The following is a 235647-nucleotide window of genomic DNA, read 5'->3' as shown; positions in this document are numbered from 1 at the left end:
CCTCGTGGCACAGCTTCCATCAGTTGCTGCCTCTGTCACTCAAATGGGTTTGACCAGTTTCAGGGCTGATGAGCCCAGCATTATCAGAGGATCCTCCCTGTCTCCTCCATACCATGGCTACTATAAAAAGACATTAAGAAATTATAATTTTAAGTTATCATGAAGTAGAATCAAAGCAATCCACATGGAACTGTTAGGAGAAAACTCATGGCAAACTTGAATTACTGCACTAAATATCTTGAGAGATCCTATTTGTAAAAACATCTCAAGAAATTTTCAGTGTAACAAATACCCATCCCTTCAGTTAGCATGAGCTGAGTGTTAAATGGGAAGAGCTGGAGATGGAACATGCAGAAACTGCTTGTCTTTGTGACAATACACAGTGTAGTCAGTTCACTATCTTAAATGAAATTTTGCCAGTTTATTTGAAATTAATCAGTATCTGCTTCTTGACAGACAGACTTGGTAATCTATGTAATGATCTTTAATTCTGACATTCTGCAAGGAATGCCTGTTGGGTTTTTTTTGATGGGTGCTGAGAATCAAAATTACTGTGAGAATCAAAAAAACTGTTATGGAGAGAAGATATGTCAAGGTACTTATAAAGGGTCCTCTAGGACACTAGGACTTCTCTGATATATGGACAATGAAACAAGTGCAACAACAAAATTAGTGGCCTAATGACCTCAGCTCTTGGAGGCTCTGTGTCACAGACTTCTAGAGCAGCTATTCAAAACTAATGGGGTACACCACTGATACACAGGCACAATGAGCCAAAAGTACATGACCTTCTCAGTGAGCTTCTTTGAAATGCAAACAAGAATCTGATGGATCAGGAAGGCTAAGCCTGTTTAGTTTAATGAAGATCAAATTATCTTCTATTTCTTCCCATAAAATTGTGGCAACAGAGTGTATTGTCTGTTCTCAGTGTTACACAGGAGTTCAGAGGTGTTCAACACTATGAGAAGTTTCACAGCTTGAGTATCCGAAACTGCCCATAAATTGTTTCACCCTCTCTAATCTCTACCAAGTATGAATTGCTCCATTAATGTTCACGTGATGCTGTTCTCACCACACTGGACTCCTCTGTGCAGACCCATGGACCTAATCAAACACATAATCAATCAATCTGCTTGTCAGATACAAGCAGCAAACAAGACTTCTTTGTGTCCTACACAATTGCCTTTTGAGAAAAAAAGTGAGCTACTGGTTTGTAAGAGCACGTAATACACAAGTAATGCATGAGGGGATTGAGCCTGTGGCGCTGTGAGGAAACCTTGTGACTGAATTCCTGACAAGGGACATTTCTGATGGGTTACTCACACCGCCCTGACTGGTGTTCTGGAATTACACAGTATGAAAGAATAGTTTTAAAAGATGACTTGTAATCAGTGGAGTCAAAAGCTTCTTACAAGTTAACAAAAGACAAAAGTGGGTAACCCTTTGGCTTTAGCATCGCTGAGCTTTCATGAAGGATGAATTCTTGCTGCAGAATTCCTCTCTGGAGAACAGAAGGGAAAACAACAGAACAGCTCAACACATTTTAAATGTGTCTCTGAGATCCTCAAAGGACAATAAAAAGTCAGAAACATGAAACCCATCCTTGTTTTGCCTCCTTTTTGGAGGTGTCATCAACTAGAGTCTTGAGACCCTTGAGACCCTGCAATGAGACAAGAGTTCAAAGTAATTTAAGTGGGCAAGTGCAGTCACATCCTTTTCTAACAGCCAGCAACATCTTTCTGTTGTTATGCTGTAAAAAAACTTCCAGAAAAGCAAATGTGATTTGGACAGGTACCCAATAAAAGACATCTAGGTCTGCAAACACACTTGGTTAAAGCTTTGCTACATACACTATGTGATCAAGTAATTTTAATGTGTGTGTAAATTGCATTCTGTAACTTGGATCCTATGCACACCAGGTAAGAAACTTCAAGCCATGATAGTCCCAACTGATGAAATCAACTAATTAATTCTGCTAAAATTACTTTAAAAAAAAATCATTACCTGTATTTCAGGCGAGTGGGAAACACTACTAAGAATCAATTAAATGCTTGTTACATGCCATGTTTACTTGGCACCTGCCAAATAAAATTCAATTAGCGCTTTTAAAACCATGTAGGAACTTAACCAGATAGAGTACAAATAATCCTCTACACAAATTTCCTAAGTCAAGAAAGGGCCTGACCTTCATCCTTCATTATATAACAAAATCTAGTCAATGATTTCTGCAAAATCTATACACTTTTACAGATGTAAACATTTTTAGATATACATGGCAACTTACTTTGATGCATTACATCAGAGCATACATTCCCTGGTCTTGCATCTGAAAATTGCTACAATTTCTTTTATGTAGAATACTTGTGAAAAATCATGAAGGCATTTATGCAGTAGAAATTTGAACAGGGGCTTAGGTAGCATTCCTGTAAGTTTGCTTTACAGTGTCTACTGACAGACTGAAACAATTTTCATTAACCAGCCTAAAGAACATCCACTATCATCACCCCAGCAGCAGCAACTCAAGACCTCTGGAAATCATCGTGGCTGGTGCAGAAACAGAGTAAGTAATGGCCCATTATAACCGCTGATGGAATCTTAAACATCTTTATTTAAATAGTCAAAATAAGTATTTGCTAAGGCATAGCTAACCAAAGTACCACAACATTTATTTTCTTTGAGCACGTATGTCAAAGGAACACGAGTGCCACCTCCTGGTTTAGGCATGGAAACCACTCTGGGTTATGCTTACTGCATTAAAAATTTTCAATTAGATGTAGGGCTTTTTTCTCTCCTTTTCTTAAAATAACTAGAATGTTCATCTTCAACATTCACGGAATGCTGTAGGAACAAAAATCACTATATGTAAGAATCCAGTAAAACTTGCTTATCTTTAGTGCCTGTAGCAAAACAGCTATGTAAACTCTTCAGGTAATTTTCCCCGAATTTAACTTCACAGATGTCAAATCCTATTAAAATACAGGAATGACCACAATTTTAAGTAAATATTCAAGTGCAGTGGCTTGTAATTTAAGAAGCAGTCTTGGAATCAATGTGGAGAATGTTCTCACGACTCTTTTCTATCCTAAAAAATGCCTTTATTAATTAATAAAGGCATTTTATTAATTTAATTAACTTTATTAATTAAGTGAAGTGCATCCATCTCGTATCCAGGAAGTGACAGAATCTAATAAAGAAAGGCTGAGAAATTTACTACAAATGGCACAAAGAACTGCAGCCCATTTCATATCTACTGAAACAGTCAAATCACAAAGTTGTTGACAATATAGGGGTAAAATACAACCCACTTCGAGTTCCAGTCCATCTGCACGTTAGTAGCAAGGGTAAAAACAGGTTGACTCCATTTCACACAACACCCTCAAAAGTGTATCATTATTATGGCAGAATCATTTGATAACAACTACCAAAGTTCTTTCAAAGCAACTTTAGAAGCAATTTAAGAAAAAAATCTGCCCCAACTCAAGTGCTGTCCCCACTGCAGATACACAGACAACTTGCACACCTTCCCTGTGCTTACAGGAGTAAAGACAATTTACCAACACTGGGTAAATGTTGGCTCTGGGTCTCTTGTTTTCTCCCCATATTCAGTATTGGCTGGAAGTACACAATGCCACATCCTGGGAGAAGCTGCACTGTATCAATTCTGTATGGCACTGTGTCCTATGGACTCTTAAATCTTGCCTCCCGACATTTCAGCTCTCTGAGCCATTTCACACTCGTGTATACCCTCATAAAGCCTGTTTTTCTCCACAGGCTAAGAAGCCACTGCTAGACTAAATGCTCTAATTTCTCAACTCCACACTCTTCTTTGTATTGACCTGTGGTAAATCAGGATCATAATCCTCAAGCCTTCTGGAATACATAGAGCAACTTTTTTTTTTTTTTTCAAGTATATCCCTTTGGAACAAAACACATTCATGTGTTTGATGTCCCAGCAAACTCTCATTCATGTTAAGAACACAGACAATTATTGCACTTGTATCCAACAGCAGCAAGCACTTCCAGAAGGAGAACCACAACTCTTTCCGCAGTCACCATCCCCATGCTTTCTCATCCCAAAGCAGCACAGTCCACGATGCATTCATCAGCACTTGACCAATTCCTTGTTTGCCAAAGGTTCTGCCACGACTTCATCCCGCATGAACTGCTCCTAAAGAGAGCAAGCAGGGATTTAGGAGAGTTACATTGTTTTTGGATCTCCTATACTCACAAACACCACGACATGCACCCAGGCTGGAGGACAGAGTGGTTATAAGTGGTAGGAATCTGCTCCCAAAACATGAAAGCCATAACGTTCCTACGAGGTGAGAAAAGCTGCCAGGGCTGCTGGAATCGGCCACAGGAGCTCTTCATTCACATCCCTGATTTCGTCCCGCCTGTCCTACCCCACGCCCACCCAGGTAGGCATCTTTCTAAGCCCAAACACGGCAGCAGGAGACAAGAAAAACGAGAGATCAGGCAGCAAATGTAGTCCCAAAACAGGAATTTTTAAACACCGTCCCGCGCTTCCCGCACGGGGCGGCGAGCCGGGACTCGGAGGGACCCGGCTGGAACCGCGTCCGACTGCCCTCCCTCCGCACCCACCTGGTCGTAAATGACGCGCAGGATCAGGGAGCAGCTGGGGCAGGTGGCCACGTCCTCCCCGTTCTCCAGGTCCTCCTGCAAAAGCCCCGGAAGAGCGGTCAGGGCCCCGCCGCCAGCCGGCCCACGGGCCGCACCACGCCATTCTCCCCCCCAGCCCTGCCCGGCCGCCCCTCACCCGCGTGATGAGGAACCGGTCCCCGCAGGGGCACGGGTAGCTGTAGGTCTCGGTCTCCTCGTCGTACTCGAAGTCTTCGATCTCCACCTCGTCGTGGAACACCGCCATGCCGCCGGGAAGCGGCGGGAGCCGGGACAGGGCGGACGGGAAGAGGCGGCGCCTGACGGGGCACGCGGGCGGAGCTCTCCGTGACGTGATGCGGCGGCGGGTAGGGGAGGTGGGGAGCGGGCCGGGGGAGCCCGGGACCGTGGAACCCCGGGGAGGGTTCGGGTGGGGAGGAGGGAGCTGGGGGGACAGGAGGGTGAGGGGCGGAGGGCTGACGGTCAGCGCGTTTGAGTCGTCCCGGCTCGCCCTTTCCTCACGGCGGGAGCCCCGCACGCCGGTCGGAAGCGGTGGCCGGGCCGCCCTCTGCGGCTGGTGGCGCTGCCGGTTCCAGCCCTGATCTCCTGCCCGGAGATCCCAGGGGCTGCGGAGGAACGGCCGGGCACTGCCGCGACCTTGTTCTTGTCCCTTGCCCCTTCCCTGCCCTTTGGCCTTGTCCCTGCCCCTTAGTCATGTGCTTCCCCTGCCCCTTGGCCGCCTCAGTGCCGCCTCGTCCCAGCTGGGCATAGGCTGCCGGCCCCTCTTCCCCAGCCCACCGCCCTCCTCCCAGCGCTCATCGTGTTCCCCTCAGTCCTGGGAAAAACTTCGTTTTCTGTGAATAGTTTTTCAGGAAGGAAAAACTTTTGTCTAAAGGACTGTTTTACCGAGAGATAGCTTCCGAAAAAAGACTTCCTGTGCTGCTTAAGTACCCTTGCTGACCCCCTCTGCACTCTCTTGCATTAACCTACCTAGTAATTTGCACTTAAATGTGACGCGGGTGAACTAAAAGTAGTTCTCCCTTCAGCTAGTGATGTGGGATTAGTGCTGTGGGACTGGGGGAAAGAAGAGATGCAGACATATATCTCAAGAGATACTAACCCAGGGCCGGTGGATCAGAGGGGATGGAGAATGGATGGCTCATTGGCTTTAAGTGAAGAGAGGAAGAAGTCATGAAAAAGTAGTGCTTGTTTCACTCCGTGGAGCAAAGGTTTAAAAAAAATATGCAAATATGTAAAGGGGGGGTGTCAAGAGGGTGGAGCCAGGCTCTTCTTGGGGTGCCAGCCACTAGGACAAAAGGCAGTGGACAGAAATTGATGCACAGGAAGCTCCACCTGAATATGAGGAAGACCTGACTTCTGTGTGAGTGACCAGGCAGTGGAACAGATTGCCCAGAGGTACTGGAGTCTGTCTCAGTGGAGATACTCCAGGCCCATCTGGATGCAGTCTTGTGCCATGTGCTCTCAAATGGCTCTGCTTGAGCAGGGAGGCTGGACCATGTGACCCTCTGTGGTCCCTTCCAACCTCTGTTAAAAAAAAAGGGTACTTGGAGTGGCTATTCCTGCGCCGGCTTGGTAAGATGAGAATAAAGGGAGAACATCCCAACTGACAGGAGCCTGGGAAGCTGAAGCACAGCACTTCATGAAGGGCAGGGAATTGCCAAAGAGCTGGATGAGTGAAAAAATCGCAGAGGTGACAGATGGGGGAAAAGCTGTTCACGTTTTGTAAAGGCGTGAGTCACGCTTGTATGTGGTAGAGGAGAACCAGGGCTCATTAAAAGACATTTTGGAATTCATTGGTTGCAGAGTAAAAATGGCAAATGATTTTTATTGCATTTTTCACGATTGGAAAGTGATGATAATATAAATGGAGCAAATTTCTTGAACTACGGTTCAAGAGTTATTTCTAATTTAGGAGACTCAGCCTTAAAGTAGTTGTATCAATAGGGTCTTTCAGCTGTGACTATAAAATTAGGCTGACATTTCTTTTGTTTCCAATATTATGTATTGATAGTGAACTTCATATTGGTTGGAGATTTAGATGTCTATAACCATGATGTGCACGTAGATGTCTTTAACCATGTGAAAGATTTCAGATCATAAAGTGATCTCATGAATTTGAGAAACTGATCTTTGAGCACTCTGGATTTACAGGTAATATGCCAAGGTAGAGGAATGAGACTTCATTAGATGTGTATTTTGTTGTCCTAAAATATTTTGAGATTGTTAATACTTCTGTTATCAATAGCATCTATATATTTGAGGTAGAAAGTACTAAAGTGTTTTGTTTAAACACTTAAGTACGCTTTAAGTACTCTGTGATGCTGCGGAAAAAAAATTTGAAGTAATTTTGCTCTCTGAGGGTAAAAGACTTATAAATAATTCCATTTTTAAAAGTTGCAAGCTGCTGCTGTGGAATTAAATGCTGAAAAACTATTAAAAATTATGGACAGTTAAAAGCTGCAGGAAGTATTTCTTATGCTTGAAAACAGGCATTTTGAATAGTGACTGTAAACGTATTCCGTTTCTGAGCAGCCTAATATGTGGAACCTCTGCCTTCATTCACACAAGACTATAAACAGGACAGATTACTAAGTAACCAGCCAATGCAGGTATTAGTGAAATCCTAGAGAGTATAGGCCTGATTAGTTATCAGCAAGCTGGATCAGTGCCAATTCAAGGGATTCAAAATGAAAAACATTTTGAAAATAAATTACTTGCCTTAAAAGAATGCATAGAAAGATATTTAAATAAAAGTAAAATATTAATGCTTTAAAGAAGCAATGGACTGTATTATGGGAATAAATATAATTTGATAGGTGATGATATATGATAGAGAGTAATGCTAATCCATTTTAGGAAAAAATAAAGGCAGATTTACAAGGAATGAGAAATATCTCTTGGCTCTCTATGAACCTGTTCCTACACTTGAAGAGTAGTTCTGACTAACCTTGAATGTTGTGCATGTCAGTTTATCTTTCTCTGTCATAGCTGTTTGAATGTGCAGTTTTGAAGCTTCACACCATATTTCCACTGCAGTGCATATGAGTGTCCTCCACTTTCTTTACTCTTTAGAGATGTACTATGTAGGGTGCTTGGAAATGTGAGGGATTAATGTACTCTTAAATAAACTTGTGAACAAACAGGCTTAATTAAAGTTTACAAAATTCTCCACCCAGAACCTTTTCTTTACCCCTAGAAAGGGAATGCACAGTGTTTGATTTTTCATATATGAATATTGTTTGAACATTTAAAATGGCAGATATGTTGGCTGGAAGGCACTTCTGAGCATCATCCAGTCAGAATTATTGCTTGGAGCAGGACAGTTGTTCACACTGGATTAAGCCAGTCCCAGGTGTATACCTTTGTAATGAGATTTTTGCTTTCCAGCCCTGCAGTTTCTCAGTTCCCCTTTGAAGGGGACCTCTACTATTCTAACATAGCATCATCCACAAGTTTGCTGATGATAGAATGGCCCAGAGGGGACCTCAAAGATCCCAGTTCAGTCACCATGCTATGAACTGGGACATCTTCTGTCTCATCATCCAAATTAGTGATAAATATGTTGACCTGTATCAGCCCCAGGGTACTCTTTACTATTCTAGCCAACAAGTGAAGCAACTTAAAGCCATCAAGTCTTCAATTCTGTCTACCCAGACAAGTTTTCAGCCACTCCAAACATCCATCTGGCCTTGGCTTACTAATGTGTGTGTGCTTCAGGGGCTGGTGCCAGGAGACACAGGACACTCAAGGTGTGTTGCATCCTGTCTCCTTAGCTGTGTGACCTTTTATTCTGATAGCTGTTCAGATTTATCAAATGTAATCTGCCCTTGGTAAATCTGAGTCACATCTTCCTGATTACATTCTTAGCTTTCATCCAGCTAAGGGGACAAGCTCTGAGCTTTTTTCCGGATACTGAGATGGTGCTGGCTGGATGTAAGCAGTGCTTTTTGTCTCCCTTAAAAATGAGCACGTGTCTTTTCCCAGTCAGTTGGAGACTATTGCCTGACAAGCATGTCAGCTGTGTCTCTTAGCAACCTTGAGTGTAACCCATCTGGCACTGTGTGTTTGAGTACATCCAACATCTCTCAGCAGGTGCTGGCCCTGCTCCTACTTATCCCTCTCCTTCCCAACCATCACTGGTACAAGCAGAGGTCTGGGTGCAGGCTTTGCCTATAAAGACTGAGGCAAAAGGAATGTTGACTACTTCAGCCTTTTCCATATCATCTCTGACAAGGTCTTCCCCTTGTGAGAGACTGAAACATTGATGGTTAATGGCTCAAGCAGTTGCCCATTTGGAAAAGCTACAGGGGCTTTGCTGAGGCCAGGTTTGCACCCCTGGACCGAAGGGCAGGAGGAGAGGTTTGGGAATCCTCTGATCTGCATAAGAGCAGCCCAGGAGCAGGGAAGATGGGCACCCACCACCAGAGGATGACCACAACACACTGACCTTTGTTTAACGAGCTGGGTTTGAGCCAGATAAGGGAAAAGGCCAGTGAGAAGCAGGTGCTGCTGAAGTGGGATAATGCTTTTTATCATGCCAATGTCCTCCCCTGCACAGCTGGGCCAGCTGTAGATCTCCACTCCCAGGGGAGCTATCAGGACACTTGTGTTCACACCTGGGCCTGAAGATGTTCATCCCTTCCTGTGGGGCAGAACTGGCTCAATTACGCTGGCGTGAGAGGCAGCTGTCATGGCTTTGGGGACATCACAACCCATCAAAGACCCCAAAGCGCCCCCGGACTCATTTCTGGGGCCTTCCACCAGACCACAGCATATGATCAACAGTGTAAAACTTCCCCAGGGGAGGTACCTGGGTGTTCCCACCTGAATGTACTGAATCCATTGAAATCTGTGTTCCATGGTCTTCCCGAACCCCTGATGGATCAGATCTCCAACCAGCTAAGTGAAATTGCAACAATCTGTTCCTGTCACTGGATCCATTGGTGGTGATATGTTTCCTCTCTACAATCTTCTCATCCTTTCTTTCTCTTCTTTTCCTTATATATTTTCTTAAGTGATTCCTTTATACTTTGATATTGTTTCATTTCTACAGATAATAACCAAAAGGGCTCCCTCCTTTCCTTTGCAACCAAATTGTTCTAAAACAAAGTTGCATTATACATATATGTGTATGTATAAACATTGGTCATTCAGTGTCATTTCATTTGCCCCAAGGAATCTATTAACAAGAATCTGAGTTACCATCACCTTTCAGAGTCGCCATTACATCACTTCACTTGATGGATGCAGATTTTCTCATGTTTATGAAACTTTCATGCTTTCAAAATTCCCTCTCATTATACTTTTTATCTGTTGCTAGTTTTAGCTCCAGCTGAGCTTTGGGGTTTCTGATTTAAGGGAAATAAAGGCTGAAAACAAGCCATGTCAAACACTAAATGCTTAATTTAACAAATATTTATGATTTTTTTTCAGGAACCACTGATTCTGAAGACTGCCTGGTCATCATGGCTCATGCTTCCATTTATGTGGGTTGCACTGTTCCTCAGTTACTGAGAGGTGGTCAGAGCAGAATTTTTCCCTCTCGTTCTGCATTGAGGGTGTTGAGACACTCTGCTTTTTGTTACTGCACAGGGAACGGGTAGGTTGTGCACTTCCTTGTTTTATTACGAGAATGCCATGGTAACACAGTCAAAATCAGACTGACAAATTATTACAGACCTGTAAATGCTTACTTTAACTCCCAATTATATATTTATATTTAATTCTTATTTAGATTTATGTCATCTGTAGTCTGGATTACACTGGTAAATTGTTATGTTAATAGAAATTCATATCAGTAAGGGACAGTAGCACAGCTGTCAAAATGACAATTATCTTTGTTTGCTATTTCTTGCAGCACAATAAAATCAAAAAGGAAAATGGATCATCTAGAGAGGACAGCAAATAATTTTCGACAGGAGGTTAGTGTTCAGTTCTTTAGGATGCAAGTAATTTTTTTTTTGCTGCAAAGATAATTATATTGGATAATAGTATTTTATTCTTAGGCTCCATTTTGCCTTCTGGTGGAGTCTGGTTTGCTTCTTTTTCTCCTTATTTTTTTGTATTTGTTACTGGTATAAAATTAGCATATTTAGTGCTCAGTGGGTGAAATGTAATGAGTTTTAAAATTTTGCAGTGATACGATGCTGTTTACTTTATATTGGACAAGAAACTTAATAGATTTTTTGGCCAAATATGAATTATAATAAGTAATGAAAGCATGTGGATACCCCTCATCTCTAAACAGACTTCTCATATTTTTATGGATTTCTACAATTCTGGTTCAGATTTGAGATTCAAAAATGTGAAAATGTCCTTTTATAACATAGGAGTAAGGCAAAATGTGTAGACATTTTGAAGAGAGGTGATAGCTGTAAAGAAGATCTTCAGTTGTATCTATTTTAATTCACAAATACAAATAAGATAGAGCATTGTTCTCCATTAAATTCAAAAATGCTTATTCTGGATCTCTGAGCAGCAAACATTCTCATAATGTTCAGAGGGGAACACAAGAAGGAATACAAGAATATTCTTGTATTTCATACAGATATTTCTGTAACAAGCTGAAGTAGATGCACACAGATGCAAACACACCACACAACTGTCAGTGTGTGTACATGAAGTCCTTCTCTGCTAAGTTTTTAGTGAACTATAGTGGAGAATAAGTCACATCCTACCAAAAGGAAGCTGGTTGCAGGGGATATGTAGGTAGCCCCCGAAAGAGAAGGTTCAGCACTGTGTGACATGGGCTGTAGCTGGATGAGACAAATGCAGCAGACAGGTTCTGCCTGTCACCAGAGCTGTGAGCCAGCTTTGGGAGCCATGGAGCTGTGCCTCAGGTATCCACATTTAATGCCAGCTCTTCTCTGAGTACACATCAGTGTTGTTTGTTGACATCCAGCTGCTGTGGTGGATCCTGTTTACCCAACATAATGGATGTAGAGACAGGCACAGACCAATGCATGTTCTCATTTGCTTCTGACATGGAAAAAATGATGTCACTTTTCAGTGTTGCAGTCATGGGGGTATTTTTTATATTTATTGCTTCGTTTGCTTCCTTTCTCTGCTCAATGGCAGTACCTGAAAAATACATGAAAAATGGATCCTTATGGGGTGTTAGAAGCTCAGGGTTGATGCAGGGAACTGTGAGGCACAAGGAAGAGAAGGAAGCTGTATGAGATAGGTGAAAGAGCAGGGCTCAGTTCTTGCTACTGCACATTCTCTGCATATCAGAGGATTATGCTGTTTCTTTTTTTAATGCTTGATTTATTCTTTGTTGCTTTATTTCCAACCACTTTAAAATCAGTTTATTTTAAATCCTCTGCTTGGTTTTAAATTCCATATAATCAGCAGTTTGCTTCCCTCAGCCAATATTGCCTTATTTGGCCACTTCAGTCCTGTAAAAGAAGAAAGAATCATAAATCTGTATTGCATTAGTGTGAATGCTGCATAACATTGCCTGTTGAAGAGTGATAATGTGAAGGGCCAGGGCAAGGAAAAGTGACTAATGCTTTCTTGAAATACAGCTGCAAAATCCATAGTCCTGTGTCCTCCTCCCTCTCACTGCAGCCTTGCTCTGGACAGTTGGATACCCTTATGATGGTCCAGAATACCAGCTGTCTTTGATCACCCTGAGTCAAATTTAATTTTTGAAATAACTTTGTAACAATTAAGAACTAAATTTCCAGTACTCTTGCAGGTCTCTCAGCCAAATAATAAATTAAGGAGTGTACTGAAGAGTAAAGAAGATCCAAGTTTAATGTCCCTTTCCTGCTCCCTCCATTGGAACAACCACTGAAGTCATGTATCTGACATTCCTCTTGTTAATTTAGACTGACTCCATTCCTCATTTAATACTGTCTGCTAAAGTGGAACAGGAATCTCTGCTACTTCATTTTAAATTAGTAAATGTCCTGCTGTTTAATGGGGCAAAGGACGTGTTCAGATGTTGCTTTATGAATAAATTAATTTCCTGATATATGTTTTAAATTACAGCATAGTTGCTTAAAGTTTTGGGTTTTTTTATCTGTTTGATCTTAGACAAATGAGAAATGGTAGAGTTGTGGTGGTATTTTGAGTATTTCCTTGTGTGGTGACATCAGTATTTTCAACAGCAAAATGTGTGTATTGCTCTGTGTAGAAAAATACGCATTTCATTTTGGGCATTGATTTCTTTGTAGAGGAAAAAGGTTAATAATTATAGGTCAGAAAAACCTGAAAAAGAAGGGCAGGGAGGGGATGAAAATCCATGTTGCACTGATGGGCATCAAAGAACTTAAGTGGGCTGCTCATCCCCAATGGATCTTCTTGTAAAGTCTGTGGGGGTTTTTTGGGGTTTTTTGTTTGTTTTTTAAAACTCCTTAAAAGTAGTATCATCTATGCCTCTGACATCTCCTCCCATGTGGCTGCCAAACAAAATCTGCTCTGTTAACCAGCCATGAGACCTTGTGTCTTGGTTTCCCTGTGGTCATATGGGGGTGTAGGGGGGTAAATGCAGTAACACAAGGCTTGTTAGTTTTCTTTTGTTGATGCATTAACATTAATGCATAATCTTTCAGTTATGCATTTAATTGCTTAAATAAATCTAGATCCAGAATTCTCTCTGGGACTTCATCTGCAACTGATTTTTTACAAGTGTCCTTTGTCTTTATATCAGAGATCTTTTTACTTTGTTTTGCTGGAGGATGCAGGAGTTTGTGTCTTGTATAGATAGCTAAAGAATCTGATAAGTGATAACTAGCAATCACCTCTCTTTATAGCTATGTTCTCTTCAAGTGAAATAAAGTAAGTTTGTTTATAATCTTAGAAAAAGTGCCAGATCTGGTAGACTGCAAGTACAAACACTGTTCTCCATTCAGTGACTATTTAAATGCATCATAGAATGGTTTGGGCTTGAAGGGACCTTAAATATCCTGCAGTTCCAATGCCCTGCCATGGGCAGGGACACCTTTCACTAAACCTGGTTGCTTAGGGCCCCATCCAGCCTAGCCTTGAACACTTCCAGGGATAGAATCCACTTCTGTTTCATCACCTCAGTGAAACATATTGGTGCTGTAGGTAATGAAATGCCATGGGTACCATGGGAAGTGATGGATGTTTCATGCATGGCTTCTTGAGTGCTTTTGCTGCAAATTATACCTACATATCACAATGGCTTCTTTTTCTTTTGTTAGGTAATCACACAAGCAAAAGTGTGTGGAATCACCAATGAATCAGAGACAGTCAAAAGGCTTCGTTTGGCAATTGCAAATAAGGATTTTACTTTCAAAGCAGGACAATGGTATGATCTTCTGGTATATTTGATGGGGTAATGACTAGAAGTCCACTACAACAAAGTGCTGAAAGGTCTCTGAACCCTGGGCCTTGGAAGAAGTTGTTAATTTATATAATACACCGTTTTCTTATTGGATGCTCTGTCAAAGAGCTGATACTTGGCATCAGTTTTAAATAGTCATTATAAAAAATGCTAATATTACTGTTAAAAGGGCAGAAGTGCATATTCTTTAAATGTTCAGTTTTACTGTTCTGATGTTTTCCTGTGTTTTATTATATTTTACATTGTTTCTTCAGTACTTTGAAATTCACTGCAGTTCATTCTGCAGGCTGTCTTTATTTACTAGTTGTTTTTACAGAGGAGCTGAGACTGCTGATTTGCAAGTTACTTAGTTTTGGTTTATTTCTTCATCTTGAAGTATCCACTCTGAAAATTAAACCTCTTAGGTCAGATTAATAGTAATATATTAATATAAATAGTCAAATTTGAAAATAAAAACCTTGAATTATTAAGCTTTTGAAGCAATTAGCAGTTTGTTTAAACAATTTTACAGAGGTTTTTTTTTCCCCAAGTAAGCAGTGGATTTTCATGTTTGTTATCCTTGTTAAAAATACTGTCACTCAGTAACTTTTTTTTTTTCTCTTAGAAATTAATTTAAAACTAGGAATAGTTGCTTTTGGCAATGGACATTTTAATGCTATTAAACTTTTTATTGGCTTTGGCCATCTGAGAGTGGGTTTGCTGAAATCAAAGTATAGCTGCTAGGGTATTAACAGCATATGTTACTCATGGAGTGGTAATAAGCTGGCTTTTAAATTTAGAACCAGAACACAAGATGCTGATTAGCAATAATTTGTTTGTGAAGTAATTTGCTGCAGTTTTTGCACATGTGCAGTGACTCATATTAAATTCTTGCTTGCCAGTACTTGCAAAGTACATTTACCCTCCAAAAATGTTTTTGAAATTATCATGCTGAAAACTGAAAGCTTTAATTATAATTACTCTTCTTCATTTTCTTCTTCCTTGAGAGTGTTCTAATGCTATTGTAAGGTACACACCAACTTCTCTGTACTCGTATCTATAAACTGGGGTTGCATTTTTTTGATGAGCAGTACGAAACAACACATTTTCCTGAGCAGAAAAGGCTAACTTGTTGGGATTTGCTATAGTAAGATGTTACAGCCAAAGATTGTCACTAAAATGTTTACATTTCCTGAAAGCGTTCTAATTATTGAGTTTTTCAGAACCAAAGTGAATTTGTTTTGCAAGCACTTTTTGGCAGATACTGGTGTTTATCTGACTTCAAATAATAATGAAGAGACTTGTTGCTGTTACACCTTTTAATTTACAAAAACATGCATTGAGGTATATGCATGTTACAAATACTTTGAGGAAGCAGCTTTATGATTTTCATCTCTTACTCCAGCAATGGGTAATTATTACTTATTTCCTAAAGACATGGTTTAGTTGGGTTTTAAAAGGAGGGAAGTGAAAAATCACCCTGACATCTTGAGTTCACATTTTTTTGTGCCTTTCCTTGTGGTTTTTTTTCCATTTTTTTCCCTTCTGCTGCTCTTTTCCCTTAGGCTGTCACATTTCTTTAGGCCCCCTATAAGATAGTAAACTGTGCCTTGAAATCAATTCTCATAGTTACGTACTTGGGAAAGAAAAATGCACGTGCATTAGTATGTGGGAAAGGTAAAAATGTTTGATGTAGGTTTTGCAATAACGTTTGTGTGTTTCCCCACCAGGCATGAATAAGGTTTCCCTTACATGCCAAGGGGAACATTTTGACTTGAATGTAAATTGTGACTTCACAGCATAAATTCTCCTATTTTTCGTTAAGTTCATCTTTAGTAGTAAGGTTGTTTTCCACCAGAGGGAGGTAAAGAGCTTCAGCAGCATGGTGAGATGTTCTTTGGCAGGATAAACGCTGCAATTCAAGAGTCGACCTTTCTCAGCTCCCAGAGCCTGACTCAGTAAAGCTGGGCCCCACGGGCAGTGGGGCTGCACAAGCTGAGGACACTGAAAAAAGCCTCCTCTACTTTTTTGGTTGTAGACTGTTCCTTTGCAGTCAGGTATCTTCATGCACCATCAAGATATTATAAGCATAAAGTTAAAAATTGTATCACTATTGTATATATCACACTGTATGCATTCTTTGAGAGTAAGATATTTTTTCTTCAAAGGGTAAATTTTGTATGGAGTAAGCAGACAAGATTTTTTTTCTTCAAAAAGTGGTGATCTACTCAAAGTGCTTCTCTCTTTCCTCAAGCATTTGTGGTCTCTGTGAAGAATACAGCCTTACTGTTTAAAGAAAATACCTTTGCAGTAGAAACCAGTCTGTATTTCTTGTTGCATCCTCACTTAACTAATACTGAGCCAGCCTAACCCAGGCTTGAATTGAATAATGGTTCTCTAGTACGTGACATTGTTTATCAGTGTGGTTGTTTCCTAAGGGGACCAGCACAACTAGTTATAAACATTTGGTTTATTTTGAAATATGTGGAATTTGTTATATGCTGTAGAAAGCAGAAGCATTTAAATATTTATGGAACACAGAGGAGTTCAGGTGATAGATCACAAACCAACTCGTAATTTTCTGATCATTTTCTTGAAACCTCATCAAGGCTTATCAAAATCTTACTTTCATGAGACTGGATTATAGTTCATACATAGTAATGGCTTGCCTTCCATACTCTCTGATGGCTGGTATTGCAGAAGTTTAGCCACATGTTACCTTCTTATTTGTATAAACTCATGCATGGTTTACTTTAAAGATGGAAGAAAAAAAGTAAGAATTTATTCCAGTTCAATTTTTGATAACCTAAGAAGTTATCTGCCACCAGAGGGAGCTGCAGTCCTGCTGCCAGTTGTGGACCTCTTGCATGGGAAATTTTACACGTACTGTTTCACTTCAGACACTTCATCTACCCAGGAAAAGAAAGTGTTTAATATAAATTAATTTCCCTAAAACTAGAATGCCTATCTTCTTATGTTTGAAAATTGAAGATTTTCCCATCAAAGAGTGGGAATTAAGCTGCTCTATCAGACCATAATTATGTTTTTGTTCTAATATGCAAATAATTTATTTAAAACACTTAGAATTCTAGTCCGCTGTGAGATGTGACATCTAATGCTAAAAGCAGAATGGTTTGAAAAGCTTCTAGTTTAGCAAACATGATGACATGGTTCTAGAAGAAAATAATTCTGAGGAAATGGTGTTACTCAAGGTTAACTCCCTTTTCAGAAAAGTTATTTTACAAAAATTAAGATGTTGTAAACGAAAGATAATTGAAACAAAGTCAGCCACATTACTTTGGCTATTGTTGCTCATGTTTGGGGTTGTTGGCTTCTTTTTTAAACGTTTGTGTCTGATCTATTTTCAGGGTCGACTTCTTTATTCCTGGAGTATCTGTAGTTGGGGGATTCTCAATATGTTCAAGCCCTGGCCTGTTAGAACGAGAAGGAATACTAGAGCTGGCAGTAAAGCACACTGTTCATCCTCCTGCTCACTGGATTCACACTGAGGTAAATTAATTTAACTGTGAAATTTGGCTTGCTGCCATTTCTTAATCTTTTTTTTTTGGAGGTAGAGGGGGGTGGTGTGTGTTTTTAGACTACTTTGTGCTATTAACTGCAAAACTCACGTTTCACTTCAAGCATTTTGGATACAACAGAAATCTTAAAACCTTTTATTCAGTAAGGGACTGAAACTGAATGTTTAAATGGAAATATGGTTATTGTGATCTTTTGACACCACTTATGCTTACAGTGAACTTAAAGTGATACTGTAGTTAGTGTATATAAGGGTTCTCACTCCTTTGGAATTAATGAATTTAAAAATTTTTAAAAACCTCTATTCTAACTTACATCCCTGAGAACAAGGAGTGTTACACATTACAAAGTTACCTCTGATAACCTTCCATAATTCCTGACTATTTCTGTAAATATAAACTGGGAATCATTGATGAATCACATATAGATGTAGATTATTAAAGTGAAGTCAAGGAAGATACTTTGATCAGTTTTTCTGAAATGATAAAACATTTCAGAATATCTATACCATTCTTTTGAATATACAGTATTTTTGTAATAAAGGCATAACACAAGGCTTGGGGTTTTGCTGTATTAAAAGTAAAATCTGAAACTTGGCCCTGTGCTGTTTTGTTCATCATTTACCCCATTGAGTTTGTCAAATGAGTCACATGTTTCATCAATGATCTGTCCTATCAACTTGTGTTCTTTTCAAAGTCTCTGGAAACTCCTTCAGAACTTTTGATGTTGTAGATCAGTTTTTCTTGCTGAGTTTTCTGGTGGAATTTATAGGATAAATCTTTAGTTAAGGGGTAAGCTACATCAAACCTGATGCCATGGAGAAACCTCCAGGGATACATGGACTCTTCTAGCTAAACTAAAGTGTATGCTTTTTTTAGGAAACAAGCAAAAAAACATCAACCTAGAATTCGAAAATGTTGTATATATGGTGACAAAACTGGTGCTTATGTTTAAAAGTTGCTCCTAAAGGAAGTTGATATCTCACGTTAAAAATGATACAGGAATAGTTATCACTAATTTACTTTATCTGTGGTTTTTAGAGTTATTTTTTGTTAATATTACTGTACATAAAATAGTATTTTTCACCACCATGTACTTTATATAACTTCAGGAAGATATAGCCTTTTCTTTAAAAAATATCCATGTAATGTATTGATTGCTTCACTTCTCTGCCTGAGCTGTGTTTATAAACTAGTCTAAAGGACACTTTCTTGTGGTATTACTGCAGAATTTTACTGTTTTTTCTTGTATACTGACTTACTGTTATCATTGTCATGGCCAAAGCATGGTGTCCTGGTTTAGGGCAAATTTGGGAGAAAACTTCCAAAGGGGTCTGTCTAGAAAGGGGAAGTCACCCTAGGACACATGGAAATATCTGGAAGACTGCTGGTTAAGACACATTCTTCCCAAATCCCATGTTAAATCCTGAGGAACTATGGCTGGTTAAGGGGGCCAATATGAGATTGTTTCTCCCTAAAAATGCTTCTTTCCTCCTTTCCTCAAAGGGTACCATATTCTGTGTCCTCCTTAGGCCACATGAATCTGGAGCACATGTGGATTTGCGCTTCTCTAGACCAGAGTAAAACATGGTGGGAAAGCCTGGTAGAGTACATCACAAGGGAGAGAGAAATCAGTTTCAGATAATGAATGCTCATTGTCCTACAGTAGACTTGAGAGACAAAATTCTGCCATAATTAAGAAAAGTGAGAAAGTTGTTGTGTTGTGTTTTTAATGATGATGCTTACTATCTTTGGAATCTGTGTGTTCCATGCAGTACCTGCTTCCAAGGGTGTCCTTCTTGCTCCTGGTGGAATTGTTACACGTTTAGACCTTAGCTGTCTGTGCAGCCTTCATTAATGGAACTCCCTTTGTTTCAGTTTACTGTTTCCTGCTATGAAAATAATTATTTGGAGGAAGTATTTTCATTCTCCAAGCTAATTTTTCAGCAGTTGTTATAGCTTGTTCTTCTCCATTCCCACCTTCCTTGGTTTCCCTATCCTCTTAATTTTATCTTCTAAAACCTATATATGGCCTAAGTGCTCTTACTTGTTCTGTCAGCTTGCAGTGATGTGGAAGAACTCACCTGACTTCTCTGTACTGTAGCTTCACCCTTCAGAGCAGGATGCAGTGCTGGTTTACCAAGGAGACACTGACCCAAGTGGATGTTCTTGTCGTAGCTTTTGTTTCCCATGTATCAAAAAAACATGCTTGGGCACATTTCTTTAGGAAATAATTTCTTATGTACAAGTAGAGAGTAAGAGAGAAGATTTCCCCCTGATTTTTCTTCTTCTGTGTCTCTGAAGTTGCAAATGCAGAAGTGACTCTGCAAGAAATATTCTTGTGGATACCTGCTTCACTTCTGAGTGGTTTTTAATTTTAAGGAATGGGGATGGAAAAACCTGTGTATGCAACTTGACTCTGACCTTCTGTGACCTCATAGGAAGGCCTTTTTTGGCATGAAGCTGGTTTTGGGTAAAAGTGTGATTTCACATGTTGAGCTTGGGTTTTCACAACCACATATTGCTGTTGGAAAACTGTGAATTGTTCCTGTTTCAATTCTTATGTGGGTAAGAAGGGGGAGTCACCATCCTGCTTTACCATAAAACTGCAACTTTTTGAAGTAGAACTGGATCACTAGAGATACTGAGTTACTTCAGGTATCTGGGAAATGTGTGTATATTTTGAAGTCCTTCTGTTTTTTCTTCAGTGGTCAATTAAAAATCACAGCCCAGCAAACTTTGTGACTGGGATGCAAAAATAATAAGATTTCAACTTTTGTATTTAGTTCTGAAATTAAATATCTTCTTTTCCATCCTAGTGTACTCTTGACTCAGAAGTGGCTCTGCGAGTGGGAGGTGATTTCTTCTTTGATCCTCAGCCTGGTGACTCCCCAGTAAACCTAGTGCTGATAGCAGGGGGTGTTGGAATTAACCCATTGTTTTCTATACTGCTGCATATAGCAGATCTTCATGGATACCAAGAGGGTAAAGGAAATAGACACAAATTGGGAACAGCGAAGCTGTACTACAGTGCAAAAAATACGAGCGAACTCTTATTTAAGGTAAATCAAAAAGTATTTTAAAAATACATGTCTCAGCTATTCAGCTACTAGTGTGCACATCAATGTTACCAAATTCCAAGAGAGTCTCTGTGTAAGACACTGTGCAGAGACAAAAATCTGCCTCAAATCCCATGTTTATTTTGTTAACTACTTATGCCAGTGTACACATTAAGGCTGTTACTGGACATACCTGCTCCCATTGATTTCGAGAAGTCAATTACCCCTAAATTTTACTATATCCCTGCATTTTACTGTGATCTTCTAAGAGCATCATAGTATACTAAAGATTATATATATATATATATGTATATACACAATAATACTTTCTAAAAGAAGAGCAGAGCTTTGTTGATAATGCATTAGTTACTAACAAGTACTAGTGTATGAATGAAGGATTTATAGCTGCTTTTAAAACTACTTGTGCAGTACTTCAGCAGCATTTACTCAGCAGTTAAAGATCATTTGTCATACTCAGCCATTAAGGGTTATTAATAATATTTTAGGGTCAAATTAGTGGAGCTTCTGTAAAGAAGCATCCAGAATGATTTATGGGTTTTTTAAGTATTGAAAGCTTTTGATTGTAAGGTAAAGATGAAGATGATTCCAGAAACAGTGTATAGGATCCATCACTAGTTTTATTTCTGTACTTCTACCATGTTTCTAGACATAGAGATATTTGCTTTCTTTGAAAAGTCATTTGTTTGTTGCTAGAAGCAGAATAATCTGCTCTTCCTTTTGGCCACCTACTCATCTCCCAGTCTGTTCTAAGCAGGCACAGGTTTTTCCACTGCCAGTACTGACATTCCCAGCATTCACTTAAGCAGTTTTATGACAGCAGATCTTTTGCACTAAAGCTTCTGGGACAGAAGAGAACACAGTGTCATGCACAGTGCTTAAAATAAATCCCTCCCTTCATTCTTCACATGTCCCTCAGATCCAGAACATGTCTGTCAAAATTCTTCAGTTCAATGCAGAGGATTGAGGAGATGGAATCTCTAGCAGCCTTTATGCTGTCGCAACAAACATCTGTGCAGGATGTGGACCATCTCCAGGAGGACCAGCTGGGACCTGCTGGGTTATCACTGATGGTTTGGAGGTCACAGGCTGAGGCACTGAAATACCCTTAGTGCAAATGATAGAAGCAACAGCATATTAGGGGTACAAAGACAGCAAGTCAATAGTAGAGGTGCTGGTGGAAAGCTGTACAGCAGTGGCAATATGTGCTGCTCTTCATCCCATATCTTTTTAAGGATTCAGGAACACATTTTCTACAAAGTAGAATCTTTCCAGGTTTTTTTTGTTAAGCAAACCAGGACAGACTCAGTGTAGTAACTAGTTAACAAGCATACACTTAACAAAATAAGCAAATTTGCCTAGAAATTATTTGTATTTCAGAATATTGTAAAGAATTTGAGTGTCTATTCCAGCAGTGAAAATCCTCTATAATGCAGAATCTAGACAGTAGCTAAATCTTAATTTCAGAACTAACTACAGCATCTGACTAACACATTCTTTTTTTGCTATGATTTGAACTGAAGCCGCTGGGGGTTTGGTGGTAACTTATCACAGCTGTGACAGGGAACTGAAAATGAGTTTATACTATCTACTCTGGTAAAAATAACATTAGCATTACATGGTAGTTGGTTTTACTTGAGAACATGAGACAGTAAAAGGTCTAGTGACCTTATCAGATAAACCAAACAAGACTCAAAAAGTCCCTAACTAATGGTAAATACATACTGCAAGGTTGTTTGTTTTTTTTTAAATGGAAAACCCCTATGAAAGTAGAAGGAGGAAATACTGAGAATTCATATGGGGAAGAAATTGGGAAATGACTTAACTGGATCTTCGGTCCAAATCTTACAGATGGTCATCTGTGTCAGAAATGGAGAAAAGCACTAACATAGCTGGCAGGGTGTTTGCATTCCAAGTGTGGGAATTCTGTGTGTGCATGCAGGTCAGGCCTGTGGAATCACACTCTTCAGGTTCTCGGTGGTGAAATGCAAAGTCTTGATTCCCAGTAATAGTCACAGGCGTTCTGGGACTCTTGTGTGTATACATCTGCTTTGATTTAATGGACTGTGGTGTAAGCAACTGTGTTTAACATTACAGAAAAATATTCTTGGTTTGATGAAGGCGTTTCCTGGAAAGATCACATGTTGTTTCCACGTCACCCAGCAGCACTCACAGATCTGTCAAGAACTGCAGCCACACATTACAGGTAAATGCCTGTACAGAGATGCTATCTGAAGCCCAAGTTTGATTACATCAAACTTGAAGTTGTGCATAATAACCCAGCATTTTCACATTTAAAGGCACAAAATGAGATGTGAGTTAAATAGTTTCTCTGTACTTATTCCACTCTGTGGTAAAGTTTTCTCTTTGCAGTTTTTGTTTTCCTCTGTTAATCCTAAACTTTGCATGGATATTTCCCACTGCAGACTTTATTCCAGAAACTATTAAGCAAATGTTGTTTACTTTCTTTGAGGTGGGATTGAAGGATAAGCTGATGGCTTGTAAGAGATACTTCAGCATGTTTCCATATCTGCAGTATTTGCGTTAGAGATACCTATTTTTTTCATGTGAATTTGGGATTTTACTTATCTGTAAGCCATATTTCTCTTCAGTGACTAATACTCCTTGCATTCCAAGTACAAGCACTGATCTAAATCCCCAGAAAAACAAATGGTTTTGGAAGCCCTAAATCTCAATACCTATTATCCTGAAACAGGCCAGGTATTTTTAAGAAATGACTGCTTGAAATACCTCTAACCAGACATTATTTTTGAAGCGACTTCATGATTAATATTTTTGTTCTCATTTCCTACATTTTTTTTCTTTGTCAGAGGGAAGAATATCTGAAAAGGATCTAGAGAAACATGTATCTAATGATACTTCATGGTACATCTGTGGTCCCCCTCCAATGATAGAATCTATGTCCAAGCTGCTCACTAACATTGGTGTTCCCAGAAACTGTGTTTTCTTTGAGAAATGGTGGTAGTGACACCTGCTGAAGAGAAAAAATATTATTTTTTCCAGTGCATTTTGATAAGCTGAAATGTACAGAAATGGACTATGAATTATTTGGAAGATTTTAATGAAGATGTCCTCAGTAATGAAGGAAAGTGGTCCTATAATTTATCTGTAATACACCTCTAATACAGTGCTGCTGCTTTCAGGGAAAGAAAAGTGATTTTATATTAAAGACATTAACTGTTCTGGTTTTTTGGTGGTTTATCTTTTCTTACGGGTAACAGCATATTTTCACATTATGAACTTGCTTTGTTAGTCAGCTTTTAAAAAACCTTCAGTGTCTGATGCAGCACTTTTAAAGAATTAGTTGTGCAGCAATGCCAGGTCTGTTTATAAGGGTAATTCAGGCCCAGCCTCTCAATCGGCTCCAAATGAGTACACACTTCCCTCCCCAGTTCTATATAATACATTTACTGTTTTTATAGAAGAGGAGCTGCTGTGTTGTGACTTCCTTCTCTTTGCCATTTCCTCTCAGAAAAAAAAAAAACCTCACCTTTTATGTGGTTTATATAAGTAAGTCATTTGTGTTGACAAAGATATTTTCTCATAATCTTGTTTAGCCCTGAGTTGAAAGTGTTGAGTGCAGCAGTCTTAGGAATTCCTACTCTGAATCTGTGCTGGTGCTGAGGTTATTCAGCCAAGATTGTGCTTGCATGGGCTGTGTCCTCAAAAGCAGCACTGGCCAGGAACAGCCAAGATGGGGAATCTCCCCAGTCCTGCTTCATAAAGTACAGAGCTTTAGGGGATTCCAGGATGCTTGGAGAAAAGTCTTGGCAAGGTTGGTTTTGCAAGGCAGGAGTGTACCTCTAGGTGTAATGGCCAACACCTGAGTCCTTCCTGAATGAACCTTCTTTGTCCAACTTCTAGAAAAACTCATCATAGATATTTGGAGACCAACAAAATCTATAATGAGTTTGTTAATTATCTGCATAGACAGTTCAAGTCCTTAAGTGGCAGAGATTTCTGTTGTACATTTGAAGACCTCAATCAGAAACAATTATCAAAAATACTAATTAATATTGAATTAGTAAAAATGATAAATAAGGCCTTCCCTTTGTTAGTGGCTCCTTCCCTTGAGTTACGTTTCAAACATAGTCAACTAGGTAATGCAGCAAGTTCCTTGCCATCAGTGTCTCCCTGCTCTGCCATAACTAGGGGTTGCAGAGACACTGAACCCATCAGCCAATTCCCAGCCTGCTGCAATCACATTGCTGTGAAGCACTTTGTTTTTCAAGCATAACAGCCCTGTGGTTGGCTAAGAAGGCCTCAAGCCCAGCTGTAGCTCTGTCCCAAGAAATCATTTCAACTCCAGAATGCTTCAGTTGTACCCTCTTTATATCAGTCTGGTATGTTGTACAGCTTGGGGGCTACTTACTGCCACATCTATGTGCACCTCATCCTCAAACTGCAGAGGCAGCCCTGCTGGGAAAGGCCAGGCCCTTGCTTTGAGTGAAGCACAAAGCTACTCCTGGGACTGTGTCAGAAGCTGATAACTGAAATAATGACAGCACTTCCTGGGCATCAAAGAGAACATGCTGTACCTGCTGCCACATGAAGCACAAGCAACTCAAGGACAGGCTGTATTTTCCAGCAGGAGGGATGACTCTCACCGACGGACCTTTAAGAGTTGCCTCTTGGGGACAGTACTGATATACTGATGAGGCTTTGCCCCTAAATTTGTACCTTCTGCTGCCTACAGCCTCATGCACTGTCCATTCCATGTGTGTATAGGTCTGTTCTGTGCTTCTGTTCCATGCAGTGCCACTGCCAGCTGCCATGGCTGGCACCCTGTGTAGCCACTGCAGGCCCAGAGGGGATGTCTCATCCAATCCCTCCTCCTCAAATGAGAGGAAGATTCCTTCTGAGTACCCCTATTTCAATGAATGCTTCCTTGTTAGTTCACTCTAGAATGTAAATAGGACAGCGTGCTTGTCACAAAAAATAACACCAAGGGGGTTTTGTGTTCACAGAGATTGCAGCTGACACGTCAGAGCTTGATGCTCGAAAGAAGCAGGATTTCCCTAGGAATGTGCAATACACTGCTACCAGGAAGTACTGGTGCCCTAAAATAGCCACACACTAGGCTCATCTGTATTTTAAGTGTCATGATAAAAAGATTCTAAAAATCCTTTAAATGTTGTTTTTCTTACAACTTCTAAATAATTTCATGAATTATAAACTGGTACACCCTTTTCTTCCCTTAATGCAGAGGGCTTTCTGCAGCCCAAATTACATGTCTTTCACAAACACTCCTCAGACCTGTACCAAAATGTCCATTTAACAAAAGGCATTTTGAAACCTTTGCTTCTGTTATCATCCTCTTTTCCCTCTAACCTCCTTCTGTCATACCCTGTTACACTCAGCCTGAGTGCTGTGGGGCAAGGACACATCTCTGTAATTGTGTGGGCTCACCCGCTTGAAGAGCAGGATAAAACACACGTACACTGCCCTGACACATGGACAAGAATAATTATTTCGTGCCCTCCGCCCCCCAAACAGTGTTAACCTCTGGTACTGTGAGCAAGAAGTCCTTTCTTACCTGGTAATAAATGCCATTTCTTAGCCAAGAAATCTGTAAAGCTGTTGACATCCCCTTCCTCCACAGCCTTTTCCTGTTGACACTTAAGAATCTTTTGGAAGTCTCTTTCTAAAGAGTTTTGCGGTCTTTTAGTGAGATGTCAGTTTCACCTTAAAGTCTGCTATTGGATCTGACTCTGCCATAATTTAAGATAAAAGTAACATCCCAGAAACATTAACCCATATAAACACATGGTCTACAAATAATTCAATAAACATGATATTGGCCTGCTCTGGCAGGAACAGAGAGCAGCCCCTGCTGTTCAGCTGCTATTGAGTTGGAGGAATATTCTCATCACTTTGGTGCATCTTGTCATCTTAGAAAATGTTTATTCTTCTTACACTTGTGCCATCAGCTAAGGAGCTACTGAAGGAGAAAAAGTAGACTGATGCTTTTATTTTTATTTTTTTTTTTGCAATAAAGGATGAGGAGTGCAAGGTGTGTCCATCTATACATTCATATTTAAACTTAAGGAGGTGGTTTATGAGTTACCTGGTGTTGCAGCCTTATTAAACTTTCTCCCTGTGACACATATTATACCAGCTTGCAGTGTGCTCATCTGGTACAATAAGTATCAAATATTCCTATAGTATTTGCATCAATTTGCTGGAAAAAGAGTGGCTGTTCAGTTACCATTACATCATTTTAGTTAGTAGGGTGCTTTTGTAAGTGTGTAACAGAAAGCACTTAAAACTGAAAAGCCTTTTTTCCCCTTTCAATGTATAGGCAAGGTACTGATTAGAGTCAGCTGCCACATCCAGCACCACAGGCACCTTCCTGAGGATGGAGGCTTTGGCAAGGATCACCTTTTAAAGCCAAAAGCACATCTCCACTAACAGCCTCAGAGACATATGAACTGTGTCTACAACTACAATTCACAGGCGTTTTGTTTGCTGGCATTCCTCATACTTAGAGAAACATACTTGAGAAATATTTATCAGCAAGAAATTAGTATCTGCTCTTCTTGTACTCTTCAGTTCTGGGAAGATGAAATTCCTGCATGAAAGGCTGATCATGCTTCATTTCTGCCCTATAATTGGCTCCCTGAGGCAAATGTAGAGTCACAGCAACTACAAAGAAAAAGCAGGATATCCAAATGCAGAGCTCTTCCTCTGCTCACCTCAGAAATCAAGGCTGACAGAAGAGCCAAATTAGGGAGAAATGGGTATATTGTTTTGTACTTAGCTTCATTTCCACGCATATATTAAAGCTACTTTGGGCTATTTCATTTATACTGTTTTCAAGTGTACAGATCCAATAATCAAAGACATAATGCAAGTTGAAGGACCAGTCCCATCATTTGTGCACTTAACCCCTCTTAACATAGTTATTTTCATTATGATGCTTCAAAAATTTGGACATGGTACCCATCATAGTTGTATCCCTCTGCCCCTGCTCCCCACTGTTTGTTACGATTTAAAAAACCCTTTTCCATCTTTCATTTAATTCAGCCACTACTCTTTGACATTCCTCATTTGCCTCACACGGTCTTTTCTTAAAGACCTCCAGGGACAGTGACTCCACCTCCACCATTTGCCTCACCACCACCACCCTGGGCAGCCCATTCCAATGCCTCAGCTGGATTTTCTCCTTTGAACTTTTCCTGTGTAAACATCTGGTGGCTTGTTCAGATGACCACTTACTGACTGCTGTCTTTCACTTCCCTGGCCACTCTGGTGGTCCTGCTTTTTCAGACCAAAATGGCAAAAGCATCTGAGATAAAAGCCAGGTAATAACTGTGGAGCCTTGCTGGTGCACCACAGACCTGCTTTCCCCAGCCCTGATCGCATCTGTATCATCTGTCTGGGAGATGATTTAGGCTCTCTGACTCTCCTTGGGACAGGGCACAGCACAAGCACGCATACAACTTCAGATAGCTGAACCAGCTCAGAGTAATTCAACATCACAAGTTGGAACTGATTATGAGATTATAAACCCCAAACCAGCCGTCCTTTTGAAACTGAAAAAAACATTCAAGTTCTCTTCTACTCTTCCCAAATGTAACTCAGCTTTTACAGGAACAAAGTTTTAAATCAAGCCTTCATTTACACAAGTGTAACTTCCCCACAGGCCCTTCCATGCCCTGCTGGGAAAGGAAAACCAAGTAGCCAGTTCTGTAGCACCAGTAACTACTGCTAATTCAGTAGCAAGGAGCTTCCCCTCATCACCACTTAAGAGAACTGAGTTCCTCCTTTTGGGGATGAATAACTGGCATTTGTGCACACACCACAAATAAGGAATCTCCTCACGACCTTTATTTCTCTTTAGTTTTGTAAGCAGTTGGGATTCAGTTAAACAAGGTCAAATTGCAATCCAATAAACGTTTTCTATTAAAAAGTATTTGGAGATGTCTTACTGCTGCAACACTTTCTACTAGCAAAACGTTCATTAAATATAGTGAATTTTTAAACAAGATTAATACAAAGCTGGTCCTTGAGAAAGAAACAATCAGTAAAAGGATCTTATGCTAATAAAATCTGTGAACAGGAACTTAAAATTGTACAAAGGAGAGACCTTGTATTTAATCAGAACAACTGCAGCAATGTATTTCTGAGGCTATTGGAACCCCAGTGTAATCTCAAAATACCAAATAAACAGTTGAAAAATAGCATCAGAAACTGAAGTTACTTACAGTCCTGTGGTTAAAGCACTGAATTCAAAATAAAACACTCTTTAATCAATGACAAAATTACCACTGTGCTTCGTGTGTGTGAAATCAAATGGTTTAAACTTGAGTGCCTTCATCCCAACTAAATGAATATTTAAGTGATGCAATTTTTCCCTTCTCTGCAATGTTCTGCCAACTGAGTGATTTTTAGGCATGAAAGATGCTTTCGAACCACTCTAGGTGCACATCTGATACAGAACATAGTCCTTTGTACAGCATTTCGATTTGAAGACTAAGGAAAATTATCAAGCACAAATTAGTCAAGGGAAAAAAACAGCTAATCACTTACAGAGCTCTACCTCTTGCTTTAAAACAAGACAAGCAGGGGAAATTACAATGTTTTTCTCACCTTGTTACCAGATTACTTGACCACTTCTAGATGAGAATGAAGGTGGCTAAGAAGAGAGAAACCACTCCTTCCTACATTTGTAAAAATACTGAAGTACTTGGAGAACATTGGCACAGAAACTATATTACATGTACATTCACTTGTAAATATTTTTATGTAGCTTCAAACATAAAAAAATGTTGGTAATTTTACAGAATTCCATACTTGTATGAAAAAAACTGTCTGTTAGGGTATTTTCATTTTGGAAGGTCATTTAGTGACATTTGTTGGCCACAGACCCCTGTGTACAATTTCAGTTCTTTACCACAAGGTATTTCATAACAGCGAGGAAGTGGTGCAAAACCACCTGGAAAAGGTCAGGAGATAACATCTAATTCCAGTTTTAGTGAGGATAACCACTGACAGAAGTACTTTTTACCTGCCTTTTCGTTTCCTGTTTTTCTGTCTTCTGAAGCCCCCACAGCTACTGATGAACTGTTGATTGGAAAAGACCAAATTGTATTGGAATCATCCACCTCACAGATTCACCATGGGGTTTGTTTACCCACTGTGCCTGAACAGGTACACAATTTTCTTACCGCTTAAAGATCTGTAAGGGTTAATAAAATTCGGAAGAGAGTATCATCAGTGAGTGTGCTCCTGGAGAAAGGTATAGATAACAGCCATCTTATCTAAGCTTTCCAACTTCAGTTTCAACCTCTTGAAGTCCAAATATCATGTTTATGACACTACAAGCCTAGTGACAAAATAACATCTGGCATAATAACTTCTCCAGAAAAGCTACGTGAACAAGAAAGTACTACATAGTAAAATCTGATCGAACGAACGCTTGCCCTGACCCAGGCTCAAAGCTGGCTTGCTAAGGTTGGTCGTGGAAAAAAGTATGATTTCTGTTCCTCCCTACTTTTTAAATTAAAGTGTAGCTCTAGGAGCACATTTCCCACTACATATAGTGAAAGGAATTTTGCGGTTTCTGTGGGCTGAAAAGCCTGGGCCCTGTAGATATTTAAAACATTAAAGATACCAGAGTGCTAAGGAGCAAAGTAAGTCAAAGAAATGCAAAAGAAATGCTGAGTTGAGCAATGGAGTTAGTGGTGGGGATTATCAAAATCTGTTCTTTTGTCTTGGTGAAGTATCAGCCACTCACAGGGTTCCCGAAAAGTAGGTCTTATTCACAGGAGCAGTCCATGTCCAGTGCTGCCCCGTTGCTGCCGCTGCAGCTGTCCAGCCCTGGCGCGCAGCCCCCACCCTCAGCAGCCTCCCCCACGGGGCAGTTGGGCACGCTCTGGCTGAGGCAGACCTGCCCAGCATTGTCACCAGTGTCACAGCTGGCAGGACACGTCTCCACTGCCGCTCCGTCGTGGTGGGCACCTCTGTCGTTGGTGCCGGCTACCTCGTCTCTCAAGTCTATGACATCATCTGGCTGCTCTTCTGGATCAGGCTGGGCTGCTCTTGAGATTTGTGCTTCTAAGTTTCTCGTGTTCTCTGTGACTTCAAATTCTTGCTTTTCCTGTGCCCTTTGCTTCTCCCTAGTACTTAATTTAGCCTTTGTGGAATTCTTCATTTTTCTGCTGTGCATATCTTCTTTGGAGAACCTCCAGTGAAACTACAAAGAAGGGATCCAAATGTTAAAGACCATTAGAGGCAATCTCACATGGATATTTACTATTCTGAGTAGAAATGTTTTGATTAGTTAATTTTAATTCAAAGACTAAAGGGCTTGACCAGAAAGACCCAAGATTAAAAGAAGTTGCCTGACCAAACCAGATGGTTTCTGTCCACACATCTTTGTTTCACAGAGGAAGGCGAGCTCAACGCTTTCTGCTTCTGCTGTTGCAAGTGCCTGGTCTGTTCCTCTCTACACTGTGTGGAAGGGAAGGATATGCAAAGCTGCATAAGTGCAGACAGAAGCAATCCTCTGGCATTATTCCAATGCTTTTCACCAGGTTAACAGCAGAGCTAACACCACGCCCACGACCATACCCAAACAGTAAAACATTCTGAACCATCTGTATGAATGTCTTTTGATGAAAAAGCGAGGCTGCTACTTGCACCACTCCCACAGGACCTGGCATTTCAGAACTGTTTTAACTACTATTAAAAAACAAAAAGGGAACTAGCAGTACCTTGAAATACTAACTTGACAGGTATAATGTATATAAAGACTGACAAATATATCACTATTATATCTGCTTCCTTTGTCAAAAAAAAATCAAGTTTCCCAAGGAAAGCCAGACCAGTCACAGAATCACAGAATGGTTTGAACTGGAAGGACCATAAGGTAAACTAGTTCTAAATACCCTGCAGATACAGGCAGAGACTCCTCCTAGAAGACCATGTTGCTCCAAGTTCCATCCAACCTGGCCTTCAACACTGCCAGGGTGTGGGGTGGGGCACCCACAGCTTCTCTGGGCAACCTGTGCCAGTGTCTCACCACCCTCACAGTAAAGAATTTCTTGCTACCATCTAATCTAAACATGCCCCCTTTCAGTCTGAAGCCATTACTCCTTGCCCTATCACTACATTTCCTGGTGAAGAGTCCCTTTGAGACGTCCCTGCAGGCCCCCTTCAGATACTGGAAGGCTGCTGTGAAGTCTCCTCTATGCAACCTTTTCTTCTCCAAGCTGAACAGCCCCAACTTTGTCAGCTTGTCTTCAGAGGACAGGTGCTCCAGTCCCCTTACCAACTTCAAGGCTTCTTCTGGACTGCTAAGCCATCCTACAGTTTGCTAAGTACCTCTGAATGTGCACAACCATTTTTGCAGCAGTGTCATTCGCTGATGGAAGCTCAGGAATGGGTTAGGAAGCAGTATTTGAATGGCATAAATAGGACATTCAGCAAACCCAGCCATGTTCAGAAAAGCCATTTTCTCCAGTGAAATTGGGTCTGTGCTGAGGCTGGCCAAAAGATTTTGTATTCATAAATTTCTTGATCTAGCTATTTATTCCTTAATCAAAAAGCCATTCAAAACTTATTATTAGATTACAAAGCTGGAACTATGTTCTTTCCTCCTGGTAGCCAGAACTTAATGTAAAAGGAGAAGGGGGGGAAAAAGAAAGAAATTGGCTTTCACATAACTGTTCTCGGTTTTACTTACAGGAAGTTATCTTTCACTTCAATAACACTGCAATTTAGAGAAAGAGGAATGATAACATCTCAGTCGTTGAGCTCAGCTGTTTAAAATTCAGACACCTGAAATTTTTCTTCTTTGATTTGCAGAAGTTCTGGGCACCCACTACTCCATTTAACTCAAAGCTCTCTTTGACAGAAAGTTAAGATCAGGGCCCTAAAAGTGATAAGCTGTAGGAGGTTTCATGTGTGTGTGTGTGTGAGTGTACTTAGTCAGGTACTTACACCGTTATTTCACCAAAATGCATTCACCCAGTTTCTGCTAAAATAAGCATCAGTTTTGTGTAAAGTGAATGAACACAATTACCTCATCCTTGATTGAATATTACACTAATAGAAGTACTTTGCACTGAAGAGAGAAGCTGTACCACTCCTTGCATATTTCCTTTTCTGTTCCTCTGACTACCTTAAACAACAGTTCGTTGATGTGCAAAGATATGACAGAACATTTTCCATGAATGCAATATCCTTTTAATGTTACCCAATTTCCCTCCTCTGATGGTTATCTATAAACATTTTAGACATGCCATAGTTTAAGTTAAAAAAACCCCTGAGTGCCTGGGAGGTTATATGTGCAACATATTCAGCAACTTTTAATCAAATGCTTGGGTTGGCATCTTTGATGTGATACAACAACCACTTACAGACGTTGAACCAGTCTTACATCCCTTTACAGAACTGTAATCAAGGTATGTCATCCTTCCTTGACCTTTGGTATGAAAATGTGCTGTAGTGATTCTTGCCCTCAAATATGCCTGTATATTTAACACTGCCAACGAGTGAGTCCTTTGTTTTGTCAACCAGACATTGTTAAGTAAGTTTTCATAACCCAGAATGAAAAAAACTTAAACAAAGTTTTCAGTCATCTGGATGGTATGTATGTGTTATTGTAATACAAGAAATCAGCATCATACTTCTTTCTCTATTTGGGAATGAACAGCCACATATGGGTTCCCATCCCTTCCACTAAAACCACACACAGTGGTAGGAAAAGAATGACCAAATACAGGCAATCTTAACACTCATCCCAAGATCCCTTTAATCACCTGAAAACAAAGAGAGAAAACTAGGAAAAAATGGGCTTTGTAACAAGTTCACACAATATTCTGGACTCCAGCTTTGCTAATGAGAGAGGGTAAATCCTAAATCAGTCACACTCCCAGTAGTTCTCTCCTGCTTCAGTCAGTTCAAACACTCCCCTGGTCTGCACTGTATCAAAAGGACAACTTTCAAAGAACCAGGCTCCAAAACAGTGAGGGCTTCACAGATGTAAACTATCTGCAATTATCTAAACTGTTGGGTAAAATGCTCCTGGTGCTCAGCTCCGCTCAGCATTTCTGATCTCCTGCTGCAGCTCAGCTCTGCATGGCCTCAAGTGCCCACTCCTGCAGGTGACTTTGGGCTGGCAGCACCCACCAAAGCCCACAGAGCCAGAACAAAAACGAGGCTGCATTAGTCGGCAACCTCATTGTCGCGTGGTTCCAGAGATCTTTTCATCTGGCTTTCCTGATCCCTTGCATACTGAAAGGGCAAGGCAAATTTCACCACTGTAGGAAGGCCATCACTTTCTCAGTTTCCAGTCCCTGTATCTCTCTCTCCAGCTGTATGGCATAACAGGTTTGGGCAGGGGTTCCTGCAGCTATGTGTTTAAAAATGGAAGTGGGAATACATACAGGCATCCACATCCATACACCATTAGCTGTCACTATGTCTTTGGATAATTTAGCTGGATTCTAGAGGCTTTTCTTGGTTAAATTGCAGCAAAATTCATTAATATTCATACAATAGAAACACCAGCCAAGATCAGGCCTACATTGTGCCAGGTTCTACCAAAACAGAGAGAGAGAGAGACAGAGACAGAGAGCAGTTTAAACAGAAAATACAGGAAATGGGTGAGAGAAAATAGTGTTGGTTCCACATTACAGGTACTGAAAATGAGAGAATTTCAGGTCTAAATGAAGGTTGGTTTAAATTAAGAAACATCTGCATTTCTTATGCAGCTGTGAGTTCAACAGAGAATGAAATCTAAGAGCTTTGACATCATTTGAGCATTTTTTGTTTCTTTCATTTGAACAGTTCCATTCCTTGTGTCTCTTTACTGCATCGCAGAAACATTGAAGAAGCCATTTTACTTCTATGGGAAATCAATTTCAATATAAAAATACCACCAGCAAAACCCAAAGAAACCAGAAAGTCAAGGTTATTTACCTTAGATTCTTTCTTCTTTGCTTTCTGGGGCAAAGATGGTCTCTGAAGAAATACAATTTGCTTTGTAGATAAATTCCCCTCCCTGAAAAGAAACAAATGCACACTCCTGAGAATGAATTAAATTCACATCCAGCATCATTCAAAGTGAAAATCCATCTCAGTCATTTATTTCTTCAGGTCAAAGAAGAACAAAATGAAGAATGATCCTCACATTGCTTGTCCCTGGTGTCTCTGAGCAGTCTGGTATTTTGGGGGGCAGGGAGAGTGGAATGTTCAGACTGATAGAGCCTGTCATCCTGTGACACAATTTTGCTGAATGTTTTAGCATTAGTGTGTAAATACAGAATAAATTGTTTGGAACAAAAAGGAAGAACCCCAAGAGTCCCAGTGCCTGTGTCTCCGCAACAGTAGAGCGTTCCTTCCCTCTTGCCCTCCCTCCTGGGGCACTGATCTGGAATGGGGCTGGGTGCTCCCTGTAGGTCAGCATGGCAGGAGGAACAACCACTGGATGGGTGCCCTTCTGCACTGACCTCTGTTACTCAAGGTATTAGTGGGATACAGAAAGCTGGAAGAGAAAGAAAATTATATACATATATATATATATATCTTTAAGAGTCAGGGATTACAAATCATAACTGTGATTTTCGATTTATTCTTATATTTAAACATTTATGCAAAACTTAAATACCGTTTTTCCCTCAACACAGATGGCCTTTTACATTTTAGGTTTTTACGTGTAGGAGTAGTCTTCATCCAAATCTCATAAAGAACTGAGCATATTTTTACTCTTTCAAGATAGAAAATCGTGACTGATTATATTGGCCTATATATACATACAAATATATTCCTGACCAGTGGAAATTCAGAAAGCACCATCTTCATGATTAATAAGTGGTATGATTGTTTTTCACCAGTTATGAAGATTATTTTTAAGTGATTTGCATTTATATTTAAAAACACAGAATATAAATAATAACAAGTAGACCAGAGTATTATTATATCTGCACACAAAGCTACTAGAGCAGTGACACACTAATCTCACAGAGTTCTGCTCAGCTAGACTGTATCAGCAGCATTAGACTGACATCTATTTAGATTAAAATTACTTTTCTTCAGCTAGACAACATCTCACTCCAAACATTATCACACATTTTGTCTTTCCTCTAAAGGATGTTACTGGAAGATCCAGAGCAGGAATTTAACAGTCATGGAGTTTACAGAGAGGCAGAAACAACACCCAGAAAATTCAAGCAGAAACCACATTGCCACCTTGCAGTCTTTCTGCCCACCAGACATGTGCTTCCTACCACATGTGGCTTGTGATGCTTAGAAAACCCCAAGAACAGCTGCAGCAGGCTTTGCAAGGAAATCCACACTGCCTGCACAGGGAATTGCTTGTGCAGACTGCGGTGCTTGTACAGCAATGGCCTTGGCCAAATGGCAGCACCCACCCCTCCCTACCTGTTTGTCTTCACAATGGGAGTAGGAAGCACGCACGTCAGCTGCCAGCCGTACATGGCAAGGGAATTCAGCAGCGGAACGTAATCTGTCTGCACTTCAGCTCCCTGGGGAAGGAAAAGCAACAGTTGGCATCATCACTTGGAGTGCGACATTTAGCTTGACACCAAAAAAAAGCCCAAGAAAAAATACATGTGTGGGTTTTCTGAGAGGCAGAAAGGGGTTTTGCACTGAAGTGGGTCGTGTTTTATGTTCAGCTAGGCAGGAAGGAAAACGTTCAAAAACATGAGACAAATGACCGACCGCCCATACATCCCAAACTGTTAAAGCAGTTTGTTTAAAATGGTAAACATCTGTGATCTTGTTCTTACACTGCCTGACTCATCCATCTAGCTTTAGATCATTCCAGATTAATTCATTGTATGTTATCAATTATCTCCTCCAGCGAAAAATTATGTTCAAGTAGTTAATAAATGACAGCATTGCTTTGCTCAGATTCTGCACTTGTCTAAGCTTCAACACATCCTGAATATCTGCACTGAAATCAGTCGTGCTACTCTGCCATGATGGATCAAAAGGAAAATAGCCAACAACAGCAGCAAAAAATATGAGCCTGTTCCTTTTATCGCCCGCAAATACGCATCGCTGCCTTCTTATTTTGAATCAGGAAATCTGTGGGCGAGACTAAAAGCTTTGCCTTTCATTGCAGGAGTCTGGCTCCTGCTGCACATGTACCCAGCAGAGCCTTGCTCATTCCCTTTCAACTAAATGGCAGACCCTGCAATCCACACAGAAAGAACCACTGGTGGTTTCAACAAAGATTATTCCAGTGAGGTGTCTAATTGCCAAGACTGCCAGTAATTTAATGAATAGATGCTACAGCATATTTACTAGTTTTTAATTTTAATAAACACAAAGCAGACAAATGGTAACTACTAGTCTCTACAAATTTGACTAAATTTGATCGGAATAGCAATTACATTTGCCAAAAATCTCAGGCTCCTACACTGGTTTCACGAGCACGTAAGGAGTTTTAACTGCCAATTCGCAACACTGGGGAAGGCACAATAGTTTTGCAGCTCCAAAAAATCCATTTATTCCACAGTAATGAAATAGTCATTTGATCAGAACTAATCCAAATCCTGCTGTAGTTATTTCAAGGTATTTTAGTGAATTCCAATCTCAGCTGTTCCTTTCTTCTAACAAATGTAATTTAGGTCACTTATATCTTTATAACTGAATGGCTGCCTGACTATACCTATTAAAAACCCGATCATGACTACAAGTGCAAATAGCTGAAGAAGCTGTATCAGTCCTGCTTAAAAGGAAAATGTTTAAAATCTCTACCCCAGAAAGAGCCTGCAAGAGAACACTACTAATGTTACTTCTGTACAGAACCTTGTGGGGGCTTAAAGAGGTAGCGCTACTTTAAAACATCATCCTGTACAAACTGGAATTTCTACATGGGAGAAGAATGAGACACCCTGTGAGAGGGAGGCAATACCACATAGCCCTTAACTTGTGTCCACTGGAGCTATCAGGGCTTATTCTGCAGCTGTGACCATGGTAGATTCAGAGTCTCCTTTGACTCCCATTTCCCTCTTGAAGACCGATATTTGCACACTCCTCCCAGTTTTTAATACAGAGTGTCCAAGGGTAATAAAAAATTCATTACATATCTAGATGCCTTTAAGATATAATGTCTCAAAAAGACATATGAATAACACACTGAGATTTATGAAATTGGTCAACAGTGCCTTCAAAAAATAAAGATGAAAATATGTAACATGATGATTAGGAATAAGGTCAGAGCATCCACCATCACAAGCTCTTCATGAGGTGCCACATAAAAGGATCTGTCTAAAACATTCCCTCCATCAAACTGTCTGCAGAGGAAAAACCAGAAGGGGCTCACTCATTTAGAGGAGGGAAGCAGATCAGGAAAGACTGGCACAGCAGAGCTTGTCTGTGCCCTGAGGAACATCTTGTGTTGTAAAGAGGATTTCTATTTTGAATTCATTGCCTTAGGTGGGTGATTAGCAGGGAGAGCCTTCTTCTTGCATCAGGATATGCAACAAACGTCAGAAATCAGAGGGAGATTACGGCAATGAGGAAGGACATCAATACCACGCAGAGCTCATTTGGCTGCTGTAGAAGCCGAACTGTTTCAGGGACATGCCATCACTCCTGCCACAACCCCTGTCCCTAAAGGCTCTGAGCAGCAAGACAGGGCTGGCTTTGGACCTGTCTGACTTGTCAGGATTAAGCATCATCTGCAGCAGATGATGGTGTATTTCACAATGCAGTGGTGCAGAAAGAAAACAAGCAGGTAAGCACATTCAAAAGGGTAAAGTTACCAGAAAATAAATTTAAGTCAATTTAGACCTTAAAAAACAGGTTTTCTTTTTAAATCTGGCAACGTAAAAAAATCAAAAACAACCTGTTTATTTAAAGAGTTCTACACAGTTGATACAAAAAGGTGAGCTCCTGTTTCTCCCATGTGTTGGTACCCAACACCCCAGTGTGCCTGCTGGGCTGTCTGAAGGCAGGAAGTGTGTACATGATGCAGAGGTGTTTCCCCCTCTGAGCTCCTCAGGCCCTTTAACAAACTCCCTCCAACTCCACAACACTTCGCTGGAGTCAGACACTGCACCACATCTCCAGGTCCTTGGGGAATAGACTACTCCCAATAACTGGCTGAGTTTGAAGATGACAGACAAGAGGAAGGAGTCATTCCAAAATAAACAGGTTAATCCACATGGGCTTCAAACTCCCAACTTGCAAATACAGATAATTGAAGCTTTTCCTAAGACCACATGAAATTATTTCTCCCTCCCCCTCCTGAATCATTGGCTGTAATTCTACCCGATGAGTGGAATTTGTGTGCCAGCAGGAGTCACAGTTATACAGACCTTTAATTGGTGTCATATTAAATGCTTTCCAGAGCAAAAATGCTTCTAAACAAACAATACACTGGGGGATGGGTGCAGAGGAAAAGAGTCATCTTGTACTCATTTTATATTTAATAGAGTAATTATTTTATCTACTATTATTAGAGACAATAGAAATGAAATTTCAAACACACTATTCCCTCAAAAAAAAGCGCAATGCTCTTTCTAACTAACAAATACTGGATTTGAACACCAGTAGAAGTAGAAAAAAACCATGCCAGAGCTCCCCTGAAAAAGAAATGTTCAAACAATGCGTCTCAAACTGGGAGACATTTCATTCACTGAAAGGGTGGAAAATTTTAATTAACTTGCTTCCCACTCTCCTGTGGATGATAAGTAATCTCTGATCACACCTTGAGTGTCAAGAAGCCAGAGCATATTGAGCTAGGCTTTTCCCTTGACTTGCATCACATGAAAAGGATTTTTTTATTTGTAGTTGTTTTGTTTGTTTCCAGCATTTTTTCCTTTCACAGTTGCTTCTGCTCATTATGAAAAAAAAAAAAGATAAAAAAATGATAATAATAATATCTAGGGCAAGCCACACAAACAACTGCATTAACAATTTTTCTTTTCTTTCCCCCCCTACTGCGGCAATTTTAACCACAGCAAGAAAATAAACAAGACAACTACTAAGCTCTTGTGAGACAGAAGTTCTACAGAAATCATTCTTCCTGGGCTAAGTGAATGTGATTTTGTTACAAGGCAGCTATGGATTGTCACTGTTTAATATTTTTTTCCAACATGGATTAAAGAGTGGTAGATTGAAAGTCACATTAAATAAATCTTAATAAAAACCTTTATCAGCAAATCCTAACAGACTGCATACCAAAATCTACTGACAGATGGCAAAGAGGATGGGAAGTAAAAAAACACAAGTTGCTTGAAAGTGTAACCTACTGTTTGCTGCAGAAAATGGGCACTGCATTCAAACCCAGCTCCTTAAAAAAAATAGAGGGGAGAGCCCACCAGGGCTGCACTGCGCACCCCCAGCCAAGGCTGGCTGCCAGTCCCCAGCTCTGCCAAAGCCAGAGCTTGTCGGTCCCTGGGCATTGAAGGGAAGAAATGGTAGTGGCAAAGGCAGGACCTGCACCATAGTGGAAAAGAAAGAAAATGCAATGAGAGAAATTGAATATCTGGACTGTGCAAGAATGACCCAGTAAAAGCGTGCTGCAAACATTTTATGTTTGCAGTAACACAACTGACAGGGGGACTAAATTCGAGCTCTAAACTTGTGAATTATTTGCCTTTTTCCTTTTCAGACTTCTTCCAAGATGTAATTTCTGCTGACAGTGTAACAGTATTGAACCATTAAAAACATTTATTGGAAGCAAAAGAGAGGTTTCACAAATGCTCCAGCAATAAAGTTGGACTTTGTTCTTCTATTGAGCTGCTCCTGAATTTCCATGTCTAACACAACACAGCACCTTGCTGGCAGACACCTGCTACACATCTATTAGCTGTGGAGCAGAGGGCTGTGGATGCTCCTTGGCATTCCTGGAAACCACCAGTAGCTTTGGGAAGCAGGTGGGTCACTGACCAATGAGTAGCTGCCAAATGGAGACCTTAGTGGAAAGGTAACAGGAAAGAAAAAAAAGAGAAATAAATCCACAGGCAGGCTTTTCCCTCAATATTCTGGGCATATGCAATTTAGAGTAATTTAGAATTACTAATATCTATGTGAATTCCTGCAATGCGAAATGTCTTGGAGAATATAATAAGGCTGTAACACTATATGAGGCAGCATCATGTCAAAAGAGTGTTTCTGCAATTCAGATGTGTCCACTCACAATTTCAGTACACACACAGGCTGCTAAGTAGCATTCACAGCTGGCTCCACATTTAGGGTAAAATTAAAACAACAACCAAAAAAACTACCAAAAAAAACCCCCTGTGCCCACAATGCCTGCTTCTCTCAGTGACTTCTGTGGACGCAAATCCTATTTTCCAGCAGAAAGATCCTGATACTGCCTGAATCTGTAACACAGAAGTACGTTTGCACAGCAACACAATTCTGCATTTATAAAAGTACAGGTCCAGCAAAAGCTGGACAATGTGAATGTGTTGATACAGAGGGTCCACACAGGAAACATCCTATGAAATGTGTTGAACTCACCACTGCACAGACAATGTACATATGATGGGACAGCTCCACTTAACTGTCCAGAAACACAAGAACTAAATGTGATAGCAATCCATCAGTACACCTTCTTAAGTAACTATGGCATTTTTACCTTCACAATTCCTGCAACACTTAAAGTGTACCTTAAGGTGAGCATTGATTTTACTGTTTGTCCATCAATTCTTTGGAGGGAAGAAAAAACATAAAAAACCACTACCTGAGAACTTACATACCCCAGTGTGCTCTACACATGCAGCTTAATCATCCCCATGGAGCCTCCCTGACACAATTTCCTCTGGTTATAATTTATTCCCAAACATGTGGCTTTTACCAGAAGGCTTTGTGCACCACTCCCCAGTTATGCAAGTAGTGATCTATTTCCATGCAAGCACTGCAGCTGAAGCCTAGATCATCCATTGCCAGTGGCTCACACAGCAGGAAGGCGAGTGCTGCCCTGCCACTCGCCACAGGCAAGCTCTGTGTGCAGCCTGTGGGGTCCCAGCACCCACTCCTACAGCCCTCAACATCCTCACACAGATGCACTATCCAGGGCACTGCCCAGCTGGAGTCAGCTACTGGGCAAAAGAAACATGGGCCCAGGGTGGTTTTATAGGAAGCATAAAAGAAGACTGAAATACTTTTTCTCAGCTTGTTTTTAAGCAGGAACTTTAGATATGGGATGTTCACCTTTCCCTTGAAGATTTTATGAGTGAGCAGAGAACTAATTCTTAGAAAACTGTGACAGCTAGGAAGGATTTTTTAATCCATACTGTGCTCAGTCTCTTCAAGTGCCCTTTAGTCATAGAGAAGAAGTATTCACCTTGTTAGATGTTCAATGCTACCAGAGCCACAAGAAATTATCAGGGATGTTCCAAGTCCATATTGCTAGATTTTTGTTACTACATCAAAACCAATGAAAAGATTACCCTATGGATTTTAATTGATTTTAATCCTATGTCTACTGAGTTCAGCAGACAAATATATATATATATATATATATATATATATATATATATATATGCTGCTTTCATATCTTATATAAAGGAATGAAACAAGACTTATAAAAACTTCTGGAAGATAAGAGGCTCCTGAAGGTTTTGTTCAGCTCTTCTTAAAAAGCAACAAGAATTCACCAAGAGATATTTCTGAAATATTATGCCCAGGCAGCATATCTGTCCTTTGAGTAGTAAAGAGGGTCACACACATGGCTCCCGTGGGCTTTTCATGCCCATCACCATCAGCTCCTCTGCTGACCCGGTCACGCCTTTCTCCCGTGGCCGGAGACAGCAGAACATGGCTTAACTGACATATGACCTAAATCAGATTTACAGACAAATCAAATCCTCATTTCCAGAGAATTTGTTTCAAGGCTTACATTAAGGCAACTTGCAACCTAGGCTCAGCAGAGATAAATTTTTAAATCTTTTGTTATGTCGCACTTTAAAAGGTTTACCATGTCTACAGTGGAGACTGACCCCATTCAAGTCTGCCAGGGAAATGGCAACACCACAATGCATTTGAGATTTTAATTCCTGTCGTAACACCAAAGGTATTGTAGAGCAGCAAATACAAAGTGATGAATCAGCAGCTCAAGATTTTCAATGAGAAAATACATGTAAATTAAGGACAGTATTTTCAAAATGAACACAGCTTCAGAAACAGAACAATGCAGCAATATAAGATAAATGTTATAGCACTCTATTTTAAAGACAGTATTAGCTATTTTGTCTTGGGTAATGGGGAAGGGAAGGTGACAGATTTAGAGATGGGGAGAGGGAAATCATGCAGGCTCTGATTAATCAGAACTGTCTACCCACATTTGCCTACACAAGCAGAATTAAAACCATCAAACAAGTTTTAGGGCCAGATCTCAGAGACTTCAGTGGAAATAATATGTCCTGACATTTTTACAGTTAAAGTGATATGGATGAGTGCAGTATTTTGTCATAACAAGTCCTGTGGTCATTTGTAGAAGATGCCACAGCTCTACTTTGAGAAGAAAGAGTTAAAATTACTCAGAGCTATTACATCCTGTCTGCTGCTTGGCGGGACCACATACTGTGACAGCTGCGAGCTTTACATCCTCTACAAACTGACATTTTACACACATACTGAGTGCATCACACTGTTCAGCTTGTTTTCTCTATTAGCCTTAGCAATTAAAAAGGCAGCACTTTCCCTGCTAAGAGGTGTGCCAACCCCTCTCTTTTGTGTTAATGGTTAAACAGCAACCCTTTACCTTTTCATTTAGAAAGGTTTTCTTTCTAAAGGGCATCGATACATGCTGCATGTCTCCCTTTCTAAAAAAGCTTTCTTTTGTTGTGGCTGGGATTCTTTTGTTTGTTTCTTCTTCTTAATTAGGATACAGCACGATAAATTTATATTATAAATTTACATTCAGTTCAGACCACATCTGAATAACACCGAAGCTCATCCAGACAACCAAATCTGATACAAATTTTAAATAAAAACCTACTATATACATTCATGTCATGCTGCTTATCAGGGCTTCTTCCACTGCCTTAGTAAAAATGGAAATAACAAATAGAAAACGTTAATGTAGATCAGAGCTGAATGTACACCAAAAACACCCTAATCTTCTACATAATGAGTCATTGCACTGCTCCATAACTATCTCTGTAACACTCATAACAGCAAGAAGCCTTTACTGGCTCTTGGACATCTTCTGTCACCACTGAACTCTGTCTCCTTCCCCATTTTACAGTTCCTTCCTTTGCTGCTGCATTATCCCAACTTGACAGTAAAAAAGCTGAATTCCAACAGGGTTTAACACTTGGTCTTCTGGGTATGACACTGTGCAAGTGCCTACAGATCCCCCAGCTTCTAGTCCTCTGAGTCCATGACTTTACCTACCTACACCTATTATGTCTCAGAAAGCATGAGGCAAGATATATCCTGACAGTTATTCAAATTGCAGGACGAGAAAACCAAGGTGACCAGCTCTGCTCTTTCTCTAGGCAAGACCTTTGCAAGACTTCCGTAATGCCTCAACATTCTTCCTCCACCAAGTTTTTTCTTCTCCATACTCTTTCACTTTCAGCTTGGTGTGGAATGTTTTTGTAATGCCCACAGAACAGCCATGCTTGATCTCAAAAGAGCAAAACTGCCAGGGAACACTCAGCATTCAGATTTTTAATTACAGCAAAGAATAATCTGATCACACTGACAAGCTCTGTATATGCTATCAGTCAGTTTCTGAAATTGCACATCCCAAATCTTATGTCTGGAAAAGGAGATTCTCCACATTAGCCCTCACAAAGACATGGTGTGTAGCAGTACAGCATCTCCTGACACACCAGATGGCATTGGGAGGTTCATTCCTTAATCTATTGACCAGCTGTGCTCTTCAGCATGGAATTGCTAGAATTGAAGGCAAATGATACTCCACCTACGAAGCCTCTAACACTTCAAAGGGCCCTGATAGAAAATATTATTCTGCTGTGTGCTGGTGTTTTGGTCAGCACTCTGCCAACACAGCATCCCCATTATCCTTGTCATGTAGCTTGACAGAAGCTGTCTTGTGCCCACACTGATTATGCCTAACTTTCTTCCAATATCCTATTGAGATGGAGAACCTTGGATTGGTTGGTTGAGAGCCAAACTGGCTCTGGCCAAAAATTAGTTTAAAACTTGGAAAACTATTTCCAACATGGCTGTAAGTGATGGTTAAGGAAAAGTAATATATATTAGATCAAGCATGCCCCAAATGTTTTGCATACTTAGCATATCTGGTTTAGTTTCTACTGAAAGGAATCCAGTTTGTGCACTGTGGGACCATTCTGTGAGGTGAAGTAAGGCACAAATTAAGGATGGATCAGAGGGTTCACTTCAAAAAGGCACTCCTGATCTGAATTAAAATGTTTGTACAAACACAAGATCCTCTAAACTTCCTGAACCCACAGCCTTGTCCAGAAAGGAGTTACACAGATCTGCTGCATATATAATTACATTAAATATGTCTCTTTTGTTTGCTTTGTACCTGGCCTTGACTAGTGCCATTTGGCACTTGGTTCTTATACTGGAAGAGATATCGAAGAATTCCTATTTACCACTTTCCCATGTTTTAGGAGCTCTCTACCTATTCCATTCCCTGCAACTCTTCTCTTTTCCAGGCTAAAAGGACACACATGTAAAGTCTTCCTAATATGGAAGTTGTCTGTATCACTGACCATGCCCACTATCTTTTACAATTACTGTGCTAACACAGCCTTCTGAAATAAGGTGCTGTCAAACACAGCTTACACAGTAGTATGAAGCAGTATATACTTGCTGTTTCACCCTCTATTCATTTCCTAACAGTTTTAAGCATATGGTTAACATTACTGCTTCTTAACATTTGCCTTCTTGATCAGCCCTGACCTAATGCACTCATGAAACCATCTGTCATTACCCCAAAACCTTGTTCCTGAGTGGCAACACTGCAATTTGACCCTAAAAATGAACAAGAATTTACAGTCAAGTCTGTCATAACTGGAATAACATTTCATGCAATAAAGGAATAATTTTTCAGACACACATCAGCAACAAGATAATTAACGCAACAACTGCTATTACTGCACTAAACTGTTCTGCAAGTTGTTTGTAGCCATTACTATTTGGCCATTTCTTGCTGCACTACAAAATAATCATCTAATAACAAAACTCTCAATCTTAGTCTCCTGGAATTTTACACACTTACTCTAGCATCTGTCTCGTTTTCCCTTAATCTGTTCTTCTGCCATGTGTGTGCCAAAAGGAGGGATTATCTTTCTAAGGATTTTACACCCTTTACAATACATTCCAAGTGAAATGATCAGGTATTGCCTCTATGGATACGCAGCATCTATTTCTAGCAGACATCAGACACAACAAAAATAAACCTTCTAAGAGTTATACTTCTTTTCCTCCCCCATGTTCTTTTTGCTTCAAGTGACAAGAACTTTTGCTTCAAGTCACAAAGAATTTAAGCCCAGCTTTTTAAATTCAGAAGTATTGTGTGTATCAAATTTGCTGTCAAAGATTGGTACTGACCAATCTGGCCTAAGCACTGTTTCTACTGATCTGTGTGGGCATCTGGATCTGCAGAAGGCCAAGTTGTGACACATGTGGTTTATCTATAGGGGTTTATCCAGAATATGCGGTTTTTTCAGCATATGAAGGAGGACAGACAGAGCCAAAGCAGTTCTCCATGCTTTCCTGCTGCAGCTAAGCCTGCCTACCTAAAGGGCTGCCTTCTTTAGAACTGCAATGCTAAAATGACTCGTGTGATCATGTTGCCCTGACAACCAATGGAGATCCTCTGTACAGTTCATCTAGCAGACATCTGCAATTTTGAGACAGATAGCCCAGAGTTCCACTGCTTATTGTCACTCACATTTCCTACCCTCCAAAAAAAGCATGAGGTCAAGATCAGAAGTGTGTCGTACAAACCCAGTGTGGTGAACTGGCATTACTGTTAACATTGCATCCCTTCACTTTGGCTGCCTGACTGGTTCTGTTGGAGCACAGATCAGTACATGAGAGTCTGTCTCACAGTCTTGGAATGTTTTGATTCACAAAGAAAAGTCAAAGAAGAAACACTGTACACATACCTTCAAGACAGTCCACTGCTCTACCACAATTGCATCATACCCCTGTGTGGTTTTACTGTCTTCCACAGCAACATCTTCGAAGAGAAATACTCCATCCATTGTCCCATGTAAAGAATCTGTGAAAACACAGGGCTGCCTGTAAGCTTTACGGAAGACACTCCATGTGTGGTGAGACATCTGAATTTATTAATAACATATTCTTCCAAGGATGTTACTAAAAAGTTCACAGACATTCTCTGATAGTCTAGCTCTATTAAATGAATGAGACTTTTACCTCCAGCACTTTTAAGATCAGTCCTACTCCCTAATAGCAAACCTAGCTGTCCAGTCTGCTATTCCACCCTTTGCCATCAGAAATCACAGCTTTCCCATTCTGAGGAGTAATTCAGTCCTCAGTTCAGCAGTACTGCTCAACTACTTGAAGCTATAAACACACTAAAGACCATACATTATGTCAATGTGTTATTTTCAAGGGGTTTTGAAGGTATACTGATTTATTTTTATGATATTTATGATATTGATACTTGTGACTATATCTATTCACTCACACAAGTCAGAGCCCTGCATATGGATCAGCCACTACAGATAAAGTGATCTACATGGACTAAGGATGATCTGGCATATCTGAACAGTGTGAAAGAAAAGATACATTCATAACTATTTAATCAATTTATGAAGGCATTTTGACCATCTGGTTTAGTGCCTCTTTGTTCTCATTTGCATTCCCTACACGTTCAGCCTTTTTTCAGACAACACATACTCTCAAAGTTACTTGAGCAGCACTTTCTCCTTTAACTCAGCCACACAGTCCATAAGCAGCAATCACTCCCATATTCCAGAGCTTAGGTTTTGTCAGCTCCATGACAGAGCAGAAACAGAATAACTGGAAAAAAACCAAACAAACAAACTTATATTTCTTTGTTAAAATAAGCTGATTGATGGAACAATAGAATTATGTTTAGGGAAACTGTAAATAAGCAGGACTGTGCTCTTTACAAACAGAGAAAACTCTTCTCACATTGTCAAAAAGCGTCTTTTTCAGCCTTTCGAATATGAACAATATATTTACCCTGTATGACTGATTATAAAAGACCTTGCTTATCCCCTCCCCAAATGTTGTATTTTGCATGATAGTTTCCTTACATTTCTAGCAACACTATATTCCTTGAACTGGTATTATACACGTTTCTGAAATGCAGTCACACATGCCAAACTGACAGTTTCTTGAACTGACAGGGGAGTCTTCTGGATAAGCCTGCTTAGGTGCTTCATCAGGGTCATCCTGCTTTCCTGGTGAATGTTACAAGGTCAAGAAATGCCAGCAGGAAGGAATTGCTGCCTCCAAGGGAAAACATACATCAAACTCAGAAACAATTTTCACAAAGGAAGCAGTGAGGAGGATTAAGTGGCTTCTTACCTCTTGCAGACACAATCTCAGTCAACATCTTCCAATGTCATTATATGATCTAAATCAAATTTATTATCTGGAAATAACAAATTTGTTGCAGGCAAAGCCTGCAACAGACCAGACTCCTACATCTGGAGGCTTATGTCTACACAAACACTGCAGCAAGACTGCTGCTGCAGGTGTCAGTGCACAACCCCTCTGCTTCTATTTGCACAGTCCCTTATCCTCTTTTGCTGCTGTTGCAGTAGACTCATTAAGTTGCAAGTCAGGAGATTAAAATACTTCTCTCTAAACTAACACAGCTTTTTTTTTTTTTTTTTTGGTTCACTTGTGAAAGAAAAAAGTTGTAAACCACTTACTAGGGATTATCTTTGAGATTCTGTTGGAAGACTAAATGAAGAAGAAAAATACTCCATCTACTTTCACACTGTTTTGACAAGCAGGTTTCCTGCAACTCTATTTAAAATAAAGAGAGCCGAAGACTCCTCACAGCTACGCAAGCCAGGATTACACATTGCTCCAAGGTGGATGAGCTGGACTACAAAGCAGTAACTCCTGTCATCCAGACAGATTTCTCATCCAAGTGACAGAAGAACAGACATTTTTGCTGTGAAATAACAGGCCAGGTCACTAAGAAGCTGGGTTACAGGTTTGAAAACAAAGGTTGCCATATACCAAAGGGTACAAGATTTAATTACTGGATTTCATTCAAAAACAGCACTTTGTTAGACCTGACACTACAAAGGGGGAACCAACTCAATTTCTGTGAAATATCACATTCCAACACTCAAACCCATATCCAAATCTATTTCAGGATGCTAATGTACAAACAGCCCTTTAATTTTCTAAAGAAGGGATGACAGGACAGCACCTAAGACTGAAAGCAGATCCCTACTAGACACAGACATCCAGATCTCGCCAGGGCAGCTTTATACAGCACCCAGTGCACTGCTCCTGTGTTGTGAATTCCCTTAATGAAATTCTGTGTCACACTGTTGGCACAACTGCAGCTTGAGCTCTCCCCCGCCCCGTGTTTGCCAGCTAATTAATAAGTGATCAAAACACAATCAGCAGGCGTGTGTTTACACTCACTCGTAAATCATCCTTTATGTTTCATTCTGCTGCACATTCCACTCATGCAATTCAGAGCTTCCACATATGTGAACATGATGGCACATATGAAATGTTTTAGAAACCAATAGCTGAGCTCAGGAGACCCTACAGGCAAAAGAAACTTCACTTGGCAGTGCTGAGTTTATGGTTGGACTTGTGATCCTAAAGGTCTTTTCGAATCTAAATGATTCTAAGATTTTGCTTCCTTGTTGGAAGTACAACGATTACTGTTGAAGGCTACATCCATCAATCACGCAATCCACTGATTTTTTTAATGTTTTTTTTTTTTGCTAGTAAAGAAACCCATGGAAAATGAGAAAACTGGAAGGGGAAAATGATGACAGAAAGACAGCTGCAAATGTAAATAACAGTGTCTGTCCAACAGAGTGATGCTAGTGAAAAACTACAGAAACTGGTTGATGGCAATCACTGAGATTTCCCTCTCAACCAGAACCAACCTCATCTCTCTACCTGTCTTGCCACAGTGTTTTAAATATTCATGCCATGAATGCACACCTGCCAATTCTCACATCTCACACCCTGGCTGCACATTTTATCTTTTACATGTCATGTACTACACTTCCAGAGAAAAAGGGAGGCACAGGAAAGAATAAATAGATTTTTAATTCCTTTGCATGTGAAGCATTTGGGATGCTGAGAATAATGGGGGAAAGGAGAATGCAGCAGAGAAAAAGCTAGCAGGGTCATGTGTTGAAGAAAAGGCACCTATAACCCATGCTGTGATGTCAGGATCAGCAGGAATTCCAGGGAAACTTACACAGAGGTGAGGAAGGGCAAGGAAATGGCCAGATGCACTGAGTCTGCCTGCAGTACTTTTATCACACAGAGCTCTAGATGTAAGGGGCAATTTAAGTCAACAGTCACATGTTCTAGAGCTGGTTTGCTAGGTGAGATGCACCTGATCCAACAGTTTCATAGAACCATACGATAATTGAGCTGGATGGGGACCTCAGGAGGTCTCCAGTCCAATCACATGCTCAAAGCAGTTTCAATACAACTGCAGAGAAAACCACTCATGGCTTTATCCAGCTGCATCCTTAAAATCTCCAAGAATGGAGACAGCATAATTTCCTGGGCAGCCTCTTCCAGAGAGTGACTGTTTTCATGATGAGAAAGTGGTTTTTTTTATATCCAAAAAGGACCTTTATTTTTTCAATTTATGTATATTTTTTTCCAATCCTCCTACCAAACACAAATCAAGGGCCTGAATCCACCTTTTTGATTGTCTTCTCATAGGCACTGCAAGGCACTGTTAGGTCCCCCAAAGCTATCCTGTCTCAAGTGATGGTTCATCTTCAGCTTGCTGCCTACTAAAATTCCCCTGGCCCTCTCAACAGAGCTGCTACCCAGCCAGGCTGCACCCAGCACAGATTAGTGAAAAGGCCTCTCCCGTCTCAGAGGCAGGACATTTATCCTCATGAAATTTCATGAAACAGCTCCTGCTGGTATGTTTTTTCAGCCTGCCCAGGTTCCTCTGGAGAGTAGCCCAGTTCTGAGGCACATCAGATGTCTCCTGAGTATGGGATCATCCACAAATTTGACAAAAGCAAGCCTTGTTGCCTCCTGTGCATCACTGATAAAATTATTAAACACAACAATGTTGTTGTGCTAACAAAAAGGCCCCAGGACAGATCTCTGTGGTACTCCACTTTTTACTTCAGGTAAACTGTGACCTGTTAACTACAGCTCTCTGAGTCTAGCCACATAACCAGATTTTTAGCCATCAAGGCTGCATGGTCCTAGCTTGGATACAAAAATCTTGTGGGAGTCACTGCCAAGCTCCCTCGATGAATTCACCCAAAATGACATCTACTGCTTTCTCTTCACCCACAAATCATTACCTTATCACAGAGGACAATCAGTTTCAACTACGTTTTACTCTTGTTAAACTCATGCTGAATGTCCCCCAATCACTGTCCTCTCCTTCATGTGTCTACGAGTTCCCAGCGGACCTACTCAATGATCCAGCCAGAAATTAAATGAGGCTTACCACACTGTAGGTCCCTGGTTTGTACTTCTGGCCTTTTTTTTTAAAGATAGGTGCAACCTTTGCATGTGTCTGTGAAGACTAAGGCAAAGGAAGCATGAAGTATCTCAGTCTTGTCTAGATGCATCTGATCTCTTTTGCATATCCTCATGTAGGATGAGGTGGATCACAGCACAAATCCTACTGACAATATCGGTCCAGGCCTAGATTTCCATTGATTATACTGCCACTTTAAGGTGACAACTCATACACAGATTCCTGCAGGGCAGATTTTACAGATACATTTATTCAGCTAGATGTTACCTAACCTGTCTACAAAGATCAGTCATCTAAAGCTTTAGATGGTAAGTTGGTCTTTCCAGTTTTCACTGTTTCCTATGTAAAGTATTTCCTGATTCTGATGCAGTTGTATTCTCTTTTGGTAATCTCTTGTTTAACAAGATTCAGCTCCTGGAACATAGCCTGAGTTTGAAAGTTCCTAAGAAATGCTAAATATTCATCCATTTACAATAGGGCAGTAAGTGCTAATAAAACAAAACATTTTGACATTACTGTTTGCAGTATCATTTCCCAATCTCTATTCTTGAACTTCACTCTTACTTAAAGAAAAGGCTCCAAAAGTAGAGGTTACAATCAATGTCCTTCCTCTGAAAATGTTCCATTACCACTGCATCTTTTATTAAGGTTTCCTACTGTGCACAAAAAGCTATTTTCACTGGGTTGTATAAATATTTGATGTGGCTCGATTGACAAAAATGTATTTTGATGTTCTTGCTTCTGATTTACAGGAGGTATGTGGGAAAAGATTACTTACTTTACCATGACAGCTGTCTTAGCAGGCGACAATTTTCCCCCTGTTGTCTTTGAACAACAAATTCTCCTTATCTAGGAAAACTAACCTTCAGGCTGCTGTTGCTCTCAACGAGGAAAACTAGCTCTCCATGGCTTTATGGGGCACGTGACCTGAATGTCTGCCTTTGCTTCGTATTTGCATTCTTGCCCCCTTCTGCATCTTTTCACCTTCAGTACACACAGAGAAAATAATTCCATACGGATGATAAAAATCCCAGTACTTCAGAGGCTAAGGTGACAATAATCAGCCAAAGGCATCGCTGGCTCGTCTCTCTCGGAGGCAGATGACAGAGACTATCAATCGGACTCTCTTACAATCCTGACTACTTTCTTCTTCCAAACAACTCACATTTTGTTTCATTTGCTTTGTGTTTAAGTACTGTCAATGTTTTCTTGCTGGTTGGCTGGCTTTTTCTAGGTTTGAAAGGCAGAAAATCCACAGACAGAATTGTACAACAAACACAAAAATGCTAGGCACTTAAAGAGCTGCAGTTCAACTGAAGATGAACAGGCTTGTGATTATTCTGTTAAGGCATCAAAATATAAGCTTGAAGAGGTTTGACTCTTCCTGCCTCCTCACAGTGCCGATTGGAGACTTGCTGTTACAGGAAAGAAGGAGACCCCACCTGTTACTTCCTTTCCATTTGGTATTAATCTGTAGCTTGCTGTTACAGTCTCCATTCTCACTAGAAGAGGTCAAGGGTGAATTCCAATGGTCACTTTAGATCACAAGGCAGGATCAGTTTACACCTGGGACTACAGGAAGAATTATCAATTCCATGAGCTGGATGAGAAACACCAGCAGGTAACTGAAGAGCAAATTTAAATAAATAACTGCTACCTGCCAACATGAGAACATTCAAGGACCAAGCAGACTGCTGTTTCTAACTTACCAGCAAAATCTGAATACATTTAATATATGGTGTAACTATGCATGGTTTACAAACTGAGATCAGCAATTGTGTTGTATTTCTGTTTATAATTATCTGGTACAATAAGCAAAAAGAAACAATTGTTACCAGTGAACTTTAAAACTCTTTCAAAGACTAATTATTAAGCTGTTAGCAGAAGGAAGAAACAGATTTATGACTACTGACAATCTGGAAATCTTCACTTCATTGGGTATTCCAAGGACAAGGGGGAAAAGAAGAATATAATAACCCTGCTTTTATGTCTAATAAGCAAAATAATGAATTCATACTTTAAGCCAAAAAGAAAACCAGCCCTCAGAACAAAGAAATTGATATAGCCAATTAAAGAAAGTATGCTGATACTACCTTAATTTGGAAGAGGATTAATCAGTGAGTAAGTCCAGAGATGAAGAGCTGGACAGGCTGCCATAGAAGTCCAGAAAAAATTAAAAGGCTGAGAAGCCCTCAGACCCCTACTTCTTCTCTCATCCCTATCCTGTGTTGTTTGATACTGACTGGTATATGAGTAAAAAAGCTGTTCCATTTCTCTGCAGCACAGAAAAAATTTAGGATTTAAATGGTAAAACATTTAACTGCAAGTAATAGAAACTCACATATATTCTTAGTAAATGTTCTTCTAATAGCATAATACACTTTTAGAAACATTGTTTCAGCTTTTTGATTTCTAAAATTTGTTCCTTACAATGTTTGTAGCCATAAAACGTTAATAACAATGTTTATTAATTGTTCTTCCATCACTAATCTAACTTACTCCTGAATCTCTCCACTTTTACGTAATTTGTTGTCTTGTTTGAGCTGAAACTTTATCGCCAGCATTCAAGCCTGCTTTATCTACATCCACAGGCAGTTATCCAGCACTCCTCACTCTGGTATCCAAGTACATGAACCTCCCACAGGGCTCTGCTATGTAAATGAACTCGAAAAGTTTGAATAATGGAAAAACGCTGTGTTTAAAACATTTTAGAGTGAACTGACAAGCAGATTTTATTTCAAAACACAGAGTCTGATAACTGAGCCTGATAGAGCCGATTAGCTTTGCCTCTGTGCAATTTATATACATAAAGTAAATGACCATTTGTTTTTAAGCAAGTTAACTAGCAATTACAAGGCTTTCCAGGAAGCTGTGTGAAAGCATTCCATCAGCTGAACTTTAGACCTTCCTTTTTTTTTTTTTTTGGTACTTGTTTGTAAAATGAAAAATTAGGATTGCCTGTTAATTTCCTGATTGACTTTTACCAGAACTGAGTCATATTCCTTTGTTTTATCCTGGGTTCTGGAATTCAGACCAACAGTAAGAAGATGCTCTGGAAGCAGCTCCCCTATAATTTTGAGGCATAAACCAACTAATTTTAGTAGGAATGTGCAATCACGTTCCTTACCACATTCCTTTAGAAAAAAGCAAATCAAACCGAAATTAGGTGAAAGATTCAGCCATAAGCACTTTAACCATGAAGTATGCAAAATTTTCCAATGAAATTAATCCAGCTGCAACTTCAACATTTTTATGTTCAAGTACTTCTCTTCAACTGTTCTCATGGCTCCTAGGTTATGTCTCTTGGATCTGTGTACCCAAGTCCTTCCCTGTACACCAGGCTTGCCATGATGGCCATGAGTGTGGTACAGACTGGCTACAGTACTATGCTGGACCCAGTGCCACTCTTCCACAACATGCAAAAATCTAGGATTTTTAATCTAATTAAATTAAAACCAACATTTATCCATAACTCATAGCTAAGATGAAACAAACATAAAGACAATTTTGTAAAACTGTGCCATCCAGGTGGAAAGGGTCTCTGCAAGAACTGGAATTAACTTCTTGTTGGCCAGATAAAACTCAAGTCTTTGCACTGACCTGCAATCAAAGCCACATGCAGGATGACAGCAAAGTCAACCTTCTATTTATGTCATCTGTTTTGCAATCTTATTAGTTTAATTCATTTTACTTGATACTGCTTATTAACTCCATATATTTCTGCAATTACAAAATAATGTCTAGTACGTTTATGAAATATAAGACATGATCTGTTTTCCTTATTCAAATGCCAAAATATTTTCTGTCCTTCCACTCCATTTCACTGGAAGAGGCTGATCTATTACAAACCTGCCTCAAGTCTATATTAAAGTACCTCCCAAATATCTTCTCTTCAAAGATAATGACCTCTATTAAAGGAGAGAGGAAAATAATCACAGCATAATGCTTTCTGTAATTTCCATACCATTTACCATTCCAAGGCTGAAGATGGCGTTTACCAATGAGCCTCCTTTCCTGAAGTGATCTGTCATGTGCTCCAGCCAATTTGCTTCTAAGCTGTTGACAGTCTGCCCATTCCTGGAGATCCTCATAGGGATAGTCACTGTATAATACTGGCTGCATTTTTGTGGGGTTTTGGGCTTGTTGAAGAGAGCGAAGATCTCTGCTTCTACCAAAGAGTAAAAAAATGGAGTAATTCAACAACCTTATCATAAAATTTCAGTTAAAACAATGTATAACCCATTGTTTGCCCTTGCATAATTACACTGTGCAACTGCAAAAAATTCTTTGGGATGTGGTTATCTCCTTAATATGTTTCTGCAGTCCAACACAGACTCTCTCAAGACCCAATACAGTATTTTGTTTGCTTTTACAGTATTTCTTACACACACTGTTGATAATAAAACATATAAAGACAGTAATACCTGAGTACCAATGCAATATTCCTTTATGGGAATCACCAGTTCAAACACGAAATCTTACTGCAAATTTAGAAGGAATTGCATTCTGCAGATCATTCATGCAGACCCAATACAGTACTGTTTGCTTTTACAGTATTTCTTACACACACTGTTGATAATAAAACATTTAAAGACAGTAATACCTAAGTACTAATGCAACATTCCTTTATGGGAATCACCAGTTCAAACACGAAATCTAACTGCAAATTTAGAAGGAACTGCATTCTGCAGATCATGTTTATTAAAGTATTAAATAACTTGGTTTTGATGACACAAAAGTGTGGAACAAGCCAATGGCAGTCTCATCTCGAGAATGAATGCAATGAATCACTCATGTAAAGACTCTGATAGCTGCTTTGTTCATTTACTCTGGATCTGAGCAAAGGTGAGACATTAACACAACAGCAAAAGAATTTTAAAAATGGAATTGTGAAGGGTCTTAAAAATTAGAACATCTTCTAGACTCTTTTCCATGTCTCCAGTATATTTTAGGAGTAGTTACTACAGGCAAAAAAGTCATTGCTGACAGCAAATCTGAGCTTTCACAGACCTAAACTGGAATTAACTTTAAAAGCAGATATCCTTATCAGAAGAGTATAGCCATAATTAAAATAACCAATTAAAATATTTTGGACACTATCATTTTACTTATTAATGGACACATAATTCAACAGAAGAATTTCTATTGACTTCCAAATGCCAAAAATTCTCGCCAAATATATTAATATGAAAGGTAAAGACATTACATTAAATTCCTTCACTCAATAAGCTATTCTTGTTTCCAAGCTATTAGGTTATAACCTCAAGCAAAAGTAAAGAAAGAGATGGCAAGAGAAATGTTAAGATTGCTCTCTAACAACCATCACTGAGTAAGAAGCAGTGTGTAAACTGAAAAAGATACCAGAAGGGAGATGCTCAGAAACAGGCTGGCAGCACTTGTAGAGAAGAGCTGGAAGCTCATAACCAACATGAGAAGAGACCCAATGATCTCAGTCAGACATGAACTATATTTTAAGCAGAGTAGTAAGGAATAAACATTAATGTCAATCCTCTTGCTGTTTACCATTTGTTTAGAAAGAATGAAATTACGATAATCCTAGCTCAGAAGAGCATAGGTAGAATGCCTCTCTCATAATTTTGATTCTGACCCCCAGAAGAGTCTTTTGTTGGAAAAGGAGATCTTTCTGGTATGTACTAAGTCACTGATATGTGAAGCTGGACATGACCCAGCAATGTGTGCTCACAGCCCTGAGATTCAATCCTATCCTGGGCTGCATCCAAAGCAGCGTGGGCAGCAGGGCAAGGGAGGGATTCTGCCCCTCTGCTCTGCTCTGGTGAGACCCCACTTGCAGTACTGCATCCTGCTCTCGGCTCCCAGCACAGGAAAGACCAGAGGAGGCCACAAAGATGGTTAGAGGAATGGGCCACCTTTCGTATGAGGAAAGGCTGACAGAATTTAGGCTGTTCAGCCTGGAAAGACCTCAGAGCAACCTTCCAAGGGAGCCTGTAAGAGAGCTGAAGAGAGACTTTTTACCGGGCATATAATGATAGGGCATAGGGTGAAGGCTTCAGACTGAAAGAGGGCAGGCAGGGTTAGCTTAGATATTAGGGAGAAATTCTTCATGGTAAGGGTGATGAAGCCCCGGAACAGGGAAGCTCGGGGAAGTTGTGACTGCTCCCTCCCTGGACAACCTGGCCTCGTGGAAGGTGTTGTCTAACCCAAGTCACTACTGACAAGTTTTCACCAGTGACTCCAAATGCATGGCCGAAGACACCCTTCAGTTTGGTTCTAAGTTAACACAGAACTTTTGGACATACTATTGGAATATCTGTGCCTTGTTCACAGGCAAATATTTTTCAACATTGCGCTGAAAAGCCTTTTAAAAACAGGGGAAGTGAATGAGCACTACAAAACATTCATTAATCAAGTGAAGAAGCATAAAAATAATACTTGAATAGTATAAAACCTAAAATAAAGAGCATATTTAAGACCCCACAAATAGTAAGGAATATGGATTCTTTTCCTGAAGTTTTACACAGAAGAGAAGCAGTTCAAGAGTGGTAACTTCCTATGGAATATGTAGGAAAAAAAACCAACCACCTGATGCTTTCAATCTTCACACTCCCAAGGAAGGATGGAGAACTGGTGCCAAAAATTGAAATACATTTTCCATGGGAGGAAAAGGGAGTGCTGTAATAACAAAAATTCATTCAAGAGTAATAAAGAAATCAGCAGTGTTGTACAGGATTTGGAAAAATTCTACTTTAGATGAACTACCACATAAAACTGTCTTCTCAGACCTTCAGTCTTGGAAAGTATTTGCATAGCTCAGCAATTTAAAAAATGCATGAAAAATAAAGCAAAAAAGCAGTCAAAGAAAGATAACTGAGGAAACTAAATACATTTTTAAAATAAAGCCTCTTTTCTGGCAAATAAGCAGCAATCCTGAGGTGTTACAGACAAAAATTGGGAAGACGGGAGGTGATCAGCTTCACATTATGCAGAAATATTAAGGACATGGTTACTTGTAGCAAAAGAATTTCAATGTTCAGTAAGGAGAGGAATAGCATCAAAGAGATGATTAAATGTGCTAAGTTAACTCTCTCAAAGATAGCATATAAAAAAGAGAACTGGTCTGGTTAGACTTGCAGATAACTGATTTTTAACTAAAAAACTAAGAGATGTTTAATGAGTAAAATTATAGTTTTGGGACAACCCACCTCTAAGGCTGTAGACAAGAGATTGTTCAAACAACAGCTATGCTTTGACCCAATTTGGGTGCCCCCTTGCCCAACAAAAGCTAAAGAAAATATGTTGGAAGGTTACTCTGTGGTCCCGATTGGATCCGAAAGCTAATTACATCAAACTGCAATGGAAACCAAGACAATAATCCAAGGAGTACAATGCAAAGTCATTCCGGGTCCTACATAAGAAATTCCCAAAGGGGTAGGATTGTTTGGCTGAATCTATGTAAAGTCTTAGAGAATAGTGATAAATTAAAGCCAAGGACAGTACCAGCTTTAGAAATTCCACCCACATTTCCCCTCCATAGATTTGTAATCTGTAAGGAAATTAAGGAAAGCAGTAAGAGAAATAAGTGTAAACATGGATTTCTTGGATTTAAACAAACATAGAAATGTATTTTGAGGCTTAAACTGGATATGGAGCAAAAGTATTTTTCCTTTCAGTTTTCTAAATTGCTCTGGCCTACGTCCTACTTTGAACTACAGTTCTTACTTACAGAAGTAACCTTTGAGTAACAAACACCTTAAGGAGGGTATTTTAGACCTCAGCTGAGACTTGTGGTCTTTGATGGCATGACATTTAAAAAGTGCAAAGCCCACCTGAGGAAGAATATGTCAAAGAAATGAAAGAAATAAAACTAGTATATGGGTAGAAATCTTAAAAAAAAAAGGATAACTGGAAGGCAAATTATTATGAGCCCCATTACCAAATTTTTATTATGAATTAGCAAACATGAGTCATTAACAAAAATAACTGCTGTTTTCCAGTAATTACAGTTCTGACTGGAGCACTGACTCCCACACTGACTGTAGGATACTAGGAGACTTCAGAGTCCAGATCACATATATTCATGCTGTTCCTGAGGTGGTTTAATTCCAGCTATCTGTTCACCTGCTACAAAGGGGCTGTGATATGTCTTTGTGAATTATTCCTTTTATGGCTGCAAAAGCTTGTCAGGCAGATTAACAGGGCTTTTTATTCAAACAGACAAAAAGGACACAAAGATCAAGAGCTCTGAGGGTATGGCAACAAATACAGAAATGAACTAATTCAGCTGAACAGCAGACAAAAATAAGTCTTCACAATCAGGCATACATATGGGCCATAACAAAGCCGCACCTGCTTATATCATCTCTTCCTTTGCCACCTGACTCCTGCTCAGTTGCAGTGAACTGTGTAACCATGCTGAAATCAGGTTAAGTGGCTCATCTGGGGCATCTTTTCTTCACTATCTCAGTGGCAATGTCCCCCCTGCATCCCCACCCCTCAAAGGAGCTGGGAATGTAATTGAGGCCATTTTAACTTAGCTTTTATGTACAAAAGGTCACTACAGTACTTACTGCCAGTAAGTGGTTTTAAGCATCGTGCTGGCGTTTCATTCTCTGCAAGTCCATTCGTCTTGTCTGCTGCTTCTCTCACACTTGAGTTCTCATGTTGAGACTGTTCTTCACTTCCCTTCACAGACTTGGAATTCAGCTCCTCAGTAGCCTGTCCTTCACCTCTACAGCCCTCTCTGGATGTGGCACATTGGTCAGCACTTTGCTCACTCTGTGTTGGAGTACTGCATCCATCAGTGCTGTCTATTTTCTCGCCATCCGGTGAAGCATGATCCTCGGGGTAATTTGATACATTTTTATTATCTCTTGATTGAACAGAGTTGTTACTGGCAGGTGTCAGGGAGGCGCTGACAAGGCAGCTCTTTCTGGAATGGTACTGAGGTATAATTCCAACAAATTTCAAGCCTTGACTTGCAGCATCTTGAATCTACAAGTTGAAGAAGATTAGATTTTTAACTGTCAAGCTGTCTTAGCTAAATAGAAACACAGAAAATAACACCCTTCAAGGCAGCAAGCATGTAATTTTGCTACTTTTGTCCACTACCACTAGAAATTGTCATGTTGCATTTATATAAAAAGGTACATTCTAAAGAGGCAGGATGAAAAGTTACCCAAACCATCTGATATAATGTGAAAACGGGGGAGGGAAGGAAAAAAGAGAAAATGTCTACATATTTCTTCACAAAAGATAAAGCTTATTTATAATAAAATACCAGAAGTGTTATTTCTTACAAAAATATTTTTGTATTGATCTTGAGAAATTGAGACTTATAATGTCTTCTGCTGAATTAGGTGTGTGATTATGACATTTATGCAAAGAAAAGCTTATTAATTTAATAACAACAGTTGTTGTTTGTCCTATTTTACATTGAGACACAAATGGCAAACTTTCACATAATGAGCATAAAAGCAAAGCTATTTTAATACACCACTTTGGGGAAGATACAGAGCTCAGAATAGAAAAAGATATTGAGACATGAGCTAAGAAGAAGAAAAAGGAAATTAAAAGGCTCCATCATTAATCCTTTACACTTCAGGTAAAGGAGGAAAATTAAGGAATCAGATCACAAAAGATCCTAAGAAAAAATGCAATGGGCTAGTAGTAATGACAATTAGATGAAGCCAGCATTAGCTAACGAAGGTTTGAGATGAAGCAGAAAGAGAAATCTCTTTCAGGCAGACTCGGCACTATGGAGTCATCAGCCTCACACTCCTCAAAACCAGGAGAAGTGCAAGTGTGAGACAGACTTCTGTGAAAACATATGAGTGTCTACTGCTTCATTTACCAAAATCATTCACCAAAACGAAAAGGCTTCCATTTAATGTATACTCTTCACATAATGTAAAGTCGAAATACAAATAAATCTTTCAAAAATAAATGCCTTGAGAATGGAGAAATAATTTCACTTTGTCTGCATAACACAGAATTACATAGAGTTAGTGTCTAAATTCTTTGCCTATGCTCAAGATAGCATGAACTTAGGAAAAACAGTTCAGTGGGACGTTTTTCAGTAGCAAGTAAAAAGGAAGAATCTTGTACCTTTTCCAAGTTTAACAGGAAGCTCATTTCTACATCTTCTCTACACACTGTTTTTTAATGAATCATTTACTTCCTGGTAACATGTTACTGCTCTAAACGCACAAACCTACAGATGATGCCTGATCAACAAGAACTTCCTCTTTCAAACCGCTATTATATTTTCCAGGTTAAATTAACTCTTCATTTCATGATCACAGGAATTTAAACAGAGGCCTCCAGGAAACAAGGCAATGGTCTTCACAGGTGTTTAGCCTGGGAAACATGGGATGCTGACTTAAGTAAAGCTCATTGCTGAACAGACAATAAAAATACCATTAGCAGTATCCTGGCCAAAAGGGTATCTGTCTACAAAGAATGTTAGCTTTTACTTTGCTCAGGAAGGTTTAAGTCAGTATCAATAACAGATGCATTGATAATGTGATCAATGGCCCAGACTCTCCATTGTAACTTGATTAATACTTTTTTTTATAGTTAGTGCTACAGTTACAAATTCATTTAATCTCTTCTCACTCGTGTACAGACACAACACTACATTTGTTTAGTAGGTTGCAGGGCAGCTAATTATAGAAATCTAACTAGTACGCAACTGTTAGAGAATCTGAGGACAGTACATATGTGGTAATATTATTGGTCCTGGTCAATAAAGACTGCTTGTCAATCTACATCAGACGCCCACGCTGTGAATAAGGAGCAGAGAGAACAGCTTTCACAGATACTGTAGCAATGTTTTACAGTCTTGGCTTACTCAAAAAAATTGTGTTTGTTCTAAGGAGTACCTGAGGCTGAGGTAGTTTTTTTGATTTTTGTTCTCAGAACAGAAATGTGAGGAATTGAAAACCAAATTACAGTCTTACCTGTATTGGCCAAACAGCTTAGCAGGAAGGTTGGAAAAAAGAGTTTGTATTTTCTTTCCCAACAAAGTTAATACTGTACACTACAGAACACAAAATCTTATTTAAACATATATTTCAAATTTTCCCAATGACATATGGCAAAACCAAGCATCTCATTATTCTCAATAAAGCCGATGTAGCAGGAAATACTATATCAAAAGTGTGATGCAAACTGCAGAACAGGAAAGTGATGTATCAGCAGTCACAGACAAAGTCTCTCAACTTTTCAGAAAACCATGAAGAAGCTAGCTTTCATCAGAAAGTGTAAAGGCTAAACATATTCAAACTACAAAAGCAATTTGTTTTTCAGGATCCTGCTGAGAGCTTAAATATTATGAAATTTTAGTTGCCTTCACATCCAGACTGAATCATGCCATCCAGTAGAATCATATTTTCTGTTTCCTGTATTTCAAAGATTGAATATACAATTTCTTTTTAAAAAAGGCAAAACAAACAAACCCCCACAAAACCAAACCCACACCTCAGTAACTGGAGAGGTTGTGCCCAGGAGATACACAGGACAGAAGGTTTCTGCAAGCCACCTGCAGGTTTTGGACCCTCTTGCAGCATCCTGTGCTGGTACACACAGACAGTTATGTCTGTCACAGCCTTCTGGGAAAATATCTCAGCAGATGCAGTGCTGGGAATCAGTAAGAAGGCTAAGTATGGGAGAAAGAAGGGGTAAAGCTGAAGTGAATGGAAAGAACATGATGCTACTTGGACAGGGTCACCCAAGACATATTCCAGATCAGATAAATAACACAATTACTTGTCTTTATGTGCCAGTATAGAGCCCTAACAAAGGTCTGTGTCACACTGCATTGTATGACTAAATGAAAGGAAAAAGAACATGAAAACAACTACATCTCTACCACTTTTCACATCAGAAAAAAATCTAGATTTAACATGCCCTTATTCTAGGTGATCAATACTAACTTCAACTGTTTTATGACAATTTTTATACTTCACCTATACTATATACTTGCCCTTTACATCTTGGGAAATTTTGAAAAGGGAAATTCCAACAAAATTAAAAAAAAAAAAATTCTTTGCTTCTTTCCCCAGATGGGAATAGAGACATTTTCATTGCCTCATAAAGTGCGGCTTGGATGATATTAACCACAAACACAAGACCAGATCTCCATCACAAAAGACGTTATTGTTCAACCACAGAAGCAGAACTTAACTCATTTATTTCAATCTGGATTAACCCCCAAGTGGGTACATCCAAATTTATTTGCAACTGGCTTACAACAAATTGGATTTATGGCAGTTTAAAAATAGAATCTGCTTAAAGAAGGGGTGAAATTTCATGTGTACAGAGGGCCAAGGCAGTTAAAGAATTTAATGTCATCCCTATAATTTGCTTGATTAGAAACCTGGCATTTTCCCTGAGGGGGGAAAAAAAATGACAGATTTAGCCTTCACTGTCTGTGAAATAAATATCAAATCTCCCACAAACTTCAGAGGGAATACGAACAAGCACCGTGTCCAACCCTGATGTCACTACCTTAATTGAATTTTAGCTGGGGCACTTGTGTTAACATTCTTAACATTTGGGAAGTGTTATTGTTTATTTCAGAATGCCTGACCACTATTTTTATACTGCATTTGGAAGAAAAGGAGCCATCAGCAGCACAAAGCAGTGTCACTAAACATTACACTGACACAGCAAATTTATGTCCCATCTTTTTAAATATTTCTGTTTCTCTTGAAGGCTCCCTATCCTCATTAGAAAATGGCTCACAGTCTAAATTAAAGATCTGTAAAACCATGCCTGGCAACAGCATGGCTGAATGATGAAATCCTCTTTTCTGGAAAGTATTTGTTTTACCCTGTTTTACTCTGTAAAACTCTGACTCTCACAGTCATGTGAGAACCCATGTTCAAAAGCTCATTTTGAACAGTCACACACAGGTTCTCTTTTCAAATCTATTTTGAATAAAGACATTTGGCAAGTCCATTGTACAACCCACATAATGTATATGATTCTGTGTTTCTTGTTCCATTGTCAGCTCCATTATAATCTCCTATTGACTGCAAGCATGATGGTACTCTTATAAATATGGAAACTCAAGGATATAGATCCCATGCTGAACAGAATCCTACACTTTTGTCAGCTTCAGTAATTGCTTATAAGGAGATCCTGATCACATCCCCATGGGATGGCAGACAGAAAATCAAACACTTCCAGCAGGCTCAGGTTAGTATTCCACCAAAATAAATAAAAATGTGAAACAACACACAGCAATTTAATAATGAGGATTTCTCCCAGATAAGAATTTCAAACAAATTATTTAGTAAGTGTTAGGAATTTCTCTTAACTCTTTAATGCTAAGAGCTGGACATTTTTGAGATGTGTCCAGAGAAAAAGCAGTTTTACTGTCATCAAGGCATGTGAGTTTACAGCAGTCCTAAATGGTCTCAAGGCTTACACTTCCTGATGACCTGGAAAAAAACCACCCTCAAAACTTAGGCACTAGGACTGAACATTTAATTAACAGGTTTGCTAGATGGTTCATTGTATAACAAGGTACTGAAAGAATTTCCTAGAAACCCAGAAACAATGTATAAAGAGCACACATATCAAAACTGCTCTTAGAGAAAGGACATTTTCCAGGAACAAGGAACTGATTTTCTGATGGTCAGATGCATTTAGTTAGCTCTGCTGTGAACTTTGGGAAAGACTGCTACTTAATCCTACTGACGGCCAAACATATGGCCTTGGAAACAATAGCTGGTTAATTTTGCTCAGAGCTGTCTATTTAAACCAAGTATGAACTGTCTCAGTCATTAAAAGAAAGGCTTGTTTGTCCGTTTATTTAGTTGTTGTTTTTAGAAGAACTTTAAAAGAAACTTTTAAACTTTCAAAAGAACATTAGGTGTCAGAGTGCGCACCAGAAAGCAGATCAGTGCATTTCTTTACCTTCCTCTTAGGATTCAAGCAAATCTCCTTTGAAAAGAGACAGCACCAAGGATCTTCATGCAAAAACCACGATCTTGTGGTTTGAGGAGAATGCTACGTACTGAATGCCAGGAGCTGGAACTGGAAAAGCATGCTCAAGACTACAGTCTTCCAACTCTGTCCTCCTTCATTAATATTTAGTAGAACATGTTTCATCATAAATACTGCACATCCCCCTCCTAGTTTGCTCATTTATGGAAACAGATGTTTAAAATTAAGACATGCTTTCAGTATGCCTCTTAAATTTTCCGTAGGTCTCACATGCTCCTTCCTTAGAAGACAGGAATAGTCATCAAGAGTTTACTGCTTATTTTAAAACCAAATAAACTTAGCTAATGTTCATTCTAAAGGAGCATTTAGTTCTTTCTATATGAACTCAAAACTTTTGAAACCTTGGTATTTCTGCATTTCTACTGACACATCACAAAAAAAAGAGGTAATTCTGCTAATCAAATAGCAAAGCATCAACTGATCATGGTTTTTCTATCCTATTACTCTGGACTGTTTCACTGCTTGCAGATTTCGAAACCTTTCTGACTAGAATGCTCCTTTGTTTAAGCCTGTACTTCCCATGCATTTTTAACGTTTTCCAGTTCACATTAACCAAATTTTGAGTTTGAGATAGATAGTTCATGTTCATATACACAGAAGCAAATATAAACATAGATTTTAGAAAGTGAAATCCCAGTCTGCATTCAAGTTTTCAAATTATCAAGTATTTTCTGTCAATTACATCAAAATAGGCCACAAAGGATAAAACACTGGAGGGATGCCTTGGAATATGCTGCCATAATCCCAAACCATTGATTTGCCATTTTTAGATCTCACTGCAATTGTGGCGGAGGCATAGGAACTAGAACAAGAACAAGGGAGAGAACAAGGCACTGAACAGGGCAAGAAAGCAGCTCTGCAGTTTTACAACATGTTCCTTGGTAGCAGCCTCTACAGAAGGGAACTGAAGGCTACAAACAGCACAGGCAGAAATGCAGTGAAGCAAGGAGCTACTGCAACTTCCTGCTGTGGTGAATGAAACAGAAGGTGGGATCCTAAGGCAGAGCTGCAGGAGGTATTAAATTACAATAAGCTATACGTCTCCTGCTACTTGAGCCAAGAAAGGGGTGAGATTAACAACTTGAAACTCTTCTCCAAGTCACATTGTATTCACTCCTGAGAACAACATAATCATGCTAAACATGCAGTGTAACATGGTGCAAGTATACATGCTCCTTTCGGCATATTTCATTAGATGACAGGTCTGGAAACCAGTCTCATCCTCTGTGGTCCTGGGTGTGTTGATTCTTCTCAAATCATCTCCTTTTAGCACCTGTTCCTTCACTGAAGGCAAAGAGTGAACACTGCTGTCCACACACTACACAGATTCAGTGAGTGTGGTATTTGTCCAAAAGTCACATGTATATACCTGCATACTCCCACTCTTCTCCTAACTCTGAAAAAAAGTCTTTAAATGATTCACGTAATTTAAGATTTATTCCCTACAATTTGTTTTAGACTTAGGAACAACTGCAAGAGAGCAGCCAGCTACACTCACTCAACCCAAGTATCTGAAATTCACTTTAAAAACAAGTCTGTAAAAATTCTGTCCCAAGCTCCTGCTCTAGAGAACTGGCATTTTCAAAATGCCAACCATTTTCTGTGCAAGAATACTCCTACACTAATTGGTGAACATAAGCAAGGGGAAAACAAAGATTTACAGAGGTGTTTAGTTGATTGTTGTATCTAAGAACTATTTTAGTAACTAGAAATAATGTGATTCTATGTGAATGATTTTAGTCCATCTCTGTTCTAGGCAGTGAAAGCAGACAAATAAAAAGGTTCAGGACAACAGGGGTATTTTAAAAAGTAGGAATTCAGACTCAAAATTACAGGCTTTACATTTAATTTGCAGGGAATACTACATTTATTTTTATATCATCTGAATAGTGTTTCTTTAAAATCACATTGTTTCATCAAGCCATCTGTTACTCGTAGCCAGGACTACAATTTGAACAATTTGCTGGTAATTTATTTTAGCACAGTAGAAAACATTATCATATTTATTGTTATTTTAAAAAGTTGGGGTTTTTTTCCCACCAGACAGAATTAGGATCATTAAGAATAACAACTACATACTTTATAATATCTATTTTTATCTTGGGCGAGGGGATGACTCTGAAAGCTGGTGGGGGCAAAGGATTATAAAAGCACTACCAGGCTCCTGGGAGAGTCCTGAAAATAGTTTTGCAACGTCCATGGAAGATATGTATCAACACCACTCTTACAGGGCTTAGTCAAAAGAACACAAGTTGAAAGAAGTTTAAGCAGGAACAGATGTTTCCCTTCACACCAGGCTGTTTAAAATAGAGTATATGCTATTTTTTACCATCTCTTGTTATATATACACTTAGAAAATGTTAACAAAATGCACTTTAATAAATATTATCACAGCAGATTACAAACAGCTGAACTATTGATGTTGAGTTTCAAGTTCTGCTTCATGACCATATCTACTGCTAACATCCAAATACTTAAAAAATAAAAGAGGGGCTCTGTTTGCACTGAAAACATGCAGAAAACAAAGCTGTCAACTAAGTGCTCAGCAGTGGTTTTCATTACAATGCACTAAAGAAATAATGTTATATTGTTCTCCTGCAAATACCCTGGAGAGGGAAGGTTTTGTGGTGGGATTTTTTGGGTTTGTTTTAAGGATGGAAATGATTTTAGAAGAGATCGAGATCACATCTAGGTAGATAATCCTAGGTAATAAACAAGACTCTAGAAGGGTCAGTTTTTAGCCACAAAGAAAAATCTGAACTGCTTATTTATTTGAAGAACAAACCTCTGAGCAGTGTTACAGACTCAATTTTTTTCCCCTTTTCTCTTTTACTGCCACCTGCTCTGACTGTACGCCCTGTAGGAAACTTCTGAGCAGACCAGCTAAAACATACATGAAATAAAGAGTAATGCTTAGGATTACAATAACCATCTAAGGACCTCTAGAACCAACAAAGCAAACACAGACTTCACAGAAGAGATCCCTGTAAGACAGCAGCACAGCAGCATCCAAGACAAGAAATCCACCAACACACTAGTGGTTCCTAAGAACACATAAGCTGCATCTCTTTGTTCCTTCTAAAAAAGAAATCTCAGTATAAAGATTAAGCGATGAAGAATAAGTAACAAAAAAAACAAGAATATGACAAATGCTGGAACAGCTATATGAACCCCAGCATTTTTTTTATTATTCCTCTTATTATAAGTAAAATCATTATAATATCAGTAATTCTCACATTCATTATTTTCTAGGAATTTCCAGACTTTTGTTTTCTCATTTCCTTGTCATGCTGTTAACAAAAAAAAAAAATAAAACTACATATTATTATGGAGACATTGATATGTTTCTCATCTTCCACATCCTCTTGACATTTCCTATTTAGATACTGAAGAGAATTTAAAAACTCAAAAGCTGAGAGTTCAAAATCATTTCATATTGCTTTCACACAAAATATAGGTATGTGAAGCCCTTTGTTTTGATCACACAAAACAAATGTTCATTCAGACATGAGTAAATATGTAGAAAATAAGTGAATCACTCCCTTGACTAAAAACATCTATGGAAAAGATTTTAAAAGCTCTTGAAAATTTCCGTAAGTATTTAGTCATTATTTTAGAGGAGAAACAGAAATCCTCCTAAATACTTCAAGCCTGCTTCTATCTTGTAACTTAAAAGAGTTACAAGAATTAACCAGTTAATTAAAATTAACCAGTTAATTAAAAGAGTTACTGGAGAATTAACCAGTCTTTTAAGAGCAACACTAACACAAAAATTTTTCACCAATTGGAACCGTAACACAGATGACTCTCCAGACAGCAATGCACATGAGCTAAGATAGCATTAATTCTGAAAACTCCGAAACAGCTACAGATCGAAGGAAGGGAAAAAAAATCAAGAGAGCAGGAAAAGAAAGATCTCAGTATTTCAATTCAGTCACCAAAGTAGAGACACATGCAGTGAGAGTGACCTGTAGTTTTTCAGGGGGTGTAGCAGTTCCTTATCCAACCACTATGCCAGTCTCCTGCCTGAGGCTCCCTCCAGCGGAGAGGGCAGGTAACAGGGCTGAGGCATCAAACCACTCTAACAAATGTCTTGTCTCTCAGGAGCAGAGAGAATTCAGAATTCAGAATGCAACTACAATTTAGCAATGCGTATTAATTTCCAGTGCATAAACTAACACTTGAAACATACTAATACCTAATGCCAGTTTTATTCCTGGTAACATTTACTTTCCCATAAAACTGTCAAGAGGGATCATATACAGTAGATCATTTCAGCAATGCAGGATGAGAGTTCTTCACACAAGTGTTAGTACAGGACAGCCTTTCTTTCAAAACAGTGCAATTCTCTGCTCACCTTGCCTTTGTACCAGAGAGAACTGGGTGTCACTCTTTCAGAGGCCAACTCTACATCGAGTACAGAGGTGGCAGCATCCCTGCAATGTATTCTGTTGGCAGATTCCTCCTAGGGGTCCCACTCACATCTGAGAGGTACCATCACATCGATGGCTCAGCAATGCTATTATAGGCAATAAAGTGAATGTCAAGAAACTTACTGGCAAAGTCACTGCATCTGCAGGAGTCAAGATTATTTGTAGGGTGCTTTGGACTACAGAAGCTGTTACGAGGATCAGTTAAGGGAGTAACATGCTACTGGCAGCTTTGGAGCCAGTGGTAATGATTTGTACTCACTGAACTTGACCAAGACACAAGAGAAGGAACAACCATGAGCAGATTTGACACATACTGTCTCATCCAGCAGATTTCATGGCACAATAAATATCACAAAAGTGTTTCACAATGGCAGCCCTGTTACAAGTGGAATTGGTCCACTTCTGAAAATGCAGAACCAATTACCCATCTGTACTGCCTTAGGTTTGCTGGAAGAAATTAGACTCATTTCTGAAGCAAGTAAGGATAGACCAGCAGGGAGAGATCCATGTCTAGCCAAAAACACGAAAGGAAGATGCCTGCATTTGGATTTCAGTTAAGCTGCACTATTTTTAAACCATGCTCTTCTGTGCCTATCATGCTTCCTACTTCCACAGGGACAAGAAACGTGAATCCTACAATGAATGGTGTCACACTGAAAAAAAGATACAAGAATTCCCTCTGATGGTGCATTATTAAGGAGATAACTAAGGACCCAAGGATGTGCTTCCTAAATTTTAAGAAGTCAAAACTACAGAGACATAGTACAGAAAGAATCCTCCATTTCCTAATTTGTCACCAACATGGCAAAGATGTGAACATAGGAGTAAAACCTTCTGCTGTTACAGTTCTAGACATGTACCTCAGACTGATACAGAAAACAGAGGTCATGAGAAATATATTTGGCATTCATATATGACTGTGTGTCCAAAATAAATCTTTACTTGGGATGTCAGCCTAGCTCCTCCTTCCCTTACATGTCTCCATAGACTCCAGAGAACACTCTCAGATGAAAAAATAACAGGATATGCAGAAACAAAAAGCAACTAAGGAAGTAATTAAACGCTACCCTATTTGACATGAGACACAAGTCTAAATATTACAAAATATAGTATTTTAGAAGTAACATCTCTACTTTCAACAATTTCAGAATGATCTGAGCCTCAGTGATCAGAAGTTCAAAAGTTAGCTTTGCTTATTAAAGAGCAGATGAGCAAATCTTTAATCTCTGTTTAGCCTGAGAGCTAAAGACAGACGTGTTAATACCAGCAAGGCAGTACAATATATACACAACAGTTTTGTTACATCTTTTATTGCCTACAAATTATGTATCAAAGATAGCATGGGACTGTTTGAGCTCTTTAGGATAGGTTAAGTTGCACTAGATCCACATGGATATCAAAGAACAAGCACAGTGTGGTGATGTCAACATGCTTTTAAAGTACAGGAAGAGTGTATTTTATGCAACATCGTGTCCCCAATATTTAAATGTTCCCCGCCTTGCCATAGCCAGAACCTGTGGCAGAGAAGCAGAAGAGTGGAGAACTGCGACAAAGTCCATCAGCACAGAAAGATCTCAGCAAGGGAACAGGGGTTTGACCAGAGAGCCTTCTTTGGCATTTCCTATATGTTTTATAGACAACACTGTACTGAGTCACTTTGTTTCGGTGAACAAGAAGCATTTCCCAGGTGAAATAACCTCCTTGTTCCACATTTATATAGAGTTATAGAAGAAGAAAAAAGCACATATTACCTATGCTGTATGCCATTGCAAAATTGTATTGTTTTCAGAAGCAAGCAGTTAATATTCAACATTATGTACAATTTCAATGCAACAAAAAGTCAGTCGAGAAAAGTTATTAAAATTGCATCCTTGTTCAAACTCAAGCTAAGTCACACTTGCTCAGCAGTTGCACAATAAAATTAATTTTCTCAGTGTACAGGAATTTTTTTTTAGAAAGCTCAGGGGGAAGATTTAGACTTCTGTTTTGAAAATATAGCTATTCTATTTGGTTTGAGGTTTTTTAAATACAGTAATTTGCAATACAGTAAGATGGCAAACCTGAGCTAAAAGGCTCTGTCATTGAAAGCTTATGAGAAGATAAAGGAATTCCCTATTCAATTAAAACATTATGTTAACTTCAATTGTATTCTACTGTTTCAGAAGAATCATAAGGCTGTTCATTTTTTTAAAGAAAGGAACTGCCTTCTCTAACAGCTTTTTGTTATTACACTGTTTGAAAAATATCCTTTATTTTTCCATTTATTTTGTTTGTAAACATCTGGTTTATATGCCTTTAAAAGCAATGGATATTTTTGTTGCTCAGACAAATTAGTTAATATGACAATTAATTTCTACTCCCAAACAAATCTTGTTTCTTGAGTTAGATTTACATAAAAGTGTTGAGACTTTCACAATGTGTATAATCAGATACTGTGACACAGCATGCACTTGACAGCAACAGCTTCAAAGAACTTCAATTTCTCTACATCAAATAACATCTGAGGATGAGTGACATATTCAACCTACAGAGAAACAGTAAATATACATTCTAGCTATTAAAATTTAAATTATTATCTTTCAAAAAGAGATCTTCATAACCCCATAATCAAATGGCTTCTATCAACAGAAACATTTACATGTCTAGAAAAGCATTCTAAAGAGTCTCAGAATTGGATATTTATGGAAATAAGATGACTCCTGGATTGTCATTTTGTTTTCATGTTATCCATACTCTTTCTGAAGTTACAAATGCAAAGAAATTTTCTATTTGAATGATGCACAATTTTGGTACCAGTTGTGACAGTTATGCCTATATTTCTACTCTGACTCAAAGAACTGCAAAATCTAACATGTTGAAACTGGTACACAATAACTACACCAGTTTTTGCTAAGTGTGAATATATTGAAATAATCCAAGATAATTTCTGAATAGTAGTGTAACAACACAATTTGACCTGAAACAAAATTTGGCCTCAAATTTTTGACTATTAATGTGTTAAGAAAACTTCAGCTTGTTCTGATACAAAACCTATATATCTTTAAGTATCAGATAGTTACAGCTGAAGATTATTTTTAATCCAGTTCTTACAATTCACAGTAAAAATGAAAAATTGAAGAGCAGTTAGTCTGTCGAACTGAGTACCCATCAAGCTCATAAAGCCTGTGCTGTAGATAATTTTAAAATTTTCGTAACTATTATCACTGCAAATGAACTAAAGCTAGGGAAGTATGCCTACTCACACCCTGTGGCTAAATAAATACACTACTCAGTGCTAGTTTATATAACATGCATCAGGACACAACAGATGCTGCAGAATTTGAAACAAGCACAATCTGAATCTGTTTTCACTAAAATGGATATAACCTGCTAATTTCCAGTCTGGCAGAATATTACAGTGTCAAAAATAATTTTAAAAATAATTTTAAAAATAATAGATAAATAATTGCAGTGTTCTTTTCAAATTCTCCAGTATACATTGAATACTTAATTGAAAGCAACACTCTTCTGTTCACAAAAGTATTTAGATTGCCAGGACCAACTCTATCAAACACCATGTGATATTGAAATGAAATTTAAATAATCTGGGGGCCTCCCTGTAGGTAAAAGGCCTTTTAGGTTAAGTACTATCCAATAGGATATCTGGACACTAAAATGGAAAATGTATATATTGTTTCAACATAAAATGTTGTACATTATAGGACCATCTTCTACATTGATATCATCTGTGGGAGGTCATTCCCCTGTGACACTACAAATAATTTCTAATAATATCAGGATCAAACTTGTTTCTCTCAAGAAGTGTATCTGCTGTTCAGATACTTAAAATTACAAAACACCATATTCTAGTGCAGTATTTCAGCTGGTCCAAGTGACACATATCCCTACTGCCAAGCTGACAGAACTAGAAACAGTAATTATAGTGCAAATAAAAGCATACTGTATTTTGGGGTTTGCCACACCTTTTCTTTTTACTCACTTTCTTAATAAAATCAGGGATCTCCTTTTTCTCTGAAAGCTGGTTTAAAGAGGAGCAGCATTCTACTTCCAAGACATATCCTTCACTATTGACGTCACCTTTTGAAGACCTAAAGAGGCAGACAGAAAAGAAGGATCAATATCTGTTTTAACAACTGATACCCAGAAATCCCTTTTATAGGTATTTATCCTGGAGAGCTAAACTTCAGACAAAACTTTGGTTCCATTACACTCCCCCCACTGAGCTCAATACAGTTCTGACAAGTGGCAGTTACCATATCTGACCCACATGCTAGGGGAGCAGATCACACCAATGACTGCAGATGGTGGGATCCTTTAGGGAATTCCAGATTTCTTTTTCTGTCCAATAAACACTTTGACAGCCTGGCATCTAGGGCCAACATCAAGGAGATGCACGGGTCATGTAACTCAGGATATACAAAAAAGAAGGTTCCAGTGCAATGGTCTGACAGATGCTCTGTGCCCCACAGGGCAGCCTTAACAAGATGCATTTCAGACAGCAATTAAAAGAAACACCTTCTCTTTATCTAGAACCATTCCATCTAAAATCAGGGGCTAATCAAAATAGTTTACCCTTCAGTCTTACCTTATTTTCTAAGAAATGTAAAGCTTTGCCTTAAGTCCCTTGTCTGTCAGAAGAGACTAACTCCTAAAATAATTCAAAGCAAACGGCATCTGCCATATGCATTTGCTGAACAAATGAGCACTGTGAAAATAAGGTATTGGTCAAAATATGCCAAGAGAATTTTGGAAGTTATATTGAATAATCTTCAGAAACAATCTGCAGGCAGAGCTACTGAAGGCAGTTTTCAGCTCCTCCAGACTCCCATGAAAGGAAACTGATACACCTGATCAGTAGAGGATATTTAGACAATCACTCACTTTCTCAGTTTTTCAAAAGAGCACATAGATGAACATTAAAAATAAAAACTAGCCTGTCATTCTTAGGATTAGTAACAAAGCAATTATCTAACACTTCACAGAAAATCAAACAATCTAGTTCCAGGTGAAGAACTACTCCTGGCCAGCAGTTGTTTGATGCCTGGGTACCTAGAGGACAGGAAGAAAAGTACAGCAGTTTGAACTGAGAGTGCTGAGGAAGTAGCGAAACAGCAAAACAGGGGCTCGACAGGCTTGCCATGCTTGCAAAAGCAAGCCTGTGCAAAAGGCCTGTTCTGGGGATGGGGAGTGTGTGACACACAGAACACGCTTCAGCTACAGATGGTCCCAGGGGCTTTCCCCGAGACATTTACAGTTCCCCGGAGCCATGCGATGCGTGGGCTGCTGACTGCAAACTGGCAGTGTTTCCTAGGCAATACTGCAGACATTTGCTATATTTGATCCTCCCACCTTCACACAGGCTACACTCCCATGTCACTTCTCTTATCTCACTTATACCTGAATAGGTGGTAGCAGACTGTGCATTGTTTGGTAACGTTGAAGTCCTTCCCCTATTTGATTTTCCCCCCTTTTCTAGGTTCTTCTTATAACCTGTGGTTCCATACTCCATTCCGGGACAAACATTTTAACAAAGCATTGATGTTCACGAAGATTCTCCAAACATCTTTATAGAATTTACACAAGTCATTATTGGGGGACTAACAGTATTCCAGCACTTCTCCTCTGCAACGCGGACACATAAATTAATTTAAGCAGCAAGAACAACTTTCTCAAGAAAATAAAAAAATCCTTTTGAGAGGGACAACACATGTACTGCAGACAACTATTTTTGCTGTTCTAAAGTCCTAGATAAGAAAATCTATTCTGTGCAGATTTTCTGCCACAGATGAACTCAATAACATAAAAATGAACCTCAGAAAGCCTCCCTGCTAGTCTACTTACAATCAGACCTACTTTTTTTTTTTTTTTTTTTTTTTAAATCTGAATGTGACTAACAGGAAAAGTAGCCCTGATGTTATCTAGCTGTGTTGCAGACAGAAATAGTATGAGCTAGGGCTCTCTAAAGCTCAAGCAATCAATAAACTGTTAAAACTGCCACTCAGTATTGCAAAGTTAAGTTCATACAACATCAAGTGGAGCAAAATACAACTGTCCAGTGCTTTGGCTGCTGTATAACTACAAACCAGAAGTGTGTTACCAGCAACAGGCAGCAAGGAACCAGGCCCTTTTTCAGACAACCAATCCTATTTTAAGGGGTCAAGTCCAAAACTCTACAAACGCAAGGAACAAACATCTCCATGATTTCCGTTCTTGGATAGAAGCTCCCTTCCAGCCCAGCTGAGGAAGCCGCACCCTCCCAGATACTGTAAAATACTACAGCTCTAATTCAAAGTTAAGATATCAAATCCTGGAAATTAAGTATGTGTCATGCTATTTCTGTGCCCACCCATTTGGCAAAGCCTGGTCATAACTCTGGCACTGCTATGACCCAAATGAAAACTCACTATATTCTAATTACTTTGAAAGAATCAGAAAGACCGTATTTTAACATTTAGATCTCCTGGCTACCGGAAAAAATAACCCTTTTCAACCTATATTGGTAAAGTTTATAGACAGGTATAAGGAAGAGAAAAGCAGGCCTTGAACCACTCTCTCCTCTCCTCCCTCTGAACAGCTCCCTGAGCTCTGATTTTGTGCTATTTTTTGAGGGCTTCCTTCCAACCTCTTTGAAAGGAGCAAGAATTATCTGAGATACAGATTATATCCATAAAAATACAGTGATTTTTACTACAGCAGCTTAAAATGTCCTGTTTAACTCCTTTAAGAAGGACTTACTTTAAAATACACTTGCTGCTTGGAAATATTTAATTGGAGACAATTAATTCCTTCTCCAACAGTTTGGGGGCTACCTCTGCACTAGGGCTCATGAAAGAAACGGCATCAAATATGACTCCACTCTGTTAAGAACATTATTTTAAAGAACACAAGTAACAGATCCTACTAAAGGTCATAAAATCCTTAGTTAAAAATCTTCCAATAGAAGGATTCTATATTTCCAATAAGTATTTTTCCATGCTCTCGAGCAAATTATGTCTATATAGGTTAAAAGCAAGTCTTTGTCTATACTAGTAGTTTCCACCTTTTTAGGCAGACTTTAGAAGCCTGTTATTCTGTCAAAAACAAAGAAACAGAACAGCAGCCATAGCTTTTCATGTCAAAATAATAAATACCTGTGGATGTCACAGACCATAAAAATAATTTTCTGGGCAAGGAATGGTTTCCAGTCTCTATGCAATAACCAGTGCATTTCATACATGTATCACAAAGTATTTAATAAGTATCACAAAAATCTCATTAAACTTTGAATATTATTAATATAGCCATAGAGAAGTAGATAATTTTAGGTACAGGTAAATTCTCTATTAACAGAAATTAATATAGTTTTAGCTTTATTAATTTAATGGGACTACTTTTAGGACCACTTTCATTAGAAACTATGAAATAAGATCCCCACAAAATGTACATTTATCAAGATCCCAGAAGCAAGAGAAAATCCAAAGAGCACAGTTCTGTGCATTTGCATTCCTCTCCTCTCTTCTGAAAAAGGCCTGATATAAATCATGAGAAAAAACCCAATAATCCATACCCTGGAGTCTTTTACCAGTTTTATAGCACAGGATGCTACTGGAAGTCCAACATATAAAATATTTTAAAATTAAAGCAATGGTTTTGTGTAAAGTTGATTTTAATTTTCCCATCATAAAACATTTCTCAACAAAAATCATAAGAGAAACAGAAGTGCTATGATCAGTTTAGTCAAAAAATGTGTAAGCTCCAGCAGTTCTAAAGATCTTTCTCTTCTTATGGATGCACAGTCAGCAAGTTCTTCCTTTTTCTGCTCTAAGTTGGAAAATTGAATCTTCCTCCCTTCATTCCTGCAAACATTTGGGGGTTTTGTATTACCTTTATTCCTCTGATTAAAAACAAAAAATCACTGGGTTAATTAAAAAAGGTCCAGCTCTGAAAGAAGCACACTTAGATACACTAATGCTGTACCCTTCTTGGAAGCCAGGACAAACTGGAGAAGCTGCTACATCCAGACTCACTACAACACCCTGTACTCACTGGAACACATTTTGGGATACCAGAGAGGGAACACAAGGGACAGCATGAACAACACTAGCACTTTCCCTGCAGTGAGGACGGGCAGTCTCCTGCCTCCCGCCCCAGGAGAGGCCAACCACTGGTTGGCCATGGAGATTGACAGAAAACTTCATTGCAGCTTAAACATCCTGGGCTTTCATTTGTTTTTCTTTGTTATACATTGTTTGTTTATCATTAATGATTTTCCTGAAGAAGGATTCTTCTGCTACTGTAGGTACTCTCAGTGCTCACCATGGACAACCTTAATCATAGGACGGCAAAGAGTTGAGGTGGAGTTTCAGTCTACCTGATGCTGAGCAGAGGGACAGCATTCACAGGCCTGGTGGGGTGGGGGTAGAGAGTACCCTCAAATTTTACCAATATGGAAAGGGCTCAGGACCAGTGACTTCCAAAAAGTGTCATCCTGAATGCTAAATAGGGCTTCTAGTGCCACTAACAAGAAAATTATACACAGAATAAATAAGATTTTAACTTACTATTGGAAGCTCACTGGCCAAAAATATGTTACAATGGTTGTTTCACTAGGTTGCCATTTCCTGCACAGCTGTTTGGTGTTAAGCACTGTTTCATGGTAGAAAAAACCATAACCAGCTGTGGAGAACCAGTAACTTTTACAGTTACTATTAAAGTTGACAACTTGGTGTCCATTACAAACTGGATTTCCAATCCTTTTCAGATACAAGAAGGAACTGAGAGAGCCAACATTTGGACCTAATCTTCCTGAAGTTCCCTATGCCCATGAGCTCAGCAAGCCAAAACACACTTGTAAATTGCACAGACACTCTAAAATTACTATTTTATTAAGATGATGCTAAGAATGTAAGCACAGTCTTGAGATTTTCCACTACAGGGATAGCTCCACCATTCAAATATAACTGTACATTCAAAACAAACTGGTCTACATTACAAAAATAACAAAACCACACCAAAGTGATTAACATGAGCAGCTGGTATCTCTACAATTTCATCATTTAAAAATCCAGCAAAACTAAACTAGGGTATCTGAAAACCAAGAACACAAAACTAAAAATTTATAGGTTTTACAATGCCCAGCCAAAAACCACACCATTTTTTATAAAAATTAAAACAGATAAATTGCATCCTAAGAGCCTGAAGTCTAACCTATGTGACACTGTTTTAATGTTATTACCTAAACATTTTCTTTACTATAGGAAACCTTATCACTGGAATATCTATTATTAGTTACTAAAATTTATAAGCTTTTTTTAATGACAGTATATAAAGATTCTTGAGAAAAGTTTGAGCATGTATTGATACACAGGCATCTTTAATGTGCCGTGTTTATAATTTTCAGAATACAGATGAAAGAACATTTATTTCGGGTCACTGTTAAAAGTTACTGTGAGGAAATATGTATTTCTTTGAACTTGTAACAAATAACAAGCCTTCAAAACTCAAACCATTGTCCTTTGAGCTAAAGGAAGATATCTGTTGACTCTTGGGCATGGAATAAATATTATCTTTTCATTAAGCTGAAATCAGCCTGCTGAGAGCAACAACACACACTGTATTTGCACACAAACCTGTTTGATCCTAATGCTCATGAAGATAAATTCAGACATTTCTCATCTTCAGGCTTAAATCCTACATGAAAACCAAATAGACACACACACACACACACATTTATATTCAAAATATAAAAAATATTGTATCAATGCAAAGTACCTACTTTCAGCAAAGTGAAAACACCAAAGTTAAATATCAGCAAAATCAGGAAACTGTAAAAATCTTGATTTACTATGAAACTTTTGAACTCAGTCTGCCATATTCCTTTGCAGATGAACAGAGTTTTTGTTATCCAACTGATGATAGTTTGCATTTTGTCAAGACTAACAGATACAGGAATTACAGAATTAGGATCATCTCATCAAGTGAATCCCTACAACACCTGACAACTCATTATTTTGCAGAAAGGGAAAACAGCTGCAAAGCTGTTTGAGGTTTAGAACACTTAGCAAATCTAAAAAAAATACGGTTAAATGCTATTACTTAGCCTACTTCTGCTGAGCAACATTTCCCTGATGGTTGCTTTACTGACTGAAGGCAAAAGCTATAGATGGTATGTCCTAAGACACAGATGGCACAATGGAGAGAAATTGTTTGAAATACCATTTGTATCCCCTCCTTCTCTATCATGATGAAATGAAACATGTGCAAACATGTCAAAACTATTATAAGCAGACAGTTTAGGCACCCAGATCCTGTATCTTTCCCGGTAAAAGAAAATAGAGGTTGCTTTCCAGTGCTGAGTACTTAGAAAGGGACACCAAAACTTTTTAACTGACACTGAATTTTGAAACTTTAAGGTACCAGAACAGGGTATCACACTACAGGTTGCTGGGAACAAGTTAAAGCTGCTTTGTGTTATGGTTTTGTTTTAATTTTGTTTAGAGGCTGACTTAGCAATTTCTCTGCAGGGAACAGATAACCTGCAACAGCCACAAGCTGTCCAAAATAAGAACGCACCCAAGACACCTGCACAGAGATTGTTAAAGCAAAAAAACAGTGAGTGGGGAAATAAAAGGCCAAGGAGAAAAATGTTATTTCACACACAAAAGAGCTACTGATTTCTGTTCCTCGGGGGAATGTAACCAACAGATGTGTTACTTTCCTTATCCTGGTTAGCCAGAACCTCCCAAATACATGGACCTTCCCCCATCCCTTCCATCAGCAGAGACACACTGTCACACATTCATGCTTTTCAGGTACCAGCTTCTATTTCCTTTCCTGACATTGTAGGTGTAAATCAGTGTGAATCTACTCTTCTCGAGTGTGAATGAGAACAGCAGGCCACACCTATGCTTCACTCTTGGGGCCTTCCTTAAATTCAGAAGAAAAAAAAATCTGTAAAAACCTGGGCTTGTAGAGTTTTCTTCACATAACTGATACAAAATTCTTCAAGATTTCTTTTTTGAGAAACCCATACATCTCAGAACTCAGCACAGACAATAGAACAGACAACTGCTTTTTAGTTAAGTCCACTCAAATTTAGAGGGGGAAAGTATTCATGAGCATTGAATTTATTATTCTTTTATCCGACTCTATTCTATGTGACTTTCAAACCATTTTCCAATCAACTGCTTAGTGTGTAGCATGCCATTAGATATTACAGAAATATTTAAATTTATTATATTAAATTTAATGAGAGCAATTGCTGTTTAGCAACTTGGTATCCTACCTTCATGCCCAGTGCCTCTAAAGAATTAAACACTCCTATATTATTTCACTTACTTTAATTGAACATGGTGATGCCTTTTGCACTGCACACAATTGCACTGTTGATTTTTTAGAAAATCTCTCTCTCTTTTCCCTAACACTTCCAGTGGATAATCCTTGGTTTTCAATATGCACAGTTTCCATATATGTTAGGGTTGATTTTTTTTCAAACATCCAGTAGGAATGACTCCTATTCTATATTTACCAGAATTATTACATAAGCAAGATAACAAAGCCAGAGATACCAATACAGATTAAACAGAAAGATGACTTTAAAAGTCACCTTAATGTATAATGCCATTACAAATTCAGTAGGAATATTTTGAAACTTCAGGACAATGATGAAATAGGATAAAAGTAACACTAGCAGGTACTGTTTCCACGAATTCTAATGCACAATATGCCTCAGCACTACCTCTTCCATTTTACTGTTGAACAAATTCAGGCACTGCAAATCTCATTGACAGCAGCAGCATGGTGTTCCTGCTACCCATCATCTGCTGCAGCAGGTATAGCCTCTTCCTACTTTTGGAGAAGCAGTATATAAAATTAAGTCCTCAGAGCACAAGTAGACAGTATTAATTTTAAATCATAAAACTGACACAGAAAAGTGCGCCACTGATTAAAGACTAATTCAAGCATTCAGTTCTGTCTCTGTGTCGATGGAATCGGCATTACTGTAGGCACTAATGAAACAATTTTATTTCTGTTCCATTCAGGGAACAAAAAAAAGGAAGGTGAAAAACACACTCAGTTATCTGCCAGACAACGGACAGATGAAGTGCAGAACCACCTGTGGTGAAACACCTGCAGTGAGAAAAGAGCTGCAGCCTCAGGTGGTCCACAGGAAGTGTATCCAGGAAACCCAAGCATGGGCCCCACACCAAGGTACAGAATTTTTTATGACTCTTGTCTCCCCATGAACCAAAGGGATGGATGTGTACCCCACAGCACAAACAACGTTATTAGTGATCCTACAACTGTGGTTGGACTACTTTTACTCCTAAAATCTTATGACAGAAATAAACACTCATCTGATCTTAGCCTAAGCAGACCTAACTTCTACCCATGATTTAACTGTTATATACAGAGACTTCCTTGAGATGACAAGACACCTGACAGTCCTCAGGGGAAAAATATAATTTAATCATTTTCAGCAGTGTAATGAGAAAGATTAATTTAAAAAAATTAACAGTATGTCTTTTTTTTTTTTTTTTTAATACTGTTACAGATTTTTAGTCCCCAGCTGTTTGTGGAATGATATAAACTTGCAGTTCAGATACAGGTGGTCTCTGTGCAGGCCATCATCATCTGAAATCTGTGCAACACCCATCTCTCTTCATTGCAATTGCACTGCAAATATTTGTTGCACCCACACACTATGGGAGAAGCTGCTTCCATACTCTCAGCCAAAATCAGGAAGATTTAGGCTACATGAAACATCAAACTGATGTCATTTCCCTTTCTGGTACTTGTTTTTTTCCTGCTTCACCACATCTCTTCCGCTTCCCTAGGCAATCAGAAATGACAGATAAGAGAATGTGGAGAAACGAACTGTGAATGTAAAAGGAAATATAATTGTTTCAAGACTCTCTACTGTCTTCAATTTTGTACAGTCATTTACAGCTGTCTAAAGTGTGTGACACTGGCACCCAAGTGAGTGAGCAGGCAATTAAGTTTTTGTACTCTTCCACAGTCGCTCTGCACAGATGTAAACTACTTGATACAGTGTGAGAGCAGTGACACTCTGAGCACTCTAGCTTGATGACCACATCACACCACTGAGTTGGAAGTTGCTCTTCCCTGACAGGCCTTCAGAGCTCAGACATGGAAGATGTTGAACCCTCAGACCCCTAACCAACAGAAGTCCTCAAGTGCTTACTTACAAACTCATACATGTAAATACTTTCATTGCTTGCTGCAAGGTATTGTGTAGGCAGGGAAGACAAGGTGCCCAAAATCACAAAAGCTCAGCCCAATATCACTCAACAAGTCCATTGTTCAGCCAAATATTCCATGTTTTAACCATAAAACTGGAAGCCATTTAAACAATAATATCAGAGAAGCCAGCATGAAGTCTGTATTAATAAAATTAAAGTCAAGTCAAAGTAAATTAAGAGTTATTTTAGAAGCTCAAAATTGCCTGTGATACCTAATGCCTCCATATATTAGCTAACAAAATGCAGAACTTTTTCCGTAGGTCAGAGGGTAAATTTCAACTCTGTCCATAACCTCTATGAACTGGCTATCAGGCTGCAGCAAATTGAATGGTGAATGGTTTGCTTTTTAAATAGAGGTATAAACCAGCTACATCCTTTCCTTCAAGCATCAGCACAAAAAGAAGGACTAGGATTGGCAGATGGAGGTTTAATTATCTGCTAGCCCTCAGAATTGGTCATTGTAAGAAGGGCTGGACTGAGGAATGCAGCAAACGTAGGAAATTGTAGAGAATGGCTGCAACAATAGAGGTAGCTGCAGAGATGGGGGTGGTCAGATAATATTAAATTAGGTTTTAAATTATTAACCAAAAATCATGTTTACAAATAGCCACATTTTCATTTTCTTCTGGGCTATTTAACAGCACATCCTACTGATTTTTTTTTTTTTAGAAATCACATTGAATCATGTAAGAACAGAATTCCTGTTTCTTTATTCATCTTCAGACTTTGATTATGTAAAATATTCTTAATAGATTTTAAGAAATGAGCAAAGCAGGAAAGTAATCTTTTTATGTATGGAGTTTGCAGAGAGTAAAAATTTGAAAGAACTTGTATTGTTTAGAGGAAAGAAGGGCCTAAAGTCTACACATAAATTTAAGAAGTATGCATTAGTACTACAGTTCTCAAATTAATTACATTAATTACATTAACTGTAACCGTCTAAACACAAAATACACTTTTCTAAACAAACAATTCTTCTGTCATAATTTAATCTAATAAATTCTTGAAGGATACCAACAAGACCATCCTCACAAACTGTCATGCATAGGGCTTGTTTGTTTGCCTCTCATGACAACACATCCCAAAATACAGAGCATATTTCAACTTGTTATTCTCTAAGTCGCCTGCCAAACTGCAGACAAATTGTAAACATGAAGAACATGTTAAGCCTATTCAAGCCCACTAAAAAAAAAGGGGGAAAAAAAAATCAAGTCTTGCACAGTAAACTCTGCTATAATTTCCTGATGTAGGTCAAAACCCAGCAGGAAATCACATTGTCTATTTTTATCCCAGTTCACTGCAAGTGCTTTACCTTTCTGTTTTCTTGATAAGCACAGCCCTGAAGATTTGTTCCTGGGGAGTTTTCTCTTTTTCATCAGTTGGTTGCACAAAAGGGTGGACAGCAGCCAAGACAAAGCCCTGCTGGTACAATTCTTGCAGCTGAGCTGGAAGATCACACAAGGAGGAGAGCTTGATTGCAGATGATCCTGGCAGCTCAGCTGGAAACAAAAAGGAATTGGTCAATAATCTGACACTGGACTATCATGTATTTTAAAATCCAGGCTCTTCAGAGTTAACTAAGCTTCACACTGATCTACAATATTAACATCAAAACTGACCTTTCCTGAGACCCATTTTATATTTCGTATTTTAAGCAGGCTGCCTTGGCGAAGGACTTGGACTTGTATGATACAAGAGACTTGCACAATTAAACTAGAAGTCAGAAAAATTAAAATGCCAAATTCACTACACAGTCTGGCAGAGATAAGGCGAAGAATTTAATAAAAACAAGGCACTTGGTCAAAAGATATTCTAGGTTTTAGTAGTTGTCATAGTAATGCAAGTAGAGAAGAGTGAGACTTCAGTCAAAAACACAAGAGAAAAGAGACAGTCAATGAAGGGAGAGCATGTCAAATTCAGAAGCTATAAAAAGAAGCATCCATCTACACAAAATCAGACTAAAAGATCACTGATGCAAAATGCTGATGAGACTGAGTATCTGCCAATATGTCTGAAGAGAATACTGTAGGTATATTGATAATAGGAACGCTGAGTGATGCATTCCTATAGCAATGAGAAACCTTTTAGCATAAACACTAAATCTTATACCTCAGGGTTTAAGTAAACCTATACATATTAGAGATGAGGATGAGACGTAGTATATGAAAATAATCCTTCCCCAATCTGCTTACTGCAAGGTTTTATGCCTTCCTGTCAAGTATTTGATGCTGACTCCTGTCAGACACTTGACATACACATGGATATTTCAGTCAGTATAGCAATTGCCCTTATTTCTTTGGAGCCTTGTGGGATTCAAAAGAAAATCACATAAATCACCTAAAACAAACTTTAATTCTCTTTTTCTGTACATCAGTAATTCCTCATACACTTTTCACATTTTATGGGAAATGACATGTCTCTTTCCTGACCTTTGCCTCCTCATTTCCATCTCGCCTGGAGGATATTTATTATTTCATCTAAACCACACCAGGGCATACAGGGTGGTGAGGTGCTGGATGTTATTCCCTCCCACTGAAACCAAAAAGAAGGGGATGCTGCAAGAAACACAACAGAGGTTCCCAACACCTTAAAAGCCTTTGCTAAAAAAAAAAAAAAGAAGGACTGGAGAATAGTTTGTATGAAAGAAGCCAGCAATGCAAAATAAGGTTTCATTGTACTGCTTTCTCCATCAAACCGTATGGCTACCCTTTATGAATAATTTAAGGAGTTATCAAAAAACTAATAAATATTCAAACCAGATAATTCTAAGGAATAATTTAAATAATAATAGAATAGATGTGCTTGGTATGTTTTTTCCCTCATATAAGACCACGTTCCAGAAGAGAATAATGGAACTTTTTGACCAGGAGTTTAAGATGTAGAATTTTTTATTATTTTTACAAATAAAATGAGATCCAAGCAACATGCACATTGACAGACAATAGGGCTCTACCTTCTACAACAGCATACAAATCGCTTCAGCATCATAAAAAGACATTGCACAATGAATAATGCATAATAAATAATAAACCAAACAGTTACCTACTGGAGCCTACTGGGGATCAAAATAGGGAAACCCAGATTTTAGAACTCCATTTTCCCTCTTGTGGAAACTCAGAGACTCCGAATATTTTTGACTACACTGCAACTAATTAATTAATAATAAATTAAAATTAATAAAATAAATAATAAATGAGGGGTTTACTTGGATACAATGGAATCACTAAACACTACTCAGTACTGTTAATTCTGGTCATGGCACTCCAATTTTTAACCATCACCTATGGAAACTGGTGCTCGCCTGCCAGCATGGTATGTAGAATCAGGATTCTTCTGAGGATAGCTTGAGTAAGATTAGTAAAAACTCTAGTCATTAACGTGGGAGACTGACTGCTTCCTCCCAAAAGCTAAACATGAGGAGAAAGTGTGGAAATGCATGTAATTGGAGCCTTGGGATGTAACTTGATTAAAAAAGAAACGTAATAGAAAATAGAGATGGGTGGGATTATCCAGCTAGTTCATCCTACTACCTAGAGGCAGGATCAGTTCTAGTTTAGTTATTTCTCGGTTTTTCTCATTTATTTTTAAAAACCTTTAGTAATGGAAATTCCATAAGCCCCCTAAGTAATTTTTCAGCATTTCTCTATTCATCCTACTCAAAATCCTTTCCTAGCACGTGGCCTAAATTTCTCTTTCTTAAATTCAAGATTGCTACTTCCCCACTAGAGTATTTCTCTTTTGCAACATTTTATAACTCCTAACACCATTCATGCTTTAGTCTTACTTCCTCTACACTGTATAAACTCAGTCTTTTCAATGTTCCTATTCTCATGTCTTCGGTATTTCTAAGTAACTTTTGATGTTCTCTCCTTTGATTCTCTTCAACTGGTCCACATTTTTTTTTCAAGTATAGTACCTAATTTTGACCACAGTGATCCAGCACAAGCCTCACCACTGCTCTGTAGAATGGAAAACTCTAACACTAACTACATCCTATGTCAGTTTATATCATCCAGGGAGAAAAAAACCAATTCTTCTCCCCATAACTAACAGTGGCAAATTTCCCTGTTCTTCATGAATTTTAGCATTTTTCCTTTCAGTTTTCAAGGGCTATTCTGGTTTCTGACTTTCAGAGTATGAACAGCACTTCTCAAATTGGGTAACTGTAATAAACATACTCAGCAGTTAATTGCTCTAATAGTTAATGAAAATTATGCATTTTAACAGATTCTGACCAGAACAATTTTAAGCCTTACAGCTAATACATATTTTTGGTTTGATGCTGAGCTATTGCTAATTTCTCCTCAGACTAGAGATCCTTCACAGGAGAAAGACAATTCCTGTTACAAAACCGATGCCAACAAAGTCTACAAGTTTGCTGGATCTACAGACCTGTGATGTGCATTCTTGTTTCTTTCCAACTCATTTGAGTCGTGCAGATTCCTCCCCAGAAATCCCTGATAAACATCATCCTCTGGATATTTCATAACTCATTTTTTCCAGTATCTTTCTGAGCATTAAGTTGGGCTAACAACCTCACAGTTCTCTTTAAATGTAGGTTAAAAAAGGACATCACATCTAAAATCTATTAAAATGCTTGGTTTAGTTGTTGAAGAGAATTCTATCTATATAACTATGAAAGCAAAAGGAAGACCAAAATTGTGTACAAGAGGGACTTGTGTAAAGTGAAAGAGTAAATGAAAAAACAAATAAAAACTTGTATAAGAAGTGCTTATAAGCCTTTATTTTGCCAAAAGATAATGCTGATGCCTTTTATCAGCCTCCTTTTTGCACTTGAACTGCAGTTGGCTCAAAGCCTTAGATTGTGGTCCATATTTCCACATTTATTGTTGTATTTCTCAATGTGACCTCAAAAGATTCCTCTGCTTATCATCTAGATGAGTGTGTAGAAAACGTGTAAAAGAAAGAAGCCACATTTTTTAATTTGGTGAAGGCTGAAGGTAGAAATAGTAGTACTTGCTGATTTTGGACTGGATCACCAGACAAATTAGTTTGTTGCCTGACTGATAACTTAAGCTGAAAACACTTCCAGCAGTGCTCAGATACATATAGAAAATTACATCTTTACAAACTCTTTAAAATAAAGTTTGTGTTATACTGATATCCCTAAGGTGACTTTCCTGGGTCTAGAGACTATGTGCATTCTTTGCTGCTAATGGAAAAACCTGACCAGATATTCCCACTTACCCTCCTCTTCCCACAAAGAAATCAGTAAGAGTGAATTTCCTTAAAAATCTACAGGTTGTCATGTATATTTGAAAGTGGTCATTTCTGTAGCTCCAAAAAGCAGTTTACGGGAAAAAGAGAAAGGAGGCACAGTCTACCACCAGAATCCCGAGGGACTGAGAGCAGGCTGAGAAACAAGACTGGGAAGACAGGTATTGAAGAGGACTCGCTCTTCCTGTGTTAAGGAGCTAGTCTTTTCCTCCCAGTGGATTATCCAGGGCTTCTACCACAGAGAACAAATAGCCGTTTACTGACTTCAAACTGAATCACCTCATGTGACCTCTGACAACTGTGCCATGGTCCACACTAATGAGAGAGATGCCTCCTGATCAAATATTAAGAAAGAAGACAGTTACAGCAACCATCTATGAAAAATAGTCTGATTTTTGTATATTAAAACAATACATTTGAGTACCTTTGAGATGCTGTAAACCAACACTCTAAAGTAAGAAAGGTATACTATGCCTTACAAAATAATCCCTAGTATCACCTATTAGCCCATGCTTAATGACACCTGTCATCAAGTAGAATACATCTTTATATAATATATATACTCAACAGAATTAGATGACTTCAACTCTCTTCTATTTGATAAACAGCAACTTCCTCTTCCTGACACATTTAAGACAAAGATAAAATGAACTTTATTATTTTTTAGTTTCCTATTATGTGAATGATAGATATGCCCCAGAAAAGCTGAAATGTTAAATGCCAAAATGGCATTTATTTAATTTCTCTTTACTGAAATGGTCAAATCAGAGGTCAAATTTAGGTCTTAGTTTCTCAGCATCTGTCCTTAATACTTTATTTAAAAGAGCAAGCGCACAGTTCTACTTTAAATTTCTATTATCCTGTGTATCTACTACACTGTAACATTAGCTTATTTTGCTTACCCAAACAAAATAAATTAAGTCTTGGAATTTTTTGGTCTTCATTTTTCAACATGTTTTTCTGATTAAGCTTTTATGCTCTTATTCCAGTCACAGCTGCGAAAGGGGCGGATGGAGCCCTTAATCACAATTCACATTACAGATGAAAATGCTCCACAAAAATAATGGGGACTCCTTTTAACTATTCCTTGTTACATTTTAAAGTTTTCATGTTCATCTGCAATTTAAATGTTCCTCAATTTATTATGGAACATTAAACAAGCCTTTTTCGTAGAATCACAGAATAGTTTGGGTTGGAAGGGATTTGAAAGATCATCTAGTTCCAGCCCCTCTGCCTTTGTATTAAAATAACCAAAGATCAAATTTGTGTGCACATAGATGGTACACATTCTCTGTCCATACCAGGTAGAGAGGAAAACACTTTGCCCAAGGTGTGACAGGCACATCATGGGCTCTGAAACAAAGGCAGATTGGCAAACTCAACAGACTCACACTATTAAGTGATGTAGCAACTCAGTTACCTGGTAGCCACATCCATATTACTCCTGTTTCACAAAATCACAAAATGGGTTGAAGGCTCTTTAAAAATCACATGGTCCAATTCCCACAGCAAGGCTCATGCACCTCTTCAACTAGCTAATGTTCCTCAGAGTCCCAATCCAACCTGACCTTGAATGTCTCCAGGGATGGGGCATCCAGGACCTCTCTGGGAATCCTATTCCACTGTTTCATCATCCTAATTGTAACAAAATGCCTTCCTTAAGTACAATCTAAATTATCTTTTTAGCTAAAAACCATCACTCTCCTCCAGCTGCAACACATCCTACTAAAAAGTTTATCTCAATCTTTCTTTCAAGCCTCCTTTAAGTACTGAAAGACTGCAATAAACGCTCTCTGGGGCTTTCTCTTCTCCAGGCTGAAAAAGCTCAAATGTCTCAGTCTTTCCTCATACCAGAGGTACTCCAGCCCTGTGATTAGCTTTGTGGACCTCATCTGGACATGCTCCAACAGGTCCATGTCTTTCCCATGCTGGGGCCCCAGAGCTGGATACAACATTGCAGCTCAGGTCTCACCAGAGTAGAGGAGAGGGGCAGAACCCCCTCCCTTGACCTGCTGGCCACTCTGCTTTGGCTGTTTTGAATGCACACTACTTGGTCATGTCCAGTTTTTCATCCACCAGCATCCCACAACTTTCTCAGCAAGCTGCTCTTGATCCCTTCAGTCCCAGCTTGCCCTGGTACTTGGGCTGGCACTGACTCAAGTGTAGGACTTAGCACTTGGCCTCCTTTAACCTCATGAGGTTCACACAGGTGACTCATTGAGCATGTCCAAGGTCCCCCTGAATGGCACCCCGTCCCTCAGGTGTGTCACCTGCAAACTTTCAATCTATGTCATATGATCAGGCCAAACACATATTAACAGGCTCAGACCCTTCAAGAAATACAGGTCCAACTGTTTTTATTTTCAAAGTGCAGGGTGAGACTGTTTCCCAATCCATGGCCATTCCTATGTACCATTCTGCTTGAGGCACCCATAGCCAGTGAACTATGGACCCACTCTTGCTCCTCCTGTACCTCCTTCGTCCAGCATCACAAATCTTGCAGGCCCTTCCACAGAACTACAGATGCTTCAGGTCACTCACAGAAAGAGGGATATCCTCCATCTCCTCCCCAGGTGAGCGTAGGGTCTGTGGAGCACTCCTCAGAAGAGTGAGGTTTATGACAGAAGGGCCACAGGGCCAACCTCAGCACAGCTCTCCCTCCCCCACTGAGGCCTCAAAGCCACATAGTTACCCCTGAGCAGGGCTGATCCTGTGAGCTATAAAAAAGCAAACATTCAGGCAAACTACACACTGTCACTCCTACTCACTACCACCATACACCTCCCTACTCAGCATGATTTTTTTGCTGCTGTCCTTCCAAAGCACCCAAATCTCCTTCCTGCACTACACAGAGCAGCATGTAGGAGACCACTCAAGCACAGAAAATCTCCCATGTTTTCACAAAGGACACTTTGCAAGCATATTTATGACTGTTTATAACAGCCCTGACCATTTTGTGATTTCCTGATGGAACTGCATTGACAGAAGGTGCACATTCACAAAAACCAGGATACACAAACAAACCAGTGCTGCTGGTTTGGGTAAGCTGAACAGTGACTGCTAAATGAAGGACCATCCTGTCAGGCCACCTTTTCATTTGCCAAAGCCCTTGGGTTCCTCTGTGCAGGTCCTGAGGACTGAATGGTACTGCCCCTCCCAGAGAGCTAGAAATCATGGGAATCAAAGTGAAGGAAGGTGCAGGGTAACAACCTACTGTGAAGTGTTGGCTTTTCTCTTATAATTTCCAGGACAGACTGGAAAAAATCCTCTCTCTGTACTATAAATTAGAAAGTTTTTACTTATTCAGCAGTTAGTCTGGAACAACTGAAGGAATCCCAATCATCATCCTTTCCAGCTATTCAGGCTTGCTTAGGCAAATTTGTTACTCTAGAGAGAAGGCAGCAAACTGTTCCTTGAATATTCTCAAAACACTTACAGAGTCATTGTGAGAGGTTATTTCCATTCAGTGTCAGTATCACACACAAAAAAAATATTAAGCCATCTATTGCAAATTTTTCATTCTTCATTAGAAACACAAAGGAACTCTCTTTCATGCAGCACAAATTGTTTGTGGGCACTCTCACTTAACTATAATTATTCTTTCCTCATTCAACCCACAAATAGTTTCTTGTTACTGATGACAACACAAAGCTATCAGAGTACTTCTATTGAAAATAACGACAAACCTACCAATAATGTAACCTAAATAATATAAAGCAGTAAAGACATTTGTAGCAAGTTTTGTGATGAGCTCCCAATTTTTTTCTGAACTAAAACCTATCAAACAGTAAAAGCGGTATAACTAACCTAGAAGAAAATATATGGTACTGGTGACACTATCACATGATTTGAATTACCTGAAACATACTAATGCTAGAATTCAATGAACTAATAGCTCAAGCTTTTGGAGTAACAACTACACAAGCTGTACTCCAGTCTATTTTCCTTTTGAACAGAGCTTGAGCTTCCATGAGGTTCATATACAGGTTTCTTAATTTCAAGGAGAAGATAGATGATCTTGGTGCACTACTCTTTAGACCGTCAACAGAGGTAAGATACTGGATGTTAATATAACAGTGGATTTTTCATTTATGCTAAATGACATTCTTAGTGTCTCTTTCAGTCTTCAAGACAAATACAATAAATGTCCCCATAAAAGAAAGGAAGGATGAAAATGCAAGAGCAATCAGTACTTCATAAATGAAGGTGTCTGTTCAATAAGCTCCTAGTGTTTACTTTTAGTGAAAATGTAATAATGGAAGTTAAAGATATTCAAAAGCTGTATCCACTGTATCTTAAAGTGGTAGACGGGAGAAAATCCACACAAAGACTGTGAAATTGCATATATACCTTTCAAAAGCATGTAAATACATAGAAATGTATATATACATGTATGCAGGTGCACACAGATCTACATTAACACTCTTTTCTTTCCTTAAGGAAACAGCAGATACATGCATTAGTCAAACTGACAAAGTACAAAGATAACTCACAGGTGCAATGAGACTACATGAACTTGTCTGATCAACTGTGTTGTCAAATCTCATTGCATCTGTGAGTTATCTTGCTTTTTGCCCAAAGTTTCATTTTTGTGTCTTGCAAGCGTAAGATAAGTATCTTAGGAACTGGGTACATCTGCCACAATGATGTGGTTATGCATGGGATGGCTTAATTTCTGGTGTTTCAGAAAGAAAAAGAAATACCCAGGCTATCACTTCCACTAAGTTAAAAAAAAAAAATCACTAAACAGAAGTTTAGTAACCTAAGTAAATTAACAAGCACTTCTTAAATGACTCATAGCTTATACCCATTAGCTTGTGGGTAGAATTATGCAAAATGGGCAAACAGAAGACCACCTACTAGAGGTTAAAAGGCTAATGACTGTGCAAAAAGTAAAACTGAAGGTGAAAAGGGGAAGGACTCCTCATTTAAACTTGCACAGAAATAAACGTAGGAAATCCTATCCCTTCTGCACTTGAATAGCTCTTCAAAATGCTATTTTTTTAATTTGTAACTCCCTCCTGCTTGGTTCTAGCTCCTAAATTGATCCAGACCAAGCACAGAGACAACAAAGACAAGTAATTTACATTTCACAGAGCCAATAAAACTCCAATTAGGTCCAAGCAAACACAGGAAGTGTTCAAAGTTACATATTATGCATAACAACATTATCTGTACAAGTTCCTAAAGACGAGTATTACATTGAACTCCAGAGGAGGGAAAGGGTTCATTCTGAACTACAGGAAGGACCAGCATGCTGATTCACGTGTATTTCTGTTTCCCCCATGTTGTGGTTTTAAAGCAGTAACTAAAAAATCACTAGAAAATTTACTTATTTCTTGCTGTGAGATATGGATTAGAACAAGAGCATAACAGGCTTAAAAGGAATAAAGAAAGTTTATTAACAAAACTACAAGAATAAGAAAACCAGAATAAAACTTCCAGAAAACCCTTTTCTCCCCCACTATTCAACCCTTTCCTTGTTCATGTGACAACATAGAGACAAAAAAACTTTGGCGTTTTAAACAGTCCCAATTCTTGCTAGAGTCTTCTCATCAGTCTTTGTAGAGAAACAGAAGTCTTTTTCTGCTAATCTATGGAGTTTTCTCACAAGAAAACTAATTTTCTTCATAGCTTCCTACTTCTCTGATGCCAGCTGCCCGGAAATCTGCCATCAATTGTCTCCTCCCATTTCACATCACTCTGAGGTGTGTATGGGTCAATGAGTCTAGGGATGTCATTTTTAAGGATGAGGTATTCAAAGGCAAAAGTTCTCTTTATCTGTCTCTGTGAGCCCCCCTGGAACCAGAAGTTTTCTCTTTGCCTCTACAAAGTTACAAATCTTCAACTATTACTTCCCTCCCCTTTGTTCAGCACCTCACTGTATCACAACTACTTCACTTCTTCCTCAAAATCCACACCTTGAACACTCTATTCCTCCCAATATACTCTGTCATGAATTAAAGCAGGTTTTTTTCAGAACACTATTGTCCATCTCCATAGCTTTAACAGAAAAATATTTCAGCATATTAAAGCATCTCCTTATTCTCTACCTTTTCTGAAGCTTAATTCCTTTCTTCACTGTTTCTGATAGTTTATAAAGTCTCTTTACATGTTGATTATTCTCTCTTTCTCTCTCTGGAAAAAAGGATTAATCTGCAAGTCTCATCTGAGTAATGAAAAGGTTAAAATCTTGCCCAGACTTTGTAGATGGTTCTGTGATCTATGCCGGAGCAGCGGCCGGAGCTGTCTGCGATGGAAGATTCTTCATGGCTGCTCTGGAGAGTGTGGTCGCTGTCTCAGCTCGCTGCAGGTCAAGAGCATCTTTTCTCTCACTACTTGACAGTCTCTGATGAATTCAGTCACGCCAAAAAAACTGCAGCCAAGCCAGGGACCGGCCTGGCCTGGCCAGAGTTCAGGGGCAAGTCCCGCAGGCCCCATCTCCCGGCCGGGAGCAACGGCAGGCCCGGCCCATCCCCTGCCCGGGCCCATGGCCTGGGCAGGGGATGGGAAGCCAGCTAAAGCTCTGTTACCTTTCACAGCCAGGAAACAAAGAGACAAAGAAATTCCCAGGCTTAGGTCTTAAGGTGGTGTTCACAGGCTGATCTCACTTTTCAATGGTCAAAACTGCTGTCAATTCCTAGAAATGGCCAATTGTTGGCTGGGAGAAAAACTCCCATCAGCCTCCAGCAGTTTTAACTTCTTTAGGTGTTTCTCTTTGTTTTCTTAAATGCCAATCTATCACACCCCACAACCTCCCAAAGTACTGGTTCCCTCTCCTAAAGCCTTTAGAAATGAAGTGAATCTGTTGATGGCAATACTTCAGCTGCCAAAGTCTGAACAGCTGAATGCTGTTCTCTTTAACAGCTTAAGAAGCAGTGAAACAGGACTTCCCATCACTTCTCCCAGCAGTACAGCAAGTCATGTCTCTCACAGCAAGTAGCCAGTTATCAAACACTTTAAAAGGAGGGAAAGGGTAGCTACTCAACAAGCAAAAATAGTACAACTCACTGAACAGATCTTCTGATATCTTAGAAGTTGGTGGGATTGTAAAATTTGGAAGGCTGATGCATCTTTTTTGCTTTGACCCCCTTTCGAACTATAATGCACTTGCTATTTTTCTTTGCATCAATAATAATGAATACTGGCAAGTTTCACAGCTAACTCTGCAGCACTACAGAATCTTTTCATTCCCTCCCATACATTTTAAAATATATTTTGTCTTTTCCTGCCATAACCCCTTCTTTTCCTTCTCCTCCTCTCTGTTTTATGCTTCACTTCAAAGTTCTTTCTATATTTCTGGCAAATTTTCATTTCATATTTTAGAACTGCAGAATATGATGAACTAACACTGTTTTTTTTTGCAAATTTTACAAAAAGCAAACTAGCATTGCAATGAGAAAAAAGAACTGTAAAAAGTACAGATAATATCCTCAGGTGAGTACGAAAATCGTCTACTTTATTAATTATGAAGGATTTATTCATTTTACGGTATACTTTGCTGGATGAGAAAAATCTCCTCTGAAATGGAATTTTTAGCATTTCTTAGCTTTCCAAATCACTATATCCTATTGTCAATAAAATGCTGCATGTGCTGATTCTTTAAGGAGGTCAAAAGCAGAAAGGTACATATATCCATTTAAGTATTTCCATCCAAACCAACTGAGAACAACCTTGAGATTACTGTTTCCAATTTTAATCAGCAGACATGAACGAAGTAGTTTGCACTCATTACATGGGATTTCTTTTCATACTCACAAGATAGTTATAAACTACAAATCTGACTGAAGCCTAGTTTCCAAACTGAAAAATGACAAGAGGATTTCAAACATTTAAGGAATAAGGGAGGAGAAAAAAGTCAACAAAGTAGTAACTGTGGCTGAATACATTTGCTGTGATCTCACACACATTTTTCATGATACACTGATAACTGCAATTAATATCAATGACTTTGCACAGCCAAACAAAAAGATAAATCTATCATCAAAGTATTACCATCAAGGTTTTCTTTTTCTCCCCAATTCACAAGGTAATTGCTCCATATAATAAATATATGCCAGAGAAATAGTTGGAATCTAGAAAAAACATTTTAAGAATTTGAATTTTATAAATTCAGCCTTCAACACAAAGATTTAAATTTACCAACACATCCAATAACCTCAGGAAGCAAGGTTAGGATTTATCAAGATAGCTCTTATTCCCCAAGCCAACCCATGCAATAGAGAACTGATAGTCTCCAGGGAAACCAAAATCCTCTTGGCAGGTCATGCCTGTATATATTTTATACATAACACTTCGCATTATATGTACGGAAAAGGACAGATAGCTTTAGAAATGCTTGAAGGCTTTATTCAAATGTTACCTGCTGGTTTCTGTTTCTTGTGATTTTATATCGCCAGTGTTTAACACGCATTCTCCCCTTCTGTTCCAATAGATGTTTTAGACTTTCTTGTAAAATCTTCTTTAGGATGATACTGCGTGCCAAGTTTGTTTAATTTTTTTTAAAAGCTAGAAGGGGATTTTTCCCAATCCTGTCTCCAAAGTCTATACATTACCCTGTTTCAGATGTTCTCATTTCATGACTGTATCAACCAATGATATTCCTTTTCTTCAAAAGGCAGTCGTACATACTAAGCACTTAATATTTTAAATTAGATTAAGTTAAGTACCATAGTGACTTTTATCTATCTTTTTCCTAGTTTGAAATATTATATATTTTAGGTAAAGAGAAGACACTTCCAAATAATACATGTTCTTCATATAGTGTAACTTCTCACTGTTCTTTTGGTCTCCATTAAATCAAAATACCCTATTTAGAAAATAGGGCATTAGAAAATGCTGTAAATTTTCACAGGTGTCTGTTAAATTGTTTTCAGCTTTACTGGCAAAACTAAATAAATGTTAAAGCAGTGAAAAATGTAACACAGGTTACAAGCAAGCAGTGTTACTTTTGTTACTTGACTGTATACTCTCCACTAGATTTTGGCCCCAGGTTTTGTCATTTTTTAAAAGAAAGTTGGGTAAGAGAATGCTACATGATTAAATTCAGTATAAACAGGAGATATTCAGGGGCAAGTAAATTAAATTCAGAGGAAAGGGCTTACAGTGCATTTGGATTTTTTTAAAAACACATTACCCTGCAGTAATTCTAAGATGAACACTTCTGTGGACAACTATACAAGACTCAGAACACACAACAGCTGTTAGATTACAAAGAGAGTCAAAACTGAGCTATTTAACTCCATCGAAATTTCAAGGAAAAAAACAAATTTTAAAAAGGAATAAAAGCAAATTTGATCTGGCTTAGTTTCCAACCGCTAGGCCTGCTTGGGGACCTGCAATGAAAAATCAAATGCAAAACATTCTACAGCATTTACTATTCCTCTCAGCTCTCCTGCCCCACATTTCTATTTTTTGTTAATAGTTGATTATTAATTTTGATAATGGGAATATATTCCCACCACTGCTAACTGTAAGAATAGCTCTGTCAGGGTATGTGAGTTTCATGTGAAGAGCCTGTGTCTACAAAAGCAAGATCAAGATTTTACTGTCCCAGCAGACCTCATGTCACCCTCATAAGACTTACCCTCAATGACACTGGTGATCTGTACTTGGACATCTCAGCTACCCACAGCATCAAAGGGAGCCATCCAGCTGGAAGTGAAGCTATTCTGGTGTTTGCAACACAATTTGCAGGTCCAAATCTTCATTGTTCACAGGAAACCCATGACAGACTTAACATGCAAAGATTTGCATGGGAACATACGAAAATACAGGAAGGCAGTAATCCCTATCAAGCAAATTCCCCAATGGTTCCTGATTAATTTGGCATGTGGAAGAGCCATGTATCACCCCATTTATGATTTTTAGAATGACCTGATAAACTAATTTCAGCAGACACAAAGCTAGAATCACCAAATGGATCGGTCATTTTGCAATGAATTAGGCAAGTGTTAAATGAGATAAGAGGCTCCAGCTATCCAAAGAAGACCTACTTTCCTGTCCATGTTTTTGGATTTGCTGACTGTTGGTACACAAGGGTGGTCAAAGACCTGATTAACATCAGTACAAGATAAAGTATTTCTTGCTGACTTTTTGCTACCTGTGCTATTATACAAATTCCTACTCAAGTTTTTCTCTATTAGCTAATGAAGAGCGATTCCCACTCTAATGAAGCTTTTGTTCTTCAACCTTGCTGCCACGGCCTAAATTTTTCCTTTGTGGGGATTTTTTTTGCTTTGTATTTGTTTTGTATTTTTTGTTGTTTTTTTTTTCTTCCCACCCCTTGGATTCCTCAACCTGATGAGAAACAGCAATTATGTGGCTACACTGGAGCAATGCACTGGCTCACTGGCCAGAGAGCTGTCAGTGCACATCTTGGTTCTCCTCGCCTTTCCCTGATTAACAGAGGTCTCAGTCTTCTGCCCAACTGCCAGTTTCCACAAAACTAGGAGCAGCCTAAATTGTGTGGTTATAATTATTTGGAGGAATGAGACAGACAGACTGTGAGCCGTTTTTAACTCTCGTTTCCCTAGGAAACCAGTTCAGAAACAAAACAGAAAATCCATCACACTACCACCTACAAACCGTCTGAAAAAAAAAAATTCCTTCAAAAATAAAGACCTCGAAAGAAAATTCTGCAGAAGGTATTATGGAATATTGCCTTCTATAACACATCTAACAGTGTATTTAACAGTGATGAGGCTTTCACAGAATATTGAAAACTACTAGCAAGCAAGAGTTCACCACTGGCACCTAAAAGCAGTATGTCACTGCCAAACACACCACATCACTTCAACTTGGCAAGAATGCTTGACAGAAAGCCAAAGAGTAGTGGAAAAGGCTGTTAGAAGTTAACAAAGCACTTCCCAAAAGTACTGTTTTGTTTTTTTAGGCAAGTCTGCTAGGGCATGGGTGATGGATTTACTAAAGAAAAAAGTTTTTCTTGGCAAAAGAAGTCCTGCTTTTTCTGCTTAGAGCAAATTTTCCTGTCACTGTGCAGAATTTGAACTCCTACTCCCTCGTTTCAGAAAAATGTGGGTAGTTTCTGTTTTCAAGTGAAGAATTCCCACACAGTGATACTGATAGCATGGAAATCCATTGTTTAATATGGGTCATGGGAAAATGGCCACAAATTCGAACATCATTACAATGGAACAACCAGAGGAAATTATATTTTTTTTAGTTTATTTTTTTAAGTTTGCAATAAAATGGTTGTTGTTGCGATTTTGCTTGTAAATAGTAGCAGAGTATTACTCCAAGAGTTTATGAGAAGGCCTTGTTTTACCCTTACTTCTCAAAGTACTTCTGTCAGAGAAAGTGCAACTACAACATTATTGGAAACTAAAAGGAAAGAAGCAGAAAAACCTTATCTTCAAAGCTGTTAAGGAACAAATTAATGAAGTAAATATAATCTAATACCAAAGTAGTAAGTATATGCAATAAAGATGTAACAGAGATCCTGTCCAACAGGGACAGAATACTTTCATGGTATGAAGGTGATAATTAAAATGCATTACGCAAACAATCTTAAGATCTAAGACTTCCCTTACACCCTGGATAGGATCCCTTTTGGGTTAGTGACATCAAAAATTAATTTCTTAAATGCACATTCTTACTGATTAAATAATAGAATACAGAGGCAAATGAACTGGTCACTTTTGTGGTTCTCTTTACAAGGAATAGAAGATAACCTTTACAGGTGGCACAGTGTGTGTGACAATGCATATTTACAGCGAGCACACAACAGAACTAAAGGCTGTTATTCCTGTCAGCTCCTCCTCGCACAGACAATACCTCAGAAGCAAACCTGAGAAAAAGTGTAAAGCACAGTGCCTCTATGCCCTGGCTGATATTGTTTTCTTGCTGCTCTCTTTATCCGCTGATAATGCAACCCAAAGTGAGGTCACAGGCATCTGCATGTCTCTAACTTCTAATCACATGACAGCCCACATCCAAGATACTTTCACTTCTCCCCAGTCATAAGTTGATTCTGCAAAACAGAGAGAACTATTTCTAACTTCTCTTATGTCAAAAAAGGCCAGACCTGCTATTGGCTAATAATGAAATATCACTGAAAAAGTAGTCTGAGTTTCCACCAATGTTTTTGGAAAAGTACCCTGAAAGTATCTGTTGATGAGAAGACAAATTTTTCACAAAAATTTACTATACTATAATAAAAAAAACCCCACCAAACTAAACAAACAACAATGACAACAAATAGTGCAGGAGTGCAGCCTGAAAACAAAGTGTTACAATTATAAAGTGTTGCATTCACTGAACATGTGGTGATGAACAATTAAAATAATCCCACAAAATATGTCCAATTTTATCTATTTGAGCACTTGAAAGGCTTCATCAAGGCATTCAACCCAGCTGGAAAAATAGGGTAGAAGGACTGCATAGAAAGACAGATGCTGAATCTGAACCGAGAATTCGTAAGTAAATAAACAACAAAAACAAAACAAAACAAAAAAAAGCAATTCTGACACAGTTCCAAACTTTATGAGACAATAACTTAACAAAAGACCACTTATTCTGTCACTCTCTTTTTGTTCTTTTGTTTTGTGATTTGAGATAGAAGTAGATGCTAATTTTTTTTGCTTACTAGTAATCTGTACAATAACTGCTAGTGAATTAACCCATGCAATTTCAGACTGTTTGTCAATTCTTTTATCAGTTGTTATTAAGGAACACAGGAAACAATTGCTCAAATAGAAGAACATCACAAAGGGCTTAGCAAATGAGGAGCTACAGCAGTAGACTGCTGTTTATTTATACATCAGTAGTAACCACTCCCTGGCATATCTCTAACTTTCTCAAAAATTCCACCTGCTTATTTGTAAACCTCATACCTCATTCTCTTTCAGATTTAAGGCCTTTTATCAATTCATTTGGAAACGTGTGGCACCTTTAGGACTTCTCACATCCTTGATGTCTTTAATTTTTTATGTGCCACATCGTACGCAAAAGCCTCTATATTCTCAGACTGAGATAACTTTCAACTGACGAGTGTTTAACAGGGACAGATAATATTTTTGCAGTTCTTAACTCGCCTGATGACTGTCAAGTTTGTCTTTAGTGTACTGATCAAGAGCTGCAGCTCACAGCAAAGGCTTAATGAGATTCTCTTCACCTTGAAAGGACTGTTTCTTTCAAGAAGAATCTGTAGCTAATCACTGCAAGTCTCAGGTTGCGAGGATGATTATTTAGGGGGAGACAGAAGCTGCAAGTTCTGTACAATTCAACTAAAGAGAGCTCCACTTACATGAAATGAGCAGGTTTTGCAAAAACCAGTTGGCTGGGAAGGCATAAACTTGCAGTTCCTGTGCAAGGCCTTATCATAGTCTATGGGTTACCACATACCAGGAAGAGCCACACCAGTTCACTACAGCAGCTGCTGAGCAAGCATCGGACTCAGCCGAAACATCTCACATGCCACCTCCTATCTCAGAGTGTGTCACAAGTATCAAGTCATTTGCAAAACCATTACTGCACACAAACCAAGAGTCTGCTGGGTGAGCAAGCTATATCACAGAAAGCGGGCTGCAATTTCATGTAGAATTGTGTCACTTTAAGGTCCAGGATATTACACACTTGTATGACTGCAATAAAATAAAACCAAGTCACTGAGACTGTTTAAAACACAGGACAAAAATATGCAACACATGCCAGAGTTTTGCCAAGATAGCTGAATGAGTGCCAAAGGAGCTAGCTGGTGAACTGGAAGCAAGACTAGTACAGTGTTTGGTAAATGCTAATAAGTTCTTGTCCTCTACAGAAGCAGTGAACATATTTTCAGGCTGCCTCATCCCCTAAAGAGAAGGCCACAATCTGGAGGCCTGGATCAATCTTTATCAGCTTTGTAATATGTTATGGCTGCAAGATAGTAATGATCAAATGGTATTTCACCTAGTGACTACATTGAAGAGCTCTGACACTGCTGCAGACTAGCCATGAACCAGCAAGCACCCAGAATGCAGTACTAAACTGAAACCTATGTTGAAAAGAAGCATTATACCAGGCCCAATGTCTGATGTTTGCTCAGCAGTATATTTACATCTTCTACACACTTACTAGGCTACCTGTCACCTGTGCACATACACACAGGCACTGAAAAACAAAACAGTAACAAAGGTCTGAAGCAGATAAAGCACCTTCACAGGCATAAGATCGATGCCTCTCTACATACCAAGTCAAGGTTAAGAAAATGCAGGTGAGGCATTCACACACAAAACCCATGTAAATGCTGTGAGAACACTAACCAGAAGAATAGTTAAGATTGAGACAACCATTAAGGTTTGCAAAATACATTATTTTGCTAAGTACAATATTCACAACCTTAATTAAAATTGCAGTCACAATTATGCTTGTTGCTAAAGCAACAATTTACAGAATGGGGCAAAGAAAGTGAGAAATTGTGCAGTTTCCTTAATAGATTTAAACTACCTAAATGTTCTCAGGTTATTCTTTAAACAAAATTTAAATTGAATGTTGATCTTTTCTAGAAATGACAGCATTTTAAGGTTTAAAGTAAGCTTTCCCATGTTCAATAAAGAAATAGGTCTAACACACTCAGAGGACGTTTTTCATGTCACTCAGATTCAAAAAACGGAAAAGAAAAAAAAAAGTTGTCATGAAAGGCCCAAAGGGATCTGAATCCAGAAATTTAAGTTGTCTTCTTCAGTAAAAGACCACGTGCCTGCCCATGCATGATACGACGGGTTTTATTTAAGCAGAACTTGATAGCAAATCTTGTCAGAATGACAGCCACAGTCCCTGCCGGGCTTCATTGAAACAGCACAACAAAAAGGCATCCCTCTGGCATTGGAAAGCTCCCAAAACGCTGAAAATTCATGCAAGGCCATGTCTTCTTTTCCTGATAAACATGTCAAATGCTATCCGTCCCTCTATTTCCAGTCACTCATGACCCTCAAATTCTTTTAGTTTATGCGTTTCATATTCTTTCCCTGTTTCATCTGCTCCATTTTCTCCCGATGCCCACTCCTTTCTGAAGATCTTTTCCCCTCTTTCCACCATGTACAAGTGCTCACACCAAGTGAGCAGGGCATAGTAAGTGTCCAGACACAGTGAGGTACTGCTGTGAAATCCCTTCCCTGTCCAAACACAGGAGAACACAGCAAAGACATTACACACAATGTTTGGAGTCTCCGCGTCCACGATCTGCAACTGGTCCAGGCCAGGGTGGTTCTACCTCTTTGGAAGACATCGATGGCAGAGGCCTCAGGTCAGAACCCTTTCCAACTGCACTCATGAAAAGCCAACTGGTCCCATATCCCCCTGAGGGGAACAGCAGCACCAACACAGTCCTGCTCCCGAAGCTCTTCTCAGATCTCTGTGTGATTTGCTGCAGAAATACCCAGAGCATGGGTATGAGCTCCTTTTGTACCAGGGGAGGTACTATTCAATGGAAGGATGTTGGAAGATTTGCTTTTATTCCCCCCATTTCAACATGCAGCCCACAGACAGCATGCATACCTCTCATGTTCTCTCTATGACTGGAGGTACAATGCCAGGCACCAAAGCTGGGCTAAATTTTGTTCCAGTTAATTCTCTGGTCATGCCAGTCCCTGGGGGAATGTTTCTGGTGTAGGCCATATCACCACCCCATCACCCTTTTTCCTTGTCGTTGTCCCTGCTCCTTGAGTTTCAGATCCCACTTTCCCTCCATGTTTTCCTTATCACTTTACTTGTAACTTTGGGCCATGTTCATCTTGTCTGACAATAAAGTTAGCCAATATGTTACTTGAACTCTTCTTCTGCCCCACTGCTGTTTAGCTGCAGTTGTGCCTTCCACTCCACTTCTTCAGTGGAGAAGCCTAAAGTGCCTGTGTTGTCTGGGGCACAGCAGCAGGAATGTTATGGCAGGGAGCCTGGGCTAGAGATGTTACAGCTCATCACAAGGCTGACAGATATCTTGATTGCTGGGGTGGTTTGTTTTTTTTTTTTTGGTTTTTTTCGTGGAACAGAGTGTGGAGGCAGTTTCTAGGATTGAAGGATTCTGGCTATGAAGACCCTTTGGAGCTTCATACGATCTGACGTGTCAGCTGAGTGTTGACAGCCTATCAAGCAGCTGACAGGGCACGGTCCTCTGAATGGGATGCTTCAGCCAAAAGCCTAGGAACAGGACTGGCAGGCCATTTCCTCTGTAAGCTAAAATAAAAGCAGGGAAGGAACAGATGCTTCCCAGGGAGAAATACATGTTTGCTTGTTGAGAGTAAGGGGGAATTGATCTCCAGACTGTAGGACTTGATCAGATTGTACTACTCCCCTTCCTTCTCCTTTATCTCCTCCCTCCAAGCCAGGGGAGCAGAAGGACAGACTTTATCACCATTCTTTTTGTCAGTTCTCCCTCCTTTATCACTTCTCATAAGAGCAGGGCACAAGTTTGACTCTTACCCCTCCCTTTTCCCACATGGTGTGATGCTGCTGCTACTTTTCAGCCATGTTTTTCGTTAGCAAACTCCTAAGGGCCGCTGAATCAGCAGCCAAAGGCATCCGCCAACTCAGAGAAAAAGTCAACACAGGCATTGAAAGTCAGGCAAGAGACAAAGTAACTATGCCCATATAAAAGGGATAAACAGCCAAATGCTACCAGGAAAAGACTGGTTCTCCTCCCTTTTAGACACTGAGTTCTGCAGAGCCTCTCTGCAAGAGCGGTGCTTGGAACAGTGTTTGCAGGATGTCACTGCAAAGCTGCCCTCCCTCCCCAAACTGCCCAGCCACTGACCAAAAGGTACTGCGATCATGGGACTCCACAGGGCAACAGTCACAACAGTGAACACAGATTTGGACTCCCAAAATTTCATCCAATGATGGCAAAGTCACAGCAGCAGCTCGTACAACAGCAAATCCTGACCTACCACACCATCCTCAGTGTGGAGAGGCAAGCACTAGCCCTACCAGTCCAATTCTGTGTCCCACACCCGCGATACCCTCCCCAGTGAGTGTAGGGCAGAGCACACAGAAGAGCAACAATGCATAAAACACAGTCCATGTCTTTATCCTCAGACAACAGTCAGGAGGAAGCAGGAGGCAGTCAACTCATCTGGAGTGTGCTCACAGAGTAGCTGCCACAGCTCCCAGCGGTGAAAAGAAGTCAAGAGAAGTCATCAGGCATGTATGAAAAATGCAGGAACAGAAAACAAACCCAGAACAGATGTAGGACAGAAATCAGGCATGTTTCTGAATGTGAAACCTCTTTCCAAGTGTCACTTGGGCAGAGCAATGACAAGTACAGTTATAAGCGTGAGACAGATGCTGGGATGAAACAGCACGTCCTGGAGTGGCCCCTAGAAGGGCTCACAAACCAGATATGAGCATTTTTCAGATACCTTTCCTGCAGGCTGCTCTGAAACACATCCATTGGGATGTCCAGTGTACAGCAGAACACATGACTCATCCAAAGTAAAACCCTCAAACACATTTAATGGGTAGTGTAAACTCCCCAGAAGCTCCAGCCTGGCCCAAAGACACTAATATAGGCTATGCAAAACAAGTAAATGTTGACACCATTCCCATCACAATAGAGACTTTTTATTCTTCACATTGGAAACTGAAGAATATAAATGCGAACATTTTAAAAAGTCCTCCACAATCAATGTACATCTATTAGTTGCTTTCACAATCTCAAGCTCAAAAGCAGTTGACACCAGAAGTTCCTTTTTTTCTCTCAAAGGGGCTACGCTCCACTCAGGATGAACCAATTCTAAATCTTTCGTTTGCATGAGATCTTAGCCAAACAACAATAATTTATTTTGTAAATATGTTAAGAACTCCATTACAATACTGCACAAATTTTGTATATTTTCTTTTATCTGGATGATGGAATTTGTAGCAACAAGTCCTAAAATGACTCAGCAGATTACTACAGAGAAAACTCCTAATCACTTATTTCCTATAATAAAACCATGAGGCATTTACTACTTGAAGTTACAAGTTTGAAGTTACTGTGCGATCTCCTGCTCCGGTTGAACGTACGGTGAGTTTTGCTTCTGAGAAAACAGGATTGGGCCTCTGGGGCTTTAGTAATTTCACCATTCCATCTGAAATGCCTGTCTGCCAGGCTTGTGAACTGCCAAGTTTGGCTCCCTGGCTCTTGAACAGCATCAGGAGGATGAAAACCACATGAAGACTGGAAAAATGTGCAATGCCAGAGGCCAAAGAAAAGACGTGGCCAGTCAGAAAGACCATGTGCAGTTTCTGAGCTGCTGATAGAAAGAAAAGGTTCCGAGAGGAAGTTGAGAGCTCTTTTTAGACAGTTTATGTACTGTTCCATGATGTGAGTGAATTACAGTAATCATGTAAACATGATGCATGGAATGTATCTCTTCAAAGAGCTGAGTAACTACATTAAGAAGAACCTTGAGCTAACACAGGAGATAAAATTAATGACTGGACAGAAAGAATGGAGTATTATAAGACCCCAATCTTCCTTCTAAGAATGGGTGCAGATTAGAAAGTTAGCACTCACATGACTACTGTGGCACACATTTTTTGACCACGTGAAACATGTACAAATAAAACATCCTGCAGATGTTCCTTTCCTCCCTAGTCCATTTCTGTTTTGCACACACCCATTGTCTAAATACACAAGCAGAACCAACACAGGAAGAGTGGCTGTGACATCACTAGATGTACTTGGGATTCCAAAAAAGCATCTAAAATACAACTATGTTTCCAAGCATAAGCTGGAAACAGAGTTCCAAAACATATCATACTTACACTCTTTAACATATTTGAGATGTTCTAACATACATATCATATTGTATCTAAGGTTTCATCTTGTCTATAATGTATTATTCCAACACAAAATAGCAGTATCACAGTACAGCTGGATCTTGAGGGGACAGGAAATGCCAGACAACTTTAAGCTTTTTTATATTTGAAATTATGTGAATGGTACAGCTTTTCTGCAGGTATGTAACTGTTAAGATTTGGACTAGAATACCTAATTCATACTACTGACCACCTTCTTACTTTGAAGGCCATGATCTAGCCACCAGCAAAATGGATTGTTCAGGACTTATTCCCAGTTCTGTTAGTAATCACAGGACTTTGGATAAAGCACTTTGCTCTTTTTGTTGTGGTATGATTAAGTGTAGAAATAAAGTGAATCTTAAGTGATTGAAAGCTCATATCCCCAGGAATTATCCCTCTTAATGATATATGGGTATAAAATACAATACATACATGTGTCTGTATTGCATACCTCACTGATGTACAGATCCAGAATGAATATATATATATACACACACACACACACATATATATACATATATGCTAGAAGAGAAAGTGAGTGCATGCAGTCTCTCACAACAGGGATCTAGATACAATAATTAGGGAAAGCAGAGCTTCCATTTAGAAACTAAAACACATCTCGCAGTCATGCATCCTTATTTAAAAAACAGTAAAGTTCAAATCTAATGACTCTTTCCAGCAATTACATTTATGATGTAATTTATGGTATTTATTAAACTTCCAACATATGGAATGCTCCTTTTATGTCAAATTGCAAGTTTCCAAGACACACAAGTGAGTTTTATAAACTGCTACAGCAGGAACATTTAATTTTGCTGTGACTTATAAGTGGCAAGTTCTGAAGGGTTACTGGAGATTATCTCAGCTGGCTGGAGCAAACCAAAATTTGTGGATTTGATCCCTGCATGGGCCATTCACTTAAAGAGTTGGCCTCAATGACCCATGGGGGTCCCCTCCAACTCAGAATACTCTGTGATTCTGTATTGCTATAGACTGGAATTCACTTGAAGCAGAAAACCGAGCCAAAAAATTTAGTTTCTTCATATTTTCATTAACAGAAAGGACAGAAGCTCAGATCCAGAAAAACCCTTATCCTGATTCTTTATATCACATACATATAATCAAAATAAGTTGAATGAGATATGCACGTGGGCAAAGCTTTAACAAAAGGGAAGCATTAGTAGAATCTGGGCTACAAAGAAGTAATCCATTGGCCTCTCCTGCTCATCATCTTTCTGCTCTGAACCTGCTACACATCAATCTGTTCTGAAGCATTGTTTTAGTCAGTTATAAACGATTTATACACAGTCTGGTTCAAGTTAGCACATCTCATAAATAACCTAACAATATTTTGCAGTGCTAATTTTATTTCATCACTCTTGAGGATGAAATGGTGGTAACAGACCTGGTCAACTTGAAATACAAAACCCAAATGCTAATTTAATTTATGTTCTTCTGCTTACAGAAATTAAAACAAAATTAAATAACTTTGCCAATGGGGAAATATTTGCTTTTACTAGTGTTAAATCAAATAACACCTGCAAATGGAGAGATGCAGGTTTTGTTCTTTTTTCAGTCACATAGCCACTTGCAAGGAGTTGTTTATTTTTTATGTTTGGGTTTTGCTTTTTTTTTTTCCCCAAGTGAATGGTGAAGTGAAACAGAAAGCAAAAGCCAGGCACAAATAACTGCTTAATATAATATAAAAATTACTGATAGGAAGAGAAGGTAAGCATTGAAATCAACAAGTACTATATTCTACAGCAGAAAAGACTCTCCTGACAAAAAATGCATACACACTTTACAGAAAAATGTTTCTCTGTCCTCTACTTGCACAATTTCCAGTGCATGATACTTCCAAATCTGAATCAGGCTTCTTTCCTTCTCCGAGGGGAAAACTGAGGGCCCCTCTATTAATTTAAACCAAAATTGAAATTTTATCTCAAAAAAAAGGTTTCAGTATGGATATATTCTTAACTATTGATTCTGATATAATAATGCCCTCTATAAAGTTCCACTAACACTTTGTGTCTTGTATTAGGAAAAAAAATCTATAAAAAATCAAAAGCTCAGCCACAGCAGTTTTAGTAATACTGTAGTAAGTGGTTTTTAAGCAGTATAACTGTTTCAAAAACATGATGGTAAAGTGTCCATATGCTTGTCAGAACTTGAAAGATGAAAACACTTTCAAATTTTTCATATATATATATATATAATTTATTTATATATATATATATATATATACACATCCCAAAATGCTTCACATAAGAAGGTTTTATGTATGTAGTAAATTTATTAAACTGGGAATACTGTACATGTTCCTTAGACTACAACATTTACAACATTCAAGCAAAAAATATGGTGGGAATGTTAGAATGTAATTAATAGCCTTACTTTTAAATAATTTTCTTCATGTTTTGCTTTGGTTTGTTTTTGTTTTTTTTTACTAAAGAGACAAATTCTTGACAATCAGGATAAAAACCATATGCTCATGTATTCACATCATAACTTAAAAACTTCTCTGGGACATGTGAAGTATTGCTATTTTTCATTCCATCAAAACATCTGGATTTTAGTGGTTTTACAGTACAAATGGCTTGTTCAGAGTTTAGCCTTTACCCATTTAAAAAAAATTTATACCCCATTCCATTCTCATCACATGGCTAGCATATGTTTCATGCCAACTTTATTCAAGGCCAAAACCTATCGTAACTCATCAGGCCAACGAATTACTACAGGAATGTAAAGCAAAGCAGGACAAAAAAAAAATCCAATCAAGTCAGTCAAAAAAAATCCCCTAAAAAAATTCCACATTATTCTGAGAAGTGAAGAGATAAATTACTATCAGGTTCCTGTTTTTTCTCAGGAGGTCATCATAACCAAAGAGGTGAAAAAAAAGAAATAGAGGATGAATAAGTTAGCTTAGTTTCTGTATGATCTGTCAAAGCAAGTACAGTTTTCCAAAATAAGTAGATCAGATAAGAGCAAGGAAGGAATGCAGATTATTGAAATATTTCTCTTTCCAACAAAATACCAAAACAAAACAAACCAGCATACCCCATAGAGGCACTGTTGAAAACATGGTTGCTTAAGCCTATTCCATTTCCCAGCACATTTCCTCCTGAGATTTGCTCACCATTTGCCTCTTATTTCCAATAAAACTTGGAAATAGCAGAAGTATAAGATCATCATTCTTCATCTCCTTTTATTTATAAGGAGAGGGACACAAATTAGAAACTATTTTTAAGAAAACCACTTTTGGGCAGGTGATACAATCTTTTGTTGTTTGCGTTTGTTTTTTTCAGTAAAGGCCTCAAGTATTATAGGGTAGACCCTAATTTGTCTCTTCCAGCTTTGTGGCAAAAGGTTTTCTGTAACTGTCTTTCATTTTCCTGGGTTTCTTATGGTTATAAAATTCAATCATTGCTACTTAACATTAGTATTGTCTCTAAGGCAGTGAGAAGACAACTTCCTCTGCACTTCTGACATTTCGCTAAACTAGCAATGAGCCACCCAATTCACAAATACAGCAATGTTTTCTTCACAAATAAACATGTGAGATTATTTTATCAATTTAATTTGGGTGAAAACTGATGCGGTTTCACCTGAGGCAAAAAAGCAGCCCATAAGCTTTGGACAGTACAGACTACCAAAGAACAGAACACAGAATGACACTGTCAAGGGACAACATGGAAGACAGACTAGGATTTCTTGTAAAAGGCCACCTTAACAGAAACAAGAAAGGTCAGGCTCATAAAGCAGATTTATAAAGACAGCAACTCAAAACAAATATGCCCACCTCAAGTCTGAAATGCCTCAGCAAAGTGCCCCTTACCCCTCAAGTGCCAAACCTACACTAGATAATCCTTTGCTGATCACAATTTTCACACTCTTTCAAAAAGTAAAGAACAGTGGCAAATCTAAGCACTTTAATTCCAGAGAATCACGTGGATTATCAGTGTTGTGGCACACAATGGTAACTGATGGTTCTTCATGGCCTGCTTTCCTTGAAAGCTTTAAAAGTCTTTCCCTAGACACTTCACTTTCAAGTAAATCAATTTCTAACACTGGGAAACATACAAAAGAAGCTTACACTAGCAACCTTAATTCCGTCTTTTGCAACTATGCATTATTTACACAGCAGTCAAGTGATCAAACACTGTTTTTCACTGGACATCTGCAATGGTGCAAAGCAAGGCAAAAGTTCAGAAAATAATAAAAAATATAATGAAGGAACATATTTCCTTACATTCTTTTAGCTGTGTATGTCAAAAGGTAAACAGTAACCAAAGACAGCAAGCAAGCAAAGTTAAGTTTCTAGCTAATGCTCCAGAAAAAAGATCATAATGAGAGTATTTTATCCCTGTTTTCAAGACAGTGATGCTAAGGGAATGAGCACTGCCAGAAGGTCAAGGGAGGTGATCCTGCCCCTCTGCTCAGCTCAGCCCTCTTGAGGCTACATTTAGAGTGCTGTGTGCAGTTCTGGGCTCCTCAATACAAGACACACAAGCAGCTTCTGGAACAGGTCCAGCAGACAGCTACAAAATTGGTCAAGGGTCTGAGGAATCTTTCTTACAACAAAAGCCTGAGGGAGCTGGGCCTGTTCAGCCTCAAGAAGAGGCAACCAAGAGGAGAGCTCATTCATCTGTATAAAATATCTAAAAGGTCACTGTGAAGAGCATGGAACCAGGCTCTTCTTTGTGCTGCCAACCACTAGGACAAGAGGGAAGGGGCAGAAGCTGATGTACAAGAAGTTCCATCTGAATATGAGGAAGAACTTATTTACTGCATGAGTGACTGCACACTGGAACAGATTGCTCAGAGAGGTTGTGGAGTCTCCCTCACTGCAAATATTCAAAAACTATCTAGATGCAATCCTGTGCCTTGTGCTCTAGGATGACCCTGTCTGAGCAGGGAGGTTGGACCAGATGACCCATTGTGGTCCCTTCCAACCTCACTCAGCAATTCTGTGAGTTCATAATAGCGTGAGCTGTTTTAAAGAAGGTCCTATTCCTCTTTCTGACAACATGCTCCCTCCACTTCTACCAATTCCAGCATTCCTCAAACCCTTACACAAGACACAGACACAGCAGAGGATAACCAAACAAAAAAACTGCTTAACCTGCCAGATATATGAGTTAAATCAACTCACAGAGCTGACAGAAGGCATGAGAGGGGAGCAGGATTTCCCCACATACAGCTGCAAAAACTTACATCTGCCAAAACTTACATCTGCCTAGCTGCCAGACAAAGTGTACTTTAAATATATGCCACATTCTGGAACTGATCTCTCATTATCTGGGTATCAAATTTGTAAATACATGCAGTTCTAAACTGCAAATATGACCAGCATCCTTTTTTATGTCTGAAGTCAACATGAGCTGTTTTTGGAACACATGAGGAAATGCTAAGGACTTGGAAAACTTCTGGCAGTAACCTGTGAATTAGCTCCTACCTGCAACATGGAGATAATCATATCCTTCTCACCATTATGATTAAATACTTGTGAGAGTTATAGTTATCAGAGCAATCACTGCTATAGAAAAGCTACAGAAAAAAATGACTACCTGTCTACACTGCCAAGCTCACTAGCCTTGTAAATGAGGCCTAGCATAAGAATAAAATAAAGTACTCTGTAGCCACTCATAATTTAACATGGCTTATTCTAAAAGCCCAATGAAGGAGAAAACCTGTGGAAAAAATTATGTCAGGATATACATAAACGCTGGAAGGGCTAAAATAGATTCACAGAAGACAGACTCCACAATCCAAATGTTCTTTTTACACCTCTAGGAGCATTTCATTCTAAGAAGCCTTGGAATCCACAGAGATATAGGTGAAACACTCACTGTTAATTCTGTTTATCTGCAGAGGTTATTTCTCAGCAAAAACATAAATGAACCAGTGATAATGAAAAAAGCCTGGAATGTCATAACAGCACACAGTGCGACACAAGCCTTCACACAGCCAACGACTAGGACAGGGAGGGAACTGCCAATCCTGAGAGCACATAGTCTTAGGTGATAACTAAGGGAAAAGAGCAGGAACAACAGCTCCATCCCCCCACATCTGCCTATCTGCTGACATCTTCAGAGACTGGAGTGATGGGGATACAACATGCCAAGGCAGAACTCAGCAGAGCTGGAGAGCTTATGCTATTTGGCAAGCCCAAGAATCTGATAGAAGTGCTTCTACTAACAGTCTCTGCCTCCTAAAACTGTAATATTACAATCTATGATGAGTAAGAAAAATGTATACAAGTATGCTTTACAACAAACCTGTGCATTTAATTAGACTTGGAAAGCCTGGGTTTAATTTTTCTCTTTACCAGACATCCTCTGTGTCTGAGGCAAGCCACATTGCTACCACAAGTACCGATCCTTCCTCCACAGAGTGGCAAAGATGAGACTTCATGAGAGAAGAGGAGAATGCACATGCTAAAGTTTGAGAGACACTCAGACAGAACAGTGATGAACATTCCAGAAAAGCCCAGAGAAGTGTGTCCTCAATATTAATTCATTTTCACTAATGACACAACTTGCAATACATCTCAGTAAAAGCTGTCAAACTATCAAAGGACATAAACAGTTCACTTTGAAATAAAAACACATAAATGTCGAAACAACTGCAATACATAAACATGAAAAAAATTCCTCTACCATTTGCTTGGTGCTCTTGATAACAGCAGTGCATCCCAATTAGTGTATCAAAAAACATATGAGAACACAAATACAGAAGACAGGCACTCAAAGACTGCAAAGCCAAAATTTCTCAATTCTCACAACTGCCTACTAGAGCACAGTCCTGTCCAATCACCTGTTCCAAACCTCCACCTTTTTCAAACTCAGGTCTACTGGCAGCAGGTTTTAAGACCAAACAAATTCCCACCCCTCTGGGCTGACACGCTGAGCTGCACGAGGTGTCTCATCAAGCAACACACCAGCAGCTCTTTGTCTCACACCATGAGAGACGCATGGTTCCAGCTTCTCCTTTGACCCGACCTGCAAAACAAGAGAAGTTGCAGCACGCTGCAGGGCAAGAGCACAGAGGCTCTACCTGGCATCCTGCCAGCCAGCTCTAGCAGATTTTGGTACTGTGGTGTTTTATATATAGCAAGAAGCAGGTCCCAGCCTTCTGCTCAAGCTTCAGATTTCCAAATGGTGTGAGGAGTAATTGCTTGTAGAGCAGGCTAATTCTGAAGTGAAAGAGGGCACAGGCAATGGTGTGAGCAATACTGGCAGAGATGCCTGACGTCAATCAGCAAGGAAAAAAATGGAGTATCTATGGATTGTCACAAGAGTTAAAACAAGACTATTTCAGACTGAAGGAGGAAAAAAAAAAACCAAGGCAAAAAGTGCATGAGACTGGATCTTCACCCCTTTGATTTTTTACATTTTTAGTGTCTCCCGCTATCCTGTTTCCACCTACATGTGTGCACCTGCAAGTATCTATAACCGCATAAGGGTTATTTATGGCACGTTACCGAAACTGAAGACACTAACTTTAGCCTTTCAAAATACTCCTCACAGAGCCCAGAGAGCACAAGAGGAGCAAGGAAAATGAGAAGTCAAGTATATAACCTTGCAGACCTTGCAGGTAGAATTGCTCTACCATATCAATATTGGATAAAATACAACTTAAAGAAACAAATGTCCACATCAGAGCAAAAAAACAAACAAAAAAAAAAATCCAAGAACGCAAAACAAATAAAACAGAAAGGGTAAAACCTTCAGAACCTAAAATCCGACAACCACTACTAGGTGTAAGGCTGAAAACTAACACAAAATTCTCACTAAGATCTCTTCCATTCTCTCATAATAGAAGTATTATGACTGAAGAGAAGGCTTTTACTTAAATAAATTGAGAATGTTTTAAGAATTTAAGTACTATTCAAAAAACACTACGAACCAATTAACACACTTACTTAAAAAAAAAAATTTAGAAAAAAAAAATTTAAAGAAAAATATTATGTACTTACTATCATTTAGTGTCGTGAAGTCCAAGAATCGATATTCATAGCAAACATCTATTTTGGTTTCTACCTGGGGCCTCTTCAAAGTTGAATATATATTACCAGGTCGTTTTTCATCATGCTTCTCTAATTTGTTCAATCCACAACCCATTTCAGCAGTTCCTGTTATAAAGAGGTAGGGAAAAGGGAAAATGCATAAATATGATTAACTATGAGTTTTTTCTTTCTGGTTTCATGCCCCACACTAGTACATTAGGGTGATTTTTAATTTTTAAATACAAGTTGACTACAAACTACTTAAAACTGTGTAATTAAATAAATGCTCAGATAGTAACTGAAGTATATATTACTAATATCTATCCGCAGGCATACTATTATTTTATTGGAAAACTGACAGTTAAATGTATGTATTTTGCATCTTTCAAATGTATTCAATGGTACATTCTGGAAGATATGTATTCCATTATAAAAAGCAGCTGAAAATGCAAAATAGCTTGCTAATATTAAGGTTGTCAACTTAGTAACAATTTCTATATATGCAGTTACTAAGAGAGCACCTAGTATTAACTTTTACACAGATCTCTGTAATATTCAAATTAATATCTACCCTTGTAATTCAATGGAAAAAGCTAGTTCTCTCTGCAGAGAACTACCTGCATTTCCAAAACAACCTCACTTCCTCACACCTCCTTTTTTTAGGAAATAATGGCACTTAACAAATCTGTCCTCAAAACAGAAGAGACACATGGCCACAGAACTGCATTAGATAAATCTAGTTCTCTTCAATAAGCTTCCAGCCTACAACATTTTAAAGGATTACTCTTGACAACCATTCCTGCTACACATTAAATGTTTCTCAATACCCCGAACATTACAGCTCATCTGAGTATGAAAGAATAGAAGAATTACTTGGTGAAAATATCCAGATGATCCAAACCCTATAATTCCTCTCAACAACTCTGTTGGGGCTCAGGCAAATTATTCCAACCATCAGCAAGTACAAAAAACACAAGTATGAAGACACACCATGTAGGCACCTGAGGTTTTTCATAACAACCCACCCAACATCCTGCCTACACAGAGAAACTTACGCTCCGAGGACAGGGAGGGAAATACAGAATAAACACCAGTAACAAAGAGTGGCTCCCACAGGCCACCCCAGACACTTCAAGGCATGGGATCCATTCTCTGTAAACACACTGCATGGAGCATCAGGAAGGTCAGTGTCACAGCCTCCCTTCAAGCTCTGACACACAGCAGAGAGCACCTGAAGAAGTTCAGCCACATATCTGGACTGCCTTTACCTTGACAGTTTATAAACCTAAAGTAGAGAATGAAAACCTTGTTCAAGTTCACCATCTCCAAAGAGCTACTTGTAAGCTTACGCCTCAGCTCCAGCCCCAAGAGCTTAGAAAGTTAGCAAAATATATACCCCAATGTACTTGGAAACTATTTGCAGAAAATTATCTACATTTTTATTTATATTTATTTTTTTTAATTTATTTTATTTATCCCATGCTTTAACTTTTATAAATTTTGTCCCTCCCTCATACTTCCTTGTGAAATCATTCTTATTAATAGTTACCAAATCCCTTGCTGAATTTTGCTATGATAAATGCGTTCAAGTCCTATTCTGCCATTTCCTAGACAGGATCTCTGCTCCCTTCATCACCCCACTCACTCTCATTTGCATCACTGTTCTCATTTCTCTACATGAACACAGGTGGCCATATGCTCAAAATGAGTTCTTAACAAGGCTTATGAAAATAACATTCATGCTTCCCTGTCTCTACTGCAAATAATATACCTACTGCATCTAAAACCATCATTCACAGCTGAATCATCACATTCACAGTTTACTGTCAATTTCCTAGCAGACAAAGAACATGTTTCTTCTTATTTTTATCTAAAACAACTAACTGAGAAGTTTCCAACTCATCCCTCATAACTTTGCTCTATTTCTTTGTGCTCCTACTGCTCAGTAATAGCCTCACGCCATTCTCCAGCATCCTTGGAAGAAGGAACTGGAAGTCTTTCTGGGCTAAACAATGCCACCCACCTTCTTATCATGTGCAAAGTCCATAAATGCACACCAACATCTTCCTGCAAAGTCCCTAATAAATAGATCAAAATAGGACTGAACAACACATTGAACTAGAAAAAAGTAACATAGTAAATATCTGATCACACAGAACCTGGAAGCAGAAAAAAAAATTTGCTATAAAAACCTCTAGCATCGAGAAAAAAGGATGATGTGTCATTTGTATTCCTGAAGTTTCAACATTTGGTGGACTCATCCAGCAGAAAACAACCTTCCCTCATTATTTTGAAAGAAAGGTAAAAGCTAATTTAAGAATTTCTGTCAATGAAATCAAGGTTTGCAGGCTCTTTTTTTAAAATTTGGAATTTAAGGTTAAAAATCCTCATAATCTTTTTATGCTCCCAAAGTGATATTTTCCACTTTTTTTTTTTTTTTTTTTTGGTAGTGACAACTATTACCATTATAAGATTACTCTTTCATATATACAGCAGTTTCTTCTTTTGCCTGTGCAAAATTATTTGCTTCAGTCTAAAAGTTATTTAATATATTAACATGTATTGCATATTGATGAGCCTAGCAATACACTATGTATTTTTCCATGAACTATAGTGGAACATCCAGCAGTATACTTGTGCCAGTGATTAATTAAGATAGCAGTAAGTGTTAGCAAGTGTACCAAATTTCTTGTTTCAGCGATGGCCCAGTAATTCTTACCCATCATAACTACACAGCATTTTTGTAAGGAAAAAAATTCCATTTCAGAGGTCATTCCACTGCAGTGCCTGCAACCTTTAGTTGTACAAATAGTCTGAAATCCACAGAACTCTTAGACAGTGATGGCTGCAGAAGGAGGCCTTGGGGACTCCGCATTTCACATCACGGAGAGTTTTGCATTCTTTCCCAAACTGGGGCGAAAGTGCTAAAAAATAAAAGCCTGTGCTTCCAGCAGCAGCCACGGACACTCTGCTGTGCCCCCCCTCCAGCAAACAATTCCTTCACCCTCACTACCCATGTGAGCAATGACCTCTGCAAACAAAGACAACCCACAAGTCATTCAGCATGAGCTACCTGCCCACTTGGGAATGGAAGGAAAACATGCTTTTTTTTGTTATTAATTCCCTGAGTGACTGCTTCCTAGATGACTGATTTTCACCTTTGTGCTGTTTAGCTAAAACTTCAAACAGTATCCTTGAGGATAAAGGCTCCCTCACATTTTAAGTATAGGCAATTATGTTACTTAAAGCATGCATATGGAAAATGATGATGAAAAGAGATGCTTTCACTTGAAAAAAATGAGGGATCAGGGGAAAAAAATAATTTTCACAAAATCACAATCTTCTCCCCTATAATTAGAATGCAAGTGCTACAGCAGCAGAAAACAAATCTTAGAAAATAAAGTTCCTACTTTAACAGAGGACTCTAAGCATGAACATAATTCCACAGAGGTAAAGTTTTCTCAAATATACTGATGATGTGTGTATGACAAGTCATCACTCAATCACCAAATTCTGCTCAAAGTTATCCCACAAACGCCCTTCTGGGACAGCTTGCTTTATAACCTTTCAAAGGCTTTTAACATCAGTTAATACCACCTTTCTTTCATTTGCAGCAAAGTTAGTGCTATTCAGAGTCTTTCCACCACCATCTAAAAGTATCTCCTTGCTTTTCACTTAAAAATCTACTTGTCAACAAGACATTATTCACCTTCTTAATTTTCTACATTGCAGTTATCAAAGAGTACTGTAAGAAATGTTCATCACTGATGCATTCAAAGTAATCTAAACCCACTTCAATGCACATTTTCAGAAGGTGTATTACTTTGCTTTAAGACATGCTTAAGGTGACCATACGACATAGATTTATCCTGGCTTTCCATACCTGCATGTGAATTCCACTTTTATTCATATAAAACCAAAATATTATCACTAATACTCACTTTTTAGTAAATTGAAAAACAATCCTTCAAAGACACTGCCAAATTTTCTAATTATTTTTGCTCTGCAGTAGGTTCTAAGACAAACACTTTCTTTTTCATTTATGCAGAAATTAATTATCAACTCAGAAGTTCTATACTTAAAAAAAAAAAACTTGAAAAAGTAACATTTAATGAAGAACATTAACCACTAAAATTATAATTTAGCTACAGGCTTTTACAATTACACATGCCAGAAAAATTAATTCTGTCCACAAACTCACTTAGATTGCAAATTCATTTTACATGTGCTCTATGATCTTGCTGATCTCAAACTGTTCATGTGTTCAGCCACGTGATAAAACCAGAACTGAAACCCAAATCTCACAACAGATTGGGTTTTTTCAGTCTGCATCTTCATTTTAATTACGTAAAGCATCAAGAATAGAAGGTATGCTGAGTTGCAGAACAACTGCAAAGCCTAGTCAATTAATTCCTCAGCTTCTCTTGCGAAGGACAGCAAAGGCCTTCACTGGTTAGGAAAGGAGCAGCATGTTTCTGCAAACTGAATACAGAGTTTAACCCAGGATTCATATATCCCAAACAAACACCCAACCCACAAGCTGCAGAATAAACCTCTTGCTGCCACCTCCTCCTCCCCAGTATTGTCCTGCATTGTATGCTTCAGGAGCAAAGGAGTTCTGGGGAGCATCTGGAAGTACAGGCCAGAAACGCATCCCAGCATGTCAAATGACCTGCCCCTGAATGCCCCTTCTCAATACAAGTTTTATTGAAACCAGTACCATCCTTTGCCATAAAAAAAAGCCAAAAAGATTACAACAAATTCTAGTCAACAAGGAAAAAAAAAAAAAAGCCAGCATTATTTCTACTTTTATCACCACTATGATCCATGAAAATGAATGTATCTTGAATGTATCAGCAATTTTTACAGCTCTTTTCAGAGATACGTCAAGTTCTGAACTGATGATCTCTGAACCTCAGCTTTGCTAAAATACCCTCTTGCAGCTTGAATTTGCTTTCTCACATTGCTAGTGTGTGTTCAAAACAGATGAAATACAAGAAGTTCAGAATTAGCAAAGAAAAAGGATAAAATAATACCATGTAACTAACAAATTCTTTTCTTGTTAACAGTGCTTCAGGCCCCAGGATTCCTTTTCAGAAGGAAAAGAGCATAAAGAAAAGAAGAAAAAACAATAAAACCCTTCCTTCTATCTGATTTTCTTTTGGGGGTATATTGGGGAACAAATGAGGCTAATTTTCTGATTTATTGATCCATCCTTTCATGAAACTCTATAACAATCTATCTCCAAGGAATAATAATGAAAATTACACTGAAATGTAACAGAGCCGCATGGCTAATGGAAGCCTGAATAGATTACCAGAATAAGTAATTTAAGGGATGCTTATCAACTAAGTACATATTGGCTAAATAGTTTATTTCAACTAATCAATGCATAATGTCAATGACTACTTAGAGGGATGATTTGAAAATAATTCCAAAACAATTCTTTTAAATACTTATAATCTTAGAGTCAGCTGCTAAGCATATAGCATTAGACTGAATATTCTAGCAAATGTGTAAGTGAAATACACTACCAGCTGAAATAGGAACAAGGTAATTTTAGTACTTACAATGGCATCCAAGGAAAAAGTACTGTATGGAAAATTAATGCTTGTCAGCTTGTTTTTAAGCAAAATTAGTGAGACCAAGCTTGCATTAACATATTTAAAGCATTTATGGGCCAGGACTAGTGAACGTATTTTGTAAGCTTTATCATGAATTAATTTATTTTTTAAAATACATACCCTAGGTTACTGCTAACCTTTTCACAAAATATAGAATATAGTATTCTTACTGATGAATGCAGCAGCTGGAAAACAAGATAACTGCAATGTATTAATAGGTGTTCTCTCTTGATTTTGGTTAAGACCTTTCATCTTCATTCTTCCTTCCATGGGTAATACTTGGGTACCTCACAGGGATGCTGGAAGGCATTTACAAATAATTACAAGACTTCACATTTGTTGTGTAGTAATGAGACATGCTTATTTTCTTAAACCCTCACTCCTGCAATCCTGACCTTTCCATTTTCAAAATAATAAGCACTTCATTCTCAGTTCACTTGCTGGCATGTGGTCACTTAATGCTTGCATCTTTCCCAGTCTATAGAGTGTTTAGTCCCCCACTCAGCTCTAAACAAACCCTGAGAGCGCTTGCAAATTATAGTCAAGCCCCTTTCCTAGCTTAGTTAAAGCAATGAAGCAGAGGAGGAACAACACGGCAAAAAAAACCAGCATAACCAAAGCAGAGAATTAAAAGCACCAGACCTGACAAACTGGGTGTACAGGTAAACAAAGAAAGCAGAATAGGATGCCAGGATGACCCTTTGTCAGTTCCCAGAAAAAAAAGCCATGCTCCTGACTTCTCATTTTTCCCATCCTGACTTACCACTGCACAAATTTTTTTTGTGAGATTACACCATCTAAGAGGGAAATTCCTTACAAAGAGATACCCACTTAGTCTTTTTTTTCAATAGTATTACCAAACAGGAAGATAAGTAAGCATATATTTAATAAATACTGCAACAGTTTTTATTTGTGTGGAAGGATCTGTGCTTAAGTAACTAATGTTTACCAAAAAATTTGAAAAACTTATAGATACAAGGAACAATTAACATAAATCAGTCCCATCCACTGTCAGATATTACAGCTGACCAGTTTTTTTTTCACCACATACTTATGAATTTGACCAGTGCTGTCAGGATGTTAGACTTGAGGCTGATAACTAAATCTCAGCTTACAGGAAGGTTGGTGAAAGAATAATCCCAGATTTATCCTTTATGATTGATTTGATTTAAATTAAACTACAGAGCAACCCAAGTAAATCTGCAATTACAGTTTTCAATTTCAAAAAGCAAATCTTAAAAACTAAGGAATTAATTAGTGAGATGAACAGGAATGAGCAATCGGAGGATGTAAGCACAGGGGAGGTCTGGAACATGTTTAAACTACAATATGAGTATCTGCAGAACTTGGAACCCAAGGAAGTGAGAGAAGAATTCATAAGAAGGTTTCCAGACACAGTGAGATGAATTACCTAATAAAGAAAGAAATGTAGAATAAGCAAAGAGCCTAAGGGACAGGAACAAAGTTCTGCAGAGGAACAGCCTCAGATCAAGAAACATCAGCATAAAATGAAATGTGCCAGAAGCCAAGGCAAGCTGGAGAAGCCAAAGATACCACAACTCAACAGAAGCAGAACACAAATCAGGACTAATCTGGATTCATACCAAGAATTCTGGAGGACCTGTCATGATGAACTGCAGCCCAAATTTCTAGAATTAAAAACCAAACTATTTCATTGGGTTTGGTACTGTCTCCCAGGGAAACAAGAAAATGTACTGACTATACAAAAAAAAACAGTGAAAAACATAATTTGGCTCATTAAGACAATTGCTAGTCTAGCTTCCAGAGTTTCTAAGCTTAAGGAAGAAAGCAAAGTAATACATGGATAACTACAAGTAATACATGAATACAGATTCGGTAAAGTTAGAACAGACTACCCTGACAGGTCTTGTAAACACAAGTCACAAAGAAAGCATAGCACTAGAACGCAGCATGTCAAATAACATACCACCACGATAACATGATTGCAACAAACTCTTATTAGGTACTACTGCTCTCATTTCAGAGTTCACATCACCATTTTGGGCTCAACTCTGCTGCCCTGCAGAACAGACTTTGCTCTGTGCTGTCCCTGGGCCTGCAAGTCACCAGGCCACCTCTGTGGGCTCCCTGCCACCAGCCATACTTAAACACCTCTAGGGAAACAGAGCTGGTTTGTGTGGGTGGGTGTCTGTGGGCACGTGAGCAACAGGGTGGGAGGAAGAGGAGCAAACAAGATCAGAGAGAACTGGTGAAGAATTAAGGAAAAATTGCGCTAGCGGTAGGGAGCGATGTGAGGAACAGTAGGTTGGTGGGAGACCCTTGCTTCCCACATCACTCCGTAACACTCATCCAAAATATTTAATACTTGGTGTTGGTAACATACCATGATGATTTTTTGCTTTCAGTAAAGCAAAAAATTCAGATCATACCACATCTTTCTACATAATACTTTTAGGTGGTGTATTTTTTGGTCAAGATAACAAAGTGTTAATGTCACTGAACAATGCACAGGTAAAATTTTGCCAAAATACCATGTGCAAATGTGAATGCTAAAAAAGACTTAGAGAATTACTATCAAGAATGTAAGAAATCACAGCAGCTTAGAAAATAAAGAAAATGAAGACTGAATTAACCTGACAAAAGCATGCACAGGAATGTTAGATATGAATCCAACTTTCTTTTAAAGTTAACCCCACACCACTCTAAACCCACAGAAAACAGGCATGAGAAACAGATGCATATTGCAATGTATGCACAGCTGTTTAATGACAGTGAGTAAAACCATAGTAAAACACAAAATTACACACTTGATAGTCCTATGTTTACTGCCTTTTGCTAGTTTGCCTTGGAGTAGAACCCCAGCCACCTGATGAAGGCAAAAAGTAAAGTAAATCACTAGTGCTAGGTCTGAAGCTGTGGGATCTCACATGAAGCTAGGTATAGAATAATAGTTTTGTGAGTATTTTTTACTTACTTCAGAGAGAGACTTGATCAATTTTGATTTTTATTCTTCACAAGTCTGTGACCCCAGCTTTTCTACCACAGAGTCTAAGACAAATTCATTATACCCAATATGGTATTTGTGTTTCCTAGTACCACAGCGCAGAACTCCCTTAGGTATTTAATCACAGCTGTATATACTCATTTCATGCTTCCTTCTCAGACTGGGGAATGCCAACATTCAAGAAGTGGAAAGCCCCTTGTCTAATGTAACTTACTTGAGGTTAAACTAGATTCCTACAATAACCCTTCATTCTGAGACTTTTCTTTTTCCCTAGAAAAAAACCAGAAATTAAATACATGTATGTGACCACTAGCATTGTTTTAAAGAAGGTTATTGCCACTAACTTGCTATTCAATACCAGGACCTGAAATGGATTGGATTCATTAAAAAAAAGCAAACATAAAAGCAGATGAATAAAAAGATCTCCCCTTGTAAGCCAGAGGCCAGCTACATCTTGATAAGGTTATTCTCCTACAAAATAAATAAATAAATAAATATTTTTAAAGATAATGAAAATTGAAGCAGTATACAACCAGACCACAGCTTCCAAACTTAGGCTGAAAACATTAAAAAACGTTATGTCAGGTATAGTTATATTTTTATTATTTTAAATGCAGCAGTATCTTTAGCACAACCTTACCAAGACTCCAGCACCACTCCCTGTCCTGCCACACAGCAGCCTCTCATTCAGCTCGGTCTCTGGTCCGAGCCGGGAGCGCTCTGGAGGGAAGCACGCTCAGGCGTAATGGAGAACAAATGTCTCCCGTTAATTATTAGACTAAGCCGAAAGTATCAAAGAAGAACAGTAAAGTCCATCCAACTAAAACAACAAAATTCCCCTTTTCCAGAAATACACGGGCTGTAAGAAGAGGCTGTTGTGATAAGAATTCAGATAAACCTGAGAGAAGAGAGACGTACTTCACACCCAGACGTACAAATGCTGAACCACTGTCACCCTGCCTCTTTATCTTGAAAGCAAACCGTGCTGAAACAATATCAAGAACTTGAAAAAGCAGTAGAATTAGAAAACAGCGACTGTAAAATCCCAGACCCCAGCCAGCCACACGATGGCACGGCACCGCCGCCTCCAGGTGCCCGGCATGTGAGGAGCGGCGCCGGGCTGGGCGGGCAGGCGGGCGCCCTCCCGGCTCCCCTCAGAGCTCCCTCCTCTCCCGGCTCTGCCTCACCGCGGCGGGGGCTGGACGCGGACAACCATCCCAATGTCTGGAAGCGACTGCCGGCGATGCCGCCTCCGGTCCGCCCCGGCCACGAGCAGCCCGGCGGAGCCCGGCAGTCTCCGCACCCATGGGCTGACAGGACGGCACCGCCCGCCAGCTCCACCGCCCTCCCGGGCGGACTCCGCTCCGGCCCCTCGGCAGGACCGCAGCGAGCGGACCCCTCCGGAGCACTGCACAGCCCGGAACCCGTCCGGGGAGCGGGCGGAAGGCAGTGTCCCCCAGCCCCGGGCTCCAGCAGCCCCTCCGAACCCGGGAACGCCGAACAGCCCGCGCCCCGCTCCGAACTTCGGGAGCCGGAGGTCCAGGACGAGTCGGAGCCCAGGAGTGGCTTTCCCCGTTCAGGCGCGCCGACCCTGCCCAGAAGCAACCCCCTCCCGCCCCCTCACCAAGTTTGCCCGCCGAGCCGGTGGGGTGCGCGGCCGTACCTGGGGCAGGCAGCGGGCGAAGCGCAGCCCGGTGGTGCTGAAGGATGCCCGGCGGGCGGAGACGGCCGGCCCCGCTGACAGCGTTTCCTCCTCCTACTCCGGCTGTCGCCCGTGCCCGCCCGCCGCGCTCCGGGGCCGCTCCCCCCTCGGCTCCGCGACAGGGAGGTGCCGGGGCAGCGCCGCGCCGCCACACGGCTCCGCCGCCCGGCACAAAGTTTGTGCGACGCAGCCCGGGGCAGCGGCTCCGCTCTCGCTCGGCCCGGCCGGGGGCCGCGGCCACTTCCTCTTCCTCCGAGCGGCGGCGAGAGCCCCGCGCCCAGCCCCAGCCGCGCAGGGATGGGGCAGCCGCGCTTCCCGCCCGCTACAGCGGCACAGCCCAAAGGCGGATTGCTCCGCCCGCCGGCCAGGGCGGAAACTCCCCCACGCACTGCCCGCCTCAGCCCCTACCCCTGTACTCCCCCCATCATCGATGATGGTACAAACTGGGAGGAGTGGCCGATACCTCGGAGATGTGTGCGGCCTTTCAGAGAAACCTCATGGGTTGGGGAGTTGGGCAAAGAAGAGCCATCTCAAATTCAACAGTGGCAAATGCAGGGTCCTGCACCTGGGGAGAAAAAACCCCATGCACCAATACAGGCTGGAAGCCAATCTACTGAAAAGCAGCTCTGCAGAGAAGAACCTGGGAGTCCTGGAGGACAAGTTGCCCGTGAGCCAGCAAAGAAGCCAATGGAATCCTGGCATGCATCAGGAAGAGCATTGCCAGGAGGTCAAGGGAGGTGATCCTGCCCCTCTGCTCAGCTCAGCCCTCTTGAGGCTACATTTAGAGTGCTGTGTGCAGTTCTGGGGTCCTCAATACAAGACACACAAGCAGCTTCTGGAACAGGTCCAGCAGACAGCTACAAAATTGGTCAAGGGTCTGAGGAATCTTTCTTACAACAAAAGCCTGAGGGAGCTGAGCCTGTTCAGCCTCAAGAAGAGGCAACCAAGAGGAGAGCTCATTCATCTGTATAAAATATCTAAAGGGTGACTGTGAAGAGCATCGAACCAGGCTCTTCTTTGTGCTGCCAACCACTAGGACAAGAGGGAAGGGGCAGAAGCTGATTACAAGAAGTTCCATCTGAATATGAGGAAGAACTTATTTACTGCACAAGTGACTGCACACTGGAACAGATTGCTCAGAGAGGTTGTGGAGTCTCCCTCACTGCAAATATTCAAGAACCGTCCAGACACAATCCTGTGCCCTAGGATGACCCTGTCTGAGCAGGGAGGTTGGACCAGACAACCTGTTGTCCCTTCGAACCTGCTCCAGGTCAAGTGAGTTCAGGCTCTCTCAGCCTCTCCTTGTAGGATATATACTGCATCCCTGGCCTTGTTGGCCCTCCACTAAGCTTGTCCCAGCTTCTTGTCAACAACTTTCTTGGCACTGGATTCTGAGAGGGGAATGACATACCTGGACACAGTATGTGTTCTACAAGAGCCCTAGTGAGTGCCAAATAGCTGAGGATAGTCACTTTTTCCAAGTTACTGGCATGCTATTGTTATCTTTGTTGGCTGTGGTCATGCTGTCTACTAGCATGCCCACAGCCTTTGCAACAGAGCTGCTACCCAGACAGGCAATCCCAAATCTAAATCTCTGTAAGGTACCCTCCCTTCCCAGAGGCTGAATGTTTACCCTTGTTAAATTTCAAAAAGTTTATGCTGGCTTGTTCTTGAGCCTGCCCTGTTCCTTTCTGGACAGCAGCCCGGCCCTGAAGCTGCTTGATGGCACGTCAGTATGCAGCCATGTGCAAATATGGCAACAGTGGATCCTGTCATCTCCTCCACGTCCTTGAAAAACATGTTAAAATACAAGAGGATCCCACTTGCTTCTGTCCTCCAGGCAAAGTGCAACTCATTAAACTGCAACTGTCTGACCCCAAGTACACAATGAGCTTTTTACCCACCTAGCTGTCCACCAACCCAGACTAGAGAGTCCTAAACACATAAAAAAGTAGCACAACAACAAGTGCCTAACACCTTACTAAAGTTGCCGTAGCATCAACTACCATCCCTATGCCTGCAAATGCCTACATTTTATCAAAGGCGGCAAACATTTGGTAAGGCTTGATGGCAAAGAGGGCAGCTGCTCTCAAGGCATCAGTCAGACCTTCCCAGCACCCTCAGACAGCCCAGAACCTCAGCCCAGCCAGATTTGTCCAGGTCAAGTTCTCTAAAGAATCCCTCTCTCAATCCTCATCTATTGCTGGTAGCTATTCGCTTGCTCCAATCTTGCCCCCAAGTGCACGGTTCAGGCCATTGAGGCAAAGGCAGCTCTGAGTACATCAGCCTTACCTGTGCTCACATTCAACAGCTCTTCATGTTCCTTGTCCAGCCCCTTACTGTTAATAGAGCTTTTTGAGAGCAACATGAGATTCCACAAGCCTTTGTGTGTCTACACCCATCCCTACACGCTTTGATATTTCTGTAACTCCTTCACTATAACCTGTTCATGCTTCCACCATGATATTCTTGCCATGAAGTTCAGCCAGATGTTCCCCACTTAGTGTAGCTGGTATCCCAATGCATCAACATGGTTTCCTACTTAGATGTCATTCTTGTATTGGGAAAAGGCTCCATTAAAAATCTGCCTGGTTTCCTAGACTCCCTTCACTTTTCAAAGCTGCCTCGCATTTATCAGTTCCTCAAATAAGCCAAAATTTTCTCTCTTAAGTCCAGAGTCTCAATAGCCTCACTCCCTTCAGGATCTTGTACTCCATTCTGTGATTATGACTATAGCCAGAGTTGCCATTCTCACATTCCTAGACAATTTTTCATTGTTAGTGGACATCCATTAGTGCAACCCCTCCGGTTCGGGTTATCTACAAAAAAAGCTTCTTGAAATTTGTGGGATCACTTACATCCCACCATGTTACTCATCCAACTGGTAAGAAGCTTCACTCCTCTCCAAGAATCAGGATCTATGACCCATAGATGTCACAGAGTTGCTTTTTAATCAACTCTCATCAAGAGTTGCTGGTCTGTAATCCACCACAGTCACCCTCTGTAGTAACTCTTTTGATCCTTAGTGTTCTCAGCCAGTCTGATTGTCAGTCCAAGGGCTCCATACACTCCAGCTGCTCTTTTTACAGAGGGGGCAACCCTCCACCCTCATCTTCCCTGCCTCTCCAGAGAAACACTTATCCATCCCAAATGTAATGCTTATGAACCAAATCTGGGACTTTGTGCACCACCTTCACTGTACTTCCCCTTATTAGGCCAGAAACCTGTTCAGCATCTCCTAAAACACCCTTGACTAGTACATAAACTGCTTGAAGTCCTTGTGCCCAGCAGGCATAAATACATTTGCTACACCTGGCCCACTTAAGAATCTCTCCCTACTGTGTAGGTGCATAAACAAAAATTAAATTATGTAAAAATATATAAAGCAAGCAGTACATTGGCACATTAATTCCTTCCTAAGTGCAGAATATTTTTCTGTTAAATGCTGATACAGTGATGGATGACATCTATTTGAATGTACTCCCCCCACTTTTCCCTCAAGTGCCATCAGGGAACAAAAAAATTTCTTCAGTGGCTTCAAGTCCTCTTAACATGCAACTATCACCATTAGAATGGAGTCAGTAGCCAAAATTGTACCATCAACACATTGGAAATGAAGAAATCAAGTTACTTTACTGGCACTAAACTATGAAACAAAGCCGAGCAGTGCATTTTGTCTGGGAACTTTATTCATCTCCTTTTTATATTTCCTTCTGTCTTTTGGCTTTATCCTCTACATTTATTTTAATTATACACACAGGTTTTCCTCTTTCCTTGTCCTCCATCATTTTTCCTCTACTCATTAGTTTCTCTGGCTTTCCAACCATGTGAGAAAGCAGCATGCAGTCACATCAGGGTGCCATGTAATTGAGCTGTTTTTCTAATACTACTGTTAAAGCATATGGGGAAGGATTGCTAAGTGTGTAAGGAGAAGTGATAGTGCAGCTTTCCCTGTATTGTAAACACATGGGGTCAGAGATGGCTCCAGAAGGAACATCCAAAGCACCAGACCTTGCCAACACCATAGAAATTGCAGATCTACACCTTAGGGATCAAATTGAATGACTGTCTGACAACACTGAAGACCTTTGCTGGTGCAGACTCTTCTTGGATACATCAAGGAGAGCAGAAAAACAACATTCCTCAATGTCTGTAGATTGTTATGAAGTCCTGTACAGATGAAAAGTGTTTATCAAATTAGTGTTTACAACAGGTCACAAAGCACAAACCTAGGCACTACCAACCATTTTTCCACTGCCCACTTCATGGTCATGTATCAGACATGACTGCAAACTTACAGCCATCTCATATGAGATGTTTTAATGCACCCTTTCAACCTGGAATTCCTCTACTCAAGCATTACATACATGACCCATTAGGACATGACTGCACTTTTCAGTAGAGAAAAATGGGAATTGGAAGCTGGTTCCATAAGAGTTTTGATGCTAACATGTTTTCCCATGACTACAAAAGTATAGTGGAGAAGCAGCAGATTGATTACCTGAATAGGATACCTCTATTATCACCTATTTAGGTGTCCCAATATTGAAATTATGTAATTCATGCAAGTTGAAACATAGCATAAAATCTAAAATGATGATGTACATGTAAACTATTCTTTTTAGATTACCATTGTGAGAATTTCAAAATTCAGTTCTGGCTTGCTATTGTTCATATATTTTTTTAAAGTATGTACTTTAGACATATTTTGGGGGTATTTGCCTCTTTAAGAGCTATTTTGTAAAGACTTGTTAAGATACAATCTAGAACTTAATCTGTAATAGATATTTCATCTGCATTCCAAAAACAAACAACATTCTTTCCATGAGAAATCTGATCAACTTGAAAAAAATCCTACACAAGTGCCCTAGACATTTCAGAGTTGTGGTGAAAATTATATATAAACACACACACATCTCCCTGAAGAACAATAAACTACAGCAAAACAGTAGAGACTTGGTAATTAAGTATAAAATACTACTCTAACAACCACTTAACAATAAACAACTGAAAGACCTTATTCCTTTAATCAACAGTAAGATGTTGCCCCTAGACACTCCATTAGGGAATATTAGTTTGCCCTGGAGTTAAAAAGAGCTTTAAAATGTTTTATTTCTGTGTCTAGTCAGTGTAATCTCTGGTAAGTCCATACATTTATAGCAGTGCAGAGCTCTACAACCTCCTGTACCACAAGCAGAAGTGATCACATTTTCTATTTGCACTTTGTAGTCCTGGGTGCTGTTGAGTAAGGCAAGTTCAGCATAGGTGTAAATTGCTACTGGTGGGGTATTGAAGAATTCTACTTGGCCAAATATCTGTGTTTATTTTGGCCTAGGCAGAGATTACATATCTTTAAAAGCTGCATGAAATCACATGCACAGCATTTCTGTCTTGTTCTAGTTATGCCACTAGGAAACCACTTACTTCACTATTCCAAGCACTAGTTGATCAACTAATTGGGAAAGATCCACACTGGTGTAAGTCACTTGTTTGGTTTTTTTTTTTTTTGCATGACAGTGCAATGCCACTTGCTGTTATTTTTACTACAAACTTAAACTCCAGTATTCAAGGTAGCCACATCCCATTTTTCTAGTTTTCACACTTGTGTGAAAAAGACTTAAAGCTCATTTAGAATAAAATTTGTCCCCTCTGTCAAAAAGCAACAGACAGCTGCTACATCACATTGAACAGGATTTGGTAAAACTTAACTTACTTCTGACTGACTTCTGTTAATGAGAAAGAGATACCAAAATATCAGTAAAGAAAATTTGGTTTGTCTTCTACTATGTAAAAGCATGGTTAAGATCTATTGATTTTTTTTTATTAATGAGAAAAAATATGAAAGAAAATGCAAAATCAGAAAAACTAGGCTCCATTTGAGGTAGACAAGTCATTTAGCATATTTTCCTCATTTATTGTTACTGTTAGTTTCAGATTACCACTGCAAACTGCTATGAAACCTCTTAATTACACAATGATCAGACTTTTTTTCTTATTTGCTGATAAACCACATTTTTGATTTCTAGTTTGTATTTGGGTCCTGTAGTAGAAAGTACCTCTGTCTTACCAATGCTAAATATATCATCCCCTTGTCCTCATTTCCATTTCCTCCTCAATTGGTACAAATTGGCATGATTGGTAGGGAAAACCATTCTTTCAGTGTTGCACAATTCCACAGTGCCAAGCAAGCTGCCACCTGGTAGCTCCAGGAAAGGATCTTTAACTGTCTGGCCCGTGTCTGGTTCCAATTGTTTTTTTCCAAGACTCTTGCATTTGCAAGATCTTGAATGTCTTGTAGCTTTCAACATTTGAGTCTTCAACAGATTGAAGCACTCCAGACATGGAAGTGATGATAGGCTTAAGTGGAAATTTAAAATTTCAGTTTTTGATGAACTCTTTTCTTACGGCAAAGAAGTAATATCATCGGGTGTTATTCAGAACTAAGCCATAGTTTCTCAGAAATACCAGGAAAACTGCTTCCCAATCTGGAGAAGTCAGACAGACTAGAAGGCTCTGGAGAAGTCAGATCTACACTTCTGCTGAAGAATCAGACCAGTCCCCAGCTGCTAGTGGTGATGGTGGTATAACCCTTTCTGTCCCAGCAGCAGTACACAATCTGACCCTTGCTCAGAAGCAGCAGGTACTTTTGCCTTTCTAGGGTTCCAGAGCAGGGAGGCAGCCTACAACTCAGACTGGCTCACAATTTTACCCAATTAGTTATTGAAAATAGCTCACATTTTATTTTCCTAGGAAACTAACTTGAGCATGGGTCCTATCACTATAGCATTTTAATGGCACAAGGCACTTTTTTATTTTTTTTTGTTTTAATCATTATTAAAGTGCTTCTGTTGTTCATTTGAAAGCAACTACTAGGGAGCTGCAGAGGCTAGATTTAATTAATAATCAGTCTTTTGCTCAGAAGCTCTTTCTGAAAGCTGCGTTCTATAATCTTGAAACCTAAAATGCATTTATGGACATAAATTTCTGAAGACTATACATAGTTATATAACATTGTTTGGATGCAATTTTTCATATGATCATTACTGACAAGATATGCCTCTGTACAAGCAAGAGGAAAATTCTGGCTACATTTAAGAATTTCTGACAATTTATTTAATTTATCCCTATTTATTTTGCCTTTCTTGAATGTTTTAGTACACATCTGACAGATCTAACACAGATTTCACATACTCATCTCATTAATAATTTTGGTTAAATCCAAACTGTAGAAGAACCTTCAGAAACACTAAAGATATGCCCTCAAAGAGCTGCATGTAGAAGACCATTGTCCAGAGAGAGAGAGAGATTTATTGTTCTATCAAGTTGGCACTAAAGCCGCTCCTGCTCAATGCGATGAGAACAGTGGCCAAATTTTCCTTGTCAGAAGGGCCACTCTAATGAGCATGAGAAGCTATGACCTGTTCAGATTACAGAACACAAGCTGTTTCTCTTGCATAGAAAAAACCTGCACATGAAAGCCCTCTATAAAAGGTCAGTTAGTTATACGCCAGAGCAGAAGGCTAAGACTTATGCTAACAAGAAACACTGAACTACTGAAGGAGCTGGAGTATGTGCCTTCTCCTTTCTCTGGATATCCAGATTAAGCCTTACTTAGTACCATCAATAAGGAGTTAGATACATACTCATACATATTTCCATTACTGAACATTCCAGAAGTTTAACAGAGCACTATGAACAAATCACTGCATTTTTCCCTTCCTCCATTGCATTAAGCTAAATCACTTAAAAAGGAAAGTAATTTTTAGACTTTCCCAAGTTGTAAATTTCCACCTACCAGATACCTGGTGCCCAACTGTACTAATGAGGTCAGCTGAGATTCTCATTTGAGAGATTTCACTAATATGAAAAAGGCCTAGACAACCAAGCTCTTTAAATAATGCAAAAATTCATGCAATTTTTACTAAGTGTTAAATAGTCTATTACCTTCCTAGAAGATGGATAGGTAAGCTACACCCCAGAAAAGTAGTATTCTAGTAATTTCATAGAATCATAGAATTTCCTGAGTTGGAAGGAACCCACTAGGGTCATCAAAGTCCAACTCCTTGCCCTGCACAGGACAGGCCCAAGAATCACACCATGTGCCCGACAGCATTGTCCAAACTTCTTCAACTCAGACAAGGCTTTGTGCTCTGACCACTTCTCTGGGGAGTGTTTCAGTACCCAACCACCCTCTGAGTGAAGAACCTTTTCCAACCTAAACCTCCCCAGAGTCAGCCTCACTCAGGTCCTGTCACTGTAAGAGATCAGTGCCTGTATTTCTACTTCCCTGTCTGAAGAAGTTGTAGATGCATATTTGCAGCAGCCCAGCTGTTCCAGAGGCACAAACAGTGACTAGACAAGGCAAAAGACAAGAATGGTTCACTATCTTACAGTTCTGAACACTTGATTCTAGCCTGATTGGTAGTAACTCATGGGAAGAATTTGCTTCATTACCATCTGAATAAACTCTACAGAGACATAGTCCTAGGAAATTCAATACTTAATGAAACAATCTGAAAAATGAAAAGTGGGTTATAATTAATTAATCCCTTCTGCAAACTTAGGATCTCACAGAAGCTGCACATGAACTGTATATTCTGAGTGCATTGTTTTATACACCAGAAGTATCACTGGCCTCAACTACCCTAAGTTTTCTTTAAACTTCTCAGACCAAAATTTATTTAAACAATTCACCATCCACAGTAAAATCTTTCTAGATCTCTCTGTGTAACAGGTATCAGGTATAGCTCTTTGTATCAGATACAGCTAATAAGATGAAGTTTGACAAGACAGAATATGAACAAGGACCATGATCTAAGAAGCAGTATAAGTAATAAGTACCAAACAGCACTTTCTATTCTAGATGCAACTAGAAGTAACAGTGCAGGACAGAAAAGCCTGCTCCAAAGAGACTCAATTATCAAGAGAAAAGCATAAGCAGAGTATCTATGGATTACTTTCAGATTTTGAAAACTGGAAAATCATACCAATCTAGGTAGTGCCATTGGGAAAGTGATTTCAGCCTGCGGAACTTTATGACACCAAAGACAGAAAGCCAATAGTGATGAGAACCTGCTTGAGCACATGATGAATTAAAGTGAATAGCATTCAAACAAGACAAATGTGGACTCTATACATTAGCATTTACATACAGACACAAAACAAACCTGTGCACTTGTACTAATATTTTCTGCACTGTTTTCTGGTTTTTGTTTTCTGGAATGGTAAGGTACAAAAATGTGCTGCAAGTCTTTAGATACCTTACTTTGCTGTGCAATGCACTTGGGAACAGTGAAAAACAAAACTATTAAGTTCCATCCTTGACCTTACAGTTATAAGTGTATGTGTGTACATATATATATATAGTATACCCAAAACACTTCGTAGCATTTGTCACTAGTCACAGCAATGCATTTTCCCCACCAGCTCCACCTTCTCTTTGTTGCTAGAAATGTATTGCAGCATAAAGGTTGAAAAAGCAGTTAATAAGGTTTCTAAAATGTAACATCAAAAAATCAAATTAGCAAATTTTAGTTTCCTAACAGGTAAAAGAAATGGAAGTTTTACACTCCATGTTACTTAATTCAGACAAAAGTAAAATAAACTTTGCTGTTGTATGAGGAGAGATTCTGTCTCTTTCCCACACAGCCTTGCCAGTGGCACTTGGCCATGGCATGTAGGCCATTCCCCTGTCTTATTCTTATCCCAAGATAGAATTCCCTTTCCAATTAAGTTTGAGATATCTGCTTTCCAATTGAAAAGCATTCTTTCCGAAGTAACTAACAGTACAATAATATAATTCTGTTTCATCCTAAGCTTGTACATATGTGGGGGGAACAGACACAGAAACATGAATTTCATGGTTCTGAAGCTGCATGTTACAAACCAAGCAGGCTGGTCTGAGGTAATACATCACCTCCTACCAAAACACTCTTGCCACTTAGCTCGAGACCACTCTAGTATTTTGTAACAGGATCTGTCACCAAAACTCAAAGCTTCAGGACACAATTGGAGTCAACATTGGCACAAATGTCCTTTACATTTGGTACAAAAATCTAATTCAGGTAATACTTCATCAGATACACTAGAGCCTTCCTGACTTAACTTCTCCTGTAGCCTAAGGAGCTGCTTCTAATTCTGCAGAGAGGATATTTCTGGGTGCTTAGACAGCATGTACACAGAACTTGAAACTATCATATTTACAACAAAGAGTACTTCTGGAGACCTGCAGGTATAAATACATAATATTACTAACTACTGCCTTCTATTATAGGCAGTTCCATCACAGGACTGGGGTTTTCTATATAGAATTTAAGCTCTTTTCAGAACACTAAGAATGGAAAAAAAATCTGTTAAAAAATCCTAATGCTCTATGAAAGAAGTTAGCTTCACCTTTTGGTTTGGTTGTTTGTTTTTTTTTTTTAAGTAATAGGCTTGTTACAATTTAATGGATTGTCATTTAGGTTAAAATATTACTAAGCCTTAAATGCAAAGATGAAAACATATTGAACTCATGCAGCAAATATAATTATTTTTGTTTATAACTGCATTTTATTACATTGTGGCTAAACACTCTAGCACAGCCTACCTTGCTACTGTCTTCAATATATACCAAAAGGAAGAATAAAAGATGAAAACCTCACACACAAGAAGCCGAGCAATTTTCTCAATTTTTCAATTCTCTCATTTTCTCAATATTCTTTTTTTTGCCTTTTTACTCTTCCATTTACAGACAGGTTTCCAATAATGACATACAATACTGAACTAGACAAACCTTGATCTGGACACATACAGTAGTTCTTAACTAAGACTACTTAAGAGTCTCTATCAAATGTAAGAAGTCAGCAAAATAATATTTTATTATTTTTTCACTTCTTTAGCATTATTTCTGTAATAAGATAAGTAAATACGTAATTGAACCCTAAATCTTTATTTCTTATTCTATTCACTGTTGGCTTCATAATACTCTATCATAGAGTGAAAATTTATATTTTATATTGGAAAATGTCATCCAAGAAAGTAAATATTTCACAGATCTCACAGTTCCCATGGGGAAGCAGACATAGCAACTGAAAATTAAGTTATCCACAATTTCTGCTGGATAACCACTTCCCCTCCTCCAACCAACTTAGAGGGATCTGGTCCTAGGCAACACTGAAAACAGCAGGTAACACCAAGCACCAGTAGTAAGGGTAAAACACATATCTGAGTTCTCACCCACTGGCAATTACTGTGTTCCATTTACAAGAACAGAGATTAAGAATGAGCATCCAATTTAAAGAAGTGGTCCATGTTCTTATTCATTTCAACACCACCTCTGTAAAAAAGGGAACAAAGAAGGTGGATAAATAAGCAGATTCAAAGTATACTGAGTTTGGGTATCTCTACAGGATTTTCTTTTTGTTGTTTTGTATTTATCAAATTCTTGGGATTATAGAATAAACTAGACTTACCTGAAAGCAGAAAGAAAAATCAAAACCTATTCTCACTTATAATCATTTAAAATACTGTTGAGTTCATTTAAGGATTTGATTTATAAGCACCGTACAATAAAGAGAGGAAGTGAAAAGAGTTACGAATAAACTGATGGATTTTTTCAGCTAAGGAATACATCAATGTTTCAAACTTCCCTGACCTGCTTCCCTACAGAATGCCCAGCTCTATCCTGATGCTATACTTGGATCCAGTGTCAAGCCTGCTCACAAACCCTCCCTTTCTTACAAATGCACTACAACTCATGATACAGTTTTTAGCAATCTACAAAACCTTCTCATTGCATTTCTTACAGCTACATTTTTTAACAAAAAAATAATTAGCCCACAATAAGAATCGCTACATTCTGCAATGGACAGCTTTTATTGTATAAAAGGACAAACCGTAGTGCTCCCCAAGAGAAAGGTTTTATAAATTACAGTATTTGGCAGGTTTCTGTTAGCTTAATACCCCACCTGCTGGCTGAAGACTAAATGACATGGTGACACTTCCCAGAGAAGTCACAAGCCTATTATTCTGCCACCAGTAGGTAGCTGTATGCTGTCATGGCAACTGGTTCCATTCTGCGTACAAGATGGACTGCACAGCTGGGTCCACCACAGTGTGAAGATTAACAGGTAGAAATAGAACTGCAATGGTTATAAACCAGACATGAGCCAGACTGATCACACTGAAGTATTACAATGCACAATGTGAATAAGAACACAAAAACAGTGAACTCCTCACGTTATCTTTAGCCTGTAAGAATTCCTGCACCTTTATCTGCACCCAGCTCAGTCACCATACTGATCTATGGCATAGTTTCTCAAAAAATGGATCAAATAGTCTAGGACCAAAGACCAAAGTCAAGGCTTGAAATGTAAAAATATTTCAGTCTCGTTTGAGAATGCTCTTTGAAAGAGCAGTTTAAAAGCTTATTTCAAATAATAAGTACAGTCTACTGCTCCGTTTTTTAACCAAACCTCACTTGTCTGGAGGAGCTCTTGCTTGCAACTAGTGCTGGCCTTACTTCAAGGCCTGCCTATGAATTTGAGAAAGAATGAGTAAGAGCCCTTTCAAAACTGGATGTGCTTCAATTCCCCACCAAGCTTAAGGAAATGGAGTCAGTAGATACTTGCTCAGCTATGCTGAGACATGAAATGTTTCTTGCAGTGGCCCTGAATTTACACAGGAACACAGAAGATGTCCTTTCCCTGGACACAGGAGGATTTGCTAAAGCGTCAGTTCCAGGATTATTTTTTATTTCAATCTACTGACTCACCAGCTCAAGGCTCCTGAAATACCTTCTTACAGGTATTTCTTCATGGAATCAACTGCCTAAAAGGCTGTTTTTAAACGCTGAAGAGATACAATCAAGTAACATAAAGCATGGGAAGTAAAAAAATCCATTTCCAGGCTTCCTTCAACCCGGCAGTCACATTTAGTACTGTCTCAGTGTAAAAAGCAGGCTTTGGTGTGAGCTGTCACACAGCACAGCAGCTGCCCATTTTCTAGAGCCTGGCATTCTGAGGCACTGTGCCCCCTTCTGAGTACAGGGAACGACAGCAGAACAAAGCTCATCAGCCCAGACTTCACAATCTACTAATGGGCAACACAGTACTAAAATAACATTTTGGAAACTTCACCACTATTCATCATTTTTATCTTACTTTGAAAAAATCTACATTTAAAACCTGTTAACACAATCACACTTTTAAGTAATGAAACTACCACAGACCCTGTAAGAAAATGGGTAATTTCAGAGTCTTTCTCCTAAGTCAGGGAATAACCAATACAACAGTGAGATAAGCACAACTATCAATTAAGGTTTTATGAATACTGTAACAAACAGACCACACACTTACTTCACTGTCAAAAACACATGGAATGCAGCATTTACAGGAAGCATCTTACTGACAAAGATCTGTGTGTAGTTAATTTTTCTTCACAATGGCTAGCATGAGGATGTTTTGGTTTTGTGCCGAACAGTGTGCTGGTAATACAGAGATGTTATTGCTGAGCACTGTTTACACTGAGCCAAGGCCTTTTCTGCTTCTTGTACTGCCATGCTAGCCATGAGACTGAGCATGCATGGGGAACTAGGAGACACAGCACGGACATGTGATCCCAGCTCACCAAAGGGATGTTCCAGACCACAGGACATCATGCTGAATCTATAAATTAAGGGGAAGGAGAAGCATGGGACATTTGGAATGATAGCATTGGTCTTCCCCAGTCACTGTTACAAGTCATGGGCCCCTATTGGCCTGGAAAAAGCTGAACACCTGCCTGTTCATGAGAAGTGAATTAACTCCTTGTTCTGCTTTGCCTCTGTGCGAGGCTTTTGCTTTTTCTATTACAAAGGCCTTTATCTCAACCCACAAGTTTTCTAGCTACCATTCTAATAATTATCTCCCTGATCCCACTGGAGAGCAAGCAGCTGTGTGGTACTTGGTTGCTAGCTGGGGTTAAACCACAATTCATTGTTGCAACACTTTTCCCTAGGAGAGCTTCAGTAAATAGGTTGCTTAATCATGTATAAAGATCTCCATTCTAGTGAAAGTAAAACCAGGAGTACCAAGCAAGCAACCTCAGTTTACAATCCTAACATTTAGTGCTGTATTGGTAATTTTCATCTGCACAAGTAAAACATCTAATAAAAGGGAAAGTATCTACATTGGGGGAGGTCCTGTGTCCCCCGATACTCTAGGCAAATCAAACCTGCACAATTGCTCAAAATAAATTTAATAAACAGTGTCAAGGGAAATCTTATTCACACTATAAGCTTTTCGTCTATATGCTGTAAGCACATACCTTGATCAGTGTTTTCCATGCAACTGCTCTTTGACATTTCATAGCTACAGCCAAAGTCTGTTATGTAGACCTGGATGTGAGAGCCCTCTGATGGCTGTAATGAAAACATCACCTTCAGCAGACTTGAAACCTACCTGAAAATCACTTGTGAGCTGCTCAGTTCCATGAGGCACAGTACAACCCAGCAAGCTGGTTTTCCCCCCCAATTAGTAAGAGGCTACCTTCAGATTTCCATCAGTTGTTCTTGGGGTACCCAGCCCTCTGACTTTAGTAAACTTCAGTACAGCTTTTGACAGCTCTCCCCTGCATTCTCCTGGGCAAACCACCTTCTCATGGCTTGCTCATTTGCTAGGTAAAAATCTTCAAGGCTATGGCCAGAGAGTACTGGCAAATGGAGTTTCATGCAGATAGTTACTAATGGGGCTCTATTGACCAGTCCCGTTTAGTGTCTTTATCAATAATTTGGACAAGAACAAGTGTACACTTCCTGGGTTGTGGAACACACAAATTTGGGCAGGAGTGTTGATCTGCAGGAGGGCAGAAAGGAGGGTCTGTAGAGAGATCTGGACAGGCTGGATTGATGAGCCAATTTTATGAAACTCATACAAGGCCAAGCGCTAGCTCCTGCACTTGTGTCACAACAAGTGCATGAAACACCACAGGCTTGGTGAATGGTGTCTGGAAAACTGCAGTGGCAGAAAAGGACCATCTGGGCAACCCAGTGCTGGTCACCTCTACCTCAAGCTGCCACCAGGGTTCAGAGCCACACTGCCCAGAGCTGCAGGGACATTGCACTGAGCAAGACATGCCAATGGGCAAGCAGGGTGAGAAGAGATCATCTTTGTTACCTGTAAGGACATCAGGTAGGACCACAGGGAGCTGTGATCTATGCAGCTGAGCCCCATTAACAACCACAGTCCTTTCATGAGTATCCCACCATCTACTGCACTTGATTGAATTTCTTCACTTTGACATTCAGGGCACCGGGCAGAAATCACATTGTATCAACACCCTGTGGGAAATAGAAAAATAGAAATGCCTGGACACTGAAGGGTTTGATTTACAGATGTGTGCATACGTGATCTATCTGTTTATTGGCTGAAACACACGCAGTGCAGCAGAATTGAGCAAAGGTTATGATGATTAGGTTATGGTGATAGCTTATTAAGTAGAAACAATGTTAACTGTCATTTAACAAGTTAAATGTTAACTTTCATGTTAAGTGTCTATTGGACCAAAATGTATATACTGCTGTGTGAAAAAGAAACACGTAACTACCTTGAGCTATGGCTGACTAGTTGCTTCTCTCCAAATCTCACACCTTCACGGCTGATACCTTATCTGGCTTATTTGAGCAATAAATCATCATAAATAGCATGGTAGTCCCATCCTTTGTTTTTCATCTCAACACACTTGCCACAGGCCTTCATATTGCTTTGTTCTAATTAAACAGTCAGATTCCCCTGGTCCACAGCAGTTCCAAAACAGCTGCTAGACCCCGGGCAAAACAGGGCTGCCTAAACATGAGCCTGCAGTGTCCCCAGGTGGCCAACTGCATCCTGGCTTGTATCACAAAATATGGACAGCCAGATCCAGGAAGCAACTGTCTCCCTGTACTGCACTGTGGTATGACCACATCTTGAATACTGTATTCTTTTGGACCCCTCACTGGAGAAAAAACGAAGCACCACAGCATGTCTAGAGCAGAGCAACGAAGCTGGGGAGGAGTCTGAAGCATAATTCTGATGAAAAACAGCTGAGGGAGCTGGTGTTGTTCAGCCTTGCTAAAAAGAGGCTCCGAGAAGACCTCGTTACTCAATACAGGAGGCTGGAGGTTCACCTCTCAAATAAGAAGTTAGAGGAGAAGAAGAAATGGGCCTCAGATTTTGCCAGGGGTTCTTCACAAGAAACAGCTGTCAAGTGTTGGAGCAGGCCACCAAAAAAAGTGGTAGTCACTATTCCTACAGGTATTGAGAAAATGTGGCACTTGGGGAGACTGTTGTTGGACTCAGCAGTGTTAGTTGAACAGAATGAACTCAATCTCAAAGATCCTTTCCAACCTGGATGATTCGGATTTAGTGTACAGCCTCTGATCGATTCATATCCTATTCTCTGCCTCACTGTCCTCCTAAAAGCTAGAAATTGAAATGCGTGTGCCCAGAACACATTTCTCTATGATTACTCCACCATATGTATATACGATCCCCTTTACGTGTCTTACAAAAGACATGTTTATCTTTTTGTGATATATAGGAGCCACTAATCCCATTTTAATAATTTAACTGCTTCCTTACACTCAGGGATAATAAAGTCAGCTTATGCTAAGAACTGGATGGCTACACAACTCAGCAGTACATGACCCTATCAACTGACACAGGCCAAAACACTGGGTTGTTTTTCCTCTTTCCCCCCATAGGAGGCAATTCTGCCACTCTGGTGAAACCCTGCCAGGAGTACTGGAGCCACCTGGAGTACTGAGCATAGGAAAGACAAGGACCTGTTGGAGCAAGTCCAGAGAAAGGGCCATAATGATGATCAAAGGGCTGGAGAACCTCTCCTAGCAGGCAGAACATGCTAGGATTGCTCACCCCAGAAAGAATGCTCCAGGGAGACATTATTGGGGCCTTCCAATACTAAAGGGAACATGGAATAAAAACAGAGACATTTTAGTAGGGGCAAGATGTAATAGGAGGAGTAATGGTTTTAAACTAAGACAGCAGATTTATACTGGACAGAAAGAAGAAATTTTCTTCCATAAGCCTGTGAGACAAGAACAGGAGTGGTGATGACCCACCCTTTGGAACATTTATGGTCAGAGTGGAAAGGGCTTCAAATTACTTGATCTAGTTGAATATATCCCTGGTCATTGCAAGGGGGTTCACTAGATGCACTTTACAGGTCCCTTCCAAGCCAAGCCATCCTATGAAATAAACCACAAGTTAATTACAGCTGTTAGCACAAATTCTTTCTAGAAAAAGACGACAACCTCCTAAATTGTTCTAGGAAGACTTTATAAGAAGTTTAAAAGTTCCTTGTACATTCATTCATAAAGGAACAAACCAAATAATGGGGGAAAAGATTTGGTTAAGTTTGTTCTAGACAAAAAACGTACCACACAGCAAAACATTATTCTTCTAAATTTAAGACAGCCTAGAGGTTAAATCCAGTGTGATCCTGAATGGGGATGGGGAAATCAGACTCCTTGACAGACTCATAGAACAGTTTGGGTTGGAAAGGATCTTTTAAGGTATCTAGTATAAACACCAAGCAGTTCAAACAATACCCAGAAATCTGAATACCTACTTACAGGGAAAGGTGAACATAAGCTTAAAGGGCATGATACACACACCCTGAGAAGAGGTACTGCTGACACACCAGTACTGTCTTTTTAAGTAGTACTACTAATATCCCACTACATCAGCAATATATTAGCTACAGCATACATCTTTATTTGAGTACATATTTAGAAATTTTGAGATAATTAATATCAGAATAACTATACAATAATTGCTTTTGGACTAGCAGCATAAATATTCTACAGCAACATGTTTATAAATATAAATCCTGCCTTCATTTCTGTACTTCCTACAGTCTCATAACCTTGAAGTGAAGGAACAGCAAACCCTTTTTCATATTTGTCTTGAGCACCCACTACACAGAAGTTCACACTACTCAGGAAAAAGAAGTCCAAATGCCCAAAACAAAAAACCCCCACCAAACAAAATCCATGTTTTTTTGGAAACAAAAAAACAAACAGACCAACCCTTTACAGTTACTCACCAAAGTTAAAGCTTGAATAGTCCCTGGGACAATACAAAGGCCTTTTTGAACTTATCTGGGGCCTTTTCCTTTAAAAGAAGTTACAGTATGAGCTTGTCTCCCAAGGTTCAGCCCAAATTTTACAGCAGAAACAATAAAGTTGGAAGTAAGAATCCATCTGGGTTGTAAAGCTACCTTAAGGATTTTCGAAATGCATATTCTATCTGAAGAAATCTCAGTTTTCCTAATAGCTTGGGATCATTTTTTTTTAACTTTCTTAGCAACACTGAAAGTGGCAGACATTAAAGCTCTTAAATTATATATCTCTTCTAAAATATTGGTCTAGAAAGTCATTCCTGCAAGGAATACAGAATGCAGAACCATTACAGGACTTTAAAAATCTCTTTCAGTAAAGTATACAAAAAAACACCCATGAAATAAGGGAAAACCCTTTTGTTTCTTTGTAGCAATAAAGGACCACATCACCTTCAGATTAAGATAGTTTAGCAACTTCGTTTAGCACACAAATACCTAGAAGGAAAAAAAATATTTCCATTTTGACAGGGAATTAGTGTCTGTGCCAGACAATCATTCTAATGGAGATCCAAGAATACCATCTGTCTGGCTGTCTCATTCCAAGAATAATTCTGTCAGGTGGCAAAATGTGTAAAAAGATATGAAAAGGCTATCAAACAGCAAACTGGGATATTTCAGGCAAGAACCATAAAACAAACCAAATGCCATAGCTCTAGAATACCAATTAAATGCAAGCACTGTATTTTTCTATCTTGTCTAAGCAATTGTTTCTTTTGGCAAAGAGCTGTTTTAATATTTAAAGTACACCCAAAGCTTTTGAGTCTCTCCCAGAATGTAGATACTGTGTGCAAGCAAATGCAGATGCACAAGGACTCGCTACTCCTGCTAGTTCAGTTAACATGGTCCACTTGATTTAAGAATACAAGGGGTACAAATTTGCAAAATGCTCCAACCCTGCACTAATTTTGGAAATGCCTTCAGTCATAGCAATATTAAACAGATGTTTCAGCTTTCTGAACGCAACGGTAAAGAGACTTACCTATTAGTTTTGTTATGCTTTATGTTATGTGTTATATAGTACTTCAAAAGAACATTAAAAAGGCATGGGTTTAGTTATAACTAAAGAAAAAAAAAATCAATTCTCTACAGGTAAGCAGCTAGCAGAACCAGCTAAGATGAACATGATCTAATGGAAGAAAAAATAATTGGTACTTAGAAGGCCTTGGCTATTCCCCTGTAATAAAACCTCTCAGCATGTCTGTAAATCTAGTATGACCATTTCAATGAAAGATGGTCCTGTGTGTAACACTCAGTCAAATAAACAGAAAACATGCACTCTGTGTAGACATGTTCAGGTTTAAGCTTTTCTTTTGGTGGTGGGACATCTTCAATGAGACAGTTATGCATAGGGCCCTTCGTACTTTCTTAGAGCTACAGCAGAAAGCCTCAGGTAAGGCCTGGGGCAACCAAGCCAACCTAAAACATCAAGCCAAAAAGAAACCTGCATTTGCAAAGAAACAGCTACCTTTTATCAATAAACTGACATCACAGCTTTGAAAGCACATGCAGGCTTGTTTAGATACTGAAAGTTGGAAGGGACAGGGTCCCAATTCAATACTGGAAAAGCCCTTGCAAAAAAGCTGCTAACACAGAAGTTAAGCACAATCAAACCACTACCTTTAAAAGAGCAGTCTGAGAAAAACGTGGCAAATCAGTATCATGGGAACACTTAATACTATCTTCAGTAACATGAAAGAGTGAGTACAGAAATTAGTATGGGCTTTACTTTTTCCAGGTTAATTTATGCTATCAGAACACTGATAATTTTTTCACCACTTTTTTCAGCTTTGTAACATTCTTCCCCACCCTCCTTTAATAAAATTTTATCCAGAACACTCTTGAGAAGCAGTCCATGGACATTTGCTCTAGCCATATTCCCTCACATATCCAGTTCCCTTCTGGATATTTCACTAACATGTATTTCTAGCCAAGTCTTTGTTTAGCCATTACTATCTCTAAACCTTCTGGAAATTTGAAGCTGAACATGCAGTCCTAAACAGACTCATATATGCATTCTTAACAAGACAGGAATAGTTTTCTTAAATTGTCTGGAGAGATTGAGGTGTTTGAGTAGGAGGGAAAAAAAAGCAATCTAGGACCCAACATACCAGACTGTTTTCTCAATTCTACTCCTTTTAAACTTCAGCTAGTATCTATGCAAAATGAAAGTTTGCTATAGATTTATAGCAACTGGAAATCTCACACAGAGTAGTAAGTTTTTAACAGTTTTTTTTAACAGCTAAGTTATTATTTAGATTTGGCACACCAGAAATCTAGGAAACCAAAGAAAAGTAAAAATTTATTTCACTGTTTCACAATACACACCTAAAATCTACATGATTATTAAAACAGTCATACACATATTCTTTGATTAACAGTTTGCATCACATAACAAAGGCTTATTTAAGTGCAGTGTTTTCTCAGAAGTTTAAAATACAGGTATTGCTAATACTTTTCAAGTAAAAAAAACTTGTATTGGCTGAGTGTCCAATACAGATAACATTCTTGCATTTTGAGTTACATACATGAAATTTCAGGATTCCCTTCATTATTTACCCAAAAATAATACTGATTTTCAAGACTGCAGGTACATAGACTGTCATCAATGAACATAATCACACTGATTATGTCGTCTAAAGGCAACCAGGACTTACAGGGCTTCAGCTCAGTTACAACTTCTCATCTTCTTTTGCACTGATTTAAGAGTTCAGTCTTAAAATACATTCTCTTGGGCAAATAACTACTTCCATTTCTAAACAGCAGGAGTTAAGTGGTCAGTATGAGTCAAATTGTAGTTAACAAAAAAACACATGTAATATGCAAACTGTACCTTAAAGCTCAGAGAAAAATCCACATACAGCAAACACATAAAACTCTCCAACATTCCAGTCTTTTATCAGGGGAAGCACACAAACAGTAACACTGAAGTTTGTCAACTCTTACAACTTCAAACTATTCAAGCAACAACAACAGTATCAAAACAGGTAGAACATGAGCACAAGCATTACTTGAAGTATCTTGGAGAAATTGTTACACTCTGTAATGCTAAACTGAACTGAAGTACCATCTAGGTCATTAATTTAGGTACTTTGAAGTCTTTGTTGATCAAATGTTTTTGTGTACTGTCCTTCCTTTTCTCAAGTGGAATGTCTTATTCTCCTGGGATGGGATAGAAGAGAGGACAAGAAAAAAATTCAATTAATCAGAATAAAGCAACCAAAGTTTCATGAAAACTATTTCCAGACACCCTGTACTCTATTCACCCCTCTCCAAAACTGACAAAACACAGCTTTTGCATTCCCATTTCAGAGCACAACTGTCCAGTTCACCTATCTATCCTTGCACAAAAAGGAAGCAAGGTCTTAGAAATTAATAACCTTAAATTACACATGACTTGGATAGTAATCAGAAATTGCAAATCTACAAAGACTGAACACACACCAAAAAAGTGACAACCAGCTACCAACTTGGACATATTTATTGGTTAAAGCAGAGACAAAGCATAACTAGCCACCATCCACAGTGGCTACTTCACTGTACAGACTATCTGTCCAAACTAGGGAGCAATCTACTGCTTTCAGCCATGTCACTGAGAAATGACTAGCCAGACAAACTTATGCTGTAACTGTTCATTACTTGACCGTTCAGCAATTTTTTATGCTGTCTGATTAAACCCACTGAATCCAATTTCAGCACTTCTTTCCACCATTAAGCAACTGAGAGCCAAACCCACACATCTCAGAGCATGTACAAGGAAGTGGCATTCACAGATATGAATCCCTTAATCTTTATGGTATCCTGTATGTGAACACATTGAAGGTCAGCTATGTTTCAGGGATATAATTTTGCTTTTACTACATACCTTTACATTGTTGTCTTGTGATACAAAGTCATTTGTCAGCTGGTTCTCAGGATTAGACAGACAGGATAATACTGTTTGCATACCCCTGTCCACAGACTTCTGAAATACAGTTACAGGTGCATCAATACTCATTTTCTTAGTTAGGGCATTACTAGCTAGCAATGCCAGTGTGTCACAGGGTTTACTCTGCAATCAGGATTCCTCAACTGCCTTGTGTTTCCTGAGGTATCTGTAAATTTTCTCCCCCTTTATCTTTTAATATTAATAACTCACTAGCCCACTTCAGTGTTACAGTGTAACAATTCTAATCAGTGACATGCCAGTTCTCTTGTGGATTAGGCTAACAGCTGAGAAATGAAATTTCTCCTTTAGGAAACTGAATTCAGAGCCAACTATTAGCTAAACTGGGGCCATTTTCCACGAAATAGTGAGAAAAGGAGAAAGTTACCAACTCAGACATTTGAAGCTTAAAATAAATCTACCTAAGACAGTAGGCAGTGCTATTGAATCTGCTTTTTTTTAGTACCTGTAATTCTCCCCTAGAATTTCCACAGATTAAACCAAGTCTTGTGGAAAAAAGTCTTAATCAAGAGGAACACACACTTTATGCAGCCCTCAGCACTGCAAACAAGCACTAACAGTTTCAAGGAAATGTGAGACTTCTGAAGTTCCACACAGAAATCAGATATACGGAACTTAACAACTGGCTGAAAGCAGCAACTATAACCTTGTCCAGGGTCCTTGACAAAGCTACATAACCCTCGTGCAAATTTCTGGGAATAGCATTTATGATGAAGAACATTAAAGTTTTGAGAAAGCACTTACCTTTTGTGGGCTGTTAGGCAACTGTGTGGGCTCTGGAACAGCACATTCCATCTGTACAAATCCTGCATCCTCAGTGGCATGATAGTTTACTGGAGCATACACCTGTGGAGTTTTTAAGTACTACAATGTTTCAGTAACACTGGGAAAACATGCACAGTTACGGTGTCATTGATACTCATCTATCCATGAACTGCACCAATTTTATCTCACAGTTTTGATAAATTTCATGGGTAGGAAAAATAGTGTGCCATGACCTGTTTTACTAGGACAGTTAAGAATGATACTTAGAGTTGCTTAACTGAGATAGTTCTAGAATAGTTGTCCGCTCCTATAATCAAGCCTGTGGCATTAACAGTGAAACCCCCATACACACCTACTCTAAAAACATTTTGAATTGAATTATAAAGTGATACACTATGGCTGTATCACATTCATAGATGCTACTAAAAGAAACTATTTCAAGCCAACAGTGTCATCAGTATTTCAATGACTTCTGATAGCTTTCAGAAAAAGAATATCATTCAGAATAAAATTATACATTACAGCTTTTAAACACTTAATCAAAACTGAAGCCAACAAATATACCTAAAGAACACAAAAATGCCCACGGGGCAAGTTTAAACTCCAACATTGTCAAACAAATACAGAGTATTTTTTCCCCCTTTCTCATGGATGTTACTCGCATTAAGTCACAGAAAGCAAGGAATTTTTTTAGATGGCCGACAGCAGCACCATCTACAGTTTGTAGCAGCCTGGGAATAATTTTAAAACCTGTTGAAAGGAGGCAAAAAATTCATCAGTATTTGCAAAGAATATGAAGACTTTTTAGATTTAAAAAAAGATGGTACATCGGGTCACCTTATTATTTGTCCTCCAACTTTTCCTGAAAAACCAACTCCAAATTGTTTAAAATTCCAGAGTTCTGTGACTAGAACATGTAGAATAATGCCATAAAACAGGCATTAACTGCCAGGTAACTCAAAAAAGCACCATATCAGTAGAAATCCTGAACTACAACTCTCATTAACAATTACAGATTTTGTAGACCAGATTACATTGTTCCTGACAACAATCAGACTTTTTTTAAGTATCAAGCTGTAAAAACAATGTGCTAATTAATAAGACTTTTTCAGAAGTTTGGGCTTACCGGAGTTGGAGGTATTACATAATTTCTTTGCTCTCCAGGAAGCCACTGTGGTTGAGCCTTAAACAGAAATTGGATAAGAAAAAGAACCACCTTTCATTCATTTCCAACACAGACAAGTAGGAGCTACTGTTTATAGCATTTCATGTCTGTATTTTTCCCAAAACAATTAGTTGAATGAAATAAGCTATGTTATGCATTAATGATCTCCTTCTCACTCCAAGTTAAAAAAATTAAAATATTTTTAAATATTAGTAAAATAAGGGAAACAAAAGTACTTACATTGAAAATAAATCTCAAGCCTCTAGCTGCTTCCAGTTACTCCTAGTTTAGCATCAGTAACAGGACCTGGCCACACACTTGTGAGTTCAAACCCCACTATGAGTTAAACGCCTTCTCTTGATGATTTTAGCAAGAGCACATTCCCCCCCCATATCAATCATTCTATCATCTGATAAGATCCTGATTCCAAGTACATAGCACCCCCAACTACAGCATGTACAAATGCAAAGTTCCCTCCCACAAGTACTATTTATTCATGCACTTTCCTAATTTGAAAGTTGTTTTATCACTATATATTTAACAAAAAAATGAAGCAATCAAAAGAAAACTATACACTAAGTTACTCAACAGTTTTCATCACTATTCTGTTTTTGCTTTGGCAGCTGTGAAGAAGTGAAGGAAAACAGATTTCAAAGAATGAGAAGCATATCAAGATCAGACTCCAGTTAACACTTCATTCCAGTTTTGTCAGGTATCCAACAGCCTTTCTGCTTCCACTAAAATTTTACATACCTGATAGTTGTAAGCCGGTTGATACCCAATGGGAACTTGCTGCTTTAGCAGTACAGCTGGTGATGAACTGTATGGATAGGGCTGCAAATAAAGTGTTTTTTAAAAAAAAAAACAACACAACTTTGAAGCAAGATACAAGTATGATATTTGTATAGATATTAGCCAGGAGCACATTTTCAAAAGTTACACTGTGATTTCAATTCCTGTGCAGACTAGACTCACTTTTTAGAAGCAACCCTTAGATTTCCCACAGGGCTTGCTTCAGTACTTCAGGCACTAATAACATCTACAAAGTGAGATTACAAGTGTCTTATATATCTAAAAATCCCATGTCTGCTTGTAACTGAACTTTTAAGTAATTTCAGAAGTGCAAGTCATACCATAAACTTTGAGAAGCAGACCTGAAGCAGACTGACTACTATAAAATAATGGAGTACAGTCTGAAGGATCAGTTTCTAGGAAGCAAAGGAAGCCAAGTATTCCAATTAAGATAATTTCCTAGTATTTCTTTCCTGTAAGTACTCTGACACAGTGTTAACCTGGAATCTTCCCAGATTCTACAGAAAATAGTTAAATGCACATTTCAATATTTAAGAAAAATATTTCTCTTAAATTAACAAACTTAAAAGAATCAGCAAGAACACCATTATCAAGCTCTCTGCCTTGCAAGGAAGTATTTCTGCAAATTTACTCTCCCCTCTTTGCTTAAGATATACAAAACAGGATCAGTTTGTAGTCAGTACTGCTCCATCATACAGGCAAATGCAGCAAGAGAGCCTGATCTGGTTCACTCACAGCACAGGACTCATATCCAGGCCAGAAGCACCGTACCCATACCTCAGTATGAATGCCTACCTGAATTACCAGTACAGTGATGTCCTGCAGGCAATACTGTGCTGGGCACAGCTATTAACAGCAGATGCTGTAACACAGCATTCTTCTAACACAACAGCAGTTTAAAATCAAGGGTATGTTTGGCTAGGAGGAGAGAAAACTACCTGAGATAACTTCTGATCCCACTCTTACTTTATAAAAATACATTTTATATTTTGTAGTTTATTCTGAAGCAGGACAGCAACACATTAAATATCTGGATACATTTCATTTGTGAACTGCACCTGTGACAGGCAATAGTAACTCACTCGATCTTCCCTCCACTATCAACAGTTCTCATTCTTAAAAGGGTATCTCCCTCTTGTTTAACATCAATGAATCAATTTTTTAAGGTTGTTGCCATTCCTTTGAAGTGGTTTGAAGTGGGTGCTTCTTACTGAGGAAGGCAATATGAAAACAGGCAGGTAAGGTCAGATTTAAATCTCAGTACATACTCCAAAAGTTGTACATGCTTGCACCTTCAAAAAATACTTAACTGTGATTCATAATCAGTGTCAGGAGCAGCCTTACCTGAACATAGGGTGTTACTGGGTTCATGACAGCTGGAGGCTGCACGTACGTCTCCATACCCTGATTACCCCATACACTCTGGAACTGTGGTGGAGGAGGACCAAGAACTAATTGTCTGGGATACACGCAGGAATCTTATTTTGAAAGAGATAAAAAATAGTATTAAGACGTTACTACGTGTATTTCATTAGGAATAAGAATTCAAGTTGAAAAAAAACCTTAAGGGTTTTGACTCTTAAAATTAACCCAATATTAACTATATTGTATTGTACCAACTTCACTCTTATGAAAACATCATACAAGTGAGCTCACAGAAGTCAGAACCAAGGTTTAACTGAAATATACATATTGCATCAGCTATAAAGTATTTACAAAGATAATGATGTATAATTAAGAAAAAAAACTTGTTCTAGTATAACACCTGCAATATTAACAAATTTATTTAGATGTACTTACTTAAGTTTTGTTGTTTTCTGATTGCTGGCCCCAGTTTCAGCTTTTTACCATGGAAGTTGATTTGTGACTGAAAGACAGGTTATTCTCTGTAAGCTGGGAATCAGCAAGGTGAGAGGTTTGTGTGATTTTAAAGACACTGGACTCTGCTTCTATACCACAGTACATCAACTGTCATAAAGGCTCAACAGCCTCCAGTCTCCTCTCTGAATATCATATACCTTTTATCTTGAGTTTCCTAGAGCGCCCTCAGCTCAGCTATCTGCCTACTCACTGACCCTCCAAAATTATGTATCACTCGCCCTAATAGCAACACGCACTACTCAAATTTGCAACTATGTATCACCGACTGTCAGCCCTGCGTTTTTATGCACACAGGTTTTAACTATTCTTGTCTGAGTGAGGGTATTAACGGACAGTGACCAAAGTCTTACATTTCTGGTCAATGATTTTTGGTTTAGCCCTATTAGCATAATTTTAGTACCAAGCATTAAAAGTCAGTATTGGATGCAGACAGTCTGTCTAGATCCTCTATCACACACAACCCTATAGAGGTGCCTGCTTCAGGAGAACATAAGTGTTTTTGCAATTTTCTCCCATTTCTGCTAAAGAAAGTGCTTTGAACAGACAACAGACAACTTTATTGTTGGCTGGTAAAAATAAGCAGAAGTATAATGATAAAGAAATCTTGCTCATTCTAATTTCTATCAGTATGAGAAGATGATTCAAGAAATATATGGAGATGAAAAAAGGTGCAATAACCTGACTAGTTTAACAGGTGGATGTTTTTTGATTTTTATTTTTTTTCAGAAGAAGGTGTCTTGGTTGATTTTGGGCATTTTTAAATTAATTTGGGAATCCTGTTGTGCCCAAAACCATGCACCTCATGTTTTCCACCTCAACAATGAGAAGAACTGGGAGACAGGCCTCCCCTCTAAACAGAAAGCAACTTTCCATTCTGAACTGCAAACTGATTCATGCTGGACCAGAGTGCAGACCTAAAGCAACAGAAAAACACTGTCAGACTGAGCAAGGCTACAAAGCCTTGTTGAACAGGCACATTAACATAGGCACCAACAGAGCCTCTCTTTAGCTATACCTATTGTGTTCATTTACAGAAAACACTGTGACCATTCAGTGCAGGTAAGGCCTGAAGAGATTTAGAGCAATAGCCTTTGCTTAAAATAATTTGAGCTCCACAACACCCATGTTAATTTTTTTCTTTCTTCCATCCCGTCTAAAAGCCAACAGATTTTCTAACATTACTTCTGTATGAACATGCTTCTTCCTGATATGGCAAGAATTTGTACTGCCTGCAGACCTGAAATGTGCACTGGAAAGAAAATCCACCACATGCCACTGGGTCTTCCAATACCTCTGGTATACAAATTCACATCAGTGAGTACTATATTATTATAACACTGCAGGCTCCAGTTTTGAAGAAGCACACACAAAAAATCAGCAGTGTACATGGCTCAAATGTCAATGCTATTGAAGAGGTCTCCACAGAAATTGTTGTCTCAGAGCAAGCACTCCACACTGATATAGCATAACAAACATAATCCACAGTAAAAAGGTAAGTATGTTCTCAGATGAAGTCTGTTGCTGAGTACAGAAGTTACTGTATATTTTTGTCATCATACCATCAAATAACAGCAAGGCTTTAAAATCTTTTGGTAAGAATCAAGGCTCTCTTGCAGGGGTTTCACTACTCTCCACTTTATTCAAGTATGTTCTCTTCCCACTTACGGAGCTGGATGCCCAGTAAATACGTCTACACATCACAGAACACTACATTTGTGCCTTGCACACCCATCTGGTTTTGTCTTTCTGATCTACTTCCCTATCTAAGAGCTTCAGAAGCAAATGAGAGACTGTTCATCCTTCAGAGACACAGGAGTTTTCTAAGCCAAAGACTTCAAAGAGCAAGTATTTCAATACATGTTATTTTACAGTTACTGCATTCAGTCTGGGGAGTGGTCAAGTCTATCAGAACCAAGTAACTGATTTGGTTTTAAGCACTGAGATTTAAAACTTCTCTGATACCAAACTCCTAAGATCAGAAGGACTGTTACAGCTCCACCTCTTCATCTCTTGTGTTAGCTACAGGAAAGCTTCATGATGACATCAGATAGCTGCAGCACTATCTAGGAAGCTTAAAAAATACTTGCAGTCCAGGTAGCATCCAAATGCACAAATATCACTAGAGAAGCATATTTCAACTACTGAGACATAAGTAAAAAACTGTCTTCCAAGATACTGTTACTCCAATGTCCTAGGCAACCCAAAATGTTATTGTATTTCATCTGTGTCTGAAATTGTTACTGTCTCCTAAGACCCTAGAGCCAGAAAACAGAACCATGGGACAGAGTGAGGCAAGTGCCCTAACTTTTTAAAAGTTGAAGCAAACAGAACACTCTCTCTTGCCTTACGGTCTTTGCTCAAGGCACAGGCCCCGATTTGGGGTTCCCCCCCACCCCCTTTTGTTACTCTCTTGCATCTTGGACTGGCTCAAGGTGAATTCTGTGCCTGTCTACAGCCACTATGGAGCAGCCCTGCAGAAGTGAAAGCAGAGCCACCCCAACACAGCTGCCTGGCAGTCTGCTGCCGAGGAGGGAAAACCCCTCCATGAGCTCCAGCCCTTGACCAAGTGTCAGCTGCTGGAGAGTGCCAGCTGCATTCATCAATGAAGAGATAAGAAGGGGGAGGGCTGTCACCATTTTCCCTTTGTCTTTGGAACCACAAGGACGGTCAGCTGCAGGGGCCACCATTTTGGGGAATGTGTCACTCCACCATTTTAAGTTTCTTTGTTCCCTGAGAGTCCAGGCAATTTCAGCAACTTTGTAACTAGTTATTATTACTGGGGTTTTTTTGCCTCTTCCTATTTCCTTCTTTATCAGTAAACAGTTATTTTTTTTCACTTATATCTACCCATATTTGTTTCTCCTTACTGGTGGAAAGGAATTGGTTAACCACAAGGAGAGATTACTCAACATAGAGTGTGTCTCATTTGAATTATCTTAAACCAAGACATCCCAATAACTAAACATGTATGCTTCTGCCATAAGCACAAGGGTTCTATGACAATCATCCACTACAAAAAGCAAGCAGCCAAACACTCAAGGCTTTCAAGCACATAAATAAATGAGAGCAATCAGAAACAAAATAACATGAGATGTTCGACCACACCAGTCTAAATGCTAATTAGCTGAGAACTAGTTCTGCTTCTTACTTAAGCAAATACATCAAGATGTTACCACCAGTACACATTTTAGGAAAGCTTACTTTTTGGTCAGCCCTAGACTTTCCATGTCCTAATTTCTCTACAGGGTACAGAACTTGACTTCTGCAAGCTAGACTGCAGCCTTCATATATCAACTTATTTAAGTAATTTGGAGAAAGAGCTTACATCAACTATCTTTTGAACATCCACATTGTCCAGGAAAGACACAAATCCATACCTAAAAAGGAAGAACAGACTATTCAGTAATCAGTTTCATTTGACTGTTAGACAAATTCTTTTGAACAAGACCAGTTAACAACATGCCAGGCACACTATATTGCACTTCAAAATTATCAACTAGGACATTAGTTTATGATTCAGCCTAAAAATCTATTTACTGCTCACTAGCAGTATCTATTATGGGGCCAGTGAAAGAAACTAAATGCCAGATTTTAGAGTAATGTGAAATAGAAGCAAGGGCTACTTTTTTCATTTTCACTTTTCAAAATGAATACTGCTGCTGGTATTAGCAACTCAGAAAGTTAAAAAAAAATAAGTAATATCTGACATCTTTAAATTTTGTATTTACTATAGCGGTCAGGAAAGCAGGTATTATAGGAACAGTAACACCAGTGAGAGAAGCAATTCTTGAAGAGGTCTTTCAATTTATTTCACTGACTCCCTTGTTTATCTGGTCTATACAATTGAGATAATTTCAGAGCATTACAGTAATAATCATGTCCCATTAATGGAATAAGTCATTATCAATACTCATAACATACACTGGCTAACTGAACAGCAAGGTTCACTTTGAGGACTAGCAAGGGATATGAGAAAATCAATTTTATTTCCACCTCTTTCATTGCTACATATGCTGAAGAAAAAGATGTGACATTCTAGGATCTAAGCATACAATCTAAGAAAAGCTGGGCTGGAAGAAACCTCAAGTGGGTAGAGTTTCCTTCTCATAAGGAGGAATAACCTCTAAAGTCTGGGGATGGCATCCCCAGACCTCAACAGGGTATGGTCCTTCATCTTATTTAAGGGTTTCACCACAGTACTCCAGAACTTTTCTATATATTCAAAGAATTTCCCTTGTTTAACTTTGTTCACATACTTAAACTGTTTGGAAACTGTTTTACTCTAGAATTTATTCCCAAGTATCAAGAGAGGGCAAACCCACTGCCCTGAATAAACTAACTTAATTCTCTTAATCATCCTGAACTGTCAGCAAATTTTTAACTACTCTAGCCAGCAGATGACTCCTACAAAATAATTGGCCATGTAAGCATCACACAAGTTAAGCTTTGTTTCCAATGGTTAAGTGACAGGGAGCTGCTTTTCCCTGAACAGAGACACGGAAGTCAGAAAAATCATGCTATTCTCCTGGTAAGATTATACAGATTTAGTTGGGGGCAGTATAGATTTACTGGTTTCACACCAACAACACCACAACAGTCAACTGCAGCTAGTATTAAGGCTTAAGCATGTCAAGTGTGTAAGTATCTGTTCATACCAGCCATTATAGAATGCTGTCCACATAAGCAGCAACTTACAACAAGCACTCATATTGTACCTACCCCTTCGAAACACCAGTTCTGTCAGTGATGACCTTCACCTCCTTCACAGTACCATATTGTTCAAAGACACTCCGAATTTCTGCTTCATTCATCTGAAAGAAAACAAGGTCTTAAACATCTTCAAACACATTCAATTGCTTAGAACTAATTTAAAGCAGGCAGTACCATTCTTTACACCCATTTTCCACTACTCTAAGAACTAAAGGTTAGTTTTGGAAGACACATTCCAGAATTATCCCATGACATTTCAATGCCTTCAAGATTGGCAAATGCACACACAGGAAGGAAAAAGAACAAAAAGAAAAAAACCAAACCAAACAAAAGCCCCCCACCCAAACAAGTTTAAAAAAATCCCACACCAAAACAGGAGCAAAATTTCCATTTGTTTTCCACTGACTTACCCTATACCTATTTTAAACAATTATAAGTATATATGTACCCTTAAGTCAATTCCACCAACAAAGACTGTGTTTGGCATGATTTTTCCTTCTGGTAAAACATAGCCCTGACTGACTGGTGCAGAATAGGCATTGCCCTCTGTGGCGTTTGAACACTGGGTCTCCACACGTGCTGCCTGAAAGATTTAAACAGAAATACTTATTTTAGTCAACTGGAAGTATACACTTTAAGACACCAGAATGCCTGCGGTTTCCTATAGATATAGCACGGGACAAGGAATTTCAATAGCACAAATTCATTGGAAAAAAAGTTAAGTAATTATTCCAATAAGTTTCAGAAATTTAAATATAGACCTAGTCTAGACTACTTTAAGTAGCCTTGCCAGACTGTATCAAGCTTTATGATCAATGTTGCTACTACCAGGATTTGCCCTTACCTCTTTTGCTGCACCTTCTCTTGCACAAGAAGTTCTAACACTTGTCAGTTCAAATAAACTGGCTCGACAAAATCTGGCAGGAAGATTAACATGATGTGAGCAGTTCTTCACCCACCTGGTATTCTGCTTTTGTTTGGCCGCATACCAAGCTAAAGGGCATTTGACCTGAAATCTGAGATGGCAACTCCACAGCACCCTCAAGCTGACCTAACTGTTGCTTCTACTTCTTTCTTTCTGGATGTTTCAGCGAACCAAGCTAGAAGTCGTATTTGCTTTGTTGTGCAAGCTCTCTAGCAGTCTAAAACAGGAAACAGTTCTCAGCAGAGGGGCCCAGCAAGTGCCAGAACCAGCACAAAGAAACTGGTAACCACAGATACTGCTGGTACACCTGTCACACATGGCATTGGCTGCCATGGAAGTGCAGTGTTCATGTCTCAGACTAATAATGCAGACTTTTCAAAGAAAATCAACTTATTTAACACTCTCCCACATTAAGTACCTGAAAGAAAGAATAAACAGACTACTTAAGCATTCTGGCAAGCTGGGAAAACATCAAAATTAAGATCTATCAATATATGTATTTTCTAGAACTTGAAAAGGAGATGAAAAATGCACAGTAGTACAACTCTCCCAAGAACAAAAAAAGGAAAGAAAATCTCCCTCCAAAGCAAATTTTCAAGTCTTCAGTACTATGATGGAAAACCTTGGCCAATTCAAAAAAAATACTCTTATCTAAACCCAAATTATTTTGCCAACACAGCACTACACAAATGACTGTCCTAGATACACTATGTGCAAAGACCTCACACAAATGTTAAATCAGTGTCCAAAGCCTAAACCACCTCAAAATTTTCAAGTGTGAAATCCTGCCAATGATTAATTTGCTATACTGGAATTACAGCATCAGCTGAAGTGACTCACCCCTTTAAAATTACTCTAAAAGTCTAATTTGTCTGATCTCATTAAGTAGCTTTCAAATCAAATTTCCAGATGTCAAAAATATTAGGGTTTATTCAGTTTTTCAGCCTATCAGAATTAACAGGCGTTTTTTTTCTTCTCTCGCCAAATGTTAAAATTAATTTGTTTGCTCTCTATTGTTTCTGCAAGCATGAATTTTAAATTGTTAAGGGGAAACTGGTGTGAGGCCCTCCTTACAGTAGTCAGGAGACTAGTTATAGACTTTTGGCAAAAGAAAAGGTGGGAAAGGACGATCGTTGGGCCAGGTGGAGGAAATACCTACCTGCCCACCTAAGTGTGTTACAAACCTCCCTCAGTTTTATGTTCATCCAGGAGAGGAAAACCTTCACCTTTTTTCTGGCCACACAAGCCTGCGATTTCTCAGGCTTTTCCATGGCCTCGGCACGTTCTTTATTTAAAGTAAGCATTAGTCTTTTTTTTGAGACATTTAAACCTCGTGAGCCACGTCCCGCTGCGCAGCCTCTGAGCGCAGTCTCCATGACAGCGCCGCTGCCTGAGGGAAGAAAGAACACGCAGCCTTCCCGCTGGGCACTAAGTGGAGCCCTCAGCCCAGCACTGCACACTAGCCACTTACGAGGCACAACTTCTCCCGCATAAAAAAATAATAATTAAAAAAAAAAAAAAAAAAAAGAAGCCAACCTCCACCTTACTCGTATAATGTTTGAAGCGTTAGCGCTACAGTCACAAATCACGTTTCTCAAATAGAAAGAGCAAACAGCAAGCAGCATGTTAGTGCGAGACGAGGAGCCCGCAGCTCCCGATGCCCGCACGGCGCCCGCAGCGCTCCGGGCGACGGCGGGTCTTGGCTCTGCAGGTGAGGGACACCGGGCCGGGGAGCCTCGGGCGAGCGAGGCGCCGCTCGCGGGGCCCCGCCTCCAACGGCCGCCATTTTACGTCCTCACACCTCGGCTGCCCAGCACCGACGGGATGTAGGTAGGAAGGTTTGGCGCTCAGGACAATGGAAGCTGCTCACAAACCCCTGAGAAGGGCTCCTACCGCACCCTACGCGCAGCGAGTACACAGCCATGGGGAGGTGGAGGGGCGCCCCGCCCGGCCGTGCGGGACAGCGCTATGTTAGTCATGCTGTCATAAAATGGCCGTTCGTGGGTGTTTAGCATCTTCCGTCGCCGAGCCTCCCCCGGACAATAACGCCGACGGCTACGAGCCATACGTTCCCTTGCACAAGCCCCCGGCCTTTCAATTGCGATATCCCTCCTTAACCTTAACCGCTCGCCTCGTAAGGTTTTAAAACCTTCAAGACAGCTAAAATGCTATCAGCCCTCAAGGGGTACAGCCCCCTTACTGCGTTACAAGGGACACTTGTAACCGATGAGGGCATTCCTGCTTCTCACCCCAAGAACAACCCAAAGAACTTGCTACTCCACTCGCCGCTCCGCTCCCCACTGGGGGGTCCCAGCAAGGCACTCCATCACCCAGCAGAAGCCCACCCAACGCTCCCCATTATTCCACCACCCCAGTATGGCTCCCCTTTCGCGTTCACTCACCATCACTCCCTGAAGCTGAGGCTGCGCTCACACACTTAAAAAATAAGGGTTTTAAAACAAAACCGCTATGAACTTTTTCAAGAAAACTAAGTGCAGTCAGCTGGTTTTCTTTGATCGCGAAGCGGAGTTCTCGAAGTCGATAGAAGCCAAGCAGTGAAACGCCGTTCTCCTTAAATACCCCCATTGGGGGATGGGACGGAAGAAGCCACACCCGCTCCCTTGTTCTTTTCACACTCGTCATCCGCTACTGCCTGCTCTCCGCCCCCCGCGCCTCAAGGCTACTATTCGTTGGAGTCTGAGTTTTAGAAGACAAAGGATCGAGAATACCGTGGCTTTTCTCTTTTTGGGGGTGAGAGACTAGATTGCGACTAATCATTTGGTTCTTTGTGTTGGAGGATGCTGTTGAGTGCACGTGGTAGCAGCAGCTCCTGCCATTTTGGTAAGAGCTTGCACTTGGCTTGTGAAAGTTTAGAGAATGTTGTTGAAGAGGCTTTCACTCACTTTGAGGTAAAAGCTGTAGCTCACGAACTGATGCTATATAGCTATGCTAGAGTAATCTGTCTCCATCCTGTGACCACCTGTGCTGATGATCTGTCTGATCACCAGTGGCCTAAGGCCTTTCTAGAAGGAAACCTCTCTGGAAGTCCTCCTGGGTCTACAGTAATAAGATGGGATTTTGAAATTAATTTTAAATAGCTGTTTGCCACTGGTATAAAATGTTTAGAACAGATACTGATTTTAGAAAGTTCCAGATAGAGGGGAATCTTACAGACATCTCACCAAAATTAAGCCAACCTCTGTCTGGGCTGGATTAGTAAAGTGTTTGATTTATGCTTGGCTGTTTTTTGGTTTTTTTAAGTTGTACAGATATACAAGTGATCCTTGTTAAGGATGAAAAATGAAGTAGAAAGCAAAACTGATAAAGTGTATTTAACATGTAAGGTGCTTTTTCCTATAAAATTTTATGTTTTCTAATGATTAGGTTTTTTTTTATCTGTTTACCATGTGTTCACCTTTTCCAGATGTTATATTAATAATCCAAAGTAGACTGCTGCACTGGATTTGCATGGGACCCAGAGCTGGATTAAGTAATACAATAACAAAGCCCTGATCACAATAGATGTATTTATGTTACCTATAGAAGAGATTTTGTTAAATCAGGCGGGGTTGCAATACTGTCTAAAGGTAAGAGCATATGCCTGGGCTTTCATGCAGGTAATGCCCACTTACTTAAATGAAAGGCATGTTTTATGATACTTTTATTAGATCTTCTGTATGTTTATGCCTGAGACTTTGAAAATGAGCCTCAACAATGACAGGAACATATAAAGACAGCTGTGCATGATTCAGAGCAAAAGTGCCTCCAGTTCAGTGTATTAATTCAGAGAAGCCAGGAGTGCCTAGAGAGAGGATGTGAACACGGGGCAGGTGTAGAGTGATTTTTCTTACTTTTATTTTTTCCTTGTGCTTGTCAACCTTCAAAGCATTTCCTGAGCCCTTTTTATGACTATTTGATAATACTCAGTGATTTTTCCTGTAAAGTTCTCTGGTCCCTTTTTGAACTTGGTCTTAACACAGGCACAAGAGCATTTAACACTGAGGTCCACAGGGCAAATGGCCAGAGTATGGAAAAAGTACTTTGTTGCTTAAGCTTTTCTCCTTATAATTAGAGCTATTCATTCAACACTAAGTAAGATAGAATAAAAGTAAAATATGTTTATGAACAATTTCTCCTTGCTATCTTATGCTTCCAGGGCTCTGAATTACAACAAATTGTATGCATCTCTGGTTTCTAGAAAGAGGTTTTTCACTGCACTGGGAGTTTGAATATTGGTCTGCTTTACAATTAGTTTATTAGCAGGTTTTTCTACCTTTTCTTTAAACTTACAAACTCTGAAAACTTTTCTTCCCTCACTATACTATAAGTTCAAATTACTTGCAATGACAGGAACCACATCGCTTCCTTTAGAAGAGGTGTTTCACCTTAGTGTCTTGTGTTGAAAGAACGGAATGCAGAAGCCAGAACAAATAGAACTAATACTGTCTGATATTTGTCACTTCCTTGCAGAGCATCACCCTTCTATCTGCTATAGAAGAAAAAGGATGAAAAGCAGGACCCTTTATTGCTTTTCTATATACTCTATCTACTTCTATATACTCTAGGCTGCCTGGCTTTACAGAAACATGGCTTGGATAAATCTCTCAGCTCTCTGCTTTGGCCCTGATTTAGCCCATCTTTCACTCGTTTCCTTCTGGAGGGCTTCAGTGTGCTTCTGAACCTAATGTACTCACTTGGGTATACCAGTTACAGCTCTTTCAAGGGAGCCATCTCCCTGCAATTCAGTACTATTGAGAACTAAAATATTTATCCCCTTAAGTCTCTGAGTCCAAAGATACTTTTTTGCTTATACCACTTGGACCCATTCTTTATTATGTAATTTTCAGCCAAGCAACAACTTTAACAGAATCTCCATTTTATATTTGATTAAATAAACCCCAATGATCCTCTTTTCTAATTTTCCATTTTTATAAAAATTATTCTCTGACGAGGATAGAACTGAGAGAGGGAGAAAGGCATTTTGAAACGTTCTCTTGTACAAAATCCTAAATCAAAATTATATTTACAGTATGTTATAAATGGTCTGAGCTTTTTAAGATTATTTGTGACCACAGATAAAAAAATCACATAGGCATTTAACATGATTGAAATAGTGACCTGCAATCCTATATCCAGACTCCTTACACTACTGTATAAAATTGGGAAACCCTAAAATGAAAACATGCAGTCTGCAGATGCCTGCTTGTTTTTTGAACCTTGGACAAATCTTTGTCAATTTTGGACTATTTTCATATATGGCTAAAAGTCACAGGCTTCTTCTCTGTCTTCATTGCTTGATCTATCCTATGTGCTGACACCACGAAGAGAGAAAATCAGCAGGTTTTGCTCCTCTGAGGGGAGCTATCTCACCGTACAAGTACCGAGCCCTTAACTCCTCACATCAGTGCTAATTGCTGTATTTGCATCTCACTACAGCTGGCGGGAACAAAGAAGGGGTTTGGAAGCAAAGTAGTTGATCCATACTTAGGATTAAAGATCTTCAAGTACTGGTTTAAACTCCTGCTGCCCCAAGAGCTTCCTAGAGGCCACCCCCTTTCTTAAAGGAACAGGGATTCAAGTTTATCTCCTAATTACCAGGGCGCCTGACCAATCCTGTAAGAATTTTCCTGTAACCTTTCCTTAGTTGCTGAACATAAATGTTTAGTACGGTTATGAGGCTGCTTCAGTTTATTCATGGATGCCGTGAGGCTCACTACTTCCTGACTGGGTAAGAAGAGGATAATGAACGATATTCATCATTTGATGCGATCAGTAGCAGAAGGAAATATGTACAATAAATGCGACATTTCTGGCTGGTGTTTTCCTTTCTTATACAAAGGGTTAAACACTGAAGAGCAGGGATAAGTCCTTGGCTGTCGGAGACTTAACAGCGTGGATCGAGCCATTAGACCAGTAACTAAAGATCTTTTACTGGAGCAGTAACTGGATGGCCGAGGATTATTTGCGGATGACTGTCTACACTTGATAGTTTCGCTGACAAAGCTGCTCTTGTACCGGACCTGTCAACGAAATCTTATGATTTAAACACAGTTCATATCTACATGACAAATGGTAGAAAGTGAAATAAGCAGTGTTCCACTACAGGAGAAATAATTCTTGTTTAGTACAATTGCATTTGCAGTAGAACTCCCAGCTAAGATGTATATACAGGGGGAAAAAAAATTGTCTTAAATCTGTATTGCAAATATATTATGCCAAAAATTCTTGCTGCGTAAGCAAATCCTTCAAAATCTTTACAAACTTCATATCTAAGTCTCTTTTCTAAAACATCTAGAATCCTACAGGAAAGACAATAGCTTCCTAAACATATTTTTACCAAAGGGAGCCTACAGTTCTGGTGGTATAGAGCCTTTTGTCTGCTCATACTCACTAAGCCAGAAATCATCAACTCCCTGCTAAGTGCATGTAATTTGAGAGTAATGCAATTTTCCAAATCTTTCTCAATATTCTCTCTACCAGGTGGAAAAAAAAATGTATTTAAATAATGTAAGAAATACATAGGGTATTGACTCCATAGAGGTTATCATTGTGCAGTATTTTCTCACAAAGCTAATGTGTACGAGGTTATAAAAATAAAAGAGCAATTTCTTCCTTTTTTGTCCTCTACAAGATCACAGTATCATTTGGTTGTTGCTCATTTTAAAAAGCAGCCAAAAAAACTTCTCAAGATTTAAAAATGTTTGAATCAAAGGAGACAAAGAGGAGGAATGGTAAACACTGAGAATGGACTACGCAGAAATCTTACAAATAAATAAATAGTCAGTCTAGAGAGATGTTAGGCAAAAATATGAAGTGGCATGTTTTCTGCAATACTAGTCTTATGGCCTGAGCTCTCTGAAAACCTTCCTGGAAAACCTCTACAGGAACACTTCCATTTTCTTGCTTTCTCCTTCCTGAAGACTTCATTCTATCCTTTGTGTCAAGACAAATGCTGTGTGAGTGTATGTATATATGCATATATTGACTAAGTCATGAGGGGCTGCTGCTAAGGCATCAAGTCCCTTTACTGCATCAGAGAGCAGACAAAGGAGGTTCTCCTCTATCTTCTGATGTATCTGTGTCTCCTCTTCTGATCTATCGTGGACTGTGAAACAGTTCTGACTCTCAAGGAGGATCAAATTGTTTATGAAGTGAGAGGAGGGAGACATTTACAAGGCCTGAAACTTAAAAGCCATTCTTCAGAACCTTAAGGCTTGTGTGTCTTTGCACAAGTATGTATATCTGTTTTTATTTTCTGTATCTATTTGAAAAAGTAAAATATTAATATATTTGATTGGCTTCTTAACATAAGCTTAAAATGAGATCCCTACAGATAGACGTCTAAATTTAGGAATTAAAGCCTAGTGATTGAGGGGTTTTTCATCCTGTTTGGTCACAAGTAATTAAAATAGTGTAGGAATGATTCTGGTTTATGGCATTTATGAGTGACTCATTCCTGAACAAACCAGTTTGTTTTAACCAAAATGGAATGAGGCACTTCTGTATTAAGAATGGCCCATATGGAATTAATCAGGAACAGTTCCATGTGTATAAAAGCCTTAATTAACTTTTGAGTGGGTTTCATTTGCAGTGTCTTTGCTGGAATGTATATTTGGATCTGGATGTATATATAGGATACTAAACTACTTGTAAATCATGCCATCTTTCGTTTAGAGTTTTTGCCAGAAGTCGGAATGAATTTTTCTTTTTTTTAACAAAATCTTATTATATATTGGTGGGAAAACAAAATTAGAACAAGAATTAAAAAAAAAATAGTATGTTGTGCTTTCTGATTTTGTCACATGAGTAGCCCTTTCCTCTTGCTAAGTTTAGGTTCTTTATTTTATTTTAAAAATAAATAGCAGCTTAAACCTCTTACATGCTTTAATTAACAAAGTTACTGTAGGTAGTTGTGCTGGTTTTGCATTAATTGACATTTGGTGAGAAGGGAAGAAGCCACCTACGGAAATGATTTTTCTGGGAGAAGCTGCTAAGAGCTTTCTCTGTGCCTAGCAAAAAACAATAGCTCGCTAGCTCTGAGAATTGACAACCTATTAAACCATTTAAAAATCTAGATCCGCCTATGTGAGATCCACATTTTAAAGATGGGCGGGGCTGGGAAATCTGTCTCTTGTTTCCGGCTTTGAAGAGGTGCCCGGTACCATTTGGACCGGCCCTGCGTGGCCTAGCGGAGCCGAGCCAGGTCCAAGTGGTGGCAGGGCGGGGAACGGGAGGCCGCGGGACCCCGGCCGAGTCTGGGCCGGGCAGCGGCTGCAAACATTCTGCTGATGCTAAGCCTTGCCCCCACTGCCGGCCCGTGCCGAGCCGGTGTCTGCTGGGCCCCAGGAGCTGCTCCAGGCCGGGCCAGGTCCCCTCCGCTGCGGCTGCTGGGCAGGGGGAGGGGAAACCATCGGCTTGCAGCTAAAATTGAAGGCAGCAGGGACCAGACACCAGCAAGAGCGACCGCCACTGTTCTGGCCAGGCCCTCTGAGATCTTGGCACAGCCCCCAGCGCAGCCTGAAATCCGTCACTGTGACTGCTACGGCCACTGCCCAGCAGAAACCTTCATGACCATCCTCAGGCCTGGGAGAGATATTAACTCTTTCACTGCACAGATGAGACCTGCAGACTTAAATCCTCTCTCAAGTGAGAGGAAAGTAGAGTGAAGACAATATGAAGACACCAAGGTCAGTAAAGAAGGAGTCAAGTCCCAGATGGAAGGAGAATGAGATGCCTTAGTATAGGGCTGAAAGTTCTTTTGGTAAGGCTGTGGAGATGGGCTATGATACACTAGAATAGAATATCCCCTTCAATTCATGAGAAGGTATGAGGAGATGGAGTGCTCAAACTGTAGATACAAGCAGAGGCATCCATAATGAAGCAAAGCAGATGTTGAAGTAGCTGTGGTCCCATGAGAAACTTGAACAGAGAGAGAGATGAAAGAGATGAAGACCCTTCGCCCCCAGGGAGAGAAAAAGATGATCTCTGTTTCCAGAGATGAAGATGATCTCAGAGATAGATGAAGAGAGCCTTTGCTTTTTAACAGCTCATCCTCAAAATAGTACCCCATAAGTTGACATGGCCAATGAACTCAGCTGTGGAGAGGCTGTGAAAATGTGAGGAACTTAACGATTGCAGATTTTCCGGGCACTGCTATTCATGGAAATTAAAAAGCCACAAACTGCTTCTTGTGAAGTCTCCATAGCATGGCGAGAGAAATGCCTCCCCCTACAAGAACTGATGAAAGACTATTGTAGACCTGGTTTGAAAATCCCAGTTTTTGTCTCTAGAAGGGGAAAAAAAGAGCGGTTGTGGGGAGGGGAGGAGAAGTGTTCTGAAGGTTTTATTCTGATTCTTATTATTCTTTTAGTACTGTTAATAAAGTTTTCTTTATACATTTTAAGTTTTGAGCCTGCTTTGCCTTCCTCTTAATTCATATCTCACAGCAGGAAATGAGTAAATAATTCTAGTAGGTGCACTGGCAATTTTAGCCAGTGCTAAACCTGCCACAGTAATATTGAATGTTCTGGAGTAAATTTTCTCACTGTCAACTTTCATTGCTACAATGAAATTTCTTTAGTGAGGTAATTTTATAGATTAGTATGTTAATAGATGTTTATGGATACATTGTTGGAGTTGTATGAGTGTCGGAGAACAAAGCAGGTTTCCAATACTTCTGTGTGGCTTTGTATATATGTATTTGTGTTCCAATACTGTGTGGCTTTGTATTCAAAAAGTGCCCACAATTTAATTATGTTTCTCTAAAGAAAGAAAGTCTCTATTTCATTGCCTGCTTTTGGTATTTTCTTTCCTTTCTGAATAGGACTGATGTCAAGGATATTTATGGCATGCCTTGTGAATGGTGTCCCCTGTTGGGGTGGCAGTGGACTTAGCAAATGTTAAGAAATGCTTTTTGTCAGGGGAGAAAAGAAACAAAGCCCTTATAATAATCTTGTTTCCAAAATTAACTGTTTATTTCCTTGTTTGTGGAAACATCAGTTACCTGCTCAGAAAACTCATGCTTGTCTAAAACTTTTGAATCATCTGAATTAAAGTTTACACCATTTCTTTTGTGTCCTCCACTGCACAATCAATCTTTGACTTCTTAATTGGAATTATGTGAGTAATCTGCTTGAAATTAGGAACTATCGGTAAGAATCTGAGTGTTCTTGGTTTCGTTGTGCTTACAGTTTTTCAAAGCATGGACTCCCTCATGGCTGCCACAGTAGACTGAACAGAACTATACAGATAAGTGCAGGTTAGCATAGCCACAGGTGCTGAGAAATAACAACAATGGACTTGGTACTGGGGTGGTACCAGGCTGAGCTAACTCAAGTGTTTAGGTGTGATACCAATCATTCAGTGTAACTAAACAGATTATAATGTGCTTGACACTTTTTTCTTAAATAGCTCCTGTTAACATTAGAGCTGAACGTAAAATTAAGATTGAGCTGCAAAAGCATACAATGAAAACTGTGCAGGCTGGTGAAAATAATATACTTCAACACAGGAAGTGGTGAAAAGCCAGTGAATTGTGGATTTGACAGTAAATCAAGTAAGAATGTCAGAATTTTAATCATGGCTAGCTACAAAAGGTCATGAAACATGAGATGTCATAGACACTTTTTTGATTTGTTCAAGAAAATGCTATATATTCAAACTTACTGTGAAATTGTTTTAAGAAGCGGGGGGGAGGTGGGAGAGAGATTTAAGGAACTTGATACTGGTGGAATTGTAACCTGTCATGTATTCCTTCTGTCAGGAAAATTAATCCACAAACGCCAGAGGTTTATGTCCAAAAAGGAGACAGAGGAGTCCTTTTACTTTATTCAAATAAAGGGAGAGGCCATGGGGCATTCCCCTGGGGTCTCTCAAATTTTTGGAGGGCGTAGCCTCCTTTTTATCCTAATTCCCGGCCGCTTGTCTCTTCTCCCTTTCCCCATAGGCTGAGGTACTTGAGAGGTACAGGCTTCCTGGAATGCCTGATACTGGCGGTGATACCTTCCCCCCCCCACCCTCAATGCATAATCCCTTCTTAACTTTTATGGAATTCATAGTGTTCTTTCAGTGCCTTTTTGATCTTCTACTGGGATCCATCCCATTGTTTCCATCATCTCTCACTGATAGCTACATCTTATCAACTGACCCACAGCTTGTTTGTAAAGACAAGCTCATCATTCCTCTCAATCCCTCCTCTTTTAATTTTTGTTAGTAATTGTCTTTACAAACTTTAGTTATCATTGACCTAATTTCTTGTTCTTGGGTGCTTTTTGGCTTTGCAATTATTTGCAGTGGCATTACTCTCAACTTTTTTTGTAGCCATCTTTGGGTCAGTAGGCACGGCTACTACCTGCATTCTTTTGATCACATGTTGAATGGGTTGTATTAAGCAAGGGATCATGCATGGTAAAAAGATTAGAGTTGCTACAACACATAAGAGGAAAAAAGCATTTGTTTGACTCATAGGCCACCAGGTAACCATGAAAACATGTCCTATTCCCATCCTTTCCATGTTTGGACCGGTACATGGGCTAACTTTCTTATTTCTTTTGTTATTTGTTTTACTACTTTTCCATTGTCATCTATTTGCAAACAGCAGTTTGAGTCATTAAATTTTCCACACACCCCCCCCTTCTTCTGCTAATAAATAGTCTAATACTATCCGATGTTGAAGTATTGCATTTCTCATCTGAGTAGACTGGTCAGCAAGAAGGTCAAGAGCTGTAGCTGTCTGGTTGATTATTATTTCAAAGACAGCTTGCAACCTAATTATCTGGTTTAGATTATAAATGGGTTCTCTGGCACCTGATATTAATTCATTTGGGTTCCAGGTAGCTGGTCCATAGTGTTGTATGATTCGTTCAGGTGGCTATTCATCTTTTCTCCACTTTTGGGTGCTCTTTCTAACCAGGGATGTATCAATGGACTGCTTCTCTCTAATTAGATCATCATATACTTTGATTCCTAACTGATTTCCTTGAACTTGTGGTAGCAGAAAGAACAATGGTCTAATATACCCCACATAACATATCCCTGACTAGTTTGGAGGTAGCCTACGGTAAGCATTTTGGCCACAAATCCAGTAATGCCCCTTTAGAGCCCAGGTCCCATTAGCAAAGGGACCTTTCTAATTTTTATCATCAACTGGTGGGTCAAAATACAGCTTGCTTCCAGGGCCTAGGGGTCCACTCACAATAGTTGCCTCGCCATAAGAATCACAATATTTACATTTCCAAGCTCCTACATGAGGTTTCTACTTGCAATCACATCCCAGATCTGTTTTATTAGATCTGGACCAGAACTTATTGAAAAGGGTTCGAGTTCCATTCCGGTGTTGCCATTTCCACTGATAGTCTCGGACAACATGTGTCTGACTTGTGGAATTATCCCCGGGGCAGCTTAAAAATAAAGGGTCAAAAAAACTTATCCTTCCCTACTGCTTTACAGCTTTCAAAATCTTTTTGGTAATTATGGAAGGAACACCTTATCCAGCTACCATTAGTGAGCTTAACATGCATTTGATTCCATCTGCCTCGATATCTGGAACAGTCATAAGGAGGGCAGTTGGGGGTCTAACAATTTAAACCTAAAGTCCAGTCACAATGCTCTTTCTCACATATGTGCTTCCTGTTCTGTTTAAGCAATAAATGCCTCTTTCAGAAGAATGAAGCTGCCATGGACTTCTTTCTTTGTCCTAAAATCTTGTTCCGTTATGGACTTCACTCAGGGTGCTAACCCACCATTTAGGCTCGACTGGGCTGGCCACCCATGGCCAGCTTTCAGATCCTCCTGGCCTTCCGCAGACCCAACAGTTTCTAAGGTTAAAGGTCTTTGCTACTGTCCTGGGGTGACTTTATGATACTGGTATCCCCAACCGTCTGGTTTATATTATATATTAAGTTCTGCACCTTTAAGACTGGCTTTGAGAGCAAGAGAGGGGGAAGAAGAAGCGCGCAGTTTGTGTTAAGGAAAAACATCACTCCCACACATCCCGCTCCTGGACTGTGGTGTCTGCAGCACGGACAGACAGCGGGACAGAGCTTCTCTCTGGCTTTTAGTTAGTTCTAGCTAGCTGAGGCAGAGGAGTTCCCTGGACCTTTGTTTGTTTTTTCCCAATTTTCTTGGATCTGTGCAAGCCTGCTCTGGACTGAACACCCAGCCAAACCCTGGGAGCTCACGCCTGTGGCCCACCGGGGCCTGGGCCTCGGCACTTTCCAGCGCCGGAGGGACTGATAAGAACCTGAGCGAGCCGAGCTACACCACATGAAAAGGACTTTTTTTCCTCCTAGATTTGCCATCCCATCGAACAGCAAGAGGTTTTATTATTTAATATTACTCAATTTCTGTTAAATAAACAGCTTTTTCCACTTCTCTCTAAGGAATTTTTTTCTTTTCCTGGACCAGTTAGTGGGGAGGGGCATTTCCCTGGGGAAATCCCCATTTGGAGTTTTCCTTCCTAATTTGCCCTAAACTAAGACAGCTACTTATTCTCTTAAAGTAAAAAATTATTTTCCCACTTTAGACCCTAACTTAACTGAAAATATAAAGGTAAAATTATTAAGAGAAACATTCTAATAGTGTTATAATCTAATTTCTAATTTTCAATTTCACGTTGTCTTCTACATCACCTGTGGCAAGTGAAAGCACAGAAACAGCTTAGCATAAAGAAAGCAATGACAGCATGGATTGGCTCCCAGTGTCTGGAGATTTGAGAGTAGGGATGCCCATACAGACTATTTCAACAGGCAGTCTGTGGGTAGGCATTCAGGGCTTCCCCCAATGTCGACGCACCGCTACTGCTCCAGTCCACTCCTGCGGAGTGTTAGTCACGGCTTCCCATTCTTCTCCAGCTGAGATGTCCAAACCTCTGGGGCCTCAGAAACCTTGACTCGTGTTCAGCTCTCTTGACGGCTGTTTCTGTGGTCAGCAACACCTGGAAATGTCTACACCACTTAGCCACCAGTGGTGCTTCTTTCCACTCCTTAACTAGGACTCAGTCTCTTGGTTTTCACTTGTCCAAAGTCAGGGTCTGTGCCAGCAGAGTTTCCTGTCGAATAAATTTCACGAGACAGTATCCCAGCCACAAATTGTTTTAAATATACATCACTTAACTCTACTCCTGACCCAGGCCGAGAATTACAAGGATAAGGAATTCTAAACATCAGTTCAAAGGGAGATAGTTGAATATCTCTCTTCGGTCTGGCTTTTACTCTTGCTGAAGCTAGTGTCAAGAGCTGCACCCATGGCATATCAGTTTCTATCACCAGCTTCAGAAGATGCTTCTTTATTTTTCTATTCATCTTTTCAACTCGACATGATCTTGTTTTAATAAAGACTTTAATAACTGACCCTGTAGTTGCGGAAACACCTGGGAACACTTCTGGCTACTCATAACTGACATACTATTACTAAAAAATCTCTTCACCCAGGGCATCTCAGTAAAATCCACTTGGTATCTCTGGAAGGGACTTACAGCTCAAGGCCTTCCCCCCCTGGCAAGTTTCTTTGTAACTTTGTTATTTGTCTTAGCACAAATCAAACAACCATCAACATCTCGTTTTGCCAGAGCAAAAAGACTCACAGCAGCATATATTTTGAGGAAGGCTTCTGCTATCCCTCGGGAGCCTCAGCACCTCCCCCATGAAGCTGCTTTAGCAACTGCGATGTCAGAACTCTCGGCATCCGCTCACCATCCCTTGCAAACTAACCACCTCCCTTTCCCTCTGCCTCACTCTCCACAACTATCTCAAGGTCCTCTAGTGGAAAAGACAACTTTTCTGGCAAGAGGACAGCTACTGGGAGCAAGGGAAATATTCTAGAAACTTCCGGCAACAATGCAGCTTTATGCTTCTTCATCAACCAGTCTGCTTCTCCTTGCCTCTTTTGAGCACCCTGCCTGGTTCCTTCTAATGTGCATCATTGCTACTTCTTTTGGCAAATTCACCACCTCTAACAGGCGGGAGATTAAATTCTCATGAGCTAATGTCTTTCCTTTGCAGGTTAATAAACTTCTTTTTTCTCACAGTTTCTCAAATGCATGTATCACTTCATATACATATTTAGAATCAGTAAAAACATTTACTGTCTTGTCTCGGTATAATTCACAGGCACTCACAAGAGCATACAGCTCTGCGTCTTCTTTCTGTCACTCTTGAAGACCCATCAATAAACACGTTTTCCCCCTCAGGCCATGGAATGTTTCGAAAATCATTCTTTGCTCTAGGTCTGCAGATCTATTACTTGAATGCAGTCATGGAATTTGCCTTGGCTCCCTTCTTCAGGGCCATTCAAACAGGGGGCTGGGTTAAAACTTTCTCTGCTTTTAAATTCTAAATTTTCTTGTTCTAATAAACAAGACTCATTTCTTTATTTTTTAGTAACTAACCACTCTCTATCTCAATTTTTGTATCAAGTCCATCTTAGGCATAGGGAGGTGACTAACAAATTAACTTCCATTAAGGAAACTCTAATATTTATAACATTTTATAACTTTTAAAACTTCTATTAAGGAAAGAAACAAAATACTTTAAAGTTTTCTCATAGCTTCCACAGAGGAAGTGCATGACAAATACCCAGGCCTTCCATAGGACACTATTTTTACAAGGTTGCAATTACAGAATTTGCTTTAAGGTTACAACAAACCACAGACCGGTGGGGATGTTCCTCACAAGGTATGACTTGCAACATTGGCTTCATAACTGAAACTTGCCAATTCTGTCTTTTTACAACAAAACATACAAAAAGCAGAGGGGTATGGTCCCCTCCAAACTGGAGCCATTCTGCACAAAACTTCATGTAGACAAATTAATTAAATCTCCAAATTAATTTACTACAATTTTTACAATTCTTTCAGAGAAAGATGTGTTCAAACTTCTTAGCTCACAGAAGAAACTACAATTCTCACAACTCTTTTGAACGATTAAAAAAATTCTTTAGACAATTTTCCCCCCGGGGATAAAAATTAAGGTGAATCGAGAGGTCTTTGTTTTTACTAAGACACACACTTCTCCTCGATCCAGATCCACTTTAAAAGTTGACAATGGCTCTAGGCTGGTGGATATAATGAGAGCTTTTGACACTCTTAACAATCCATTTCTCTTATCTTCTGGACAGTCCAGTTGTTTTTGGCTTTTTTTTGCAGACATTGCCGTTTTCAGTGTCTTATGCCCTGAAGACAGCACACTGATCCTTTCCCAACCCCTGTTTGGCTTGGGTCTCCCCTGCTGGGGAGACAAAGCCTCTTGCCACTTCCTTGTGCCCGATCCCGTCCCCTCTGTCCCGAGGGACCCTTTGGACCTTGCGGGTTTTCCCTCTTTGGCCTGAAAAAAGCCATCACCTTCGCCTTTCCTCTTTGTGCTCACTCTATTTACTACACACCGAATACTAGAGCCAGTCCCTGTCCTGCCACATTGTCCAAACAGCTCCTCCCCGCTCCAGTGCTCCTGGCGGGCACGGCCGGCAGCACCACAGGCAGCCAGGGCATCCTGCAGCCTCAAAGGGCCGGCAGCTGCTGCTGCCCCTGCCCGGGGCCGGTGGGGTCAGGCACTGCCCAGTGCAGAGTCCCAGCAGTTTCACAGGCCCCCAGCCTGTGCTCCTGGTCCCGCACCTCCACTCCTGGTCCCTGCTTCAACCATATCTCTCCACACTCCGCATTAACCAATTCTGTTCCAGCACACCAACACAATCCATCCATCCCGTGCTGTCAAAGACTCTTTCTTGACTTCCCTTATTGCTCCCCCCCACCCCGGGCGTGGATTCTCGAGATCACTTCTAGTTCCAGGCGTTCATATGATATGCTGCTCCCTTCTCTCTACACCACTGTTATTTTCAGGTGAAGCTGTAGGAATAGCATTTCCCTGATCCCTTCTAGTTCTGGAAGGTGAGGATACAGGGACTTGCAGCTGGCCTTAGGTCAGCTGGTAACACCGGAGGACAAGACGGGGGAAGGTGCTGAAAAACATTTTAATCTTCACTGTTTTCTTCTTCCCCTTCCCCCCCCCACCTTTTTCCTCTTCTCCTTTTTTCTTAACACATAGATTTCTCTTGTTGTTTGTTTAAACCATATCAATCCACATTCCCTTTTAATCCATTTTTTTCCAATTCTCCTCTAGATACCTTCACAGAACTCAACACAAATGAATTCTGTTTTCTAAGGTGGCCATATAAGTCTATTTGGCAACTTATACTCTGGCCATACATAATAACAATATTTTACCATCATCTCTATAGTTACCTCTGTGTGAATGCATAATCTGTCCCAAGATCTTAGCATTCTCCCCAAGGGATTCTCCGGGGCTGTTATGGGATCGTCATCCCTTTTGCCGAGACCCCTTCCCGGCTGTACCCTTGCAACCCTCCATGGGTGCTCTGTTTAGCCTGTGCTACCCTCCATGGGTGCCCTCCCAGGCTTGCCTGTGCTACCCTCCCTGGGTGCCCTCCCAGGCTTCCTCCCCGAAGATCCCATTTTACTCACTGGTGAGATTTTCAGTGGTCCTTTCCTGTGGACTCTTCATGGACCCCCCTGGTCCGCCACTCGTCTGTCTCCTGGACAGTCTCGGGAACCCAATTGATCGCCCAGTGCTGGCGGCCACCAAGGGGAGCTGATCACCGAAACTGGGTGAGGCGCGCCTTCAGCTCCACTCGCTGCCCACCGCCCCAGACGGTGGAAATATCCCGGACCGAGCCCTCAGAAATTGTCAGGAAAATTAATCCACAAACGCCAGAGGTTTATGTCCAAAAAGGAGACAGAGGAGTCCTTTTACTTTATTCAAATAAAGGGAGAGGCCATAGGGCATTCCCCTGGGGTCTCTCAAATTTTTGGAGGGCGTAGCCTCCTTTTTATCCTAATTCCCGGCCGCTTGTCTCTTCTCCTTTTCCCCATAGGCTGAGGTACTTGAGAAGTACAGGCTTCCTGGAACGCCTGATACCGGCGGCGATACCTTCCCCCCCCCACCCTCAATGCATAATCCCTTCTTAACTTTTATGGAATTCATAGTGTTCTTTCAGTGCCTCTTTGATCTTCTACTGGGATCCATCCCATTGTTTCCATCGTCTCTCACTGATAGCTACATCTTACCAACTGACCCACAGCTTGTTTGTAAAGACAAGCTCATCATTCCTCTCACTTCCTTACCTTTGAAAGAAGAAAAATCATGAAAAGCAATTAAATTTTAACAGGCATTTAACTTGCCATTTTTTGCTGTAGGACTGATAGACAGAAAGAAGTATGTCAATATGAGCAATATAATCATATCATCACATTTTGGAAAACCAGTTCTTTGCATACCTGAATGGCAGAGTTTCAGAATTTACTTAGTAGTAGCTGAAAAATGTTTTTTAGATCTTATCATTATGTATTTGCTGATATGAATGTAATTACTCCAGATTCACACCTCAGCAGAGCAAAGAAAATTATCTATTCTGAGTGAAAATATGTTCTGTATGGCATTCTGCATGTCTGCATTCAGTGTTGAAAGGGATTGGCTGAGGTCCCCTGTGTGACTTCAAATCCATCCTATCATTGCTTACGCATGGACTTGTTCTAGAACGAACCAGGCTTATCCGAGTTGGATTTTCTGTTGTGGCCAGATTTATTTGTCTAGCTACAGGCCAGCTCTGCTGTGACAAACTACCGACCCCGAGGTTTAACCTCTCCCCTCTACCAATAAGGAGGGACAAATGTGATGAGATATAAGTGAAAAAAAATAACAGTTTACTAAGAAAAAACAGCAATAACCAAGAAGTACAAAGGCAAACTGTTCAACCCCCACCCACGATTCGGGAGGAGATCCTGCTAATTGTCCTGGGGAGTACGGACACAGTGTGGGACCGTCCTCGCTCTGGGCCATGCGGCTGCTGAGAGAGAGAACAAAGGAAACAACCCGGCAACAACCCGGCTCCAAGGAAACAAACTCCCTACCCACCCCCCACCTCCCCCCCCACCTCCGGCACAAACGAAACAGTGAGAAGCAGCAGAAAAACAAAACCTGGGAAAAACTGGTTTTGTTCAAAAGGACTCAGTGCTGCCGGGGTGCTGGTGCAGCTCAGCAGGCTTTATCTCCACAGCGCATCCGTGAAAAAGCAGTGTATGCACCTTTTCCAACAAATGGCAGATGGCAGCAGTGAAGGGATAGGCCTGTCCATTCCCTATTTTTGAAGGGATCCAGCATGCCTGCCCTGCCATGAGCTGGGTAAAACACAGAAGTTCTGATTCTGACTCTGGGCCTTCAAGAGACACTAAACTAACTTGTATGGATTGATGTAGAGAAGATACAGAATGCATGATTTTGGGTCACCCTTAATACTAAACTCCATCTCTTATCTCTGTAACTAGGACACCCACATATGCTATTGTCCATCCCCACAAATCTTCTGTTTATTTCTTTGAAAACAGAGCTGACATGATTAAGTTTCCTTATTAATGAGGTAGTTTTTCAGTCTTGGTTAAAGGAAGATGGGAAAGGAAGTCATAGTTAATTGTGGAAGCAAGATTTTGGGAGTTTTGCTTTTTGTTTCCCCTCTTCATTCACTTAGAGTAGAATATTTTCTGTCAATATTTAATTACTCTTCTATGTCTTTTATGGAAACTTGTAACAGTTCTAAAGACCGTATCTAAAGACCCCTGTTGAATGATCCTTGAATCATGGATCCAGTTTAGTTTCATTCTGCACCCCTACAAAACACATATGTGTAGATATGGCTGAGTTTGTTCAAATCACATTATTTGCAGGAGAAATGATCTAACCAAGTGGATGCAGAGCTTTAAATCATTACTGCTGCATTTGGAAGAGAGAAATGGTGAAGTTAAGCACTATGATTTGCAGGTCAAAGGAGACTGTTCAAAGGAGGCTGAACTCTATATAAAACCCAAGGGTAAAGTTTAGTGATTTGGCAATACTCACAGTTCTCTGGTATTTCCCACTGCTTGGCAAGCTTATACATGAGCCTGTATCAGTCATGGATGGCTCTGACAGCCCCAGTATACATTTCTGCATGCATATAGTTTCCATACATCTAAATAGTTATTTGTTGCTGAAACTAAATTGCCTCTGGTTCCAAACCAAGCTGCTCACAGTTAGCTTAGTAACTTTTGCCCTACTGTGGGATCTGCAGTAAGTATTCTGAGAGATGTCACATGCATTTACTGCTGGATACTGACTTCTTGTCATCCAGAGAGTTCTGTTGCTCTGATTCTTGCACGTGACTGGGCATTAGAAGCAATTCCTGATATCTTAGTAGTGATCCTGTGCTACATTTTTTATAATATTGTCATCTCAAGCATTCCAAAATCATAGTTTAGGTCAAAAACAATCATGGTATGGCTTAAAAATTGGACACTTGAGAAACATATTTCTAATTGGTCTAGTCTGCTTTCTTGTCTTTCAGTGCTTTGGATTTGCATTTTTAAGCTTTTTTAGCAACCAAAAATTAGAAAAGTTTTCTGCAAAAAATACAAGTGTTCTAAATTAAGCCTCCAAAAATGATTTATTTTCGAAGTATGACATTTAATAAAATACTTTGGCATAGATTTCTGGGTGGGTGTCAAGCTTTTACTTTATATTTTGGGAACGTAAATTGCAAATAATCAGACTGGAAAGTTAAAATGAGAAATTTAGCATTCACGTGGTTCAACTTGAATAATGATAAACATACCACTTGTGTTAAAAACTGCATCTGTTACTTACTTTACTGCATTGCTTTGGTGTGTCTGCTTAATATCTAGATTATGCACTCTACAGTAGAGCAAGGGGATTTGCAAATGTCTGTATAAAAACCTAGTGAGATGAAATTAGCTTCAGAGAATAAAAATAATGTTTGCACAGTGAGTGATGTCCTTTTTGTATGTTAAAATACTATTTCTGTGGCAGAAGTTAATATCTGTCTACATGTACTTCCTATACTTACTATGATGATGAATATTCTAGAGATGTCTATAATAAAGAGTTAGACTTGATTTTAATGTCAAATGGAAAGCAAAGGAATAGCTGGCAGATGCTCTGCATTAAATATTGTTGACCCTTGCATGGTGTGTAGTCTGTGGAAAAATTAAGTTTCTTTGGCCTTAATTAAAGTAGAACTATAGGAATTTAATCTACCCTTAGTTCTTCAGTTAAGGACTTCTATCTGTGATTTACTGAAACAGAATAAGTTTTTTATTTCTGTTATCATTTAGACATATTGAGCTGATTTAAAACTGCTAGATGTGTTTTACCACTGTTTTTAAATGATTAAGCTGAAGCATTTCATTTTTATAACAGGTGTCTGCTCTGGAGATTTCTGTCGTAACATCTGTTCCTCTCATTTAAAAAAAACCAAAACTGTTCTTATTTTTACATTCCTTCATTCCTTCCAGGAATGATAGTTTTTATTGGAGTGGTACAAACCTAGCAGGTCTATGCTGGGAGTGCTTTGATTTCATTGATTGATACTCTAATACCGATTAACTGTAAATAGAATAGTTATTCCACTTTATATTCATTTTCTGTCCAGAGTAGTTCATATTTAAACCATTAAGCTGAGTAAATTTCTTCATTAAATTAAAAGTATCTTTTTAACCTGCATGATCTAAGTAGAGGAAGAATGATTTTTCAGAACTCCAGTCTAATTGGCTAACAATTTGAAAACTGGCAGGGAATCTAATTTCCAGTTTTCTCACTTTATGAGCAAAGTAACTAATTTTTCATTTCAAATTTTTCATATTCTACTTTCAGAAAAAAATTAATTTTATGTCTTCAGTAGAGCTTGAGCCCATCTTAATTACGATGCCAGTTCTAGATTACTAAAACTTGCTGTCACAATGTTTTGACAAACCCTAAATATGGTAGTCTGTCAGTGTTGTTTATGCAGGTGGTGTCCAGAAGGAAAGTGTTAGTGTCCTGCGTTGTCATAAGGAGTGCAGCTATGCCAAATTACTGGAGTGGTAGAATTCTTATATTACAGGATAGCTCTTAGCCAAATTAATTTAAGAATGTGAGGAAAATACAAATGCTATGTTGTATTTGGAACAACTCTTGCAGTTGCAATGAAACCCATACTATTTCAGTTTATTTGATTCTGAAATATGCAAATCAACAAGATTTAGAGAAATCATAAATGGTTTATCTAAATCAACACCTCTTAAAACACCAGAAAAATGGTGCTAATTACAAAATTTAGTCTTTTCTTTAGCTAGCACTTACGGGTTTTTTACTTTAAAGGGAGGCTTGCTAAAATATACACACTACTAAAAGTTCTGATACTGATATGGGTATAAACTGAAACAGAAGAAGTTCCACCTCAACATGAGAAAAAATGGCTTTGCACTGAGGGTTGTAGAGCACTGGAACAGGCTGCCCAGAGAGGCTGAGGAGTCTCTAGAGACATTCAAAACCCGCCTGCATGTTTTCCTGTAAAACCTGCTCTAGGTGACCCAGCCTTGACGAAGGGGTTGGACTGATGATCCCCAATACTCCATTCCAATATCCAACAATGCTGTGATTCTGTGATATTATGGCTCCTGAATAATCACAGCCTTCCTCAAATAAGAGGAAGTAGATTTTTGCCTCAATTTTATATTCAACTTTGTTGAGTATTTTCCTTGGTGGGTTCTTTGAAACTGAAATTTTACATATAGAGTCTGAGTTGGACTACAACAATTGTCTTATGCCATGCCTGCTTTTTATTCTTCATAATTAAGGAAGGTATTCTCTTCATGTCTTCATACCTTCATACCTTCATAAGGAAGGTATGACAGTGGTATTCTCTTCGTCTTCAGACATGGTTGATTTGTTAAATGTAGTTTTTGTCAGCTTTTCCAAATGTATTGAAACTGTCTTTCCACACATTTCCAACTGACTTAAATCCATTCACTCCTATAACTCTATATATGAGCTACTTTTCTAACTGTAAATCAAATCTGACAAATGAGCGTTCTCAAATCAGATGTTATTTACTGAAAGTATTCAAGAATAAAATTGATGGTCAAGGTCTAATTTTAAAGTAGCTTCATTCAGTATATGGAAGACAAGCTCAGAGATTGTCTACAATGTAGTGTCTGCTAAGAACACAGGAATAAACAGAGTGTGTGAAAATAATGTTAAAATCTGATTATTAAAATTATTAGAGAGATGCCTCTTTCAGAGTTAAGGCTCAAATGAGACAATATGCTGAAGTCAATAGTACAGATTTTTATTTAACAGTAAATGTGAGGTAGAGAGCAGGGAGGAAAGACAGAGGGTGGGGAGAGAAAGAGAATGACAGAGAAACAGATTTAAGTAGAAAAATATCACCACTACAGATATTCCAATGACATCCTGTTGGTTCTCTTTTTCTGGCCTTCTCAGTGGTTGGAGTCTTGTCGAAGACAAGATCAGTGGTTGCTGATGGTATCCCTCCAGTAGTGGGGGGGGCAGAATCCAGGAACACCTGGTCCATGGGATCTGTGTTATGCTGAGCTAGGTGGGAACACTTGTACCTCCTCTGGCTGATGAAATAGTGGGACATTTCATTCATTTTTGACACCTTCTAAGGTGTTGCAGCTGTCTCTTACATCAGTGTAAGAGACCATTATGGCCCATCATTATTAAAAATATGTATTAAAAAAAATCTGAAATTTTAACCTTTTCTCTGGCATCATGATTATGGGCCTGATTTTCTACACTTTAGCTGGGCTATTCTTTCCCTTAATTTAATAGGAGAATTACCTGAGTTAGAAGTTAGGCAGCTGGGTACTGGAGTTACTCCTGTCAGTAGTTCAACACTTAAACTATTATAATTTCACCAACTTCAGTGAAAGTACTTCGCTTTGATGAGTAATAGTGTAGCTGAGAAAGGGATCTGTATCTGTGTGGGTTTACCACGGGATACTACAGGAATAAAAACAAAATATTGAATAAACAAATCCCCCTTTTTGTGTTTCATCGATTTTAAACAAAATGCATGAACATGAAGAGCTGGGGAGACAAGTATTATGCAGTATAATAATTGAAACATTTATATTTTTCTAGATCATAATTATACCTCATGGGAGAGATGAAGAGTTTTAATCTGTTGTACCACTTACTCAATATTTGTGCTCTTTCAACTGTTACAGTGTTAAGTGGTATTTTCATTTGCAATCAAAGTGTACTTCAGCTAATTTGTCTTCTTTGCTCTGTCCCATAAAATTCAAATTACTAAAAGCCACTGGATAGTTTTATGTGGGACTTTGCCTATGTAGGAGAGTTTTATTCATGTTTATGTCAATGTCTTTACATTGCAATGACCTTATCAACTTGGGAATTATGAAAAGATTAAAAAAGTTCTGGTGATGAAATATTTCAATAATAATATTTTTAGGCTTTTTCTAGACATCAAAGGAGTTCTGAACTGAGTCATTATGCTGTGATCTCAGCCAGTGCCTCATGACAGGTCAGTAGTAAAGAAACTAAATGCTTTTACAAGAAAAATAACCATCTAATTGTGATTCTGATTTCTTGTTAATTGAGGAGCTGCCCACATCTTTGTCATAAGTCATCACTTCTGGTAAGCTGATGACTTGGAGATCAGTAAGGCTTTTGATACAAGAACTCATTAAAAGCCAAGAGTTTGTCTCAGGGAAAAAATACTATCTGGATTCCAAAGGCTTAGTAAATCATGGACTTGAAATAAGCACTCAGCCTTACAATCTTGTCTTCAGTTGACTTCCTAGTACTGAAAATCCTCAACCTATTAACCTTGCAGGAGACTCTACAATATTAATTTTTTAATTGCATTTGACTTAATTGCAATTAATCATTTTGCATACTTACACCCACAGTTGAGTTGCTTTTGTCAGGCTCAACTTGACATGACTGTTATATGGATGTGAGTCAATAATTCCTTTGAATATGATTACTGCATGACAAAAATAAGGACTGTTAAAGGCTCAGTTTTGAACTTCTCACAATATCAACAGAGTAATAGTTTACCTCACTGACCCAAATTCTTGTAGCAGTCAGTCTGGCTCCTCTTCCTGTTGTGTCACTGCGACATCTGACATACCTGATTTTTAAAAGTTTCCATAGAAAACTATTTACAAAATACCTTGCAAATCAAGAGCTAACCGGTACATGAAGTAAATGTCAAAGTTATCACAGAAAATATTAAAACATTAATCAAATACAAACAAAATTTTCCAGCTACAAAGTAACATATTTTCAATGCTACAGTATTTAAGGTGGTATCTTTTCACACCTGTGAAAGTGTATAGAGCAGATAAATTTGTAATCCTGAATGTACTGACAGATTATTGCAAGATCTCATTTTATTTTCTGGCATTTCACATCCTGTCAGCTCTCTAAGAGATTAAAATGTTATGTGCACAAGTTTTTTAAAGTCTCTCTCAGATTGTTTTAATAGTTCAAGTCAGCGATGCTTTGTCATTTATTTTCAAAAGAAACAGCTGTTGCATTTCAATTATTTAGTCTCTCAGGTGGGCATCATTAAGCATGTTTCTGTACTTCTCTCAGCTTCCTTGTAAAGAACTTTCCCCAGCCTCTGTTCCTAGAGATTGGCATCACATTTTACAGTGTAGAAGTATTTGTATATGTTCTGAGTAACCAAAAAAAAAAGTGTATTGTGTTCCATATCTTTTCTATGCCAACTGCTTAAAATTATCACTTTAAGACCTGGGAACCTGAAGCAGAACAAGGATGTTGTATGCTGGGCTCGTGGAGGAGGTTGGCCCAGGATCCAGTAAGACAGGCAACAGAAACATGGAGTTCCTATCTCTCACTGTGCTGCCAAGGGAGTTACCTGGGGTGAGGGCAAAGAGAGGCAGATGCCTTCTTTTCTTTCTCTCCATGGGAGTTGCCTGGCACAGGTCTCAAAGAAACTGCATTCCACAATCCTAAACTGTTTTGGAGCAAATTTGGCAACAACTTTTTGGTCACAGTTTCTGGGGCCAACCCCCATCTCTGGATCCAGAGCTATCAGGGCCAGGCCTGTGGGTTTCAGTGCCCAGCAAATCCATTTTTCTTTCTGCTGCAATGCAAAAGCAACCCAGAACTACAGCACTGACACCAAGTGGGTCCAGCTGGTCCAAAAGAAGCAAAGGAGCTGACTGCAGGTTTGGAGCTGCCACAGATGGAGCTGGCACCCTCCACCTGCTACCAAAATAAGCTCTTATCTTCGCGTTTTTTGTTCCAGGGCAAAGGCTCAGCCAAGCAGGGCTTCCCTGCCATATTGTCTTTTCTGATCCATGGTCAGCTATAGAGGCTACCATACTGAGGAGGGGCTTCTCCGCCTTCTTGTTTTAATTTGTTCCTGGGAGTCCATGGGATTCAGCAACATTGTATTTAATGCTTATTACTGTATTGTTGATTGTTGCTATTTTGCTTCTAGTAAACTGATATTTTTTTACCTATATTTTCTCACATTCTCTTTATTGGTGAAAAGGAAGTGATTAAAAAGGGAGCTAACTAATTTTGGAGCGTCCACCCCATACAATTGTCTTAAACCAAGACAGTATATTTGCAAATGCTGCTACTGTCCACAAAATTAATGACTTTGTTTTAGTGACTTTGTGAAACACAAGTTCTGTAATTATGCCGTTGCAACACCCCATGCAAAAGATGCAAATGCAGTTGTCCCTTATATCTCTGAAAACTCTGACAAATTCCTACCATGATGCACAGTAGTTGACTGAACTTTTTGCGGGCTTCCAAACTTAGACAAGATCTAAGAAATGGAGCAAGCAATAGTAGGCATAGAACTAAATGTAGTAAACCATCAATCTGTTTTGACCATTGAAAGCTCTTGCAGAAATTAATTTCTTATCTCTGTGACTGTGCCAGTAATATCATGGCTGTTAATGCCAAAATTTAGTGTTGTTTCCTCATAACAAAGTACTTGAAGGCAATCCACCCACTCAAACTCCACTGATACAGAATGTTTCTGAGCATCCCTATGGTTTAAGTGCTGGCAGCAAAAGATCTAAAAAACACAATCTTTAGCAAATCTGGAGCAGCATGAATGAAAACTGGCAGTCTGTGTGGATGACTATGCATGAAGTAGCAAATAATCTTTGATTATGTTATGGTGGGGATTAAGAAAAAGTAAAGAAGTTTTCTAAAGTCTACTCTCTGATTCAGTTTTCTGGTGGGGCAGAGTTTGTCACTGGGGTAGTTAATGCAACTGTATGGTTGTCCAGAACACATGGAAGGGGTCAAAAATACTATTAAAAATATAAGCAGTGCTTTGTGATTTCATAATGGTCTTGTTATAAATGCAATGGCAAAATAGGGTTAATATAAAAAGCGATTTATTATAAAACAATTTCAATCACAAACAACGAGAGAAAAAACCACAATAAAATAAATCAGCGCAGAGCTGGGTGGACAGGGAGACGCCTATACCCAGAGGTACAGATTTACCCAAATCCACGAAGTAGGCACTGCAGTCCGGGGTTCTTATAGGGGTTTTCGTATCCTGGGGCAAAATCCGGAGTAAGCACCGTCCAACCAAAGAGTTTGAATAGACTTCCCGGATTCGTTGAGCTGAGTCAATGGTCGGTGGAGCAGAGTCCTTTCACATGTGAGAGGCTCTGAGTGTCCTCCGATTGCATTTCCCGGAATGGAGTGTCCAGTTTGGGTGCGGGAGCAGATGGATATCTCGACGGAGCAGAGTCCTTTTCACATGCGAAATGGCTCTGAGTGTTCTCTGATTGCACCTACCGGGGTGGAGTGGCCAGCTTGGGTGCGGAGGAGATGGATATCTCGATGGAGCCACTCTCATTGTCTGGTTTGATTGCTTGTGTCCTGCTTTTTATTTTGTGTTGATAAGCGTTGCTGCCCGGGGAAGGTATCTCTGGATTATTTTACATTTTGCATCTTTACAGTATTACAAATATAACATATAATTCTTTATTCTCTTTCACGAATTTTTATCCAATGTTATATTTATCACAGTCCCCCGCCTAATAATTTATCACATTAAAAATCCGTGTTTAACAATATTCGTCTTCTTCCCAGTCTGTAAGTGAATTCTCACAGTATTCCTGAGAAGGGTTGTTTTTATTTTGTTTTCAGGGTCTATCTCTTCTTCATCTCTGGAGAAGCAGAACACTTGATCGAATTGTAGACATACTCGGTCATCATCTTTTTTTTTTTTTTTTTTTTTTAACAAATCAAGAATTATCGGTTCATTACTAAAGGAGGCTTTTTTTTCATGTTTTAAATTTTTACCTTCTCAATACAATTTCTCTCTTATGGTACACGTTTTTATGTTTGCTTTATTGTAACACAAAGGGTTGACTTTATAATATGCTAAAAAGGTGGATTGTCTTTTTCCTCCTATCCAGACAGTTTTTTTATTACATTGGCTACAGGTTGGAATCGGAGGAAGCATTCCTACTTCTCTCTTATACCTGAAGTGGGTAGCTTTGGTTTTTTTTTTTTTCATAGGAGTCTTAGACTGCCCGTCCTTAAAACCTGCCCCTGAGTGGTAACACCAGACCTCCCCCTTTAATTCACGGAGATTATACTGAGTGCCGTTAGACAAACAAAACCCCTTTTGTCGTTCCGGAGGACAGTCAATTATTCGTCTGGTATCTGTGGCAGTCCGACACTGCTCACACTTCCCCAGGAGACGCTCCCCCGGAGGTACCTCGGGAATTATTCCCTCGGCCAAGCACACGGCTAGACTCAGGACAGTCAGGATTCCCCACCATTGTATCCCTCTGCCTTGCCCTTTGCCCGTGTAGAAATATACGGCGGGGATTACCATCTTCTCGGCAGCAAGGATATTCTTCAGGGGCCCTTGTAGTCCTAATGGCGTACCTTCTCTTGAAAGTAGCCCACTGAGACAACTTAATTGTGTCTGTCTTGCACGGTACCTTGACTGTCTTTCGGCACTCGATTTCTAAAGCTTCTGCCTTGGAGTCTAGTTTACCTCTAATCCCCTTTTGAAAAAGCAGGTACCACTCAGGAGAGTCAAGTTCTAAAAACCCCGCTCGGGTGGCAAATGCTAAGAGACGGCTAGTCTCCTCCTGTTCTTTTTCCAGACACTTGGTACACAATCCCTTAGGCTTGTACTCTCCCCAACAGTGGGTTACCCAAATCTGTTTACAGTAAGCGTACTTAAAATGTATAAACGGAAAACAATCACATTCAGGGTTGATACGACTTATCTGGTCATCACTGGTCATTTGTGATGACGCCGAAGTTTAATTTGCAGCTCTCCCGGAGGGGTGGTGACTTTCCACTCGGAGGCGTTGTAATCCTTTACTTTTTTACTCGAGATGAATGTGTCCAGCCTCTTTTTGCAGTCCAGACAGCTGTGTCTGTGGTCAGGAGAACGAGGAACGGTCCTTCCCAGTGGGGGGGTGAGGGGGAGCTCCAAAAGTTATTTTCTTGGCTTCTCCCACCAACAGAGCTACTGCTACAATTGCCTGTAAACACGTAGGCCAACCTCGACTAACAGGATCTAAGATTTTTGAAAGAAACCCTATAGGCTTCCTTTTGCCTGCCCATTCCTGAGTCAGGACTCCCTGTGCTGTTTGTCCACTCACATCCACAAACAACTGGAATTCTTTATTCGTATCTGGTAGAGTTAGTACGGGGGCAGTCATAAGAACAGTTTTCAATTTCTGGAAATTAGACTCATCCTGTTCAGTCCACTTCAGCCTGTCAGTGTTTAATCTTTCATACAAAAACTTCACTTTTTCACTGAAACCCTCAATCCACTGCCTGCAATATCTCAAGAGCCCTAAAATTTGTCTAATTTGCCTTTTTTTTGTTCTTGGTGCAGGCAATGCAAGGATGCCTGCTACCCTCTCCGGGTCTAATTTCTTTTTCCCTTGAGATATCCAATGTCTGAGGTATTTTATTTCGGGCTCTGTGAATTGTAGCTTGGATTTTGAGACTTTCAAACCCTTCTTTCTTAGAAAGTTCAACAAGGCAATCGTGCTTTTCCTCACGCTCTCCTCAGTTGGTCCAGCTATTAGCAAGTCATCTACATACTGCAAAAGCTTTGTCCTGTCCTCAAGAACAAATTGGGTTAACAATTGTTCTAAAGCTTGCCCAAAAAGGTTCGGAGACTCCACGAACCCCTGGGGGAGGACCGTCCACCTTAGCTGTTGCTTTCGGTTTGTATCTGGGTCCTCCCACTGAAATGCAAAATAATCTCTACTCCTTTCATCCAGAGGGCAAGTCCAAAAAGCATCTTTCAAATCAATCACACTGTACCACACATCTTCTGGTGTGAGGCTATTTAGTAAAGTATAGGGGTTGGCCACCACCGGGAATCTAGTCCGGGTCCTAGCGTTTACCGCTCGTAGGTCCTGGACCAATCGGAAACTGCCATCCGTCTTCTTTACAGCCAGGATGGGGGTGTTATGTTGAGACATGCAAGGCTCTAAAGTACCTCCTTTTAAGAGGTCATCAATTACTTGTTTCAACCCCCTTCTCCCCTCCATTGGGATGGGATATTGTTTAACCCTTATAGGGTCCTCAGGGTTCTCAATTTCTATTTTGATAGGTTTGATATCTAGCTTTCCTACCTCTCCTTTTGAATGCTATACTTCAGGGTTTATTTTCTCCTCATCTTTAGGAGTCAACTTGAATATTTTCACCACCAATTCAGAATTTTTAATCATGATATTAATTCTTAAAGCGACAATCATGTCCCTTCCTAACAAATTGTAATCTGCTTCTTCCACTAATAGCAAATTCCCTAAGCAAATTTTATTTTCAGATTCTATTTCCACATCTTTTATTACAGGCACTTCAAAGGGGTCTCCCTTTGCACCGATTACAAAAACCTTTTCTCTGCTAGTCACACATCCCTATGGCAATTTCTGCAGGGTACTTTTCTCTGCTCCAGTATCCACAAGAAAACTTACCTCCTGTCGTTGGGGGCCCACTTTTAATTTTATCAAGGGCTCCTTGGATGTTCCGGTCCCCAAATTAAAGAGCCCCGACACCCCTAATCCTCTTGAAAAATTTTCTCATCTTTTATTCTTTGTCTACAATTCCGCTGAACGTGTCCTACCTGTTTACAGTAGTAGCATTCAGGGGGTTCTCTCCGTGGGGCCGAGGCTGCCCGATGAGAACCTCGACCTTTTCCGGGCAGTGTTTTATACTTACCCTGTATCTGCTCTTGTTTCTGGACCTCTTTCACTGCAGCTACTAAACCTTAGCTTGCAATTTCTGCTTCTCATCTTCTCTCCTCATGTATACCTTTTGAGCTTCCCTTAGGAGCTCCTGGAGGCTTTTATCTTGCCACCTCTCGATCTTTTCTAATTTTCTCCTAACGTCTTCCCAAGATTTAGCAACGAATTGTGTTTTTAACAGAACCTCCCCCACAGGAGAGTTCGGGTCAGTCCCAGAGTAAATCTGTAAACTTCGCCGTAATCTCTCGATCTATTCAGTGGGTGATTCCTCTTTCCCTTGACACTCTCCAAAAACGTTGCTAATATTCTGGCCCCTAGGGACCGCTTCTCTTATACCTTGGACAATTATGCTCCTTAAATCCATCATGTTCCGTCTGCCTTCCTCTGTCTGTGCATTCCAGCTCGGGCTTACACTAGGCCATTTCTGGTTACCTGGCGTCCCCTGTGGATTGCGTCTGTCCCAGCCTCTGATACCGGCTTGTTTAATCATCTCTCTTTCCTCCTGATTAAACAATGATCTTAGGATTGCCATCAGATCGTCAAAGGTATAAATACTACTCCCTAAAAATTCGTCTAACCTCTCAGTCACACCAAAAGATCATCTAACAACCGCCCCATCTCTTTCTTAAATGCCCTTACATCTCCAGAGTTAAGGGGTACATTCACAATACTGATCACTCCCGGGGCCGTCGGTACTTCCCTAAGAGGGAACAACCGGTGCCCTTCTTCATTCTCTCTCTACTCATCACCCATCATTCTCGCTCTCAAAAGGGTTCTACTTGCGGGAGGGGAGTTGGTGATTGTGGGTTGCCTCCCCGTTATCAATTGTGGGAACTCCGCCACCACCTGGTTGATGGGAGGGATCCCCTCCATTATATGGGAGGGTCCCGGTTGTGGCAGCTGGACCGGCAAGGACTGATAGGGTGATCCCCAGCCTTGTGCAGGAGAAACCTCCGAAGAGGCTGCTGTGGCTACGGTGTTTGCAGGCGGGGAAAGGGGAAGGGCTGCCGGCATCGCTGCCGGCACCGAGTCTCCCGCTTGAGACACACATATCTCAGTGGGTTGGTCTCGGGGGCCCGAGGGTGCTGAAGGCACCACTTGATCTGCAGAGGAAGGTCCAGCCGGTCCATGATATGGGGGTGGTAAGTGATCGAGGGGTTCCCAGGACTCAGCTCTCGACTCACGTTTTTCTTTTTGTTTCATTGGGAATAGCCCTACTCTGACATTTACCCAGAGCTTAGCATATTCCTTCTCCTCAGGATCTGAGGGGACCTTGTTCTCCACATAGGAGAATAACTTATTACACGTCCATTTTTCAAATGTGCCTAACACTGTCCAAGTGAGGTGACTTCTCAACTCCGGTCCTCCCCAAACCTCCATACAATAATGTATCAATTTTGCCTTTGATTTCCCCTTCCTCTGGGGACAATCTTTAGCATCCACCCCAAGGGACTTTCCAGCGGGATGTCTGGTGATTCCTCCCCCTGATCGGAGGGATTTTTCCCTGTGCTTTTTCTTTGAAGCTTACTCTTTTTCTGCCCCATACTTCGCAAATATATAGAATTTCTTACCTGTCTTCGACTTCTCCGTGAGTCGGTATCAGTTTCTGCGTTGTGTGCTTACTCTAGGAATCAAAATTTGCCGATACTCACCCTTCAGCGAGCTGAGCTGAGGTCTCTTGTAATCGGTACTTTTGATCCTCTTCCGGACCTCTACCTGGGTCCGTTAACTAAAAGGGTTTACCAGTTCCCGAGCTCGACAGGATGTATCCTTCCCCTTTTAGTTCCTTGCGATCAGTCCCCCGAGACACCCTTTGGCCTCAGGTTTTTACAAGTGTGTGTCGAGAAAAAAAAGCTTTCACTCTGGATCACTTCCTTCGCGGCCGGCCAATTCCCTCGCGGGAGGATGGAAACGCGGCCTTGAAGTCCACACTCGCCCCGTGATCAGATCACGTCTCACACACTCGCCCGATCGCCCACTCAACCAGCAGTACTTACAGCTATTTTCCTGCGTGGATGTCTTTGTGCACAACAGACTTTTTACGAGCAAAACAAGCCGCGGTTTCCCGAAGGCTCCGTGCCTTCCCGAGCTCTCTGCTCCGGATCCGTTTTCTTTTTATTGTGGTTTTATCTCAGCCTAAATTTAGTTCGGACGTCGGAATGAGCTACGGGGGTTCTCAACTCACCAGGCCGCTAAAATCAGCGGGGGTACCCGTCCTGGGCAGTGAGATTCCCCGCAGTTTCTCCGATCCGAGTCACGGCACCAATCTGTAATAAATGCAATGGCAAAATAGGGTTAATATAAAAAGCAATTTATTATAAAACAATTTCAATCACAAACAACGAGAGAAAAATCTACAATAAAATAAATCAGTGCAGCGCTGGGTGGACAGGGAGACGCCTATACCCAGAGGTACAGATTTACCCAAATCCACGAAGTAGGCAATGGTCGGTGGAGCAGAGTCCTTTCACATGTGAGAGGCTCTGAGTGTCCTCCGATTGCATTTCCCGGAATGGAGTGTCCAGTTTGGGTGCAGGAGCAGATGGATATCTCGACGGAGCAGAGTCCTTTTCACATGCAAAATGGCTCTGAGTGTTCTCTGATTGCACCTACCGGGGTGGAGTGGCCAGCTTGGGTGCGGAGGAGATGGATATCTCGATGGAGCCACTCTCATTGTCTGGTTTGATTGCTTGTGTCCTGCTTTTTATTTTGTGTTGATAAGCATTGCTGCCGGTCGTTACTGCCCGGGGAAGGTATCTCTGGATTATTTTACATTTTGCATCTTTACAGTATTACAAATATAACATATAATTCTTTATTCTCTTTCACGAATTTTTATCCAATGTTATATTTATCACAGTCTCATAAATTGTAGCCACTATTGAAATTTTCAAGTTGGGTTAAGGATTGGGAATAAGCAATCTTAGGTAATAGCAAAGAAAGTAAATGTGGTTCAGACAAAAGGTAATTAGATAAATAATTGAAGATTAAACATGAAACATTTAGCATGCCAGTGAGATGCTGTAATAATTAATTTTATTTCCTCCTTTTTTTTTCTTTCCCCCAGTTATTATCATTGATATTTGCATATATCAGTTGCATTAGTTAACACAATGAATAAGATCAAATGATGAAAACCGACAGGATGCCCACAGAGGTATTGGAAACCAAGAGATTGTGCTCAGGAGGTGAATACTGGTCCACATCTGGAATTGCATCTTTCAAATTAGAAAAGCTGAATGATGTTATAATGGTTAATATGTATCCAAGTACTTGCAACAGGAAAGGTCACTGAATTAGGGACATGTTACCAGAAAGCAAAAAGGTAATGTAGAGCAGTGGAGCAAACAGGAGAGAGATTCTTCTCCATTATAACAGTCAACAGGCTATGTCTGCTTTGACAGAATATTAAAATAGTTTTCTTTTCTAAAAAGTATAATAAAATTTATAATTTTCAAAAACAATGTTTTTCTGGCATTGTCCTGTGTCCTGTCTTTTGTTGTTAAAATTTGTGTCAACATTCATCCTGAACAGAGACTGTTCTCTGTAGTATCTGCTATTGCCGTTGTCACAGTCTGGGGATAAGATGAGCCATTGTCTGGACAGAAAGGCATTTCTTGTCCACCTAATTACTAAATCCAGCAAAATGATGGAGAATAATTTCCTGGGCCTAACAGCAAGGGTATGGGGAGAAAACAGAAACACAAGATGGGACAGCTTCTGTCCAGGACATCTAATTTACATCACTTTAGACAGAAGATGAGATCAGACCTTCACTGCCACTACAGCGCTACTCATTTGAGTTTGAATGAAGTTAAAGGCATCTGACGTCTGTCAAAAGAAAGAGAAAATATTATGACCATATATTGGAGCAACTTTAGTCTTTTTACCCAGCTCGTTAGAGGCAAACAAAGTGAACATCTGTTACATTTAAACATTTGTTTTAAAAAACAAATTTTCACAGAAACTCATACCATATACATGCATGTAAGTGTAAACTTCAAGTCTTTTAACTGAAGGGAATTCACAAGGGATTTTAACTCATATAGCAAACTTATACCAGCAGCTTTGGTGGATTTTGGGTTTTGAATATTTCCTTCTGTACACCAAAAGAAAAAGATGGGTGAAACACATGTTCTTTGTCTCCTGTCTTTGAGAAGTCCTTTGGAGCCTAAGAATTACACAGCATACTTTTTTTCATAGGGACCAGGAGTATGCAGAATGCTTTTTACATGTCTAAGAAATCCCTGAAGGAAAAGATCATAGACTTCTTTCTGTTCTTTTGTATTATTCTTAAGAGGGTGTTATTTTAAAAGTAAACATTCCATTCACCCAAAAGATGTGTTTTATAATTTTGTTGTGTGTGGCTTAAGGGATTTTTTTAAAATAAATTCTACTGTTGTGCTGGTTTCAGATCACCTCTAGTGCAGTTATTCAGACATCAAAATCTTTGTTTAAAAAGTATTGTTCACATCAATGGACCCAAATTGTTTTTAACACTCATAGCTCTGAGAGCGCTAGCTGATGTCAGCATTGATATAAGCAGTTGTTATGCAGATCTCACCCCTTTTAGCTCTGCTACTTTATGAAATCTCAGCTTCTTACCAGCTCCAATCCTGAAAAAAACCCTTTTTTTTTCTTCCTGGAATGCCTTTAAATATCAAACTTTTGTAAATGCCCCAAATCCACCACATAATTTAGCAGCAAGGGAAAAAAGGAGAAAGAAAGTAAAACCAGGACTTTCATATCTTGACAAATAAGTAACAGTTCAATTCTGGACCCTGTGGGCTATTAATTTTTCTCATTCTGCTACTTTTTCCTCGCTTTGTGCTCATCTGTGTTGGGGGTTGGGTTTCTTTCTTTCGTACTTACGAGTTTTTTTCCCCCATAAGTTGCTGCGAAACTAACAATTGAATACTTATGGGTACTTAAGAAAAACAAAAGAAGTGGCCAAAACTCAGGGAGGAGGGGAGGGGATACCTGAAGATTTCGGCATGCAAAAAGGCTGGGGAGCTGCTAAGGTTCTCCTGGTTTCGGAGGAAGATGGACAAGCTGTTGCTTAATGCAAGAATTCCCTGCCACCGCCGGAGCCCAGTCTTGTACTGCCTCGTCCTTTCTTTGGGTGAGCTTTTGCTCGTAGGAGCAGCTGTTGGACTGGGACCTCAATAACACCTGCAAACAAGGGACTTATCCCTGTCTACTCGGGTGCCAGGACCTTGGGATCGCCCCTTCCTGCCCTGCTGGGAGCCGGGTGCCGCTGTCCAGTCCCCGTTGTTCCTCTGGCGCTGCTCCGAGCTTTGGCCGCACTGCGGCCCCGCAGCCCCTGCCTGCCGAGACCTCTCGCGGCTCCAGCCGCAGCTCCAGAGCTTCCGATACATCCTGCTACCACCCCGGGATTTTTGCTCTTTCCTGACGGCCCAGCTTGCTGTTTCTGTAAGTGCTGCTGGGACCCCGGGACCGGCTGCCCCAGGGGGGTTTGTGAAGGGAAGGCTCTCTTCCATCCCTTCCCCTCTGGGCCTGCGGCCGGGAGGGTCACTGGGGCCTGTTCTGTTTGGTGAGAGTGCCAGAGATGCTGTTGTTTGCTTTGTTATACATACCAGTAAAGAACTGATGTTCCTATTCCCATATCTTCCCCTGAGAGACCCTTATTTCAAAATTACAATAATTCGGAGGGCGGGGTTTACATTTTCCATTCCAAGGGAGGGTCCTGCCTTCCCTAGCAGACACATGTCTTTCAAACCGAGACAATCTGGAAGGGAAAAAAAATGGGTAATAGACATAATTGACTCATTTGTTTTTTCTTGCTAATGAGATTGACATTAAACTATTAACATTTCCTGCAATACATTATTGATGTATTTGTAAACAATTTATTTTGCATTTTATGGACTAAACAATGTCATTTTGATATGAACATACGGATTTCTAAAACAAATGTTAAAAATTAATCTAGCTGTTTTCTTTTTCTCCTCCGTTTTAAAATTTATCCCAAAGAGAGGCGGAACAGGTTAAAGGAAATTTAGAGTGTGAGATGTTCAAAATTGGAGAATATAATCCAATTTTCCTAGACTGGTTCCTACCATTATAGGCAGGTGGTTTTTTTTTTCACAATGCCTTTTCTCTGCTCTAGACATCTTCCATGCTGCAGATCTGGGGAATGGGATATGGAAGAGGCAGAAGTGTAGTCTTAAAAATGAGATTCACTTAATAAATTATAAAATGAATTTAATATAAATAAAAAGACAATTAGGAGACAAAAGAAATAAAGCAAAGGGTTAAAACAGCCAGGTGCCCTGGCGGGTTGCCAGGAACACCCCTGGTATCTCAGGAACACTCTTTTTATCCCCCCTACTGTGAAGGTTTAATGCATATTCAAAGCGTCCCCTCCCTGGTTCCGCCTTCTTAGATCATGCTTTTGTACAATTTTTATTTTCTGCTGGTCAGCATTTATTTTTGCTGGTCATCATTATTCTTGCTGGTCATCATTATTTTGGAGTTTGGTTTCCTTTCTTTTTGCAAATGGTCAGGGCAGATAACAGTCCCGGCCGTCATCCTTCCCCTGAGGACAGCTGGATTTCATATCTTCCGCTGATAACAGTTTGGCCTCTATTGTTCTCCTGATAACAGCTTGGGCCCCACTGTCCTTGCCCTCTGGGGTTTCCTTGCCTTGTACCTAGGAAATTCTTTTAAGCTTAAGACTTGTTAGCAAGAAAAAAAAGTACATACATAGCTAAAAAGTATTTAACATATAATATTCATCTGCGAAAGCCAATATCACAATACAAATTTATAACAGGATTATAGAGTGGGGTTTCTCCTCTGAGCTCTCTAAGCACACTTTGCTACTGTCTAGAGGAGAAAAACAGTGCTGAAGGTCTCAGTGACGGGTAAGAAGAGTCAGAGATGCAGCACTGCCTTCCTGTTCTCAGCCTGTGAATCTCCAGGATACTTTCATTAGGAGAAGAGACTAAAAGAGGCATCAAGAGTTACACTGTAAAGAAATAATTTGCTTCCTGGACAAAGGGATTGTTGGTGATCTTGCTGTTAGAAATGGGTTTCACGTTGTTCTCTGCTGCAAACAAACAATGGAGTAGAGTGTAGAGATAGAGTGAAAAATGACTCCTTGAGTTACCAGTGTTTTGCTTCAAACTGAGAGGGAATTTTAAGTTAGGTTCCAGCAGAGTCTGTCCTAAGGTCATTCTATTTCATATTATAATTAAGCACTTGGATATTGGAGAGAAGAATGTGCTTACAAAATTTATGAGTAAGAGCAAGCTGAGAGAGAGGGCAAGTACTGTGAAGGGCAGAATTACCTTAACAAATTGGAATCATGGTCCACAATCAGCAGGATAAATTCACATAATAGATCTAGAAAATCAAGACTTAAGAAGTCAGAACTCAGATACACAGAAACAAAACAAGGAATGACCAACTGTCAGTTACACAGCAGAGGGAATCCAGAGCTTATGCTGGATAGCAATATAAATATAAGACAGTGATACAGTAGTGGCACAAAAGAGTGAAATAATGTAGTTTTGGGAAATACTTGCAGAGAGGTCATGAATGACATAATGAAACAAATTATTCTGGTATGCTCAACACTGGTGAGACCTCAGCTGGAATGCTGTGCTTGCGTTTTGCACTGGTTTTTTCCATCTAAAAAGATGTAGACAAATATAGGAGTTACAGAACAAATGGACAGGTTCAGTCTGGGTGGCTTCCGAAGGCCTCATCTATCCCTCCATTTCTGTGAAATAATAGCTGAAAAGTTTTATCTTCTGTTTACCAAATGTACTTTTCATATTGTACTTTTATGACTTTACTATTTTCACCAAGATTGCATGATTTAAGTGCCCATTTGCCCATTTCAGGTGAATGAAACCAGAGGTCCTGATTTAGTAGGTCTGTGTTAAGTTTTAATACTGACTTCACTAGACCAGGATTTAGCCTGAAATGTTTGTCAAAATGTAACACCTACTTTTCAGTTTTGTTTTATCTTGTATTTTTGTTATTACATTTATGGTAAATATTAGCTGTGCATAAATGTAGTTATTGTTATCAGCATGAAGGAGTAATTGGGTCTTGGTAAATAAATAAATAGCAGGGCTGAAATTTGGCAGATTATTTGTTCATCAGTATCTCTGGCTTTTTGCTCTAGCCATGTTCTTGAGCCCTAAATTTCATCTCTTTAAGAAACAATAATTCATCGTTACTTTTTTGAGGATTAATTCTGGTTTGTATGGATTTGAAGAAGAATTTTGCTAAGCATTTTTCATGATCATGTAATTTGTTACATTTTTTATAACCATTCTTTTTTTTTTCAGATGCATTAGGAGGTGAAGTAAACTTGTGAGATTAGCTTTGCACTTAGCTGTTCAACAGCATCTATCTAGTTTACAGCTATCAAGGAATTTTAATATGGTGATTTATGCAACTGAAGAAATGGGCTGATAGAAGCCTCATAAAGTTCAAAGAGGGTAACTGCAAAGTTCTGCATCCAGAGAGAAACAACTCCAGGCACCCCCGTGGTGGATTGATGCTGGCTGGATGTCAGGCACCCACCAAAGCCTCTGTCATTCCCCTCCACAAGTGGACATGGAAAAGAAAATATAATGAAGGTTCATGAGTTATGGACAGGGGGAGATCACTCACTAAGTACCATCACGGGCAAAACAGGTTCAACCTATGGATGTTAATTGAATTTATTACTAACAAAATCAGAGCAGGAGAATGAGGAGTAAAATAAATCTTGAAAGAACCTTGCCCCCTGTAACGTGCTGGCCGTGGCTGGGGAGACAAAGAATCCACAACTCGTGCTCCAGGTGCTCATGAGATAAACAGCCTCATTTATTATTCAGAACTCACTTAAATACTCAATTCAAATTTCCCGGGCTAGACAGCCATCGGCTGATACTTCTCTCCCTGCTCAGTGGTGTGCAGTGGTTCAGACATGAATTAGGCTAGCTAAATTAGATTTGTGTTACGTTTAGACCAGATCTATGTTATGTCTGGATTTACTTTGTTCAGTCCAGACCAGCTGCACTGTGACACTAATGCAACAGCCCCCCTCTCCCTTCTTCCTAGCTCTACCTTCTCCACCTCAGCTGTACAGGGAGACAGGGAGTGGGAGTTATGGTCAGTTCATCACATGTTATTCCTGCACCTGCTTGGAGAGAAAAGTCTTTTCTTTCTGAATATCAGGAAACACTTTTTACTGTGTGGGTGACTGAGCACTGGCACAGGTTTCCCACAGACATTGTGCAGGCTTCATTTTTGGAGACACATATTCAAAAGCCGTCTGGATGTGGCCCAGGGTGACTTCTACTAGGTGGCCCTAGTAGAAGTTTGAGCATGGAGGGTGGACCAGGTGACCTCAAGCCATCTTTTCCAACCTCAGTGATTCTGTGTCTGTGTTTATCTGATTATATTGGAAATAGAAGTACACTTCATCTAAACACTGGTTGAAAGAAGAACCAAACTACAGTGTAAAATAGCAAGACCCATATAATTAAAAGAAAAACAAGTTAGTTTTTTTACTTCTCTGAACAAAGAATCCTGAGTGACATTTTTACCTCATAAGAATATTCATCTTATCAGTAATTTTTTTTGGGACACGTCTAGGAATGTTTTCATCTCCTAGATGACCTTGCTGTCCTTGCTTCTTTTACATGACATCCAGTTGAATCACTTGTCTTTTTATTTCTGAGCTTTACTCTGAAATTTATACTGTTCCTTTCCAAATATAATACCTTTGTTTTATATTTAAATTTAAAGAAAGAAACTAATTGTGTCCTTTTCATAATGAGTCTTCATGCTGTACTGTATTTGGCAAGATTAAATACTTAGTTATTTCTCTCTATTTACTTTGCCAAACTCCTTTAAAGAAGGTTTTTATTTAATTTGACAATAAGTCTCCTAAAAATAAGACTGTAGGTCCACCTTTGTAGCTGGTGTAACATGGAATAAGGTTGATAATAGATTTGTTTGTCATATGTAGTGTTGACTGTAAGACAGACTATTCATTCCATTAGACTACCTGCTGTCTTGTAATGGTTCATTTAACATGTACCATAAGATTTTTAAAAATTATTATTACTTTTGAACAATTTAACCAATATAATTTTTTTATTAGGGATGTGTCTAAGCTACTTCATCCTCCTACTATTGGAGGCGTTTCTATATCTTTGTAAGGTTTTAACTTAGAAATTCAAAGGTAGACAATTCTTCAAGGCTTAAAACTTTTACTGTGTGTTCTTCTGAGTCCCAGTCCATAAATAAAATTGTCCTGGAGATTTTATTTTCCCTCTTCCACCACTTGAAGTTAAAACATTGTACACCAGGCTACATAGTGACTAGGTATTTTTAGCTAAGAGCAAATTTATCCTTTCTGTTTATTTACAGACTCTTCTTTTCAAAGTTATTCTTAAGGGATCACTTAGTAGAGCTTTAATATTACAAGTTTTGTTCCGAGCAGAATTTACACACCTAAAAAGCAAACTGTAAACGTAAAACTTCTGTTAAGTCTGATGGTTAGCTTCAGAGGCTAGAATAAGTGGAGCATTTAGAACATGAACTACATATTAGCCTTTTATCCTTCTCACTCATGCCACTCACAAGTTCTTCTTGGTCTTCTCAAGTACCTCCCTTAGAGACCTTTTGGTTTTTATGAAGACATATCTAGAGATCATAGAAACATGTGAGTGTAGTGGATGTCAGCATTTCTAGATTAGTTACCGCTTGCTCTCTGGTACAGAGCTTTGTTTTGGATTTAGGATGAGAATAATGTTGGTAACACACTGATGTTGTTAAGTTGTTGTTAAGCAGTGCTTAGTCCAAGACAAAGGACTTTTCAGTGTCTCATGCTCTGCCAGTGTGGAGGTGCACAAGAAGCTGGGAGGCACCAGAACAGCTGATCCAAACTGGCCAAAGGGAGATTCCATACCTCAGAACATCACAGCCAGTATATAAACTGGGGAGAATTGGCTGTGAGGGGCTGATCACTGCTCAGGGACAGGTTTGGATCAGCAAACAGGTGGTGAGCAACTGAATTGTGCATCACTTGTCTGTCTTGGGTTTTATTCCTCTCCTTTTTTCATTTCCCCTTTAATCTTTATTATTATCGTCCTCATCACCATCACCCTCATCCTCATTACATTTAATTTCAGTTATGAAACTGTTCTTATCTCACCCCACAATTTTTGTCTTTTTCTTCTGATTCTCCACTCTGTCACACCAGGGGAGGGAAGCAGGAAGTGAGCAACAAACTGCAAGGTACTTAGGTGCTGAATAGGGTTAAACCAGGGCAACAGATGTCTTCTGCTCCATGAGGAAGAAGTCTGTGCTGCTCCAACTGCACTGTCGTGGGTAATTCAAACCCCAGCCTACTGGTAAACATTACAATCATATTCCTTGGCTGCTGTGTAGACCTATATTTTGTGCATATGTAGTTAACCACACTAAATCAAATCTCTCCAACTTAAAAAAAAAAGAAGTCTTTTAAAATAATTATGTATTTGGAATATGTGGCTATTTGGTATTTTCCACAGTTGTTTCCACAGCTGGGCATGTCCATGATCTGAAGGATTTGCCTGTTAACTGCATATATCATAAAATGAGGAAGCAGTAGAATGAAGTTAGTTTATATATTATATAAAATATAAATAAAATATAAAGTAAATATAAATAAACTATAAATAAAAAGATAAATATTATATAAAAATAGCATTAAAGTATGCATTTTAATGTGTAGCATGATGAATGTTTTTTTTCCATTTGATGGAGATGTATTAGTGAAAGCTGATGGAGATGTATTAGTGAAATACATAGAATTTTAATGTTGAATTTGCAGTTCACTTCTTCAGATAAATGTAAAATCTTCATATGGTGATGCTTCTTTGCTTATCCTTTATGTGTGCAGTTTGCAGCACTTTGAAACTCATATTTATCATAGAACTGAATGCATACTAAAATAGACCAGAATGTATCTGCATTCATTTATCACTGCAATATTTTCTCGTGCAGCTCCACACATCCCTTTCTACCTCCAATGCCATAAGACCTTGCTTTAGTATTTATTCACCCTTAGTATCTGATCTTTGTTTCATAAATCATTTTGACAATGAGCTAAATCCAAAATATATTCTGTATTAACATAGAATTATATTCTACTTGGTGTGCTGTTAAAAAGTACAGAAGAAAATAGATTTTAATTTTGTCATTTTAATTGCTTTCTTTCCTGTGACCTTTCTCACAATTACTCCTACTTATTTTCCTGAATGGCTTATTGTTATACCACTCGATTCTCAGTTTTATTCCTCTTGTTTTGATCCAGCCAACTCCTCTTAGGTTTCTACATCTGTGCTAATTTTCATTTGCTCCTCAGTTTTTTCAGCCCTTCCAATGCCTTCCCTGGCTATTCAAAACTCATATTTTTACTTCCTTAAATTTCTGGAGGTCAGCAAATCTTCATTTGAAAGAATTATATGTATTTCACGTATTCTCTTCACTCTTGACACCAACTCACATGTGGTTTGCTTAAAAATTTGTTTCAAAGCAAAAAAAGAAAAAAAACAAACAAAAAACTCCAAAACAAAACAAAAGCTTCACAACCCAAAGTTTTAAGCCTAGTGTATGCATAATTATAATCTGAAAAACTGCTAATACAATGTTTTTCAACCCCTAGGAGGGAGTCCTCTTTCAAACAATTTCTTTGACATAAATGAAAACAGAAATTTAATTCTTATTACAGTAATGATTTACTGCAAGAATTCAAACTTAGATTAAAAATGCTTCTGATGCTCTGAATGAATATAGATAATATACTCCTATAAAGTGCAGAATGTTCATATATATATATATATCTCCATGCTTGCATTTTGCATATTCTTTGCAGCAGCTGAGCTTCTGTACTTCTCATGTAGAATTTGTTTGATTGCTGGGGCAAATTACTTGCTCTTTCTCTCTTCACTTGTAAAATATAATTTCTATTTGCAGTACAGTAAGAATTTATGTTAGTAAACCAAGGATAAGTGTTTATCTATTGGCCTGATAATCATCTAATTTATACCAATAGAATGCCATTGAAAATTACTAGTCCCAGTACTTGATAATTTTTTAATTCCTTGAAAAAAAAGCCCTATTTCTGTAGGGCTTAGAAAATCCAAGAGATTAAATTCATTAAACTTTAGTAAGTGATTAAGAGTAATAGTAATTTACTGTATTTTGCTTTTTCTGGTGATATCTATTAGTTTATTTATATTGCTGTAGTATCAGGAAAGCACAAATATTTTGTAGTACAAATACATTGTAAAACTATGGTCTTTTGCAAAAAAGAGATCAAAATCTCAGCATCAGTTCAGAATTCCAGCTATGACTATCAAAGTGCCAAAATTTTAAAATACAGTATGAGAATAAATCTGTAGCATCTGGCTTAAAGTGTAGTTATATCAGACAGTATAGCCAAACTGCAGCATAGCTTAAAATGTAAATAATTCTTATTACTCTCCTACAGTACTGAAAGTTTCTAATGTTAATCATACCATAAATAGATAGTTGTTCGCTATATCCCAACTGACCTGTTGCTCTCTTTTGCTTAGGCAAAGATTGATCTCCGCTTTGTTCAAGGAAATGTAATTTGTATAATTATAAATCTTTGCATAACTAGATAACCTTAAACTCTATCATCCATTTCTTGTCCTAACGGATATGTTCTGAAAGAGACTGAATTGTGTTGCTGTTCTTCAGCCTAATGTTATAACACTAGTTTGTAATTCTTTAGTACCTTTTCTTGTCTTAAGCTTACAAAGCTTGCAGATATTGTTTAAAGAGCATTACAAGTATTGCAAAAAAGTATTACACACAAAATATAGCACAAAAATTACACAAAGCTTTGCTCATGTTGTAACAGAGCATTTGCCTTTAGTCATTTTATGTGTGTTATTTTTTAATATTTTGGTTGTTAATTCAGCCCTCTGTTTTTAGTGAATGTACATCAGTCTGTCAGTCAGTTTGATTTTGAGGATCAATTTGTAACCTAACTATGAACACAATCCTACACCTTTCAGAAATCTCAGCTGTGTCACCCCAGGTTTGCAACTTGAGACCTTCCAGATGCCAAGTGTCAAAGAGAAACCAGCCTTGATGTTGACTGGTACACAAATTAACAGTGAAAAGGATACAGCAAGTGGAAATAAGGCATCACAGACGGTCCTAACTCTGGTATTTTAAACATTGCAAAATACCTTTTTTATATTTATATATATATATATATATATATATATATATATATATATAAAAGACATTTTCTTTTTTTTAAAATGTTCCATTGTCTGTGGTTTTATCAATGCATATTGAACAAAAGGAAATGTCATTGCTGACATCTACAGAGGCCATCAGCAAAGCATTAACTTCTATGCTAATTGTAGAAACTTCTGCCAACTCAAGCTGACAATCCTGAACTCAATCTCCTTGTCAGCAGAATAGTGGTCATCCATTAGACTGGCCATTTCTAGCCTTGTTTCAAAGACAGTTGATAACCACAGGGCAACAGACACCTCAGCAGTTTTGTCTCCCCTTAAAAACCCCCCAGAATTTTCTTTACATTTTCTTCCTCGGTCCCTGACCTCAGTGCCTGTTCTGCAGGGATGTGGTGCAGGGTGGATAACCTCCATTCTGTTCTTCAACTGTTGTGCTAAGTCAGCAGCCCAGCTGCTTGTCTGAAATCAAATGAGTCATTTTCAGCACCACCATCTACTCCCTTTTCTTCTTCCAAATCTGCAGATACATTTATGATACACACCGCAGTGCAGTGGTTTCATAAATCACCTACTTATATGTGTATATGCACAGGTATTGCAAATATCCCAGTGGCAGCAACATGGAGACAGCTTAATTTTTCTTACCAAGCTGGTCTGCTTCTTCTGCCTGGTCATACATTTGGCTGCACCTGTTTAAAGTATCCTGCAAGAATATGTGTTTCCAGTGCTGGGATGACAACCATCATCAGTGGTTTTGTACCTCACAGAGACACTTTGATCTAGAAAACAGTGTATTTGTAGTTGGCAGCCAATATGTGCTTTAAAACCAAATGCTTGTTTAATGAAGGGAAACACTGTGTGTGTCTTTTGATATTCTGTATCTCAAGTCATACCTGCTTACAGTACATGGCAGGTTTTGAAAAACAAAGCTGCTATGGCTTTTCTTTCTGTGCTATTGGCTACTGGGATTGCAGATATTGTAAAGTTATCTGACTTGATCTTCTCGAGTGTGGCCTGGCTAGCTCAGTGATGAGGTTTCTCTTCACTCGAGTTTCGAGCCAGCATATGTTTGTGGGGTTCACTGATTTTCTTCAAGAATTCAAGTCTATAGAGCGAGTAAAGGAATCAGGGGGGGACTCTCTCTCTGGTTTGCATTCCACAGTTTATTTCTGTGAAGGGGAATCCAAAGGACGAGAGACCAAGGATTTGGGGTTTGGGGGGGTCTCTTTTAACAGGGTTTCTCGGAGGGAGGGAACATCAGAGAGAGAACCAATTATTTTTCTCAGTTAGTACATCTTACAAACTTTCTACAAATCAAGGTTACACACACCAAGATAAGAAATAACAGACACCAACTTCTTCAAATGCCCACAAAGGTGTAGGAGTATTCTATACAGAGGGGCAGAGGGGGAGAGAGGGGGGGCTTGGTTTCCTGGCAACACAGGGGGGAAAGAAAGGGAAGGCAAGGTAAGCATGCCCTCTCAGCTTCCATAGCTCAGAGGCATTCTGGGACAGGAAAAAGTTACAAACTTCCGTGTTGGAAAGAAGGGTTCTCTTCTCCCAACCCCGTGCTTTCCTGGGCTAAAGAAACTTCAAGCAGCTGGAAATGCCAGCGGGGTCCTCTCTTTACTCTATCCGGCCTCTCGCCGTGGGGCTGAGGAGAGAAACTTCAGTAACCATGGTAACTTGACGCCAGGTAAACAATTAGGAGAAAGAGAAGCTGGGGGTGGGGGGAGAATCACAACTAAAAGATGGGAAAAGATACATTTCAGGCTATCAACTACAACAGTTATCCTTGGAGCAATTAGAGCAGTGGCACTAAAGGAAAAACCTTTGAATTTCTGCTTTACAATTCTGTACAAATATGGTCCATAATTTTACATAGAAGAGACTATATGGGTCCACTAAGCCACACTGATAGTGACAAATATGAAAAGTTATGAGGAATTATTCTGAAAATACCTGGAGGTAAAATAAGATCACAGAGAAACACTGCCCTTTCACAAAAAAAAAATCAAAAAAAACCCCTTAAAACTGAAGGGTTTTAACAGAAACCAGGTAAATGAAAATTTAAAAAATGCAAGTTAGGAGGAGTGTTAAGAAAATAGGAACTTTGATAGCTCAGAGGTAGCTCAGTCTTTCAGTTTGGAAGTAAATACATGACTGTGACATAAGACTGACTTGCCCAGAGATTTCGACTAGAATAAGCAGCAGTATAATGATTAATACATTGTGGTGATATCTGGATTTCTAAGATACGTTTCAGAGCTTTTTACAGCATTCTTGTACCAGTCACATTTCCTGGTTCTCCGAAGATGCTGATATTGATAGGAAAGATGGGTGCCAATGTCTTTACCAACAATTCCATAGGTAAGGGTCTTTAGGGGAAAGGATGTTAATGTCTTTGAAATGGGTGTTAATGTCTCTACATTAGCTCAAGTAGCAGAGCTTGTTACAGAGCCCAGCCAGTCTGACTCCTGAGCTTTAGGGTAATAGTCAAATGCGTCAGCACCAAGTCTATTGCAGGAACCACATAGCCTGAATTTCCAAATTTTGGAGGAAAATGACATCTTCAAGGGGGCAATATGTGGCAGGCGGTTTGGGAAAGCTGTACCTTTCTAGTACTTCAGCCAATAAGGAGATGAAAGGGCAACATGTGAGCAGGAGTTCAGGATAAAAGGAGCCTGCAGGGTTCTCCAAAACCTCCAGAAAGAAGCCGCATGGGGGTTCACCCCACTGGACACTCTCCCTTTATTTGAGTAAATTTGCAGGACTCCTTTGTCTCCTTTGTGGACACTGACTTTTCATAAAGTGATTTTCCACACAATATGTACATTGTGAGAAACAATGCTCACTTTTAAAAAATTCAAAGATATATTAAACCTTAACAAAGTACAACAAAGGACTAGATAAGGAAAAATTACAGTGCTGGGTGCATGGCAATAAACTGCCATATGCTCATCCACAAAGTGTCTGCCTTCTATACCTCTGGATTTGCATCAGGTAGCCCTGGACACTCCCAAAGTCTGCCATTCAACTCTTCTTCTCTGTCCATTGTCCATCGATGGAGACTGCTTTCTTGCAACTTGTGTGGAGGTCAGGTGCTGCCATGCTGTGTAACAATCCTGCTCCCTCCCAACTGCCCCATGCAAGGGCACAGGCACCTCCACATGTCTCGACCACCAAGGCCATCCCTTGGCAACCATCCAGGGGGAAAGGGGACTATGGAGAGAACAGAGGACGTCTAAGCAACAAATCACGATAACATAACTATACATCAGTACAACTTCTCTTAACATACACATAATATTCATCTCTTAAGTGTGAGAGCCAGCCATCGCATTACACATCTATAACATCAGTCTATGACAAATGCAGGTCACACCACATATATTATCCTGTGATTTGCAGATTTATTATTGTTCATCTTGAAATTATTGTTTTTTTGGTGCCATTAGTCCCAGTGAAAAGCTGTTCAGAGCCTCCAAAGATTAAAAGTATTTTTTCTGATTGCTAGGTTAAATGTGCTCACAATCCTTCTATACCATATTACATTTCATATAAAAACTGCTGTCCTTTAGGTTGTGTCTCTTTCTCCAAAATGTGATTTACCAGCTGATTTCTGTAGGGTCATTTTCCCTTTATTTTTGCAAACCAAGGTAAACCGCACATGTCAGAGAGGAGTTCTGTGCTGTCTATTGTCATCCAAGTAGCTGTGGTCCACTGTGAATTCATCTCCTCTGAGGGGTGCACAGAGGGTACACAGCATTTGAAATAAGAATTCCTCATTTTAAAAAATAGCAGTATTTACCAGAAACACCTCCCTTTTACATTCTTTGCGATATTTGCCTTTTTCACAGCTATTCACATTTTGCCAAACAGTTTGAGTGGCTGAGAGTTTTCTTTGATTTTCTTTTTTCCCCTCTATTTCAAGCCCATCTCGTTGTGAAGATCCTTCTTTTTGCTTCCCAGCAGCATAGCAGAGCATTTGCACAACGATTCATTCCATTTCATTATTCCATTCATTACCCAAATTTTCTAGTCTGTCTCCTGGTGTGATTCTGGGTTCCATAAGCAGAAGCACATTCACAAAGAAAAAACCCTTCAGCACCCCTCAGGTGCTAAATACTCAGTTTAGTGCATAATTTAAGTTGATTCAAGCTCCTCTATTGTATTGACCAGGGTTAAGCTGGTTTATCTTTGCTACTTCTTTAGCTAAAATACACACTTTTACCAATTCTTGTCTTTAAATTTAGAAAGAACATATCCACATTGTGGAAATACTCTTTATAAGCAGAAGTGTAGAATTATTGATTCTGAAATTATTTTAAAATATTTATTTTTAACTATTACTCTGGAGAAAAACTGCAAAAGAAGATTGTTTTAATGGAAATGTTTAAATTCCTGTAATTGTGGAAAACATAGGGAACTTTACTTTATCCTCCCCAGAAATCTGAATTTAACTGCATGATTAGGTGTCTGTAATAAAATGAAAAACTGCACAATTAAAACAAATCTATCTATTTCATATCCCATCCAAGGAGTATGATATTTTAGACCTTATCTAAAATAACATAGGACGTAGCAATGAAGTATAAAAATTCAGTCAGGTCAGTGCTTGGTTATGCATTTGCATGTCAGTGCATCTCTTTTTAATACAGGCAGCTTGTCTCTTATTATCTAGAGATATGCTATGAAATCTTGAAACTGTAAAGCCTGTAAAATTCTTTTTCTATGACCATGGCTGCCGTGGTGCATTATATATGACACAAAGGTAAAGGTCACCGTGTTTTCCAAGAAAAAAAATTGAAACTGGCATGACCTGATCAGTGGAAAACATTTAACCAATGCTCTCTAAGTTTATTCTCTTCTAAAAGCTGAAAAATACCAAAGTTGATAAAAACCAAATATTTTTTTCTCTAAGCAGCTGTTATACAGCACTCAAGCAATTCATAAACCTCCTATGTTTAGAAGAGCAATCTATTAACTTGCTAAACATTACCAAACCCATAATTTTAGCTTTATTTTCCCTCTTCACATTGTCAAAGATCTGTATGCCCTGGTAGTTATTGCCATGTTTACTGATAAAAAAATCCCTAAATAACAACTAAACATGATATAAACAACACATAGGGGAAGAAATTACAGTAATTGACACAACAGATGGACAGACAGCATTTTGATCTTTTAGTTACCTGCTGCCATAGTCAATCCAAATAACATTACTCTAAACCACTATGAGGCATAAGGGAGTGAGAAAATAAGTTCATCTGTTAGCTGACCTAATGGAATCTCCTTTCCTGGTGATTTGTATTTCACATCCGTGTGGCCATGCACCTCCTCCATATCTCCTCTCACCTCTTCTTCGTTCTCTCTCCTGTTCCTTTGCAGTCATTGGGGACATGGGATGACACATGGCTTGGCTGATTGTGATCTAACCAGGCTCTGGACTCATGCTGAATGGAGGCACTAATTAAGCTGCCCATTTTTGTTAGGCTCTTCTATCCAGCTGCTGATTATCAGAAAATTTGCCAGAACTTACCATTTTTGAGATCTCTGTCCATCTGCCAGATTGGTCTGAAGTGGGTCAGTGTTTTCCATCATTATTAGGAGCCAGTGGAGATACAGGGTAGCCACAGAAGCCTTGTTCCCTTAGGATAACCACTTAAAAATCACCTGAAAATTAAGTAACTCAAACATTTTGTTTGTTTCAATTAAATAAATACATACCTGTGGGAATGAGTGTGAACTAGGACAGACAATTCCTCTCTAAAATTTTGACAAAACCAAGCAAAATAACCTGTTTTGGAAGCAGACATGGCAATTCTTAGTCCTGGACTTCTCTAATGAAAGCTTGGAGTTTGAAACACACCTCCCCCACAAAACCCAGTAAACTTCTTCCTTTTAGTCGGTAAGGACAGCTCATCAGGGAATTATGCAGTCAGTAACTTTCATTGTAGTCCTTACAATTCAGCTCTCTGTTTCCACTGGAGGAATAGTTCTTTCTATCAGTCCTGCTCTGTAAATTTTCCTGCTTTTCCTGTAATATTTTCATTTGTCTTTACACCTGTTGTCTTCATTAACATATGCAGAACAGTCTTCCATCCAAAATGGAGCAGGCTGGGTCATGGTGTTTACTAATCTTCCAGAAAATCTCGGTACTGCAATTTTCCTTCGTAGAATCAACAAACATCTGGGGAAATCACTGTGGTGCTGCAGTTTGGGTGCTGGACAGAAGAGGGTGCCCTTCAGATAGTCTGAGACAAAAAGAAGACCTTGGCTATGGACACTGGAAACAGCCAGAGGACGGCAAAGTCCCGGTGTGTGAGAAGAACTTTCCCAGCGCAGCGAGGCTGTGGAAACTCAGCTGTGGCAGCCTGCACTGTTTGGCCTGGAGCACCTCTGTCTCGCACCCTCCAAGCTGTTTGGACACTTTAATTAAGGCTGCATGAGCAGCAGAAGTGGGAAATTACTTGTCCCTGCACTGAGTACAGTGTGCCGTGAGCAAGCGATGCTGGTTTTATTTCTGCTGCAATCAGAAAGTGTCTGCGAGCTTATAGATTTAATGTCGGAGGTGTGTGCCGGAGCCTCTGTTCTGTTCAAATCAGTGCTTTTGAAGGTTGTCACTTTATCAAGACTGAATCTCGTGAACCACCTGAGGAAACAAATCCTGTGCTTAGCTGCCTGAATGCAAATGTGATTTTTGACTCATACTGCTGGCATACGCCTACAGGGGGTAAGTTTGTTGGCTACACTGAACAAGCAGAAACGATTCCACATTGCAAAACACTCCCATAACAGTGATTCAGGTTTAATCAATTACGTGAGATAGTTCAGAGAGCAGTTACAGCTGTGCAAAGCACTATTCAGAGTTAGAATTTGACTTCGTGTGATAACCAGGCAATAAACTCTCAGTCAGCTGTCAATTTCTGTAGGAATAAGGCATTGTCAGAGCTTAAAGATCTGGTCTGAATGTTTCTATCAAATAAATCATATCTCCTTAGTGTGTATTTCCACCATTTTTCACGAAGAATAAAAAAAATGTTGTCCTTGGTTAGATCTAGAGAGGCTAAATAAAATTGTGATGATTGCAAGATCACCGTGTCTACACAGGCTTAATGCAAGTGTTCAAGGTGCAAAGAAGTTTTTAAAATCTAGATTTTCACTGTGTTTTCCAAATTAACAGAGCCCTCACAGCCTTCAAATGACGTTCATTGGATCATTTTGGTGTTTTAAATATATGCCATATATTTGAAATGGAAACTAATGTTTTTAAATGAAGTAATGATCAATGTTTTTAATAAGCAGCCTGAAATCCATTGTTAGCTGATGAGTCGTGAAACAAGGAAAACATTTAAAGGACATATTGCAATATATCAGCTTAGAAGAATTGAAATTTCACTTTTTCAAATGCCACTTCAGATAAAATTTTCAGGGGAACATACTTTCTCCACTAGAACTGGACCAGGTTCAGCATAGACTGCTATAATTATGCGAGCCCCAGCACTAAGCCCATTACAAGTATTTCAATCTTCCTTAATTCTTATATCACAATATGAAAACTTCATTCCAAACTGTATTCCATCTGTAGAACTGTTTAAAGCATGAAATCTAAAATGTCCTGAACAAATGTAGTACAGCTCCATTTTGCATTGGTGAAAATCGTAGTTACAAGTGACCAGAGTTTAAAATGATGTGCCACTTCACCTTTGCTGAATGAGGTAGAAATATCTGGAAATAGTGTTTTGTAGCCACATTTACCTAAATACATGAGGTCTGCCATTATGGGTTCTTCAAGAACAGTTGTAGAAGCCAAGGAAAAAGTGTTTCATCCATGGAGAGGAAATACTGACTTGCACAGGAGTAATAGGAAGAGTGACACCCCATCTTTTGGCCATGAATTCAGATTCCATTGGATCACATTCCTTTGCTCGTTATTGTCCAGTTAACACTGAAAAGACTTAGAGAAGAGTGAAGTATTATATAGTATATATATATAATATATTATAATAGCATTATTTTATAATCACATTATTAATAATATTTTATTAGTGTCAATATACAATAAGTTTAATATTATCTTATTAATAATTATTATATTAATTTTATTTTATAATTATATTGTTATTACTAATATAATAGTATTCTTTTCTTTATATGCGTCATAGAAGACAAATCAGGAGGTTAAAAATGTGGTGTTTGACTTCTTGTTTGCTAATTTTTATCTTCCCTGAATACTCCAAACATGCAGAAGTACTGTCTTCTACTATGGAAGCCTTTGAACAAGTTGGGTATCTTCACTGCTGTTTCAGGGGAGTGATATAAAGGTGCTTGTTTAGTCTGTGTTGTTGAGCAGAAATTGCATGGCATCCTGACAGCAAAATAGACTAATAATCATAACAAATTTAATTTATCTCTGCTATGCTTTGAGCTGGACCGAAGTTTCTCTGTAAGACAAGAAAATAAGTCATAAATGTATCATTCTGGAGGAATTAGAGACAAAATCAATACATTTTGTTCATGATGCACATCAGTGAGTTGTCATAACACTGATTATAAATTCTCCATCAGTAGTGAGGACTGGATGCTCAAGCTGCTCCAATAGTTTTTCTTGCTTGACAAAACAAGCATGAGTTGGTACTGGCTGATGCCAGCTTGATTCTTAGTTGAGAAGCTGACAGTCTACATTATAGACTTTGTTGCTCACTTACCATTGACAAAAGTTATGGTCTGTTATTGGATTTCTTCAGTAAATGGTCAGAGTTTAAATGGCCTCTAGCACAGGTCCATCTGCTTTGGGCATGACTTTCCATTTACTCATTTCAGCAGAGAAAGAAGCTCAGAAAACTACACACCATCAGAGATTTGGAGGCATGATGGACATGGGGAGGTAATGTGTGTTAGGAGCTCAGGCTTTTACTGTGAGTTCTTGTAGACACAACAAAGACAGCTCTGCTGCTTTCCGAGTGAAGGATTGACTGGGTGGAGGAGAGTAATTGTAGAATATGAGGATCCATAATAGACCAGGATTCACTGATTCCACTGCTCGTTTTGAATGACAAAGTACCAAATTTCGCAGAAGCAGTCATAATGGCAAGACCCATCTGAGGCCAAGCCGCAAATTCAAATCAGAAAGCAACCACAGGATCAGCAAAGAAAATAGCCAGGCAGAGCTATATCTATAATGCAACACAGGCAAGGACTGATAGCAGCGGCCTGAGCTCAAATGCAGTTCCTGGGCCAAGGGCAGAGGCCCCAGATAACACATCTCACAGCTCTTTCTCTGTAAAGTACAGAAGCAGTACTTTTAGAAGCAGTCTGATTCAAAGTTACACAACTCCACTGTGTCGAAGCTGACATCCAAGTGTGGTAGCCAAACTCCTGGGTGGAAGATGAATGGGAAAGAGATTGAATTGTGGATGTGCTCTTGGGGCCTGACATTACACAGTGGAGTAGCTTTAAAGACACAGAGTTTTTGGTTTGGGATTTTTTTTTTTAACATTGGAGTTGCACTCCTAAATCTGATGTTTCTGGAGAAAATATTTACAAAAGACTGAATTCTCTTATTCAAGCAATGAGTGATCCAGCTGTGGTCTCTCACATGCAGAAAAACTGGCTCATATCCTAGTCAAACTTTCAGGATGTTTAGCAATCACCCACCATACCTAGCTTTGTGTCTGCAGCTCCTCAGTCGTTGACTCCTCTGTTTTCAAGACAAAGACCATCTGGTTATCAGACAGTCTAGCTAGAGCCACACCAGAACAAAGAGGTTGGGTTGCCTTATTCACCAAAAGCAAGCTATTGTGGGGCAGCCTGAAGGAGCTTTTTGAAGTAAATGTGGTACTTGGTGCAGATGCTTGGACAGAAGCAGGGGTGTATGAATGCCCTTGAGCAGACAAGCTGTGAGTTATATATTCATAGAAGTACTCATTGTTGAACGATCCTGGAGAGAAAGGTCATTATGTAGAAAATTGAGTTTTAACACATGTAGGCTTCAAGCATTTTAATTAGAAAGGGAACTAGTTTACCTAATTTTTTTTTCCCCCTGATCTTTACGCTTTGATCCTGAATGCTGTAGGGAAGGAAAGTCTTGACAACAGGGGACAGCTTGTTGCATTCCATGTTTGATAAGAGGCTATTACTGCTCAAGTGAGGGCTACAAGATACACAAGGAGGTGTCACAATTTGAATTGTTCTGGAAAAGGATTTCTGATTTGAAAGATATTACAAAAATTTTGTCTTTTCTGACCTCTAGTAACCCAACCTAACTGAAAATTTTTTTCAAGGTTGGAGAAAAACATTATTTTTACAAAAAAAATCCCATTATCTGCAACTTTACATCAGCTCAGGAACCATAAACTGTACCACACATTTTTATTTATTACTCTGAATATATTCAAGTTGCTGGAAGAAATTAAGAAAGCGCTGGATAGTTATATTAAAGCCAATAGGAAACTTCAGTTTCATTGTCATTGTGATTTAAACTGTCAGTAAAATGGAGCAGTTATATTGAACTTGAAGTGAGGTTTATGAGGATGCATGTCTGTGCCTTGTGTTGTACTCCCTGGTTCGTGTTTCTCTCACTGTATTAGGTTACTCCACCCTCTCACCTCTCGTGTATCAGCAATAATATGATTAGCATATCGGCAGAGGGAATTTTCAGAGAAAAACAGCATGTTCTTGTTTTGAATAGTGATAGATTAGAAGTTTTCTCAGACTGTGGAGGCATTCTTAGCTTATTTAGTGTCATAAATAGCTCACAATATTTTATAGAAGACAGATGCAAACCTATATAGTTAGGTAATTGGTTTCCTGGACTGCTTCAGTGCAGGGTGTTTATCTTCATTCTGTCACAAACTCTTATCCTGTGTCCATCACTCAACATTACTCAGGATCGCAATAATGTCAAACCACATATAGTTACAATGAATATGTAATTTGGCATGAATAATTAATTCTGCCTTTACTGTATTTATCTTGCTTTTGAATTTTTCCAGCTACATTTTCCATTAGTTTACTGTCTTCTTCTGCTAGATGAAAGATGGGATAGAATGATACCCAGCTTGTCCCTGCACTGTGGATTTGTGGGGGGCTACAGTAGGGTGTATCTGCCATAGTTTTCTGCCTAATTCCTGGGTCTGTGTCAGTTGTATACATTGCTCACATGTTGCTTCACACCCAGCTTCTCTTTTGGATCTAAGCAGTTGGCTCCCTGTGGGAGAAAACTTGGGTGTGCCTGGAGGCTCCACCTCAGCTACTGTTCCTGATGGTAGTAGAGACTGCACTAAATTTGGCTGCTTGTTCTCTCCTCAGCCCTCCACTGCTGTCCCATCTCAACCCCTACATACCCCTACATGCCCTCAGCATCATGTTACAATAACACTGCCTTCACTTTTTTTTTTGTCACTTGGAATGGAAAAAGACAGGGGTTAAAAAAATGTTTTAGGATGGCAAGGACAACAGGGGAGGCCTGAAATGTGATCTTGTGTGCATGAGCACAGTCACCTCTGTTTTTTGGAGCCTGTATATGAATGGCTGGAGGCTGCCTGGGCACCACACACTTAGAGGAGTGCATGTTGCCTTTGAGACAAATTCACTTCTGTGACAGCCAAACATTTCTACTGATGTGAATGGTCTGCTTTAAATACATTTGGAGATTGATGTGGCCACAAGGTAGTCAGTGGAGGAAAGGGATTTTTGCAGTTATGCTGTCACAGTGAGCTGGGACATGCACAGGGTAGTGAGAGCTGTGCAGGTGAAGATAGATCTTGCCCTGACCTTCTCTCAGGCTGCCTTTTTATAATGCTGTTTGGATCAGCAAAAATTAAGTTTTACACTCTATCTTTCCTTTAACTGTGGTTAGCAGTGAACAAAGAGTTGGAGGTAATTGCGTTTTCCTGTCTATCATTCTTTCTCCCTGTTGAGTGAACAGAAGTGTGACAGGGACATACCTTGAGTGACAAACATTGATCTCTGGAGGCAGGATGGGCAGTTCTCTGTTTCTAATTAATGACATTCTTCTTTCAAGTTTTGAAAAGTAAGTATTTGGCAAACTGATTTTTTACAATTATGTTTAAATTTGTGAATTTCAATGTAAAATTTCAATGTAAATTTTCAATGTCTCCACTATTGAAAAATCATGGCTATGCTCATCATCTGTAAGGCTGTTTAAGCAGAAAAGCATGCTACATCAGGTGGAGATGAATGCCATTATTTCTTTTATAAAATAATAGAGCCCTGAGTTTTTCTAGCTCTGTGCATTAGCCCGAAATGAACTTTCTTGCTCAGTGGTTTCATTTATATCATCATTTTCAGTCACTAAACCATAAAAAATACACACTCCAATTCCCCAATCAGTTTTGAGCACTTCCCGAATTAGAAAAAGGCTTCATCTTTCATTTCTCAACTATTATCTGCCTTCATTTCAAATATTGGCTTATTTTATGTATTAGCTATTAAGACTTTAGTCAGTTTTGATGCTTTTTGATATATTTTCAGTCTTTTCTCCTGTGACTGTTTTACCTTTCTTTGATATCCACAGGGACACCCTCAGCCCTGGCAAATTGCTGCCCCTGTTAAGGCTTGGTCAACATGTAGTTATATCAACATGAGAAGAAGATGGAGTGGTTGAGTTGCGATTTCTTTTCCAGTGGAGCTACATTGTGCAGTTCCTCACATGCACCCTTTGTAGACGGACTGACTGCTACAGCTTATCCTGCTGCTCTCTGAGGGAATAAACACTTCGGAGGTGAGCACCAGAGTTGGCTCAAGCTACTCATACTTTCCTGACTTCTGCAGAGTAAAATTGTGTAGGTTTGGTATGTAAACACGTTGCCCTAAGCCAAAAGTTTAAAACCTGATCCTGTGTCATTGTGTTTCTCTGCTGCTTTCCTTCACCCCTCTTTCAGGCCACGTGTACAAAGTGCGTAGATCACAGCATGCCGCGTATCGGGTGTCTCTGACAGCTGGCGACACACTTGCAATGCCTGCATAGCTCCAGTATTTTCAAATGCAAGAGGGAGCCCAAAGACTTCAAAGGTTTCATGAGGTTTGCTCGTAAATTCTCTTTTACTCCAGGTGGTGCTTCCATGTGTTTAAAAGTTTGAAAATGTAATCCTTGTTTTCAAAGTGAATAGATGATCAACCCTGAAAAGCAGACACTGCCCTGACCACATACCAATGCTTTTTGAAGTCCTGAAGAGCATTCTTGGGGCTACTGCCTTTTGTTTTTTTTTTCCTTTCCCAACATATATAATATAGTTTCTCATTTAATTTTATATACAATTTGTTGTGCTATTTATGAAGACTTTTTTTAATCAGAAAATCTCTGTGAGAAGAGTTAACTGGAATGAAAGCAAGTAAACCTGACATGATAAATTCTGGAAACTATATTCTTCCCATACCTCTTTTTATTGAAAACCATGCCTGTCCTTTCTTGTATTTCACTATTGTATAGTAATGTATTTCTTGATATTGCAAGTTATTTTTCACTATTTTCAGCTATTGTTTTATATATATTTTAAAAATAACATATAGCTTCAGCAATTTATATGATGATTTCTCTGATGGAAGTAAATGGAAATCCCAGCTGAGTTTCTGTCTCTGATATGCTAATTACTAGACAAAATAAAATCAGATGGTTTTATCTTTCAGTGTACTGTCTACTTTAACTATTTCATATGCTCCCTCTAAAAGTGTTTACAACTTACTGAACACATTCTACCTTGATCTTGGGAGAGTCGTTGCAACATACAAATAACATATTCTTTTTCCTAAGTATTCACTATTTAGTATTTCCTATAATTTCAGAAGTCTCTTGCTTTAACTGTAGCTATCTGAAGTTCAAACTGTTGAAAAATAAAATTTAAATTAATGAGATATTTTGGATAATAATCAGGTGTTAAGTTTTGCTATTCAATCAGGGCATGACAGGCACATGCATTTATTGATGTAATACTGCTGACTAGAAGAGTCAGTACCTACAGAAACCACTGGAAGCAGCAGTTGCACTGTCAAAAGATTAAAATCAAGGAACAATTTTAAGTATATTTCTATTAATTGACTAAGTAATCATTTGGCTTAGAAGGATTTTAATTACACTTTGTGTTTTTATTATGCACTTACACAGACTAAATGTTCATGATCTGGCACTAAAATATGGTTAGAGACAAAAGAAAAGGGGAGAATAGCAGAAAAGACATTAAAAAATAGTGGTAACTAACCTAAAGACACGATGCTTGTGTGATTCTCACAGTAAAATTTTGAATGTGATGTACAACTAACTAGATCTTCACTACAGAATTTCTGGGAGGTTTGTTGAGATTTTTTATACAAAATTATATCAGCCAATATACACACAGAGGTTTTATTGATTTTAGTCAAGTGTGCTACACCCGAAAGATCAAGCTAAGGTTGCGTGTCCAAAATCAGCTCTATTTCTCTATAGAACATCTGCTCTGAGCAAGAAAGTATTTGATTATGCCTAGGTTACACAGTCAATTATCAGGCTGTCAAGCATGCTGGTGCTTGTCTTTCACCGAAAGCTATAGTATTTCTGTAGATCATGGTCCTTGAAAGAGTTGTTTTAATAATTGGTTTCAAAAAGGCAAAAATCAATTTTAAAAAATGCACACTGATTGAAATATATTTCTATTTATTCCATGGTTTTAATTGAACTCTGGGACAGAAGAAAAACACATATTAAGTAATGATACTAGTGAACTAACATAAATCAGCATGAGAGAGAGCAATTCTTGTGACTTGTGATCTAAGGCAGAAGACACATTTTGCAGCTAGGGATGGGAGACAGAGATCCTATTAAAAAAGCCCAGATTGTGACTGGGACACCACGGGGAGAGACATTTCCATCAGACAAGAAAATAAATCTTGTAGGCAGTTCCAAACCATGCACAGTCTGGATGATATAGCAGAGAATAACCCTTCCCAGAGCTCTTGGAGAGCAGGGTGGCATAACCCGAGCAGACTGTCGTTCTCCAAGCAAATAGAAAGTGCTTTGTTAATTTTAAGTAGGAGTCAAGTGCACCAGTCGCTGCTGCAGCTGCAACAGCTGCCTTATCTTGGAAAGAAAAGTCACAATCGGCAGAGGGTAAATGGGAGAAACTTGAGTCTGATTATTGCAGGTGAGACTAGGCGACGGTGAAAAGGGCATGTGTTTGCCTCATCTCACAGCTGCCGTGGAAGGAGCTGTCTTGCTGCAGAAGTGTGAAGACTTGCGAATCATAGGATACCAAAAAGTGAAAGCCTGTAGGCACAGCGAGGTTGCAGGCTTTGGCAGGCATCTGTAGGCAGAAAAAGCCTTTTGTTTTTCTCTATGAGGCGTTAGGACTAGGCAGAGCTGGTCACAAGCTACTCTTGTCGAAAAGGTATTGCCAAAAACCTCCCTAAGGATGCAGGGGGTATTTTCATCCATGAGTAAACATTTACAAGCAGACTGTACTTCCAGAATGAACTTCAGTGATGGCAAACATGCTGTCTTCAGCATTGCATAGCAGATCAGTGTAATAATCTGATTTATACATATATTGACCTACAAAGAAAAACCAATCAAGTAAACCTGGCTGGACACAGATGAAATATTTGAGAAGTCCTAAAGGTATTATCATAGAATGACCAGAAGACTGTTATCCTGCTTCAACTTAACAATGAAAGAGTCAGGTCGCAATTTTATCTGCATATTGAAAGTAATAGGACAGAGATTCATAAGGTGGTACACTGAAATACAGGAAAGTAAAGACATGAAGCAGAGATAAGCAAATGAGTCCAAGCTGGTGTTGTAGTTGATAGCCTGAAATGTATCTTTTCCCATCTTTTAGTTGTGATTCTCCCCCCACCCCCAGCTTCTCTTTCTCCAAACTGTTTACCTGGCGTCAAGTTACCATGGTTACTGAAGTTTCTCTCCTCAGCCCCACGGCGAGAGGCCGGATAGAGTAAAGAGAGGACCCCGCTGGCATTTCCAGCTGCTTGAAGTTTCTTTAGCCCAGGAAAGCACGGGGTTGGGAGAAGAGAACCCTTCTTTCCAACACGGAAGTTTGTAACTTTTTCCTGTCCCAGAATGCCTCTGAGCTATGGAAGCTGAGAGGGCATGCTTACCTTGCCTTCCCTTTCTTTCCCCCCTGTGTTGCCAGGAAACCAGGCCCCCCCTCTCTCCTCCTCTGCCCCTCTGTGGAGAATACTCCTACACCTTTGTGGGCATTTGAAGAAGTTGGTGTCTGTTATTTCTTATCTTGGTGTGTGTAACCTTGATTTGTAGAAAGTTTGTAAGATGTACTAACTGAGAAAAATAATTGGTTCTCTCTCTGATGTTCCCTCCCTCCGAGAAACCCTGTTAAAAGAGACCCCCCCAAACCCCAAATCCTTGGTCTCTCGTCCTTTGGATTCCCCTTCACAGAAATAAACTGTGGAATGCAAACCAGAGAGAGAGTCCCACCCTGATTTCTTTACTTGCTCTATAGACTTGAATTCTTGAAGAAAATCAGTGAACCCCACAAACATATGCTGGCTCGAAACTCGAGTGAAGAGAAACCTCATCACAGAGCTAGCCGGGCCACACTCGAGAAGATCGAGTCAGAAGCTGGTAGCAGGGAAATTGCTGGACTCCCAAAGCAAAACAGGTATGGATTTGTTAAAACTGGCTGCAAAAATAATCCAACTCCATTTGTTGCATATCAGCATCAGACTGCTGCTGTTCAGCAGTCTGTCCAGAAAAAAAAAATTCAGTCCACTCACCAGCTGGTTTTTAAAAGGAAGATGGCAAGAGAATCTCTTGTGAAGCTTGATATAGCTACTCCTCCATAAAGATGAGTGGCAGTTCCACCTTGCTGCACCACTTCAAAGCAAAAACAGGGATGGAGTGACCTACAGTGTCACCTGAGTAAGCAAACTGATCATCAGCAGCTCAAGAGTACATCAAATTAACCTCTGCCTACTCCAGATTAGAAAAACTGTGGGTAAGTGAGATTTGATCAGACCCTATTCCTCTTGTGCATCTGAGTTCTTCTGTTCTTTGCATCCTGCAGCACTGTCTGGATTATATTAGGGCCAGGACCTTCTTTTCCATTTTCTCCATTTCAAACCTGTCAGTCACTCTTCACACATGTAGGGGAAGGCTGTTCCTTGGGAACTGAAGCACCAGGAGTGGGGCCCTGGTCTCCTCGTGGATCCAGTAGTACAGGCAGGGGGGCAGCTACAGTCAGCCTGGAGTTCCCGTCACCAGACATATCTTTGCTGGGACACAGGGACAACCTCAATCCACAGGATCAGGATTGTGGCCCAGATAAATGGTCCATGGCCAGGCACAGATCAAGGCAAAAACCACTTTTTTGGCTACAGGGTCAGCTTTTCCCTAGTCCTCTACGTGCCAATTTATGTGGACAGGTGGTTCTTTGAGTTTCCAGTACTGCATGAATAACAATGGTTTCTGCTGAAATGATAATGCCTATTTACAGCCTAGATTGCAGATAACTTTGAGGAAATTCTGGCTACAAATTAAGCACATTCTGGTTTGCCACAGGCTACACTTTATTGGACATGAATTTAAGTAGTTTGCAGAGGAGTGCAGTTGAGCTGTACACATATTGGATACCCTGACTGTCAATCTTACAGATTCCTGGGATTGTCAAAATAAGAAACAAACTATTAACGATTTGTAAACTTAAACTCTGAATCAAATTTAGGGTTGCTAAGTTAAAGAACATGTGAAACCAGCATTTTCTGTACTTACAACTTCATTTAATCTTTGGATTCATAGCCAAATATGATCATAATTTTTGAAACTGATGTCAGAAATGCAGGTGAATCACAGAAAGATGAAGAGACGGGTAGATGGAGCAAACCAGTAGATGGTTTGGCTCTTGGAGCATCCCATTTCCTTGTGAAAATTATACTGTCCACAACTACTGTAGAAAATTATGTTTGAAAAAGCTGTACTACCACAAGAATTAGTCAATTAGTCATGATTATTTTTTCTTTTTTACATCAGAAGGATGCAGATTATGGAGGAATAGTGCTTAATTTAAATACCAGGAAGGAGGGAGATAAGGGCTTTGATTCAAGTATTTTGTATGAGAAATACAGGCAGCGAGCACAGAATGGAGCAGCCTTAACAGCAAGATAACTACTCTTGAATGCAGCAGCAGTGGAATTATTGCCACCTGACAAAGCTGGTGTTGATGCTTCAAGGCAGCATCTGTAGGCTCAGGCAGCATTTCAAAGCAACTGAAATACCATCAGCTAATATATCCACCAGTATATGAAATTCTGAATTATGTTAATGTTGTTGCCTAGCATGGCTGTGTTGGGAAAGGAAGTTATAAGTAACTGCCTCCCAGAGGGGTTGTCCTATAAACCCCTAGGGTTTGCTATAAACCCCTTCCTGTAAACCCCTTGGGAGCACATTTTATTCTGAATTTCACATGATGGACTGGAACTTAAACTATGAAAGAACAGATCTCTTTCATTTTCTCTTTCTTTAAAGGATCATAACAGATCCTGTACAAAGAAAAGTCTAGGCAAAACGGGATTTAAAGTCTTATACTCCCTATGTAATTTAAATGCTTCTGAAAATCCTGCTTATTTTAAAATTTATTTATTAATGGGTATCAGAAATCTTCATAAAATGAACAGACCTTAAAATAACAGCTTTGGGGAATATCTCAGTAACTTGTATTTTGCACAGTAGGAGGTGCCTGTTGAGTCAGAGAGAACAACATTGCTGAGGTGACAGCCTCCACAGCAGTGGGAGGTCTGGTTCTTGAGTCCACTCTCTTCCACTACAGATATCCATGAATCTTCATAGAAGATTGACATCTGTCTGCAGGCTGAGAATAGGTATCAATTTCCAATCTCTTTCTGTAGTTTTTAAAATAGGCTTTCCTCCAGAAAACTAGGCTACTACACTTACTGTGCCATGAAAAAATTTTACCAGTGCAGTTTATGAATGCAATTGGAAATACTGTATTACTTGGAATTTCAGTTCTGTGCACGATGAGAGATTAAAGGTATAGGTGGTAGATAATGCAATTCTTTATGTGTGTTAAAGATGACTTCTATGTAATGTATTTTGCACTATAAAAATACTAATGGATGTAGGTAAAAACATGATTAGCAATTACAAATAACATTTTCAAAATCAAATGAAGCCCTCATCTATTAAATCAATAAGCAGTGACTTGAATTATCTGATTCTGAGGATTAATTCTGTAAGCCAGCTTACTGTTCTGATCTGTAGAGAAAAAGGAAACTCGAATGCTGTATTAAGATATGTTCCTCTTGTAGCAATAAAGTTGAGTGCATCAGAAAATCAAGTTTGACCTGAGGTTTTTAAAGCTTTTGATCTGTTAGGTTATACTGATGGTAAAAAAACCTCTACTTAATTTAGGAAGCAAATTCCATGTGTTCCAATAATTCTTTAATTTAAATACAAGGGAGTACAAAATGTGAATTTATTTGGGTAGCAGGAAAATTAACCAAAAGTTTTCTTGGCGTATGAATAGGAACAACCTTTTTCAGTAAAGGTATTTCCTTTAAATTATGGGATAACATTTGCAATTATTTTAAGAGTTTGGCCAGATGTTTTTTTTTGAAAAGGGCTATTAGTTCTTAAACTGAGACGTGAGACCAACTCTGTTGTTAGAAAATATCCTCTGAGTGAATGAGGTGAGTTATTTCAGCAGACAGAGAGCAGATGCAGTGCAGATGAAATCATTGCCCTACAGAAAAACTGAGGAATGTTATGTGACATGTAACACACTGTCCTGGACTTGTAGTGTTTGAGGGATCTCTTGCATTACTTGTAGCTTCTCAGGGTTTGTCCACTCTGGATGTAGACACTGATGAATAGTTTCCTTCCAGAAACACTTAGATGCAAAAAAATTGAGGTGACTGAACATCTGACTTTGGACAAGCATATATAGTACTGAAATCAAACATGTAAATATGCATTCATGTGTTTCAAAGTATATTTGCATATTGTTTTGGTTATATTTAAAAGGCAAATATAATGCAAATTCTGTATTTCTTTTCAAATGCCTAGAGAGTCCTTAGCAGTGAAGTATTGTATTCTAGCAGTGACCTCTGTTCAGTGAAATCTGTTTCCTGTTGTCTTTCTGCCACTGTGATGGCTCTTCTTGCTGCCAAGGCTTTGTGTTCAATCAAGATATCTGAGTCCTGAAAATTGTCAAAATTTATGTCAAAAAATAACTGTATTTAAGTCAGTAATAGGTTGATTAGCTTTCTCTGGAGATGTACCTTTTCAGTGTCTATTGATTTCTTCTTCTAGCTACAGCACAATAAAATAAAATGACAGAAAAATATGCCTTATTTGATGATTCTCACTTAAGCAGCATACAAAAATGGGAATTAATTTTTCCTCTGGTTCAAGAAGGATGTTTAAATTGTAGAATTAACCTTTCACTTCCATTTTGCTGTGTATTCATTTTATCTCTGGGCTACATGGGGGGGAAATCTGAATCCTCTTAAAAACTCCTTTCATACAGTCCCATTATTTCAGCTTTACCTTGCTGATCAGATTTGCACTTGGTTGCTTGTTGTGTAGAGACTCTCTATGTTTCTCCCATTATATTGTCATTACATTAAAAGTGAAGAAAACCAAATCCCAAAAGGGAAACTCAGACTAAAAGAGGTGCCTTTCATCTCTTCGAGGTCTTTACTTAGTTCACCAAGTAACTTCCTGTAGCAGCTGAAAGTTATTTCTGTGGCTTGTGTGGTTCTGTGTACCACCCTAAGAAATAGCAACCTAGTCCAGAGAAGAGCTTTTCCTGCACTCAGTCACTCACACTGACAATCCCAGTTCCTGGCTGTAGGGCACACCTATAGGAAATTGTGTTTTTCCTGTCCTCTCCTGGGAAGGTCCTTGTGGACAGGAGCTGCTGAGTGAGCATTGGCTGCCAGGGAGGAGGGGATGTGAGGCCCTTGCTTGGCTTACCCTCCTGTGTGTCCTTCCAGCATCTTCCAGTCTCTCCAGCAGCAGTCAGACCTGTGGGAAGGCTTCCTGGGGAGCACCATATGGGAAGTGTTGGGAGGAAAATGGGAAGGCTCTAACCCTGCTGAGCTATGTCTTTAGCGGCCCACCACCATAATTTATGATGTATGTTGTTGTACTAATATATTTGTTTTCCCCTTTTCTTCACAGCCTGAAGCACTGTCAACGTGCTGCTTTTCCACCAAATAAATTGCTTTCCAATGGTTTTGCTTATATGAAATCCATTATGGGCTCATCCAGGTTCACTTCAGAGAAAGGGCATTGGTGTGCTATATCTGCTCTCAAATGCTTCCTGAACAAGTGGCAACATCTTATTTCTCAACCCCGTGTTGTTTTTAAACTTCTCTTTTTCTCGCTTTATGATGAAAAATACATTTGTGGCCTTTCCCTAGTTCCCAGAAATCCCAGACTTTCCTTTCCTTTTGTCCTCATTGATGCAGCTTTTAAACTGGTTTAGGACTTCTGTCTGAAGTCAACCCTCTCCAGATTCACTCCAGCACAAGCAACAACAAAGTCAGACCTTGCTGCTCACTTGCTGTGTGATTGTTATACTTCTGTTCATGATTTTCTCTTACTCACTTTTCTTTTTTAAATTATTATCTATAATCAACAGTACATTCAAGTTCTTTGAAGCAAAAAGCATTTCCTTAGATGTATTAGTACAATCTCTAGCATAAATTTAGGCTGTCTTACAATCTCTGTTAATGCCTACAGAACTATATAATATGATGTAAAACCAATAAAATAAAATAAAAAATAGAATACAACTGGTAGTGAGTACAACTGGTTTCCCTAGAGAGGGAAAGTTTTCATTTAATTTCTGAACAAATTTTTGGGGAGTCTTGTTTTGATCTCCCTTCTCTGACCTAGGTAAAGATATATATTCATCTTCAAAACCAGGTCAGTAGAGCTTGTATATAGGCAGGTAGGGGGGCTCCAGTTTTACCTCTCACACCTACCTCATCTCATCCTTTTTGGCACTGTTTCAGTGTCATCTGCCCTCTATCTCAGCTCAGTATATATATATATATATATATGCCCAGAAAACATTCCTCACCTATTGTTTGCTCTCTTCTCTTGGAGCATTAAAGGTAAAAGCTTGCCCAAATTGCCTAATAAAAACCAAACAGTAGGAAGGTGGAGAAATATAAATCATAGACTCTGTTATCTTGCTTATTTATACTGATTGAACTGAATTGAGGGAAATTCTGCAGTAGAACAAGTTTGGATTTGCTAGTAGGGGTTGTAACTTCTCAGAGGTTTACTTGGAGCTGTGGGTTTTGTTTTGTCCCATGAAGAGTTTCAAAACTTTTCAAAAATTGTTATTATTCTCTTCTGCCTTCCTCAGCCTGAGTTTAGCTTAGTGCTTTCACAGCGTTATTAATAACAGCGTTATTAAATTCGTTACAGTTTTGTTGTTGCTGTTTGGGTTATTTTGTTCTTTTTTAAAGCAAACAGAAAGCTGGGTATAGACTTTTTCACAAAGTAGGTGAAACTGATGTGGGTTTTTTCCCTCTCAGAAAATTTCTACCTATGCTAAATCGTAGGTTCACCAAAAGCAGAATATTAACCTTCTTATGTTTTTTTCAAAGACTTTTTATTTCTGGGGATATGTCACATGTCACACCTGGCATGTCAAACAGGCCATGTCCTTCTATTTCAAAAGGATTAAATCTTTTCTTCTTTTGTCTGCCTGTGGCTTATAGTGAGCATGGCAGTCTGTGCACAGATCCACTCTGTAACCAGTGGACCTTCAAGATACATCATCCATAGGCGCTTTCATCATTTACTCTCCTTCCTCTCTTCCAGGGTCTCTTTAATCTCCTGGAGTTGTGTAAGCAAGCAGGCATAATGCTGTACACCTGTGCTCAGTGTGGGAGGAGGAAGGATATGTGTACATCCATCCTAAAGATGCTGCTAACTGAGAAGTGTTTGATCTTGAATATCTATGGCAATGTGCTCAAGGATGGCACGTCTGTCTGGAAGAATTCCAGCTACCTTTTTTCTCTAGAATCACACAACACAAATTTTAATCCTCAAAGTTTGCACCAGCCATGTATTTTGAAATGTCAAATTTCAGCTATATTTTATTCTTTTAGCAGATGCACAGATGCAACACAATAGAACAAGAAGGATTTCAGAAACGCCAAACAACCACAAAACCATAATCTTCCCACTTATGCAGACATTTCTCAGGCATTGAGAATTATAGATGAAATTAGTTCAAGTATTAACCAAGAGCTATTTAACCCTGGAATGTACCTCATCTTCAGCTGCTGGAAGAACCAGTGGTATTCCATCCCTTGTAGTTTCAGATTACCATATTCCTAAATTTAGAACTATAAAAACCAAACTGTAACCAGAGAACCATGCAAGCTAGTAAAAACAGTTTTCATTTGAAAGGGCACTTTGAAATCCCTGTACTGAAAAGAACTGAAATCATTTATGGGTGTCTTGGAGGAGAGGGAAGGAGGAAATATTTCCAAGAAGAGTGGACTGTTCTAATAACAAAATATAAGTTAAACTACTGTTTAACATCTAGGATTTTCAAGCTGGCAGCAGCCTGCTACGAGCCATATAGACAGTAATGAAAATAATTGGTCACACTCTTTAATGCTGAACAGCCACTTTGTGCTATAAAATAGAGGCTGTAGCTGCCCCCCTGACCCTGACCACTTACTCAAGTGGTGAATAAACAGGGAAGATTGCTTCATTTTATGTGCTGTAGAGACCATCTAGGAACATTCTTACTTCCCTCTCCTCGTGGTTGGTATATCAAAGCAAAAGAAAAGGACTGAAGGACAGGAATTCTCTGACAGGGTTTATTTAAAGAGTTTCTCAGTTTTTGTAACCTACAAGAAGCGTGTTCTAAGGCAAAGGGGGCAATTCTGAGCAACCAGCAGCTGTGGCAGTCACAAGTGCAGGTGATGGGCAGGTTTTATCTTCAGGGTCTATCCTAACTGTACAATTAGAAGCACTGAAAAATAGAAAAGGGTTCATCCCTGGTTACTCTTACAGACATATTCCGAAGAAGCTGAGCTTAATACCTGTCCATAATGAAGGCAGTTTGAATAAGACCTCTTCAGCAATTGTTAGGAAAAAATGCAGGTTTACCTTCACTGAGAATTAACAACTTAAGATGATATGACTGGACTCTATAATCACTGTTTTTCTTTTTGATTTTTTTTTTTTAAATTTGGTTTTAGCCTGCTTACTGATTATGAATCATAACTTTGTTCCAAGAGGAAGGGAAGATCCCACACTTTTTGCTTTTCAGAGACTTTTTCTATGACTTTCAGACTAAGAGCCCTCAGGACTTACTGAATCTCATAAATACAGTCTCACTTTGAAGTCTAGACTAGTGAAATGTTCACTTTTTTTCCCCTTGAATATGAAACTTCATACTATATCTAGGAATACTGCTACTTTATTGAAGAATAGAAGCAGGCACTGCTGTAATTAATTCTTTCAAAGAAGCAACAGAGAGATAGGCCACATATGAATCCTGTCATCTCAGAAAAATCTAACAGAGAATTAAGCCTCTGAGTGAAAGGTTAAATATGTCAGCTGTAAAGTGGGCATTCTTAGGAGGAAAAAAGAGAAGCTTGACCTTGGGTTTAGAGACCTGGGACATTGAAAATAAATTATGCTCAAAATTATGTATTTCTAAGCAGAACTGACCAAAAGAGAAGTTATCACCTAAAAGTTCATTGATATTTACAAGAAACAAGAATTGACAGATGAATGAGGAAATGGGGGAAAACCAAGGTACTCGGAAAAAATAATTACTTGTTCTTTGGGAATTTTAACCTGGCCAACACACTAATTTAAATCTCTATTGTGATTCAAATTGAAAACACTGCAGAACATGAGACTGTATTGAGTAGGATTTTCAGGTGTACCTTGGAGAGGTAGCGATTTCTACGCAGGGGACAATGTCATTCCTTATTCTACAATGAAAGTGGACCTGTAAATATTTTGTCTAGAAAGAGCTGTCTCTCAATAATGGTGTACTCCTGGAGGAGTTTGGGATGGGTTGGTTATCTATATTTGACATTGGACTAGTTACAAATAAACAGGGCAGAGACACATCGAGGATTAACAGTGCTGTGATACTTGAACTTCTAAATGGCAGAAGGCAAGACAGAAATGTAGGATCTGCGAGGACTGAGGAGAAAGAGGGATTGAATATAAAGGACAGAGACATTTGATGTTGAAACAGTATCTAGGAAGTGAGATAGGAAATGGAGATTGTTTCCTTGCCCAGAAATATGAGAACTAAACCATTTTCTGGCAGCAAAAAGAGCCAGAGTACAGAGCAGAAACTGGATGGGCTTCAAGAGCTTGGATGAATAGCGGGAGGGATAATAGAAGAAGATTGCAGGGTACGCAGCATGTGCAGAAAGCATTCTGAGGCACAGGGGACAGGGAGAGGCTCTGGGAAGGGAGCGAGAGATGCAGGCAAACATTTATGGTATTTCAGATACTGTACGGAGGCGGGGAATAATGAACGGTACAGAAGGAATTATTTCATAGATCCTGGATGGGCTGTCCAAAGGAAGAATGAAGAAAACAAGAATACTGCAAAAAGGTGGAAAAGATGGAGGTGGGAGGGAGGGGGAGCATGAGGGCCAGGAAATATGGGAGGTATTTAAAAATAAGTGAAGGAGTGGGAAAGGCAAATAAGGACAGTAAGAAGAGGGGGAAGAAGAAATTTTATGATCATCTGTAAGTATGAATCTACTGAAAAAAGTGATTTATCTAAAAAAACTCCAAAATGAATGCAGTATCAATATACAATACTATATACAGTTCATTGTATCTTTTATCGGATAGTCCCTAAGCTCTTTGCAAAGCTAGAATAAATAGGATTTGAATTCTCTGCATAATTTGTCTTAGAAAGGCAGTCAATAAATTCACTATTTAAACAATATTTCCAATCTATTAAGTCAAATCCCAGTTTATGGATTTGTGAGGTACAGTATTTTATTGCAATATCTGTGCAGCTGGACTCCACTCTGATAAAATTAACTACATCTCTTTGTGGCCTGTGGTAAATTTCAAAGTTATGCTACAATTTATTACTATATTTTAAAATTATATAATAAAAAAAAAAAATCAAACACAATCTCTCAGCTGATGGACCCCACAGGCGAGGAAATGCGTCACACAGCTCCTATGTCTCCGGTGGTATGAATTATTTCAGCCTGCTGGAGAAGAAGAAAAGACTAGGGAAAGAGCACTAAAACTAAAGGGTGAAAAACAGGCATCTTTGTTGGCCACAACCCAAGCAGATTCTATGGGCTTGGTGCATAGATGGTTGTGTTGTGTTCTCTGGCCTGTCATGCATGTGGTCAGACCAGACAGTCTCTACCAGCTTATTCAGTAGAAGATAACATGGAAGATAAGTTATCAATGAGAACAAGAAAGAGATTAACAAAGATGAAACCTGATGTTAGTACTTATCCATTAAAAAAGTGATTTTTAAAGTAACTTTTCCAGCAAACTAGTGAAAACTTTCATTATTCCCTTTACAAATGGGAAAACTATGTTTAATATTTCAGTATGTTATAAATTACTGACTAATATCAGTAGTATTAGTATTATATTAGTATATTATTGATAATAATTATTACTATTATTATCCAGTGACAACAAGGACATTCTTCAGCAAGTTACAGAAGCACAAGATGTCACTTGATTACCATCAGGGTAGCTTTTGATAGCTTGATTCTTTCCACTCCTTAATGGTGACATCTCCAGCCGTACGATTGTTGCCCTGTTTATGTATGGATACATCCACTGAGGATTAAAGAATTAGTAACATGTTTTCTTGAACAGATTCTATTTGTTCTTGGCATCTGTTTGAATACTGGCTGGGATGGTTTCCTGGTTGGCTTTGGAGCACAAACTGCTTGGGCAGATAGGGGGTAGATTTCTCAGGACTGTTTTGTCCTCAGAATGCCTCACAAAGCAAGAATTTCCAAACCATCAGACATAAATCTCTCTCTCTTCCTTTACCAGCAATGTTAATACATTTTGAAATAATAGAGGTTCAAAAGTTCACTAGGAAAATACTGGTTTCATTACTCATTGAAAAAGCTTTTATTCATATGTAGCTGTAATTTAGCATCATCTTAACATCAGCAGAGTACATAACACAGTAAATGTTCACATGTTTTTACTAAAACTCCAGCTAATTCTAATCTAATTAGTAAAACACGTTGATGATTTCTACAGCCTTCTGCTGTTCTTGCTGGTCTTCTCAAGCTTCTCCAAGCCATTTTTGTTTGAACTAGGATGCTGGTAGTTTTTCTTGAAATACAAATGTCCTGAGTGACTGCACTAGCTGACTGTGACAGCAAAGATTCTCAGGTTCTTCACAGCACAATTTCAGAAAATGCACCTGGAAATTTTCATGGTCCTATAATCAAATAAAGACGAGTTTAAATATGTTATTTTTAAAAAGGTTTGAGACTTGCTACTGGAGTTTAGGCTTCTGGTTGCAGAGCTGAGAGGGAGAATAATAATCTGCTAGAGTAAGAGAAAGATCTGGCATATATGTTTGTAAAAATCATATTAGATTTCCCGACTAAAATGCAAATTCTGAGCAGGCTTCCTTCCCAAAGGGAGGCTGTCCCTTGCAAGAGCCTTCTGCTAAGCTGTGATTTTGCTCTCTGGCTGGAAATAATCCTTCCCTTGTTTTTATACCCAAGCCTGGATTCTTTCTCTGTCTGCTGTGCTGTTCTACTCTCTACTTCTTTTCTTGTCACAAGGAGGCCAGCAGTTGTGACATTTAGGGGAAAACAGCTCTTGTACAGTGTATATTGCTCCATTTCTCTACCTCCAGTCCTGCTTCTCACTACAGTGTGGCAGTGCACGGTGCCAGGCTCCCTAACTGATGGAAGACATCCAGTTTAAACCTCTTGCTGCAGCTGCAGGGAATAGAAACCTCCCCTGAGATAGCAGGATAGACTTTGCTGTCCTTGGGGTGGTCTGGCTGTGGCTGGGACAGCCTTACCGTGGCCATGTCTGAAATGCACAGCCAGAGCTCCAGGAGTGCTGTGGGCTCCTGGGAGTGTGCTCACCATGAAAAGGGAGGTTTAAAGAGGGTGTGCTTCTTCCTAAAAATCCTAAAAAGGGGATAGGGTGAATAAAGGAAGAACACTGTACTTAGCTAGAAAGAAGCTGGGTTTCTCCCTCGCCTTCACCTCATCATTTTCTTTCTCGCAGTGCAGCGCTCCGCAGCCCTCCTGCTGCTGCAGCCTTTCTGAGACCGCTCTCTCTGTCTCCCTGCTGTTTTGCCTCCGGTGCTGTGGCTTCCCTGCTCAGCACCAGCATCCTGTAGCGGGGAAGAAGCCTTTGGGGAAGGCAGTGAGGCCTCCAGGGCGTTTGCTGGCAGAAATCATCCCCACAGGCTGTGCCAGCCTCCAGCTGGCAGCTGTGTGCTCCCGGGAGGGAGCGTTTGGTGAAACTGCCAAAATACAGATGCTGCGGAGCCACTGGGCCGGAAATTTCCCATAGGAGTTGACCACATTGTTGCTCTTTTACCCAGCTAGGCAAGCCTGCCCAGGATGTTTAAATTAGTCCCTATTGGAAACTTTGTATTTTTCCCAGTATAGCAGAAATATAGATTATAACCAGCAGCTGAAAAATTACCAATCTTTGTATGAGTACACTGCTCAAACCAACTTCTCTATTAATCCACTAGGAAAAGACATCAATCTATGACAAGAGCTCTCAATGTTTTTAAGCTTTCTTTATGTCCCCATTTCTGCTAAAATACCCTGTTTGTTCTGCCTTGTGTTCAGGGCTGTGGACAGGGGTGAATGATAGTCGAAATCTCACAGAGCCTGAAAAAGCAGTGGAGAACCTAGGTAAAGTGCAGCAGGAGCAGTGATGGGCAGTGGGCAAGATAGGATGATATCCTATCCTAGGATGATATAAACTGAGAGATACATTATAGGCTACAGGTACTGAAGTTGGCAGGGACCAGTAAGATCTGCAGGACTGGCATACATGGTTGGAGCTATCACCGTAAGAGACAGTTTGAACCCAAGATAAAGTGTGTCAGTGTGAATTGTGAGGCCCTGTAATTAATGTCAGGCTGAAAGGGCCAGAATAATTTATGAGACTGAGAAGATACAGGGTTGAGAAGCATACTGTTAATTAATGTTGAGATGGTAGGCATGCAGGATTGAGGATTGAGGATAAGGCATCCAGATTTAGCCACTTGGAATTGAGGGAAAAAATGAGTCTTTTGTGTGACCAAACAGGTCTGTGCAAGCAAATGTAATTTATGTGAGTTATAGGCTATCTGTCATGTTGCAAAACATTGCCTATTTTGAAATGCTAATGACATCTTGCATCAGTGGGCCAACTTCTGCTTCAGATACACTGGTGTACTGACAAATTCACCAGGACTGCTCAGACAAGACAGTAAAATATAAGAAATGTACTTTTTCATTTTCAGAGTCTTATTGCATAGCAATCAGCAATTGACATGTTAAAAACATCTATATTGCAATTATTAAATCAGATTTCTTTTCTAAGGCACAGAAAACTTGTGAAAAATCCTAATGTCTGACTGGAATCACTTACATCCATGTCTCTCACTGATGAAGAACTACAGACCCCCATAAAATTACTGCAGAATTATATTGATAAAGGGGAACTATTTTCTCTAGAACCAAACAGTGCAAAACCAAACGCAAAGGAGATTTAGGCTCTATTTAGTAACCACAGGTAAATCTGAAGGATGTTTGAATCCCTTCTACACGAATGTAAATGGAAAGAGGCACTGTACAAAGATGCATGCACACTTTCCCCAGCAGCGCCTGCTGTCTCTAGGACCCATCTAGCAAAGGCTGCTGCAGAAAGAGGAAACACAGCGGTGCTGCATGGATTGGGCAATGGCTACTGGCTGCTGCTCCCAAAGCGATCAGCAAAGATCTGTCTAGGATAAGTCTTCTAGGGCAGCATATGGTTTGCTAAACGCTTTTGCAACTGGGGGATGGCGCACATCCAGGTGGCTTTCATTCCCTGCCAGAATGTTAAAGAGATGTTAACAATGTTTACACCTTGCAGTTTTGACAGTCTTTAAAAATTACCTATTTAAACCTTCTCTCCCTCTCTGACAACACAAAATGCAGCTCTTCTTTCAGATGCAAAGTGTCCCAGTGCTTTCCGAGCTGTCACTGCAGGACTCAGAGGAGAGAAACCCAAACGCGGTTGGCAGTGCCACCGCTGCCCCTCTGCCCCACCGCTGGAGCCTTAGTCAGCGCTGCAGCTCTGAGTGCCCTGTGCCCATGCCACCCACAACTGAGAGGTGGGAACGTTTCTGTGCTCAGCAAATTCAGTGCCTCAAAGCTGTTTGGGGGAGTAGCAGTGGGATGGTAACAGCTGGTTTTTTCTATTGTTCTGCCTTTCATTAGGGAAAAAAAAAAAAAAGATTGTTTTTAGGAGAACCATTACTAAAACAGGTGCAAATAAGAATCTTGTTTGCTTTGTCCAATGTGTTAGTCTTGATAGTCAGCTGTCTTCAAAGATAAGGAACTCCTCCTCATTACTAGGTCAGGCATTTTCCTTTCAACCCTTTCCAAATATACCTAACTCTACTGTCAAAATGATGAAGACTGATTTGTACGATGTTACCAAAAGAGTAATAAAAGCCATGGAAAGTACCTCTCTCACTAAGTTTAGAAAAGGAACATAATGAGGCTTCTGGGAAATACTGTTAGTGGAATACTGCAGCACACCAGGGGATGTTTAAATTAAATGTAAGGACCAGCACTTTTTGCAAGGTTAAGGGTAGACACCATAGCCAGAATGTTTCATTTCCAGATGGACATCTGGCAAATATTGATCTGCAATAGTATTTAGTGTGTAATGGAAAGTACAGGTTGTTACATGAGCAATCAATAGTTTTTTAGATTATTGATCCTTACAGTGGCTATTGATTGGTTTTTAGGAGATAGCACAGTCTAGTTTTTCATTTAGTTTAGCTTAAAATAATTGGATTGCAAGTTGTGAGCCTGTATATGTGGAAAGGAGCTCAATATGCAAATATTGTTTCTCATCACTGACAACATATAAAAAATACTCACTTTTAAGTGTTTTTTCTACCCTGTTATGTAGTAGGACTACTCAAATATAATTTTAACAAGACAAAAAGTGAAGTTGGCTTCAGAAGAGTGCAGAGGCCACCATCTCCCCTTTGCTGTGTGACTGGAACATTTTTATCAAAAAAATTCTATTAATAAAATCAACTGTTAAAATGAACACATAAGGGATCAAACTGATTTCTTTAGATATGTCATCACTCACTCTCATCCCAACTGATATTATTGTTTGCTTTCTTCTGCAGAGAAAACATGCTGTTGCCTACTGCTTGGGGACTTTAGAAGTCTCAAGTACTCTTGAGTGTAGTGGATTTTATGAAATGTGAAATGAAGCTGATAATATTTTTTGTTCAGTTAAAACAAGCTCTGTGTGGGGAAGGACTGGCATACAAGAAATGTCAGAAAACTATGAGCCAGGTCATGCCTTGAGGTGTCAGTTCTTGTGATTGCTATTTATATTTGCATGCAGACTGGAATCTTCCTTTTGACCAAGGCATAAAATTGCCACTACAGGCAATCACCAGCTAATGCTCCAGTCATCTTGTAAATAAATTAATCCTATCTCTGCATTTGGTTCCTCCTGCAGGAGCTAGAAAGAGAATGGAGGTGTTTGTAGTACAGACTCAATACTCATCTCTGCTGACTTTCAGAGTAAATAAAGAGCCAAATGTATGCACAGAGCAATGCTATTTATGTTATCTAGACAAGCTGAGAATGCATCATTTTGCTGTACTGCATTTTCCCAGATCCAAGAAGGCAAACCACAAATCTTTCTGCTGTTATCTAGCAAGTAACTCTATACCACTACTAAATCAACAACAGCAGGGAATGGAACTATTTTTTCAGGTGTCATATATATCCCAGTGCTCTGTCTGTCCTGAAGGTCATGTGTCAAATCATCCTGGGAACAGATTTTTATCTAGTCTGAAAACATTAATCACTTACAATTTAACATCTAAGCCAAGCAAACAAAACCCAGTCTAACAGAAGTGTAACAAAAATGAAAATCTTTTGTGCAAATTTAAATAATAACTTAGAAAATCATGGAATTTGATCGCTGCAGAATAAAAAAATCAGGCTGATGAGTATTCTGAGATTTGACCCTTGACATTGTTTTAAAATATATTTGTGTAATACACCTGTGGGGGCTATTCTCTGGTACCAGTGCATACCTTTGTATTTAAGAATTAGGGATTAAGAATTCAGTACATTTCATGTTCTGGTAGGATTACATGGGATATTTGTTTATAATTAAAGATTTCCCCCTTGTTTTGAGAGGGAAAAACTGCAAAAGCCTTCAGTTTCTTACCTTAGTGTTACATAAAAGGTGAATTTGACCTACAGTGTGAAATCTGAAACTGAATCAAAACTACATAAAACAGTACAGAGTTACTTTGGTCAGAATCTAGAGTGAGACCCTTCTTAAATGTGTTTTGATTGCAGATGAAGGACTGCAAACCATCCCTCCCTCTCAGTGATTACTTAGGTTAAGAGAAGGTGTGGGTTTTGATTTGGTCTGGGCCCATCTTTAATAACTCCTATGAAAACTAAAGATTTCTTGGTAAATGCTTAAACTTTTTTTGAGTTTTATTGACATCAAACCAGCAAACAAAGCAG

General features: G+C 39.4%; 4 protein-coding genes and 1 long non-coding RNA gene across 16 annotated transcripts; 1 reads left to right on the top strand and 4 right to left on the bottom strand.

Annotated features, from left to right (window-relative positions):
- Positions 1 to 2588: 2588 nt before the first annotated feature.
- Positions 2589 to 4939, bottom strand: DPH3 (diphthamide biosynthesis 3). The gene is made up of 3 exons (XM_005518929.3): positions 4778 to 4939; positions 4603 to 4677; positions 2589 to 4168 (listed from the first exon to the last, which is right to left on the bottom strand). The coding sequence occupies exons 1-3, from the start codon at positions 4883 to 4885 to the stop codon at positions 4103 to 4105; spliced, it is 249 nt and encodes an 82-aa protein (XP_005518986.1). The 5' UTR covers positions 4886 to 4939; the 3' UTR covers positions 2589 to 4102.
- Positions 4399 to 23749, top strand: OXNAD1 (oxidoreductase NAD binding domain containing 1). Of its 4 annotated transcripts, none has more exons than XM_088061712.1 (9): positions 4399 to 4418; positions 10072 to 10237; positions 10496 to 10559; positions 13812 to 13918; positions 17302 to 17443; positions 20289 to 20325; positions 20434 to 20531; positions 22644 to 22752; positions 23378 to 23749. In XM_088061712.1, the coding sequence occupies exons 2-9, from the start codon at positions 10104 to 10106 to the stop codon at positions 23530 to 23532; spliced, it is 846 nt and encodes a 281-aa protein (XP_087917838.1). In that variant the 5' UTR covers positions 4399 to 4418; positions 10072 to 10103; the 3' UTR covers positions 23533 to 23749. The 4 variants fall into 4 exon arrangements, with proteins under 4 accessions (XP_087917838.1, XP_087917831.1, XP_014104243.2 ...); XM_088061705.1 differs by having other exon boundaries at positions 20431 to 20531; XM_014248768.2 differs by lacking the exon at positions 4399 to 4418 and adding an exon at positions 4899 to 4985 and having other exon boundaries at positions 20289 to 20531.
- A 4626-nt stretch (positions 23750 to 28375) lies between these two features.
- RFTN1 (raftlin, lipid raft linker 1) lies at positions 28376 to 125264 on the bottom strand. Of its 6 annotated transcripts, none has more exons than XM_005518932.3 (10): positions 125146 to 125264; positions 114843 to 114998; positions 84159 to 84345; positions 73585 to 73693; positions 59727 to 60150; positions 55145 to 55348; positions 46616 to 46731; positions 35958 to 36061; positions 34497 to 34578; positions 28376 to 30765 (listed from the first exon to the last, which is right to left on the bottom strand). In XM_005518932.3, the coding sequence occupies exons 2-10, from the start codon at positions 114985 to 114987 to the stop codon at positions 30328 to 30330; spliced, it is 1809 nt and encodes a 602-aa protein (XP_005518989.1). In that variant the 5' UTR covers positions 114988 to 114998; positions 125146 to 125264; the 3' UTR covers positions 28376 to 30327. The 6 variants fall into 6 exon arrangements, with proteins under 6 accessions (XP_005518989.1, XP_087921397.1, XP_087921403.1 ...); XM_088065271.1 differs by lacking the exon at positions 125146 to 125264 and adding an exon at positions 125107 to 125126; XM_088065277.1 differs by lacking the exon at positions 125146 to 125264 and adding an exon at positions 124123 to 124142.
- Positions 125265 to 145597: 20333 nt separating this feature from the next.
- DAZL (deleted in azoospermia like) lies at positions 145598 to 160106 on the bottom strand. 4 transcript variants are annotated; one of them, XM_088058720.1, is made up of 11 exons: positions 159930 to 160101; positions 157051 to 157185; positions 156612 to 156703; positions 155218 to 155269; positions 151812 to 151878; positions 151356 to 151489; positions 149952 to 150032; positions 149160 to 149216; positions 148013 to 148132; positions 147188 to 147286; positions 145598 to 146484 (listed from the first exon to the last, which is right to left on the bottom strand). In XM_088058720.1, the coding sequence occupies exons 1-11, from the start codon at positions 159930 to 159932 to the stop codon at positions 146431 to 146433; spliced, it is 894 nt and encodes a 297-aa protein (XP_087914846.1). In that variant the 5' UTR covers positions 159933 to 160101; the 3' UTR covers positions 145598 to 146430. The 4 variants fall into 4 exon arrangements, with proteins under 4 accessions (XP_087914846.1, XP_087914851.1, XP_087914855.1 ...); XM_088058725.1 differs by having other exon boundaries at positions 148013 to 148114; positions 159930 to 160092; XM_088058729.1 differs by lacking the exon at positions 147188 to 147286 and having other exon boundaries at positions 159930 to 160106.
- Positions 160107 to 217526: 57420 nt separating this feature from the next.
- LOC148185204 (uncharacterized) lies at positions 217527 to 218917 on the bottom strand. Its single transcript, XR_015773864.1, has 2 exons — positions 218772 to 218917; positions 217527 to 218437 (listed from the first exon to the last, which is right to left on the bottom strand). It is a non-coding gene; the product is annotated as an uncharacterized LOC148185204 (long non-coding RNA).
- Positions 218918 to 235647: the final 16730 nt, after the last annotated feature.

This window comes from Pseudopodoces humilis, chromosome 1, assembly GCF_049639895.1.
Source record: "Pseudopodoces humilis isolate 2021_Gansu_Grassland_sample_001 chromosome 1, ASM4963989v1, whole genome shotgun sequence".
Classification (NCBI taxonomy): Eukaryota; Metazoa; Chordata; class Aves; order Passeriformes; family Paridae; genus Pseudopodoces; species Pseudopodoces humilis.
Note: the sequence above shows the minus strand (reverse complement) of the source record. Positions and strands in the feature narration are given on the sequence as shown.

Excerpts from the sequence above, each read along its gene's own strand:
- DPH3 (XM_005518929.3), bottom strand. The coding sequence starts at position 4,885 with ATGGCGGTGTTCCACGACGAGGTGGAGATCGAAGACTTCGAGTACGAC. Across the intron at positions 4,678-4,777 it reads ACCGGTTCCTCATCACGCGG|GAGGACCTGGAGAACGGGGA; the intron begins GTGAGGGGCGGC and ends GGGCTTTTGCAG. Across the intron at positions 4,169-4,602 it reads TGCGCGTCATTTACGACCAG|GAGCAGTTCATGCGGGATGA; the intron begins GTGGGTGCGGAG and ends TGCTCTCTTTAG.
- OXNAD1 (XM_014248768.2), top strand. The coding sequence starts at position 10,104 with ATGGCTCATGCTTCCATTTATGTGGGTTGCACTGTTCCTCAGTTACTG. Across the intron at positions 10,560-13,811 it reads CAAATAATTTTCGACAGGAG|GTAATCACACAAGCAAAAGT; the intron begins GTTAGTGTTCAG and ends TTCTTTTGTTAG. Across the intron at positions 22,753-23,377 it reads ACTGCAGCCACACATTACAG|AGGGAAGAATATCTGAAAAG; the intron begins GTAAATGCCTGT and ends TTTCTTTGTCAG.
- DAZL (XM_088058720.1), bottom strand. Across the intron at positions 151,490-151,811 it reads CAGAAAACAACAAAACTTAA|ATTCCTGCGTGTATCCCAGA; the intron begins GTAAGTACATCT and ends TTTCAAAATAAG. Across the intron at positions 148,133-149,159 it reads ATGTAATACCTCCAACTCCG|TACTTAAAAACTCCACAGGT; the intron begins GTAAGCCCAAAC and ends GAAACATTGTAG.
- RFTN1 (XM_005518932.3), bottom strand. The coding sequence starts at position 114,987 with ATGGGTTGTGGATTGAACAAATTAGAGAAGCATGATGAAAAACGACCT. Across the intron at positions 73,694-84,158 it reads CTTATCAAGAAAACAGAAAG|GTCTTCAAAAGGTGACGTCA; the intron begins GTAAAGCACTTG and ends CTGCCTCTTTAG. Across the intron at positions 60,151-73,584 it reads TCCCTGATTTTATTAAGAAA|ATTCAAGATGCTGCAAGTCA; the intron begins GTGAGTAAAAAG and ends TTCAACTTGTAG.